Source organism: Myodes glareolus, chromosome 5 (genome assembly GCF_982192425.1).
Source record: "Myodes glareolus chromosome 5, mMyoGla1.1, whole genome shotgun sequence".
In the NCBI taxonomy this organism is placed as follows: Eukaryota; Metazoa; Chordata; class Mammalia; order Rodentia; family Cricetidae; genus Myodes; species Myodes glareolus.
In genome coordinates, this window is record NC_142030.1 from 23038080 (window position 1) to 23326437 (window position 288358).

The window sequence follows — 288358 nt, forward strand, 5'->3', positions numbered from 1 at the left end:
GAGTAGAGTTGAGGTTAGTGATATGGAGTGAGTTTCAGAGAGGTTCGAGACTATGTCTTAGAAATTTCCTAGCAGAAAGCTTTCCCAGGAAGATAGTAGTCTTCTTCTTTCCCACCCAGGCACACAAGGTCACTTAGCTCAAACCAGCCAGCCACCTGGTGCAAGCTGATAAAGATAGTCTAGCTCAAGGGCAATAGTCTCTCTAAAGGCAAGAAAAAGAGTCAAAATATGAGAGAGCAAAAGTCCTTGTACCCAAGTCAAAGCATCTTCAAAGATTCTTTTTGTAAATTGTTTTATGCTGTTCTTTTCTGTTCTATGATTTGATGATGTATGCCTTTGCCAAGTTCTTTGATTGTAAAAAAAATATATAATCCTGCACTGAAAAAGGTAAAATTGCAGCAGCATTATGAAATACATTGAGGGTGGTCTGTCTGTCATTTTCCTCGCTGTATCCTGATTACTCCTGAGCCTTCATCCTTTTCCCCCACGGTCTGAGTGGCTGCCCTGAGCCGGTCTGTGGCACACCTGTGATACTAGGAAAGTGGAAGCAGAAGGACCAGGACTTCAAGGCCAGCCTTATCTATACAGTAAGCTTGAGAGAGACAAAGACAGAGAAATAGAGAGAGAGAAAGAGAAAGAGAGAACAGAAAAACTGTTAACACTGTGGCTGCTGCCTGCCTTCAATAACACATTACTAAAGAGATGCCCTTATCTGGGAGTGGTGGAACATGCCTATTTTCCCAATATTTGAGAGGCTTGAGCAAAAGGATTGAAAGTTCAAGACTAGCCTGAGCTATAGAGATAGACTATATCTCAACAAAATGGAGAGGCAGGAAAGGAAGGGAGAAGGGCAAGATGGAATGAGGAAGAGAGGCAAGAGAAAGGAGAGAGGAGAGGAAAAGATAAGAAAAAGTGGGCTCGATAGCTAGCTCAGTGGGAAATGTTAATTGCCTCCCTGAGACCCACACTGTAGAAGAAGAGAACCAACACCCATAAGTTGTCCTCTGACCTCCACTCATGCATTAAGCCATATGCATCCACACAAAATAAATATACTAAAAATTTTAAAGAAAAAGGACTTCCCGGTTTTGTCATTCATGTCACCTTGATCAGTTGTGAGTCTCATTTACTGGAAATAGACACTTCTCTGGTTTGAGAGATTGAGGATTGAGAGATGCATTGATTGGTGAATATAAGAATGTCAGCAGAAGTAGATTTAAACTATGTCCAGCAATACCAGTAGACAGGCTAATGTGGGAGGGAGAAGTTCACAACGCCTTGACCCTGCACAAAGAACTACAGGCAGTTAAGGAATACTGAGAGTGGAAGAAATCTTCTTTCCCAGAGAAACGCACACCAATTTGTTATCCAATACCTACTGAAAGTCATGAAGATGTGTATGTACAATTAACATTATACAGACTGAGACTATACAGTTGATATGTGTGTATGTATATGTGTGTATGTATATATATATATATATATATATATATATATATATGTGTGTGTGTGTGTGTGTGTGTGTGTGTGTGTGTGTGTATCAACCAAAAAAAGAAACCATGAATTTAAGAGAAAGAGTAGAAATATGAGAGGGGGGTAAATCATGTCATTGTAATCTCAAAATAATAACAATAAATTTAAAAATAATGAATCAGAAAAAAACTATGTCCGCTTAGCAAAATAATAGTAGTAGGGTCTCCCCTAGGACCTATGACCTCTAATGACAGGTTATTAGCCCCAATAATGATGCCAAGTATGAGTTTCAACTTGTACAGTAGGCCTTAAATGCAATCAGCAATTACTGGTTACTCTTACAATGTCCATACCACTATTGTGACAATGGGAGTGATTAACCCAGGGGGTGGTTCTCGATCGCATTAGTGGATGTTGGTAGCATTATTCCCTGGGACTTGGGTCCTGGACTGAACAAAAAGCGTAAAGCTAACTGAGCAATAAGCAGGCATACATTGATTCATTTCTCTATTCTTTCAAGTGTGGATGTCATGTGACTAGCTGCTTCAATTTCCTGTCTTGACTTCCCACAATGATGCACCGTAGCCTGAAATTTTGAGCTAAAATAAACATTTTCTCCCCTAAGTTGCTTTTGTTAGAATATCTCATTATAGCAAAAGAAATAAAACTAGGACATTTTGAAGAGATGAAGAGGGAGGATCTTTATGAATCTAGTTAATTTATGAACATTCTGAGTATTAGAGTCTTATCAGCCTTCCTCCTCCCTCCAGGAAAAAATGGTTTCAATTCAGAGAAAATGTCTACAAAGCAATGAAAAACACAGATACAATGTAAGATATAGGATGGGGGCTGGAGAAATGAATACTGATTGTCTACTACAGGCTTGTGTGTTGAATGCTTGGTCCCCAGATGGTGCAACAGAGGCTGGAGGCATTGGCTTCCCTGGAACTAGAGTTCTAGGCAGCAGTGAGTCACCTGACAAGAATGCTAGGAATCAAACTTGAGTCTTCTGGAAGAGCAATATATGCTCTTAAACGCTGATCTTAGACCCAGAAGTAACCCTATCACCTTTTAGACCTTATGGAGCTGTGTAAATTTAGCAAAAAAATATTGACTTAACAAGTACAATCTCATAATAGATTCATAGGAATTACCAAAGGAGCCATGTAAACAATGCAACAGCCTTGCAATTGCACTAAGATAAGGAATGAAGCAACACCGAGGAAGAAAGGCTCCATTCCACTGAGGGAAAGTGCAAATAGCACTGATACTCAGAGGATGAAGGAGTGATATTGGGACAGGAGAGTTAAAGCAGGTGATGCAGCACCAGAGGAAGAGTTGATCATGTGTTGAATATGTGATCTGGAGACCACTGTATCAGGTTCTCAGAGCTTAGCACAACTGTCACCATGTTAAATATACCAAGGAACCACCCTAACTTAAGAGTTCATCACAGAGATGCCTACATCTGCCAAAATGAGAACAAAGACCTATACCAATATAGTTCATAGTTCTGGGAAAGTCCCTGAATGTACTAACCTTCCCTTTTTGCTTTCCTAGCTCTGCTTATTATTAAATGTTTTTGGTAATTGATGCATGTCAACCAAGGTATGGTTTCATGCATAAAAAGCCAAGAACAGTAAAACTACATAATTTGGGTTACAGGATTCACTGTGTAGTCTGCCAGCAGAAGAATAAAGACTTTTTGTTGGCTTTAAGTGTCGGTGTGGTGTCTAGAGGAGTTAACTCACAACACCATTGTCATTTGAGGATAAGTTAGCTAAACCACTCCAAACTTTTATTCACTTGTGGTGATACTTCTCAAACAGTGCCCTCTCTCTCAGGGCTTTACTTAGCTCAATGTCTTTCTCTGTTAGAAGGACAAACAAGTACCATAATCTTTTGGGGGCATTGCTTGTCTCATCTACATGGGAAAGAAGGTAGAGAGGGGCGTTGTCCACAAGCACTCATGATTCTACGAAGTCTCCCACTGTGGCAGTGGGGTGGTAAAGGTTGAGAGGATGACCCTGCCTCTGTGCCAGAGGAATAGGAATCAGGTGCCCTGTGCAACACCAGAGAAGTAACTCTGAGCAAGGGCTCATGAGTGATGACAGAGCTGGGAGGTGGGGACGCCATGGGGTGAGGCTGCAGTAGAAATGATCAATGTGTAGGCTGAGTGGATTGACATGGGTTACCTGGGCCGTGGGTTCTTGCTCCAGGGACTACTACAGGATCATTGGGATTTGTGGTCTGGACATAAAACGGTGGGATTTAAGATAAGATTATGGAAAATGAAGATAAATATAATATGATCATCTTGATAAGAGTAGAAAGGGTGCTGTGTACAATCTGACATTCATTCACAACAAAGCATCTGTTCACAGGGACTGAAATTATCTCATTTGGTAAAGGAATTGCTCAGTGTATCAGTGTATTAGTCAGGGTTCTTTAAAGGAAGAGAGAGAGAGAGAGAGAGAGAGAGAGAGAGAGAGAGAGAGAGCGCATTAGAGTAGCTTAAAGGCTATGGTCCTAGTAGTAAAAAAATGGATGTTTCCCAAGTCTCCAAAGGAAAGGTCAAGGACCCAGTGGTTGTTGAATGCATAAGTTTGAATGTCTCAGCAGTCCCAGTCTGGTGCTAGAGTCCCAGGGAAAACCTAGAGAGCTGCCAGTTTTCAGTCTATGTGGGAATCTAAAACAGGAATACCAGCAAAGGAATGTCTAAGGAACAGGCTATACAAACTCACCAGCAAGAAAGAAGACAAACAAGCAAAAAGCAAAAGCTTCCTTCTTCTATATCTTTTCATGTAGCTGCAAGCAGAGGTGTGGTCTAGGTTTAAGGTGTGTCTTCTCACCTCAAATGATCCAATCAAGAACATCTATCACAAGCATGCCCAGTTGCTTCAGTTGCCGCTGATTCCAGCTGTAGTCAAGTTGACAGCAAAGTTCAGCTGTTATACTGCTCAAGCATGAGTTTGGATCCCCACCACACACGTAAAAATTGAGTACAGCAGTGTGTACCTGACTCACATCTCTGAGAAAGCAGAGATGGTGGATCTCTGGGTCTTGCTGGACACGCAGTCTAGCTACATGGGCAAGCTCCAGGGTCAGGGAGAGTCCCTGTCTCAATAATTAAAATAGACAGAGCCAATAAGATGATTCAGTGGGTAAAGACACTCACCACCAAACATGAGTTTAATGCCCAGAATCCACATGGAGGAAGGAGATAACTGACTTTCCTAAATTGTCCTCTGCCTTCCATACATGTACACATACACACACACACACACACACACACACACACACACACACACACACGCTGAAATAAATGAATAAAAGTGTTTTTAAAAATTTAAATAAGGTCAAGTACAAGGGCTTTTACCTTAAATCTCAGTATTCAGGAGATAGAAGCATGTGAATGTCTGAGTTGAAGACCATCCTGGTATATAGAGCAAGTTCCAGGAGAGACAGCGCTACACAGAGAAACTCTGTCTTGAAAGAAACTTTTTAAAACTTATGTAAGGTGTGATGAAGCACACCTTAGAGCAAGTGTATTGCCCCCTCTCTCTCACACACACACCATATTTTCAAGGTTGGGGATCAAACTGAATACTATAGTTTTTTTTTAATATTCTTGATATCATGTTTTCACTTCACCAGAACTTCCAGCTTGTCACTACACACAGCAGAGACTCAAATATTGCCAAGTTTAGTCTGAAGCACAGCAAGGTATTCAACAAGAAGAAAGGCCAATGGGATAATGTCTGTCCCCTGACCTTGCTCTCACTCAGCTCATCACTGCCAATAGTAGATATAACACTCATTCGTTCTACAGATACACTGCCAATGTCTTTTATTGTACTCTACTGCATGAGGAAGTTGACCTAAATGACACATGATGATCAAAGAGAGGAAGAGGAAGACTGGAGAGAGCAGCTGCCAGGCATACAAGCCTCTGACCACCAGCGATCGGCTTGCCTTGCTTTCAAATGTGTCAGTGATTCAGTCCTGAAATTTCACCCTGACAGCGAAGACAAGGGAAGCATGGGAACAAGCCAGCAGACGTTAAACACAGCAGAAATGAGTCATGCCCTCCATGTGCTGCTCAGATTGTAGCCCCGTAAACAAAAGAAATAATTCCTGTTTTAAATCACTTAAGTCACAGAGAGAGGCAACTAACAAATGGGCTTTGATGCCCAGCTGATACAGGGTGACTTTTTTGTTGTTGTTTTAAGATGGGGCTTAGACAATAATATTTTTAATGGGATCACAAGAATCATCATGGTGGTGATGTGAATGGTGTGTGTGTCTGTATGTCTATGTGTCCATGCTTCTGGGTGTCTGTGTGTGTTGATTTGCTTTTTACAGATAGTGATCTTTGTCCTGTAGCTCAGGCTGGCTTTCAGCTCACAATGAAGACCAAGATGACCTTGAATACTTTACCCTTGAGTCTCTACCTCCCAGATGCCAGGATTACAGTTATGGGCCATCAGTCTTAGCTAAGCCTTGTGTCTTATAAGGATCCTTGTTGGCAGCAGTGTGGTGTTGGGGGATATTTGATCCCACTGGTAACCCAGAGTTTGCATTTGCATTAATTAAATAAAATTAACCTTAGTTCAGGAGACTGGGTTAGCAACTAATGGACAGAAAGTAATTATAGAGCATCAGAGGGCACCTGGAAGAGATAAAGAGATGCCCTGGAAGTAGTAGGGAGAGGTTTTGAGGGTCTTTGCTTTTCCTGTTTTGGCAGAGTTGAGGGATAGGCTCTCTTTGGGAAGCAATGGCAAGGAGAGAAGGTTAGCTAGATGCTGTTCGACCTCTCTGAACTAGCATGTTTTCACTAGGTTTGGAATCTTGTGTTTTATTTATAAATACAATGATAGAAATTTATTTAAAACTAACTTTAGTTGAAGTGGCAGAGCCAGTGCCTGCAGGACAAGAATTCCTGTCAGGCTGAGGCTTGAGCTGCCAGAGAGCTGCCAGAGAAGCTATGCGGTAACTGCAGAGTGACAATCAACAGTCGAAATAGCAGTAGATTAAGGTACAGCCCCTGTGCTTAAAGATAAAACAATTGTGTGGAGAGAGATTGGAGTCAGTCAATACTAGAAACAAGAGTTAGGATTTATTCTCAAAATAGAGGCCAGAGTCTTGTTGTATAAGTCACCAGCATCCAGCCCATGGCCAGGTCATTGTCTTAAGGCAGGTGTTTTACACCCTGCCAGTTGTAATTACAGGAATTGCTATGTAGGGGGGTGAATTGTGATAATTTCATGCAGAAGTCCTTGTTCAGTGCCTCAGTTTGTTTATGTTTGGAGATAAGGTTTTTCAACATGGTGATTAAGTGAAAACTTGAAGCTGCTTGTTGTTTGATTACTCTTTACTCTTTTGCTCTTTGTGTAGCCCGCCACCCAGCTCCCAAATAAACACACAGAGACTTTTTCATACTTATGAATGTCTGGTCCTAGTTTGGTTTGTTGCTAGCCACCTTCCCTTAGCTTAAATTGTCCTGTTTACAGTTTGCCTCTGGACTTTTACCTTTTACTGTTTCTGTACATCTTTCCTTCTTACTCCATTGCTGGTTGTGTAGCTGGGTGACTGCCCCCTTTGTCTTCCTCCTTTCTCTTGTTCCTTCTGCTTTTCCTCACAGATTTCTTCCTCTATTTGTTCTCCTTGCCTTCCAGTCCTGTCTATCCTTTCTCCTGCCTTGCTATCGACTATTCAGCTCTTTATTATTGCTTGTCTAAAACACAGGCAAAGTAACACAGCCTCACAGAGTTAAACAAATGCAGCATAAAAGAATGCAACACATCTTTGCATCATGAAACAAATGTTCCACAGCAAAAAAAGTGACACATCTTTAAATAATATTCTCCAATGAAAAATAGATAATTATGACAGCTCTTAATTCAACACAGATAGTCTATTTTAAAGATGAAGAAATTTGAGCCCAGAGGGAGGCATCAGGAATACACACAGAGAAATGAAAGGCTATGATAAGAAAACACAGTGAGAAGGTGGTTGTCTATGAGGTTAGCAGAGGGGCTTGGAAGAAGAACCTTGCTGTACACTCATCTTGGATTCTGATCTACAGAACTGTAGGAAAATTGGTTGACAGTGTTTAGGCCTCTTAATCTTACTGCTCCCCAAAGAAGAATTGTTACACTACAGAACCCATTTGTGGTCAGTGGGGAAGTCATGAAAAAGTTCCTAGGAAATGCTTTCTCACTCATGAAAAAGATCTGTAGGAAGGGAGGATCCATTTTTCCTTGTTTTGTGACAATGCATGGAACAGCAGCAACTACTTTGAACTCAGTCATAGATGAAGCAAGAAGGCGACAGAAAAAGCTTATGGTCTTGAAGACATAAACTAATATGTCAGTTAAGCCTGGAGACTCGTCTCTTTCTAAAGTTTTTATTTCATAAAGTGGTATGTTTACTTTTTATTTCATTTTTAATTGCATGTGGGTGTCTGTGAATGCACATGGGCAATGGGTGTCTATGGAGGTCACTGGTGTTGGACCCTCCTGACATGGGTGCTGGGAATTAAACTCGGGACCTCTGGAAAAGTGGCATGGTGTGAGAGGTTCTTCTGTCTATGTGTTGCTTTTTTTGGTTAATAAATAAAGAAATTGTCTTGGCCTGTGATAGGGCAAAAGAACAGAGCTAGGCAGAGAAAACAAAAGTGAATACTGGGAGAAAGAAGGGTGGAGTCAGAGAGAAGCAATGGAACTGCCAGACACAGATGCTGGGAATTTTACCCAGTAAGCTACAGCCATGTGGTGATATACAGATTAACAAAAATGGGTTAAATTAATATAAGAGTTAAGGATTAGGAAAACAATTGAGTCCCAGGAGTTAACGCAAGTGCTTCTTGATATTGGGAAATGCGTTCATGGCTTTTGGTATGTGACATAGCTAAAACGAAGCTTTAAACGACCGGCTTTGTGTAAGTAGAAAGTAAAGAATTGGATGGTTACTTAAGATAACTGGACAGGGTTCTAAATATGAAAAGTGAAGCAAGTAACCTGTTTTCCTGGCAATTATAAGTGTTACTGCCTATTTACACAGTTATGGATGGCAGGCTCCTGATTTGTGAGAAGTCTAAAAGATAAGTGTTTGACTAAGTGTGGGTTTCTCAGGAAATGCAAGCAGATGTGCTTAAGAAATGTATTGGGGTTGACTTGTTTCAGAAAAACATTTTGATGATGATTATGTAGTAACAATACCTTTCCATTATACAGAAAATCGTCTCTGTAATGAACATGGTGTAGGAAATCCAGTAAGGGTGTTTAAAAGAATAAAGAGGATATAGAAAATGATAGACCCTAAAGGGGTGTGTGTGTGTGTGTGTGTGTGTGTGTGTGTGTGTGTTGCTTTTTCGTCAGCCCCAAAATGAAATTTTACTCCCTCAGATAGAAATATCAGCTGAGAAACTAGTCGGGGACTTTATGACTCCCCTTCAATTGCTGAGCTGCTGAAGACTCATCCTTACAGCAGCAATCTAGGAACCAATGGAATAAAGTAGTACAGACGGGGTCTTCTGTAGCCCAGGGTGACTTCCAACTCAAAATGGAGATGAAAATGACCTTGAACTTATTAACTAAAAGATGTACAGGTTTATTTGTGTGTGAACAGTTCATTTGTTTTGTTTTGTTTTGTTACTAGGTTCTAACGTTCCAGAGGCTGTCCTCCCATCTGGCCATGTTGTAGAGGATAATGCCAAACTTCCGATCCTCCTACTTGCACTTCCCAAGGGCAGGAATTTCAGGCATGTCCCACCATACCTGGTTTACATGATGCAAGGTTTTGAGCCTATAGTTCATGTATACAAGGCAAACGTTCTACCAGCTGAGCTACACACCTCTGGTTCATTTTATTCTACCAACCAATCTGAATTATATTGTGTAAATCAGACCTTTGAACATACAATGATTTAACTATAAGCTTAACCAAAAGGTGACTCCCAAATGATTGCAATATTATTGGTATTATAATAAAGCTTGGTATTGAGAATGTTTCATTGCTCAGGGAAAGGAAGTTCTTTCCATTACGAACCAAAGTGGTATCAGAGAGCTGGAGAAACAAAAAGTGGGGATAGAGGAAGCTTAAAGCATCTTCAGGGGGGATTCCTCGTGACTTCATCCCAAGTTCAGTCTATTGTAAAATTTTACGAGTTTGTGGTAATTATGAGAAAATCAAGGACAAATAGTGAGGGTTGTATGGAACTCAATTTATGCAGACTAAACATTTATATTCATTCTTAAATGATTATTTTACTATTTTGTAATTAAACTTTCCTTTTTATAGTTAGGTTTTATGGTGTGTGTCTATAATCCCTGCACTCGGGAGGCAGAATATAAAGAATCAGGAGTTCAAGGACATCTTCACCTGAACAGTGAGATTGAGGCCAGCCTAGGCTACATGAAATATACTCTTTTATACGTTGTAAACTCCCCCCAAATAAGGGTAATTATAAGTATTTGCCATTTTTTTTAGTATTTGCTGGTTTTAATTTTCCAAGAAAGACACACATAAAAACATTCAAATGGGTGTCAAATGTTGCAAGTCTCCTCATCTATTTCCTTTTTGGAAAATACACAATTCAGTGAAATTCACAAACCTAATAAGAGTGCTAGAATATGATATTTCTAAATATGTCTTATTGAGGCTTTAATCACATGAGTCATCACTGTACAAAGAACTTTCTTGTAGGAAATAAAAGTTGCCCCTGCAGTGGCATCCTGCCAGGAAAGGGGGAGCCTGCTAGAGTCTGGGCTATTTTCACCAGGCTCTTCCCATAAAAGGACAAGAGCCTCACTTGGACCACAGAGAAAGAGAGAGAGAGAGAGAGAGAGAGAGAGAGAGAGAGAGAGAGAGAGAGAGAGAGAGGAGAGAGAGAGGCTTACTTCAACTCAGCAGGCTACTCTGAGTGTCTGGCCAGGTATAGAGGGGAAGGTAGTTGTTGTCGCTGGAAGAAGGAAAGTGGACTCCGGCTCAGGTCTGCCTTAGGACCCAGAAATGCGAGGAGTTTAAAGAAAAGGAAGGAGCCTTTAAATGGGACTAGATAGGAGCTGAGACTGTGATGGGGAAAAAGATGGTCTGGATAGAGAGTGACCTTCTTCTTATTTTTCTCTAGATGACCATGATAAAGCTTGGTTTCCTGCTGTTTATCATTGTGATCGCCAGAAGTGGCAGTGCATGTAAGTACTGATACAGGACCCCAGATTCCTCAGATTACCTTCTAGTTTAAAAGGAAATCAACACTAGATGGGGTTGCTTCCATGTCCTGGGTCTCTGAGGGCCAGGGATTATACATTTGTTATTGTTTGTTTGTTGTTTGAGACAGGATTTTTCTGTGTAGCCCTGACTGTCCTAGAACTCCATCTGTAGACCAGGTTGGCCAAAAATTTAATTGTATTGTTTTTCTATTCCTTTTTCTCCTTCTAATATTTCCCAATTATCCTCATTTACACATTCTACAAAACTAAATGCCTCTATTTGTTTAATTATGTGTATACACACACACGTGTTTGTGTGTGTTTCTCTTTCTCTCTCTCTCTCCCTCTCTCTCTCTTTTTCTGTGTGTGTGTGTGTGTGTGTGTGTGTGTGTGTGTGTGTGTATTTCTGGACATGTAAATATAACACAGTCCATGAGATATAGGCTGGGTACTGATTGCCTCTTGAAGGAATTGGTCAGCGGCAATGAGATTGTCAAGGTAAGTCCTGGTGCAGATTCCATACTTGTAGCTCTAGGGGAACTGCTGCAAGAACTGCCCCATCCTACTCACTCCCTATGCTTGGGATCTTTGCTTAAGGCTTTCAATGCCAAGTGTGCAATCTTGTTTGTTCCAGGAGAATGTTTTCTTCAAGTCTGCTCTTTATAAGAACTCAACACTATTTTAAAATATGTAATTCCTCTTCAATGTAGTTTTAAGAAAGAAGACAAGTCCCTAAATGCCATCTTACTTGATCTCCACACGGCATTCTTTTTTCAACTTGATATGAGGCAATGGGGAGCTGGAGCTTGACACAGTAAATATAACCCAAAAATACTCAACTGGGAAACATGGAGCTATTTACACCTGAGCAGCTCTGACCCCAATGTTCTTATTTGCTTCCACACTTCTAGGTTCTCAGATGACTTTAAGGGAAGATTACAAGGCTTTTTTTATTCCATGGTCTCTTGGTCAACCCTCTGCACTGTCTACTTCACTACCCATGATTCAGACACATTAGGCTCCCTGCATTTCTCCTACCTGCAAAGTTGAACTTCACTTTATTCCTCCTTTTCTGACTTTGGACACAAACTTCTCCACACTTCAAATCTCTTGTCTTTCTTCCTAGTTAGAAATCTTGCTGATTCTCAGAGGGAGGCTTTGAGAAGTCGTGGTATGAGTTTAGGAGGAATGGTAGGGGAGGCTGGGTGTCCCAGGAGAGTGAAACTCTGCATCTTCTCTAGTTAAAGAGAACCTGGACACCAACAGCCGGGCTAATCCTGTGTCTTCCTCTCTGTTCAGAAGCTGCAAGGAAATTAAGCAGGAGGTCACTGGGGCACGAGGTGAGTGATGAAGCATTTAAAGAGCACACTGTGATCCTAACACTTGGAAGCCTACGGCAGAGGATTGAAAACTCCAAGTCAACGTGGGGAGACTCTGTCTCAGAAATGCAAACACATAACCCAGCTAGGAAATTAGGTTATGTCCTCTGGAACAGCTTTATTTATATATAGAAAATGTTACAAAATGTACATAGTGGATAAAAATTGACACAACCCATTTTAAGGGTTTTCAGGGGCAATAAAAACTTTCACAATGGAATGAATCACCACTATCCATTTCCAGAAAGTTTTCATTTCTTAAATAGAAATTCTGTAGCCACCAAGTAACAAATTCCTGTATTCCCTGTGAGCTGCTGCTCTGTTTTCTATGTCTATGAACCTGACAATTCTTGTTACCTCATCTGAGTAATCTACCTTGTTTCATTAGCATGTTTCATAGTTCACATGTGCTGTAGAAGAGTTAACTTACTTTTAAAAGATTTATTATTGTTAATTATTATTGTTATTATTACATAGATGAATGTGTCTATGTTTGGGAACATGTACATCTATGTGCAGGTATTGCAGGTAGATCTTAGAGCTATTCCAAAACCAGAAATGGACAATGAGCCTGCACACAGAAGGACTGTGGATTGGTTCTCTCTACAGATGGCCTCTATTTCCTCCACACAAAGAATGGTGTCATCTACCAGACCTTCTGTGACATGACCACTGCAGGTGGTGGATGGACCCTGGTGGCCAGTGTGCACGAGAACAACATGCGTGGGAAGTGCACGGTGGGCGATCGCTGGTCCAGTCAGCAGGGCAACAGAGCAGACTACCCAGAGGGGGATGGCAACTGGGCCAACTACAACACTTTTGGGACTGCAGAAGGGGCCACAAGTGATGACTACAAGGTAGGTACGCTCTGTAGTCACTTGGGAAAGCGTGAGGATGTGAGTGTAGCTCAAGGATGCCATGGAGAGGTGGGAAGGTTGTTCTTCAACACAGGGCTGAAGAAATGAAAAGTACTTACTTTGAATCCTTCCGAGTACGCTTTTCGGTAAGGAGGTGGTGGTGGTGGGACCACTGCCATTGCAAATGAGGGCATCTGAGTACGGCTGTCCCTCTGTCCACCCGCAGCCCGGAGATATCAGCTCTGCTGAGGACTGTGCAGGAGGGTATTTGCTTAGTGAAATCTCCTGGTCTGGTCAGGCTCAGTGTTGGTTGTTTTCCAGAACCCTGGCTACTTCAACATCCAGGCTGAGAACCTGGGGGTTTGGCATGTGCCCAACAATAGCCCCCTGCAAAATTGGAGGAAAAGCTTCCTGCTGAGGTACCACACCTACAGTGGCTTCCTGCAGAACATGAGTCATAATCTGTTTGGTCTGTACCAGGTACTCAAAACTGCTAACTGAGACTGCTTTTCATGGGTATGGAGAGAAAGCCAGGTGTTTGGGGTTCTGTGGGTTGTGTTCCATATTTCCCTTATTCTAAAGAGCAATGAGCCAAGGAAGGCAAAGTGTAGGTGTGTGTGGAAAAGAGGAGAGAAGTCGGAAGGGGGAGTGAAGAGAAGATAAGAGGAGGAAGGGGTCTAGAGTTTCAGAGAGACAGAAACAGTAGAAAGGATTCCTTCTTGTCTAAGTAGTTGGGATACAATCTCAGATCCGTTTAATTCTCTGTAGATGGTAATGTTCCTGTGAGTGCCAATCCTTACCTAGTGGCTTCTTTTGTTCCTTCTAGAAGTATCCAGTGAAATATAATGGAGGGAAGTGTTCTACTGATAATGGCCCAGCAATACCTGTGATCTATGACTTTGGTGATGCTCAGAAGACAGCCTCTTATTACTCCCCCAATGGCCAAAGTGAGTCTCTAATGCTCCTGAATCCTCTGCAGGACACGTGATAAACTCAGTTGTGATATGTAACAGTCATTTACCATCCACCACAGCCTGCTTCTCTTCTGTGAGAGTTTGTGTTTTGTTTCATTCAGTTGATTGCCCTTGGGCTCTCAACTATCACTAACCCATTTTACAGATTAGGAGACTGGAACACTGAAGTCTGTGAACTTGCCTGAGATCACAGGGAATAAGCAGAAGAGTTGGCATTTGCATTGGGGAAGCATGGTTCCAGAATCTGCTTTTAGCAACTCTATTATCAGTCAGAGGTTTCTTAGGAACAGACCAGGTCCATGTGCACAGGGCTGAACAACAGGAAAAAAAATAGTGTTATATTTCTGTTTTGAGGGGTGACTGACATGTTGTTTGATGTAAATACAAGTAAGACACATGCCCTTTATAAATGTTAATCCTGACCTGTATAATTCAAAGCTCTTCTTATTTATTCTTAGAATGTAAGGCTTTAAAGAAAAGTTAGCAATGTCAATGTAAACAGGACGAAAATGAATGCACTTACCAACTGCTGTGACAAACCCCAGGAGATATTCAGTAGAGACCTTGCTGTATCAGAAATTTCTCCATTCAAGCTCTGGCAGATGGGGAGCCTTTTAACAACTGGCTCTTGTGGTCTGTGAATAGAAGTAGGTGAGGCTCCCCTAACGGATCTGATATTTTAAGCTGTATATCCTGAACCTAGCACCACCAAACCCTGGTCTCACAGCTACTTCTAGAATTTTCCTTGAATGATGTTTCCTGTCTTTTGTTTTCAGATGAATTCACAGCAGGATACATCCAATTCAGAGTGTTTAATAATGAGGGAGCAGTCAACGCCTTGTGTGCTGGAATGAAGGTCACTGGATGTAACACTGAGTTTGTGAGTCTGTGTAGTGACCAAAGAAGTCCGTGAATAAGACTTAAGTTGCCTGAGTGTATCTGTGAATACTGAGTATGGGAGACAGCCATGTTAGTGTGTGCACCTTTATGAACATGTGACATTTTCCTGTGCCATACTTTGTCTCAGGGACTAGAGGATCTATCTAGATACAGATATTCTGTCTTGTTGAAAACCAGAGTCGACATTATAGACTTCTAATGAACTATGACTGTCTGCTTAGCCTTTAGGATAAAACACTCATTACCTCGAGTCAGGATGACACTTGCAATCAGGAAGTCCTGTGGGAGCCTTTGGGGGCTGAGATTGCTAGGGAGTCACTCCCCATCCAGGATTTAGCTTTTAGAGTAAAACACATCTCCTATCTAGTCCTTTCCAGTGTTTGTACAGATTTTCAGTTTTAAGTAGTGACTAGGAGAGTCCTGGATATCTGGTAAACCTCACCCAGGCCATTCTCCTCTCTATTACAAGGAATTTCTCTTGTTGGATGTTGGTATATCAACTAAGTGCCAAGGCAGGTGCACTAAATTCCACTGCAGCAATATGATGCCCCCCGAAGCATGTGATCATTAGATTCATACTGTTTTATTTTCTTTCTAATAATTTGTGACAAAGGCACACTGGCCATAGGGAAAGCTGTAACGAGTTAGAATGTTCTGGCCAATCATGGTGATACACATCTTTAATTCCAGCACTCAGGTGGTAGAGACTCTGTGAGTTTGGGGCCATCCTGTTCTACATAGTGAGTTCCAGGCCAATAAGACCTACATAGTAAGATCCCATCTAAAAAAAAATAGCATGTTCTTTTGGGATCCAGACCTCCTCAAAGTAACAATCTGAGAAAAGGGTTGTCAGCTCCTGGCAGGTGATCCTAAAGATCTCAGTGTCCATTCATTCCTCGGTCATTAGCGTGTCCTTTACCTGGTCAAGATGAGGCAGCTTCTGGTCAAGGTGGACCTTGGGACTGTGGTGTGCAGTGATGAAATAGGGAGAGCATGTGGTGTTGAGAGAGTAGCAAGCTGCTTCTATTTTGGTATGTAACACGAATATGGGATACTGGAAGAACTCATTTTGGAAATGTCCAATGTTAATGAAAAGATCAAGAAACAACTTTTACATCACACCAGTGGTTTTGGGATTGTACAAGGGATAAGCACATAAGATAGACTTGAGCATTCTTATTTTACTTTTTAAACAAACTATTTTATTTTACATACCAATCCCAGTTTCCTCTCCCTCCCCACTTCCTGGTCCCTGCCACCTTCCTCTCTCCCCATCCCCCACCTACTCCTCAGAGAATTCTTTTTTTTTTTTCCAGAAATGACACTGTGGCCTAGTGATGACAGATTCTCTTGGGGGGGGGGAAATCTAAGCATAAGGAAATAAGCATTAGGATGGCTTCCATGGTCCAAATGAGAGTCTGGTGAAGTGTGATGGAAATTTGGAGCAAGGGTGGGCACTAATAAGTTCCAATGATTTTAAATTTATTAATAATTTAACACAGAGAATGTGAGGAAAAGTCATTTTGAATAATTCCATCGTTTGCATATGAGTAGGTTAACATCATATAGTAAGCTAAGATGTCTGGATGCTGAATATGTTTATGATCAAGTAGGGATATATAGTCATATGATGCTAGATTTCTAAAACACTTACTTGAACTCATTTGTATGCACGTACATGTGTATTCAACTGATCACAGAGTTCAACAGGACACAGTAGATTCCTGGAAACTGAAGATAAAGTCTTTTGATTGTGTGCTAGGATCTGATAAGGAAGCTGGGATCTTAAATTTCATTCTCTGATAGTGTCATAAGATGTTTAAACCCTGGGGCCATCTCACCAGCCCCTATGTTACTAGCTTGTTTGGGTGAGATTTTTTTTGTCTTGTTTCAGATATTTTTATATTATATGTTTGAACGTTCTACCTGCACATATGTATGCATGTGTATTACTTGAGTTCCTGGTGCCCTTGAGCCAGAAGAGGGCATTCTATACCCTGGAATTGGAGTTACAGTGGTTGTCAGCCCCATATGAGTTCTGGGACCCAAACCTGGTCAATTGCAACAGGAGCAAGTGCTCTTAAACACAGAACTATCTCTCCAGTCTCAATGTTACATGCGTTGATCATTGATGAACTTTGAATGTGATAGCGATCCCACAAGATTTGAATTGTCTACAAGCATCATAGTCATTCTAGCTTGTGTAAGCACAGCCTATGATGCTCACAATGACAAAACTTTCAAAGAATTTCCCAACAAAAATCCCCATTTTAAGTGATGTGTGGTTGTAAGTAGCTGTGCTTTTGTTTGTTTGTTTGTTGCCATGTGGAATGTGAAGACCCCGAGTAGTGATTCTAATTGGCAGTCCAATCTTTAAATCTTAAACTTAAGAAACATCTGGATTGGCGAAAAGGATTTAAAACCTTCAGTGAATTGTTCATAACAAAAGCTAAAGGGAATAACACAAAGTATAAGACTGTTGTAAATGTGTCCCTCTGAGAAGTAACACTTAAGGAATCCATGAAGGAAAAGTCTAGCCAGAGAACCTGAGAACAAAGGTTCAGAGAAGTTGAAGGAAAGGTAGAAAGAGATACTGATGCCACTAAAACCAATGGGAGGAGGGGTTATGGTTCAAATAGATGAATACTGCCAAAAGAGAGTCTGATGAGGGACAAGGAGTCACACTGAACTTGGCTGAGATGTCTCTGGGCTCCTTAGCTGTATTAGCCAGTTTTTAGCCCTGTGATAAATACCAGAGAGAAGCAATATATGGAAAGAAGTGTGCTGGCTAGACCTATGGCAGCATGATGCAAGCTGTAGTCATCTGAGATAAGGGAACCGCAATTAAGAAAATGCCTCCATAAGATCAGGCTGTAAGGCAAGCCTGTAGAGCATGTGCTTAATTGCCAATTAAAGAAGGAGTCCCAGCCCATTTTGGGTGGTGCCAATCTTAGGCTGGTGGCCCTAAGTTCGGTAAGAAAACAGAAGAGCAAGGCATGAGGAGCAAACCATAAAACTACACTTATCCGTGGTCTCAGCTTGAGTTTCTGCCACCAGGAACCCCACTGAGTTTCTTCAATGATGAACAGTGATGTGAAAGGATGAGTCAAATAAACTCTTTTCTCTCCAAGTTGCTTTGGTCATGATGTTTTATCACAGTAATAGTAACCCTGACTAAGACAAAAGGCTTCATTATCTTGACGGTTTCTGAGATTTTAACCTGTGGTCATTTGGCTCTATTGCTTTTAAATCGATAGTGGGGTAGAAATATCATGCAAGAAAGTCTCATCAGAGCAAGATGGATCACTTCATACTGGCAAGGAGTCAGGAAAGACCAGGAAAGGCCAAAGCAAGATACTCTTCAAAGCATGCCACTCACTCCTTCAGTGTGACCCCACCCCATTTCCAGCTTCACCACCTTCAAATAGTCAGTTCAAAACAGTGACTCCATTAGTCATTAACTAAATGATGAAGGCAGGGTCCTCATATGTAGTCCCTTCCCTAATGTTCTGCCTTTGAATGTTACTTATCTTGTGGATCAGGTCTTCAGTATCTAACATTTTTCGATAGGGAACTTTATATCCGAACTGTAACACTTCTCATTGCTACTTTCTCCCCCTGTTTTCCAGCACTGCATTGGTGGAGGAGGATACTTCCCAGAAGGTAACCCCATGCAGTGTGGTGACTTCTCTGCATTTGATTGGAATGGATATGGAACTCACAGTGGGTACAGCAGTAGCCGGGAGATAACTGAAGCAGCCGTGCTTCTGTTCTACCGTTGAGAACTTTGTGGTGTGGGACCCAGACTTCTCCAGTCTGTGGACTCACATGCACAGAAAAAATATTGCCTAGTAGCTAGAATGCTAATGACATGGGAAAGGACAATAAATTATGTCTATTGCATGCTTGGGTGTCATTGTGAATTCTTTTGTTCAGAGATAAGAGATTTCAAAAGAGTTTCTGCTGCCCTTTTTGATTCTTTTGGATTATTAGGACTGGGAATCCTGATACAGCAACACCCTTTTTAAAAATGTATTCTTCTCTCATATATTACATCCTGACAGCCTCCCCTCCCTCCTCTCCTCTCAGTCCCTCCCTTATCCAGCTCTCCTCTACATCCTATCCTACTCCATTTCTATTCAGATAAGGGTAGTCTTCCCAGGACACAGTCCCCTCATATTAAGACTGGACAAGGGAACCCAGTAGCAGGAAAATGTTGTGGGATATTCCTTTACACTGTGTGAAGATATGTTACCATGAGTGGTTTAATAACAAACTAAATGACCAATAACTAGGCAGGAGCTGTAGAAGGGACTTCTGGACAGAGAGAGTGCTGGGAAGAAGTAAGGCAGAGTCTCCAGATGAACCCAGAAGAAGTCAGACGTGAAGGAGGAGAGGTAAAAACCATGAGCCATGGGATAGCCCATAGATTAGTACAAATGGGTTCATTTAAGTTATAAAAGCTAGTTAGGGACAAGCGTAAGCTAAGGCTAAGGTTGAATCATTAATAGTAAGTCTCTGTCATTTTTTGTAATGTGGCAGCACAAAGAAAAATCTGTTCATATAATGGCATCTAGCATGGGGTCACATATTTCCACATAAGAAGTGGCAAAGCTGTAAAAGAGCTTTGAAAGCCAAACACAGTTCCACCATCTCCCATTTGGGCTGCATTACAGAGATGTGTGTCCCCGCAGCTGCTTACGGGCCTGAGCCTCAAGTACACCATGAGATGTGCAGTGGGTTTAAGGTTTGACTCACTTAGGCAGAGAATGATACAGGTACCTTGTAAGCAAAGTCCAGAGAATAAAAGATGGTATAGGCAGTCATATAAAAAATAAATAGTTTAAAAATAATAAAAATAAAGTCTTTAAAGAAAAAAACAAAGTTAAAAATAAGCCTTGTAAGAATGGGAAATATTATAATTATAAAAGTGACCCCAAAATTCTACCAAGAAACTGCTACAGCTCACAAACGCCTTCAGTATTATGAAAGGAAACAAGATCAACTCAAAAAAAAATTAGTAGCCCTCCTATACACAAATGATAAAAGGGCTGAGAAAGAAATCAGAGAAATATCACCCTTCACAATAGTCACAAACAACATAAAATATCTTGAGGTATTGCTTGCCAAAGAAGTGAAAGACCTGTACAAAAAAAAAATTTCTTTGAGGAAAAAAATTGAAAAAGATATCAGAAAATGGAAAGATCTCCCATGTTCTTGGATAGGTAGGATCAATATAATAAAAATGACAATCTTTCCAAAAGCAATCTACAGATTCATTGCGATCCCCATCAAAATCCCAGCACAATTCTTCATAGACCTTGAAAGAACAATACACAACGTCATATGAAAAAACCAAAACCACAGGATAGCCAAAACAATCCTCTACAATAAAGGAGCTTCTGGAGGCATCACAATCCCTGACTTTAAGTTTTATTACAGAGCTATAGTAATGAAAACAGGCTGGTATTGGCATAAAAACAGACAGATTGACCAGTTGAATTGATGACCCTGATATAAATCCACATGTTTATGCACAACTGATTTTTGTCAAAGAAGCTAAAGTTATACGATAGAAAAAAGAAAGCATTTTCTATAAATAGTGCTGGCATAAAAGGATGTCAACACGTAGAAAAAAGCAAATAGACCACACCTATCCCCTTGCACAAAACTCAAGTCCAAATGGATCTGATACATCAACATAACACCAACCACACTGAACCTCATAGAAGAGAAAGTGGAAAGTAGCCTTGAATGCATGGGCACAGAGCCAACTCCCTGCATATGAACCCAGTAGCACAGACACTGAGCACAACAATTAATAAATAGGACCTCCTAAAACTGAGATGCTTCTTTAAGGAAAAGGACACAATCAATATGACAAAATAGCAGACTACAGAATGGGAAAAGATCTTCACGAACCCCACACTACACAGAGGACTGATCTCCAAAATATATAAAGAACTCAAGAAACAGGATATTAAAATATCAAATGATTGAAAAATGGGGTACAGATCTAAACAGTGAATTCTCAACAGAAGAATCTCAAATGGCCAAAACATAATTAAGGAATTATTGAGCATCTTTAGCCGTCAGGAGAATGCAAATCAAAACGACTCTGAGATGCCATCTTACACCAGTCAGAATGACTAAGATAAAAAACACCAATGACAGCTTATGCTAGAGAGAATGCGGAGTAAGGGAAACACTCCTTCATTACTGGTGGGATGCAAACTTGCACAGTCACTTTGGAAATCAGTATGGTTTCTCAGAAAATTGGGAATCAATTCATGTCAAGACCCAGCAATACCACTTTAGGCAAATATCCAAAGGATGCACACTCATATCACCAGGACATTTGCTCAACCATGTCCATAGTAGCATTATTATTCATAATAGTCAGAACCTGGAAACAATGCCCCTCAACCAAAGAAAGGATAAAGAAATTGTGGTCCATTTACACCAAGGAGTACTACTCAGTGGTTAAAAAAACAATGACATCTTGAAATTTGCATGCAAGTGGATGGAACTAGAAAAAAAAGTATCCTGAGTGAGGTAACACAGACCTAGAAAGACAACCATGGCATGTACTCACTCTTAAGTGGTTATTAGATGTAAAGCAAAGGATAGAAGCTGGGTTACAAGAAGAACCCTAAGAGAGATATACATGGATTTCCTCTGGTAAGGGGAAATAGACAAGTTCTCCTGAGAAAATTAGGATCATTAAGGGAGGGGAGGGAAGAAGGGGAACAGGAGGAAAGGAGAGGGAGGAGGAGAACATGAGAGAGTGGGATGGTTGAGATGAGGGAAGGACAGAGGAGAAGAGCCAGGAAAGTGATATCTTGATTGTGGGAGCCATTATGGGGCCATCATGAAAACTGGCACCAGGGAAATTCCCAGGAATCCACAGGGATGACCCCAGCTAAGAACCTAAGCAATAGTGGAGAGGGTGCTTGAACTGACCTTCCCCTGTAATCAGATTGATGACTACCTTAACTGTTATCATAAAACCTTCATTCAGCAGCTGATGGAAGCAGATGCCGAGATCCACAGCTAAGCACTGGGCCAAGCTTCCAGAGACCATCCCAAGAGAGGGAGGAGCAATGCGCAATGGGATCAAGACCATGATGGCAATACCCACAGAAACAGCTGACCTGAGCTAGTGTGAGCTTACTGACTAGACTGACAGTGGGGGCAGTATTGCAGCAGAGTGCAGCCCCAGGGTCCTGTCCTGACCTAAGCCTGGCTGAAGGCTCACACGTTGTGGGTCCTCTTGGTGAGCTGGGACTCCTCATCTATCAGCTTGGAATTGAGGTGTTCCTTGTAGGCCAGGTTGTCTCCAGGCCACTTAGTGATTATCTGCTTCTCACAGACACAAATTTCCTGTGCATCCTACTGGATGAGTCTGAAGTCGTGGCTGACTAACATCTTACCACCTTCAAACTCATTGGTAGCATCTGCCAGTGCATCAATGGTCTCGATGTCCAGGTGATTGGTAGGCTCGTCCAGAAAGAGCATGTGAGGGTTCTGCCAGGGCAGCCAGGTCAGACACGCTCAGCACTTCTGCCCATCCGAAAGGTTCCAGACTGGGCTCAGCTGCTGTTTCCCAGTGACACCATATCTCCTAATGATCTTCCTCATCTCCTCCTTCTCCTTGATTTCTGGGTAGCACTTCATCATATACTCCAATGGTGAAAGGTCCAGGTCCAGCTGCTCCTATAAGTGCTGATGGTAACATCCTGTCTTGGCATGAGAATGCTTCCGGATCATTCCTACCGGATGATCTACCCTATCATATGTGGGTAGACATGAGACTGTTTCCGGGTAATTTCATCTGTGGGTAGAAGCTCTCCGGTTATCAGCTTCAAAAGAGTGGACTTCCCTGCACCGTTGGGTCCTACCAAGGCCACCCGTGTGTCAGGGTCGGTGCCAAACTCTAGATTATTGCAGATGCAAGGCCCATCTTTTGTATACTTGAAGCTCATGTTCTGCACCATAATGATGGTGAAAATAAAAGAACAGCGTCTTGTCACTCACCACTTTTTCAGTCAGTCCTGATGCCATCATTTTCTGTACTGTTTTCTCTTTGCTTTGAGCCTTCCAGGACAGCTTAGTACTGCCGTGGTCAAGCTTGGCAATGTAGCTCTTCATGTGTGCAATCTGGTCATGCTCCCAGTGAAACCTCTTCATCTGGTTCTCCTCCGGCTCCAGCCGTGTCTTCACAGACTGATCATAATTACCCATGTGATACATCAGTTTCTTGTTGTGCATGTGGATGATATTGGTACAGTCCCCATTCAAAAAGCCCTGGGAATGGAACACAAGGACCAGGATGGGCTTGGAGGTCTTAAGTTCCTCCTCCAGACACGCACAAGCATCCAGGCTCTTCCACAAGGAGCATGAAGGACCGAATAAAGAGGGCTCTGGCGAGAGCAAGCCACTCTCATTCGCCAGCCACAACTCAAGTCTTTCAGCTTCTTGCATTGCATGGCAGGTGTAAAACCTAATCCATGTAAGACCCTTGAGGTCCTCATCTCAGCTTGGTCGGCATTCAGCTCTTCCTGTCACTCATAGAGTTCCATGAGCTTCTCACACTCCGCAAATTCATGAGCTAAGCGCTCAGCCTCCCTCTCCAGAATGACCCACTCTGTGTCCACCTTCATCACACAATGCAAGGGTGTGTTTGTTTGTTTGTTTGTTTTCCCTAGGAGGCATCTCGCGAGTCCAATGGTAGATGCCTATGTGCTAGGGGATGGGAATTTTACGTTTCCCAATAGCAGAGAGCAGCATGGGCTTTCCAATTCCTTGTAAGCCAGTTTAGTTTAGTTTAAAGGGCCTGCGCTTAGTTCCAGTTTGGAACTAAACTGGGCAGCTCTTGACCATGAAAGATGAGTGAGAGGTTGATAATGTGGACAGGAGTACTGTTGGGGTGAGACCAGGACACCGGGTCCACATGTTGGGAAAAGACCCTTCTCCCCCGCACCTGCTCTCTGCCGGATTAAAATAAACTTCATCAGGGTTAAGTAGTGCTTTCCAAGTCATTGCCTTAGAGGCCCAGGGCCTCCTGTAATTTTCAGGCTGTTCTGCAAAAGATGCAGCTCCTGACTTGTTACCAGGACAAGGACCTTTTATAGAAGACATTCTATTCAAGGGAATTTCTCACATTCCTCTGTTTTATGGACCTAAAGTCTACCACAGTGGATGCATTGTGCTAGGCTTCAGGTCTTGCATAGACTCGCAAAATGGGCACCTGCGATTCAAGGCCAGATCCTCAAACATCCTTGGGCTGCCTTTTACAAAGTCTTTTTAAATTAAAGTTATCTGACACCATATGTCCTTAACACCTTTTTTTTTTTTTTTTTTTTTTTTTTGCAGGCAAGGGAACAAGTAAACAAAACCCCTATATGCTCATGGTTTCTGGATACTGTCCCGCTCCCATTCCCCCTCCCAACCCTTCTTCCCACTTCCCTTACTGTTTGCTGTTTGTCTACATTCCTGGCATGTGACCTGGTTACACTGGGATTCTCCCGGCAATGGATCCATTCCCACTGTCCTCCCACTCTGCATTCCGTCCTTGTCCTTCTGTCCCCCTCACAGCATCTGCTGATCTGGTCCTCACTGGGACCACGTGTGTGCTCACCTGGCTTTTGCTGCCTACTCTAGTGTTTTCAAATTGGTCAGCTGATACAGTTTTGTCCATCTGTCTGTTATGTATATGTGCAAATAATGTGGCCACAGTATGCTTGCTTTATGTCTATGTGTGTAGTATGTGTGCTTGTTTTAAAAACTGTAAAACTTGTAAGCCCAGATTACAACATCTCTGGAAAAACACAAACACATGGATAGCCACCATTTTTGGTTGAAGTCAAAACAGAAGCCTCAGCACCATCTTTGGTAAGAGTCCCTATGTGTTCTGGACCTACCAAGGAGACATTCTACCTCCAATATACTTTGGCTTACTAAAATATTCCTTCTAATCTTCTTGCTTCTATTGACATTGATAAGCTGTAACTGATTGGTTAACTATACATCTAAATTTAACTTATATCTAATTTACATATACCTGACAGGTAATGGTACCCTGACTCTCAAGTACCTTTCCACAGCATCCTATAGCTCCTGCAACAAGATGCATAGTTGCAAAAGACCTTCTTCCTGGAGGCTTGCCTTTAAAAACCACCCATACAGCAAAAAAGCTGCCTGGAAATGGATGGCGCTACTCTGGAGGATCAACCATCTCATCCTGCTAAGACAGGTAGACTGAACCCTACCTACCCTCATGGGAAAATCTGTCAGGCCTCCAGGGCCCAGCAACCACAGGCTAGTCCTGCTTCTAAGGCTGGTGTTTGCAAAGACCACAGATAGACTTGGGATGCATGAACAGCTGGGAAAGCTGTCTCGCTTCTACTCCTTGATGTATCCCTCTCAGATCTGTCTAGTGGCGTTTGATGACTTAAGGTACTGGTACCTCACTACTACATCAGTTAAATTTCCTGCTAAAAATATAGACAGGTATGCCTCTTTCACAGGTTTCAAACTCCAGAATTAACAGATTTCAGATATATCTTCAGAGGTTCAGAGTTTTCAATTTCCTTTAATTGTCTTCAAAAATGTTCATGCCTTTTAACCTTTTGCTATGTCATAGTCTTTTGCTATGACACCAAGATGTAAATCTGTTCTATCTATCTTACAGATACCCGCAGGTTCCTTAGAGAAGTTCTACTGCTGTATCAAGAAATCTGGTATGGTTAAAATATACAGTCTCCAGAGCCTATTTTGACCCCACCCATTTTCAAGCATTTTTTACAGCTCACTCCTGCTGTCTGGGCTGAGACCAACCTGCAGAGGATTCTCCAGATAATGCCAGCACCTACACTAGCTCACCAGCTCCTGGGACTTCACCATTGATTCCACCTCTTCAGGCTCAAATGGATACCTACCGAACAACTAAAATCTGGCTTTAAACAGTATATCTGTTCTTATCTCACTCATTCACCCTTGCCTCACCTCTACAACCAGGGCACTTCGCCATACCATTCTTTCTAGCAGTTAATCACCCATTCCACGGTAGCCCTGTCATAGGGCCGGTAATAACAATCTATTTTTACCCTAGTAACCTTGAAATTACATGGCACAAGTGAGAAGGAAACACAGAACACACAACAAACCCGCTTAGGAGTTTATTAGAGGGGTGTGCACAGGCCTGGGAAGTCAGTGTGCAGAGAGAGAGAGGAAGATGGCACGTCCAGCTTTTAAAAGCTGCCTAGTGCATGTGCACAGGGGGTTGACGTGGGTACGCATACACAGATGATGGGGCTCACACATGTGTGCAAGGGCTTAGCTGAGTCATACGTGGATGTAACCACGCATGCGCACAAGGGCTTAGCTGAGTCATACATGGATATAACCAGGCATATGCCCAAGGGCTTAGCAGAGTCATATGTGGATGATGTAATCCATGCATGCATGCAAGGGCTTAGCTGCCTCAGTCCAGACTCCACCCCCGCGGAAGCCCACCAAATGATGACCCCTCTCCAGAGATACTCCAAACCATGCCCATGGGGTGTTTAAACTGTTCCCAAGAGAACAAACAGGTGGTTTTCCGGGCTTCCTTTCCCATCTCCTCTCTGTGGGGCTGAAAAGCCATCCAGAAGCATTGATATCCATTAAATGTGGGCTTTTTCTAATTTGGTTTGATTTGGTCTAAATTGTATTGTTGCATTGGTGGAGAGGCTTATTGGGGTGCAGAAACTTTACAAAAAGAATAGTCTGATCTAATGTGATCTCTGAAGTCTCCAGAAGAGGATGGGATTGCAAAACAATGATTCCACCGAGACTATGGTAATGCCACTTAGCTAACAAACCCCACCTAAAGGTTGACTTTGGACTACAAACTGCTTAGCAAAGTTCCAAGGTGGCTAGCTGAGATGATCCAGCCTCACAGACTACTCTAGCCAGAACTTGAGACAAGCCCTGCATTTTCCCATTACACAGACACTGGACAGCAAATGATACAGCAAGATTTTCCAGGACATGATAATTAAACCAAAATTTTTCAGGGTCTGATCAAAATACTGTTACCCACAGACAAAAGGAAGCAATTTTAAGAACATTATGTCCGCATTCCGAAGAGGTGGGGTGGGTGGTTTTTGGTCATTCAGCGGGTTATGGATATTTGTCATTATTTATGAGAGGTTGGTTACAGGTTGTTATTGGTAATGTCAGGAAAAAGCTGAACAAAGGATCTCATTATAAAATGAAAAAGGGGAGATATAGAGATACAATAAAAGATAGGCTATTTAGTCTACTTTTAATAAAAAAAACAACTACTACTTTTATTTTTATTTTTTTTTTATTAAATTATAAAAGTTTCCATTTCAGCCCCTCCTCCCAACACCCTCCCACTTCCCCCACTCCATCTCCTCCTCCCTCTCCATCCCCTAGAGCAGTCAGGGTTTCCTGCCCTGTGGGAAGTTCAAGTACCTCCCCTCTCCCTCCAGGTCCAGGGAAGGTGAGAGTCCAAACAGACTGGAGCGCCAAAATCCAGTATATGCAGAGGAAGCAAGTCCCAGTGTCATTGTCAATGGCTTTTCAAAAAGGCTCCGGGCCAGCCACATTCAGAGAATCCGGCCACATTCAGAGAATCTGGTTGGATCACGTCCTCTTTCAGTTCCAGTCCAACAGGCCTTGGTGAACTCTCATTATATCAGTCCCCTTGTATCAGTGGGTGCTCGCATCCCTCGCAGTCCTGATTACTTTTGTATTTTCTTCATCCTTCTGCTCCTCATTTGGACCGTGGAGTGCTCAGTTCGGTGTTCCAATATGGGTCTCCATCTGTATCGCCATCCAACGTCGGATGAAGGTTTCCTGTGCCCTTGCCTTCTTTGCTCACGTTCTCTTTCCTTCTGCTTCTCATTTGGATCTAGGGAACTAGGTCCAGTGTTCCAACGTGGTTCTCCGCCTCCATCTCCATCCATCACCAGATGAGGGTTCTATGGTGACATGCAAAATATTCATCAATATGGTTGTGGGCCAAGGCCGGTTCAGGCACCCTCTCCTCTGTCCAGAGAACCATCTGGGGATCTCCCCTTGGACCGGGGATCCCCTTTATAATCAAGTCTCTTGTAAACCCTAAAATGATTCCTTTAGTTGAGATATATACTTGCCTGATCCCATATCCATCCTTCCTCCCTCCCCCCCATCCCAGTCCCCCGATCTTTCCCCAGTCCTCCCCTACTCCCTTCTCTCTAACCCTCTCCCTTACTGACAACCCTCCCACCCCCCCATGCACCCGAGGTTACCTGGGACTCTTGTCTATTTCCTACCTCCTGGCGGATAGCTAAATAATCTTCATCAGGTTCATCTTCTAATTTAGCTTCTGTAGGATCACGAATAATAGGCTCAAAGACCTTTAATTATGGTTAGAATCCACTTATGAGTGAATACATACCGTGTTCCTCTTTTTGGGTCTGGCTTACCTCACTCAGTAAAGCGTTTTCTATTTCCATCCATTTGCATGCAAAATTAAAGATGTCATTGTTTTTTACCGCTGAGTAAAACTCTAATATGTGTATGTTCCACACCTTTTTTAACCATTCTTCTATTGAGGGGCACCTAGGCTGTTTCCAGGTTCTGGCTATTATGAATAGTGCTGCTATGAACATAGTTGAACAAATGCTTTTGTAGTATGTTAGGGAATCTCTAGGGTATATTCCCAAGAGTGGAATTGCTGGGTCCTGAGGGAGGTTGACTCCCAGTTTCCTGAGAAACCGCCACACTGATTTCCACAGTGGCTACACAAGTTTGCATTCCCACCAACAATGGATGAGTGTTCCCCTCATTCCACATCCTCTCCAGCATAGGCTATCATTGGTGTTTTTGAGTTTGGCTATTCTCACAGGTGTAAGATGATATCTCAAAGTTGTTTTGATTTGCATTTCCCTGATCGCTAAGGAGGTTGAGCATGACCTTAAGTGCTTTTTAGCCATTCGAAGTTCATCTGTTGTGAATTCTCTGTTCAGTTCAGTACCCCATTTTTTAATTGGGTTAATTAGAGTTTTAGTGTCTAGTTTCTTGAGTTCTTTGTATATTTTGGAGATCAGACCTTTTTCTGTTGAAGGGTTTGTGAAGATCTTTTCCCAGTCAGAAGGTAGCCTTTTTGTCTTACTGACAGTGTCCTTTGCTTTACAGAAGCTTCTCAGTTTCAGTAGGTCCCATTTATTTATTGTTTCTCTTATTGTCTGCGCTCCTGGGGTTCTGCATAGGAAGTGGTCTCCTGTGCCTATATCTTGTAGACTACTTCCCACTTTCTCTTCTATCAGGTTCAAAGTGGTCGGATTAATGTTGGTGTTTTATCCATTTGGACCTGAGTTTTGTGCATGGTGATAGATATGGATCTATTTTCATTCTTCTACAGGTTGACATCCAGTTATGCCAGCACCATTTGTTAAAGATGCTATCTTTCTTCCATTGTATAGCTTTAGCTCCCTTGTCAAAAATCAGGTGTTCATAAGTTTGTGGGTTAATACTTGGGTCTTCTATTCGATTCCATAGGTCGACTTCCCTGTTGTTATGCCAATACCAAGCTGTTTTCAATACTGTAGCTCTATAATAGAGTTTGAAGTCAGGGATGGTAATGCCTCCAGAAGTTCCTTTATTGTATAAGATTGTTTTGGCTATCCTGGGTTTTTTGTTTTGCCATATAAACTTGATTATTGTTCTCTCAAGGTCTGTGAAGAATTTTGCTGGGATTTTGATGGGAATTGCATTGAATCTATAGATTGCTTTTGGTAGAATTGCCATTTTTACTATGTTGATTCTCCCAATCCAAGAGCAGGGAAGGTCTTTCCATTTTCTGGTATCCTCCTCAATTTCTTTCTTCAAAGACTTAAAGTTCTTGTCAAATAGGTCTTTCACTTCCTTGGTTAGAGTTACCCCAAGATATTTTATGCTATTTGTGGCTATCATGAAAGGTGATGTTTCTCTGATTTCCCTCTCTGCTTCTTTATCCTTTGTGTATAGGAGGGCTACCGATTTTTTGGAGTTGATCTTGTATCCTGCCACATTACTAAAGGTGTTTATCAACTGTAGGAGTTCTTTGGTAGAGTTTTTGGGGTCGCTGATGTACACTATCATATTGTCTGCAAATAACGAAAGTTTAACTTCATCTTTTCCAATTCGAATCCACTTGATCCCCTTATGTTGTCTTATTGCTATTGCTAGAACTTCAAGCACTATATTGAAGAGGAATGGTGAGAGTGGACAGCCTTGTCGTGTTCCTGATTTTAGTGGAAAGGCTTTGAGTTTCTCTCCATTCAATTTGATGTTAGCTGATGGCTTGCTGTATATTGCTTTTATTATATTTAGGCATGATCCTTGTATCCCTAGTCTCTCCAACACCTTTATCATAAATGGGTGTTGAATTTTGTCAAATGCTTTTTCAGCATCCAATGCAATGAACATATGGTTTTTATCTTTCAGTTTATTTATATGATGGATTACATTGATAGATTTGCGTATGTTGAACCAACCCTGCATCTCTGGGATGAAGCCCATTGATCATAATGGATAATTTTTCTAATGTGTTCCTGGATTCGGTTTGCCAGTATTTTATTGAGTATTTTTGCGTCAATGTTCATGAGTGATATTGGTCTGTAATTCTCTTTCTTGGTTGTGTCTTTGTGTGGTTTTGGTATCAGGGTAACTGTAGCTTCATAAAAAGAGTTTGGCAGTGATTCTTCTGTTTCTATATTGTGAAATACATTAAGGAGTATAGGTATTAGCTCTTCCTGGAAGTTCTGGTAGAATTCTGCATTGAAACCATCTGGTCCTGGGCTTTTTTTGGTAGGGAGATTTTTAATAACAGCTTCTAATTCTTCACGACTGACAGGTCTATTTACATTGCTCACCTGTTCTTGGTTCAACTTTGGTATATGGTACTTATCTAAAAAAATGTCCATTTCTTTTACATTTTCCAACTTTGTGGCATATAAATTTTCGTAGTAAGATCTAATGATTCTCTGAATTTCCTCTGTGTCTGTGGTTATGTCCCCCTTTTCATTTCTGATCTTATTAATTTGTGTGTTCTCTCTCTGCCGTTTGATTAATTTGGATAGGGGTTTGTCAATCTTGTTGATTTTCTCCAAGAACCAGCTTTTTGATTCATTGATTCTTTGGATTGTTTTCTGTGTTTCTATTTTGTTGATTTCAGCCCTCAGTTTGATTATTTCCAGTCTTCTACTCCTCCTGGGTGAATCAACTTCTTTTTTTTCGAGATCTTTCAAGTGTGCTGTTAAGTCTCCAATGTGTGCTTTCTCCATTTTCTTTAATTGGGCACTTAGTGCTATGAACTTTCCTCTTAGCACTGCTTTCATAGTGTCCCATAGGTTTGAGTATGTTGTGTCTTTATTTTCATTAAATTCAAGGAAGACTTTAATTTCTTTCTTTATTTCTTCCTTGACCCAGGGGTGATTTAGTAGTTGACTCTTCAACTTCCATGAATTTGTTGGCTTCCTGGGGGTAGCACTGTTCTTGAATTCTAACTTTAATCCATGGTGGTCTGACAAGACACAGGTGGTTACTAATACTTTTTTGTATCTGTGGAAGTTTGCTTTGTTACCCAGTATGTGATCAATTTTCGAGAAGGTTCCATGAGCAGCAGAGAAGAAGGTATATTCTTTTCTATTTGGGTGGAATGTTCTATAGATGTCAGTTAAGTCCATTTGATTCAATACCTCCAATTATTCTCTTATTTCTCTGTTAGGTTTCTGTCTGATTGACCTGTCCATTGGTGAGAGAGGAGTGTTGAAGTCTCCTACTATTAGTGTGTGTGGTTTGATGACTGCCTTGAGTTCTAGAAGTATTTCTTTTACATAAGTAGGAGGCTTTATATTAGGGGCGTAAATATTCAGGATTGAGACTTCCTCCTGATGAATTGTTCCTGTTATGAGTATAAAATGTCCATCTCCATCTCTTCTGATTGATTTTAGCTTGAAGTCAATTTTGTTGGAGATTAGAATGGCCACACCTGCTTGTTTCTTAGGTCCGTTTGCTTGAAAAACCTTTTCCCAACCCTTTACTCTGAGTAAATGTCTGTCTTTGTGGTTGAGGTGTGTTTCTTGTAAACAGCAGAATGTTGGATCCTGTTTTCGTATCCAGTCTCTTAGTCTGTGCCTTTTTACAGGTGAATTGAGTCCATTAATATTAAGTGATATTAATGACCAGTGATTGTTGACTCCGTTTATTATTATTTTTTGTTTGTTTGATTAATAGAGTTTGTATGTGTCCCTTCTTTGAGTTAAGCTCGTGAAGGGTCGCTAGATGTCTGAGTTACTGTAAGCAGTGCTGGCAATGTTGGACTCCTTGGGTTGCGATTTTCCTTCTATTACTTTCTGTAAGGCTGGGTTTGTGGCTGCGAATTGTTTAAATTTGTTCTTATCCTGGAATATTTTGTTTTCTCCATTGATAGTGAATGATAGCTTAGCTGGGTATATTAGTCTGGGCTTGCATCCATGGTCTCTTAGTTTCTGCAGTACCTCTATCCAGGACCTTCTGGCTTTCATGGTTTCCATAGAGAAGTCCGGTGTAAGTCTGATAGGTTTACCTTTATAAGTTACTTGCCCTTTTTCCTTGCAGCTCTTAATATTTTTTCTTTAATCTGTATGTTTTGTGTTTTGATTATTATATGGCGAGGGGATGTTTTTTTTTTTTGATCTAGCCTATTCGGTGTTCTGTATGCTTCTTGAACCTTCATAGGGATATCATTCTTTAGATTGGGAAAGTTTTCTTCTATAATTTTGTTGAATATATTTTCTGGTCCTTTGATCTGCAGTTCTTCTCCTTCTTCAATCCCTATTATTCTTAGATTTGGTTTTTTTTATTGTGTCCCAGATTTCTTGAATGTTTTGTGATGAGAATTTGTTGGATTTGCCGTTTTCTCTGACCAGATTTGCTGTTTTCTTTGATCAGAGCATTTATTTTCTCTATGGTATCTTCAGACTCTGAGATTCGTTCTTCCATCTCTTGTATCTTATTGGTTATGCTTGATTCTGTAGTCTCTGTTCGTTTACCTAGATTTTCCATATCCAGCCGGCCCTCGTTTTGTGTTTTCTTCATTGCCTCCATTTCAGTTTTCAATTCTTGAACTGTTTCCATTACCTGTTTGATTGTTTTTTCTTGGTTTCCCAGTATATCATTCATGGATTTACTCATTTCTTCGATTTTTTTTTTATATTTTTCATCCATTTCTTTACTCATTTCTTCAATCTTTTTGTTATACTTCTCATCCAGTTCTTTAAGGGAGTTATTCATATCCTGTTTAAGGGACTCTATTGCTTTCATAATGGTATTTTTTCCCGCTTCTTCTAAATTAAGAGGTTCAAGTCCTTCTATTGTAGGGTCGTTGGGATCTGGTGTTTTTATGTTGCTTTTTAGATTGTTGGAGGAGTTCTCGCCTTGGCGTCTGCCCATCTCTTCCTTCAAATGCTCTCTACTGGATCTTCTAGTACCAGGTCAGGTTCCCTTGTTGGGCAGGGAATTCACTGACAGAAGGCCTACCTTTCCTCAGGCAGACTATTGAAACACAGGCACTCCCTACTACCGGGTTGCACTCACAACCCAGGCCCAGCGAGCAAGGGAGTTGCTCTGGGGAGATCTTGTGGCCCCAGAGGGAAGGAGGGAAGAGAGGAAGGTTTACCTGGATAGAGGCTGGGACGGGATTCGGGAGAGCTCCGCAGGGAGGAGTCGCCTCTGCCTGGTGACCAGATTGTTGAGGGGGGCGGGGAAAGACTGAATTCCTCCTAGCTGAAGTCCTCTGGCCAGGAGCAAACTCACCCCTCCTCCAATGGAAGTCTGCTAGAAGTTTACTCTCTCTTGCTGGCCAGGAATGTGATTGAGCTGAGACAGGGCTTGCCTGTCCTCAGGCAGGCTCTCAAAGCACCTGAGCTGCCCCTGCCGGACTGAGCCCACAGTCCAGGCCCAGCGTGCAAGGGAGCAGCTCTGGGGAGATCTTGTGTCTCCAGAGGGGAGGGGGGGAAGAGAGGAAGGTGTACCTGGATAAAGGCTGGGATGGGATTCAGGAGAGCTCTGCAGGGAGGAATCGCCTCTGCCTGGTGACCAGATTGTCGAGGGGGGCGGGGAAAGGCTGAATTCCTCCTAGCTGAAGCCCTCTGGCCAGGAGAAAACTCACCCCTCCTCCAATGGAAGTCTGCTAGAAGTTCACTCTCTCCTGGATAAAGGCTGGGAAGGGATTCAGGAGAGCTCCGCAGGGAGGAGTCGCCTCTGCCTGGTGACCAGATTGTCGAGGGGGGCGGGGAAAAGCCAACTACTACTTTAAATATTTTACATTGGCTTGGATTTTTGTATACTGATACAAAGTTGAGGTTATTTTTGTTATACTGTATATATGCTATAGAAATGATAGGACAAAAGGTAGTAGATTATTGAATATACTTTTAAACAAGTTAGCTACTAGTTTTAAAATTTTACATTGATATGGATTTTTGTCTATTGATATAGACTTGAAGTTATTTTTATTAGTGTAGTAGGAGCGGTGGGCTGTGTCCCACCACCCAGCTCCCGGCTAGCTTTACCCGAAATAATTACACGGAAACTGTATTCTTTTAAACACTGCCTGGCTCATTATCTCCAGTCACTTATTGGCTAACCATCACATATTGATCTAACCCATTTCTAATATCTGTGTAGCATCACGAGGTTGGGGCTTACCAGGAAGATTCTAACCCACGTTCATCTCGGAGAGGAGAGCCATGGCATCTGCCTCACTTCCCTTCTTCCCAGCATTCTGTTCTGTCTACTCCACCTATCTAAGCTGCTGTCCTATCAAAAGCCAAGGCAGTTTCTTTATTAACCAATGAAAGTAAAAAAATAGACAGATGACACTCCTACATCACATTAGAACATATAATACATACATTTCTACTCTTCTTCAAGATATTTAACAATGTAATGCAAATTTCTAGTCCTTGAAAGTTATTTTTACAAACTATTTAGGATAATAAAGAAATGCAGATTAGTAGTTAATCACCTACTACACAATCAAAATTGTCATGTTAGGTATGTTTTCAATGTCAAACAGAGATGTATTTTAGGAAGACAGATGGTCTTCAACCACTTCAGAAACATACAGAATATGTCATTTAAGATGTTTTAATAGCATAAGATTCTTTTTTCTATGACAATGAGACATGCCTGCTCTGGGCAGCACCAATCTACTTCAGAGAAGATGATGGGTATTGAAGAACTCCATATGGAGTTTACTTCTTTGTGGCCAAAGTTAGCCACTGGGCAAAAAAAATGCTCTTGCTTTGACTGCTGACAGTATGCCATCCAAACTAGACAAGTAGGACAGAAAAGAAAGTGAATGCCTTTCACTTTCACCAAAGTAAGATGGGGCATTTCTTCAAAGATTCTGCATCACAGAAAGGTTTGTCAGCTATTCTAGGCCTATAGGCTAAAGATGGATGCCCCAACATTGCAGAGGAAGCTTGGGTGACTGTCCAGGCAGTCATCTGTAATTTATTATTTTTGGAAATCATTTGCTCTATACTTCCTGTTTACTCAGCTACTATTATATCCTTCTCAGGTTTCTGAGGGAGTTGAAGACTTTATAGATAAAGGATTCCTTTTTGAAAAATTAAAAAAATAAACCTACAAAAGAGGTGCAAAGTTTATAAGGTTGAGAGATATCAAAATATAGTTTTGGGTTGGTAATGCAAGTTAGGATAGAAAGAGAATTAGGCACAACACTTTGGACTCAACAAGATAGGATAGATAATAGAGTATTTTCACTGACTTTGCCAAATGTTAATGGACTAGGCATTGTTAATGTAATTATTGCCTGCATACATATTTGTATGTGGTTATTTTACCTATTGTATGTAGTTTTTCTATATTTGCTCTACTTTCGTTTACATATATATATATGTTTATATATATATTATGTATATATAATATACTTTCATTTTTTATTTTAGACAAAAGATATTTTGTTTGTATTCCAACAAATAAAACTTATCTGGAGACCAGAGGGCAGAGCTAGCCATTAGTTAACCATAGAGACCAGGCAGTGGTGGCACACACCTTTAATTCCAACACTTGGGAGGAGGAAGAAGGAAGATCAAGGGTTCAAGGCCACCCTGGGCTACACAAGATTGATCCAATTTAAAAGAGAAATAAATAGAGACAGGGAATGGTGGTTCACATCTTGAATCCCAGCACTTGGGAGTCACACATGACTAATCCTAGCACTAGGGAGGCGAAGATAGAAAGAGATACAACTGGGCAAAGAGAGGATTATAAGGCAGGAGGAGACCAGAACTCAGTCCATTTAGTCTGAGGATTCATGGAGACAGGATCTACCTACTTTAGTCTGAGAATTTGGAAGAGGTAAAAAGTCTCACTAGTGACTGGTTCCTTTACTTCTCTGATCTTTCAGCATTTAACCCTGCATCTGACTCTGGGTTTTTATTATTAAGACCAATTAGAATTTGTGCTACAATTCACAACAAAGCATTCACTCACAGGGTCTGGGGAATCAACTCATTTGGTAAAGAGCTTTTGGGTATATTAATCAGAAATCTCTAAAGGAACAGAACTGGTGCGTGTGTGGTGTGTGTGTGTGTGTGTGTGTGTGTGTGTGTGTGTGTGTGTGTTAGAGGTAGATTCATTAGAATAGCTTACAGTCTATAGTTCTAGTAGTTCCACAATGGATGTCTCCCGAGTCTCCAAAGGAAAGGCCAAGGACACTGTGGTTGTTGAGTGCATAAGCCTGGATGTCTCAGCAGTTGCAGTCTGATGCTGGAGTCCCAGAGAAAGCCTGGAGAGTTGCCATTCTTCAGTCTGTGTAGGAATCTCAAAGAAGCATGTTATATACCAGCAGAGAAATGTCTCAGCAATAGACTCTACAAACTCCCCAGAAAGAGTGAAGACAAGTAGGCAAAAAGCAAAAGCTTCCTTTTTCCATAACACTTTATGGGGCTGCAAGCAGAGGTGTGGTCTCTGTTTAGGGTGTGTCTTCTCACCTCAAATGATACAATCATGAACATCCATCACAGACACGCCCAGCTGCTTCAATTTTAGCTGATTCCAGATGTAGTCAAGTTGACAGCCAAGATTAGTTTTACACTGCTCGTGCATCAGTTTGGATCCCCCAACACACACATAAAAACATAAAAATTGGGTGGAGCAGCATGTACCTGACTCACATCTCTGAGAAAACAGAGATGGGGGATCTCTGGGCCCTGCCAGACATCCAGTCTAGCTATATGGGCAAGCTCCAGGTTGAGGTAGATTCCCTGTCTCGGTTATAAAGATGGACAGAGCCAATAAGATGACTCACTCACAACCAGGCCTAAAAATCTGAGTTTAATTCCCAGAACCCACATGGAGGAAAGATAAAACTAATTTCTCAAAATGTCCTCTGACTTCCATATACCCTTACACATACACATACACACACACCGTGAAAACAATGAATAAAAGTTATAGCACAAATAATAAAACCCCAGAGACGGATATTGGAGTTCAAGCTGAAGACAGAAAAGCAAAGCAGACAGTCATTAGAGAGCTCTTACCGCTACAAAATCTTCAGACTGAAAAGAGAGTGAATTCTTGTCTCATTCCAACTTATATTCCTCCCTAGTGCTGGAATTAAAGTTGTGCATCTCCTCCGCCTCTATGGCTAACTAGTGTGGCTGCTGGGATTAAAAGGTGTGTGCCATCACTTTTGACTTGTATGGCTGACTAGTGCAACTAGCTTTACACTCTGATCTTAAGGCAAGCTTTAGGACTTAAAACACGAATAAAATATCATGATATTTCCCTTTCTATCTAAAATAAAAAAGAAGGCTATAACTAATATAAGAAAACTATAAGCTATAAGTACAATAACTATATACAATATATAAAGACAATAAACATACCAACAATGTCTAGTGCATGTGTATTTGACAAATTCAAAGAAAATACTTCATTTATATCTTATCTTGGTGAGTCCAAATTCTTGTACCTAATTTACTTTTTCTTATAACTTTGATTACCATCCAAAACTATCTTATACTCTCTCAACCTTATACACCTTACACTTCTTTATTGGATTTCTTTTCTAAGTCTCATAAACAAGGAAAACAGTAACTATAAGGTTCCAGTCTTCAACTACTTCAGAGACCCGAGAAGGATATAATATTAACTGAGTAAGTAGGAAGTGTAAGCAAGAGACTTACAAAAAATGTAAAAAATGACAGAAAGAGCTGACTGCCTGGTCACCCAAGGATGCAATGTTGTGGCATCCATCTTTGGCCTAAAGGTCTAGAATATTCAACAGACTTTTCTGTGAAGCAGTATTTTTGAAGGACTGTTCCACCTTGTCTTGACAAGTTTTGGCAGTCACTCTCTTTTGTCTCCTACTTGTCCAATTAGGACAGCATACTACCAGCAGTTGAGGCAAGGGCATTTCTTTTCCAGTGGTTTACATTTGCCACAAATAAAGTAAATTTCATGTGGAGTTTCTTCAATGTGTACCATCTTTTCTAAAATGGATTGGTGCTGCCAGGAGCAGACATGTCTCATTGTCATAAAAAAAAAAGAACCTATGCTATTAAAACGTCTTAAATGCCATATTCTGTAGATCTCTGAAGTGTTTGAAAATGACATGTCAATCTAAAATATATCCCTGTTTGACATTGAAAACATACCTAATATGACTACAAGTTTAATTGTAATAAGTGACTAATTACTAGCCTACATTTCATTATTATTCTAAAGAGTTGGCAATAGTAACTTCCTTTTTTAATTTATTTTTTAAAACTATCTTTTCTCATTTTATATGTCACATGCTCCCTCCATCGTCTACTCAATATCACTCCCATCCTCTCCTCAGAGAGGTTAAGGCTTCCCATGGGGCATCAACAATATCTAACACATTTCTTTGAAGCAGAACCAAGACCCTACCCACTATATCTAGACTGAGCACGATATCCCTTCAAAGAGAATGGGTTCCAAAAAGCCAGTACAAATGGTAGGGATAAATCCTGTTTTCACTGCCAGTTAGCCCCACAGTCTGCCCCAGTCACACAACTGTCAACCAAATTCAGAGAACCTACTTGATCCTATGTTGGTTCCATTGCTATCAGGCCAGAGTTAGTGGGCTCACATTAGCTCAGGTAAGCTGTTTCAGTGGGTATTCCCATCATGGTCTTGACCTCTTTGCTCATATTCTCACTCTTCCCACTCTTCGACTGAACTTTGAGAGCTCAGCCCAGTGTTCCCCTATGGATCTGTGCCTCTGCTTCCATCAATTGCTGGATAAAGTTTCTATGATGACACTTAAGATAGTCATCAATCTGATACAGGGCAAGGCCAGTTCTGGCACCTTCTCCACTAATGCTTTGGGTCTTAGCTGGGATCATCCTTGTGAATTCCTGGAAATTTCCTTACTGACAGATTTCTTGGTAGACCCATGTTGGCTCCCTCAGCCAAGTTATCTCTTTCCTTGGTCTCCCTCTCAGTTCATCCCCATCTCCCTGTTTCCTCAACTTTTCCTCCCTTCTCCCCTTCTCCCCTTCTCCCCTTCTCCCCTTCTCCTCTCCTCCTCCCCCTTTGCTCTCCCAGCAATGGAGGCTTGTTCCTCTGACTCCACATCTTCTCCAGCAAAAGTTATCATTGGTGTGTTTGATCTTAGCCATTCTGATTGGTATAAGATGGAATCTCAGAGTCGTTTTGATTTGCATTTCCCTGATGGCTAAGAATGTTGAACATTTCCTTAAGTGTCTTTCAGCTATTTGAGAATCTTCTGTTGAGAATTTTCTGTTTAGTTCTGTACCCAACTTTTTAATTGGATCATTTAGAATTTTGATGTCTAATTTCTTGAGGTCTTTATATATTTTGGAGATCCTTCCTCTGTCAGATGTGGGATTGGTGAAGATCTTTTCCATTCAGTCAGCTACCTGTTTGTCTTATTTACTGTGTCCTTCGCTTTACAAAAGCCTCTCAGTTTCAAGATGTCCCATTTACTTATTGTTGCTCTCAGTGTCTGTGGTCTTATATTTAGGAAGTTGTCTCCTGTCCCCATGCATTGAAGACTACTTCCCACTTTCTCATCTATCACAATCAAAGTGGTCGGTATTATCCTGAGGTCATTAGTCCATTTGGAATTGAATTTTGTGCATGGGGGTAGATATAGATCTATTTGCATTTTTCTACATGCTGATATTCAGTTACACCAGCACCATTTGTTGAAGATGTTTTTTTTTTATATTGCATAATTTTAGCTTCTTTACCAAAAATCAGATGTTCATAGGTGAGTGGATTAATATTCAGGTCTTCGATTCAATTCCATTGATCAACCTGTCCATTTTTATGCCAATACCAAGCTGTTTTCATGACTGTAGCTCTATAATAGAGCTTGATGTCAGGGATGTGATGGCTCCAGAAGTTTCTTTATTGTACATGATTGTTTTGGCTATCCTGGGCTTTTTGTTTTTCCAAATGAAGTTGCCTATTGTTCTTTTGAGGTCTGTGAAGAATTGTGTTCAGATTTTGAAGGGGATTGCATTGAATCTGTAGATTGATTTTGATAGGATTGCCATTTTTATTATGTTAATCCTACCTATCCAAAAGCATGAGAGATCTTTCCATTTTCTACTATCTTCTTCAATTTCTTTCTTCAAAGACTTAATGTTCTTGTTGAATAGATCTTCCACTTCTTTGGTTAGTGTTACCCCAAGATATTTTATGTTATTTGTGACTATTGTGAAGGGTGGTAGTTCCCTGATTTCTTTCTCGGCCCTTTTATCATTTTATATAGGAGGGCTACTGATTATTTTGAGTTGATATTGTATCCTGCAGCATTACTGAAGGTGTTTATCAGCTGTAGGAACAAACTAGTCCCTCTGAAGGGGGTTGACAGTTGGGGCAGACTGAGGGGCCACTGATAGTGACACTGGGATTTGTCTCTACTGCATGTACTGTCTTCTTGGGATCCTATTTTTTTTTGAATGTATACCTTGCTCAAGCTAGATGTAGGAGGGAGGACCTTGAACTTTCCAAAGAGCGGGATGCATTGTCCTCTCTTAGGACTGGAAGTGCGTGGGGTGGGAGGGTCTGTGGAGAGAGTGGGAGGAGAGGATGGAGTTGGAGGAGGGGAAGGAAAGGGAAATTGGGTTGATTATTTTAAGTAATAAAAAAGAAAAAAATCAAAGAAAATACAATAATAAACATAACCCAGATTCTCTGTATATATTCCATCTTTATGTTGCTTATTTTTCTTTATTCCTAATACTTTTTCTACAAGTTTACTCTGTCTCTTTAAAGACTTTGTTTTATTTACTTCCTTCATAATTCTCTATACTCTTTTTCTTCTCCCTCCCAAGCCTATGTACATTTATCCAATACTGCGACCCATTTAGAGGTCTTTTTTATCTGAATCTGTCTGTCTTTATTGTGTATCTGTAATTATTTTCTGACCAGAAGTGTCTTTTTTACTTTTCTCTTCTTTTTTTTTTTTTTTTTTTTTTTTTGCTAAGCGACTTGATTAAGGCCAATAAGACCCTGTTTCCTTCACCCAGTCCAACATGGAGGAAGCATGTTTACTGCCTCTGAGACTGCCTGGTGGGAGCCATCCTCACCACCTAAACTCTGGAAAGTACCGTGCATCATATGAACCCTTTTTATCTGAGTAAAAGCTAAATCTTCCATGCAGCACACTGCATGGCCTGGAAATATGTTTGTGTATGCTGCTGGGAATCTGCCATGCTCTCCTGCCTGTGCAAGCCTAGCAGACTCGATGCTGCTGCCTGCCCAGGCTGGGAGTGCTGAGCCCTGGTCGTAGTCTTAGCCACTTTCCTTCCAACCTCAAGTGGGCATATAAGCATCTGAACCCAAAGTGGGTGGCGACATCAACCCCAAAAGGATCCAACGCTGTTCCCGTAACTAACATGAATCAGGAAGCCTTCCCTTAAAGAAACTGCGCAGTTCTTGCCACTAAAGCTGAGTCAGGAAATCTCTTAAAAGAGCCATGTCTTTGCTTGTCACCAGCAAACAGAGCAAGAAACTGCATTATACTCATTTTTTTTTGTATCTAGAATTCCTTCCCAAACTCTCTCAGGTTTTAAGTGGATTTAGTTGGCCAGGTGGGGTGCCAATTTGTAATTCATTTCTTAAGTAAATGATAAAAAGCAGAATTATCTCAAAAACTCACATGCAATAAATCTCAACTCCTTACTTGCACCTATAAGAAAGTACCAGTCGTTTTATTACATATCTAGGGAGATAAAAAAGGAAGCTTCAACAAATCAGAAAACTGGCTGTTATGTCCTTGTGAGCTGGGCTGCTTTTCCTGGGAATAGTTTATCTTAAAAACCATGAGCAAGGTACTTGGTCTATTCTACAGCAACTTTGAAGCTTTATATCACTTATTAGTATACAACTGTGTTGGCAGCTGGGAAAATTAAACCATTTCCCTCTGTTAACCTGAGCTGTGATATAAAACAGTTCTCAGGTACTTATAATTACCAACTTGTGTAGCGTTTCTTTGGATTCATTTTTATTCCTCAAAACTCTGTAGAAGCTAACATTATTGATATCAAATGGACCAGACACCTTAAGGAGGAGTGATCCTCTAGACAATCCATAGATAGACATCCCCAGTAGATAGGGATGCATTCATGATAAAAACAGCCCACAATACAGGCCAATGCAGGGACTCCCCATATATAAGTACATCATATCAGATACCAGAGAAGACCATGTAGCATCACCAATGTGAAAGCACAGCATAAGTAAAAGATATTCTGAAGTCTGTATTCTCATAAGCCTTGCTTAAACAAGACATTCCCATGATAGAGTTTCTCTTCTGATAAGTTGACACCTGAACTTCTTTTGACACCTGCTGTGGCTCTAACAGGGCACTGCCACCGGCAGTGAAGAACCTATGGCCCTGAAGACAAACAAACTAATATGTCAACTAAGCCTGGAGGCTTGTCTCTTATTTCATAGAGGAGCAGCAGGTGGCGATTAAGTTTCAGGACTCAGCTCACCACAATGCAAGGCCCTGATGGGTAAATTTCAGAGGAAAAAAAAAGGCCTGGGGGGCTTCAGTTCCAGAATGTCTCCTGCTACAGCTGTGCCTTTACATGTTTTCTGCTCCCATTTTCCACTGGTATTTGGCATGATGTGAATGGGTGTGGGGAGATCCCCACTGCCTTTAATGTAGTGTGATTATTTCATGGAAGGATCCCATTCTACTGGGCATTTTTACCTGTGGATTATTATGAAGATGTTAATTGCTTAATTGAAGTAATGATTTTATACAAGAAAAGTGTTAGTTTAAATAGAGTTTTCATGATTAAGGGTTTCTAATAAATATAGAAAGGGATTATAATAGAGGCTAGTTTGGTAAAAAAATTAATATAGATAATGTAGGATATGACGTTGCCCCCGCCAATATAATGCAGGGGCTGGAAAGGATAAAAAACAAGAACAAGGAAGTGTCACCAGGCTAGGACTTAAGAGTTTTACTTTAGGAGCCAGATAGATTGTGGTTTAAGTTAATGATTAGGAAAGCAACTGAGTCCCAAGAATTAGCTCAAGTGTTTTTTGATACTGGGAAGTGTGTTCTCAGGTTGTGGAGTCATCATAACTAAAACAAAGCTTTAAACCATTGATTTTATGTAAGTAGAACTTAAAAAATTGAATGTTTAGTTAATATAACTGGACAGGACTCTAAATATGAAAAGTGAAGCAAGTAACCTGTTTTCCTGGCAATTATAAGCGTTACTGCCTATTTACACAGTTATGGGTGGCAGGCTCCTGATCTGTGAGAAGTCTAAAAGATAAGTGTTTGACTAAGTGTGGGTTTCTCAGGAAATGCATTAAGATGTAGTTAAGAAATATATTGGGGTTGACCAGTTTCAGAAAAATGTTTTGGCGGTGATTATGTAGTAACTGTGTGACTTTTGGTCATGCAGAAAATTCTCTCTGTAACAAACATGGTGTGGGGAATCTAAAAAGGGTGTTAAAAAAGAAAGAGTAGAGAGACAGATGATAGAGAAACCCTGAAGGGGTGGAGTGTGTGTACGTGCGTGCGTGCATGCATGTGTATTTTCCCTTTTGGCTGTCCGCAGAATTAAGTTTTACTCACTCAAATAGAAAGGTCATTTGAGTGATTAGTTGGAGACTCCATGCCCTCCCCTTCAATTCCTGAGCTGCTGAGGTCTGGTCCTTACAGCAGCAATCTAAGAATCACTAAGATAAAGTCACAGAGAGTGTGACTTCCAACTCACTATGTAGGCAAAGATGATCTTGAATTTGTTCGCTAGAAGATGTATAGATTTTCTTTGTGTGCGAACAGTTTTATTTTTTGTTTGCTTTGTTTTTTGTGTGTTTGAGACAGGAATCCTATGTACCATAGGCTGTCCTCCATCCTGGCTATGTAGTAAGGGATTCCCCAGATTTCTGATCCTCCTACTCCTGCTTTTCAAGGGCAGCAATTTCAGGCATGTCCATCATACCTTGTTTGCATGATACTAGTGATTGAATCTAGCGCTCAGTATACAAGGCAACCGTTCTACCAGCTGAGCTACATGCCTCTGTTTTACTCTATTCTGTGAACCTATCTGAGTTACATTGTATAAACCAGTCCTTTGAACACACAAAGATATAAAATATAAGCTTCACCAAAAGGTGACTCCCAGAGGATTGCAATATTATCAGTACTATAACAAAGCTTAGTACCAAGGATGTTTTTGGGTTTTTTTTTTTCTGAGGAAAAGGAAGTTCAAAAAAAAAAAGGTCTTGTCTCCTGGGTCCTGGGAAGACCAGCTATCCCTGTAGCAGTGCTGAGGAGTTCTACCCAGAGAGGACCCCTCCGTGCCCCCACTGATGCCGCCCTTTTCTCTCTTGGGTCCTGGGAAGACCAGCTATCCCTGTTGCAGTGCTGAGGAGTTCTACCCAAAGAGGTGAGTGGGTGCTCACCTGGGTGGCCTGTCCAGGAAGAGAGCACAGCTCCTCCTCCCTCAGCTTCTGCGGCAGGGTCTTCCATGTCCCACGGGACCCCTCCCTGCCCCCACTGCTGCCGCCTTTTTCTCTCCTGGGTCCTGGGAAGACCAGCTATCCCAGCTGCAGTGCTGAGGAGCTCTATCCAGAGAGTGCTGAGGAGTTCTATCCAGAGAGTGCTGAAGAGTCCTATCCAGAGAGTGTTGAGGAGTTCTATCCAGAAAGTGCTGAGGAGTTTCATCCAGAGAGGAGGAGATGGGCAGGCGCCAATGCAAGAATTCCTCCAACAACCTGAAAGGCAACATGACATCTCCAGAATCCAGGGAGCATGAAACTAGAAGAATTGGACACCCAACTCCAGAAGAAATAGAAGAAATCGACTCTAAGTGGATCTTTATGAAAATAATAGAGGAACTTAAACAGGAGGTGAAAATCTGCCATAAAGAAATGGAAGATAAGTATAACAAAAAGATTGAGGAAATGAGTAAAGAAATGGAAGAGAAATATAACAAAAGGTTTGAAGAAATGAGTAAATCCGTAAATGAAATTCTGGGAAACCAAGAAAAAACAATCAAACAGGTAATGGAAACAGTTCAAGATTTGAAAACTGAAATGGAGTCAATGAAATGGAGCCTAGGGCCGGCTGGCTATGGAAAATCTAGGTAAACGAACGGAGACTTCAGAATCAAGCATAACCAACAGAATACAAGAGATAGAAGAAAGAATCTCAGACTCTGAGAACACCATAGAGAAATTAAACGCTGTGACCAAAGAAAACAGCAAATCCAACAAATTCTCAGCACAAAACATTCAGGAAATGTGGGACACAATAAAAAAACTAAATCTAAGAATAATAGGGGTAGAAGAAGGAGAATTGCAGATCAAAGGTCCAGAAAATATATTCAACAAAATTATAAAAGAAAACTTCCTCAACCTAAAGAACGATATCCCTATGAAGGGTCAAGAAGCATACAGAACACTAAATAGGCTGGTGTAGTGAGGGGCTGCGGGCAGGCCTGCTTTTCGCCTCACCCGGCTCCCGCACGGCTAGCTTAGTCCCAGAAATAACAACATACAAATTGTATTCATTTAAGCACTGCCTGGCCCATTATCTCTAGAGAGTTAGTTACTGACTAACTCTCATATCTTGATACTAACCCATTTCTAATAATCTGTATCACACCATGAGGTGTGGCTTACCGGGAAAGATTCAACATGTCTGACCTGGTGGCTGGCTCCATGGCTTCTGCCTCATAGCCCTCTTCCCAGCATTCTGTTCTGTTTACTCCGCCTACCTAATTTTCTGTCCTATCAAAGGGCCAAGGCAGTTTCTTTATTGACCAATGAAAATAACACAATAGACAGATAACCCTCCTCCATCATTTCCCCTTTTTCTGTTTAAACAAAAAAGAAAGGCTTTCATTTTAACATAGTAAAATTACATATAACAAAACAGTTATCAAGCAAGAATTACAGTCACAATATTTATAACTATATCTTTATCATAATAATGGAAAACTATAACTATGACTATCCATTCTTCAATTCCATCAAAGACTCCAGAAGGATATAATATTACCTAAGTAAACAAGAAGTAAGCAACTTCCAAAATTCTAGAAATGACAGAGACATCTTGCTGCCTGGACAGTCACCCAAAGTTCCTCTGTATTGTTGGGGCACCCATCTTCGGCCTTCAGGCCCATAATATCCAGAGACATTTCCATGAAGCAGGAAATTTCAAAGGCAGTTCAGTCAGTATCTGCTGTGTCCTGCAGAATGTCTCGCAGACTCTTTCATGAATCAAGAACCTTGAAAGATCATCTCACCTTTAGGCAAGTTCAGCAGTCCTCTCTCTGCGGGTTCTGTGTCCAGAAAGAAAAGAAAACGCTTTACTGAGTCAGGTAAGCCAGACCCAAAAAGAGGAATATGGTATGTCTTCACTCATAAATGGATTCTAGCCATAATTAAAGGTCTTTGAGCCTATTATTCATGATCCTAGAGAAGCTGGATAGGAGGGTGAACCTGAAGAAAATTCAGGTAGTTTTCCTCCTGGATATTGGAAATAGCCAAGAGTCCCAGGTAACCTCGGGTGCATGGGGGGGTAGGAGGGGGTAGGAAGGGGAGAGGGTTAGAGAGAAGGGAGCAGGGGAGGAAAGGGGAATGCTCGGGGGACTTGGAGGGGGGGAGGGAGGAAGGATACATATGGGATCAGGGAAGAATATATCTCAACTAAGGGAGTCAGTTTAGGGTTTACTAGAGACTTGATTATAAATGAGATCCCAGGTCCAAGGAGAGATCCCTAGATTGTTCTCTGGACATAGGAGAGGGTGCCTGAACTGGTCTTGGCCTATAACCATACTGATGAATATTTTGCTTATCACCATATATCCTTCATTTGGCGACGGATGGAGATGGAGACGGAGACCCACATTGGAACACTGGACTTAACTCCCTATGTCCAAACGAGAAGCAGAAGGAAAGAGTGTGAAGGGCCGCATCCACATGCTCCATTACAAGATGGCGCTGGCATCCAGTTTCACCGCCAGGTGAACGCACATGTGCTCGGTAACTTTCCACTGCTGTCCCCGCCTACTCCTGAGGCTTCACCTGGGCTAATGGGCAGTGGGACAATCCAAGGGTGACACGTCCGAAGCAAGGACTGTTTCCTATATAAAGGAGGGGTTCCCTCATTTAGGGATCCCCGGCCATGTTAGCTGATGCTCTCTCTCTCAGGACGCATTAAAAGCTTTTCTGCAGAAGAATCCTAGTGTCCCACGTGGTTCTTGCTGGCAAGACGATAGCATGGGACAAAAGAGAGTGTGAGCAAGGAAGGCAAGATCAGAGGGAACCTTCATCCGACGATGGATGGCGGTACAGACGGAGACCCACATTGGAGCACTGGACGGAGTCTCCCAAGGTCCAAATGAGGAGCAGAAGGAGGAAGAACATGAAAACGGAAATCAGGACCGCAAGGGGTGCGATCACCCACTGATACAAGTGGGTGATTGAAGTTTTATGTTTATTATTAAATGATTATATTGCTCTTTTGTTGTTAAACTTTCCTTTTTTATAGTGAGGATTTGATGGTGTGTCCCTGTAATCGCAACACTTAGGAGGTAGGATGAAGAGAATCAGGAGTTCAAGGACATCTTCACATACACAGTGAGTTTGAGGTCAGCCTGGGCTAGGAAATGTACTCTTTTATACATTGTAAGTGCCTCCCATAAAAGTTTTCTTCTCTTATGAAATGAGTATAATTATAAACCTTTGCCATTTTTTTAATATTGCAAGAAAGACACAAACAAAAAAGTCCAAATGGATGTCAAATGTTGCAAATTTCCTTATTTATTACCTTTTTGGAAAATACACAGTTCATTGAAATTCCCAAACCTGGTAATAGCGCTAGAAAATGATGTTTTAAATGTATCTTTTAGAGACTTGAATCCCACGAGTCATCACGGTACAAAGAACTTTCCTGAGGTAAATAAAAGTTTCTCCTCTAGTGGCATCCTGCCAGAAAAGGGGAGCCTGGCAAAGTCTGGGCCATTCCTACCAGGTTCTTCCCATAAAAGGACAAGAGCCTCACCTGGCCCACACTAGAGGTTCTGCAGAGAGAGAGAGGCTCATATCCACATCTTCCAAGAAAGACACACACACAAAAAAAAATTCAAATGGGTGTCAAATGTTGCAAGCCTCCTCATCTACTTCCTTTTTGGAAAATACACAATTCAGTGAAATTCACAAACCTAGTAATAGTGCTAGAATATGATAATTCTAAATATGTCTTTTTGAGCCTTTAATCACATGAGTCATCACTGTACAAAGAACTTTCTTGTAGGAAATAAAAGTTGCCCCTGCAGTGGCATCCTGCCAGGAAAGGGGGAGCCTGCTAGAGTCTGGGCTATTTTCACCAGGCTCTTCCCATAAAAGGACAAGAGCCTCACTTGGATCACACACACACACACACACACACACACACACACACACACACACACACAGAGAGAGAGAGAGAGAGAGAGAGAGAGAGAGAGAGAGAGAGAGAGAGAGAGAGAGGCTTACTTCAACTCAGCAGGCTACTCTGAGTGTCTGGCCAGGTATAGAGGGGAAGGTAGTTGCTGTCGCTGGAAGAAGGAAAGGGGACTCCGGCTCAGGTCTGCTTTAGGGCCCAGAAATGCGAGGAGTTTAAAGGAAAGGAAGGAGCCTTTAAGTGGAACTAGATAGGAGCTGAGACAGTTATGGGGAAAAGGTGGTCTGGATAGAGACTGACCTTCTTCTTGCTTTTCTCTAGATGACCATGATGAAACTCTACTTCCTGCTGTTTATCGTTGTGGCCACCAGAGGGTGTACTGCCGGTGAGTACTGATACAGGACCCCAGATTCCTCAGCTCACCCTCCAGCTTTAAAGACAGTCATCATTAGACTGGGTTACTTCCAGGACCTGGGACTCTGCGTCCAGAGATCATAATTTTGTTGTTGTTGTTGTTGTTGTTGTTGTTGTTGTTGTTGTTGTTGTTGAGATTGTGTTTTTCTGTGTAGCCCTGACTGTCCTGGAACTCCATCTGTAGACCAGACTGGCCTCAAACTCAGAGATCTGCCTGGCTCTGCTACCTGTTTGCTGAAATTAAAGATGTGGGTCAACATAGCTTGGCTGATTATGCCTTTTTTAAAAAATGAAAATTAAATATAATTGTATTGTTATAGCATTCCTTTTCCTTCTTCCAACCTTTCCAACTTATCTCCCACCCCCACATTCTACAAAATAAAGGTCTCTATTTGTTTAACTGTGGAAATATATACATGCTTCCTATATATGTATATGTATTTATGTATATGTTTGTATTATATACATGTGTATATATAAATATTCCTGGATATGTAAATACAACCTAGTCTATCCCCATAAAGATGGTGCCTTTGAGATTAGTCTGGATGCTGGTTGGTTCTTGAAGGAAATGACCAGTGTCAATGACATTGCTGAGACAGGTCCTGGTCCCAAGCCTGTACTTGTGTGTAGCTCTAGTGGAACTTCTGCAAGAGCTGAGTCTCATCCTAGTCACTCCTTAAACTTAGGACCTTTGCTTTAGGGTTTCAATACCAAGTGAATGGTCTGGCTTGTGCCCAGAGAATATTTTCAATTTCACTCTCCACAAGAACACAGTGGTATTTTAAAATACGTAATTCCCCTTCACTGGATTTTTAGTATCTTTAAGGAAAGAAACAAGTCCCTAAATGCCATCTTACATGATCTCTACATGATAATCTTTGTCAGACTGATATGAAGCACTAGGGATCTGAGGCACAGACATACTGAATACAATTCAAAAATACTTGACTGGTAAACATGTAGCTACTTAGACCTGGATAGTTTTAAACCCAAAGTTTCCATTTGTTTCCACCCCTTCTGTGTTCTCAGAGGACTTTACAGAATTGAGGCCAATTTGCAAGGCTTTTTTTCCATGCTCTCTTGGTCAGTCTCTGAACTGTCTACCTCATGACCCAAGATTCAGGCACATTAGGCTCCCTGCATTTTCTCTAGCTGCAAAGATGGACTTCACTTTATTCTTCTTTTTCAGGACTTTGGACACAAACTTCTCCACACTTCAAATCTCTTGTCTTTCTTCCTAGTTAGAAATCTTGTTGATTCTCAGAGGGAGGCTTTGAGAGGTCATGGAATGAGTTTAGGATGAATGACAGGGGAGGCTGGGTGTCCAATGAGAGTGAAACTCTGCATTTTCTCTAGTGAAAGAAAATGAGGTTATCAACAGTTCGGCCAATCCTGTGTCTTCCTCTCTGTTCAGAAGCTGCAAGGAAATCAAGCAGGAGGTCACTGGGGCACAAGGTGAGTGATGAAGCATTTAAAGAACACACTGTGATCCTAACACTTGGGAGCCTACGGCAGAGGACTGAAGGCTCCAAGCCAGCCTGGGGAGACCCTGTCTCAAAAATGCAAACACAAATAAGACTTGCCCTCTGTAATCATTGTTCTTTTTTGATATAGAAAATGTGATCAAATGTACATGATGGATAAAATTTTTACTTAACCAATTTTAAGGGTTTTCAGAGTCAAGAATGACTTTTACAATGGGAGGGGTCACCACTATTCATCTCCAGAAGGTTTTCATTCCTTAAATAAAAATTCTGTAGCCACCAAGTAACAAATTCCTGTATTCCCTGTGAGCTGCTATTTTGTTTCCTACATCTGTGAATCTGTCATTTCTTGTTATCTCATATAAGGTATCTGCTTTATTACATTAGCAAGCTTCAAGATACTTAAGTGTTGTAGAAGAGTTACCTTACTTTAAAAAGATTTATTATTACTATTATTATTATTATAAAAATAATATTCTTGCATAGATGTACATCTGTGTTTGGGAATGTGGACATATATGTGCAGGTATGCAGGTACCTGCAGAGTTCAGAAGAGGTCATCTAGTCCTCTGGAGCTGGAGTGATAAGTACTTGTACACTGTCAAATGTGAGTGCTGGGAAGATACCTCAAATCCTCTACTAGAGCAGTACTTGCTCTTATCCACTGAGCCATTTCTTCAGTTCACTTCATTCTCTTTGATCTATGGGATATATAGGAATGTACACAACATATGATTCTGCTTACTAGACAGCATATATTTTGCTTATTCCTTTTTATGTAGAGAAACACTTGACTTGTTTCTGCCATTCAGGTCTTGTGTCCAGAGCTGTAACAAACATGAATGTCCATATCTGAGTCCCTGTTACCAGTTCTTTGGGTATCTACCGAGTGGAGTTGCTAAGTCCTTTGATAACTCTATGTTTAACTTTAGGAGAAACATCCCTGTCAATTTGGGCAATTCTGTGTTCTGCCTCTGTCACAGAAGCATGGCTTTCTGAACTCAGGCACAATCCCAGGAACACCTGTGGTAGGACACTCAGGGCATGAGGCATTAGCCATGTTTCTGGTGCCTAGAGCCATTCTGTTTCTGGACCAGAAATTAAGAATGAGCCTGCAAACAGTACTGTGGACTGCTTCTCTCTACAGATGGCCTCTATTTCCTCCGCACAAAGAATGGTGTCATCTACCAGACCTTCTGTGACATGACCACTGCAGGTGGAGGATGGACCCTGGTGGCCAGTGTGCACGAGAACAACATGGGTGGGAAGTGCACGGTGGGCGATCGCTGGTCCAGTCAGCAAGGCAACCGAGCAGACTACCCAGAGGGGGACGGCAACTGGGCCAACTACAACACCTTTGGGACTGCAGAGGGGGCCACAAGTGATGACTACAAGGTAGGTACACTCTGTAATCACTTGGGAAAGCGTGAGGATGTGAGTGTAGCTCAAGGATGTCATGGAGAGGTGGGAAGGTTGTCCTTCAACACAAGGCAGAAGAAGTGATAAGTGTTTACCTTGAACCTCAGCATTCTCCCAAGTACGCTTTTCGGTAAGTAGGTGGTAGAAGTGGGACCATTGTCCTTAGAAATAAGGACATCTGAACATGGTTGACCCTCTGTCCTCTGGAGCCCAGAGATACCAGCTCTGCTGTGAATGAGTGTCTTCTGCTTAGTGAAATCTCCCGGTCTGGTCAGGCTCAGTGTTGGTTGCTTTCCAGAACCCTGGCTACTTCGACATCCAGGCTGAGAACCTGGGGATCTGGCATGTGCCCAATAATTGCCCCCTGGAAAATTGGAGGAACAGCTCCCTGCTGAGGTACCACACCTACAGTGGCTTCCTGAAGTATATGGGCCATAATCTGTTTGGCCTGTACCAGGTACTCAAAACTGTTGGCTGAAGCTGTTTTTCATCTGTGTGGGAAGAGAGGTGGGTGTTTGAGGTTTGATGGATTGTGTTCCATGTTTCCCTTATTCTGAAGTGTCATGGTCCAAGGAAGCCAAAGAGTAGGGGTATGTGTAAAAGAGAAGAGAGGAGAAAAGTGTGGAGGGGAAGAAAAGAAAAGGGGGAGGGGTCTAGCGTGTCAGAGAGATAGAGACAAAGGGAAGGATTCTTTCTTATCTGACTGGTTGGGAATCATCTGTTACTGAACACACGCTTTGCTTCTCTGTAGAGCTTAGTGTACCTAAGATTGCCAATGCTGCCATCCTTATCCAGTGGCTTCTTTTGTTTCTTGTAGATTTACCCGGTGAAATATGGAGGAGGGAAGTGTTGGACTGACAATGGCCCAGAAATACAAGTGCTCTATGACTTTGGTGATGCTCAGAAGACAGCCTCTTATTACTCCCCCAATGGCCAGAGTGAGTTTCTAATGCTCCTGAATCCTCTGCAGGACACGTGATAAACTCAGTTATGATAAGTAACAGTCATTTACCATCCACCACAGCCTGCTTCTCTTCTATGAGAGTTTGTGTTTTGTTTCACTCCATTCAGTTGATTGCCTTTGGGCTCTCAACTATCACTAACCCACTCTACAGATTAGGAGACTGGAACACTGAATACAGCAACTTGCTTGAGAGCACAGGGTATAAGCAGGAGAGTTGGCATTTGCACTGGGGAAACATGATTCCAAAATCTACTCTTGGCAACTCTAGTATCAGTCAGAGGTTTCTTAGGAACAGACCAGGTCTATGTGCACAGGACAGAACAACAGAAAAAATGAAGATTTATTTCAGTTATTAGGATGACAGCCATGTTGCTTAATATGAATAAATATGTAGCATGTGCTCTTTGTAAATGCTAAGCCTGACTTGTATAATTCAAAGCTCTTCTTGTTTATTCTTGGAATGTAAGGCTTTAAAGAAAAGTTAGCAAGGTAAATGTGAACAGGACCAGAATGGATGCACTTGCTAACTGCTGTGACAAGATATTGAGTATAGACCTTGCCATATCAGCAATTTCTCCACTCAAGCTCTGGCAGATGGGGACCTTTTTTCAAAGACTGGCTCTTGGAGTCTGTGGATGGAAGTAGATGATGCTCCTCCAATGGGGCTAATATTTTGAACTGTATATCCTGAACCTGGCACCACTAAACTCTGGACTAACAACTATTTCTAGCCTTTTCCTTGAATGCTGTTTTCTGTCTTTTGTTTTCAGAGGAATTCACTGCAGGATACATCCAATTCAGAGTGTTTAATAATGAGAGAGCAGCCAACGCCTTGTGTGCTGGGATGAAGGTCACTGGATGTAACACTGAGTGTGTAAGTCTGTAGTGACCAAAGAGACTCTTGAATAAGACTGTATTTCTGTGTATATTGAGTATGGGAGACTGTCATATTAGTGTGCATACATATACGGTGTGTAGCCTCTCTCTATACCTTGCTTTGTTTCAGGGATCAGAACTTCTGTCTAGACACAGAAAATACTGTCTTGTTGAAATCCAGTCAACATTACAAACTTCTAATGCACTGTTGCTTTTGCTTAGATTTTAAGACAAAACACTCAGTTACTTGGAATGAGGGTGACACTTGTATTCAGGACCTATGTACAAACCTTTGGAGGCTGAAATTGTTAGAGAATTAATCTCCACCGAGGATTAAGCTTCCAGAGTGAAACATATCCTTTCCATTCTTTTTTTTTTGGGGGGGGGGTTGTAAGATTTTTATTGTGTAAAGGGGTGACTAGGAGAGTCCTGGACATCTGGTAGACCTCACCCAGGCCATTCTCCTCCCTATCACAGGGAATTTCTCTTGTTGGATGTTGGCATATCAATTAAGTGCCAAGGCAGGTGAACTCAGTTCCACTACAGCAACCTGATGACCTCTGAGCCTGTGATCATTAGACTCATAATGTTTTGTTTTGTTTTTTAAAAATTTGGTCCCAAAAGCACATTGAAGATGGAGCCCTTTTATTGTCACAGTAAAAGCTCTAACAAATTAGCATGTTCTGGCCAAGCAGGGTGATGCACATCTTTAATCCCAGAACTCAGGTGGTAGAAACATGCAGGTCTCTGTGAATTTGAGGCCATCCTGGTCTACACAGTGAGTTCCAAGTCAAAAAAAATAAAAACAAAAACAAAAATCCACGACCTATTCAGACCTTATCTCAAAAAATAAAATCCAGCCATCCCTAAAGTAACAATCTGAGAATAGCATTGTCAGTTCCTGGCAGATGATCCTATAGCTTTATGTCCATTTATTCCTCAGTAATTAGCTTGTCCCTCATCTAGGCAAGATGGAGGAGTCTTATTATCAAGGACAACACTGGCACTGTGATGTGGAATGATGAAATAGGAGAGAGCATATGATATGGGGGGAGTGGCAAGCTATTTTCATTTTTGGTATGTAAGATGGATGTGGGATACAGAAAGAACTCCTTTTAGAAATTTTTTTTTTAAGTAAAGAAATGTTAACATGAACTAGATCACACAGCACTTTTACATCACAGCAGTGGTTTGGGGGCTGTATAAGTCATGAGCGACAATATAAAGTTTTAGTGTGCACATAAGATTGATATGATCATTCTCTTTTTTCAAAGATGACACAGGTAGCCTGGAGGTCACAGACTGTAATGGAAGAAAGACTAAGGATAAGGAAATAAACATTGAAATGGTCCAATATTCCATAGTCCAAACAAAAGTCTGATATAATGTGATGGACATTTCAGGGAACAGTGGGCAATAATGAGCTTCAAAGATTTAAAAAATATTAATAGTAGAACACAGAGAGTGTGAAGAGAAGTAATTTTGAATAATTTCATGGTTTTTGTTTGAGTAGATGAATAATAAATAGTAAGCCAAGATGTCTGGGTGATTAATATGTTTGGGATCAATGAGGAATATACAGACATATGATGTTAGATTTTTAAAACATTTATTTGAGTTTGCTTGTATGTGTGCACATGTATATTCAAGTGATCACAGAGGTCAAAAGGACACATTGGACCCTGGGAGTTGGAGTTAAAGTCTTATGATTTGTTGCTGGGATCTGATAGGGATGGTGGCATCTGAACTTTGGCTCTCTGGTAGAGTAAACCTCTGGGCCATCTCTCTAGCCCCCAAGCTACTAGCTTCTTTGGGTGGGATTTTATTTTGTCTTGTTTCAGATGTGTTTATTTTATGTGTATGAGTTTTGCCTGCATATATGTGTGTGTATTGCTTGAGATCCTGGTGCACTTGAGCTAGAAGAGGGCATTCTATATCCAGGAACTGGAGTTACAACAATTATGAGCCCATATGGGTTCTGGGACCCAAACCTGGTTCTCTGCAAGAGCAGCAAGTGCTCTAAAACACAGAGCTATCTCTTCAGCCTCAATGTTACATGCCTTGATTATTGATGGACTTTGAATGTGATGGGGGTCCCAGGAGATTTATATTGCCTACAAACAGGAAAGTCATTCTAGCTTGTGTAAATACAGCCTATGACATTCACAATGGCAAACTTGCCAATGAACTTCCCCTAGAGAAATCCCCATCTGTAAGTTATGAGTGGCTGTAACTGTGTTTTTAATATTTGTTTATTTGTTTGTTGTCGTGTGGTGTATGAAGACCCTGAGTAGTGATTATAAATGGCAGCCTGATCTCTAAACATTGACCTTAAGAAATATCTGAATTGGAGATAGGGATTTTTAAGCAATCAGTGAATTGTTCATAACTAAAGCTAAAGGACTAACACAAATCATAAGTGACTTGTAAATGTGTCCCCCTGAGAAGTAACAATTAAGGAATTCATGAAGGAAAAGACTAGCCAAAGAAGCTGAGAACAAAGGCTCGGAGAAGTTGAAGGAAAGGTAGAAAGCGACAGTGATGTCACTAGAGTCTATGGAAGTGGGATTTATGGATCAAATAGAGCAATACTCCCAATGAAGAATCTGATGAGGAACACTCACATGAATTTGGTTTTTTGAGATGTCTCTGAGCTCATTAGCTATATTAGTGGGGTTTGCCTCTGTGATAAATACCTGAGAGAAACAATATATGGAAAGAAGTGTGCTGGCTAGTTTTATGACAACTTGGTCATCTGAGATGAGAAAACCTTCATTGAGAAAATGCCTTCATCAGAGCAGGCTGTAGGCAAGCCTGAAGAACATTTGCTTAACTGCTGATTGATAAAGGGATGGCACCACCCTTGATCTGGTGGTCCTGAGTTCTGTAAGAAAACAGACTGAGCAAGCCATAAATCTTCACTTCTTCATGACCTCAACATGAGTTCCTGCCTCCAGGTTCCTGTCCTGTTTGAATTTCTGTCCTGAGTTCCTTCAATGATGAACAATGATGTGAAATTATGCACCAAATAAACTCTTTTCTCCCCCAAGTTGCTGTGTTGATGAGGTTTCATCACAGCAAATGTCACCCTGACTAAGACTAAGGACTTTGTTAGCTTGAGGGTTTCCAAGATTTTAACCCATGGTCATTTGACTCTATCACTTTTAAATCCATAGTGGGGCAGAAATATCATGCAAGAAGACATATCAGAGTAATATGACCCATGTCACAGTTTTCAAGGACCCAAGAAAGACCAGGAAAGGCCAGAGAAAGATGCCCTTCAAACCATACCACTCACACCTTCAGTGATCTATTTCCTCTAACCAGATGCCCCCTTCCATAGCTCCACCACCTCCCAATAGTCAGTTCAAAATGTTGAGTCTGTTAGTGATTAACTAACTGGTGAAGGCGGGATTCTCATAGTTAATCCCCTCCCCAAAGTTCTGCCTCTAAATATTGGTTATATTGAGGATCAGATCTTCAGTATATAACATCTTTGATAAAGAACTTCATATCCAAACCATAACACCTCTCATTGCTACTTCCTTCCCCTGTTTTTCAGCACTGCATTGGTGGAGGAGGATACTTCCCAGAAGGTAACCCCGTGCAGTGTGGTGACTTCTCTGCATTTGATTGGAGTGGATATGGAACTCACAGTGGGTACAGCAATAGCCAGGAGATAACTGAAGCAGCCGTGTTTCTGTTCTACCATTGAGAACATTGTGGTTTGGACCCAGACTTCTCCAGTCTGTGGACTCACATGCACAGAAAGAAAAAGTATTACCTAGTAACTAGAATGCTAATGACACAGGAAAGGAGAATAAATCATGTTCATTACATGTTCGGGTGTCTTCATGAATTCTTTATGTTCAGGGGTGGAAGATTTCAAAAGAGTTTCTGCAGCCTTGTTTGATTCTCCTGGGATATCGTGGATGCAGATTCTGATATAGAAATACTTCTTTTTATTCATTCGTCTCTCACATATTACATCCTGACAGCAGCCTCCCAAGTTCTTCCCTTACCCACCTCCCCCTTACAAGACAGCTGACCGGGAGTGTGCAGACCATCTGCAGAACACGTTTGTCTTTCACATGCTCCCAACACTGAGTCCAGGAACTAGCTCAATAAAGGACTGCTGCACTGTGAAAAACCAAACAGATGAGCCTCGTTCTAAAACTGCAGGCTTTTCCAGTGCAAAAGGGACAAGTTCTAGGAAAGCCTACCTCATGGACCTAGGGAAGCACGGGGGGGGGGACCCTCTAATCCAGAGAAGGCTGCGAGGAGCACCTCACTGAGAAGGTGATTTGGCTTAACCCCTGGCCCACCCTAGAGAGACAACTGGAATATGCCATTATTTTCATTGTGTCCCGCTGGAGAACCGACTTAGTGTTTAAGGAAATGTACTGCTCTTCCAGAGGACTCAAGTTTGATCCCCAGCAATCTTGTCAGGTGACTCATGGCTGCCTAGAACGCTAGTTCCAGAGAATGCACTGCCTCTAGCTTCTGTGGCACCAAATTGGGAACAAGCAATCAATGCACAAGCCTGCCGTAGGCATTCCATATTAAATGCATAACCTTTTCTTTCTCCACCTCAAGAGTCAGAATTCCAGTCTACAGCATTCAATTGGCTGTATCCAAATCATCTGCCAGTATTATGGGTTGCCAGAAGGGTAGAAGTAAGGATCATCCCTTTAGTTTTCCAGCACCTAGGTCTCTGCCTCCCTCCCTCCAAGACTCAGAAGTACAGAAGAGATTCTTTCAAAGGAGAAAAGGTGTAATCCTTCCCCTGTGTCTGCATCCACTCTCTTTTTGGCATTTTCCTTTCACTCCTCAGACCACCCCCTTGGGGTAGAGTTTGTTATAAATGTTTGGTGTAAATATTGAGGTTCAAAGAGATGAAACAGAATAAGAAATATGTTGTTTTCTCCAGGTTAGATAGAAATCTAAACTATAGCTGTTAGACAGAAAAGTTAGATAGAAAATCTAAAATCTACACTATAGTGACAGATCAATTACTATAATGAAAGGAACATTTTTATTGGATGTAAAGCTATGATGGAAATCAGTTGTATCTAAGTAGTATCAGACCCTGAATTTCAGCTAAGTCTCAGGCTTCCAGGAAGTTCTTTTTCCCATTGTAGCAACTTGCTGCTGATGTCAGAATGAGCACTTCTCGTGGAATCTAAGACATATTGATGAACAACTTTACTACGTAGGATGAATCCCAAACAAAATATGGCAGTGTATGAAAAGGAACTGTTACCATCAATAGAGACAGTAAGCGCTAAGTCCAGTGCTACAGGAAGCATACACTTTATTTGTACACTAATCTTAGACCCAGATGTAGTCCTACTCTCTTTTTTATTTACAAAGCTTATGGAGCTCGGTAAATTTACAAAGGAAATATTGGCTTCACAAGTACAGTCTGATGAAAGTTTCATAGTAACTGCTGAAGGAGCCTTGTAAACAATGCAACAGCCTTGTTATCACACTGAGATAAAACTATGTACAAGGATGAAACCACACCTAGGAGGAATGGGTCCATTCCACTGGGGGAAAGTGCAACCGGCAGTGATACTCGGAGAACGGAGAAATGACACTGGGACAGAAGAACCAGAGGAAGAGTGTACTGATCATGCATCAAATGTGAGGTCTGGGAACCATTGTAGCACTCTCAGAACTTAGCACAATTGGTGCCATGTTAGTCGTACCAAGGCACCATTGTAACCTAAGAGCCTATCACATAGACCCCTACACCTGCCAAAATGAGAACAAAGTCATAATCATTATAGTTCCTAGTTCTGGAGTAGTCCCTAAGTGTACTGACCTTTCTCTTTTACTTGTAGCATTGCTTACTGCTAACTGTTTTTAATAATTAATGTTTGCCAACCAGGATACGGTTTTGTGTATAAAAAGCCAAGAACAGTTCGGCTTGTAGCTACATGATTTGGGCAAATGATTCCTGTATAGTCTGCAGTCAGTGAATAAAGACTCTCTGTTGGCTTTAAGAATGTCCTCTGAAGGAGTTACTTCGCAACACCATTGTCATTTGAGGAGAAGTTAGTCAAACCACCCTAAACTTTTTATTGACATGTCCTGGGACTTCTCTTTCTAAACAGTGCCCCTCCCTCTCTCAGGGCTCCACTGAGCTCACTGTCTTTCTCTGTTAGAAAGACAAACAGGCACCATATTCCTTTTTGGGCATTGCTTGTCTCTTCTGCTTGGTTAAGAAGGTGGGGAAGGAAACTGCACAGAGGCACTCTGGAATCTATGATGTCTCCTGCAGTGGTTGTACTATAGTAGAGGTTGAGAAGATGACCCAGCCTGTGCAGTAAGAAGCCTAGAACTCAGGTGTCCTGTGAAGCACCGGAGAAGTAACTCTGAGCAAGAACTCATGAGTGGTGACAGGGTTGGGAGGTGGGGGAATCCGTGGGACTGAGGCTGCGGTAGGCATGACCATTGTAGGCTGAGTGGACTGATATGATCTGCTTGGACAGAAGTTGTTTCTGCAAGGGCTCTTTGGCATCCAAACCCAAAGTTGGTGGTCTGTGAGCCACTTGGGACTCCTCAGTGGTGTTTCCTCCAGGAGCTCCTATAGGATCCCTGGGGTTTGAGGTCTGTGTATGAAAAGGTGGTATTTAAGATAAGATTATGGCAAAATGAAGATAAACATAGTATGATCATTTTGATAGATGTAGAAAGGGTGGTGTGTACAACATGACATTCATTCACAACAAAACATCCATTCACAGGGGCTAAGGAATTAACTCATTTAGTAAAGGGCTTATTTGAGTGTATTAGTCAGGGTTCTCTAAAGGAACAGTACCAAGAGGAGGAGTGGGATTCATTAGGGTAGCTTACAAATTGTGGTCCTAGTATCCAACAACAGATGTCTCCCAAGTCTCCGAAGAAAAAGCCAAGAACCCAGTGGTTATTGAGTGCATGAGACTGGATGTCTCAACAGTCCCAGTCTGGTGCTGGAGTCCCAGCAAAAACCAAGAGAGTTGCCAGTTTTCAGTCTATGTAGGAATCTCAAGGAAGTATGTTATAACACCAGCAAAGGAATGCCTCAAGTACAATATATACTAACTCATCAGCATGAGTGAGGACAAGCAGGCAAAGACTTCCTCTTCCATGCCCTTTTATGTGGGCTGACACTAGAGATATCATCTAGATTTAGGGTACATCTTTTCACTTCATATGATCCAACTGAGAAAATCCAACACAAGCATGTCCAGCTGCTTCAGTTTTAGCTGATTCCAGATGTAATCAACTTGACAGCCAAGATTACTTGTTACACTGCTCAAGCATAGGTTTGGATCTCCTGCACACATAAAAGTCACACATAAAAGTTGGGTACAGCAGCATGTACCTTTAATCATATCCCTCATGAAACAGAAATAGATGGATCCCTGGGACTTGCTGGACAGCTGGTCTAGCTATTTCGGCAAGTTCCATGTTCAGGGAGAGTCTCTGTCTCAAAAATTAAGTCCCTGTCTCATTGGGTAAATACACTTACCAGCAACCTGAGTTTAATCCCCAGAAATGATGTAGTGGAAGAAAACACTGAGTTTCTCAATTTTTCTGTGGTGATAACTTGGTTTATGATCCAACAAATAAACTTGCCTGAAGATCAGAGTGCAGAACTATCCACATTAATTAGCCATAGAGTCTAGGCAGTGGTGGTATACACCTTAAATCCCAGCACTCGGGAAACAGAGGCAGATGGATCTCTGCTAGTTCATAGCAACCCCGAACTACACAAAATTGTCCCAGTCTAAAAGAGAAACAGAGCTAAGTGGTGGTGGACCACACCTTCAATCATAGTATTTGGGAGACACATGACTTTAATTCTAGCATTAAGGAAGTGGAGACATAAAGGGATATGGCTGTGCAGACAGAGGAATAGAAGGCAGGAGGAGACAGGAGCAGAGGAGTCAATCTTAGGATAAAGTCTGAGCAGTCAGTCTGACAAGACTGTCTGAGGACAGGATCACCTGTTTGGTCTAAGCATTGGTAGAGGTAAGAATTAAAGTTCAGCTCAAAGGCACAAAAAATACATTCAACAAAATCATAGAAGAAAACTTCCCCAACCGAAAGAAGGACATACCTATGAACACACAAGAAGCTTACAGAACACCAAAGAGACTAGACCAAAAAAAAACATCACAATATAGTAATCAAAGCACTAAACATACAGAATAAAGAGAGAATATTAAGAGCTGCAGAGGAAAAATGCAAAGTGTCATATAAAAGCAGACCTATTAGAATTACACCTGACTTCGCAATGAAAACTCTGAAAACCAGAAGGTCCTGTAAAGATGTGCTGCAGACACTAAGAAACCACAGATGCAAGCCAAGACTATTGTAACCAGCAAAGCTTTGAATCACCATTGATGGAGAAAACAAGATATTCCATGACAAAATCAGATTTAAACAATACCTATCAACAAAACCAACCTTACATAAAGTACTAGAAGGAAATCCCAACCCAAGGAAGATAGCTCCATCCACTAAAACATAGGCAACAGATAACCTCATATCAGCAAAACTCCAAAGAAGAGAAACACACAAACACTAGCACCAAAAAATCGCAGGAATTAACAGTCACTGGTCATTAATATCTCTTAATATCAATGGACTCAAGTCACCTAAAAAGACACAGGCTAAGAGAATGAATGTGAAAACAGAATCCATCCTTCTGCTGCATACAAGAAACACACCTGGACATTCCTGCAGGGAGGCTGCTCCAATACCCCCACACCATTCATTGGACCTTGCAAGCTACAAGTCCCATTCCTGCCCTGAAATCCTCCTATCCCCTCACAACCCCAGTAGAACTCTGAAACACAGTCTGCTACTACATAGAGAGGACCAAGAAAGAGAACCAAGAGGGAGAAGCAAAAGAGGGAACCAAGAGAGGAACTCTGAAGCACAAGCTGTGACTGTACAGAGTGAACCAAGACAGTGACCCAAGAGAGCAGGCTAAGGCAGAGGACCAAGAGAGATCTCAGCGACACAGACAGTGGCATTACAGAGCATATCAAAAACAGTTCCCAAAGACACAGACAGCTACTGCAAGGATTGGACCAAGAGGCAAGACACTGTCGGCAACAAATGAAGGAAGAGATGGATAGGATGCAAGAATTCATCGAACAACCTAAAGAGCAGCATGGTAACACCAAAACCCAGTGGTCATACAACAGGAAGACTTGATCAACCTAACTCAGAAGAAGCAGAGAAAATGATTTTAAACATAGCTTATGAGGATGATGGAGATCTTTAAAGAGGAAATGAGAAATTCCCTTTAAAAAACAGAGAAAAAGAAAAACAAAATCTGAAGGAAATCAATAAATCTCTGAAAGAAGCCCAAGAAAAAATCAAGCAGGTGAAACAAACAGTTCAAGACTTGATGACTGAAATAGAGACAATAAAGAAAACACAAACCAAGGGAATCCTGGATATGGAAAGTCTGATTAAAGGAATAGGAGCTACAGAGGCATGCATCACCAACAGAATACAAGAAATGGAAGAAAGAATCTTTGGTGTTGAAGATACTATAGAAGAAGTAGGGGCTGGAGAGATGACTCAGAGGTTAAGAGCATTGCCTGCTCTTTCAAAGGTCCTGAGGTCAATTCCCAGAAACCACGTGGTGGCTCACAACCATCTGTAATGGGGTCTGGTGCCCTCTTCTGGCCTGCAGGCATACACACAGACAGAATATTGTATACATAATAAATAAAATAAATATTAAAAAAAGAAGTAGAGTCATCGGTCAAAGAAAAGGTTAAATCCAAAAAATTCTTAATACAAAACATCCAAGAAATCTGGGACACCATGAAAAGACCAAACTTAAGAAGAGTAGGGATAGAAAAAAGAGAAGTACTCCAGCTTAAAGGCACAGAAAATATATTCAATAAAATCAAAGAACAAAACATTCCCAATCTAAAAGAAGGATATCCCTATGAAGGTGCAAGAAGTTTACAGAACACCGAATACACTGAACCAAAAAATCCCGTCACCACATAATAATCAAAACACTAAACATACATAATAAAGAGAGAATATTAAGAGCTGAAAAGGAAAAAGATCAAGTAATATATAAGACAGAACTATCAGAATTACACCCAACTTCTCCATGGAAACCATGAAAGCCAGAAGTCCTGGACAGATGTGCTGCTGACACTAAGGGACCACAGAGGCAAGCCCAGACTACTATACCCAGCAAAGCATTCAATGACCATTGATAGAGAAAATAAGATATTCCATGACAAAAACAGATTTTAAAAATACCTATCCATAAATACAACCATATAGAAAGTACTAGAAGGAAAACTCCAACCCAAGGAAGCTAACTGCACCCATAAAAACACAGGCAACTGATAACCTTACACCAACAAACCCCAAAGAAAAGAAACACACCAACACTACCACCAAAAAATAACAGGAACTAGTAATCACTGGTATTTAATATCTGTTAATATCAGTGCTCTCAATTCATCTATAAAAGGACATAGACTAAGGGAATGGATACAAAACCAGTATCCATTCTTCCATTGTATACAAGAAACACACCTCAACCACAAAGACAGACATTACCTCAGAGTAAACTGTTGGGAAAAGATTTTTCCAATCAAATGGACCTAAGAAAAAGTAGGTATAGCTATCCTAATATCTAACAAAATAGACTTCAAACTAAAAATCAATCAGAAGAGATAAAGAAGGAAACTTTATACCAGTAATAGGAACAATTCATCAAGATGAAGACTCAATTCTGAACATCTATGCCTCAAATACAAGAGCACTCACATATGTAAAAGAAACATTATTAAAGCTTAAATCACACACCAAACCCCACACACTAATTGTAGGAGATTTCAATACCCCACTCTCCACAATGGACAAGCCAACCAGACAGAAACTTAACAGAGAAATAAGAGAACTAACGGATGTCATGATTCAAATGGACTTAACAGACATCTACAAACATTCTGCCCAAACATAAAGAACATATCTTCTTCTCATCACCTCATATAACCTTCTCTAAAATAGACCACATACTCGGTAACAAGCAAAACTCAACAGATACAAAATAATTGGAGTAACCCCCTCTATTTTATTGGATTACCATAGTTTAAAGTTAGAATTTAACAACAATGCTACTTGCAGAAAGCCTATAAACTCATGGAAATTGAACAGTGCTCTATTGAACCACCACTGAGTCAAGGAAGAAAGAAAGAAGGAAATTAAAGATTTCCTAGAATGTAAAGAAAATGAAGGCACAACATACCCAAATCTATGGGACACTATGAAAGCAGTGTTAAGAGAAAAGTTCGCAATATTAAGTGCCTACATAAAGAAACTAGAGAAAGCTCACACAAGGACTTAACAGCACACCTGAAAGCTCTAGAACAATAAAGGCAGACTGACCCAGGAGGAGTAGATGACAGTAAATAATCAAATGGAGGGCTGAAATCAATAAAATAGAAACAAAGAATCAATTAAAGAGCTGGTTCTTAGAAAAAAAATAACAAGACAGACAAACTCTTATCAAAACTGATCAAAAGGCAGAGAGAGAACATCCAAATTAACAAAATCAGAAATGAAAAGGTGAATATGACAACAGACACAGAGGAAATCCAGAGAATCATTAGGTCATTTAACCAAAACTCTGTTGGAGGGAGAGAGGCTGCTTCTTTGTCCTGACTGCCCAGAACCAAAATAATCACACAGAAACTGTATTAATTAAATCACTTCTTGACACATTAGCTCTAACTTCCTATTGATTAACTCTTACATATTAATTTAACCCATTTCTACTAATCTGTGTATGGTCACATGGCTGTGGCTTACTGGCTAAGGTTCTGGAGTCTGTCTCCAGCGGGGCTACATGATGTCTCTCTGACTCTGCCCTTCTTTCTTCTAGTATTCAGGTTAGTTTTCTCTGCCCAGCTAAATACTGCTCTGCTATAGGTCCAAAGCAGTTTCCCTGTTCATTAATGGTAATCACAGCATACAGAGGAAAATCCCACATCATCTCCCCTTTTCTGTTTAAATTAAAAAGGAAGGTTTTAACTTTAACATAGTAAAATTACATACAACAAAACAGTTATCATGCAAGAATGACAGTTATGACAGTTATAATGTTTACATCTATTTTATCTTTTATCATAACTAAGGAAAACTATAACTATAAATACTTCAACTCCATCAAAGACTCCAGAAAGGATATAATATTACCTAAGTAAACAATAGTTCATTGTAAGTAACTTTCAAAACTCTAGAATTGACAGAGATATCTCACTACCTGGACTGTCATCAAAAGTTCTTTGTACCATTGGGGCATGCATATTCAGCCTATAGGCCCATAGTATCCAGAAGACTTTTCCATGAAGCAGAACATTTCAAAGACAGGTCTGCCTATATGGGAAGTTTGTCAGTCACATTCTTCTGTATCCTGCAGAGTGTCTGGCAGACTTTTTCATGAAGCAGGAACCCTGAAGGGCAGTCTTACCTTTAGGCAAATTCAGCAGTAATTTCTCTGTGGGTCCTGCTTTTCTAGTTCATCAAGCAGTCTAAGCAAGAGCGGTTTCTTGCCCAAATGGCTAGCCAACTGCATAAGGAGCCACTTTGAAGCCCATTTTCCTCTTGAAGTAGTTTGGTGTTGCTGGGAGCAGATATGTCTCACTGTCATGAAACATCCTAATTTCTTAAAACATTTAAATGCCATATTCTGAAGGTCTCTGAAAGATTTGAAGAATACCTAGCTAACTGAAATATATCTCTATACATCTGAAAAATCTAACTAACATAACTACAAGCTTGACTATTAATAGATGATTATTTATTAAGTGATTGTCTATTAACCTATATTTTTAATTATACATTACATTTTTAAATGAGCTGCACAAATCCAATGCCTTAATCAAGAGCAGAAATACACACTTAACAAAATTTACCTTAAATTTGTATCAGTAAACCAAAATCCATACCAATGCAAATTATCCATCTCTATAGCTTATCCCCCTTTAAATATAAACAAACATTTATAAAGAATATTTGGGAATATGGGTGTAGTTCTGTCCAAACTTCTTTCTGCTGTTTAGTGGGAGAGGTAATTTTTAGAGGGGTGTTCAAGGCAACCTTTTAGGGACTCTTGGTCCATCAAACCATATTAGTCTTGAATGAATCCACAGATTCTCATCATCTGTGGAAACAAAAGGAGAACTTTTTTTCCAAAGCAGCATATCTTTAGACCCAAATTCTGAAGTCAAAAATACCTTTATAATATACATTCTGGTTTAGTTTTGAAGTCCATACAATGAAATGTCTTCTGTACTTAGCTCCTTCACAGTCAAAAATTACAAAGAATTACAATAATATACATAATCCAATTCTCTGTGAATTTTTCATCTTATATGGATTGTTTTTTCTTAACTCCTTTTGATCTATGATTGTCTGTACTTTGTCTTTAAAGACATTGTTTTATTTTTTCAACCATTTACATTTTTATAACTCTCTGTACTCTTTTTCTTCTCTCTCCCAAGCCTATGTTCCTTTATCCAACACTGTGACCCATTTAGAATTCTTTTATGTCTTAATCTGTCTTTATTGCATTATCTGTAATTCTTTCCTGTCTTGAAAAGCTTTTAAAATGGCAAGCAGCTTGGTTGCAGCTGCTCTGGATGCTGGCTCCACCTCTCTCCACTTTTAAAATGGTGGGGTACCATTATTTCCAGCTCTGGGACCATCAGATAGGAGCTATGCTTAGAACTTTAACTCTGAGAATGAGCATGTAGCACATAAACACTTTTATCTCAGTAATGGCTAAATAATTCCTTTAAAAGGTTGTTTCATATGGATGCCAAGATACAGGCCTGAGAAAAACTTAATAAAACTGATCATAGAGATATTCAAATGAAGACAGTGGAATTTAAAGGAGAACCAATTTCAGTATTGCATTATAAGGTTAGAAAGGAACAACCTAAGGTTTTCAAACAACCAACCTTAATATATCCAGGAACCAAATCATTTTGCCAAATGATTGAGGCTCTGTAAAAATGATAGGACTTCTGTGGCAATGTTAGATTTAAGCAGATTCTATGAAGTGATAGTCTCATATGGCATGCATTCACTATTTGTGAAGCAGATGTTAAACTCATGGTCAACTTGTAATAGAATTATCTCTCAAGACTGGAGAGACTTGATTACAGCAGTCTTAGAGCCTAAAATACTACTACACTATACAAATGCATATAATTCAGGAAAAGCAGTCTACAAATCAGAAAATTTAAGTAAAGTGGATGGCAGTCCTTATGATTTTGTCCAAAAATCAGAATTATATGTTGTTCTCACACCATTAATGAATTTTATGTAACTTCTAGCAGAGTTACTGATTCACAATATGCAGAAAGGGTTGTCTTGTATATTAAAAGCACTGAGTTTATACCAAATGATACAGAATTGGTTTCATTATTTATTCCATTACAATAAATAACCAGGAATAGGAATCATTTTATATATATGATTAAAGTATACCAGCTGATTTAATTCCATAGTTTCTTTTTATTTATTTTTTTCAAAGTTTATTAAATTATGAAAGTTTCCATTTCCGCCTCTCCTCCCAACACCCTCCCACTCCCCCCCACCCCCTCCTCCTCCCTCTCCATCCCTAAGAGCAGTCAGGGCTTCCAGCCCTGTGGGAAGTTCAAGTTCCTCCCCCCTCCTTCCAGGTCCCTGAAGGTGAGTATCCGAACAGACTCGATCCCAAAAATCCAGTATATGCAGAGGAAACCCATGTATCTCAGCAGCTGTTGTTTCTTTCTCATTCGCACTTTTAAAATTCAAAGTTAATAAGGTATTATGCAATTACTTCTTGGGACCTTTATAACCCCTTTCTGTTTATTTAGCATATCCTTTAGAATATTATTTAATTTTTCTGTAGTTGCCTGTCCTCTTGGTTTACCCATAATGTGCTTTATATTATAACAAGTAAAAAATTTCTTAGATACATAAGCTAGAACATTGTCCATCTTAATTTGTGCAAACATATTCATCATGGCCATAACTATATATATCAGACATCTAATCTCATATGGGTCTGCTAAGGCCACTAGCAAAAGGTAATGGAGAAACGGATCAACTATTTATTAGAAATGTCCTGGGGGCCTCCTAATTGCATAAAAAATCATGTCAACAACAAGGGTTTAAAAATAAGATTTTTGGAGCTGGAGAATGGCTGAGAGGTTAAGAGGACTGACTGCTTTTCTGGAGTCCTGAGTTCAATTCCCAGCAACCACATGATGGCTCAACCCATTTATTGGTGTAGGAGGGTCATCTGTCTATGTGTTACTTTCATTGGTTAATAAAGAAACTGCCTTGGCTTTTGCTAGGACAGCAGCTTAGATAGGTGGAGTAGACAGAACAGGATGCTGGGAGAAAGAAGCAGAGTCAAGCAGATGCCATGGAGCCAGCCACCAGGTCAGACATGCTGAATCTTTCCCGGTAAACCACCACCTCGTGGTGCTACACAGATTATTAGAAACTGGTTAATCAAGATGTGAGAATTAGCTAATAAGAGGCTAGAACTAACGGGAAAGGCAGTGTTTAAATGAATGCAGTTTACGGGGTGGGCACCACGGGTCGGGACAGGTGGTGAGTGCAAAGGGAAGGAAGTCCCTTTGTTCTAATAGCCTGCCTGCAGCAAGCTACGGCTGCAGGCAAAGTGATTCCTGGATAGCAAGGGGTACTAATCCAGTAGAAGAAGACCCAGCGGAGGGAAGAGCCATTGGAGAGCATCTGAAGGAAGAGATGGGCAGGCGCCAAGGCAAGAATTCCTCCAACAATCTGAAAAACAACATGAAAACACCAGATCCCAGCGATCTTACGACAGAAGGACTTGAACGCCCTATTCCGGAAGAGGTGGAAAACAGTGTCATTATGAAAGCAATAGAGTCTCTTAAACAGGGTATGAATAACTCACTTAAAGAAATAGAAGAGAAATATAACAAAAAGATGGAAGAAATGAGTAAAGAAATGGAAGACAAATATAACAAAAAGTTTTAAGAAATGAGTAAATTCGTAAATGATACCCAGGGAAACCAAGAAAAAACAATCAAACAGGTAATGGAATCAGTTCAAGAATTGAAAACTGAAATGGAGGCAGTGAAGAAAACACAAACCGAGGGCCGGCTGGATATGGAAAATCTAGGTAAACGAACGGAGACTACAGAATCAAGCATAACCAATAGAATACAAGAGATAGAAGAACGAATCTCAGATTATGAAGACACCATAGAGAAAATAAACACTCTGACCAAAGAAAACAGCAAATCCAACAAATTCTCATCACAAAACATTCAGGAAATATGGGACATAATAAAAAAACCAAATCTCAGAATAATAGGAGTAGAAGAAGGAGAAGAATTGCAGATCAAAGATCCAGAAGATATATTCAACAAAATTATAGAAGAAAACTTTCCCATCCTAAAGAGTGATATTCCTATGAAGGTGCAAGAAGCATACAGAACACCGAATAGACTGGATCAGAAAAAAACATTCCCTCGCCATATAATAATCAAAACACAAAGCAGTCAGATTAAAGAAAGGATATTAAGAACTGCAAAGGAAAAAGGTCAAGTAACCTATAAAGGTAAACCTATCAGACTTACACCAGACTTCTCTATAGAAACCATGAAAGCCAGAAGGTCCTGGAAAGAGGTACTGCAGAAATTAAGGGACCATGGATGCAAGCCCAGACTACTATACCCAGCCAAGCTTTCGTTCACTATCAACGGAGAAAACAAAATATTCCATGATAAAAACAAATTTAAACAATAAGTAACTACTAATCCAGCCTTACAGAGAATATTAGAAGGAAAATTACATCCCAAGGAATCCAACATTGCCAACACTGATTACAATAATTCAGACATCTAGCAACCCTTCACTAGCACAATTCAAAGAAGGAAAACACATACACTCTATTACTCCAAAAAAAATGACTGGAGTCACCAACCAATGGTCATTAATATCTCTTAATATCAATGGACTCAATTCACCTATAAAGAGGCACAGACTTAAAGATTGGATACGAAAACATGATCCAACATTCTGCTGTTTATAAGAAACACACCTCAACCACAAAGAAAGACACCTACTCAGAGTAAAGGGTTGGGAAAAGGTTTTCCAAGCAAATGGGCCTAAGAAACAAGAGGGTGTGGCCATTCTAATATCTAACAAAATCGACTTCAAACTAAAATCAATCAGAAGAGATGGAGATGGACATCTCATACTCATAACAGGAACAACTCATCAGGAAGAAGTCTCAATCCTGAATATCTATGCCCCTAATGTAAAGGCACCCACATATGTAAAAGAAACTCTTCTAGAACTCAAGGCAGTCATCAAACCACACACGCTAATAGTAGGAGACTTCAACACTCCTCTCTCACCAATGGACAGGTCAATCAGACAGAAACCAAACAGAGAATTAAGAGATTTATTGGAGGTATTGAATCAAATGGACTTAACAGACATCTATAGAACACTCCACCCAAATAGGAAAGAATATACCTTCTTCTCTGCAGTTCATGGAACCTTCTCGAAGATTGACCATATACTCGGTAACAAAGCAAACTCCCACAGATACAAAAAAATATTAGTAACCACCTGTGTCTTGTCAGATCACCATGGATTAAAATTAGAATTCAACAAGAATGCTACCCCCAGGAAGTCAACAAACTCACAGAAGTTGAACAGTCAACTACTAAATCACCCCTGGGTCAAGGACGAAATTAAGAAAGAAATTAAAGTCTTCCTTGAATTTAATGAAAATAAAGACACAACATACTCAAACCTATGGGACACTATGAAAGCAGTGCTAAGAGGAAAGTTCATAGCAATAGGTGCCCAAATAAAGAAAACAGAGAAAGCACACATTGGAGACCTAACAGCACACTTGAAAGCTCTAGAAAAAAAAGAAGCTGATTCACCCAGGAGGAGTAGAAGACTGGAAATAATCAAACTGAGGGCTGAAATCAACAAAATAGAAATGCAGAAAACAATCCAAAGAATCAATGAATCAAAAAGCTGGTTCTTGGAGAAAATTAACAAGATTGACAAACCCCTATCCAAACTAATCAAACGGCAGAGAGAGCACATGCAAATTAATAGGATCAGAAATGAAAAGGGGGATATAACCACAGACACAGAGGAAATTTAGAGAATCATTAGATCTTACTACGAAAGTTTATATGCCACAAAGTTGGAAAATGTAAGAGAAATGGACATTTTTTTAGATAAGTACCATATACCAAAGTTGAACCAAGACCAGGTAAACAATCTAAATAGACCTGTTAGTTGTGAAGAATTAGAAGCTGTTATCAGAAATCTCCCTGCCAAAAAAAGCCCAGGACCAGATGGTTTCAATGCAGAATTCTACCAGAACTTCCAGGAAGAGCTAATACCTATACTCCTTTATGTATTCCATAATATAGAAACAGAAGAGTCATTGCCAAACTCCTTTTATGAAGCTACAGTTACCTTAATACTGAAACCACACAAAGACACAACCAAGAAAGAGAATTACAGACCAATCTCACTCATGAACATTGACTCAAAATTACTCAATAAAATACTGGCAACCTGAATCCAAGAATACATTAGAAAAATTATCCATTATGATCAAGTGGGCTTCATCCCAGAGATGCAGGGCTGGTTCAACATACGCAAATCTATCAATGTAATCCATCATATAAATAAACTGAAAGAAAAAAAACATATGAACATTTCATTGGGTGCTGAAAAAGCATTTGACAAAATTCAACACCCCTTTATGATAAAGGTGTTGGAGAGATTGGGTTTATGAGGATCATACCTAAATATAATAAAAGCAATATATAGCAAGCCGACAGCTAACATCAAATTGAATGGAGAGAAACTCAAAGCCATTCCACTAAAATCAGGAACACGACAAGGCTGTCCACTCTCTCCATATCTCTTCAGTTCTAGCAATAGCAATAAGACAACATAAGGAGATCAAGGGAATTCGAATTGGAAAGGGTGAAGTTAAACTTTCGTTATTTGCAGACGATATGATAGTGTACATAAGCGACCCTAAAACTCTACCAAAGAGCTCCTACAGTTGATAAACACCTTTAGTAATGTGGCAGGATACAAGATCAACTCCAAAAATTCAGTTGCCCTCCTACACACAAAGGACAAAGAAGCAGAGAGGGAAATCAGAGAAACATCACCTTTCATGAGAGCCACAAATAGCATAAAATATATTGGGGTTACTCTAACCAAGAAAGTGAAAGACCTATTTGACAAGAACTTTAAGTCTTTGAAGAAAGAAATTGAGGAGGATACCAGAAAATGGAAAGACCTCCCCTGCTCTTGGATTGGGTGGATCAACATAGTAAAAATGGCAATTCTACCAAAAACAATCTATAGATTCAATGCAATTCCCATCAAAATCTCACCAAACTTCTTCACAGACCTTGAGAGAACAATAATCAAGTTTATATGGCAAAACAAAAAACCCAGGATAGCCAAAACAATCTTATACAATAAAGGAACTTCTGGAGGCATTACCATCCCTGACTTCAAACTCTATTACAGAGCTACAGTATTGAAAACAGCTTGGTATTGGCATAAGAACAGAGAAGTCGACCTATGGAATCGAATAGAAGACCCGGGTATTAACCCACAAGCTTATGAACACCTGATTTTTGACAAGGGAGCTAAAGCTATACAATGGAAGAAGGATAGCATCTTTAACAAATGGTGCTGGCATAACTGGATGTCAACCTGTAGAAGAATGAAAATAGATCCATATCTACCACCATGCACAAAAGTCAGGTCCAGATCGATTAAAGACATCAACATTAATCCGACCACTTTGAATCTGATAGAAGAGAAAGTGGGAAGTAGTCTACAAGATATAGGCACAGGAGACCACTTCCTAAGCAGAACCCCAGGAGTGCAGACAATAAGAGAAACAATGAATAAATGGGATCTACTGAAACTGAGAAGCTTCTGTAAAGCAAAGGACACTGTCAGTAAGACAAAAAGGCTACCTTCTGACTGGGAAAAGATCTTCACAAACCCCTCATCAGACAAAGGTCTGATCTCCAAAATATGCAAAAAACTCAAGAAACTAGACACTAAAACTCTAATTAACCCAATTAAAAAATGGGGTACTGATCTGAACAGAGAATTCACAACAGATGAACTTCGAATGGCCAAAAGGCAATTAAGGTCATGCTCAATCTCCTTAGCGATCAGGGAAATGCAAATCAAAACAACTCTGAGATATCATCTTACACCTGTCAAAATAGCCAAACTCAAAAACAGCAATGATAGCCTATGCTGGAGAAGATTTGGAATGAGGGGAACACTCATCCATTGTTGATGGGAATGCAAACTTGTTCAGCCACTGTGGTAATCAGTGTGGCGGTTTCTCAGGAAACTGGGAGTCAACCTCCCTCAGGACCCAGCAATTCCACTCTTGGGAATTACCCAAGAGATGCCCTATCATACTACAAAAGCATTTGTTCAGCTATGTTCATAGCAGCACTATTTGTAATAGCCAGTACCTGGAAACAACCTAGGTGCCCCTCAATAGAAGAATGGTTAAAAAGGTGTGGAACATATACACATTAGAATTTTACTCAGTGGTAAATAACAGTGACATCTTGAATTTTGCATGCAAATGGATGGAAATAGAAACGTTTTACTGAGTGAAGTAAGCCAGACCCAAAAAGAGGAACACGGTATGTATTCACTCATAAGTGGATTCTAACCATAATTAAAGGTCTTTGAGCCTATTATTCGTGATCCTAGAGAAGCTAAATAAGAAGGTGAACCTGATGAAGATTATTTAGCTATCTGCCAGGAGATAGGAAATAGACAAGAGTCCCAGGTAACCTCGGGTGCATGGGGGGGGGAGGGTTGTTGGAAGGGGAGAGGGTTACAGAGAAGGGAGTAGGGGAGGAATGGGGAAAGCTCGGTGGACTGGGATGGGGGGAGGGAGGAAGGATGAATATGGGATCAGGGAAGAATATATTTCAACTAAGGGAGTCATTTTAGGGTTTACAGGAGACTTGATTATATATGGGATCCCAGGTCCAAGGAGAGATCCACAGATTGTTCTCTGGACAAAGGAGAGGGTGCCTGAACCGACCTTGGCCCATAACCATACTGATGAATATTTTGCTTATCACCATAGATCCTTCATCTGGCGATGGATGGAGATAGAGACAGAGACCCACATTGGAACACTGGACTTAACTCCCTAGGTCCAAACGAGAAGGGGAAGGAAAGAGAACATGAGCAAAGAAGGCAAGACCAGAGGGAACCTTCATCCGACGATGGATGGCGATACAGATGGAGACCCACATTGGAGCACCGGACTGAGCCCCATCAAGGTCCAAATGAGGAGCAGAAGGAGGAAGAAAATGAAAAAGTAAATCGGGACTGCGAGGGATGTGATCACCCACTGATACAAGGGGACAAGGCCAGTTGGACTGGGACTGAACGAGGACGTGATCCAACCAGATTCTCTGAATGTGGCCGGATTCTCTGAATGTGGCTGGCCCGGAGTCTTTCTGAAAAGCCATTGACAATGACACTGGGTCTTGTTTCCTCTGCATATACTGGATTTTGGGGATCCAGTCTGTTTGGTTACTCACCTTCCTGGACCTGAGGGGAGGGGGGAGGTACTTGAACTTCCCACAGGGCTGGAAACCCTGACTGCTCTTAGGGATGGAGAGGGAAGAGGAGAGGGACTGGGGGGAATGGGAGGGTGTTGGGAGGATGTGCGGAAATGGAAACTTTTATAATTTAATAAAATTACTTTCTCATAAAAACAAGAAAAGCAGACAAGAAACAAGCTAAGTCTGGACGTTTATAACTAAGAAAAAAAAAATCCTCCGTCTGAGAAAAAGCCTTGACAAAAAGCTGGTAAATAAGCAAGTAAATATGTAAAAAAAAAAAATTTCCCACTGAGCTAGCTATCGAGCCTGTTTTTTCTTAAGGGGATTTATCTTTTCCTCTCCCCTCTCCTTTCTCTTGCCTCTCTTCCTCATTCCATCTTGCCCTTCTCCCTTCCTTTCCTGCCTCTCCATTTTGTTGAGATATAGTCTATCTCTATAGCTCAGGCTAGTCTTGAACTTTCAATTCTTTTGTTCAAGCCTCTCAAATATTGGGAAAATAGGCATATTCCAACCACTCCCAGATAAGGGCATCTCTTTAGTAATGTGTTATTGAAGACAGGCAGCAGCCACAGTTTTAACAGTTTTTCTGTTCTTTCTTTCTCTTTCTCTCTTTCTATTTCTCTGCCTTTGTCTCTCTCAAACTTACTGTATATAGATAAGGCTGGCCTTGAAATCCTGGTCCTTCTGTTTCTACTTCCCTAGTATCACAGGTGCACACTAGTACAGCTGGCATGATGCCTGTCCTTGGCACTCAAGTGCAGTAGACAAAGTCTTTAGTTCCAAAGTCAGGGGTTTGCATGTTTCACTATGGTCCCAGTACTAACTTTCTTACCACTAAAGCTATGAATAATACCCCTTACCCACGTCCTCTTTATTTTTAGTTTTTGTATAGGATCTCACTTTTGTTCCTGGCTGATCTGAAACTCACTATTCAGTTCAAGCTGTCATTAAATTTATGGTAGTCCTACTGTCTCTGCCTCCTGAATGCCAGGATTACAGACTTACACCAGAAGTACTGGTCTAACATTTCTCTGTCGCTTATAAACACATTGTCAAGCTGACTACTCAGTTTTGTGTCTTCCAAAGGCTTTGGGCTGAAGACTTCACTGCTAATCTGTGGTGCTATTGGCAGGGGCTGTAACTATTCAGAAGTGACGTACAGTATGAGGAAGTTAGAATTGGGGGTTGTGCCCTTGAAGGAGGTGTTGGTCCTGGCCTGGTTCCTTCATATTTCTTCCTTTCCTCTGTGGTCACCATGGCTACCATATGTTTTCCACCCTGATATTTCTACCACAGGCCCAAGCAACAGTGCCAACTGACTACTGATTGAAACTGCAGCCTCTCTCTCTCTCTCTCTCTCTCTCTCTCTCTCTCTCTCTCGTCCTTAGGAACTGATTATCTCAGGTATTTTGTCACAGTGACAGAAAGATGACCAACACTCTGAATGCCACACATTTTAGGTATTAATGAGTCAGAAAAATAGGTTGATGTATGCCTTGCTTTCATGTGGGACTTTAGCCTCCAAGTGACTCTGCTTATATTTTGTGGCTAGAAGAATTGCACAGTTCAGTTTAACTTCAAAGAAGGGAAGTGGTATCTCTGTGCCTCCTATAAAGGGAAATGAATATTAATGATTGCCTGAGATGAGTTATGATGAGGTAATAGTCTTTTTTTTTTAAAAAAAGGGTTATTTATTATGTGTTTTGCATGTATGCCTACATGCCAGAAGAGGGCACCAGATCTCTTACAGATTGTTGTGACCTACCATGAGATTGCTGGAAATTGAGCTCAGGACCTCTGGAAGAGCTGCCAATGCTCTTAACCTCTGAGCTATCTTTCCAGCTGATATAATATTATATAATATAATTTGGTGTGATATTCTTAATGATTGAAAAAAATTAGAGATGTATAACAGAACAATCCTCAGTCTCTCATTCCCTTTCTGATTTAGTATTATGCTTGGCAGTTGCTGATACTTTCTATGCACAAGATCTTTCTTTTAAAGATTTTTTTCTTTATTATGTATTCAGTGTTCTGTGTGCATGTGTGTGTATACCTGTAGGCCAGAAGAGAGTACCAGATCTCATTTAGACAGTTGTGAGTCACCATGTGATTGCTGGGAATTGAACTCAGGACTTCTAGAAGAGCAGCAAGTGCTCTTAACCTCTGAGCCATCTCTTCAGCCCCACGCAACAAGATCTTTTTACAAAAAAAAAATCACCTATCAAGGTGGTGGCAGTGCACAGCTTTAATTCTAGCACTCCAGAGGCACAGGTGGGTGAATCTCTCTGAGTTCGAGGTCAACCTGGTCTACAAAAGTGTTTTTCAGGACAGTCAAGGCTACAGTCAGATACCCTGTTTCAGAAGAAGAAGGAGAAAGAGGAAGAAGAGGAAGGCTTGGTCCTTCCGTGAAAACCTTGGTTTAGGTTTGTAAGGGAGGTTCACTGTAAATTCCATGTACTTTTGATGACCCAGAGAGGTAAGTTTGGATAAATCTCTTGGCCACAATAAACCAAATACACTTAAAGGAATTCTGAAATATTGATAGAATTGTAGAGCACAGAAGGATAATGAGAAAGCGAGTTGTCTTCCCCTCCTCCACCCAGATTATCATGAAAATTCAAGAAATCAGGAAGTACCAGTGTACATAAAGTAGATGAAAGATCTAGGTACAAGAGGTAGAGATGGTGTTTTACTGATTTGGGGGAAAAGAATAGGACACAAGACTTAAAAGTTGGGCTTATACAGGCTGGGAAGGAGTCTCAGAATTTAAACGTGTGGCAGCCAAAAAATCTCTGATCAGGAATTTCTAAGTCAGAAACAATGCTTTGAGGACTTTGGCTGGGAGAAGGCAGGCATTCTGTCTTGTGTGCACCAGCCTCCCTCGCACAGTTCGTCCAGCTGTCCAACTGCATGGGCTGTTGCTCTGCCCGAAAGGGAAGACAGGAAGGAAGTGCTGGTAGAGAGTGGAGCAAGAGGAGGTGGCAGTCCTGGGGGCTCTCGCCTAGCAAGAAGAAAGCTCACAGCTCTGCTCAGGTTCGTGGTCAGAGGCAGCTGCAGGGACAAGATGCTCCGGAAAACACAGAGAGCTGCTCATGGAAGTCATGTCGGAAGGCGGGAGATGGGCAAGGAAGGGGAAGAAAAGGCGGAACTCAGTGGAGCAGGAAGTCAGAGCTGGTCTCTTCCTCTTGTGTGGGTGTAGAAGCACATCCTACAAGACATGCTTAGCAGCACACAGAGTCCGGGAATCCGTCAGTCCTGTTATGGGTTCTATAAGATAGAGAAACAAAAACATGAAAGAGTAGAATTTTCCAGAATGTAACTGTGTTGTGTAAAATCAATTTCTTTTATGGTTAACTATGAACGTCCATCATTAAAATGATTTAACCTGATGGTTTTTAGCTGTGGCTGATGATACTAAACTCTTGTCACATGTGTTTTTAGTCGATGATGATACTGAACTCTGGACACATGTGTGTGTTTTTAGGGACTCTGGGGAGGCACACGGAAAAGAACTAATGGCAACATGGTCTTGTATGAGTAACTGTACCATTGAAATTTCAGTTTGTTCTGTTATCCTTAGAACTTTCAAACTGGCTATAATTTACAAATCAGGCAATAAGGTCATCGTGTGCATTTGAAAATATTTTGGTATATTAATATGTCAACTCTCATAATATCAAAACTTCAGAATATAACTTGTTTCTCAATCAAATTGGAGTCCATAAAGTATAATTAGAGTACAAATATATAAGACAAGTTTATGTTTATGTGTGTGTATAATACATACCAAGGCAAGTGAATTTATACATATATACCACAGCAAGTGACCTTCACATACCAAGTGAAGGTCAGGTAATAACTTCAGGGTTCCTGGAATCAAACTCAGGTCACTAGCCTTGGAGGCAGGGGTATTTACCTGAAGAGATATCTCTCTAGCTACTTAATTATTTTCAAATTATACAAGGCACTTTACTGATTTTTTTTTGATATTTGATACAAGTCTTTCACTCATCTTTAGTGTGTTTCTAACATGCAGTCATTCATCTCATCTTTACCCCGTGTTGCAAATGTGGGGGATGGAGCCTCAGTTCTGCATTTTTGGGACTGTTTCTTTGCTGAAGCTGGGAGCAGCAAATTTCCCATGTTAAAATTCTAAGATGAGCCATGTTGTGAACTGCACGTTGTGCTTCTTTTAGGGGCTCAGGTGTGGGTGCTCCAGGCTACCTGATACCCCAGGTATTGTTTGAAGAAGCTCTATCTTATGAGACCTTACATATGAGGCAGTTACATTCCTCACTTTTAACCTGAAGTTGAAATTCACCACAAGCAAGAAATAAACAATAATGAGCTAATTTGTAAGGATCGGGTGAAGTCTAGGGTGAATGTGTGTTGTTGCTATGGGCCCAGCCGGGTCAAGGATCCTGATGTCTTAGCACCATGTGAGGCTGGCAAAGTCTTCTCCAGGTGAGGCTCAGAGAGTCTTTCTCAGGTTGAAGTGTAAATGTTGACAGTGTGCAGAAACAGCAGCTTTCAGCCTCACCCCTGTGTCTACAGCTTGAAGATTGCTCTCCCGTAGACTGCTCCTATCGAGATTAGCAAAACCTGCCTCCTTGTTCAGCTGTATGTAACAGCCCTACTTCTTTGTTTATCTGTATGTAATAACTCAACATCCTTGGTCAACTGTATGCAAAAATTCTACCTCCCTGTTCAACTCTATATAATAAACATGCTAAGCTTCAGTCTTCCTGAGGCTTCTCCAGCGGAAGGCCCAATCCACCTAGTCTCAGGTTTTCCTCATTGCTCCCAGCCAGGGCCCTGCAATGTTGTGGCAGGCTAAGTCTTCTTTTTAATTGAGTGAAAATTCTAAGAGATGAATACACACACACACACACACACACACACACACACACACACACACACACACACGCATAAGCACATACACATACACACACATGGAGAAACACTTTTGTAGCTCTCATGAGAAATCGAGACTAAAAAGGAACAGCTGCTTGTTAAAAGCTTAGTCATGATGCTGAGGTTTGGGTGTGATTTGCATGTGTCCCCCAAAGGTTCACCTTTCTTGAACACAGTGTGCTGAAAGGTGGTGGGGCCAGCAGAAGGAAGGGTCTAGTGAAAGGAGCTTAGATTATGTGGGGGAACTACACACAGGAGGGATTAAAGTACATCTCATTGACAAGGTGTGGTGACTTATGTCTGTAATTCCAGCACTTGGGAAGCTGAGACAGGAGGATCACTGTGGATTTAATGTCAGCTGGGCTACATAACGAATTCCAGAATATACAGAATAAAACTCTGTTGCAAAAACCCAATACAAAACAAAAACAACAAACAACAGCAACAGTGGAAAAGCAGTACTTCTCACGGGACTTCTGAGCTGCTACCAGAGTGTGTCTGACTCTTGAGTAGTTCTCTGGCTTTCTCTCCAATGATGTGATTGCTTATTCCGATGAACCGCCTGCCACTGTGAGACCCTGACATTCAAATGGAACATAGACAGTACTGATATTTCCAGAAATAAAGACATTGAGTTTTCTCTTGGTGTTTGTATAACAGTAATTATTTGTTTAATTCTTTACAAACTGACTGATGTGACCTATAAAGCCAGGAGGCTCCTTTGTGAAAGATTCATTTTTTAACTGCCTGAATAACTTTTTTATTTCAAGATGTACAGAAAAGGATTAGCATTGTTTAAAGAAAGGCCCAATATTTCCCCTTGGCTTTTAGGAGATTATTTCCAGGCCTTGGAATATCGCTGACTAAAAGTATCTTCATTTAGCATGACCTTGGACCGTGACAAATAGTCTGTGCCAACAAAGTGATTTACTGTGGAATGACTTTGTCCACTTATCATCAGATCGACCTCTGAAAGGGTCAGATAGGAAAGCATGATGAACCTGTATGTTTGTGACCAGGGACAAAGAGTCTAGACACACGGCTCATAAGCTTTCCTGGGGGCAATACCACATATATTGACACACACTTTCTAGAGGTAATTTCTTGTTTTTAAAAAAATTCATTTCTATCATTTATTTATTTTATGTTGCTTAAAGGCTTTAAAAATCAATGACTTTAATGATATTATATGATCACATTGTTACTGAAAAGGCATTTAGTTTAAGTTAACATCATTTTGGGGACAATTTTGTACATATGTATAATGTACTGTAACCATGTTTGGAGAAGTACGCTCTGTCTGCTTAACTGTCTGTGGCCAGACTCTGTTCATTGTCCCTTGGGGCCTCCCCTGGGTCTTGCACTCTCTTCCTTTTACCTTTGTTTCATTTTTGCCTGTATTTTCATTTGAGCTATGAACCAGCTGAAAGTGGCCTTTAATGAACTCAATGAGTTTTTCTCCCAAATTAGCAAACCCCAAGGTAGTCTTGGGGCTCCCCAGTCTGAAAGTGTCTTGGAAGTAGGATTTACGAGGAGGACCTGACTCACTGCAAAGTAGTGAAAGCATAATTTGGGAAAAGGAAGGGTGAGAGTATAGAGCTGGAGGAGCCTTTGTCCTCGTGTTGGCTGCTGATTTTCAAAACCCTTGTTTGAGCCTCTGTCCCAGACTTCCAGAGATCTGGGGAAGCCTCTGAGTTTACAGGAATTGTGTAGGGTCTTGAATCTTTATAGTAAAATGTCTAAACCACACAGAAGCTCCCCATCCCAGAAAGTGGCAAAGTAAGGTAAAACTAACGGTCATGAAGGGAGAGACTATGATGGAATAGCTTACCTCTGTATCTCACTGGGAATGGAAGAGCCTTCTTTAGGGAGTGTATTCAACCCTTCGGCAGCGAATCATATTTAACCGCCTGGAAAGAAGCAGACTCTAGAATTACTTAGGTAAGGGGCGAATTTATGTTGAAGATCTCAGGGCTGGACCGGACAGTGTGTAAAGAGAAATAGTAATGATATGTGGTAGAACTTGTTAGGACCTAAGACAGAAAGATGCGTATGGTACTTCTTCCAGTTCAGTCTCCAGGAAGCAGAAGATCGTCCATGACGTTGGAGAAGAGGATGGGACTATACAGAGGTCAGGATTGCGGAAGCAGATTTTCCTGTCTTGAGACAATGTCTTGCTTATATTGTCCTGCTTGTTACTCAATGAGTCCCAAGCAGGCCTCTAATTTGAGGCAAAGTCCTTCCTCCTCTTCCAGGGTGAAGCTGCTTATAAATTCACTGTTGTTCATTATTTGTTTCCAAAAGTCAGACCTTGTCTTCCATCTGTTATGTGAGGAGATTTACTCTGTTGCATTACTTTGTTTGTTTGTTTGTTTGTTTTTTGAGACAAGGTTTCACTGTGCAACCTGGCTGTCCTGGATCTCTCTCTTGCGACTTTGACTCACACAGAGATCCACCTGCCTCTGCCTCCTGGCCTCCTGAGCGCTTGGATTAAAGGTGTGTGTCACCACTGCCCAGTTGTTGCATTCCATCTTGAACACTACTTCTCAAAGTCAAGGATCCTGGCAGATAACTGTGAGGGAGCTCCAGAGGTTGAGGGTCGCATCTTAAGAGGAGAAAATGTAGAGGAGCGAGATAATCATTACCAGAAAAAATCAAAGCAGGCCGATGAGGAAGAAGCAAAACCTCACTGGAAGCCTGTTTGGGTTGTTGAAACACCACACACTTGGTAGCTTAGACATGTGTCTCTCATAGGTTTAAAAACTGGACACTCCAAGATCATGATTCCCGCATAGTCAGGTTCTAGGAAGGCTTTTTTGGGACATGCAGATTGCTAACATTTTTGCCCTCTAATGGTAGAAAAAATGGAAAATGAGCAGGATTCTTGGAGCCTATGGGGTTCCTTTTCTGCTTTTAAAGTAAGAACATTAATTCATACAGGAGAGCTCTGTTCTCAAAACTTGATCACTACCCCCAACACTCTACTTTCTAATACCAACATACTGCTGACTAGATTTCAAGATATGAGTTAGAAGGATGGGACAAAAACATTCAGATTTATTTATTAGTAACTTAAAAGATTAACATACAAAGTAGTGGATTTATTATGGCATTTTAAAAAATGTTTATTTATTTTAATTGTTTTAAGTATATGAGTGCTCCATCTGCAGAGGAGGGCATCAGATCCCACTAGAGATGGTTGTCAGTCACCTTGTAGTTGCATGGAATTGAACTTAGGACCTTTGGAAGAGCTGTCAATGCTCTTAACCGCTGACCAATCTTCCCAGCTCCCTTATTATGCACTTTTATACATGTGTGCACTAGAGTTTTGTATACACACTCTCAGGGATAACTATTAATTTGATTCTAAAAACTATCTTGGAGGACAGTCAAATATTGCTCATCTTTAAGAAAAAACCCACATATTTATTTACTTGTGTGTGCTCATTTACATTTTGAGTACTTGTGGAGATCAGGGGCAGAGTTGATTCTCTTTTCATCATGTGGTTCCTAGGGATCATACTCAGGTCATGAGGCTTAAGGACAAATACCTTAACCGACTGAGCCATCTCTCCCGCCCAAGTACTGTTGATCTTAGGACTCAGAGAGTAATTTGCTCAGCATCACACAGGTTGTAAGTTGATTTGGAGTCCAAGTCCAGGTGTTTGATTCCAAATGGATTGTCCTGTCCAGAGCATCTGTGCTGCCTCCACTGGCAGGCAAGAGTCTTGACGTCATCTTGCTCAGTTTTGGTCAGTCTAGCGATAGACCTTAGGATAAAGAGGATGGATTTGGAGGGAAACCACAAGTATTTGTTGCTAAGGGGAAAGGTGGAAGAAAGAAAGAAGCCTGGACTTTAGGTATGGCCTTGAAGTAAAGTGTCCTTAGGAAGGTGGGTACCATTATCTCCATCCTTCCATGGAGTTCAAAGGGATCTTTGCTGCCTACTGTTCTACAGGATGGAATCAGCTGTAGATGGGGTGGCCAACACAAATGGGCTCACATCCTCTCTTGGGGAAGGTTAAGGAAGGGTCGCAATTTGCATATGCTGAACATTTGGTATCATAGATGTCCTAGGTTGGTTAGATATTTCCCAGCAAACTCTAAACTTTATGTCTCTTCCTTATAGCAGTAATCTAGGAACCAATGAAATAAAGTACAAACAAGGTGACTTCCAACTCACTATGTAGACAAAGATGGCCTTGTATTTATTCATTAAAAGACATATAGATTTTCTTTCTTTATTTATTAAAAATTTCCACCTCCTCCCCACCTCCCATTTCCCTCCCCCTCTCCTTCTCTCTCCAGTCCTAAGAGCAGTCAGGGATTCCTGCCCTGTGGGAAGTCCAAGGTCCTCCCCCCTATATCCAGGTCTATAAAGGTGAGCATCCAAACAAACTAGGCTCTCACAAAGTCAGTCCATGCAGTAGAATAAAAACCCAGTGCCATTGTCCTTGGCTTCTCAGTCAGCCTTCATTGCCAGCCACATTCAGAGTGTCCATTGTGATCACATGCTCCATCACTCCCAGTCCAGCTGGCCTTGGTGAGTTCCCATTAGATCAGTCCCACCATCTCAGTGGGTGAACGAACCCCTCATGATCCTGATTTCCTTGCTCATGTTCTCCCTCCTTCTGCTCCTCATTTGGACCTTGGGAGCTAAGTCCAGTGCTCCAATGTGGGACTCTGTCTCTATCTCCATCCATCGCCAGATGAAGGTTCTATGGTGATATGCAAAATGTTCATCAGTGTGGCTATGGGACAAGGCCAGTTCAGGCACCCTCTCCTCTGCTGCCCAAGGAACAATCTGGGGATCTCTCCTTAGACCTGGGAACCCCCCTAGAGACAAGTCTCTTGAAAACCCTAAAACGGCTCCCTTAATTAAGATATTTACTTCCCTGCGCCCATATCCACCCTTCCTCCATCCCACATATCCCATTCCCCCAAGCTCCCCTGAATCCTCCTTCTCCCTTCTCTCTGCCCATCTCCCCTTACATCTACCCCCCCACACCCGTGCACCCAAGTTTTGCCTGGCAATCTTGTCTATTTCCAGTATCCAGGAGGAAAACTATATGATTTTCTTTGGGTTCATCTTCTTATTTAGCTTCTCTAGGATCACAAATAATAGGCTCAATGTCCTTTAATTATGACTAGAATCCACTTATGAGTGAGTACATACCATATTCCTCTTTTTGGGTCTGGTTTACCTCACTCAGTAAAGCGTGAGTAAAATTTCCATCCATTTGCAGGCAAAATTCAAGATGTCATTGTTTTTTTATCGCTGAGTAAAACTCCAATGTGTATATGTTCCACACCTTCTTTAACCATTTTTCTATTGAGGGGCACCTAGGCTGTTTCCAGGTTCTGGCTATTACAAATAGTGCTGCTATGAACATAGCTGAACAAATGCTTTTGTAGTATGATAGGGAATCTCTTGTGTATATTCCCAAGAGTGGAATTGCTGGGTCTTGAGGGAGGTTGACTCCCAGTTTCCTGAGAAACCGCCACACTGATTTCCAAAGTGGCCGCACAAGTTTGCATTCCCACCAACAATGGATGAGTGTTCCCCGCACCCCACATCCTCTCCAGCATAGGCTATCATGGCTGTTTTTGATTTTAGCTATTCTGACAGGTGCAAGGTGGTATCTCAAAGTTGTTTTGATTTGCGTTTCCCTAATCACTAAGGAGGTTGAGCATGATCTTAAGAGTCTTATGTCTTAGGTTGTTCGATGAATTCTTGCATCCTATCCATCTCTTCCTTCATTTGTTGCTGACAATATCTTGCCTCTTGGTCCAATCCTTGCAGTAGCTGTCTGTGTCTTTGGGAACTGTTTTTGATATGCTCTGTAACGCCACTGTCTGTGTCATTGAGATCTGTCTTGGTCCTCTGTCTTAGCCTGCTCTCTTGGGTCACTGTCTTGGTTCACTCTGTACAGTCACAGCTTGTGCTTCAGAGTTTCTCTCTTGGTTCCCTCTTTTGCTTCTCCCTCTTGGTTCTCTTTCTTGGTCCTCTCTATGTAGTAGCAGACTGTGTTTCAGAGTTCCACTGGGGTTGTGAGGGGATAGGAGGATTTCAGGGCAGGAGTGGGACTTGTAGCTTGCAAGGTCCAATGAATGGTGTGTGGGTATTGGAGCAGCCTACCTGCAAGAATCTCCAGGTGTGTTTCTTGTATGCAGCAGAAGGATGGATTCTGTTTTCACATTCATTCTCTTAGCCTGTGTCTTTTTAGGTGACTTGAGTCCACTGATATTAAGAGATATTAATGACCAGTGACTGTTAATTCCTGCGATTTTTTTGGTGCTAGTGTTTGTGTGTTTCTCTTCTTTGGAGTTTTGCTGATATGAGGTTATCTGTTGCCTGTGTTTTTAGTGGATGGAGCTAGCTTCCTTGGGTTGGGATTTTCCTTCTAGTACATTATGTAAGTTTGGTTTTGTTGATAGGTATTGTTTAAATCTGATTTTGTCATGGAATATCTTGTTTTCTCCATCAATGGTGATTCAAAGCTTTGCTGGTTACAATAGTCTTGGCTTGCATCTGTGGTTTCTTAGTGTCTGCAGCACATCTTTACAGGACCTTCTGGTTTTCAGAGTTTTCATTGCGAAGTCAGGTGTAATTCTAATAGGTCTGCTTTTATATGACACTTTGCATTTTTCCTCTGCAGCTCTTAATATTCTCTCTTTATTCTGTATGTTTAGTGCTTTGACTACTATATGGTGATGGTTTTTTTTTTGGTCCAGTCTATTTGGTGTTCTGTAAGCTTCTTGTATGTTCATAGGTATGTCCTTCTTTAGGTTGGGGAAGTTTTCTTCTATGATTTTGTTGAATGTATTTTATGTGCATTTGAACTGGACTTTTCCTTCTTACCTCTATCAATGCTTAGACCAAACAGGTGATCCTGTCCTCAGACAATCTCGTCAGACTGACTGCTCAGACTTCAACCTCAGATTGACTCCTCTGCTCCTGTCTCCTCCTGCCTTCTATTCCTCTGTCTGCACAGCCATATCCCTTTATGTCTCCACTTCCTTAATGCTAGAATTAAAGTCATGTGCCTCCCAAATACTATGATTGAAGGTGTGGTCCACCACCACTTAGCTCTGTTTCTCTTTTAGACTGGGACAATTTTTTTAAAAGTAATTTTATTAAATTATAAAAGTTTCCATTTACTCCCCTCTTCCCAACATCCTCCCACTCCCCCCCTCCCTCTCTTCCTCCCTCTTTGTCCCTAAGGGCAGTCAGGGTTTCCAACCCTGTGGGAAGTTCAAGTTTCTCCCCCCTCCCTCCAGGTCCAGGAAGGTGAGTATCCAAAGAGACAGAATCCCAAAAATCCAGTATATGCAGAGGAAACTAGTCCCAGTGTCATTGTCAATGGCTTCTCAGAAAGACACCTGGCCAGCCACATTCAGAGAATCCGGCCACATTCAGAGAATCTGGTTGGATCACGTGCTCGTTCAGTTGCAGTCCAACTGCCCTTGGTAAACTCTCATTAGATCCGACCCATGTATCAGTGGGTGATAGCATCCCTCGCAGTACTTCGTCATTTTCTTCATCCTTCTGCTCCTCATTTGGACCTTGGGGGGCTCAGTCCGGTGCTCCAATGTGGGTCTCCGTCTGTATCGCCATCCATCGCCAGATGAAGGATCTATGGTGATAAGCAAAATATTCATCAGTATGGTTATGGGCCAAGGTCGGTTCAGGCACCCTCTCCTCTGTCCAGAGAACAATCTGGGGATCTCTCCTTGGACCTGGGATCCCATATATAATCAAGTTTCCTGTAAACCCTAAAATGGCTCCCTTAGTTGAAATATATTCTTCCCTGATCCCATATTCATCCTTCCTCCCTTCCCCCCATCCCGGTCACCCGAGCTTTCTCCATTCCTCCCCTACTCCCTTCTCTCTAACCCTCTCCCCTTCCAACAACCCTCCCACCCCCCCCCCCCATGCACCCAAGGTTACCTGGGACTCTTGACTATTTCCTACCTCCTGGCGGATAGCTAAATAATCTTCATCAGGTTCACCTTCTTATTTAGCTTCTCTAGGATCACGAATAATAGGCTCAAAGACCTTTAATTATGGTTAGAATCCACTTATGAGTGAATACATACCGTGTTCCTCTTTTTGGGTCTGGCTTACCTCACTCAGTAAAGCGTTTTCTATGTCCATCCATTTGCATGCAAAATTCAAGATGTCATTATTTTTTACCGCTGACTAAAACTCTAATGTGTATATGTTCCACACCTTTTTTTAACCATTCTTCTATTGAGGGGCACCTAGGCTGTTTCCAGGTACTGGCTATTACAAATAGTGCTGCTATGAACATAGTTGAACAAATGCTTTTGTAGTATGCTAGGGAATCTCTAGGGTATATTCCCAAGAGTGGAATTGCTGGGTCCTGAGGGAGGTTGACTCCCAGTTTCCTGAGAAACCGCCACACTGATTACCACAGTGGCTGAACAAGTTTGCATTCCCACCAACAATGGATGAGTGTTCCCCTCACCCCACATCCTCTCCAGCATAGGCTATCATTGGTGTTTTTGACTTTAGCTATTCTGACAGGTGTAAGATGGTATCTCAAAGTGGTTTTGATATGCATTTCCCTGATCGCTAAGGAGGTTGAGCATGACCTTAAGTGTCTTCTGGCCATTCGAAGTTCATCTGTTGTGAATTCTCTGTTCAGATCAGTACCCCATTTTTTAATTGGGTTAATTAGAGTTTTAGTGTCTAGTTTCTTGAGTTCTTTGTATATTTTGGAGATCAGACCTTTGTCTGATGAGGAGTTGGTGAAGATCTTCTCCCAGTCAGAAGGCAGCCTTTTTGTCTTACTGACAGTGTCCTTTGCTTTACAGAAGCTTCTCAGTTTCAGTAGATCCCATTTATTCATTGTTTCTCTTATTGTCTGTGCTGCTGGGGTCCTACTTAGGAAGAGGCCTCCTGTGCCTATATCTTGTAGACTACTTCCCACTTTCTCTTCTATCAGGTTCAAAGTGGACAGACTAATGTTGATGTCTTTAATCCATTTGGACCTGAGTTTTGTGCATGGTGATAGGTATGGATCTACTTTCATCCTTCTACACGCTGACATCCAGTTATGCCAGCACCATTTGTTAAAGATGCTTTCCTTCTTCCATTGTATACCTTTAGCTCCCTTGTCAAAAATTAGGTGCTCATAGGTTTGTGGGTTAATACCCGGGTCTTCTATTCAATTCCAAAGGTCGATTTCTCTGTTCTTATGCCAATACCAAGCTGTTTTCAATACTGTAGCTCTGTAATAGAGTTTGAAGTCAGGGATGGTAATGCCTCCTGAAGTTCCTTTATTGTATAAGATTGTTTTGGCTATTCTGGGTTTTTTGTTTTGCCATATAAACTTGATTATTGTTTTCTCAAGGTCTGTGAAGAAGTTTGATGGGATTTTGATGGGGATTGCATTGAATCTATAGATTGCTTTTGGTAGAATTGCCATTTTTACTATGTTGATCCTCCCAATCCAAGAACAAGGGAGATCTTTCCATTTTCTGGTATCCTCCTCAATTTCTTTCTTCAAAGACTTAAAGTTCTTGTCAAATAGGTCTTTCACTTCCTTGGTTAGAGTAACCCCAATATATTTTATGCTATTTGTGGCTATCGTGAAAGGTGATGTTTCTCTGATTTCCCTCTCTGCTTCTTTATCCTTTGTGTATAGGAGGGCCACTGATTTTTTGGAGTTGATCTTGTATCCTGCCACGTTACTAAAGGTGTTTATCAGCTGTAGGAGTACTTTGGTAGAGTTTTTGGGGTCACTTATGTACACTATCATATCGTCAGCAAATAACAAAAGTTTAATTTCATCCTTTCCAATTCGAATCCCCTTGATCTCCTTATGTTGTCTTATTGCTATTGCTAGAACTTCAAGCACTATATTGAAGAGGTATGGAGAGAGTGGACAGCCTTGTCGTGTTCCTGATTTTAGTGGAAAGGCTTTGAGTTTCTCTCCATTCAATTTGATGTTAGCTGTCGACTTCCTGTATATTGTTTTTATTATATTTAGGTATGCTCCTTGTATCCCCAGTCTCTCCAACACCTTTATCATAAATGGGTGTTGAATTTTGTCAAATGCTTTTTCAGCATCCTATGAAATGATCATATGGTTTTTATCTTTCAGTTTATTTATATGATGGATTACATTGATAGATTTGCGAGTGTTGAACCAGCCCTGCATCTCTGGGATGAAGCCTACTTGATCATAATGGATAATTTTTTGGATGTGTTCTTGGATTCGGTTTGCCAGGATTATATTGAGAATTTTCGCGTCGATGTTCATGAGTGAGATTGGCCTGTAATTCTCTTTCTTGGTTGTATCTTTGTGTGGTTTTGGTATCAGGGTAACTGTAGCTTCATAAAAGGAGTTTATCTTAAAAAATGTCCATTTCTTTTACATTTTCCAACTTTGTGGCATATAAATTTTTGTAGTAAGATCTAATGATTCTCTGAATTTCCTCTGTGTCTGTGGTTATGTCCCCCTTTGCATTTCTGATCTTATTAATTTGCATGTTCTCTCTCTGCCGTTTGATTAATTTGGATAGGGGTTTCTCAAGCTTGTTGATTTTCTCCAAGAACCAGCTTTTTGATTCATTGATTCTTTAGATTGTTTTCTGTTTCTGTTTTGTTGATTTCAGCCCTCAGTTTGATTATTTCCAGTCTTCTAGACCTCCTGGGTGAATCAGCTTCTTTTTTTTCTAGAGCTTTCAAGTGTGCTGTTAAGTCTCCAATGTGTGCTTTCTCCGTTTTCCTTAATTGGGCACTTAGTGCTATGAACTTTCCTCTTAGCACTGCTTTCATAGTGTCCCATAGGTTTGAGTATGTTGTGTCTTTATTTTCATTAAATTCAAAGAAGACTTTAATTTCTTTCTTTATTTCTTCCTTGACCCAGGGGTGATTCAGTAGTTGACTGTTCAACTTCCATGAATTTGTTGACTTCCTGGGGGTAGCACTGTTGTTGAATTCTAACTTTAATCCATGGCGGTCTGACAAGACACAGGTGGTTACTAATTTTTTTTGTATCTGTGGAAGTTTGCTTTGTTACCCAGTATGTGGTCAATTTTTGAGAAGGTTCCATGGGCTGCAGAGAAGAAGGTATATTCTTTCCTATTTGGGTGGAATGTTCTATAGATGTCTGTTAAGTCCATTTGATTCAATACCTCCAATAATTCTCTTATTTCTCTGCTAGGTTTCTGTCTGATTGACCTGTCCATTGGTGAGAGCGGAGTGTTGAAGTCTCCTACTATTAGTGTGTGTGGATTGATGACTGCCTTGAGTTCTAGAAGTGTTTCTTTTACATAAGTAGGAGGCTTTATATTAGGGGCATAGATACTCAGGATTGAGACTTCCTCCTCTTTAATTGTTCCTGTTATGAGTATAAAATGTCCATCTCCATCTCTTCTGATAGATTTCAGTTTGAAGTCAATTTTGTTAGATATTAGAATGGCCACACCCGCTTGCTTCTTAGGTCCATTTGCTTGGAAAACCTTTTCCCAACCCTTTACTCTGAGTAGGTGTCTGTCTTTGTGGTTGAGGTATGTTTCTTGTAAACAGCAGAATGTTGAATCCTGTTTTCGTATCCAATCTCTAAGTCTGTGCCTTTTTATAGGTGAATTGAGTCCATTAATATTAAGTGATGTTAATGACCAGTGGTTGTTGACTCCGGTTATTATTATTTTTTGTTTGTTTGTTTAATAGAGTTTGTATTTGTCCCTTCATTGAGTTAAGCTCGTGAAGGGTCGCTAGATGTCTGAGTTATTGTAGGCAGTGTTGGCAATGTTGGATTCCTTGGGTTGCAATTTTCCTTCTATTACTTTCTGTAATGCTGGGTTTGTGGCTACGAATTTAAACAATTCGTTTAATTTTGTTTAAATTAAACAAAACATATTTTGTTTTCTCCATTGATAGTGAATGATAGTGAATGATAGCTTGGCTGGGTATAGTAGTCTGGGTTTGCATCCATGGTCTCTTAGTTTCTGCAGTACCTCTATCCAGGATCTTCTGACTTTCATGGTTTCCATAGAGAAGTCCGGTGTAAGTCTGATAGGTTTACCTTTATAAGTTACTTGACCTTTTTCCTTTGCAGCTCTTAATATTCTTTCTTTAATCTGTATGTTTTGTGTTTTGATTTTTATATGGCGAGGGGATGTTTATTTTTTTCGATCCAGTCTATTCGGTGTTCTGTATGCTTCTTGAACCTTCATAGGAATATCATTCTTTAGGTTTGGAAAGTTTTCTTCTATAATTTTGTTGAATATATTTTCTGGGCCTTTGATCTGCAGTTCTTCTCCTTCTTCAATCCCTATTATTCTTAGATTTGGTTTTTTTAATTGTGTCCCAGATTTCTTGAATGTTTTGTGATGAGAATTTGTTGGATTTGCTGTTTTCTTTGATCAGAGCATTTATTTTCTCTATGGTATCTTCAGACTCTGAGATTCATTCTTCCATCTCTTGTATCCTATTGGTTATGCTTGATTCTGTAGTCTCTGTTCATTTACCTAGATTTTCCATATCCAGCTGGCCCTTGTTTTGTGTTTTCTTCATTGTCTCCATTTCAGTTTTCAATTCTTGAACTGTTTCCATTACCTGTTTGATTGTTTTTTCTTGGTTTCCCAGTGTATCATTCACGGATTTACTCATTTCTTCGAACTTTTTGTTATACTTCTCATCCATTTCTTTACTCATTTCTTCAATCTTTTTGTTGTACTTCTCATCCAGTTCTTTAAGGGAATTATTCATATCCTGTTTAAGGGACTCTATTGTTTTCATAATGGCACTTTTTTCCACTTCTTCTGAATTAAGAGGTTCAAGTCCTTCTATTGTAGGGTCGTTGGGATCTGGTGATTTCATGTTGTTTTTTAGATTGTTGGAGGAGTTCTTGCCTTGGTGTCTGCCCATCTAATCCTTCAACTGCTCTATATTGGATCTTCTGGTACCAGGTCAGGTTTCCTTGTTGGGCAGGGACTTCACTGACAGAAGGTCTACCTTTCCTAAGGCAGTCTATTGAAACACAGGCACTCCCTCCTGCCGGGTTGCACTCACAGCCCCGGCCCAGCGCGCAAGGGAGCTGCTCTGGGGAGATCTTGTGGCCCCAGGAGGAAGGGGAGAAGAGAGAAAGGTGTACCTGGATGAAGGCTGGGATGGGATTCAGGAGAGCTCCGCAGGGTGGAGGCACCACTGCAGGGTGACCAGAAAGTCGAGGGGGACGGGGAAAGTCTGAATTCCTCCTAGCCGAAGCCCTCGGGTCAGGAGCAAACTCACCCCTCCTCAAATGGATGTCTGCTAGAAGTTCACTGTCTCTTGCTGGCCAGGAATGTGGCTGAGCTGATTCAGGGCCTGCCTGAGGACAGGAACTGTCCCTGCCCGGCTGAGCCCACAGCCCAGGCTCAGCGTGTAAGGGAGCAGCTCTAGGGAGCTCAGTGGGAAATGTTAATTGCCTCCCTGAGACCCACACTGTAGAAGAGAACCAACACCCATAAGTTGTCCTCTGACCTCCACTCATGCACTATGCCATATGCATCCACACAAAATAAATATAGTAAAAATTTTAAAGAAAAAAGGCTTCCCAGTTTTGTCATTCATGTCACCTTGATCAGTTGTGAGTCTCATTTACTGTAAATCGACACTTCTCTGGTTTGAGAGATTGAGGATTGAGAGATGCATTGATTGGTGAATATAAGAATGTCAGCAGAAGGAGATATAAACTATGTCCAGCAATACCAGTAGACAGGCTAATGTGGGAGGGGGAAGTTCACAAGGCCTCAACCCTGCACAAAGAACTACAGGCAGCTAAGAAATACTGAGAGTGGAAGAAATCTTCTTTCCCAGAGAAACGCACACCAATTTGTTATCCAATACCAATTGAAAGTCATGAAGATGTGTACGTGCAAATAACATTATACAGACTGAGACTATACAGTTGATGTATGTGTGTGTGTGTGTGTGTGTGTGTGTGTATCAACCAAATAAAAGAAACCATGAATTTAAGAGAAAGAGTTGAAATATGAAAGGGGGTAAATCATGTCATTGTAATCTCAAAATAATAACAATAAATTTAAAAATAATGAATCAGAAAAAAAACTATGTCTGCTTAGCAAAATTGCCATAGACCGCCTCTCATGGAGGCCACAGAGGGAGAACAAGGGCAAAGGCTCAGGAGAATTCAGGAATCGGCGAGGAAATGACAGACAGACCCATTCAATGTGGTTGAATATGCTGCTGCAACTTTACTTCAATCAGCTCAAGGTTTATATTCTTTTACAATCAAAGAACTTGGCAAAGGCATACATCATCAGATCATAAAATAGAAAAGAACAGCATAAAACAGTTTTACAAAGAGAATCTTTGAAGATGCTTTGGCATGGGCACAAGGACTTTTGCTCCCTCACATTTTGTTAAATAAGCTTTTTTTCTTGTTTTTAGAGAGGCCACTGTTCTTGAGTTAGGCCATCTTTATCCTGTACCAGGTGGCTGGCTGGGTTGAGCTAAGTGACCTTGTGCTCAGAATATCCTAGGTGGGAGAGGGGAAGGCCACTATCTTCCTGGGAAAACATTCTGCTAGGAAATTTCAAAGACATGATCTCAAACTTCTCTGAAACTCGTCTCACACCATTGACCTCAACTCTCCTCCCTCCTTTCTGATTCTCAGGCTCAGATGTTGTTATCAGCCTAGTTCTTTTTCTGCCCACAAGAAAGGCTTCATAGGCCTCCTGTTTGCAACTGCACGTATCCCCCAGGCAGATGCCTAGTGGGGACTATTCAACTGTTTTCCTGCAGACGGCTTCTAAGGTTTCTCCTGATAAGAGAAACTCCTTTTGCTCCACATCATCAAGAAATTGTCCTAATGATGGCCCCCAATTCCCAGAACTGGCTACTTCCTTAAAGGCTTTAATGAACAGAGGAGCAGAGTCCAGAATGTCCCCATCAGTTTCATTCATTGGAACAGCATGGTCTGTTGGCAAAATACAAGAATCACACTGGTTGCTCACCTTCCTGGACCTGGAGGGAGGGGGAAGGAACTTGGATTTCCCACAGGGCAGGAAACCCTGACTGCTCTTGGAAATGGTGAGGGAGGAGGAGAGGGAGTGGGGGGAGCGGGAGGGTATTGGGAGGAGGGGAGGAAGTAGAAAGAGTGTTTTCGGATACTTGAATAAACAAGTCTAACTGAAAAAAAAAGAACAAGAAAGAAACAGCTTCAGCGGCGCCAGTGGCAGCGAGGTCAAGTCAGTGCAGGTGGCAACTCAGGTGGCATCATGACCACAGCTGATTGCCAAGGGACAGCCTGGGGCACAGCTCCGTGAAGCACAGGCCCCGATCCTATGGCAACAGTCCGTCCAGTCAGCATTTCTGCTACACCTCTGTGACAGTCATGAATGTGGCACAAAATAATAGTAGTAGGGTCTCCCCTAGCACCTATGACCTCAAATGACAGGTTATTAGCACAAATAATGATGCCAAGTATGAGTTTCAACTCGCACAGCAGGTCTTAAATGCAATCAGCAATTACTGGTTACTCTTACAATGTCCATACCACTATTGTGACAAGGGGAGTGATTAACACAGTGGTGGTCCTCAATTGCGTTAGTGGATGTTGGTAGCATTATTCCCTGGGACTTGGGTCCTGGACTGAACAAAAAGCATAAAGCTAGCTGAGCAGTAAGCATGCATACATTGATTCATTTCTCTATTCTTTCAACTGTGGATGTCATGTGACTAGCTGCTTCAATTTCCTGTCTTGACTTCCCACAATGATGCACCGTAGCCTGAAATTTTGAGCTAAAATAAACATTTTCTCCCCTAAGTTGCTTTTGTTAGAATATCTCATTATAGCAAAAGAAATAAAACTAGGACATTTTGAAGAGATGAGGAGGGAGGGTCTCTATGAATCTAGTTAATTGCATGAACATTCTGAGTCTTATAGGTTATGTTTACTTCATGAGTCTTATCAGCCTTCCTCCTCCCTCCAGGAAAAGATGGTTTCAATTCAGAGAAAATGTCTACAAAACAATGAAAAACACAGATACAATGTAAGATATAGGATGGGGGCTGGAGAAATGAATACTGATTGTCTACTACAGGCTTGTGTGCTGAATGCTTGGTCCCCAGATGGTGCAACAGAGACTGGAGGTATTGGCTTCCCAGGAACTAGAGTTCTAGGCAGGAGTGAGTCACCTGACAAGAATGCTAGGAATCAAACTTGAGTCTTCTGGAAGAGCAATATATGCTCTTAAAGGCTGATCTTAGACCCAGAAGTAACCCTATCATCTTTTAGACCTTATGGAGCTGTGTAAATTTACCAAGAAAATATTGACTTAACAAGTACAATCTCATAATAGATTCATAGGAACTACCAAATGAGCCATGTAAACAATGCAACAGCCTTGCAATTACACGAAGATAACAATGTACAAGGAATGAAGCAACACCTAGGAAGAAAGGCTCCACTCCACTGAGGGAAAGTGCAAATAGCACTGATACTCAGAGGATGGAGGAGTGATATTGGGACAGCAGAGTTAAAGCAGGTGATGCAGCACCAGAGGAAGAGTTGATTATGTGTTGAATATGTGATCTGGAGACCACTGTATTAGGTTCTCAGAGCTTAGCACAACTGACACCATGTTAAATGTACCAAGAAACCACCCTAACTTAAGAGTTCATCACAGAGATGCCTACATCTGCCAAAATGAGAACAAAGATCTATACCAATATAATTCACCGTTCTGGGAAAGTCCCTGAATGTACTAACCTTCCCTTTTTGCTTTCCTAGCTCTGCTTATTATTAAATGTTTTTGATAATTGATGCGTGTCAATCAAGGTATGGTTTCATGCATAAAAAGCCAAGAGCAGTAAAACTACACAATTTGGGTTAAAGGATTCACTGTGTAGTCTGCCAGCAGAAGTATAAGACTTTCTGTTGGCTTTAAGATTTGGTGTGGTGTCTAGAGAAGTTAACTCACAACACCATTATCATTTGAGGATAAGTTAGCTAAACCACTCCAAACTTTTATTCACTTGTGGTGATACTTCTCAAACAGTGCCCTCTCTCTCAGGGCTTTACTGAGCTCAATGTCTTTCTCTGTTAGAAGGACAAATAAGTACCATAATCTTTTGGGGGCATTGCTTGTCTCATCTACATGGGAAAGAAGGTAGAGAGGGGCATTGTCCACAAGCATTCATGATTCTACGAAGTCTCCCATTGTGGCAGTGGGGTGGTAAAGGTTGAGAGGATGACCATGCCTCTGTGCCAGAGGAATAGGAATCGGTTGTCCTGTGCAGCACCAGAGAAGTAACTCTGAGCAAGGGCTCATGAGTGATGACAGAGTTGGGAGGTGGGGACACCATGGGGTGAGGCTGCAGTAGGAATGATCAATGTGTCGGCTGAGTGGATTGACATGGGTTACCTGGACCGTGGGTTCCTGCTCCAGGGACTACTACAGGATCATTGGGATTTGTGGTCTGGACATAAAACAGTGGAATTTAAGATAAGATTATGGAAAATGAAGATAAACATAATATGATCATCTTGATAGAAGTAGAAAGGGTGCTGTGTACAATCTGACATTCATTCACAACAAAGCATCTGTTCACAGGGACTGAAATTATCTCATTTGGTAAAGGAATTGCTCAGTGTATTAGTCAGGGTTTGTTAAAGGAAAAGAGAGAGAGAGAGAGAGAGAGAGAGAGAGAGAGAGAGAGAGCATTAGAATAGCTGAAAGGCTGTGGTCCTAGTAGTAAAAAAATGGATGTCTCCCAAGTCTCCAAAGGAAAGGTCAAGGACAACAACAACAACAAGGTCAACAACAAGTGGTTGTTGAATGCATAAGTTTGAATGTCTCAGCAGTCCCAGTCTGGTGCTAGAGTCCCAGGGAAAACCTAGAGAGCTGCCAGTTTTCAGTCTATGTGGGAATCTCAAGCAGGAATGTTGTGATACCAGCAAAGGAATGTCTAAGGAACAGGCTACACAAACTCACCAGCAAGAAAGAAGACAGGCAAAAAGCATAAGCTTCCTTCTTCTATATCTTTTTATGTAGCTGCAAGCAGAGGTATGGTCTAGGTTTAAGGTGTGTCTTCTCACCTCAAAAGATCCAATCAAGAACATGTGGGAACTGCATCCCCGAGTTATTTATCCCTGCCCCCATTTGAGGTGCTTATCTGCAAAGAAAACATAATAAATTCCCTCTGCTCCTGGAACTGGGAAAGGAATTTTGAGTGCATGGTGACCGTTCCTTGATCCCTGCTGAGGTCAGGTTACAGTCCCTTCGCAGCCCCCTCCTCATTTGGTGCCATGGTATAAAAGCTAGCCCCAGCAGAACAATAAAGAAGCTGCTGTTCCACCTCAACCTCATGCTCTGTGGATTCATTCAACCTTGACACCCCCCGCGGAGACTCATGGTTCCAGACCACGCAGGCACGGTAATTGGAGACCCCCACCGAGATCGGAAAGGTGAAGATAGTGAACCCGGTCATCCTGTAGTCCGGCCAGGATGCATTGGGGATTAAGATATAATTAAGAAATAAGAGATACTTAAGATAATTAAGAGATAAGAGGTAATTAAGAAATGGGGAATACCCCTGGGTAAATCAGAGCTAAAGTTTCAGTTGAAGAGGTTATTGAAAGAGCAGGGAACAGCTGTAAAAACTAAGACTTTTTAAGATTTTCTTAAAACTATAGAAACGTGGAGTCCCTGGTTCATCACCAGTGGAGCCCTCAATATTTCTGAATGGGAACAGGTTCATAGGGATCTTCAAAAAACCTTGAGAAAGGAGGGGCCTGAAGTCCTGCCAATCGCCACATTCTCCCTTTGGAGACTGATCAGGGATGCTTTGCTTACAGAGAAAGCCCGGGTTAAGCAGGCCTTGGAAGCAACAAAAGAGGTGTTATCTGAGATTCAAGATAGCGAGACTAAGGCTTCTCTTTGTTCTGATGTGGCCTCTGACACAGAGGCAGAACTGCTCCCTCAGCCTGCTAAGGGGAGGCCCGGTAAGATAGAGGAAAGAAAGATTAAAAAGAAAAAACCTCCAGACTGGGAGGAGGGAAATGAGTCACGGGACAGAGTTTCCTCTCAGAACTCAGGGGCTCATCCCAAGCAAAATTCTTTAGTGCAGACAAGCCTCTATCCCTCTTTGTCTGATTTTGAAGAGAGCTTGGGAGAATCAACAGGCTCAGAGGAAGAAACTTTAGAGGGAGAAATAGCAGCCTTGCAGTGGGAATTATGCAGGGCCCATTTAAAAGAAAAGACAAAAGGGACCTCTGGAGAGAAGGACAAGCCCCCTCCCTATCCTCTTTCTGATGCAATTAGGACCTCTCCAGCCCCTCCCTTTCGGTCAGGCTCGGAGGAGGCTCCCTGCAGAGGCGTTAAGTGCTATCCAGTGATCGCCCCTGTTCTGGAAATTCCAGATCCTAACAATCCAGGACAGGTTTTTTGCCATCATGAACCTCTGGCTTTTAAGGACTTAAAACAATTAAAGGAAGCTGCCAGCCTTTACAGCACCCAAGCCCCATTTACATTATCTCTTATGGAGTCTTTTCGGGCCCTTAACCTCACCCCAAGTGATTGGCAGCAACTCTGCTGCGCTGCACTTAGTGGGGGAGACTTTCTTATTTGGAGAGGGGAGTTTCAGGATAGATGTACCAAGACTGTCACTCAGAATGCGCTGCATGGGCAACTCCAAAGAAACGCTGACATGCTCGCAGGGACAGGTGCTTTTGGGACCATCCAGCAACAAATTCAGTACGATCTGGCAGTATACGCCCAGGTGGCAACTGCAGCCATCGGGGCCTGGAGGGCCCTCCCTCTAACTGACTGAGGGGATCACCTGTCTAAAATCTTTTGGGGACCCTCCGAACCATTTTCAGATTTTGTAGATCGACTCATGCAAGTAGCAGAGCAGCTTTTTGGACCAGCAGGAAATTCTATGCCAATGGTGAAGCAAATGGCCTATGAGAATGACAACAGGTTCTGTAAGGAAGCCCTCCATCCCCATCGGAAGAGGAGGCTTAATGACTATATCTGAATATGGCGAGACATCGATGGGAATTTTATTCAGGGGCAGGTCTTGGCTGCTGCATTAGGACCCCAAAAAGGGGGGAACAATAATGGTACCACCAAGGGACCAAGGGCTTGCTTTGGTTGTGGACAAATTGGACATTTTCGCAAAGAATGCCCCCAAAATTTAAATAGCAATCCTTGCTACCCGGGACTATGCCCCCGCTGCAAAAGGGGATACCATTGGGTCAATGATTGTCCCTCTAAGACAGATGTGGAGGGACGGCCTCTTCCTCCTCCTATCAATCAGGGAAACTGGAAGAGGGCCCAGCCCCAGGGCCCCCAAGCCAGTGTGTATGGGGCTATGACCTTCCTTCCAGGGAGTGGCAGGATCCGTTTCGTCCCCCAGAACAACCCCTTCACATATCAGACCTCATCCGAGGAACCCCAGGAAGAGCAGGACTGGACCTCAGTCCCACCAGTCGAACAGTGTTGACACCTGAAATGGGAATACAGGCCCTGTCTATGGGGGTGAGGGGACCCCCACCTCCAGGTACTATGGGCCTACTGTTGGGACACACAAATGCACTCCTTAGGGGCATCCGTATACATCCTGGACTGGTGAATTCTGACTCGGAAGGGGAAATTAGGATTATGGCCTCTCTGGAGAAGGGAGTGGCAATAGTGCCAGCTGGGGACCAAATTGCCCAATTAATCCTCATTCAAGTGGTCCCGTATGACACTCCAGTGTTAAAAGAGAAACGGGAAAGACAATGCTTAGGGGAAACTGGGGCATCCGCGTTTTGGGTAGCCACCTTGAATAAATGCCCTCAACTCACCTTAAAGGTAGAGGATAGACCCTTTATAGGAATCTTGGATACGGGGGTGGATGTCTCTGTTCTGGCTGAAAAGCATTGGCCTAAAGCATGGCCTAAGGAGGCAGGGACCGCCACCCTTCAGGGGATTGGCCAGGTGATACCCCAAAAAAGTGCAAAAATTCTAAAATGGCAGGATCCAGTGCGACAGACAGGCTATTTCCAACCATATGTCCTCCCAGGACTCCCAGTTAATTTGTGGTGTCCGGACATTTTGGAAGACATGGGGGTCATTCTCACCACGCAGAGCTCCTCATCAGCCCAGAAAGCCACCAGAATAATGCAAGAGATGGGATGGGCTCAGGGCAAAGGCCTAGGAAAGTCAGAACAAGGCTTAACATGCTCAGTAGCGAACCTCCCAACTGATACCCATGCCCCCAAAGATAGAAGAGGCTTGGGGTATTTTTGATGAGGGTCACTGTTGTGCCGCCAACGCCCATACCAATTAAATGGCTTGATAACACTCCAGTGTGGGTATAACAGTGGCCTTTGTCTAGAGAGAAGCTCCAGGCAGCCCATGAGTTAGTTGAAGAACAATTGGAGGCTGGACATCTCATCCCCTCTACCTCTCCGTGAAATACTCCCATTTTTGTTATAAAAAAGTCCTCTGGCAAGTGGTGACTGTTACAGGACCTGTGTGCCATTAATGCCACCATGCAACCTATGGGGACCCTTCAACAGGGCTTACCCTCCCCGGTGGCAATTCCCCAAAAATGGCTTTTGTTCATTATAGACCTTAAGGATTGTTTTTTCTCTATACCCCTGCATATTCAGGATAGCCCTCCCTTTGCTTTTAGCCTTCCCTCCATTAATTTTCAAGAGCCTGCCCTGCACTATCAGTGGGTCGTCCTCCCCCAGGGTCTGGCTGCCAGTCCTTCAATTTGTCAGATGTATGTTGCTGCTTGCTTGGATCCACTTAGGCGTAAGTTCTCCTCCTTCCATATTGTCCACGATATGGATGATATCCTTCTGGCAGCACCAACAAAAGAGGAAAGTTTACTAAAGTTTGCAGAGTTACAGACCCTTCTGGAGGGACATGGGTTCATTTTGGCCCCAGAAAAGGTGCAGATGCAGCCCCCCTAGTCTTATCTGGGCTTTCAAATCCAATCCGTCGGACTTCAGCCTCAGAGGCTACAGTTGGATTGCTCCCATTTGCGGACTCTCCATGATTGGCAGAAATTATTAGGAGATGTTCAGTGGATCTGTTCTTCCCTTCCCATTCCTATGGGAGTTCTTAAGCCCCTTTATGACATGCTGCCTGGGGACCCTTCCTCTGCCTCCCCCAGGATCATGACTCCAGCAGCAAAAGAAGCCCTTGATGCCTTGCTTAATGCCATTGAGCAAGCACATCTCCGCTGCCTCAATTATGCTTGCCCTTTTTATTTCATGGTCTTTTCTTCACAATTTTCACCTACTGGCGTTTTCTGGCAAGGGGGACCCATTTATTGGTTACATTTACCTGCTTCCCCTAAGAAGGTAGTGACCCCATATTATGAAATGGTGCTACAGCTCCTATGAAAGGCATATGATTTTAGTTTACAAGTTTTTGGCAGGATCCCAAATAAATTTCTAATCCCTTATCAAAAAGAGGAAATAACAAGGCTGCAGAGGGTCCAAGATGGATGGACCTTGTTCATCGCAACTACTGGAGCCATTTTTGATAACCATTATCCTGATTCCCGTTTAATTTCATTTTTTAAGAATCATCCTGTTATCTTTCCAAGAATTATTAAAACTTCCCCCCTTAAGGGAGTGCGCTCAGTGTTTACTGATGGTTCTTCCAAGGGCTATACAGTGGTAGTCTCTGGTTCAATTAAAGAAAAGCAGCCCCTAGGTCCAATTTCTACCCAAGTTGCAGAACTCACGGCCTGCCTTATGGCCTTTTCTCTTTTCAAGGATCAACCCTTCAATTTGTATACTGATAGTATATATGTGGCAAGGATTGTTGGGCCATTGGAAACCTCGCCATACATTTTACCTACCTCTCAGGTTTTCCACCTTTTGGTTCAGCTGCAAAGTCTTATATGCCAAAGAGTGTTTCCTGCCTCTGTTGGCCACATTCGGGCCCATACTGATCTGCCAGGGCCCTTGGCAGAGGGAAATAAGCTTGCAGATTCCCTCACTCACCCAATGGCATTGTTCCTTTCTGAGGAACAATGAGCCCATCATCTTCATGGAAAGTATCATTTAAATGCCTCTTCTCTAAAGTTTCACTCTGGCTGTACTCTAGCCATAGCTACTCAAATCACGTCCCAATGTCCAGCTTGTGCTCCATTTCATAATGCCCCCAATGAAGGTGTTAATCCTCAAGGCTTCTGTCCTAACCACCTTTGGCAGATGGATGTTACCCATTTGTCTCAAGCTGGCAGACTTAAATTTCTAAATGTCTCTGTAGACACTTATTTCAAGGTAATTTATGCCTCCCTACATTTAGGAGAAAAGATTAAGGACGTTATTGCTCATTGTCTACAGGTTTTGCCTATATGGGCATCCCAGATTTTCTCAAAACGGACAACGGACTGGCTTATACCAGCCAACGGTTTGCAAAATTTTGCCAAGAACATCAAATTACGCATACCATTGGAATTCCGCATAATCCCACAGGACAGGCCATAGTGGAGCGCATGCATGCTACCCTTAAACAATTTTTTTGTAAAATAAAGAAGAGGGAGTATATCACCTCCCCAAATACCCAGCTATCTACAATTTTATACATTTTAAATTTTTTAACAGTAGATAAACAAGGTCTATCAACAATGGAAAGACATTGGCAGAAATCTTCCCAATCTCTGGGTTGGGTTAAATGGAAGGATAGTATCACGGGACAGTGGCAATCACCCACACCCACGTTGGCTAGGGTGAGGGGGGCCGTTTGCGTCTTCCCTTCAGAAACCAAAAAACCCATCTAGGTGCCAGAGCATAAAGTTCGGCCAGTGGAGCCAGGCCCTACTAGTCCTGATAATATGGATTCAAGTGAAGAACATTGAGGGAGGCCTGAGATGGTCACTGGTGAGGAATCCATCCTTACTGATGCCAGTAAGTAAAGTAAACTCTGTTTTTCCATCCTTTTATTCCACCAATTATACATGGGGGGTTTCTGCAGCAAATATAGCAATAGAAAGATCTTCATTGGGTAATTTAACGTTTGATATATCCCATGCCCTCTGCTTCTGGAAGATTAGCAATATTTCTTTTTTATTATTATTATTTTTTATTTGTTTGTTTATAAAAATTTCCACTTCCTCCCCTCCTCCCCATACCCTCCCATTCCCTCCACTCCCTCTCCTCCTCCCCCATTTCCTCTCCTCCTCCCTCTCCAGTCCAAAGAGCAGTCAGGATTTTCTGCCCTGTGGGAAGTTCAAGTTCCTCCCCCCTCCCTCCGGGCCTAGGAAGGTGAGCATCCAAACAGACCAGGATCCCAAACAGTCAGTACATGCAGACGAAACAAGACCAAGTGAATTGTCAATGGCTTCTCAGTCAGCCCCCATGTCAGCCACATTGAGAGAATCCGGTTTGATCACTTGCTCGTTCAGTTCCAGTCCAGCAGGTCTTGGTGAGCTCTCATTCGATCAGTCCCCTTGTATCAGTGGGTGAACACACTCCTCGCGGTCCTGATTTCCTTTTTCATGTTCTCCCTCAGGACCTACAGAAGAGCAGGCAGTGCTCTTAACCACTGAGCCATTTCTCCAGCCCCTGACAACAATATTTTTAATGGGATCACAAGAATCATCAAGGTGGTGATGGTAGTATTGTGTGTGTGTCTGTATGTGTATGCCTGTATCTGTTCTTCTTACTGTATCTGTTCTTCTTACTGTTTCTGTGTGTCTGTGTGTGTTTTTGTGTATATGTTGTTTTTTTTTCAGACAGGGTCTTACTCCTCTAGCTCAGGCTGGCTTTCAGCTCACTATGAAGACAAAGATGACCCTGAATACTTTATCCTTGTGTCTCCAATTTGAAGTAGGAAGATTCACTCCTAATATGGATCTTTGGGCTGAGAAGACACACTTTTAATTCAGATGTTTTGAGCTAGGAATACACACCTCTAATCTGGGCTATGCCTTATGCTGAAAACCTATGTAAAGACATGGAAGAAGGAAGCTCTCTCTTTTTGCCTGTTTGCTCTTGCCTTCACTAGCAAAGCCATTCTTTCACTAGTATTAGAGCCTACTTCTTCAGGATTCTGGAATATACTGAAGACCAATCTGAGACATCCAGCCTAGTGGACTGAACAATTATTGGTTTCTTCGACCTACTGTTCATAGGCATCCATTGTTGGATTAGCTGAATCACAGTCTGTAAGTCATTCTAATAAATTCCTTTCTGTTTCTATATATAGAGAGATTCATTCTATAACTTCTGTTACTCTGGAGAAGCCTGACTAATACAGTCACTAATAACATTCTAGTTCTTTGGGTTGTGACATAGCTTATAAGTATAGGAAAGATGGAAGGGAGGAAAGAAGGAAGGAAGGAAGGAAGGAAGAAAGGAAGGAAGGAAGGAAGAAAGAAAGAAAGAAAGAAAGAAAGAAAGAAAGAAAGAAAGAAAGAAAGTCAGGAGGCAAGTGAGGTAGGGAAAGACTGAGAACTATTCTATCATACATTTCTAACTTTTTCCCAGTGATTAAGAATATCATCTCTGGGCTGGAGAGATGGCTCACTAGTTAAGAGCACTGATTGCTCTTCCAGAGGACCTGCGCTCAATTCGCAGCACCCACATGGCAGCTCACAACTGTCTATTAACTCTAGTTCCAGGGTATTGAAACCCTTACACAGACATACATATAAACAAAACACCAATGCACATGAAATAAAAATAAATCCCTAAAAATTTAAAAACAAAAGACTATCACATCATCATAAGTCATCTCAGGTAACCATTAATATTCATTTCTCTTCATAGGAGGCACAAGGGATACCACTTCTTCTTGTTGAAGTTGAACTGAACTATGGAATTCTTCTAGCCCCAAAATATAAGCAGTGTCACTTGGAGGCTGAAGTCTCTGAGACGAGCAAGGCATCAATCAATCAACCTATCTTCCTAACTCATCAATGCCTGAAATGTGTGGCATTCGGAGTGTTGGTCATCTTTCTGTCACTGTGACAAAATACCTGAGATAATCAATTCCTAAGGAAGAAAAGTGTATTGCTGCAGTGTCAGTCAGTAGTCAGTTGGCACTGTTTCTTGGGCCTGTGTTGAATATGTGGAAAATATGTGGCAGTCATGGAGACCACAAAGCAAAGGAAGAAAAGTGAAGGAACCAGCTTAAAAGAGAAATAATTAGAGCCAGGGAGTGGTGGTTCACATCTTAAATTACAGCACTTGGGAGTCACACATGATTAATCCCAGCACTAGGGAGGTGAAGATAAAAAGGGATATGACTGGGCAAAGAGAGGAATATAAGGCAGGAGGAGACCGGAGCTCAGCCCATTCAGTCTGAGGATTCATGGAGATAGAGTCTACCTACTTGAGTCTGAGAATTTGGAAGAGGTAAAAAAAAAAAGTCTCACTAGTGGCTGGTTCCTTTACTTTTCTGATCTTTCAGCATTTAACCCTGCATCTGACTCTGGGTTTTTATTATTAAGACCAATTAGAATTTGTGCTACAATTCAGAACAAAGCATTCATTCACAGGGTCTGGGGAATCAACTCATTTGGTAAAGAGCTTTTGGGTATATTAATCAGGGATCTCTAAAGGAACAGAACTGGTGTGTGTGTGTGTGTGTGTGTGTGTGTGTGTGTGTGTGTGTGTTAGAGGTAGATTCATTAGAATAGCTTACAGTCTATAGTTCTAGTAGTTCCACAATGGTTGTCTGAAGGTGTAAGTCACAGGCAATCCCACACCAGTTTGGAATTATGATTAATAGAATGGTTATTTATTCGAAGGGGAAAAAACTTACAGATTACCGTCCCAGACAACAACCCCTCTGCGTGAACAGGAAAGGAGTCTAGGAGCCAGAAGCGGAGCTGAAAGTCAGAGAGCATGGAGGACAGCCACTGTTTTTTTTAAAGGGAGAGAGACCACGCCCCAATGGGCTGGTAACTGAGCAGCTATTGGCTGAAGGAGCAGAAGGAGCTCCTGCAGCATCTCCCCCTTTTGTTTAAGTAGGAGAGTTCTAAGCCTACTATGAAATTATATACAATAAGTACAAACCTACGAAATTATATACAATAAATACAAATATCCTAGTCTAACTAGCTTAAGTCTTGTATAACAAATAACTTGGCCAAGTCATGAAAGGAAAGTAACTACATTTATATAATCTTCAATCCCATCAAAGATCTGAGAAGGGAAATAATGTTACCTGAGTAATTAGGAAGTGCAATCAAACAACTTCCAGAACATGTAACAAACCACAGAGACAACTATTCAGTATGCAATCTATTTCTGGGAGTACCTGGGCAAACACCCAAAGTCACGTTTGCAGCGTTGAAGCAACCAACTTTGGCTAAGGCCTGACGTAACTGACATACCATTTTCAAAGGCAAGAAACTTTTCAAAACTATCTTACCCTGTCTTGGCAGGATATGACAGTCCTGTTTTATCCATTTACGGATATTCTGTAACTCTGTCAGTAGTTGAGGTATGAGCATTTCTTTACCCAAAGGCCAGTTCTGTCAAGAAGAAAGGCTCCAGGTGGAGTGTCCTTGGTGCTCAACATTCTCTCGGGAATAGATCGGTGTTGCCAGGAGCGATTGTGTCTCACTACCACAGAACTCTGAATTAGATTAAAGGCCATTTTCTAAAGCTCTTAGAAAAGGTTGAAGATTATCTATCTATACTGAATATAATCTCTGTGTATCTAAGAACCTGATTAGTCTAATTATAAATGACAAACTTAGATGACTATTGATCTATATAATTCTCAATACCTATCTAACTTAAAGACTGAGACAATAAACAACTGTGCAATAAATGAGGACAATGTGACCTCCAAATATAAACAATGTGCAAGTATACATTGCAATATGGTAAAGATATATATATCAATACATAAACAATATATAAGTATCTTAATCAGAGGTAGAAGTGTACAATGCAATATGGTAAATATACATAAATCAATACAATATATATATATATATCAATACATAAAAATGTCTTAAACAGAGGTAGAAGGATGCATGCATAAAATAGTCAACATAATTTAATTTTGTATCAATATATAAGAATCGATACCAATATGTTTGTCTAAAAACAATAACTCACAAGTACAAATCTATTATCCCATAATCCAATTATCCCTCTTTTTTTTTAAGATTCCTGCGCTTATAAAATTCCTCCCCCAACCCTCAACCGTATACTAATTATAACCAACCCCTAAATGATGTCCCTAAACCCAAGGACAAACTTTACTGGCAGAGGAGACGTCGTTCTCTAGAATTACTTCCAGCTGTCATGGGGGCGACATTCTTTCTGGGGGATCCTGTGAAAGTAAAATGATGGTTAAATTTCAAGATCAATGTCTTTTAAAATTGCAAATAGTCTCTGAGTATTTTGTGGAGGTCTGGCCAGAATGTTGTACAAGATGTGCACCATTTCAGCTAACCACATTGGAACTGTCTTGTGCAGCTGGTACCCAAAACAGGTCTTGTAGTAGTGCTATCAGTATCATGACATCATATCAACCAGGTGGAGTTGTTGTTATGGGGCCCCATCTTCTTCCTGGAAACTTCAATGTCACTGCAGGAAAAACTCATTGTTCATTGTGGAAAACTTAAACAGTAATCATATAGACATATACAGATATACATATATTCAATGAAAGGCATGATAGATATATTTAATGAAAGGTATGATAGATATGAAGAAAAGTATAGATGTTTTCTAAATTCATATTTCTTCCTGTCCCATATCATGGCTCTTGACATGAGACAGAAACTCTGGGTTTTTCTTTTAACAAAAGGCTTGGAATTAGAGAGGGACTGAGCCAGAGTCCAGCTCCAAAACCAGCTCTATAAATTTAGAAATATGATTTAGTATATTTTACTTAAAGAACCTAATCAGTTTTCTTGATAGTCCCTATTGGACCATTATTTTCCATCTGTCAGTATTCAAATATCCAGGGTCCCTTGAACTTTTCAAAGATCAGTGTTTTCCTGTGGAGATAAGAACAGAACCCTGCCCCCATTCTATATGTTTTTCTTACCACCTGTATGAATATCATCATTGTAGATGAGCTGTCATTTCTCCTTTCCAAGAGGTTTCTCCTCTTCAAATCGAACCTTTATTAATTTTGATGGTATCCACAATTTTTCTTCTCCTGTGGAAACAAGAGCAAAACCCCTTCCCCAACGTAGCACATCTACTGGCTTCCACTGAGAGGTCAGCACGTCTTTGAAATAAACAGGTTGGTTTAGTTCAGAAGTTTTTTCCATTATCCAATGCCTCTCTGCTGCTATTGTTCCTTTCTGATTAGCATTAAGAAAATTCAAGGTTAATAAAGCAGTATGCAATCTATTTCTGGGAGTATCTTTCATCCCTTTCTGTTTGTTTAGCATATCCTTTATAGTATGATTTGATCTTTCTATAACTGCTTGACCTATAGGATTATTTGGTATACCTGTAACGTGTTTTATATTATAATAAGCAAAGAAGCGTTTCATTTTGTTAGATACATATGCTGGACCATTGTCTGTCTTTATTTGTGCAGGTATACCCATGATGGCCATAACTTCCAATAAATGTGGGATTACCAAATCAGCCTTTTCTGAGCTCAGGGCCGTTGCCCATTGGAAACCTGAATACGTGTCTATGGGTGGTGTACATATTTTAATTTACCAAATTCCATAAAGTGGAACACATCCATCTGCCAGATTTCACTCCTTTGAGTACCCTTTGGGTTACTCCCTGCAGGCAACAGTGTTTGATTATAGAAAGAACAAGTAGGACATCTCTTTATAATGTCCTTAGCTTGTTGCCATGTAATGGAAAACTCTTTCTTTAAGCGTTTACTATTGACGTGATGTTTTTTATGACACTCTGAGGCCTGCAGAACATTTCCAATCAATAATTGGTCAATTTCAGCGTTACCTTGTGCTAGAGGGCCAGGCAGACTGGTATGGTACCAGATGTGTGTTATGTACATTGAACAAAGCCTATTCCTAATTATGACCTGTACCTGGATAAACAATGAAGTCAACTCTGTGTCATCTGGTATGAATTCAGCGGTTTCAATATGCAAGATAACTCTTTCTGCATATTGTGAATCTGTAACTATATTAAGAGGTTCTTTAAAATCCCTTAGCACCATAAGAATGGCATATAATTCTGCCTTCTGGACAGAATTATAAGGGCTTTGTTCCACCTTACTCAATTCTTCCGATTTATAACCTGCTTTCCCTGATTTATTTGCATCGGTATAAAATGTCCGGGCTCCAGTTATTGGAGCATCATGTACAATTCTAGGAAGAATCCAAGAAGTTCTCTTTATGAGGTTAAGTCTATCACTTTTGGGATAGTTGCTGTTAATTTCTCCCAAAAAATTAGCACAAGCTCTTTGCCATGCTTCATTATCTTCCCACAACTTTCTTATTTCCTCAGTAGTAAAAGGCACTATAATTTCTGCTGGGTCTATACCTGCTAGTTGACAAAGTCTCAGTTTACCTTTTATAATTAATTCAGAGACCTTTTCTACATAAGTTTTTAATTTTTTACTTGGGTTATGAGGTATAAATATCCACTCTAAAATAATATCTTCCCTCTGCATTAAAATCCCTGTAGAAGAAATTCTGGAAGGCAGTATGACTAGGATGGAACTAAGATTCAGGTTCACCCTATCCATATTTGCCTCCTGTAATTTTTCCTCAATCATTGTCAGTTCCTTTTCTGTTTCAACTGTCAATTTTCTGGGACTATTCAAATCTTTATCACCATCTAGGATTTTGTTTAAATGAACTATTAGATCAGGTGTTATCCCAACAGCTGGTCGTAGACTGGAAATGTCTCCTAACAATCTTTGGAAGTCATTAAGAGTCCGTAACCGGTCTCTCCTAATTTGTGCCTTTTGCGTTCGAATTTTCTCTAACCCTATTCTGTAACCTAGGTAATTAATAGAATCTCCTCTTTGAATCTTTTGAGGGGCAATTTGTAATCCCCACCTAGGCAAGACTTTCTTTACTTCTTCAAACATACTTTCCAAAGTATCTTTATTTGAATCAGATAATAAAATGTCATCCATGTAATGATAAATTATGGACTTGGGAAATTGCTTACAAATTATTTCCAATGACTTATTAACAAAATATTGACACAATGTGGGACTATTGAGCATCCCCTGTGGGAGGATAGTCCATTGATATCTCCTAGTAGGCTGAGAATTATTATTAGTAGGCACTGTGAAGGCAAATTTTTCTCTATCCTTTTCTTGCAAAGGTATAGTGAAAAAACAATCTTTCAAATCAATAACTATAAGAGGCCATCCTCTTTGTAATAGAGAAGGCAAAGGAAGTCCAGATTGTAGCAGACCCATAGGTTGAATTACCTTGTTGACAGCTCTTAGATCTGTCACCATTCTCCATTTACCAGATTTCTTTTTTACAACAAACACAGGAGAATTCCAAGGGCTGGTTCATTCTTCAATATGGTTAGCATCTAGTTGCTCTTGTACCAGCTCTTCCAAAGCCTATAATTTATCTTCAGCTAGAGGCCACTGCTTGATCCATATTGGCTTCTCAGTTAGCCATTTTAAAAGTAGGGTTGTTGGTACCTCTAAAGGTTTGATATTGGCTGTATGTTCTTATACAGCCTGAATGGCTGGTGACCTTTTTCCATAATACCTCATTATATCCTTCCCAGAATTGTGAGTTCCTGGAACTACAGGAATGTTAATCTGGGTATTCCATTGCTGTAGCAAATCACGGCCTCATAAATTTATTGCAATATTGCCTATATATGGCCTTAGTCTTCCTATTTACCCTTCAGGTCCTATGCATTCCACCCATCTTGTGCTTTGTTTTACACGAGATAGGGTTCCAATTTCCAGGAACTGAACATCTACCTCTTGAAGAGGCCAATTCGGATGCCAAGATTCTGGAGTAATTATACTTACATCCGCACCTGTGTCTAATAAGCCTTCAATAAAAATGCCATTTATACAGACTCTTAGCTTTGGTCTTTGATCGTTAATAGAAGTTTGCCAAAATATACGTTTACTCTGTCCTACTGGATTTTTTGACTCATTCTCCACATGTAATTCATCATTTAAACCAGTATTACTTTTTATGGTAGACATTGGAGTTTTCAATTTTCTTGGTGAGACACATTTTCCACTGTAACTGGAAATGACTGGACCACTTTTGGCTTGGGGGCCTGCGAGAGACCCCAAAGGAGTTTCCCAATGGTATCGGGTTGCCTTGTCTGTCTGTTGTTGACCTGCATTCGATGGACCAGTGTCGGCCTTTACCGCATCTCCTATATATACCTGAAGGCTGAGGTCTCCTACTTTTGTCATTCCCAGAGGAGAAATTATTCCTAGAATTTCTTTGCCTGCAATCCCTTTCCAGATGTCCTAATTTACCACAATTAAAACACCTGGTAGTTTGATGTCTCCTCATAGCTTTGGAAATCGCTTCTCCTACCCAGGATTCATCATTATAGCTAAACATCTCAACATTCATTGTATGCTGTATCCATTCTTCCATAGGTGCTGATCTAGATCTCAAAGGCCCAATTATCTTTTTACATTCGGTATTTGCATTTTCAAAAGCTAGAGATTCAAGAAGTATTCGTCTAGCTTCTGGGTCTGTTACCCCTATGTCCAGAGCCTTAATTAATCTTTGCACAAAGTCAGTAAAGGGTTCTCTCTGTCCCTGCCTAACCCTGGTATATGATTCGACCCTTTTTGCTGGATCTTGTATTCTATTCAAAGCATTCAAGGCTGCTTTGTGACATAAGGACAGCACTTCTTCGTCATAAAGAGTTTGGACCTGTGGATCAACATATGCTCCCACACCAAGAATTTGATCTTGGGAAACCTTCACACCTTTTGCTCTTCCTTGCTGTTCCATATGTTTGGATTCTTCTCTGAAATAAATTCCAAACATCAAGGAAGGTCCATCATCTAAAACTGCAGACACTAGCTGAGAGAAATCATGGGGGTTAGCTCTGACATTAGAAGCCCAAGTCCTTATCATTTTCTTAACAAATGCAGAGTGCAAGCCATAATTAACGACAGCTTGCTTAATTTCTTTTAAATCATTCATTGCTATTGGCGTCCATCTAGCTTCTTTAACTCCCTTTGAGCCTTTAGAAGTTGACCCTTTGTCAGAATAAACATATAGGGTATATTATTAGAACCCTGGGTAAGCCAGTTCTAACAGCTGGTGGTGGCATTGTATCCTGTCCTTGTGCCTTCTTATTCTGTTCACCAGCTCCAATAATTTCTTCAATCATTTCTAATCTTTTTATCATTGTCTCCCTTAAATCTTGAATCTCCTGACCTACCCGTGTTTCTAGGAATTTCAGTAAGGTATCAGTTTTTTGGTTCCCATTCTGGAGGTACATTCTATCTGTTACCTTATCAAAACTTTGTGTTAACGTCTGAATGTCAAATTCAACAGCCTGAACCCTTTCAGGTAACTTCCTAGTACCCTTGGATATGGAGTCAATTTTGTCTATCATAGTATCCACTTGTTCAGATAATCCCTGATTTTCAATAATTTTAATCCTTTCAACTAGTTGTTCATTATTAGTCCATAAAAATTGTATCTTTCTTAATGATAAAATATTGAAAAGAAAACTGAAACCTAGTAACAAGTAAATTAATGTATCCCCATAGTCATATAAACCTTGCATGACATAATCCATTGTATTAATAGAGAAAACAGTAAAATTGGCATTGGAAACAAAAACTACCATATTACCTCTTGTCTAGTGGGTGGCACTGTAGCCAAATAGCGACTAGAACCACTGCAAAGGTGACGGAAATGGGGTCCTGTTTCAGTGTCTGCCTTAGTATTTGATAAAAACTAGGAAATATAAGTTGCTCAACAAAGAAAATGTAATTAAATCAATTCCATACACGGAACCAGAAACCCAGAATCCAGGGGTAGAAAAGAACAACCCGGAAGCCGCGTATGCCTCCACGTGACCGAGTCATTCTGATTCATGCCACTAAAGCGCCACATTTACAAGGGAAATTTAAAAACAACTCCGAAAAGAGCAAACCAGGCAGGCAGAGACTGTCCCGAGCCTGTGGAGCTTGGGAGGCATGGGGTTTAATTGAACTGCTGGCTCCACACACAGGGCACAGACCACAGCTGAGGGAGGGCTTGTGACTAGCCGAGCTGGCAGCAAGCAGTTGAATGGGGGGAGGGGGGTTCTACAACCAAACGTGGGGTGCCAGATGAAGGCGTAAGTCACAGACAATCCCACACCAGTTTGGAATTATGATTAGTAGAATGGTTATTTATTCAAAGGGGAAAAAACTTACAGATTACCGTCCCAGACAACAGCCCCTCTGCACGAACAGGAAAGGAGTCTAGGAGCTGGAAGCGGAGCCAGAAGCCAGAGAACATGGAGGACAGCCGCTGCTATTTTTTAAAGAGAGAGAGACCACGCCCCAATGGGCTGGTAACTCAGCAGCGATTGGCTGAAGGAGCGGAAGGAGCTCCCGCAGCAGATATCTCCCGAGTCTCCAAAGGAAATGCCAAGGACACAGTGGTTGTTGAGTGCGTGAGCCTAGATGTCTCAGCAGCCCCAGACTGATGCTGGAGCCCCAGAGAAAGCCTGGAGAGCTGCCATTCTTCAGTCTATGTAGGAATCTCAAAGAAGCATATTATATACCAGCAGAGAAATGTCTCAGCAATGGAATCTACAAATTCCCCAGCAAGCGTGAAGACAAGCAGGCAAAAAGCAAAAGCTTCCTTCTTCCATAACACTTTATGGGGCTGCAAGAGAGGTGTATTCTCTGTTTAGGGTGTGTCTTCTCACCTCAAATTATGCAATCAAGAACATCCATCACAAGCATGCCCAGCTGCTTCAATTTTAGCTGATTCCAGATGTAGTCAAGTTGACAGCCAAGATTAGTTTTACACTGCTTGTGCATCAGTTTGGATCCCCAATACACACATAAAAACATAAAAATTGGGTAGAGCAACATGTAACTGACTCACATCTCTGAGAAAAAAGAGATGGAGGATCTCTGGGCCCTTCCAGACATCCAGTTTAGCTATATAGGCAAGCTCCGGGTTGAGGGAGATTCCCTGTCTCAATTATAAAGATGAACAGAGCCAATAAGGTGACTCACTCACAACCAGGCCTAAAATCTTGAGTTTAATTCCCAGAACCCACATGGAGGAAAGATAAAACTAATTCCTCAAAATATCCTCTGACTTCCATATACCCTTACACATACACACACACACACACACACACACACACACACACACACACACACACACACACACACCGTGAAAACAACGAATAAAAGTTGTAGCACAAATAATAAAACTCCAGAGACGGATATTGGGGTTCAAGCTGAAGACAGAAAAGCAAAGCAGACAGTCATGAGAGAGCTCTTACCTCTACAAAATCTTCAGACTGTAAAGAGAGTGAATTCTTGTCTCATTCCAACTTATATTCCTCCCTAGTGCTGTATTTAAAGTTATACATCTCCTCTGCCTCTATGGCTAACTAGTGTGACTGCTGAGATTAAAAGGTGTGTGCCATCACCTTTGGCTTGTATGGCTGACTAGTACAACTAGCTTTACACTCTGATCTTAAGGCAAGCTTTAGGACTTAAAACACAAATAAAATATCATGATATTTCCCTTTCTATCTAAAATAAAAAAGAAGGCTATAACTAATATAAGAAAAACTATAAGCTATAAGTACAATAACTATATACAATATATAAAGACAATAAACATATCAACAATGTCTAGTGCATGTGTATTTGACAAATACAAAGAAAATACTTCATTATCTATCTTATCTTGGTGAGTCCAAATTCTTGTACCTAATTTACTTTTCCTTATAACTTTCATTACCATCCAAAACTTCTTTTACTCTCTCAACCTTATACACATTACACTTCTTTATTGAATTTCTTTTCTAAGTCTCATAAACAAGGAAAACAGTAACTATAAGGTTCCAGTCTTCAACTACTTCAGAGACCCAAGAAGGATATAATATTAACTGAGTAAGTAGGAAGTGTAAGCAAGAGACTTACAAAAAATGTAAAAAAATTACAGAAAGAGCTGGCTGTCTGATTACCCAAGGATGCAATGTTGTGGCATTTATCTTTGACCTGAAGATCTAGAATATTCAACAGACTTTTCTGTGAAGCAGTATTTTTGAAGGACTGTTCCACTTTGTCTTGACAAGTTTTGGCAGTCACTCTCTTTTGTTTCCTATTTGTCCAATTAGGACAGCATACTACCAGCAGTTGAGGCAAGGGCATTTCTTTTCCAGTGGTTTACATTTGCCACAAATAAAGTAAATTCCATGTGGAATTTCTTCAGTGTGCACCATCTTTTCTAAAATAGATTGGTGATGCCAGGAGCAGACATGTCTCATTGTCATAAAAAAAAGAACCTATGCTATTAAAACATCTTAAATTCCATATTCTGCAGATCTCTGAAGTGTTTGGAAGTGACATGTCAATCTAAAATATATTCCTGCTTGACATTGAAAACATACCTAATATGACTACAAGTTTAATTGTAATAGGTGACTAATTACTAACCTGCATTTCATTATTATTCTAAAGAGTTGGTAATAGTAACTTCCTTTTTAATTATTTTTTAAAAACTATCTTTTCTCATTTTATATGTCAATCCTAGTTCCCGCTCACTCCCTTCTTCATGCTCCCTCCATCGTCTACTCAATATCACTCCCATTCTCTCCTCAGAGAGGTTAAGGCTTCCCATGGGGCATCAACAATATCTAACACATTGCTTTGAAGCAGAACCAAGACCCTACCCACTATATCTAGACTGAGCAAGATATCCCTTCAAAGAGAATGGGTTCCAAAAAGCCAGTACAAATGGTAGGGATAAATCCTGTTTTCACTGCCAGTTAGCCCCACAGTCTGCCCCAGTCATACAACTGTCAACCAAATTCAGAGAACCTACTTGATCCTATGTTGGTTCCATTGCTGTCAGGCCAGAGTTAGTGGGCTCACATTAGCTCAGGTAAGCTGTTTCAGTGGGTATTCCCATCATGGTCTTGACATCTTTGCTCATATTCTCACTCTTCCCACTCTTCAACTGAACTTTGAGAGCTCAGTCCAGTGTTCCCCTATGGATCTGTGCCTCTGTTTCCATCAATTGCTGGATAAAGTTTCTATGATGACATTTAAGATAGTCATAAATCTGATACAGGGCAAAGCCAGTTCTGGCACCTTCTCCACTATTGCTTTGGGTCTTAGCTGGGATCATCCTTGTGAATTCCTGAAAATTTCCTTACTGACAGATTTCTTGGTAGACCCACGTTGGCTCCCTCAACCAAGATATCTCTTTCCTTGGTCTCCCTCTCTGTTCTTTCCTCATCTTGATGACCCTTTTTCCTCAACTTCTCCTCCCTTCTCCTTTTCTCTCCTTCTCCTCTCCTCCTCCCCCTTTGCTCTCCCAGCAATGGAGGCTTGTTCCTCTGACTCCACATCCTCTCCAGCAAAAGTTATCATTGGTGTGTTTGATCTTAGCCATTCTGATTGGTATAAGTTGGAATTTCAGAGACGTTTTGATTTTCATTTCCCTGATGGCTAAGAATGTTGAACATTTCCTTAAGTGTCTTTCAGCCATTTGAGATTCTTTTGTTGAGAATTTTCTGCTTAGCTCTGTACCCAATTTTATAATTGGATTATTTAGAATTTTTATGTCTAATTTCTTGAGGTCTTTATATATTTTGGAGATCAGTTCTCTGTCTGATGTGGGATTGGTGAAGATCTTTTCCATTCAGTAGGCTATCTTTTTGTCTTATTTACTGTGTTCTTTGCTTAACAGAAGTCTCTCAGTTTCAGGATGTCTCATTTTTTTATTGTTGCTCTCAGTGTCTGTGCCACTGGTCTTACATTTCAGAATTTGTCTCCTGTCCCCATGCATTAAAGACTACTTCCCACTTTCTCATCTAGCACATTCAAAGTGGTCGGTGTTATCCTGGGGTCATTAGTCCATTTGGAATTGAGTTTTGTGCATGGGGGTAGATATGGATCTATTTGCATTTTTCTACATGCTGATATTCAGTAACACCAGCACCATTTGTTGAAGATGTTTTCTTTTTTATATTGCATAATTTTAGCTTCTTTACCAAAAATCAGGTGTTCATAGGTGAGTGGATTAATTTCCAGGTCTTCAATTCAATTCCATTGATCAACCTGTCTATTTTTATGCCAATACCAAGCTTTTTTCATTACTGTAGCTCTATAATAGAGCTTGATGTCAGGGATGTGATGGCTCCAGAAGCTTCTTTATTATATATGATGGCTTTGGCTATCCTGGGCTTTTTGTTTTTCCAAATGAAGTTGCCTATTGTTCTTTTGAGGTCTGTGAAGAATTGTGTTCATATTTTGAAGGGGATTGCATTGAATCTGTAGATTGCTTTTGGTAGGATTGCCATTTTTATTATGTTAATCCTACCTATTCAAAAATATTGGAGATCTTTCCATTTTCTGCTATCTTCTTCAATTTCTTTCTTCAAAGACTTAATGTTCTTGTTGAATAGACCTTCCACTTCTTTGGTTAGTGTTACCCCAAGATATTTTATGTTATTTGTGGCTATTGTGAAGAGTGATATTTCCCTGATTTTTTCTCATCCTTTTTATTATTTTATATAGGAGGGCTACTGATTATTTTGAGTTTATCTTGTATCCTGCAGCATTACTGAAGGTATTTATCAGCTGTAAGACTTCCTTGGTAGAGTTTTTGGGATCACTTATGTATACTATCATATCATCTGAAAATAGTAAAAGTTTTACTACTTCCTTTCCAATTTGAATCCCCTTGATTTGCTTTTGTTGTCTTATTGCTCTAGCTAGATGTTGAATAGACATGAAGAGAGTGAAGAGCCTTGTCTGATTTTAGTGGAATAGCTTTGAATTTCTCTCCATTTAATTTGATGATTGGCTTGCTGTATAATGCTTTTATTAAGTTTAGATAAATTCCTGGTATCCCTGATCTCTTCAAGACATTTATCATGAAAAGGTATAGGACTTTATTGAATGCTTCCTCAGAATCTAATGGGATGATTGTACCATTTTTTTCTCTCAGTTTATATGGTGGATTACATGGACAGATTTTCATATGTTGAACCATCCCTGCATCTCTGGGATGAAGCCAACTTGATCATGATGGATGATTTTTTTAATGTGTCCTTGGATTCAGTTTGCCAGTATTTTATTGAGTATTTTTGCATCAATGTTCATGATGGAGATTGATCTGTAATTCTCTTTCTTGGTTGAGTCTTTGCATGGTTTTGATATCAGGGTAACTGTATCCTCATAAAACAAGTTTTATTATGTGGAGCAATTTGAGGAGTATAGATATTAACATTTCTTTAAGTTCTGGTAGAATTCTGCACTGAAACAATCTGACTCTGGGCTTTTGGCAGGGGGAGGGGAAATAGGCTTTTGATGACTACTTCTATTTTCTTGTAGGTTATGGGTCTATTTAAATTTTTCACCTGGTCTTTATTTAATTTTACTATGTAGCAACTATCTAGAAAATTGTCCATTTCTCTTACATTTTCCAATTTTGTGGAGTATGATTTTTGTAGTATGACCTAAGAATTCTCTGGATTTTCTCAGTGTCTGTAGTTATATCCCCTTTTCATTTCTGAATTTGTTAATTTGGATGTTCTCTCTCTGCCTTTTGATTAGTTTGGATAAGGGTTTGTTTATCTTGTTGATTTTCTCAAAGATCCAACTCTTTGTTTCACTGACTCTTTGTACTGTTTTCCTTGTTTCTATTTTGTTGATTTCAGCCCTCAATTTGTTTATTTTCTGTCATCTATTCCTTCTGGGTCAGTCTGCTTCTTTTTGTTCGAGAGCTTTGAGCTGTGTTGTTAAGTCACTGATGTGAACTTTTACCACTTTCTTTACATAGACAGCTAGTGCTATGAGCTTTCCTCTTAGCACTACTTTCATAGTGTACCACAGGTTTGGGTACGTTGTGCCTTCATTTTCACTGGAGTCCAGGAAGTCTTATATTTCTTTCTTTATTTCTTCCTTGACCCAAGGTGATTCAGTTGAGCACTGCTCAATTTCCATGAGGTTGGAGACCTTCTGCAATTAATTTTGTTGTTGAATTCTAGCTTTAAATCATTGTGATCCAATAAGATACATAGGGTTATTCCAATTTTTTGCATCTTTTGAGGTTTGTTTTGTTATTGAGTATGTGGTCAATTTTAGAGAAGGTTCCATGAGGTGCTGAAAAGAAGGTATATTCTTTTGTGTTTTGGTGAATTGTTCTATAGATGTCTATCAAGTTCATATGAGTCATGACATCTGTTAGTTCTCTTATTTTTCTGTTAATTTTCTGTCTGGTTTACCTATCCACGGTGAGAGTGGGGTGTTGAAGTCTCCTACTATTAGTATGTAGGATTTGATGTGGGATTTTAAGTTGTAGTAATATTTCTTTTACATATGTGGTTACTCTTGTATTTGGGGCATAGATGCTCAGGATTGAGACTTAATCTTGATGGATTGTTCCTATTATGAGTATATAGTGTCCTTCTCCATCTCTTCTGAAAGATTTTAGTTTGAAGTCTATTTTCTTAGATATTAGCATAGCTGTACCCACTTGTTTCTAAGGTCCATTTGATTGGAAAATCTTTTCCCAACCGAGGTAATGTCTGTCTTTTAAGTTAAGGTGCATTTCTTGTAAAAAGCAGAAGCATGGATCCTGTTTTTATATCCATTCTGCTAGCCTCTGTCTTTTTATAGGTGAATTGAGTTCATTGATATTAAGAGATATTAATGACCAGTGATGGTTAATTCCTGTTATATCTTCATGGTAGTGTTTGTGTGTTTCCCTTGTTTGGAGTTTTGCTGGTGGGAGGTTTGCTGTTGCCTGTGTTTTTGTGGGTGTAGTTAGCTTCCTTGGGTTGGAGTACTTTCTGCAGGGCTGGATTTGTAAATAGATATTGTTTAAATCTGGTTTTCTCATGTAATATCTTGTTTTCTTCATCGATGGTAACTGAAAGCTTTGCTGGGTATATTAGTCTGGATTTGCATCTGTGGTCTTTTAGTGTCTGCAGCACATCTGTCCAGGACCTTCTGACTTTAAGGGTTTCCATTGAGAAGCTGTGTGTAATTCTGTTTTCTTTGCTTCTTTCTTTCTTTTTTATTAGATTTTAAAAAATACCAATCCAAATTCCCACTCCCTCCTCTCCTCCCATTCCCTCGACACACCTTCCCACCCGACTCCCCTCTAATCCTAAGAGAGGGTAAGGCAATTGCTTTGTGGAAGATCCAAGGCCCTCCCTACTACATCTAGGCTGAGCAAGGTAAACATCCAAAGAGAATAGAATCCCAAAAAACCAGTACATGCAGTAAAGATAAATCCCAGTGCCACTGCTAGTGGCCCCTCAGTCTGCCCCAGCCATACAAACTGTCATCCACATTCAGAGGGACTAGCTTGGTCCTATGCTTGTTCCTTCCCAGTCCAGCTGAAGGTGGTAAGCTACCATTTGCTCAGGCAAACTGCTTCAGTGGATGAACCCCTCATGGTCTTGACATCTTTGCCCATATTTTCATTCCTTCTACTCTTCAACTGGACCTTGGGAGCTCAGTCCAGTGCTCCTATGTGGAACTCTGCCTCAGTTTCCATCTGTTGTTGGATGAAGTTTTTATAGTGATATTTAAAATAATCATCAGTCTGAATACAGGGCAAAGTCAGTTTGGGCACCCTCTCCTCTATTGCTTAGGGTCTTAGCTGGGGTCATCCTTGTGGATTCCTGGGAATTTTTCTAGAGCCGGGTTTCTTGCTAACCCCATAACGGCTCCCTCAATCAATATATCTCTTTCCTTGCTCTCATATCTGTCCTTTCTCCATCTCAACTATCCCATTCCCTCAAGTTCTTTTTAATCTTCCCCTTCTCCCCTCCTCTTCCCCTTCTTGCCTTCTTTCTATCCCCCGCCTCCATGCTCCCAAATTTGTCAATCGATCTTGTCTGTTTCCAGTTTCCAGGTGGATCTATATGTTTTTCTTTGGGTTCACCTTATTTCTTAGCTTCTCTAGGATCATGAACTATAGGCTCAATGTCCTTTGTTTATGGCTAGTATCCACTTATGAGTGGTTCATCCACTGAGACAGTTTGCTTGAGCTAATGGTAGCTCACCAACTCCAGCTGAACTGGGAGTGAACAAGCATGGGAACAAACTAGTCCCTCTGAAGGGGGTTGACAGTTAGGGCACTGATAGTGACACTGGGATTTGTCTCTACTGCATGTACTGGCTTCTTGGGATCCTATTCTTTTTAACTGTATACCTTGCTCAACCTAGATGTAGGAGGGAGGGCAAGATGCGTTGTCCTCTCTTAGGATTAGAAGGGGGTGGGGTGGGAGGGTCTGTGGAGGGAGTGGGAAGAGAGAATGGAGTGGAAGGAGGGGAAGGAGAGGAAATTTAGATTGATTTTTTTAAGTAATAAAAAAGAAAAGATCAAAGAAAACACAATAATATACACAATCCAGATTCTCTGTGTATATTCCATCTTTATGTGGCTTATTTTTCTTTATTCCTTTTACTTTTTCTATAAGTTTACTCTGTCTCTTTAAAGATTTTGTTTTATTTTTTTAAAACTATTTACTTCTTTTTATAATTCTCTATACTCTTTTTCTTCTCTCTCCCAAGTCTATGTACATTTATCCAATACTGTGACCTCATTTAGAGGTCTTTTTTTAATCTGAATCTATCTTTATTGTGTATCTGTAATTATTTTTCTGACCAGAAGTGTCTTTTTTACTTTTTTTTTTCTAAGCCACTTGATTAAGGCCAACAAGGTCCTGTTTCCTCCACCCAGTCCAACATAGAGGAAGCATGTTTACTGCCTCTGAGACTGCCTGGTGGGAGCCATCCTCACCACCTAAACTCTGGAAAGCACCGTGCATCATACGAACTCTTTTTATCTGAGTAAAAGCTAAATCTGCCATGCAGCACACTGTATGGCCTGGAAATATATTTGTGTATGGCTCTGGGAATATCTTTCTGTATGGCGCTGGGAATCTGCCATGCTCTCCTGCCTGTGCAAGCCTAGCAGACTCGATGCTGCTGCCTGCCCAGGCTGAGAGTGCTGAGCCCTGGTCCTAGTCTTACCTACTTTCCTTCCAACCCCAAGTGGGCACATAAGCATCCGAACCCAAAGTGGGTGGCGACATCAACCCCCAAAAAGGATCCAATGCTGTTCCCGTAACTAACATGAATCAGGAAGCCTTCCCTTAAAGAAACTGTGTAGTTCTTGCCACTAAAGCTGAGTCAGGAAACCTCTTAAAGGAGCCATGTCTCTGCTTGTCGCCAGCAAACAGAGCAAGAAACTGCATTATACTCTGGTTTGTTTGTGGGTTTTTTTTTTTTTGTATCTAGAATTTTTCCCCAAACTCTCTCAGATTTTAAGTGGATTTAGTTGGCCAGGTGGGGTGCCAATTTGTAATCCATTTCTTAAGTAAATGATAAAAAGCAGAATCATCTCAAAAGCTCACATGCAATAAATCTCAACTCCTTACCTGCAAGTATAAAGAAAGTATCAGTCATTTTCTTACATATCTAGGGAGATTTAAAAAAGGAAACTTCAACAAATCAGAAAACTGACTGTTATGTACTTGTGAGCTGGACTGCTTTTCCTGGGAATAGTTTATCTTAAAAACCATTAGCAAGGTAGTTGGTCTATTCTAAAGCTACTTTGAAGCTTTATATCACCTAATAGTAGACAACTGTCTTGGCAGCTGGGGAAATTAAACCATTTTCCTATGTTAACCTGAGCTGTGTTATAAAACAGTTCTCGGGTATTTATAATTACTAACTTGTGTAGTATTTCTTTGGATTCATTTTTATTCCTCAGAATTCTGTAGAAGCTAACATTATTGATATCAAATGGACAAGACAGCAGAAGGAGGAGTGATCCTCTAGACGATCCATAGATAGACATCCCCAGGAGATAGGGATACATTCATGATAAAAAAAAAAAACAGCCCACAATACAGGCAATGGGGGGGGACTCCCCATATATAAGTACATCATATCAGATACCAGAGAAGACCATGTAGCATCACCAATGTGAAGGCACAGCATAAGTAAAAGATATTCTGAAGTCTGTATTCTCATAAACCTTGCTTAAACAAGACATTCCCATGATAGAGTTTCTCTTCTGATAAGTTGACACCTGAACTTCAATTGACACCTGCTGTGGCTCTAACAGGGCACTGCCACCGGCAGTGAAGAACCTATGGCCCTGAAGACAAGCAAACTAATAAGTCAACTAAGCCTGGAGGCTTGTCTCTTCCTAGAGTTCTTATTTCATAGAGTGATATATTTACTTTTTATTTCATTTTTAACTGTGTGAGGGTAGTTGTGTGTGCACATGAGTATGGGCAGCCATGGAGGTCACTAGTATTGGATACAGGTGACATGGGTGCTGAGAATTTGATTCAGGCCCTTTGGAAAAGTGACATGCTCTCTTAAACTGCTGAGCCATCTCTCTTGTACTGATAGATGTACAATTTTAAATTTTATTGAAAATCAGTTCTTGTTGTAGGAGGGGAGGCTGCTAGTTAGTCCTGGCCACTTAGCCCTGAAATATTCACATAAAAACTGTATTAATTAAATCACTGCTTGGCCCAATAGCTCTAACTTCTTATTGGCTAACTCTTACATATTTATTTAACCCATTTCTATTAATCTGTATATTGCCACATGGCTTGGCTTACTGGCTAAATTTCCGGTGTAGGGCTACATGGCTTCTCCTTGACTCCACCTCCTTTCTCCCAGCATTCAGTTTCGTTTTCCCTGTCTAACGCTGTTCCTCTATAGCTCTGCTATAGGCCCAAAGCAGTTCCCTTATTAATCAATGATATTCACAGCATAAGAGGGGAATCCCACATCAAATTCTCTCATAAAAAAACAACTTGACCACAGTTTTCCCTACCTCCACTCCTCCCAGATCCCCCACCTTTCTTCTCCCCCAAATCCACTTCCCTTCCATTTCCTCTTGAAAAAAGAATGGGTCTCCAAGAGAAGAGAGTCAAACATGACAAAACAAGATACAATAAGACAAGGCAAAAGCCTTCATATCTAGGCTGGACAGGGAAACTCAATAGGAGGGAAAGAATCCCAAGAGCAGGCAAGTATAAGAGTCAAAGACCCTACTCCCACTCTTAGGAATCCAACAAAAACACCAAGCAAGCAGCCATAACGGATACACAGAGGACCTGGAACAGGCCTCATGCTTTACTTTTTAAAGCTACCTTGAGATGGCATTTCTATTAGTCACCACTGAATACATCCAGACCTGAACACAGGTATCAAGGACTGTGAGGTTCGGATGAGGCCACATGAAGAACAGATGTAACAGGCAGTAGGAACTAGATGTTGGTGGTTAGGAATATGATATCCTTTAAATAGCCTAGATTTTCTTAGACTCTTAAAAGTCTAAAAAGTTGTAGACTGATCTATGGCCTATATACCAGCGAGGAAGAGCTATATTATGATGTCAAAGATGTCAAAAATAATAATACAAGAGCAAGTCTCCCAGGGGTAACAAGCTGAGCACAACATAACAAGAAGGGAATGGAGGAGGAGGATCAGGGAGAGCGTGTGGGGAGTAGGACTGAGAGGATGGAGGAGTGCGGGCTGCAGTTGGGCTGTATTGTGTGAGAGAAAAATAAATACAAAGAAAAGATACATCTAATGGTGGCGATGTCAGAGGAGTAGCAGGTGGCAATTAAGTTTCAGGACTCAGCTCACCACAAGGCAAGGTCCTGATGGGTAAATTTCAGAGGAAAGAAAAGGCCTGGGGGGCTTCAGTTCCAGAATGTCTCCTGCTGCAGCTGTGCCTTTACATGTTTTCTGCTCCCATTTTCCTCTGGTATTTGGCATGGTGTGAATGGGTGTGGGGAGATCCCCACTGCCTTTAATGTAGTGTGATTATTTCATGGAAGGATCCCACTCTACTGGGCATTTTTACCTGTGGATTATTATGAAGATGTTTCCTCTTAAGCTGAACTGCTTAATTGAAGTAATGATTTTATATAAAAACAGTGTTAGTTTAAATAGAGTTTTCATGATTAAGGGTTTTTTAACAAATATAGAAAGGGATTATAATAGAGGCTAGTTTTGTGGGAAAAAATAATATGGGTAAATGTAGGATATGACCATTGCCCCCGCCCATCATAACGCAGGGGCTGGAAAGGATAAAAAACAAGAACAAGGAAGTGTCACCAGGCTAGGACTTAAGAGTTTTACTTTAGGAACCAAATAGATTGTGGTTTAAGTTAATGATTAGGAAAGCAACTGAGTCCCAAGAATTAGTTCAAGTGTTTTTTTGGTACTGGGAAGTGTGTTCTCAGGTTGTGGAGTCATCATAGCTAAAACAAAGCTTTAAACCATTGATTTTATGTAAGTAGAACTTAAAAAATTGAATGCTTAGTTAAGATAACTTGACAGGACTCTAAATATGAAAAGTGAAGCAAGTAACCTGTTTTCCTGGCAATTTTAAGAGTTACTGCCTATTTACACAGTTATGGATGGCAGGCTCCTGATCTGTGAGAAGTCTAAAAGATAAGTGTTTGACTAAGTGTGGGTTTCTCAGGAAATGCATAAAGATGTAGTTAAGAAATATATTGGGGTTGACTAGTTTCAGAAAAATGTTTTGACGGTAATTATGTAAGAACTGTGTGACTTTTGGTCATGCAGAAAATTCTCTCTGTAACAAACATGGTGTGGGAAATCTAAAAAGGGTGTTAAAAAAGAAAGAGTAGAGAGACAGATGATAGAGAAACCCTGAAGGGGTGGAGTGTGTGTGTGTGTGCATGCGTGCATGCATGCATGTGTATTTTCCCTTTTGGCTATTCCCAGAATTAAGTTTTACTCACTCAGATAGAAAGGTCAGTTGAGTGATTAGTCGGAGACTCCATGCCCCCCGCCCCTTCATTCCTGAGCTGCTGAGGTCTGGTCCTTACAGCAGCAATGTAGGAATCACTAGATAAAGGCCCAGAGAGGGCGACTTCCAACTCACTATGTAGGCAAAAAAAATGATCTTGAATTTGTTCACTAAAAAATGTATAGATTTTCTTTGTGTGTGAACAGTTTTATTTTTTGTTTTGCTTTGTTTTTTGTGTGTTTGAGACAGGAATCCTATGTACCATAGGCTGTCCTCCATCCTGGCTATGTAGTAAGGGATAACCCCAAATTTCTGATCCTCCTACTCCTGCTTTCCAAGGGCAGCAATTTCAGGCATGTCCATCCATACCTTGTTTGCATGATCCTAGTGATTGAATCTAGCGCTCAGTATACAAGGCAAATGTTCTACCAGCTGAGCTACATGCCTCTGTTTTACTCTATTCTGTGAACCTATCTGAGTTACATTGTATAAACCAGTCCTTTGAACACACCAAGATATAAAATATAAGCTTCACCAAAGGTGATTCCCAGAGGATTACAATATTATCAGTATTATAGCAAAGCTTAGTACCGAGGATGGTTTTTTGCTGAGGAAAAGGAAGTTCATTCCATTATAGACCAAAGTGGTATCTGAGAACTGGAGAAACAAAAGGCAGAGATAGAGGAAGCACGAAGCATCTTCAGGGGGGATTCCTAGTGACTTCATCCCAAGTTCAGTCTATTGTAAAACTTCAGGAGTTTGTAGTAATTATGAGAAAATCAAGGATGAATAGTGAGAGTTATATGGAACTTCATTTATGCAGATTGAAGTTTTATATTTATTCTTAAATGATTATATTGCTATTTTGTTGTTAAACTTTCCTTTTTTATAGTGAGGATTTGATGGTGTGTCCCTGTAATCACAACACTTAGGAGGCAGAATAAAGAGAATCAGGAGTTCAAGGACATCTACACCTAAACAGTGAGTTTGAGGTCAGCCTGGGCTAGGAAATGTACTCTTTTATACATTGTAAGTGCCTCCCATAAAAGTTTTCTTCTCTTATGAAATGAGTATAATTATAAACATTTGCCATTTTTTTAGTATTGCAAGAAAGACACAAACAAAAAAGTCCAAATGGATGTCAAATGTTGCAAGTTTTCGTATATATTACCTTTTTGGAAAATACACAGTTCATTGAAATTCCCAAATCTGGTAATAGCACTAGAATATAATATTTTAAATGTATCATTTAGAGACTTGAATCCCGTGAGTCATCACGGTACAAAGAACTTTACTGACGTAAACAAAAGTTTCCCCTCTAGTGGCATCCTGCCAGAAAAGGGGGAGTCTGGCAAAGTCTGGGCTATTTCCCCCAGGTTCGTCCCATAAAAGGAAAAGAGCCTCACCTGGCCCACACTAGAGGTTCTGCAGAGAGAGGGAGGCTCGTCTCCACTCAGCAGGCAACTCTGAGTGTCTGGCCAGGTATGGAGGTGAAGGTAGTTACTGTCAGTGGAAGAAGGAAAGTGGACTCCGGCTCAGGTCTGCTTTAGGGCCCAGAAATGCGAGGAGTTTAAAGGAAAGGAAGGAGCCTTTAAGTGGAACTAGATAGGAGCTGAGACAGAAATGATGGAAAAGATGGTCTGGATAGAGAGTGACCTTCTTTCTTTTCTCTAGATGACCATGATGAAACTCGGCTTCCTGCTGTTTATCATTGTGGTCGCCAGAAGTTGCAGTGCATGTGAGTACTGATACAGGACCCCAGATTCCTCAGCTCACCCTCCAGCTTTAAAGACAGTCATCATTAGACTGGGTTACTTTCAGGACCTGGGACTCTGTCCAGAGATCATAATGTTGTTTTTGTTGTTGTTGTTGTCGTTGTTGTTGTTGTTGTTTTTGAGATTGTGTTTTTCTGTGTAGCCCTGACTGTCCCGGAACTCCATCTGTAGACCAGACTGGCCTCAAACTCAGAGATCTGCCTGGCTCTGCTACCTGTGTGCTGAAATTAAAGATGTGGGTCAACATAGCTTGGCTGATTCTGCCTTTTTTAAAAAATGGAAATTAAATATAGTTGTATTGTTATAGCATTCCTTTTCCTTCTTCCAACCTTTCCAACTTATCTCCCACCCCCACATTCTACAAAATAAAGGTCTCTATTTGTTTAACTGTGGAAATATATACATGCTTCCTATAATATGTATATGTATTTATGTATATGTTTGTATTATATACATGTGTATATATAAATATTCCTGGATATGTAAATACAACCTAGTCTATCCCCATAAAGATGATGCCTTTGAGATTAGTCTTGATGCTGGTTGGTTCTTGAAGGAAATGACCAGTGTCAATGACATTGCTGAGACAGGTCCTGGTCCCAATCCTGTACTTGTGTGTAGCTCTAGTGGAACTTCTGCAAGAGCTGAGTCTCATCCTAGTCACTCCTTAAACTTAGGACCTTTGCTTTAGGGTTTCAATACCAAGTGAATGGTCTGGTTTGTGCCCAGAGAATATTTTCTTCAATTCCACTCTCTACAAGAACACAGTGGTATTTTAAAATGCGTAATTCCCCTTCACTGGATTTTTAGTATCTTTAAGGAAAGAAACAAGTCCCTAAATGCCATCTTACATGATCTCTACATGATAACCTTTGTCAGACTGATATGAGGCACTAGGGATCTGAGGCACAGACATACTGAATACAATTCAAAAATACTTGTCTGGTAAACATGTAGCTACTTAGACCTGGGTAGCTTTGACACCACAGTTTCCATTTGTTTCCACCCCTTCTGTGTTCTCAGAGGACTTTACAGAATTGAGGCCAATTTGCAAGGCTTTTTTTCCATGCTCTCTTGGTCAGTCTCTGCACTGCCGACCTCACGACTCAAGATTCAGGCACATTAGGCTCCCCGCATTTCTCCTACCTGCAAACCTGGACTTCACTTTATTCTTCCTTTTCAGGACTTTGGACACAAAGTTCTCCACACTTCAAATCTCTTGTCTTTCTTCCTAGTTAGAAATCTTGTTGATTCTCAGAGGGAGGCTTTCAGAAGTCATGGGATGAGTTTAGGATGAATGACAGGGGAGGCTGGGTGTCCAATGAGTGTGAAATTATGCATCTTCTCTAGTGAAAGAAAATGAGGTTATCAACAGTTCGGCCAATCCTGTGTCTTCCTCTCTGTTCAGAAGCTGCAAGGAAATCAAGCAGGAGGTCACTGGGGCACAAGGTGAGTGACGAAGCATTTAAAGAGCACACTGTGATCCTAACACTTGGGAGCCTACAGCAGAGGATTGAAGGCTCCAAGCCAGCCTGGAGAGACCCTGTCTCAAATGTGCAAACATAAATAAGACTTGCCCTCTGTAATCATTTTTCTTTTTTGATATAGAAAATGTGATCAAATGTACATGATGGATAAAATTTGTACTTAACCGATTTTAAGGGTTTTCAGAGTCAAGAATGACTTTTACAATGGGAGGGATCACCACTATCCATCTCCAGAAGGTTTTCACTCCTTAAATAAAAATTTTGTAGCCACAAACTAACAAAATTTTGTATTCCCTGTGAGCTGCTGTTTTATTTCCTACATCTGTGAATCTGTCAGTTCTTGTTATCTCATATAAGGTATCTGCCTTATTACATTAGCAAGCTTCAAGGTACTTAAGTGTTGTAGAAGAATTACCTTACTTTAAAAAGATTTATTATTATTATATTAATGATAATATTCTTGCATAGATGTACATCTGTGTTTGGGAATGTGTACATATATGTGCAGGTATGCAGGTGCCTGCAGTGTCCAGAAGAGGCCATCTAGTCCTCTGGAGCTGGAGTGATAAGTACTTGTACACTGTCAAATGTGAGTGCTGGGAAGATACCTCAAATCCTCTGCTAGAGCAGTACTTGCTCTTATCCACTGAGCCATTTCTTCAGTTCACTTCATTCTCTTTGATCTATGGAATATATAGGAATATATACAACATTTGATTCTACTTACTAGACAGCATATATTTTGCTTATTTCTTTTTATGTAGAGAAACACTTGACTTCAGGTTTTGTGTCCAGAGCTGTAACAAACATGAATGTCCATATCTGAGTCCCTGTTACCAGTTCTTTGGATATCTACCGAGTGGAGTTGCTAAGTCCTTTGATAACACTGTGTTTAACTTTAGGAGAAACATCCCTGTCAGTTTTGGAAATTCTGTGTTCTGCCTCTGTCACAGAAGCATGACTTTCTGAACTCAGGCACAATCCCAGGAACACCTGTGGTAGGACACTCAGGGCATGAGGCATTAGCCTTGTTTGTGGTGCCTAGAGCCATTCTTTTATGGGGCATAAATTAAGAATGAGGCTACAAACAGGACTGTGGACTGCTTCTCTCTACAGATGGCCTCTACTTCCTCTACACGGTGAATGGTGCCATCTACCAGACCTTCTGTGACATGACCACTGCAGGTGGTGGATGGACCCTGGTGGCCAGTGTGCACGAGAACAACATGGGTGGGAAGTGCACGGTGGGCGATCGCTGGTCCAGTCAGCAAGGCAACAGTGCAGACTACCCAGAGGGGGATGGCAACTGGGCCAACTACAACACCTTTGGGACTGCAGAGGGGGCCACAAGTGATGACTACAAGGTAGGTACACTCTGTAATCACTTGGAAAAGCGTGAGGATGTGAGTGTAGCTCAAGGATGTCATGGAGAGGTGGGAAGGTTGTCCTTCAACACAGGGCTGAAGAAGTGGTAAGTGTTTACCTTGAACCTCAGCATTCTCCCAAGTACGCTTTTCGGTAAGTAGGTGGTAGAAGTGGGACCATTGTCCTTAGAAATAAGGACATCTGAACATGGTTGACCCTCTATCCACCTGGAGCCCAGAGATACCAGCTCTGCTGTGAATGAGTGTCTTCTGCTTAGTGAAATCTCCTGGTCTGGTCAGGCTCAGTGTTGGTTGTTTTCCAGAACCCTGGCTACTTCGACATCCAGACTGAGAACCTGGGGATCTGGCATGTGCCCAATAATTGCCCCCTGGAAAATTGGAAGAATAGCTCCCTGCTGAGGTACCACACTTACAGTGGCTTCCTGAAGTATATGGGCCATAATCTGTTTGGCCTGTACCAGGTACTCAAAACTGTTGGCTGAAGTTGTTTTTCATCTGTGTGGGGAGAGAGGCAAGTGTTTGAGGTTTGGTGGATTGTGTTCCATGTTTCCCTTATTCTAAAGTGTAATGGACCAAGGAAGCCAAAGAGTAGGGGTATGTGTAAAAGAGAAGAGAGGAGAAAAGTGTGGAGGGGAAAGAAAAGAAAAGGGGGAGGGATCTAGCGTGTCAGAGAGATACAGACAAAGGGAAGGATTCTTATCTGACTGGTTGGGAATCATCTGTTACTGAACACACGCTGTGCTTCACTGTACAGCTTAGTGTGCCTAAGATTGCCAATGCTGCCATCCTTATCCAGTGGCTTCTTTTGTTTCTTGTAGATTTACCCAGTGAAATATGGAGGTGGGAAGTGTTGGACTGACAATGGCCCAGCAACACCAGTGATCTATGACTTTGGTGATGCTCAGAAAGCATCCTCTTATTACTCCCCCAATGGCCAGAGTGAGTCTCTAATGCTCCTGAATCCTCTGCAGGACACGTGATAAACTCAGTTATGATAAGTAACAGTCATTTACCATCCACCACAGACTGCTCTCTTCTGTGAGAGTTTGTGTTTGTTTCACTTCATTCAGTTGATTGCCCTTGGGCTCTCAACTATCACTAACCCACTCTACAGATTAGGAGACTGGAGCACTGAGTCCGGCAACTTGCTTGAGAGCACAGGGAACAAGCAGGAGAGTTGGCATTTGCACTGGGGAAACATGATTCCAAAATCTACTCTTGGCAACCTAGTTATCAGTCAGAGGTTTCTTAGGAACAGACCAGGTCCATGTGCACAGGACAGAACAACAGAAAAAATGAAGATTTATTTCAGTTGTTATGATGACGGCCATGTTGTTTAATATGAATAAATATGTAGCATGTGCACTTTGTAAATGCTAATCCTGACCTGTATAATTCAAAGCTCTTCTTATTTATTCTTGGGATGTAAGGCTTTAAAGAAAAGTTAGTAAGGTAAATGTGAACAGGACCAGAATGGATGCACTTGCTAACTGTTGTAACAAGCCCTTGGAGGTATTCAGTAGAGACCTTGCCATATCAGAAATTTCTCTCCACTCAAGCCCTGGCAGATGGGGAACTTTTTTTCAAAGACTGACTCTTGGGGTCTGTGGATGGAAGTAGATGACACTCCTCCAATGGAGTTGACTGTATATCCTGAACCTGGCACCACTAAACTCTGGACTGACAACTATTTCTAGCATTTTCCTTGAATGCTGTTTTCTGTCTCTTGATTTCAGCTGAATTCACGGCAGGATACATCCAATTCAGAGTGTTTAATAATGAGGGAGCAGCCAACGCCTTGTGTGCTGGGATGAAGGTCACTGGATGTAACACTGAGTTTGTAAGTTTGTAGTGACCAAAGAGACTCTTGAATAAGACTGTGTTTCTGTGTATATTGAGTATGGGAGACTGTCATATTAGTGTGCATACATATACGGTATGTGGCCTTTCTCTATACCTTGTCTTAGGGATCAGAGCTTCTGTCTAGACACAGAAAATACTGTCTTGTTGAAATCCAGTCAGCATTACAAACTTCTAATGCACTGTTGCTTTTGCTTAGATTTTAAGACAAAACTATTAGTTACTTGGAATGAGGGTGACACTTTTATTTAGAAAGTATGTGCAAACCTTTGGAGGCTGAAATTGTTAGAGAGTTAATCTCCACACAGGATTAAGCATTCAAAGTGAAACATATCCTTTCCATTCTTTTGGGGGGGGTGTAAGATATTTATTGTATAAAGGGGTGACTAAGAGAGTTCTAGACATCTGATGAATCTCACCTAGACCATTCTCCTCCCTATCACAGGGAATTTCTCTTGTTGGATGTTGGTATATCAACTTAGTGCCAAGGCAGGTGAACTCAGTTCCACTACAGCAACCTGATGACCTCTGAGCCTGTGATCATTAGACTCATAATGTTTTGTTTTGTTTTTTAAAAATTTGGTCCCAAAAGCACATTGAAGATGGAGCCCTTTTATTGTCACAGTAAAAGCTCTAACAAATTAGCATGTTCTGGCTAAACAGGGTGATGCACATCTTTAATCCCAGAACTCAGGTAAATAAATTAGCATGTTCTTTTGGAATGCAGCCATCCCTAAAGTAACAATCTGAAAATAGCATTGTCAGTTCCTGGCAGATGATCCCATAGATCTGTGTCCATTTATTCCTCAGTCATTAGCTTGTGCCTCATCTAGTCAAGATGGAGGAGTTTTATTATCAAGCACAACACTGGCACTGTGGTGTGGAATGGTGAAATAGGAGAGAGCATATGATATGGGGGGAGTGGCAAGCTGTTTTCATTTTTGGTATGGAAGATGAATGTGGGATACAGAAAGAATTCTTTTTAGAAATGTTAACATGAACTAGATCACACAGCACTTTTACATCACAGCAGTGGTTTGGGGGCTGTATAAGTCATGAGCAACAATATAAAGTTTTAGTGTGCACATAAGATTGATATGATCATTCTTTTTTTTCAAAGATGACACAGGAAGCCTAGAGGTCACAGACTGTAATGGAATAAAGACTAAGCATAAGGAAATAAATATTGAAATGGTCCAATATTTCATGGTCCAAATAAAAGCCTGATATAATGTGATGGACATTTCAGGGAACAGTGGGCACTAATGAGCTCCAAAGATTTAAAAAATATTAATAGTAGAACACAGAGAGTGTGAAGAGAAGTAATTTTGAATAAATCATGGTTTTTGTTTGAGTAGATGAATAATAAATAGTAAGCCAAGATGTCTGGGTGATTAATATGTTTGGGATCAGTGAGGGATATACAGACATACAATGTTGGATTTTTAAAACATTTATTTGAGTTTGCTTGTATGTGTGCACATGTATATTCAAGTGATCACAGAGGTCAAAAGGACACATTGGACCCTGCGAGTTGGAGTTAAAGTCTTATGATTTGTTGCTGGGATCTGATATGGATGGTGGCATCTGAACTTTGGTTCTCTGGTAGAGTAAATCTCTGGGCCATCTCTCTAACCCCCAAGCTACTAGCTTCTTTGGGTGGGATTTTATTTTGTCTTGTTTCAGATGTATTTATTTTATGAGTATAAATGTTTTGCCTGCATATATGTGTGTGTATTGCTTGAGATCCTGGTGCACTTGAGCTAGAAGAGGGCATTCTATATCCAGGAACTGGAGTTACAACAATTATGAGCCCATATGGGTTCTGGGACCCAAACCTGGTTCTCTGCAAGAGCAGCAAGTGCTCTAAAACACAGAACTATCTCTTCAGCCTCAATGTTACATGCCTTGATCATTGATGGACTTTGAATGTGATGGGGGTCCCAGGAGATTTATATTGCCTACAAACAGCATAGTCATTCTAGCTTGTGTAAATACAGCCTATGACATTCACAATGGCAAACTTGACAGTGAACTTCCCCTAGAGAAATCCCCATCTGTAAGTTATGAGTGGCTGTAACTGTGTTTTTAATATTTGTTTATTTGTTTGTTGTCGTGTGGAGTATGAAGACCCTGATAGTGATTATAAATGGAAGCCTGATCTCTAAGCATTGACCTTAAGAAATATCTGAATTGGAGATAGGGATTTTTAAGCAATCAGTGAATTGTTCATAACTAAAGCTAAAGGACTAACACAAATCATAAGTGACTTGTAAATGTGTCCCCCTGAGAAGTAACAATTAAGGAATTCATGAAGGAAAAGACTAGCCAAAGAAGCTGAGAACAAAGGCTTAGAGAAGTTGAAGGAAAGGTAGAAAGCGACAGTGATGTCACTAGAGTCTATGGAAATGGGGTTTATGGATCAAATAGAGCAATACTCCCAATGTAGAATCTGATGAGGAACACTCACATGAACTTGGTTTTTTGAGATGTCTCTGAGCTCATTAGCTATATTAGTGGGGTTTGCCTCTGTGATAAATACCTGAGAGAAACAATATATGGAAAGAAGTGTGCTGGCTAGATTTATGACAACTTGGTCATCTGAGATGAGAAAACCTTCATTGAGAAAATGCCTTCATAAGAACAGGCTGTAGGCAAGCCTGAAGAACATTTGCTTAACTGCTGATTGATAAAGGGATGGCACCACCCTTGATCTGGTGGTCCTGAGTTCTGTAAGAAAACAGACTGAGCAAGCCATAAAGCTTCACTTCTTCATGACCTCAACATGAGTTCCTGCCTCCAGGTTCCTGTCCTGTTTGAATTCCTGTCCTGAGTTCCTTCAATGATGAACAATGATGTGAAATTATGCACCAAATAAACTCTTTTCTCCCCCAAGTTGCTGTGTTGATGAGATTTCATCACAGCAAATGTCACCCTGACTAAGACTAAGGACTTTGTTAGCTTGAGGGTTTCCAAAATTTTAACCCATGGTCATTTGACTCTATCGCTTTTAAATCCATAGTGGGGCAGAAATATCATGCAAGAAGACATATCAGAGTAATATGACCCATGTCACAGTTTTCAAGGACCCAAGAAAGACCAGGAAAGGCCAGAGAAAGATGCCCTTCAAACCATACCACTCACACCTTCAGTGATCTATTTCCTCTAACCAGATGCCCCCTTCCATAGCTCCACCACCTCCCAATAGTCAGTTCAAAATGTTGAGTCTGTTAGTGATTAACTAACTGGTGAAGGCGGGATTCTCATAATAATCACTTCCCCAAAGTTCTGCCTCTAAATATTGGTTATATTGAGGATCAGATCTTCAGTATATAACATCTTTGATAAAGAACTTCATATCCAAACCATAACACCTCTCATTGCTACTTCCTTCCCCTGTTTTTCAGCACTGCATCGGTGGAGGAGGATACTTCCCAGAAGGTAACCCCTTGCAGTGTGGTGACTTCTCTGCATTTGATTGGAATGGATATGGAACTCACAGTGGGTACAGCAATAGCCGGGAGATAACTGAAGCAGCCGTGTTTCTGTTCTACCGTTGAGAACTTTGTGGTTTGGACCCAGACTTCTCCAGTCTGTGGACTCACATACACAGAAAAAAAAATATTACCTAGTAACTAGAATGCTAATGACACAGGAAAGGAGAATAAATCATGTTCATTACATGTTCGGGTGTCTTCATGAATTCTTTATGTTCAGGGGTGGAAGATTTCAAAAGAGTTTCTGCAGCCCTGTTTGATTCTCCTGGGGTATCGTGGATGCAGATTCTGATATAGAAATACTTCTTTTTATTCATTCGTCTCTCACATATTACATCCTGACAGCAGCCTCCCAAATTCTTCCCTTACCCACCTCCCCCTTACAAGACAGTTGACCGGGAGTGTGCAGACCATCTGCAGAACACGTTTGTCTTTCACATGCTCCCCAACACTGAGTCCAGGAACTAGCTCAATAAGGACTGCTGCACTGTGAAAAACCAAACAGATGAGCCTCGTTCTAAAACTGCAGGCTTTTCCAGTGCAAAAGGCACAAGTTCTAGGAAAGCCTATCTCATGGAGCTAGGGAAGCACGGGGGGGACCCTCTAATCCAGAGAAGGCTGCGAGGAGCACCTCACTGAGAAGGTGATTTGGCGTAACCCCTGGCCCACCCTAGAGAGACAACTGGAATATGCCATTATTTTCATTGTGTCCCTTTGGAGAACTGACTTAGTCTTTAAGGATGTACTGCTCTTCCAGAGGACTCAAGTTTGATCCCCAGCAATCTTGTCAGGTGACTCATGACTGCCTAGAACGCTAGTTCCAGAGAATGCACTGCCTCTAGCTTCTGTGGCACCAAATTGGGACCAAGCAATCAACGCACAAGCCTGCCGTAGACATTCCATATTAAATGCATAACGTTTTCTTTCTCCACCTCAAGAGTCAGAATTCCAGTCTACAGCATTCAATTGGCTGTATCCAAATCATCTGCCAGTATTATGGGTTGCCAGAAGGGTAGAAGTAAGGATCATCCCTTTAGTTTTCCAGTACCTAGGTCTCTGCCTCCCTCCCTCCAAGACTCAGAGATACAGGAGAGATTCTTTCAAAGGAGGAAAGGTGTAATCCTTCCCCTGTGTCTGCATCCACTCTCTTTTTGGCATTTTCCTTTCACTCCTCAGACCACCCCCTTGGGGTAGAGTTTGTTATAAATGTTTGGTGTAAATATTGAGGTTCAAAGAGATGAAACAGAATAAGAAATATGTTGTTTTCTCCAGGTTAGATAGAAATCTAAACTATAGCTGTTAGACAGAATAGTTAGATAGAAAATCTAAAATCTACACTATAGTGACAGATCAATTACTATAATGAAAGGAACATTTTTGTTGCATATAAAGCTAACATGGAAATCAGTTGTATCTAAGTAGTATCAGACCCTGAATTTCAGCTAAGTCTCAGGCTTCCAGGAAGTTCTTTTTCCCATTGTAGCAACTTACTGCTGATGTCAGAATGAGCACTTCTCGTGAAATCTAAGACATATTGATGAACAACTTTACTACGTAGGATGAATCCCAAACAAAATATGGCAGTGTATGAAAAGGAACTGTTACCATCAATAGAGACAGTAAGCGCTAAGTCCAGTGCTACAGGAAGCATACACTTTATTTGTACACTAATCTTAGACCCAGATGTAGTCCTACTCTCTTTTTTATTTACAAAGCTTATGGAGCTCGGTAAATTTACAAAGGAAATATTGGCTTCACAAGTACAGTCTGATGAAAGTTTCATAGTAACTGCTGAAGGAGCCTTGTAAACAATGCAACAGCCTTGTTATCACACTGAGATAAAACTATGTAGAAGGATGAAACCACACCTAGGAGGAATGGGTCCATTCCACTGGGGGAAAGTGCAACCGGCAGTGATACTCGGAGAACGGAGAAATGACACTGGGACAGAAGAACCAGAGGAAGAGTGTACTGATCATGCATCAAATGTGAGGTCTGGGAACCATTGTAGCACTCTCAGAACTTAGCACAATTGGTGCCATGTTAGTCGTACCAAGGCACCATTGTAACCTAAGAGCCTATCACATAGACCCCTACACCTGCCAAAATGAGAACAAAGTCATAATCATTATAGTTCCTAGTTCTGGAGTAGTCCCTAAGTGTACTAACCTTGCTCTTTTACTTGTAGCATTGCTTAATGCTAACTGTTTTTAATAATTAATGTTTGCCAACCAGGATACGGTTTTGTGTATAAAAAGCCAAGAACAGTTCGGCTTGTAGCTACATGATTTGGGCAAATGATTCCTGTATAGTCTGCAGTCAGTGAATAAAGACTCTCTGTTGGCTTTAAGAATGTCCTCTGAAGGAGTTACTTCGCAACACCATTGTCATTTGAGGAGAAGTTAGTCAAACCACCCTAAACTTTTTATTGACATGTCCTGGGACTTCTCTTTCTAAACAGTGCCCCTCCCTCTCTCAGGGCTCCACTGAGCTCACTGTCTTTCTCTGTTAGAAAGACAAACAGGCACCATATTCCTTTTTGGGCATTGCTTGTCTCTTCTGCTTGGTTAAGAAGGTGGGGAAGGAAACTGCCCAGAGGCACTCTGGAATCTATGATGTCTCCTGCAGTGGTTGTACTATAGTAGAGGTTGAGAAGATGACCCAGCCTGTGCAGTAAGAAGCCTAGAACTCAGGTGTCCTGTGAAGCACCGGAGAAGTAACTCTGAGCAAGAACTCATGAGTGGTGACAGGGTTGGGAGGTGGGGGAATCCGTGGGACTGAGGCTGCGGTAGGCATGACCATTGTAGGCTGAGTGGACTGATATGATCTGCTTGGACAGAAGTTGTTTCTGCAAGGGCTCTTTGGCATCCAAACCCAAAGTTGGTGGTCTGTGAGCCACTTGGGACTCCTCAGTGGTGTTTCCTCCAGGAGCTCCTATAGGATCCCTGGGGTTTGAGGTCTGTGTATGAAAAGGTGGTATTTAAGATAAGATTATGGCAAAATGAAGATAAACATAGTATGATCATTTTGATAGATGTAGAAAGGGTGGTGTGTACAACATGACATTCATTCACAACAAAACATCCATTCACAGGGGCTAGGGAATTAACTCATTTGGTAAAGGGCTTATTTGGGTGTATTAGTCAGGGTTCGCTAAAGGAACAGTACCAAGAGGAGGAGTGGGATTCATTAGGGTAGCTTACAAATTGTGGTCCTAGTATCCAACAACGGATGTCTCCCAAGTCTCCAAAGGAAAAGCCAAGAACCCAGTAGTTATTGAGTGCATGAGACTGGATGTCTCAACAGTCTCAGTCTGGTGCTGGAGTCCCAGCAAAAACCTAGAGAGCTGCCAGTTTTCAGTCTATGTAGGAATCTCAATGAAGTATGTTATAACACCAGCAAAGGAATCCCTCAATTACAATATATACTAACTCATCAGCATGAGTGAGGACAAGCAGGTAAAGACCAAAAGCTTCCTTCTTCCATGTCCTTTTATGTGGGCTGACACTAGAGATATCATCTAGATTTAGCGTCTTTTCACTTCATATGATCCAACTGAGAAAATCCAATACAAGCATGTCCAGCTGCTTCAGTTTTAGCTGATTTCAGATGTAATCAACTTGACAGCCAAGATTAGTTATTACACTGCTCAAGCATAGGTTTGGATCTCCTGCACACATAAAAGTTGGGTACAGCAGCATGTACCTTTAATCACATCCCTGATGAAGCAGAGATAGATGGATCCCTGGGACTTGCTGGACAGCTGGACTAGCTATTTTGGCAAGTTCCAGGTTCAGGGAGAGACCCTCTCTCAAAAACTAAGTCTCTGTCTCTTTGGGTAAAGACACTCACCAGCAACCTGAGTTTAATCCCCAGAAATGATGTAGTGGAAGACAACACTGAGTTTCTCAATTTTTCTGTGGTGATAACTTGGTTTATGATCTAACAAATAAGGCTTGCCTGAAGATCAGAGTGCAGAACTATCCACATTAGTTATCCATAGAGGCCAGGCAGTGGTGGTATACACCTTAAATCCCAGCACTCGGGAAACAGAGGCAGATGGATCTCTGTTAGTTCATAACAACCCTGAGCTACACAAAATTGGCCCAGTCTAAAAGAGAAACAGAGCTAAGTGGTGGTGGACCACACCTTCAATCATAGTATTTGGGAGTCACATGACTTTAATTCTAGCATTAAGGAAGTGGAGACATAAAGGGATATGGCTGTGCAGAAAGAGGAATAGAAGGCAGGAGGAGACAGGAGCAGAGGAGTCAGTCTGAGGATGAAGTCTGAGCAGTCTGTCTGACGAGACTGTCTGAGGGCAGGATCACCTGTTTGGTCTAAGCATTGGCAGAGGTAAGAAGGAAAAGTGCAGTTCAAAGGCACAGAAAATACATTCAACAAAATCATAGAAGAAAACTTCCCCAACCTAAAGAAGGACATACCTATGAACATTCAAGAAGCTTAAAGAACACCACATAGACTGGACCAAAAAAAAAACATCACCATATAGTAATCAAAGCACTAAACAAACAGAATAAAGAGAGAATATTAAGAGCTGCAGAGGAAAAATGCCAAGTGTCATATAAAAGCAGACCTATTAGAATTACACCTGATTTCACGATGAAAACTCTGAAAACCAGAAGGTCCTGTAAAGATGTGCTGCAGACACTAAGAAACCACAGATGCAAGCCCAGACTATTGTAACCAACAAAGCTTTGAATCACGACTGATGGAGAAAACAAGATATTCCATGACAAAATCAGATTTAAACAATACCTATCAACAAAACCAAACTTAAATAATGTACTAGAAGGAAAATCCCAACCCAAGGAAGCTAGCTCCATCCACTAAAAACACAGGCAACAGATAACCTCACATCAGCAAAACTCCAAAGAAGAGAAACACACAAACACTAGCACCAAAAAATCGCAGGAATTAACAGTCACTGGTCATTAATATCTCTTAATATCAATGGACTCAAGTCATCTAAAAAGACACAGGCTAAGAGAATGAATGTGAAAACAGGATCCATCCTTCTGCTACATACAAGAAACACACCTGGAGATTCCTGCAGGTAGGCTGCTCCAATACCCACACATCATTCATTGGACCTTGCAAGCTACAAGTCCCACTCCTGCCCTGAAATCCTCCTATCCCCTCACAACCCCAGTGGAACTCTGAAACACAGTCTGCTACTACATAGAGAGGACCAAGAAAGAGAACCAAGGGGGAGAAGCAAAAGAGGGAACCAAGAGAGGAACTCTGAAGCACAAGCTGTGACTGTACAGAGTGAACCAAGACAGTGACCCAAGAGAGCAGGCTAAGGCAGAGGACCAAGACAGATCTCAGTGACACAGACAGTGGCGTTACAGAGCATATCAAAAACAGTTCCCAAAGACACAGACAACTACTGCAAGGATTGAACCAAGAGGCAAGATACTGTCGGAAACAAATGAAGGAAGAGATGGATAGGATGCAAGAATTCATCGGACGACCTAAAGAGCAGCATGGTAACACTAAAACCCAGTGGTCATACAACAGGAAGACTTGATCATCCTAACTCAGAAGAAGCAGAGAAAATGATTTTAAACATAGCTTATGAGGATGATGGAGACCTTTAAAGAGGAAATGATAAATTCCCTTTAAAAAAAAAACAGAGAAAAAGAAGAACAAAAATGAAAGAAATCAATAAATCTCTGAAAGAAGCCCAAGAAAAAAATCAAGCAGGTGAAACAAACAGTTCAAGACTTGATGACTGAAATAGAGACAATAAAGAAAACACAAACCAAGGGAATCCTGGATACAGAAAGTTTGATTAAAGGAATGGGAGCTACAGAGGCAAGCATCATCAACAGAATACAAGAGATGGAAGAAAGAATCTTGGATGTTGAAGATACTATTGAAGTAGTAGAGTCATTGGTCAAAGAAAAGAGTAAGTCCAAAAAATTCTTAATACAAAGCATCCAAGAAATCTGGGACACCATGAAAAGACCAAACCTAAGAAGAATTGGGATAGAAAAAAGAGAAGTACTCCAGCTTAAAGGCACAGAAAATATATTCAATAAAATCATAGAAGAAAACATTCCCAATCTAAAGAAGGATATCCTTATGGAGGTGCAAGAAGTTTACAGAACACCAAACAGACTGAACCAAAAAAAATCCCATCACCACATAATAACCAAAACACTGAGCATACATAATAAAGAGAGAATATTAAGAGCTGAAAAGGAAAAAGATCAAGTAACATATAAGACAGAACTTTCAGTACTACACCCAAGATCTCCATGAAAACCATGAAAGCCAGAAGTCCTGGACAGATGTGCTGCAGACACTAAGAGACCACAGAGGCAAGCCCAGACTACTATACCCAGCAAAGCCTTCAATGACCATTGATAGAGAAAATAAGATATTCCATGACAAAAACAGATTTTAAAAATACCTATCCATAAATACAACCATATAGAAAGTACTAAAAGGAAAACTCCAACCCAAAGAAGCTAACTGCACCCACAAAAACACAGGCAATTGATAACCTTACACCAACAAACCCCAAAGAAAAGAAACACACCAACACTACCACCAAAAAATAACAGGAACTAATAATCACTGGTATTTAATATCTCTTAATATCAGTGCTCTCAATTCATCTATAAAAGGACACAGACTAAGAGAATGGATACAAAACCAGTATTCATTCTTCCATTGTATACAAGAAACACACCTCAATCACAAAGACAGACATTACCTCAGGGTAAACTGTTGGAAAAAGGTTTTCCAATCAAATGGACCTAAGAAAAAGTAGGTATAGCTATCCTAATAACTAACAAAATAGACTTCAAACTAAAAATCAATCAGAAGAGATGAAGAAGGACACTTTATACTCGTAATAGGAACAATTCATCAAGATGAAGACTCAATCCTGAACATCTATGCCTCAAATACAAAAGCACCTACATATGTAAAAGAAACATTACTAAGGCTTAAATCACACACCAAACCCCACACACTAATTGTAGGAGATTTCAATACCCCACTCTCCACAATGGACAAGCCAACTAGATAGAAACTTAACAGAGAAATAAGAGAACTAACAAATGTCATGACTCAAATGGACTTTATAGACATCTACAGAAGATTCTGCCCAAACATAAAGAACATAACTTCTTCTCAGTACCTCATAGAACCTTCTCTAAAATAGACTACATACTTGGTAACAAGCAAAATCAACAGATACAAAAAAATTGGAGTAACTCCCTCTATTTTATTGGATTACCATAGTTTAAAGTTAGAATTGAGTGCTGAGAAGTTCCATCCAGAGGGCTATTCCTGTTTCAGTGCTGAGGAGTTCCATCCAGAGGGATGAGTCTGTGCTATCCGGGTCGAACTGTCCTGATAGAGAGCACAGTCCCCCTGCCCAGCTTCTGCTGCAAAGTCTACTGTGTTCCACTCAACTCTGCCCTACTCCCATGGTTGCCCTTTTGTCTCCTGTGTCCTTGGAATCCCAGCTATCCCTATTTCAGTGCTGAGGCGTTCCATCCAGAGGGGTGAGTGTGTGCTATCCGGAGCAGACTGTCCCAGAAGACAGCACAGACCCCCACACACAGACACAGCTTCTGCTGCAGGGTCTTCTGTGTTCCACTCGACCATACCCTGCCCCCACGGTCGCCCTTTTGTTTCCTGTCTCCTTGGAATACCAGCTGTCCCTATTTCAGTGCTGAGGAGTTCCATCCAGAGGGCTATCCCTATTTCAGTGCTGAGGAGTTCCATCCAGAGGATGCTGAGGAGTTCCATCTAGAGGGACAGGAACAGTTCCTGCTTCTGCACTGAAGAGATCTACCCAGAGAGTCAGTTAAAGCAAAAACTGAATCAAGATACCAAGACTCTCCTGGCTCCATTTGAAGGAAGAGATGGGCAGGCAAGAATTCCTCCAACAACCTGAAAGGCAACATGACATCACCAGAATCCAGGGATCATGAAACTAGAAAAATTGAACATCCTATTCCAGAAGAAATAGAAGAAATCAACTCTAAGCTGAACTATATGAAAATAATAGAGGAACTTAAATAGGAGGTGAAAATCTGCCATAAAGAAATGGAGATAACAAACAAAAAAGTAGATGAAATGAATAAATCTCTCAAAGATACCCAAGAAAAACAAGAAAACGAAGAAAAAGCAATCAAACAGGTAAGAGAAACAGTTCAAGACTTGAAAAATGAAATGAAGGTAATGAAGAAAACACAATCCAAGAGAAGGCTGGATATGGAAAATCTGGGTAAACAAATAGGAACTGCAGAGACAAGTATTACCAACAGAATACAAGAGATAGAAGAAAGAATCTTAGACACTGAAGATACTGTAGAGGAAATAAACTCACTGATTAAAGAACAAAACAAATCCAACAAATTCTTAACACAAAACACCCAGAAAATCTGGGACACCATGTCAAAGCCAAACCTAAGAATAATAGGTGTAGAAGAAGGAGAAGATTTACAGCTCTAAGGCCCAGAAAATAAATTCACCAAAATTATTGAAGAAAACTTTCCCAATCTAAAGAAGGATATTCCTATGAAGGTACAAGAAGCATACAGAACACCAAATAGACTGGATCAAAAAAAATCTCCTCACTATATAATACTCAAAACACAAAACATACAGAATAAAGAACAAATATTAAGAGCTGCAAGGGAAAAAGGTCAAGTAACATATAAAGGGAAACCTATCAGAATTACACCTGACTTCTCAATGCAGACCATGAAAGCCAGAAGGTCTTGGATAGATGTGCTGCAGAAACTAAGAGACCAAGGATGCAAGCCTAGACTACTATACCCAGCAAAGCTTGCATTTATCTTAGATGGAGAAGACAAGATATTCCAGGACAAAAACAGATTTAAACAATATGTAGCCACAAACCCAGCCTTACAGAAAATACTAGAAGGAAAATCACAAACCAAGGAAGCCAACAACACCCATAATGACACAAGCATCTGACAACCCTCCACCAACACAACTCAAAGAAGGGAAACACACAAACACTAGCACCGGGAAAAATAACTGGAGTCAACAACCACTGGTCATTAATATCACTTAATATCAATGAACTCAACTCACCTATAAAAAGGCACAGGTTAAGAGAATGGATACGAAATCAGGATCCAACATTCGGCTGCCTACAAGAAACACACCTTAAACACAAAGACAGACACTACCTCAGAGTAAAAGGTTGGGAAAAGGTTTTCAATTCAAGTGGAGGAAAGAAACAAGCGGGTGTGGCTATACTAATATCTAACAAAATAGATTTCAAACTAAAATCAATCAAAAGAGATGGAGATGGACACTTTATACTCATATCAGGAACAATTCATCAGGAGGAAGTCTCAATCCTGAATATTTCTGCACCTAATAAAAAAGCACCCACGTATGTAAAAGAAACATTACTAGAACTCAGAACATACATCAAACCCCACACTCTAATAGTGGGTGATTTCAACACTCCTCTCTCACCAATGGACAGGTCAACCAGACAGAAACTTAACAGAGAAATAAGAGAACTAACAGATGTAATGAACCAAATGGACCTAACAGACATCTATAGAACATTCCACCTAAACAGAAAAGAATATATATTCTTCTCAGCATCTCATGACACCTTCTCAAAAACTGATAACATAATTGGTAACAAAGTAAACATCCATAGATATAAAGAAATTGTAGTAATCACCTGTGTACTATCAGATCACCATGGAATAAAGTTAGAATTCAACAACAATTCTAACCCCAGAAAACCTACAAACTCATGGAAACTGAACAGTCAACTACTGAACCATCCCTGGGTCAAGGAAGAAATAAAGAGAGAAATTAAAGTCTTCCTTGAATTCAACGAAAAAAAAGACACAACATACCCAAACATATGGGACACTATGAAAGCAGTGCTAAGAGGAATGTTCATAGCACTAAATGCCCACGTAAAGGAAACGGAAAAGGCACACATTGGAGACTTAACAGCACACCTGAAAGCTCTAGAAAAAAAAGCAGACTCACCCAGGAGGAGTAGAAGACTGTAATGGTGAATCAATCCCACACCAATTATGTTTTAAGGGGGTATTTATTTTGGGGGGTAAAACTTACATACACCATAAACCGTCAGCCTAGTCGTTGGAGCAGGAGCCAGGAGTGATGTGTCTCACGACACAGAACTCTAAGATTAAATTAAATGCCATTTTCTACAGCTCTTCGAAGAGGTTGAAGACTATTTATATATAATCTCTATGTATCTAAAGAACCTGATTAGTCTAACCATAAATATGACAGACATAGATGACTATTGAGCTACAATTCTTTACATGTATCTAACTTAAAGACTAAGAGAATAAACAACTGTGCAATAAATGAGGACAATGACCTCCAAATGTAAACAATAAATATCAATACATAAACAATATATGAGTATCTTAATCAGAGGTAGAAATGTACACTGCAATATGGTATACATATATCAATACAATATATATCAATACATAAAAAATGTTTTAAACAGGTAGAAGCATGCATACATACAATATTCAATATATGCCAATGTAATTATCTATAAACAATAACTTACAAATACCATTATTATCTATCCAATTATCCCCCCCTTTTTTTTTTCAAAAAGATCCCTGAGCTTATAAAATTCCTTTCCCAACTCTCAACCGTATACTAATTATAATCAATCCCTAAATATTGTTTCTAAACCTGAGGACAAACTTTGCTGAGAGAGGGGACATCGTCCTCTAGAATTACTTCCAGCTGTCATGGGGGTAAGGTTCTTTCTGGAGGATCCTGTGAAAGTAAAATGATGGTTAAATTTCAAGGTCAATGTCTTTTAAAATTGCAAACAGTCTCTGAGTATTTTGTGGAGGTCTGGCCAGAATGTTGTACAAGATGTGCACCATTTCAGCTAACCAAGTTGGAATCATCTGTGCAGCTGATACCTGGAACAAGACTTGTAGTAGCACTATCAGTATCGTGACGTCTTATCAACCAAGTGGAGTTGTTGTTATGGGGGTCCCATCTTCTCTCTGGAAACTTCAAATGTTAGTGCACGAAAACCTCATTGTTCATTGTGGAAAACTTAAACATTAATTATATAGACATATACAAACATATATTCAATGAAAGGTATGATAGACATATTCAATGAAAAGCCTGATAGATATGAAGAAAAGCAAAGATGTTTTCTAAACTCATATTTCTTTCTGTCTCATATCATGGCTCTTGACATAAGACAGAAACTCCAGAAACTCTGGGTTTTTTCTCTTAACAACAGACTTGGAATTAGAGAGGGACCGAGCCAAGAGTCCAACTCCAAAACCAGCTCTATAAATTCAGAAATATGATTTAGTATATTCCAGAGCTTCATACTCACAGAACCTATTCAGTTTTCTTGATAATCCATATTGGGTAGTTATTTTTCCATCTGTCAGTATTCAAACATCCAGGGTCCTTTGAATTTTTCAAAGAAGAGTATTTTCCTGTGGAGATAAGAACAGAACCCTGCCCCCATTTTATGTTTTTCTTACCACCTGTATGGTCATCATCATTGTAGATGCTGTCATTTCTCCTTTCCAAGAGGTTTCTTCTCTTCAGATCTAACCTTTATTAATTTTGATGGTATTCACAATTTTTGTTCTCCTGTGGAAACAAGAGCAAAACCCCTTCCCCAATGTAGCACATCTCCTGGCTTCCATTGAGAGGTCAGCACATCCTTGAAATAAATTGGTTGATTTAATTCTGCAGACTTTTCCAATATCCAATGTCTTTCTGCAGCCATTGTCCCCTTCTCATTAGCACTGAGAAAATTCAAGGTTAATAAAGCATTATGCAACCTATTCCTGGGGGTATTTTCCACCCCTTTCTGTTTGTTCAACATATCTTTTATAGTTCGATTTGATCTTTCTATAACTGCTTGACCTGTAGGATTGTATGGTATACCTGTAACATGCTTAATATTATAATAAACAAAAAATCGTGTCATTTTCCTAGAAACATAAGCTGGACCATTATCCTTCTTTATCTGTGTAGGTATACCCATGATGGCCATAACTTCTAATAAATGAGTGATTACTGAATCAGCTTTTTCTGAGCTTAAAGCAGTTGCCCATTGGAAACCTGAGTACGTGTCAATGGTGTGATGTACATATTTTAATTTGCCAAATTCTGGAAAGTGAAACACATCCATCTGCCAAATTTCATTCCTTTTAATACCCTTTGGATTAGTTCCTGCAGGCAATGGTGTTTGGTTATAAAAAGAGCAAGTAGGGCATTTCTTTACAATCTCCTTAGCTTGTTGCCATGTAATAGAAAACTCTTTTTTCAAGCCTTTGCTATTGACATGACGTTTTTATGAAATTCAGATGCCTGCAGCACACTACCAATCAATAATTGATCAATATCTGCATTACCTTGTGCTACAGGACCTGGCAGACCCATATGGGATCGGATATGCGTTATATACATAGGACAGAGCCTGTTACTGATCATGTCTTGTACCTGAATAAACCATGAGGTCAGTTCTGTATCATCAGGTATAAATTCAGCAGTTTCAATATGCAAAATAATTCCTTCTGCATATTGTGAGTCAGTAATTATATTAAGAGGTTCTTTAAAATCCGTAAGCACCATAAGGATGGCATATAATTCTGCCTTCTGAACAGAATCATAAGGACTTTGTTCCACTTTACTCAATTCTTCTGATTTGTAACCTGCTTTCCCTGATTTGTTAGCATCAGTATAAAATGTATGGGCTCCAGTTATTGGAGCATCACGAACAATTCGAGGAAGGATCCAAGAAGTTCTCTTTATAAAGTTAAGTCTCTTGCTTTTTAGGTAATTGTTATTGATTTCTCCCCAAAAATTAGCACAAGCTCTTTGCCATGGTTCATTGTCTTCCCATAACTTTTTTATTTCATCAGTAGTGAAAGGCACTATAATTTCTGCTGTGTCTATACCTGCTAGTTGATGAAGCCTCAGTTTACCTTTTATAATTAATTCAGAGACCTTTTCTACATACATTTTCAATTTTTTACTTGGTTTGTGTGGTAAAAAGATCCATTCTAAAATAGTATCTTCCCTCTGCATTAAAATTCCCATAGGAGAAATTCTGGAAGTCAATATGACTAGAATGCAACTAAGATTTGGATCCACGCTATCTACATGTATCAGTTCCTTTTCTGCTTAAGCTGTTAACTCTCTGGGACTATTCAAATCTTTGTCACCATCTAAGGTTTTGTTTAAATGAATTATTAGATCAAGTGTTATCCTAACAGCTGGTCGTAGACTGGAAATGTCTCCTCATAATCTTTGAAAGTCATTAAGAGTTCGTAACTGGTCTCTCCTGATTTGTGCCTTTTGAGTCTTAATTCTTTGTAAACCTATTTTATAACCTAAATAATTAACAGAATCTCCTCTCTGAATTTTTTCAGGAGCAATTTGCAATCCCCATTTAGGTAATACTATTTTTACTTCTTCAAACAGCCTTTCTAAGGTGTCTTTGTTTTGATCAGATATCAGGATATCATCCATATAGTGGTATGTTATGTTCTTAGGAAATTGTTTGCGTATAATTTTCAATGGTTGATTCGCAAAATATTGGCACAGGGTGGGAGAGTTTAACATTCCCTGTGGGAGGACAGTCCACTGGTACCTCCTTGCAGGCTGAGAGTTATTATAGGTAGGCACTGTGAAGGCAAACTTCTGTCTATCTTTTTCTGGTAATGGTATAGTGAAGAAACAATCTTTCAGATCAATAACTATAAGAAGCCATCCCTTTGGTAACAGGGAGGGCAGAGGAATTCCAGATTGCAGAGGGCCCATAGGTTGAAGAACCTTGTTGATAGCTCTAAGATCTGTCACCATTCTCCATTTGCCAGATTTTTTCTTAACAACAAATACAGGAGAGTTCCAAGGGCTGGTAGATTCTTCTATATGTCCAGCATCTAATTGCTCTTGTACCAGCTGTTCTAAAGCCTGTAACTTCTCCTCAGCTAAAGGCCACTATTTAGTCCATACTGGTTTCTCAGTCAACCATTGTAGAGGCATGGCTGTTGGTACCTCTGAAGGGCCATCAATTGTGTTGTGTTCTTGTATAACTCTAATGGCTGGTTTCTGCCATCTATAACATCTTGTAATATTGTCCTCAGAAATACAGGCTCTGGAAGCAGCAGGAATATTAATTTGAGTATTCCATTGCTGCAATAGGTCACGGCCCCATAAATTCACTGCAATATTTGCTACATATGGCCTTAGTTTTCCTATTTGTCCGTCTGGACCTATACAATTGACCCATCTCGTGCTTTGTCTTACTCGAGATAGGGTTCCAATTCCTAAGAACTGAATATCTACCTCCTGAAGAGGCCAATGCGAATGCCAAGATTCTGGAGTAATGATACTTACATCCACACCTGTGTCCAGTAAGCCCGTAATAAATTTGCCATTTACACACACTCTTAGCTGTGGTCTTTGTTCATTTACAGAAGTCTGCCAGAATATCCGTTTACTTTGTCCTCTTGGATTTCTTGATTCATTCACCACATTTAACTCATCCTTCAGGCCATTATTGCTTTTAACAGCAGGCATGGGACATTCTAATTTCCCTGAAGAGGCATGTTCTCTGCAGTGATCGGAAATGACTGGACCACATTTGCCATGGGGGCCTTCAAGAGGCCCCCTATTGAGTTTCCCGATGGCAACGGGTTACCCTGTTTATCTCTTGCTGACCTGCACTCATTCGTCCAATGCCTGCCCTTTCCACATCTCCTACATAAACCTGAAGGCTGAGTCCTCCTATTCCTGTTATTCCTAGAAGAGGCATTATTCCTGGAATTCCATTGTCTGCAGTCCCTTTTCATGTGTCCCATTTTGCCACAATGAAAGCATTTTGTAATCTGATGTCTCCTTTTACCTTTGGAAATTTCTTCTTGTACCCATGTTTCATTGCCATAATCAAATGTATCAACATTCATTGTATGTAAAACCCATTCATCCAAAGGCACTGATCTGATCTTTAAAGGCCCCAGGATCCTTTTGCATTCTACATTGGCCTTCTCATAAGCCAAAGACTCAATAACTATATTTCTTGCTTCTGGATCAGGTATCCCTATTTGTACAGCCTTAGTTAGTCTTTGTAAAAAGTCACTAAAGGGTTCTATCTGACCCTGTTTGACCCTGATATATGATTCTACTCTCTGACCTGAGTCTTGAATCCTGTCCCAGGCCCTTAGAGCTGCTGTAGCACATATGGATAAAATGTTTTCATCCTAAAGAGCTTGTTCCTGAGGATCAGAGTAAAGTCCTTCCCCTAGAATTTGATCTAGAGAAACCTCAATTCCTTTCGCTGATTCTTGTTGTAAAAGTCTGGCCTCTTGTTTGAATAGGCATTTGAAATGCCATAAAGGTCCGTTCTCGAGGACAGCTGACATGAGCTGGTTTCAATCTTGAGGGGTGGTCCTGCTGCTCAGAGCCCAGGATTTTAACATCTCCCTAACAAAGGATGAATGTAGTCCATAATTCACAATTGCTTGTTTAAATTCTTTCAGATCATTCATACGTATAGGCTCCCATGTATGTTCTTTAATGATCTTAGGGTTTTTGGAACCGGTTATCTTTTCTGATGTTATTACTGGAAAGGCAGGTATAACTCTATGTAGACTGAGAGTTTTTTGAGGTGAAGGTTGCCTTTCTACCTTTTGCTCCTGTTCATCAGAGTCTATGATTTCCTCAATCTTATTAACTCTGCTCACCATTGCCTTCTGTAAGTCCTGAATCTCCTGTCCAGTATTATGCTCCAAAGCCTTCATTAACGATTCTAAGGCATGGAGCTTGTCTGTCAGAGACACCATTTCCTCCTTGGACACAATCACCTTCATTGATAATTCTAAGGCGTGGAGCTTGTCCGTTAGAGATACCATATCCTCCTTGGACATAATCCTCATGGCATGTACTGTGCCTTCTTGTATGGAAATCCTGTCAATTAATCTATCATACCCTTTTGATAAAGTCCGATTTTCACATTCAATGATTATAATCCCCTCAGCTAATGTTTCAGCACTTACAGTCATGGACTGGAGGTTATGAGTCATTTTGGTTGTCCCCTCCTCCAGAGCAGTGAAGCTCCCTTCTAAAGAAGCAATATCAGACTGTGCCTTCTTGATATTTTGGCCAGTTGACCGAGTCATATCAGACAAAGATCTAGTCTCCTCCTTGAGAACTCCAAACTCTGATCTAGTCTCCTGCTTGAAAACTCCAAACTCTGATCTAGTTTCCTCCTTGAAATCTCCAAACTCTTTTTTGAGGAGGTTGGTGTCAGTCTGAATTGTCCTTAAGGTTTTAATCTCTGCCCTCAGCATTCCTGATTCAATCTTGAAGGACTGCATCATCCTTATAAAATATCCAAACACCAGAAAAGCGACAAGTCCAAGAAATAACCAAGTAAGAGGAATATCAGAAACCTCATGGAGGATATCCTCCATGGCGCAATTAAAAAGGCCATTGAATTTTTGGATAGTAATATTTTCTGACATGTTCAATCAAAAGAAATTGTATTTATTTATTTGTTTTCAATGGAAAAGAAAAATCTTACCTGGAATGACCCTTGCCTGCCAGTAAGTGGCAGGGGCGCACCTGAATCCACGTGGCAATGGCGCCAACCCAGAAAGATTCTGAAATATATATATACACTCAAATCCAGAGGTTACTTTCAGGCTAGCAGCGCAAGTCAAACTCAGCCGGGGCTGCAGGGAATACAGTGCCTGAGTAGGGGTAGAGTTGCCACTTGCCCTCAGTTCCACGGTGTTTGCAGAAGCCGGAAAGTCCCCAGCCTGATTCTATTGAACAGAGATGGGATCCAGTGAAGGCTTTACTGCAAAGACGGTGGGGCTGCGAAGGTGCTGTGTGCGCTCAGGCTGCTAGGCCCACACCACAAGGTGGAAAAAAGGGCCCACATCCGGGCGTCAAATAATGGCGAATCAATCCCACACCAATTATGTTTTAAGGGGGTATTTATTTTGGGGGGTAAAACTTACATACACCATAAACCATCAGGAAGGGAGCCTAGGCTCTAGAACAGGAGCCGGGAACAGGAGCCGGAACCAAGCGCCGGAACCAAGAGGCCCGAGCCGAGACTTGCGGCTCTATTTAAAAAAGAAATATACCACGCCCCAGTGGGCTGGTATTTCAGCGGCTATTGGCTGATGAAGCGGAAGGCGCTCCCACAACACCATGGGCTTGTGCTTCAGCAACTATTGGCTGAAGCAGCGGAAAGTACTCGCGCAGCAAGACTGGAAATAATCACTCTGAGGGCTGAAATCAACAAAATTGAAACACAGAAAACAATTAAAAGAATCAAGGAAACAAAAAGCTGGTTCCTGGAGAAAATCAACAAGATTGACAAACCCCTATCCAAACTAATCAAACGGCAGAGAACACGCAAATTAACAAGATCAGAAATGAAAAGGGGGACATAACCACAGACACAGAGGAAATCCAGAGAATCATTGGATCTTACTACAAAAGCCTGTATGCCACAAAATTGGAAAATGTAGAAGAAATTGACACTTTTTTAGATAAATACCATATACCAAAATTAAGTCAAGACCAGGTGAGCAGTTTAAATAGACCTGTAAGTCACGCGGAAATAGAAGCTGTCATCAAAAACCTCCCTACCAAAAAAAAGCCCTGCCCCAGATGGTTTCCATGCAGAATTCTATCAGATCTTCCAAGTAGAGTTAATACCTATACTCCTTAATGTGTTTCACAAAATAGAAACAGAACAGTCGTTGCCTAACTCCTTTTATGAAGCTACAGTCACCCTGATACCCAAACCACACAAAGACTTAACCAAGAAAGAGAATTACAGACCAATCTCACTCATGAACATTGATGCAAAAAATTCTCAATAAAATACTTACAAACAGAATCCAAGAACACATCCAAAAAATTGTACATTATGATCAAGTAGGCTTCATCCCAGAGAGGCAGGACTGGTTCAACATACGAAAATTTATCAACGTAATCCATCATATAAATAAACTGAAGGAAAAAAACCATATGATCATTTCATTAGATGTTGAAAAAGCATTTGACAAAATACAACACCCCTTTATAATAAAGGTCTTGGAGAGATCAGGGATACAAGGTTCATTCCTAAATATGATAAAGGCAATATACAGCAAGCCGAGAGCTAACATGAAATTAAATGGAGAGAAACTCAAAGCCATCCCACTAAAATCTGGAAAAAGACAAGGCTGTCCACTCTCTCCATACCTCTTCAATATAGTTCTTGAAGTTCTAGCAATAGCAATAAGACAGCATAAAGAGATCAAGGGGATTCGAATTGGAAAGGAAGAAGTCAAACTTTCATTATTTGCAGATGATATGATAGTGTACATAAGCGACCCCAAAAACTCTACCAGAGAACTCCTACAGCTGATCAACACCTTTGGTACTGTGGCAGGATACAAGATCAACTCCAAAAAATCAGTTGCCCTCCTATACACAATGAATAAAGATACAGAGAGGGAAATCAGAGAAACATCACCTTTCACGATAGCCCCAAATAGCATAAAGTATCTTGGGGTAACTCTAACCAAGGAAGTGAAAGATCTATTTGACAAGAACTTTAAGGTTTTGAGGAAAAAAACTGAAGAGGATACCAAAAAATGGAAGAATCTCCCATGCTCTTGAATTGGGACGATCAACATAGTAAAAATGGCAATTCTACCAAAAGAAATCTATAGATTCAATGCAATCCCCAACAAAATCCCAGCAAAATGCTTCACAGACCTTGAGAGAACAATAATCAAGTTTATATGGAAAAACAAAAAACCCAGGATAGCCAAAACAATCCTATACAATAAAAGTACTTCCGGAGGCATTACCATTCCTGACTTCAAACTCTATTACAGAGCTATAGTAATGAAAACTGCTTGTAATTGGCACAAAAACAGAGATGTTGACCAATGGAATAGAATCAAAGACCCAGATCTTAATTCACAAACCTATGAACACCTGATTTTTGACAAAGGAGCTAAAACTATACAATGGAAGAAAGAAAGCATCTTTAACAAATGGTGCTGGCATAACTGGATGTCAACCTGTAGAAGAATGAAAATAGATCCATAACTATCACCACGCACAAAACTCAAGTCCAAATGGATTAAAGACCTCAATATTAATCTGACCACATTGAACCTGATAGAAGAGAAAGTGGGAAGTAGACTACAAGACATGGTGGGCACAGAAGAACACTTCCTAGGTAGAAACCTAGTAGCACAGACAATAAGAGCAACAATGGATAAGTGGGACCTCCTGAAACTGAGACTCTCCTGTAAACCAAAGGGCATTGTCAGTAAGACAAAAAGGGAACCTACTGATTGGGAGAAGATCTTCACCAATCCCTCATCAGACGAAGGTCTGATCTCCAAAATATACAAAGAACTCAAGAAACTAGATACTAAAACCCTAATTAACCCAATTAAATAATGGGGTACTGAACTGAACAGAGAATTCTCAACAGAAGAAGTCCGAATGGCCAGAAGGCTCTTAAGATCATGCTCAACCTCCTTAGCGATCAGGGAAACGCAATGCAAAACACCTTTGAGATACCACCTTGCACCTGTCAGAATAGCTAAACTCAAAAACACCAATGATAGCCTATGCTGGAGAGGATGTGGAGGGAGGGGAACACTCATCCATTGTTGGTGGGAATGCAAACTTGTGCAGCCACTTTGGAAATCAGTGTGGTGGTTTCTCAGGAAACTGGGAGTCAACCTCCCTCAGGACACAGCAATTCCACTCTTGGGAATATACCCAAGAGATGCCCCATCATACTACAAAAGCATTTGTTCAGCTATGTCCATAGGAGCACTATTTGTAGTAGCCAGCACCTGGAAACAACCTAGGTGCCCCTCAATAAAAGAATGGTTAAAGAAGGTGTGGAACATATACACATTGGAGTTTTACTCAACGGTAAAAAACAATGACATCTTGAATTTTGCATGCAAATGGATGGAAATATAAAACGCTTTACTGAGTGAGGTAACCCAGACCCAAAAAGAGGAATATGGTATGTACTCACTCATAAGTGGATTGTAACCATAATGAAAGGACATTGAGCCTATAATTAGTGATCCTAGAGAAGCTAAATAAGAAGGTGAACCCAAAGAAAGTCATATAGTTATCCTCCTGGATATTGGAAGTAGACAAGATTGCCAGGAAAAACTTGGGTGCACCGGTGTTGGCGGGATAGATGTAAGGGGAGACGGGTAGAAAGAAGGGATAAGGGAGGATTCAGGAGAGCTTGGGGGAATGGGATGTGTGGGGTGGAGGAAGGGTGGATATGGGAGCAGAAAAGTAAATATCTTAATTAAAGGAGCCATTTTAGGGTTTGCAAGAGACTTGTCTCTAGAGGGGTTCCCAGGTCCAAGGAGAGATCCCCAGACTGTTCCTTGGGCAGCAGAGGAGAAGGTGACTGAACTGGCCTTGTCCCATAGTCACACTGATGAACATTTTGCATATCACCATAGAACCTTCATCTGGCGATGGATGGAGATAGAGACAGAGACCCATATTGGAGCACTGAACTTAGCTCCCCAGGTCCAAATGAGGAGCAGGAGGGAGAACATGAGCAAGGAAGTCATGATCACGAGGGGTGCGTTCACCCACTGAGATGGTGGTACTGATCTAATGGGAGCTCACCAAGGCCAGCTGGACTAGAAGTGATGGAGCATGTGATCAAAATGGACACTCTGAATGTGGCTGGCAATGAAGGCTGACTGAGAAGCCAAGGACAATGGCACTGGGTTTTATTCTACTGCATGGACTGACTTTGTGAGAGCCTAGGTTGTTTGGATGCTCACCTTTATAGACCTGGATATAGGGGGGAGGACCTTGGACTTCCCACGGGGCAGGGAACCCTGACTGCTCTTCAGACTGGAGAGAGAGGGAGAGGGGGAGGGAAATGGGAGGTGGGGAGGAGGTGGAAATTTTTAATAAAGAAAGAAAGAAAATCTATATGTCTTTTAATGAATAAATACAAGGCCATCTTTGTCTACATAGTGAGTTGGAAGTCACCCTGTTTGTACTTTATTTCATTGGTTCCTAGATTGCTGCTATAAGGAAGAGACATAAAGTTTAGAGTTTGCTGGGAAATATCTAACCAGCCTAGGACATCTATGATACCAAATGTTCAGCATATGCAAATTGCGACCCTCCCTTAACCTTCCCCAAGAGAGGATGTGAGCCCATTTGTGTTGGCCACCCCATCTACAGCTGATTCCATCCTGTAGAACAGTAGGCAGCAGAGATCCCTTTGAACTCCATGGAAGGATGGAGATAATGGTATCCACCTTCCTAAGGACACTTTACTTCAAGGCCATACCTAAAGTCCAGGCCTCTTTCTTTCTTCCACCTTTCCCCTTAGCAACAAATACTTGTGGTTTCCCTCCAAATCCATCCTCTTTATCCTAAGGTCTTTCGCTAGACTGACCAAAACTGAGCAAGAGGACGTCAAGACTCTTGCCTGCCAGTGGAGGCAGCACAGATGCTCTGGACAGGACAATCAATTTGGAGTCAAACACCTGGACTTGGACTCCAAATCAGCTTACAACCTGTGTGATGCTGAGCGAATTACTCTCTGAGTCCTAAGATCAACATTACTTGGGCGGGAGAGATGGCTCAGTCAGTTAAGGTACTTGTCCTTAAGTCTGATGATCTGAGTAAGATCCCTAGAAGCCACATGATGAAAAGAGAATCGACTCCACCCCTGAATTCCACAAGTACTCAAAATGTAAATGAGCACACACATGCACACAAAAGTAAATAAATACGTGGGTTTTTTTCTTAAAGATCAGCAATACTTGACTATCCTCCAAGATAGTTTTTAGAATCAAATTAATAGTTATCCCTGAGAGTGTGTATATAAAACTCTGGTGCACACATGTATAAAAGTGCATAAACGGGGAGCTGGAAAGATTGGTCAGCAGTGAAGAGCATTAACAGCTCTTCCAAAGGTCCTAAGTTCAATTCCATGCAGCTACAAGGTGACTCACAACCATCTCTAGTGGGATCTGATGCCCTCCTCTGCAGACAGAGCACTCATATACTTAAAACAATTAAAATAAATAAATATTTTTTAAAATGCCATAATAAACCCACTACTTTTTCTGTTAATCTTTTAAGTTACTAATAAATAAATCTGAATGTTTTATCCCATCCTTCTAAGTCATATTTTGAAATCTAGTCAGCAGTATGTCGGTATTAGAAAGTAGAGTGTTGGAGGTAGTGATCAAGTTTTGAGAACAGAGCTCTCCTGTATGAATTAATGTTCTTATTTTAAAAGCAGAAAAGGGGACCCCAAAGGCTCCAAGAATCCTGCTCACTTTCCATTCTTTCTACCATTAGAAGGCAAAAACGTTAGCAATCTGCATGTCCCAAAAAAGCCTTCCTAGAACCTGACTATGAGGGAATCATGATCTTGGAGTGTCCAGTTTTTAAACCTATGAGAGACACATGTATAAGCTACCAAGTGTGTGGTGTTTCAACAACCCAAGCAGACTTGCAGTGAGGTTTTGCTTCCTCCTCATTGGCCTGCTTTGATTTTTTTCTGGTAATGATTATCTCGCTCCTCTACATTTTCTCCTCTTAAGATGCGACCCTCAACCTCTGGAACTCCCTCACAGTTATCTGCCAGGATTCTTGACTTTGAGAAGTAGTGTTCATGATGTAATGCAACAGCTGGGCAGTGGTGACACACACCTTTAATACCAGCGCTCAGGAGGCAGAGGCAGGTGGATCTCTGTGTGAGTCAAGGTCCTCAGAGTGAGGTCCAGGACAGCCAGGTTGCACAGTGAAACCATGTCTCAAAAGAAAAGAAAGAAAGAAAGAAAGAAGGAAAGAAAGAAAGAAAGAAAGAAAGAAAGAAAGAAAGAAAGAAAGGAAAACCAAAGTAATGCAACAGAGTAAACATCCTCACATAACAGATGGAAGACAAGGTCTGACTTTTGGAAACAAGTAATGAACAACAGTGAGCTTATAAGCAGCTTCACCCTGGAAGAGGAGGAAGGACTTTGCCACAAATTAGAGGTCTGCTTGGGACTCATTGAGTAACAGACAGGACAATATAAGCAAGACATTGTCTCAAGACAGGAAAATCTGCTTCCACAATCCTGACCTCTGTATAGCCCCATCCTCTTCTCCAACGTCATGGACGATCTTCTGCTTCCTGGAGACTGAACTGGAAGAAGTACCATACGCATCTTTCTGTTTTAGGTCCTAACAAGTTCTACCACATATCATTACTATTTCTCTTTACACACTGTCCTGTCCAGCCCTGAGATCTTCAACATAAATTCGCCCCTTACCTAAGTAATTCTAGAGTCTGCTTCTTTCTAGGCGGTTAAATATGATTCGCTGCTGAAGGGTTGAATACGCTCCCTAAAGAAGGCTCTTCCATTCCCAGTGAGATACAGAGGTAAGCTATTCCATCATAGTCTCTCCCTTCATGACCATTAGTTTTACCTTACTTTGCCACTTTCTGGGATGGGGAGCTTCTGTGTGGTTTAGACATTTTACTATAAAGATTCAAGACCCTACACAATTCCTGTAAACTCAGAGGCTTCCCCAGATCTCTGGCAGTCTGGGACAGAGGCTCAAACAAGGGTTTTGAAAATCAGCAGCCAACACGAGGACAAAGGCTCCTCCAGCTCTATTCTCTCACCCTTCCTTTGTAGTGAGGAGTTGCGGGCAGGCCTGCTTTTCATCCTGCCCGGCTCCCACATGGCTAGCTTAGTCCCAGAAATAATAACACATAAGTTGTATTCATTTAAATACTGCCTGGCCCATTATCTCTAGAGAATTAGTTACTGGCTAACTCTCACATCTTGATTAACCCATTTCTAATAATCTGTATCACACCACGAGGTGTGGCTTACCGGGAAAGATTCAGCATGTCTGACCTGGTGGCTGGCTCCATGGCGTCTGCCTCATTGCTCTCTTCCCAGCATTCTATTCTGTTTACTCCGCCTACCTAATTTTCTGTCCTATCAAGGGGCCAAGGCAGTCTCTTTATTGACCAATGAAAATAACACAATAGACAGATAACCCTCCTCCATCATTTCCCCTTTTTCTGTTTAAACAAAAAAGAAAAGCTTTCATTTTAACATAGTAAAATTACATATAACAAAACAGTTATTAAGCAAGAATTACAGTCATAATATGTATAACTATATCTTTATCATAATAATGGAAAACTATAACTATGACTATCCATTTTTCAACTCCATCAAAGACTCCAGAAGGATATAATATTACCTAAGTAAACAAGAAGTAAGCAACTTCCAAAACTCTAGAAATGACAGAGACATCTCGCTGCCTGGGCAGTCACCCAAAGTTCCTCTGTATCGTTGGGGCACCCATCTTCAGCCTTCAGGCCCATAATATCCAGAGACATTTCCATGAAGCAGGAAATTTCAAAGGCAGTTCAGTCAGTATCTGCTGTGTCCTGCAGAATGTCTCGCAGACTCTTTCATGAATCAGGAACACCGAAAGATCATCTCACCTTTAGGCAAGTTCAGCAGTCCTCTCTCTGCGGGTTCTCTGTGTCCAGTTTATATAACAGTCCAGGCAAGAGCTGTTTCTTGCCCAAATGGCTAACCAACTCCATAAGGAGCCTCTTCGATGCCCATCTTCCTCTTGAAGTAGATTGGTGCTGCCAGGAGCAGACGTGTCTCATTGTCATGAAAAGTCCTAAGTTATTAAAACAGTAAATGCCATGTTCTGTAGTCTTTGAAAGATGTGAATGTCTATCTGAAATATATCTATGCTGTTCTAGAAAATCAGACTAACATTACTTCAAGCTTGACTATTATCGATGATTATCCATTAACAACCTATATTTTTAATTATACATTGCATTTTTAAATGAACTACACAATCAAAATCAGAAATATATACACATATAACAAAATTGACCTTAAAATCCATACCAATGCAAATTATTTATATCTATATCATATCCCCCTTTAAATGTAAAAGAACATTTATAAACAATATTTGGGAATATGGACGTAGTTATTTTTCTCCAAACTTCTTCCTGCTGTATAGGGGCGCTGCTAATCAGGTCTTTTATGGTAAAACCTGTCTGCCAGGTTCATCTCAGTTGGCAGTTGAGTGAAGTAATTTCTTGAGGGTGTTCACAGAAACCTTTCAGGAGGACGTGGTCTATCATACCATATTGGGATAGAAGCAATCCATGGGGTCTCATCCTCTGTGAAAACAAAAGAAGAACCTCCTTTCCAAAGTATCATATCCTTAGATCCAAATTTAGAAGTCAAGGTATTTTCAACATATCTATCTTGGATTAGTTCAGCAGCATTTATAAATAAATATCTTTTAGCAGCTGTTGCTCCTTCCTCAGCATTCAAAGAATTTAAAGAGAGCATAATAGCATACAGTATCAAGATTCTCTGTGTATTTTCCATCTTTATGTAGCTTTATTTTTAACCTCTATTTCTTTTATTTTTACTTTTACTTTTTGACACAGGTTTTCTGTATATCATTGTCCTAGAATAACTCTGTAGACCAGGCTGTCCTTGAACTCACAGAGATCTGTCTGTCTCTGCTCCCCAGTGCTGGGATTAAAGGCGTGTGCTACCACACCTTGAACTCAGAGATCCTTCTGTCTCTGTCTCCCAGGCATTGGGATTAAAGGTGTGTGCTACCACACCTTGAAGTCACAGAGGTCAATCTACCTCTACCCCTTGAAGTCAGAGGTCAATATGCCTCTACCTTCTAGGCATTGGGATTAAAGGTGTGTACCATCACACATAACTACTTTCTTTTTACTTTAAGAACTTTAACTTTTATCCTGTATTTATTTGTAACATACTATAAACCATTTAGAGGTTTTTTAGTCTTTGAATCTTTTTTACTGTATATCTCTCCTTTTTTTTTGACCACATGAGCCTAAAACCGTGGCTTTGACGGCTGGATCTAGGCCATTTGTTAGCTTTTTAGCCTCATGGTAGAGGTACTGGTGAAGCCATTTTTATTGCCACAACTCTGTGGCATTTTAAGGTCCCTGCTAGCAAGCAAGCTGCAGCATTTTGCTCACAGACCACACTCAGTCGGACTGCCTGCCTGAAACAGTCAGAGATTGCCCTGGCAGGACAGCCCAGAAAGCCGGCATTTTAAAACAGCGTAGCTTTTTTTTTCTGCTACGGCTGAAAACCGAAAAAAAGCATGCATTTAGTTCTTTACCAACACCATTTAAGTGTTTTGTGGCAGGACCTCTTAATGAGCTACAAAGATTTGCAGCTAAAGCTGAGTCAGGAAGCCTCCCTTAGACGAGAGCACTTGCTTGCTCTAGCAAACAGAGTAGACCTGAGAAATTGCTGCTACCAACAAAACATGCTTTACTCTATTTGTTTTCAAGCTTTCTCAAGCTTTATGTGGATTTAGTTATACACGTTGGCGCCATCTGTAGTGGTGGGCTGCGGGCAGGCCTGCTTTTCATCCTGCCCGGCTCCCGCATGGCTAGCTTAGTCCCAGAAATAATAACACATAAGTTGTATTCATTTAAATACTGCCTGGCCCATTATCTCTAGAGAATTAGTTACTGGCTAACTCTCACATCTTGATTAACCCATTTCTAATAATCTGTATCACACCACGAGGTGTGGCTTACCGGGAAAGATTCAGCATGTCTGACCTGGTGGCTGGCTCCATGGCGTCTGCCTCATTGCTCTCTTCCCAGCATTCTATTCTGTTTACTCCGCCTACCTAATTTTCTGTCCTATCAAGGGGCCAAGGCAGTCTCTTTATTGACCAATGAAAATAACACAATAGACAGATAACCCTCCACCATCATTCCTTTTCCCAAATTATGCTTTCACTACTTTGCAGTGAGTCGGGCCCTCCTCGTAAATCCCACTTCCAAGACACTTCCAGACTGGGAAGCCCCAAGACTACCTTGAGGTTTGCTAATTTGGGAGAAAAACTCAATGAGTTCATTAAAAGCCACTTTCAGCTGGTTCATAGCTCAAATGAAAATACAGGCAAAAATGAAACAAAGGTAAAAGGAAGAGAGTGCAAGACCCAGGGGAGGCCCTAAGGGACAATGAACAGAGTCTGGCCATAGACAGTTAAGCAGACAGAGCATACTTCTCCAAACATGGTTACAGTACATTGTACATATGTACAAAATTGTCCCCAAAATGATGTTAACTTAAACCAAACGCCTTTTCAGTAACAATGTGATCAAATAGTATCATTAAAGTCACTGATTTTTAAAGTCATTAAGCAACATAAAATAAATAAATGATAGAAATGAATTTTTTTAAAAACAAGAAATTACCTCTAGAAAGTGTGTGTCAATATATGTGGTATTGCCCCCAGGAAAGCTTATGAGCCGTGTGTCTAGACTCTTTGTCCTTCGTCACACACAACAGGTTCATCCTGCTTTCCTATCTGACCCTTTCAGAGGTCAATCTGATGCTAAGTGAACCAAGTCATTCCACAGTAAATCACTTTGTTGGCACAGGCTATTTGTCACGGTCCAAGGTCATGCTAAATGAAGATACTTTTAGTCAGCGATATTCCAAGGCTTGGAAATAATCTCCTAAAAGCCAAGGGGAAAGATTGGGCCTTTCTTTAAACAATGCTAATCCTTTTCTGTACATCTTGAAATAAAAAAGTTATTCAGGCAGTTAAAAAAATGAATCTTTCACAAAGGAGCCTCCTGGCATTATAGGTCACATCAGTCAGTTTGTAAAGAATTAAACAAATAATTACTGTGATACAAACACCAAGAGAAAACTCAATGTCTTTATTTCTGGAAATATCAGTACTGTCTATGTTCTGTTTGAATGTCAGGATCTCACAGTGGCAGGCGGTTCATCGGAATAAGCAATCACATCATTGGAGAGAAAGCCAGAGAACTACTCAAGAGTCAGACACACTCTGGTAACAGCTCAGAAGTCCCGTGAGAATACTGTTTTTCCACTGTTGCTGTTGTTTGTTGTTTTTGTTTTGTATTGGGTTTTTGCAACAGAGTTTTATTCTGTATATTCTGGAATTCGTTATGTAGCCCAGCTGACATTAAATCCACAGTGATCCTCCTGTCTCAGCTTCCCAAGTGCTGGAATTACAGACATAAGTCACCACACCTGGTCAATGAGATGTACTTTAATCTCTCCTGTGTGTAGTTCCCCCACATAATCTAAGCTCCTTTCACTAGACCCTTCCTTCTGCTGGCCCCACCACCTTTAGCACACTGTGCTCAAGAAAGGTGAACCTTTGGGGGACACATGCAAATCACACCCAAACCTCAGCATCATGACTAAGCTTTTAACAAGCAGCTGTTTCTTTTTAGTCTTGATTTCTCATGAGAGCTACAAGTGTTTCTCCGTATGTGAACATGTGTATGTGCATGTGTGTGTGTGTGTGTGTGTGTGTGTGTGTGTGTGTGTTGGACTTTTCACTCCTCATTTAAAAAGAAGACTTAGCTTGCCACATCCTTGCAGGGCCGTGGCTGGGAGCAATGAGGAAAACCTGAGACTAGGTGGATTGGGCCTTCCGCTGAAGAAGCCTCAGGAAGACTGAAGCTTAGCATGTTTATTATATAGAGTTGAACAGGGAGGTAGAATTTTTGCATACAATTGACCAAGGATGTTGAGTTATTACATACAGATAAACAAAGAAGTAGGGCTGTTACATACAGCTGAACAAGGAGGCAGGTTTTGCTAATCTCGATAGGAGCAGTCTACGGGAGAGCAATCTTCAAGCTGTAGACACAGGGGTGAGGCTGAAAGCTGCTGTTTCTGCACACTGTCAACATTTACACTTCAACCTGAGAAAGACTCTCTGAGTCTCACCTGGAAAAGACTTTGCCAGCCTCACATGGTGCTAAGACATCAGGATCCTTGACATGGCTGGGCCCATAGCAACAGTACACATTCACCCCAGACTTCATCCGATCCTTACAAATTAGCTCATCATTGTTTATTTCATGCTTATGGTGAATTTCAACTTCAGGTTAAAAGCGAGAAATGTAACTGCCTCATAGGTAAGGTCTCATAAGATAAGAGCTTCTTCAAACAATACCTGGGGTATCAAGTAGCCTGGAGCACCCACGCCTGAGCCCCTAAAAGAAGCACAATGTGCAGTTCACAACATGGCTCTTATTAGAATTTTAACATGGGAAACTTGTTGCTCCCAGCTTCAGCAAAGAAACAGTCCCAAAAATGCAGAACTGAGGCTCCATCCCCCACATTTGCAACACGGGGTAAAGATGAGATGAATGACTGCATGTTAGAAACACACTAAAGATGAGTGAAAGACTTGTATCAAATATCAAAAAAAATCAGTAAAGTGCCTTGTATAATTTGAAAATAATTAAGTAGCTAGAGAGATGTCTCTTCAGGTTAAAGACCCCTGCCTCTAAGGCTGGTGACCTGAGTTTGATTCCAGGAACCCTGAAGTTATCACCTGACTTTCACTTGGTATGTGAAGGTCACTTGCTGTGGTATATATGTATAAATTCACTTGCCTTGGTATGTATTATACACACACATACAAAACAAAAACGTAATTTTAAAATACATTAAAGATAAACATAAACTTGTCTTATACATTTGTACTCTAATTATACTTTATGGACTCCAATTTGATTGAGAAACAAGTTATATTCTGAAGTTTTGATATTATGAGAGTTGACATATTAATATACCAAAATATTTTCAAATGCACACGATGACCTTATTGCCTGATTTGTAAATTATAGCCAGTTTGAAAGTTCTGAGGATAAAAGAACAAACTGAAATTTCAACGGTACAGAACTCATACAAGCCCATGTTGCTGTTAGATCTTTTCAGTGTGCCTCCCCAGAGTTCCTAAAAACACATACATGTGGCCAGAGTTCAGTATCATCATCGACTAAAAACACATGTGACAAGAGTTTAGTATCATCAGCCACAGCTAAAAACCATCAGGTTAAATCATTTTAATGATGGACGTTCATAGTTAACCATAAAAGAAATTGATTTTACACAACACAGTTACATTCTGGAAAATTCTACTCTTTCATGTTTTTGTTTCTCTATCTTATAGAACTCATAACAGGACTGACAGATTCCCGGATTCTGTGTGCTGCTAAGCATGTCTTGAAGGATGTGCTTCTACACCCACACAAGAGGAAGAGACCAGCTCTGACTTCCTGTTCCACTGAGTTCCGCCTTTTCTTCCCCTTCCTTGCCCATCTCCCACCTTCCGACATGACTTTCATGAGCAGCTCTCTGTGTTTTCTGGTGCATCTTGTCCCTGCAGCTGCCTCTGACCATGGACCTTAGCAGAGCTGTGAGCTTTCTTCTTGCTAGGCTGGAGCCCCCAGGACTGCCACCTCCTCTTGCTCCACTCTCTACCAGCACTTCCTTCCTGTCTTCCCTTTCAAGCTGAGCAATAGCTCATGCAGTTGGACAGCTGGACGAACTGTGCGAGAAAGGCTGGTGCACACAAGACATAATGCCTGCCTTCTCCCAGCCAAAGTCCTCAAAGCATTGTTTCTGACTTAGAAATTCCTGATCAGAGATTTTTTGGCTGCCACACGTTTAAATTCTGAGACTCCTTCCCAGCCTATATAAGCTCAACTTATAACAGTTGAGTGTCCTGTTACTTTCCCCAAATCAGTAAAACACCATCTCTACCTCTTGTACCTAGATCTTTCATCTACTTTATGTACACTGGTACTTCCTGTTTTCTTGAATTTTCATGATAATCTGGGTGGAGGAGGGGAAGACAACTTGCTTTCTCATTATCCTTCTGTGCTCTACAATTCTATCGATATTCCAGAGTTTCTTTAAGCATATTTGGTGTATTGTGGCCAAGAGGTTTATCCAAACTTACCTCTCTGGGTCATCAAAAGTACATGGAATTTACAGTGAACCTCCCTTACAAACCTAAACCAAGGTTTTCACAGAAGGACCGAGTCTTCCTCTTCTTCCTCTTTCTCCTTCTTCTTCTGAAACAGGGTATCTGACTGTAGCCTTGACTGTCCTGAAAAACACTTTTGTAGACCAGGTTGGCCTCGAACTCACAGAGATTCACCCACCTGTGCCTCTGGAGTGCTAGAATGAAAGCTGTGTACTGCCACCACCTTGATAGGTGATTTTTTTTTTGTAAAAAGATCTTGTGCATGGGGCTGAAGAGATGGCTCAGAGGTTAAGAGCACTTGCTGCTCTTCTAGAAGTCCTGAGTTCAATTCCCAGCAATCACATGGTGACTCACAACTGTCTAAATGAGATCTGGTACCCCCTTCTGGCCTACAGGTATACACACACATGCACACAGAACACTGAATACGTAATAAAGAAAAAAATCTTTAAAAGAAAGATCTTGTGCATGGAAAGTATCAGCAACTGCCAAGCATAATCCTAAATCAGGGAGGGAATGAGAGACTGAGGATTGTTCTGTTATACATCTCTAATTTTTTTCAATAATTAAGAATATCACCCCAATTTTATTATATAATATTATATCAGCTGGAAAGATAGCTCAGAAGTGAAGAGCATTGGCAGCTCTTCCAGAGGTCCTGAACACTATTTCCAGCAACCTCATGGTAGGTCACAACAATCTGTAAGAGATCTGGTGCCCTCTTCTGGCATGTAGGCATACATGCAGAACACTTAATAAATAAACCTTTTTAAAAAATACTATTACCTCATCATAACTCATCTCAGGTAATCATTAATATTCATTTCCCTTCATAGGAAGCACAGAGATACCACTTCCCTTCTTTGAAGTTAAACTGAACTGTGCAATTCTTCTAGCCACAAAATATAAGCAGAGTCACTTGGAGGCTAAAGTCCCACATGAAAGCAAGGCATCAATCAACCTATTTTCTACCTCATTAGTACCTAAAATGTGTGGCATTCAGAGTGTTGGTCATCTTTCCGTCACTGTGACAAAATACCTGAGATAATCAGTTCCTAAGGAAGAGAGAGAGAGAGAGAGAGAGAGAGAGAGAGAGAGAGACAGAAGAGAGGCTGCAGTTTCAATTAGGAGTCAGTTGGCACTGTTGCTTGGGCCTGTGGTGGAAATATCAGGGTGCAAAACATATGGTAGCCATGGTGACCACAAAGCAAAGGAAGAAAAATGAAGGAACCAGGCCAGGCCCAACACCTCCTTCAAGGGCACAACCCCCAATTCTAACTTCCTCATACTGTACGTCACTTCTGAATAGTTACAGCCCCTGCCAATAGCACCACAGATTAGCAGTGAAGTCTTCAACCCAGAGCCTTTGGAAGACACAAAACTGAGTAGTCAGCTTGACGATGTGTTTATAAGCGACAGAGAAATGTTAGACCAGCACTTCTGGTGTAAGTCTGTAATCCTGGCATTCAGGAGGCAGAGACAGTAGGACTACCATAAATTTAATGACAGCTTGAACTGAATAGTGAGTTTCAGATAAGCCAGGAACAAAAGTGAGATCCTATACAAAAACTAAAAATAAAGAGGACGTGGGTAAGGGGTATTATTCATTGCTTTAGTGGTAAGAAAGTTAGTACTGGGATACCATAGTGAAACATGGAAACCCCTGACTTTGGAACTAAAGGCTTTGTCTACTGCACTTGAGTGCCAAGGACAGGCATCATGCCAGCTGTATTAGTGTGCACCTGTGATACTAGGGAAGTAGAAACAGAAGGACCAGGATTTCAAGGCCAGCCTTATCTATATACAGTAAGTTTGAGAGAGACAAAGGCAGAGAAATAGAGAGAGAGAAAAAGAAAGAGAGAACAGAAAAACTGTTAACACTGTGGCTGCTGCCTGTCTTCAATAACACATTACTAAATACATGCCCTTATCTGGGAGTGGTTGGAATATGCCTATTTTCCCAATATTTGAGAGGCTTGAACAAAAGGATTGAAAGTTCAAGACTAGCCTGAGCTATAGAGATAGACTATATCTCAACAAAATGGAGAGGCGGGAAAGGAAGGGAGAAGGGCAAGATGGAATGAGGAAGAGAGGCAATAGAAAGGAGAGAGGAGAGGAAAAGATATATCCCCTTAAGAAAAAATGGGCTCGATAGCTAGCTCAGTGGGAAATGTTAATTGCCTCCCTGAGATCCACACTGTAGAAGAAGAGAACCAACACCCATAAGTTGTCCTCTGACCTCCACTCATGCACTATGCCATATGCATCCAAACAAAATAAATATAGTAAAAATTTTAAAGAAAAAAGGCTTCCCAGTTTTGTCATTCATGTCACCTTGATCAGTTGTGAGTCTCATTTACTGTAAATCGACACTTCTCTGGTTTGAGAGATTGAGGATTGAGAGATGCATTGATTGGTGAATATAAGAATGTCAGCAGAAGGAGATTTAAACTATGTCCAGATTTAAACAATACCAGTGGACAGGCTAATGTGGGAGGGGGAAGTTCACAAGGCCTCGACCCTGCACAAAGAACTACAGGCAGCTAAGAAATACTGAGAGTGGAAGAAACATTCTCTCCTAGAGAAATGCACACCAATTTGTTATCCAATACCAATTGAAAGTCATGAAGATGTGTACATACAAATAACATTATACAGACTGAGACTATACAGTTGATGTGTGTGTGTGTGTGTGTGTGTGTGTGTGTGTGTGTGTGTGTATCAACCAAAAAAAGAAACCATGAATTTAAGAGAAAGAGTAGAAATATGAGAGGGGGGTAAATCATGTCATTGTAATCTCAAAATAATAACAATAAATTTAAAAATAATGAATCAGAAAAAAAACTATGTCTGCTTAGCAAAATAATAGTAGTAGGGTCTCCACTAGGACCTATGACCTCTAATGACAGGTTATTAGCACAAATAATGATGCCAAGTATGAGTTTCAACTTGTACAGCAGGCCTTAAATGCAATCAGCAATTACTGGTTACTCTTACAATGTCCATACCACTATTGTGACAAGGGGAGTGATTAACACAGGGGTGGTCCTCAATTGGATTAGTGGATGTTGGTAGCATTATTCCCTGGGACTTGGGTCCTGGGCTGAACAAAAAGCGTAAGATAGCTGAGCAGTAAGCATGCATACATTGATTCATTTCTCTATTTTTTCAAGTGTGGATGTCATGTGACTAGCTGCTTCAATTTCCTGTCTTGACTTCCCACAATGATGCACTGTAGCCTGAAATTTTGAGCTAAAATAAACAATTTTCACCCCTAAGTTGCTTTTGTTAGATTATCTCATTATAGCGAAAGAAATAAAACTAGGACATTTTGAAGAGATGAGGAGAGAAGGTCTTTATGAATCTAGTTAATTGCATAAACATTCTGAGTCTTATAGGTTATGTTTACTTCATGAGTCTTATCAGCCTTCCTCCTCCCTCCAGGAAAAATGGTTTCAATTCAGAGAAAATGTCTACAAAACAATGAAAAATGCAGATACAATGTAAGATATAGGATGGGGGCTGGAGAAATGAATACTGATTGTCTACTACAGGCTTGTGTGTTGTATGCTTGGTCCCCAGATGGTGCAACAGAGGCTGGAGGCATTGGTTTCCCTGGATCTAGAGTTCGAGGCAGCAGTGAGTCACCTGACAAGAACGCTAGGAATCAAACTTGAGTCTTCTGGAAGAGCAATATATGCTCTTAAAGGCTGATCTTAGACCCAGAAGTAACCCTATCATCTTTTAGACCTTATGGAGCTGTGTAAATTTACCAAGAAAATATTGACTTAACAAGTACAGTCTCATAATAGATTCATAGGAACTGCCAAAGGAGCCATGTAAACAATGCAACAGCCTTGCGATAGCACTAAGATAACAGTGTACAAGGAATGAAGCAACACCTAGGAAGAAGGGCTCCACTCCACTGAGGGAAAGTGCAAATAGCACTGATACTCACAGGATGGAGGAGTGATGTTGGGACAGCAGAGTTAAAGCAGGTGATGCAGCACCAGAGGAAGAGTTGATCATGTGTTGAATATGTGATCTGGAGACCACTGTATCAGGTTCTCAGAGCTTAGCACAACTGACACCATGTTAAATATACCAAGGAACCACCCTAACTTAAAAGTTCATCACAGAGATGCCTACATCTGCCAAAATGAGAACAAAGACCTATACCAATATAGTTCATAGTTCTGGGAAAGTCCCTGAATGTACTAACCTTCCCTTTTTGCTTTCCTAGCTCTGCTTATTTTTAAATGTTTTTGATAATTGATGCGTGTCAATCAAGGTATGGTTTCTTGCATAAAAAGCCAAGAACAGTAAAACTACACAATTTGGGCTACAGGATTCGCTGTGTAGTCTGCCAGCAGAAGAATAAAGACTTTCTGTTGGCTTTAAGAGTCGGTGTGGTGTCTAGAGGAGTTAACTCACAACGCCATTGTCATTTGAGGATAAGTTAGCTAAACCACTCCAAACTTTTATTCACTTGTGGTGATACTTCTCAAACAGTGCCCTCTCTCTCAGGGCTTTACTGAGCTCAATGTCTTTCTCTGTTAGAAGGACAAACAAGTACCATAATCTTTTGGGGGCATTGCTTGTCTCATCTACATGGGAAAGAAGGTAGAGAGGGGCATTGTCCACAAGCACTCATGATTCTATGAAGTCTTCCATTGTGGCAGTGGAGTGGTAAAGGTTGAGAGGATGACCCTGCCTCTGTGCCAGAGGAATAGGAATCGGGTGCCCTGTGCAGCACCAGAGAAGTAACTCTGAGCAAGGGCTCATGGGTGATGACAGAGCTGGGAGGTGGGGACGCCATGGGGTGAGGCTGCAGTAGGAATGATCGATGTGTAGGCTGAGTGGATTGACATGGGTTACCTGGGCCGTGGGTTCTTGCTCCAGGGACTACTACAGGATCATTGGGATTTGTGGTCTGGACATAAAACGGTGGGATTTAAGATAAGATTATGGAAAATGAAGATAAACATAATATGATCATCTTGATCGAAGTAGAAAGGGTGCTGTGAACAATCTGACATTCATTCACAACAAAGCATCTGTTCACAGGGACTGAAATTATCTCATTTGGTAAAGGAATTGCTCAGTGTATTAGTCAGGGTTCTTTAAAGGGAGAAAGAGAGAGAGAGAGAGAGAGACAGCGCAGTAGAGTAGTTTAAAGGCCATGGTCCTGCCTTTGTCTCCCGGGTCCTGGGAAGACCAGATAGCCCTGTTGCACTGCTGAGGAGTTCTTCCCAGAGAGGTGAGTGGGTGCTCGCCTGGGAAGCCTGCCTGTCCGGGAAGAGAGCACAGCCCCTCCCCCCTCAGCTTCTGCGGCAGGTCTTCCGTGTTCCAACAGAACCCTCCCTCACCCCACTGCTGCGGGCCCTTTGTCTCCCGGGTCCTGGGAAGACCAGCTAGCCCTGTTGCACTGCTGAGGAGCTCTTCCCAGAGAATGCTGAGGAGCTCTATCCAGAGAGTGCTGAGAAGTCCTACTCAGAGAGTGGTGAGGAGTTCTATCCAGAAAGTGCTGAGGAGTTTCATCCAGTGGAGGAGATGGGCAGGCGCCAATGCAAGAATTCCTCCAACAACCTGAAAGGCAACATGACATCTCCAGAATCCAGGGAGCTCGAAACTAGAAGAATTGAACACCCTACTCCAGAAGAAATAGAAGAAATCGACTCTAAGCAGAGCTTTATGAAAATAATAGAGGAACTTAAACAGGAGGTGAAAATCTGCCGTAAAGAAATGGAAGATAAGTATAACAAAAAGATTGAGGAAATGAGTAAAGAAATGGAAGAGAAATATACCAAAAAGTTTGAAGAAATGAGTAAATCCGTAAATGAAATACTGGGAAACCAAGAAAAAACAATCAAACAGGTAATAGAAACAGTTCAAGATTTGAAAACTGAAATGGAGTCAGTGAAGAAATCACAAACTGAGGGCCGGCTGGCTATGGAAAATCTAGGTAAACGAACAGAGACTTCAGAAACAAGAATAACCAATAGAATACAAGAGATAGAAGAAAGAATCTCAGACTCTGAGGACACCATAGAGAAATTAAACACTCTGACCAAAGAAAACAGCAAATCCAACAAATTCTCATCACAAAACAATCAGGAACTATGGGACACAATAAAAAAAAACCAAATCTAAGAATAATAGGAGTAGAAGAAGGAGAAGAATTGCATTTCAAAGGTCCAGAAAATATACTCAACAAGATTATAGAAGAAAACTTTCCCATCCTAAAGAACGATATTCCTATGAAGGTTCAAGAAGCATACAGAACACTGAATAGACTGGATCAGAAAAAAACATCCCCTCATCATATAATAATCAAAACACAAAGCATTCAGACTAAAGAACGGATATTGAGAGCTGCAAAGGAAAAAGGTCAAGTAACTTATAAAGGTAAACCTATCAGACTTACACCAGACTTCTCTATGGAAACCATGAAAGCCAGAAGGTCCTGGATAGAGGTACTGCAGAAACTAAGAGACCATGGATGCAAGCCCAGACTACTTTACCCAGCCATGCTATTGTTCACTATCAACGGAGAAAACAAAATATTCCAGGATAAAAACAAATTTAAACAATATGTAGCTACTAATCCAGCCTTACAGAGAATATTAGAAGGAAAATCACAACCCAAGGAATCCAACACTCCCAACACTGCCTACATTAACTCAGACATCTAGCGACCCTTCACAAGCACAACTCAAAGAAGGAAAACACATACACTATACTACCCAAAAAAATGACGGGAGTCATCAATCACTGGTCATTAATATCACTTAATATCAATGGACTCAACTCACTTATAAAGAGGCACAGACTTAGAGATTGGATACGAAAACAGGATCCAACATTCTGCTGTTTACAAGAAACACACCTCAACCACAAAGACAGACACCTACTCAGAGTAAAGGGTTGGGAAAAGGTTTTCCAAGCAAATGGACCTAAGCGGGTGTGGCCATTATAATATCTAACAAAATCGACTTCAAACTAAAATCAATCAGAAGAGATGAAGATGGACATTTCATACTCATAACAGGAACAATTCATCAGGAAGAAGTCTCAATCTTGAATATCTATGCCCCTAATATAAAGGCACCCACATATGTAAAAGAAACTCTTCTAGAACTCAAGGCAGTCATCAAACCACACACACTAATAGTAGGAGACTTTAACACTCCTCTCACCAATGGACAGGTCAATCAGACAGAAACCTAACAGAGAAATAAGAGATTTATTGGAGGTACTGAATCAAATGGACTTAACAGACATCTATAGAACACTCCACCCAAAGAGGAAAGAATATACCTTCTTCTCTGCAGTTCATGGAACCTTCTCGAAAATTGACCACATACTGGGTAACAAAGCAAACTTCCACAGATACAAAAAAATATTAGAAACCACCTGTGTCTTGTCAGACCGCCATGGATTAAAGTTAGAATTCAACAACAGTGCTACCCCCAGGAAGCCAACAAATTCATGGAAGTTGAACAGTCAACTACTAAATCACCCCTGGGTCAAGGAAGAAATAAAGAAAGAAATTAAAGTCTTCCTTGAATTTAATGAAAACAAAGACACAACGTATTCAAACCTATGGGACACTATGAAAGCAGTGCTAAGAGGAAAGTTCATAGCACTAAGTGCCCACTTAAAGAAAACGGAGAAAGCACACATTGGAGACTTAACAACACACTTGAAAGCTCTAGAAAAAAAAGAAGCTGATTTAACCAGGAGGAGTAGAAGACTGGAAATAATCATATTGAGGGCTGAAATCAACAAAATAGAAACACAGAAAACAATCCAAAGAATCAATGAAGCAAAAAGCAGGTTCTTGGAGAAAATCAACAAGATCGACAAACCCCTATCCAAACTAATTAAACGGCAGAGAGAGAACTTGCAAATTAATAGGATCAGAAATGAAAAGGGGGACATAACCACAGACACAGAGGAAATTCAGAGAATCATTAGATCTTACTACGAGGTTTATATGCCACAAAGTTGGAAAATGTTAAAGAAATGGACATTTTTTTAGATAAGTACCATATACTAAAGTTGAACCAAGACCAGGTGAACAATCTAAAAAGACCTGTTAGTCGTGAAGAATTAGAAGCTGCTATCAAAAATCTCCCTACCAAAAAAAGCCCAGGACCAGATGTTTTCAATGCAGAATTCTAGGAGAACTTCCAGGAAGAGCTAATACCTATACTCCTTAATGTATTCCACAATATAGAAACAGAAGAGTCACTGCCAAACTCCTTTTATGAAGCTACAGTCACCCTAATACCAAAACCACACAAAGACACAACCAAGAAAGAGAATTACAGGCCAATCTCACTCATGAACATCGATGAGAAAATTCTCAATAAAATACTGGCAAACCGAATCCAAGAACACATTAGAAAAATTATCCATTATGATCAAGTAGGCTTCATCCCAGAGATGCAGGGATGGTTCAACATACGCAAATCTATCAATGTAATCCATCATATAAATAAACTGAAAGAAAAAACCATATGATCATTTCATTGGATGCTGAAAAAGCATTTGACAAAATTCAACACCCATTTATGATAAAGGTGTTGGAGAGACTGGGGATACAAGGATCATACCTAAATATAATAAAAGCAATATACAGCAAGCCGACAGCTAACATCAAATTGAATGGAGAGAAACTCAAAGCCTTTCCACTAAAATCAGGAACACGACAAGGCTGTCCACTCTCTCCATACCTCTTCAATATAGTGCTTGAAGTTCTAGCAATAGCAATAAGACAACATAAGGAGATCAAGGGGATTCGAATTGGAAAGAATGAAGTTAAACTTTCGTTATTTGCTGACGATATGATAGTGTACATAAGTGACCCCAAAAACTCTACCAAAGAACTCCTACAGCTGATAAACACCTTTAGTAACGTGGCAGGATACAAGATCAACTCCAAAAATTCAGTGGCCCTCCTATACACAAAGGATAAAGAAGCGGAGAGGGAAATCAGAGAAACATCACCTTTCATGATAGCCACCAATAGCATAAAATATCTTGGGGTTACTCTAACCAAGGAAGTGAAAGACCTATTTGACAAGAACTTTAAGCCTTTGAAAGAGAAATTGAGGAGGATACCAGAAAATGGAAAGACCTCCCCTGCTCTTGGATTGGGAGAATCAACATAGTAAAAATGGCAATTCTACCAAAAGCGATCTATAGATTCAATGCAATCCCCATCAAAATCCCATCAAACTTCTTCACAGACCTTGAGAGAACAATAATCAAGTTTATATGGAAAAGCAAAAAACCCAGGATAGCCAAAACAATCTTATACAATAAAGGAACTTCTGGAGGCATTACTATCCCTGACTTCAAACTCTATTACAGAGCTACAGTATTGAAAACAGCTTGGTATTGGCATAAGAACAGAGAAGTCGACCTATGGAATTGAATAGAAGACCCGGATACTAACCCTCAAACCTATGAACACCTAATTTTCGACAAGGGAGCTAAAGGTATACAATGGAAGAAGGAAAGCGTCTTTAACAAATGGTGCTGGCATAACTGGATGTCAACCTGTAGAAGAATGAAAGTAGATCAATATCTATCACCATGCAAAAAACTCAAGTCCAAATGGATTAAAGACATCAGCATCAATCTGTCCACTTTGAACCTGATAGAAGAGAAAGTGGGAAGTAGTCTACAAGATATAGGCACAGGAGGCCACTTCCTAAGTAGGACCCCAGTAGCACAGACAATAAGAGAAACAATGAATAAATGGAACCTGCTGAAACTGAGAAGCTTCTGTAAAGCAAAGGACACTGTCAGTAAGACAAAAAGGCTGCCTTCTGACTGGGAGAAGATCTTCACCAACCCCTCATCAGACAAAGGTCTGATCTCCAGAATATACAAAGAACTCAAGAAACTAGACACTAAAACTCTAATTAACCCAATTAAAAAATGGGGTACTGATCTGAACAGAGAATTCACAACAGATGAACTTCGAATGGCCAGAAGATACTTAAGGTCATGCTAAACCTCCTTAGCGATCAGGAAAAAGCAAATCAAAACCACTTTGAGATACCATCTTACACCTGTCAGAATAGCTAAAGTCAAAAACACCAATGATAGCCTATGCTGGAGAGGATGTGGAATGAGGGGAACACTCATCCATTGTTGGTGGGAATGCAAACTTGTGCAACCACTGTGGAAATCAGTGTGGTGGTTTCTCAGGAAACTGGGAGTCAACCTCCCTCAGGACCCAGCAATTCCACTCTTGGGAATATACCCAAGAGGTGCCCTATCATACAACAAAAGTATTTGTTCAACTATGTTCATAGCTGCACTATTTGTAATAGCCAGAACCTGGAAACAACCTAGGTGCCCCTCAATAGAAGAGTGTTTAAAGAAGGTGTGGAACATATATACATTAGTGTTTTTTTCAGCGGTAAAGAACAATGACATCTTGAATTTTGCATGCAAATGGATAGAAATTGAAAACGCTTTACTGAGTGAGGTAACCAAGACCCAAAAAGAGGAATATGGTATGTACTCACTCATAAGTGGATTCTAGCCATAGTTAAAGGTCTTTGGGTCTATAATTAGTGATCCTACAGAACATAGATAAGAAGGTGATCCTGAAGAAAATTTATATAGTTATCCTCCTGGATAATAGAACTAGGCAAGATTGCCAAGCAAAGTCGGGTGCATGGGGGGTGGGGGGGTGGAAGTAAGGGAAGATGGTTAGGGTGAGGGGAGAGGGCGAGAATTGGGGATGGCTTGGGGGAATGGGAGGGGGGAGGGAGGAAGGATGGTTATGGGAGCAGGGAAGTTTATGTCGCAACTAAGAGAGCCATTCTAGGGTTTGCAAGAGACTTGATTCTTGAGGGGTTCCCAGTAAAAATGAAATAAAATAAATAAATAAATAAAAATAAAAAAAAAGAAAAAGAAACCTCTTTACTGAGTCAGGTAAGCCAGACCCAAAAAGAGGAATAAGGTATGTATTCATTCATAAGTGGATTCTAGCCATAATTAAAGGTCTTTGAGTCTATTATTCGTGATCCTAGAGAAGCTAAATAAGAAGGTGAACCTGAAGAAAATTCAGGTAGTTTTCCTCCTGAAGATTGGAAATAGACAAGAGTTCCAGATCCTTCATCTGGCAATAGATGGAGATAGAGATGGGGTCCCACGTTGGAACACTGGACTTAACTCCCTAGGTCCAACTGAGAAGCAGCAGGAAGAAGAACGTGAGCAGGGAGGGCAAGATCAGAGGGAACCTTCATCCAGCGATGGATGGTGATGCAGACGGAGACCCACATTGGAGCACCGGACTGAGCCCCCCAAGGTCCAAAGAAGGAGCAGAAGGAGGAAGAACATGAAAAAGGAAATCAGAACCGCAAGGGGAGCGATCACCCACTGATACAAGGCGACTGATCTAATGAGAGTTCACCAAGGCCAGTTGACTGGGACTGAAGGAGCGCTTGATCCAACCAGATTCTCTGGAGGAGGCTGGATTCTCTGAATGTGGCTGGCCCGAAGTCTTTCTAAAAAGCCATTGACAATGACTCTGGGACTTGTTTCCTCTGCATATTCTGGATTTTTGGGGATCCAGTCTGATTAGATACTCACCTTCCTGATCCTGGAGGGAGCAGGGAGGAACTTGAACTACCCACAGGGCAGGAAACCCTGACTGCTCTTAGGGATGGAGAGGGAAGAGGAGAGGGAATGGGGGGAGTGGGAGGGTGTTGAGAGGAGGGGCGAAAATGGAAACCTTTATATTTTAATAAACTTTGAAAAAAAATAAAAAAACTAAAAATAAAAATAAAAAGGCCATGGTCCTAGTAGTAAAAAAATGGATGTCTCCCAAGTCTCCAAAGGAAAGGTCAAGGACCCAGTGGTTGTTGAATGTGTAAGTTTGAATGTCTAAGCAGTCCCAGTCTGGTGCTAGAGTCCCAGGGAAAACCTAGAGAGCTGCCAGTTTTCAGTCTATGTGGGAATCTCAAGAAGGAATGTTGTGATACCAGCAAAGGAATGTCTAAGGAACAGGCTATACAAACTCACCAGCAAGAAAGAAGACAAGCAAAAAGCAAAAGCTTCTTTCTTCTATACCTTTTTATGTAGCTGCAAGCAGAGGTGTGGTCTAAGTTTAAGGTGTGTCTTCTCACCTCAAATGATCCAATCAAGAACATGTGGGAACTGCATCCCCAAGTTACTTATCCCTGCCCCCATTTGAGATGCTTATCTGCAAAGAAAACATAATAAATTCCCTCTGCTCCTGGAATTGGGAAAGGAATTTTGAGTGCATTGTGAGAGTTCCTTGATCCCTGCTGAGGTCAGGTTACAGCCCCTTCGCAGCCCCCTCCTCATTTGGTGCCATGGTATAAAAGCTAGCCCCATGAGAACAATAAAGAAGCTGCTGTTCCACCTCAACCACGTGCTCTGTGGATTCATTCAACCTGGACACCCCCCGCGGAGACTCATGGTTCCAGACCACGCAGGCACGGTAATTGGAGACCCCCACCGAGATCGGAAAGGTGAAGATAGTGAACCCGGTCATCCTGTAGTCCGGCCAGGATGCATTGGGGATTAAGATATAATTAAGAAATAAGAGATACTTAAGATAATTAAGAGATAAGAGGTAATTAAGAAATGGGGAATGCCCCGGGTAAATCAGAGCTAAAGTTTCAGTTGAAGAGGTTATTGAAAGAGCAGGGAACAGCTGTAAAAACTAAGACTTTGGAAGATTTTCTTAAAACTATAGAAACGTGGAGTCCCTGGTACATCACCAGTGGAGCCCTCAATATTTCTGAATGGGAACAGGTTCCTAGGGATCTTCAAAAAACCTTGAGAAAGGAGGGGCCTGAAGTCCTGCCAGTCGCCACGTTCTCCCTTTGGAGACTGATCAGGGATGCTTTGCTTACAGAGAAAGTCCGGGTTAAGCAGGCCTTGGAAGCAACAGAAGAGATGTTATCTGAGATTCAAGATAGCGAGACTAAGGCTTCTCTTTGTTCTGATGTGGCCTCCGACACAGAGGCAGAACTGCTCCCTCAGCCTGCTAAGGGGAGGCCCGGTAAGATAGATGAAAGAAAGATTAAAAAGAAAAAACCTCCAGACTGGGAGGAGGGAAATGAGTCACGGGACAGAGTTTCCTCTCAGAACTCAGGGGCTCGTCCCAAGCAAAATTCTTCAGTGCAGACAAGCCTCTATCCCTCTTTGTCTGATTTTGAAGAGAGCTTGGGAGAATGAACAGGCTCAGAGGAAGAAACTTTAGAGGGAGAAATCGAAGCCCTGCAGTGGGAATTATGCAGGGCCCATTTAAAAGAAAAGACAAAAGGGACCTCTGGAGAGAAGGACAAGCCCCCTTCCTATCATTTTTCTGATGCAATTAGGACCTCTCCAGTCCCTCCCTTTCGGTCAGGCTCGGAGGAGGCTCCCTGCAGAGGCGTTAAGTGCTATCCAGTGGTCGCCCCTGTTCTGGAAATTCCAGATCCCAACAATCCAGGACAGGTTTTTCGCCGTCATGAACCTCTGGCTTTTAAGGATTTAAAACAATTAAAGGAAGCTGCCAGCCTTTACGGCACCCAAGCCCCATTTACATTATCTCTTATGGAATCTTTTTGGGCTCTTAACCTCACCCCAAGTGATTGGCAGCAACTCTGCCGCACTGCGCTTAGTGGGGGATACTTTCTTATTTGGAGAGGGGAGTTTCAGGATAGATGTACCCAGACTGTCACTCAGAATGCGCTGCATGGGCAACTCCAAAGAAACGCTGACATGCTCGCAGGGACAGGAGCTTTTGGGAACATTCAGCAACAAATTCAGTACGATCTAGCAGTATATGCCCAGGTGGCAACTGCAGCCATCGGGGCCTGGAGGGCCCTCCCTCTAACTGACTGAGGGGATCACCTGTCTAAAATCCTTCAGGGACCCTCCGAACCATTTTCAGATTTTGCAGATCGACTCATACAAGTAGCAGAGGGGCTTTTTGGACCAGCAGGAAATTCTATGCCAATGGTGAAACAAATGGCCTATGAGAATGCCAACAGGTTCTGTAAGGAAGCCCTCCGTCCCCATCGGAAGAGGAGGCTTAATGACTATATCCGAATATGTCGAGACATCGATGGGAATTTTATTCAGGGGCAGGTCTTGGCTGCTGCATTAGGACCCCAAAAAGGGAGGAACAATAATGGTACCGCCAAGGGACCAAGGGCTTGCTTTGGTTGTGGACAAATTGGACATTTTCGCAAAGAATGCCCCCAAAATTTAAATAGCAATCCTCACCGCCCTGGACTATGCCCCTGCTGCAAGCAGGGATACCATTGGGCCAATGTTTGTCGCTCTAAGACAGATGTGGAGGGACGGCCTCTTCCTCCTCCTATCAATCAGGGAAACTGGAAGAGGACCAAGCCCTAGGGCCCCCAAGCTAGTGCGTATGGGGCTATAACCTCCCATCCAGAGAGTGGCAGGATTCGTTTCGTCCCCCAGAACAAACCCTTCACATCTCAGACCTCATCCAAGGAACCCCAGGGAGTGCAGGACTGGACATCAGTCCCGCCAGTCGAACAGTGTTGACACCTGAAATGGGAATATAGGCCCTGTCTATAAGGGTGAGGGAACCCCCACCTCCAGGTACTATGGGCCTACTGTTGGGACACACTAATGCACTCCTTAGGGGCATCCTTATACATCCCGGACTGGTAAATTCTGACTGAAGGGGAAATTAGGATTATGGCCTCTGTGGAGAGGGGAGTGGCAATAGTGCCAGCTGGGGACCGAATTGCCCAGTTAATCCTCATTCCAGTGGTCCCGTATGACACTCCGGTGTTAAAAGAAAAACGGGAAAGACAATGCTTAGGGGAAACTGGGGCATCCGCGTTTTGGGTAGCCACCTTGAATGAACGCCCTCAACTCACCGTAAAGGTAGAGGATAGACACTTTATAGGAATCTTGGATACGGGGGTGGATGTCTCTGTTCTGGCTGAAAAGCATTGGCCTAAAGCATGGCCTAAGGAGGCAGGGACCGCCAACCTTCAGGGGATTGGCCAGGCGATACCCCAAAAAAGTACAAAAATTCTAAAATGGCAGGATCCAGAGGGACAGACAGGTTATTTCCAACCATATGTCCTCCCAGAACTCCCAGTTAATTTGTGGGGTTGGGACATTTTGGAAGACATGAGGGTCATTCTCACCACACAGAGCTCCTCATCAGCCCAGAAAGCCACCAGAATAATGCAAGAGATGGGATGGGCTCAGGGCAAAGGCCTAGGAAAGTCAGAACAAGGCTTAACATGCTCAGTAGCGAACCTCCCAACTGATACCCATGCCCCCAAAGATAGAAGAGGCTTGGGGTATTTTTGATGAGGGTCACTGTTGTGCCGCCAATGCCCATACCAATTAAATGGCTTGATAACACTCCAGTGTGGGTAGAACAGTGGCCTTTGTCTAGAGAGAAGCTTCAGGCGGCCCATGAGTTAGTTGAAGAACAATTGGAGGCTGGACATCTCATCCCCTCTACCTCTCCGTGAAATACTCCCATTTTTGTTATAAAAAAGTCCTCTGGCAAGTGGTGACTGTTACAGGACCCACGTGCTGTTAATGCCACCATGCAACCTATGGGACCCCTTCAACAGGGCTTACCCTCCCTGGTGGCAATTCCCCAAAAATGGCATTTGGTCATTATAGACCTTAAGGATTGTTTTTTCTCTATACCCCTGCATATTCAGGATAGCCCTCCCTTTGCTTTTAACCTTCCCTCCATTAATTTTCAAGAGCCTGCCCTGCGCTATCAATGGGTCGTCCTCCCCCAGGGTCTGGCTGCCAGTCCTTCAATTTGTCAGATGTATGTTGCTGCTTGCTTGGATCCACTTAGGCGTAAGTTCTCCTCCTTCTATATTGTCCACTATATGGATGATATCCTTCTGTCATCACCAACAAAAGAGGAAAGTTTACTAATGTTTGCAGAATTGCAGACCCTTCTGGAGGGACCTAGGTTCATTTTGGCCCCAGAAAAGGTGCAGATGTAGCCCCCCTATTCTTATCTGGGCTTTCAAATCCAATCCATCGGACTTCAGCCTCAGAGGCTACAGTTGAATTGCTCCCATTTGCGGACCCTCCATGACTGGCAGAAATTATTAGGAGATGTTCAGTGAATCCGTTCTTCCCTTCCCATTCCTACAGGAGTTTTTAAGCCCCTTTATGACATGCTGCCTGGGGACCCTTCCCCTGCCTCCCCCAGGATCATGACTCCAGCAGCAAAAGAAGCCCTTGATGCCTAGGTAAATGCCATTGAGCGAGCACATCTCTGCTGCCTCGATTATGCTTGCCCTTTTTATTTCATGGTCTTTTCTTCACAATTTTCACCTACTGGCGTTTTTTGGCAAGGGGGACCCATTTATTGGTTACATTTACCTGCTTCCCCTAAGAAGGTAGTGGCCCCATATTATGAAATGGTGCTACAGCTCCTATGAAAGGCATATGATTTTAGTTTACAAATTTTGGGCAGGATCTCAAATAAATTTCTAATCCCTTATCAAAAAGAGGAAATAACAAAGCTACAGAGGTCCAAGAAGGATGGACCTTGTTCATCGCAACCACTGGAGCCATTTTTGATAACCACTATCCTGATTCCCGTTTAATTTCATTTTTTAAGAATCATCCTGTTATCTTTCCAAGAATTATTAAAACTTCCCCCCTTAAGGGAGTGTGCTCAGTGTTTACTGATGGTTCTTCCAAGGGCTATGCAGTTGTAGTCTCTGGTTCAATTAAGGAAAAGCAGACCCTAGGTCCAATTTCTGCCCAAGCTTCAGAACTCACAGCCTGCCTTATGGCCTTTTCTCTTTTCAAGGATCAACCCTTCAATTTGTATACTGATAGTATATATGTGGCAAGGATTGTTGGGCCATTGGAAACCTCGCCATACATTTTACCTACCTCTCAGGTTTTCCACCTTTTGGTTCAGCTGCAAAGTCTTATATGCCAAAGAGTGTTTCCTGCCTTTGTTGGCCACATTCGGGCCCATACTGATCTGTCAGGGCCCTTGGCAGAGGGAAATAAGCTTGCAGATTCCCTCACTTGCCCAATGGCATTGTTCCTTTCTGAGAAACAATGAGCCCGTCATCTTCATGAAAAGTATCATTTAAATGCCTCTTCTCTAAAGTTTCACTCTGGCTGTACTCTAGCCATAGCTACTCAAATCACGTCCCAATGTCCACCTTGTGCTCCATTTCATAATGTCCCCAATGAAGGTGTTAATCCTCGAGGCCTCCGTCCTAACCACCTTTGGCAGATGGATGTTACCCATTTGTCTCAAGCTGGCAGACTGAAATTTCTACATGTCTCTGTAGACTCTTATTCCAAGGTAATTTATGCCTCCCTACATTCAGAAGAAAAGATTAAGGACGTTATTGCTCATTTTCTACAGGCTTTTGCCTATATGGGTATCCCAGATTTTCTCAAAATTGACAACAGACTGGCTTATACCAGCCAACAGTTTGCAAAATTTTGCCAAGAACATCAAATTATGCATACCTTTGGAATTCCACATAATCCCACAGGACAGGCCATAGTGGAGAACATGCATGCTACCCTTAAACAATTTTTTTGTAAAATAAAGAAGAGGGAGTATATCACCTCTCCAAATACCCAGCTATCTACAATTTTATGCATTTTAAATTTTTTAACAGTAGATAAACAAGGTCTATCAACAATGGAAAGACATTGGCAGAAACCTTCCCAATCTCTGGGTTGGGTTAAATGGAAGGATAGTATCACGGGACAGTGGCAATCACCCACACCCGTGTTGGCTAGGGTGAGGGGAGCCATTTCTGTCTTCCCTCCAGGAACCAAAAAACCCATCTGGGTGCCAGAGTGGAATGTTCGGCCAGTGGAGCCAGGCCCTACTAGTCCTGATAATATGGATTCAAGTGAAGAACATCGAGGGAGGCCTGAGATGGTCACTGGTGAGGAATCCACCCATACTTGGTATGGGAGAATTATCTGTATTCTGTCAATCATATTTTAATAAAACGCTGATTGGCCAGGCAGGCAGTATAGGCAGGAAAGTCAGACAGGAAGTAGAGGTGGAGCAAAGAGACTGGGAGTATTCTAGAAAGCAGGAAGCTCCCTCCGCAGTTCTGCCCAGACCACTGGAGAGGAAAGATGTAAGCTGCCCCACTGGAAAAGGTACTGAGCCATGTGGCTAACGTAGATAAGGATAATGGGGTAACATAAGTTATAAGAGCTAATAAGTAGCCTGACCTAATGAGTCAATCAGTTTATAATCTTATGGAGTCCTGTGTGTGATTTTCCTTGGGAGTTGCCGGATGTGGGGTACCAGGCGGAACAGATACCCCAACAAGCCGGCCCTCATGTTACACATACTGATGCCAGTAACTAAAATAAGCTCTGTTTTTTCCATCCTTTTATTCCACTAATTATACATCGGGGGCTCCTGCAGCAAATACAGCATTAGAAAGATCTTCATTGGGTAATTTAACGTTTGATATATCCCATGCCCTCTGCTTCCGGAAGATTAGCAATATTTCAGAGATGCCTAGTATCTCTCTTTCTGGACCATACGTGGTCCTTAGTAATTATTCTCTGGGAGACTTTTCTTCTAATTCTTCTGGACATCCCTGTTTTGGATTGAGAGATATCTTTTACCCAATAAATTTTAAAAGAAATGTTTCTGGACTCCCAACCCCTCCGAGACCAGCTCCCTTATGTTGGAAGATGCCACAAACCTTCAGATTGTACTTACCATTACCTTGGGGAAATTGTGCTCCTAAGGAACCATGGAAATTGGAGGGAGATAAATATTTTTGGTGGTTTGGTCACCGACCTACTTTTAAAAACTCCTTGAGAGGGGCCTTTGATTATTCCTATAGAAATCCAAATATGGCAGGAGTTTCACCTACGTTCACAGCATGTTTCTCTGCAGCCCTCATGCATGTACAAATATTAGGCCTTTAACCCTTCAAAGGGGCTTGGCTTTCAATGCTACAGCCCGATGGAACACATTAGACATCTTTGAAACATCCCTCCAGATTAATTATGCAGCGGGAGTGAATTTCTCTATTGTCAGCCTAGCTTGTGTTCTGCCTCCCTTTGTGTTTGTCTCCTTTAATGGGTCTGTTGGGGAGGATGGTGTCCTTAATTGTTCTTCCAGCTCCTGCTTTTTGAGCAACTGCTGGTCCCCGGCGGATGAGTCCATGCTGATGGTGAGAATTCCTGCTCTGGTTCCTCTCGTGGTAGAAGACCCGCATGATGGACGAGAGCTTATCTTGTATCGAGAGAGAGAAGAGACTTTGGAATCACCGCCGCAGTCATCGCAGCAATCGCCATATCAGCCACAGACGCCACCATTGTAGGAATCGCCGTGTCCCAGAATGCAGCTACTGCAGAGACTGTTAACACTCTTGCTGCCTGTGTTACCCAGGCCTTAGAGACTCAAAATACCATTAACTCACATATTCAGTTGGGGATGTTAAATGTAAATCAGCAAACAGCTTTATTGCAGGAACAGATTAATGTGTTGTGGATGGTGCAACAAGCTTCTTGTTCTCATTTTTATCATTCTGCCTGTGTGACCCTTATGAAAGTGAAAAACATGTCCTTTGAGGTACAACGCCTTAATCCTTACCTTGGGGGGCTTTGGAATGATTCTTTTGTAAACTTTACCCACTCTTTGGTACATCAAATTATTGCAATTAATGAAACTCTTGTTAAACCTGTATCTGCTGTGGGATGGTGGAATACCAAGGCCCAGATTGGGGGTTGGGCACAGCGATGGGGAGGTGCCTTGTCCCTGGGGATCTTGGGGCTAGTAGGGGTGGCAGTAGGCCTGCTCCTCTTAAAACGAGTCCTAAACACCTTCACCATGAATGAGCTTGTCCACCGTCAGTTGTTACTTAGTCTGGCCCATGACTCTCCCGGAAGTCATGAGGTATGGCTGCAGATGCTGAAAAAATGAGGGTCTTCAAGGACAGGCAACCTGTGAGGAGACCCCCCACCTAAGACAGGGCATCAGGGGCCCAATGACAGGTAAGGGAAGGTACTTCCCTCGCAGGACCTAAGACAGGACCCCTCATTATAAAATAAAGTAGGGGGAATTGTGGGAACTGCAGCCCCGAGTTACTTATCCCTGTCCCCATTTGAGGTGCTTATCTGCAAAGAAAACATAATAAATTCCCTCTGCTCCTAGAACTGGGAAAGGAATTTTGAGTGCATGGTGACCATTTCTTGATCCCTGCTGAGGTCAGGTTACAGTCCCTTCGCAGCCCCCTCCTCATTTGGTGCCATGGTATAAAAGCTAGCCCCAGCAGAACAATAAAGAAGCTGCTGTTCCACCTCAACCTCGTGCTCTGTGGATTCATTCAACCTGGACACTCTCCGCTGAGACTCGTGGTTCCAGACCATGCAGGTGCGGTAAGAACATCCATCACAAGCATGCCCAGCTGCTTCAGTTTTAGCTGATTCCAGATGTAGTCAAGTTGACAGCCAAGTTCAGCTGTTATACTACTCAAGCAAAAGTCTGGATCCCCAGCACACACATAAAAATTGAGTACAGCAGTGTGTACCTGACTCACATCTCTGAGAAAGCAGAGATGGTGGATCTCTGGGTCTTGCTGGACAAGCAGTCTAGCTACATGGGCAAGCTCCAGGGTCAGGAAGAGTCCCTGTCTCAATAATTAAAATAGACAGAGCCAATAAGATGATTCAGTGGATAAAGACACTCACCACCAAACCTGAGTTTAATGCCCAGAATCCACATGGAGGAAGGAGAAAACTGACTTTCCTAAATTGTCCTCTGCCTTCCATACATGTACACACACACACACACACACACACACACACACACACACACACACACACTGAAATAAATAAATAAATAAAAGTGTTTCTAAAAATTTAAATAAGGTCAAGCACAAGGGCTTTTACCTTAAATCTCAGTATTCAGGAGATAGAAGCATGTGAATGTCTGAGTTGAAGACCATCCTGTTATATAGAGCAAGTTCCAGGAGAGACAGCGCTACACAGAGAAACTCTGTACACACACACACCATTTTTTCAAGGTTGGGGATCAAACCGAAGGCTATAGTTTTTTTTAATATTCTTGATATCATGTTTTCACTTCACCAGAACTTCCAGCTATTCACTACACACAGCAGAGACTCAAATATTGCCAAGTTTAGTCTAAAGCACAGCAAGGTTTCCAACAAGAAGAAAGGAAAATGGGATAATGTCTGTCCCCTGACCTTGCTCTCGCTCAGCTCATCATTGCCAATAGTAGATATAACACTCATTGGTTCTACAGATACACTGCCAATGTCTTTTATTCTACTCTACTGCATGAAGAAGTTGACCTGAATGACACATGAGGATCAAAGAGAGGAAGAGGAAGACTGGAGAGAGCAGCTGCGAGGCATACAAGCCCCTGACCACCAGCGATCGGCTTGCCTTGCTTTCAAATGTGTCAGTGAGTCAGGCCTGAAATTTCACCCTGACAGCAAAGACAAGGGAAGCATGGGAACAAGCCAGCAGACGTTAAACACAGCAGAAACGAGTCATGCCCTCCATGTACTGCTCAGATTGTAGCCCCGTAAACAAAAGAAATAATTCCTGTTTTAAATCACTTAAGTCACAGAGAGAGGCAACTAACAGATGGGCTTTGATGCCCAGCTGATACAGGGTGACTTTTTTGTTGTTGTTTTAAGATGGGGCTTAGACAATAATATTTTTAATGGGATCACAAGAATCATCATGGTGGTGATGTGAATGGTGTGTGTGTCTGTATGTCTATGTGTCCATGCTTCTGGGTGTCTGTGTGTGTTGATTTGCTTTTTTCAGATAGTGATCTTTGTCCTGTAGGTCAGGCTGGCTTTCAGCTCACAATGGAGACCAAGATGACCTTAAATACTTTACCCTTGAGTCTCTACCTCCCAGATGCCAGGATTACAGTTATGGGCCATCAATCTTAGCTAAGCCTTGTGTTTTATAAGGATCCTTGTTGGCAGCAGTGTGGTGTTGGGGGATATTTGATCCCACTGGTAACCCAGAGTTTGCATTTGCATTAATTAAATAAAATTAACCTTAGTTCAGGAGACTGGGTTAGCAACGAATTGACAGAAAGTAATTACAGAGCATCGGAGGGCACCTGGAAGAGATAAAGAGATGCTCTGGAAGTAGTAGGGAGGGGTTTTGAGGGTCTTTGCTTTTCCTGTTTTGGCAGAGTTGAGGGATAGGCTCTCTTTGGGAGGCAATGGCAAGGAGAGAAGGTTAGCTAGATGCTGTTCGACCTCTCTGAACTAGCATGTTTTCACCTAGGTTTGAAATCTTGTGTTTTATTTATAAATACAATGATAGAAATTTATTTAAAACTAACTTTAGTTGAAGTGGCAGAGCCAGTGCCTGCAGGACAAGAATTCCTGTCAGGCTGAGGCTTGAGCTGCCAGAGAGCTGCCAGAGAAGCTGTGCGGTAACTGCAGAGTGACAATCAACAGTCGAAATAGCAGTAGATTAAGGTACAGCCCCTGTGCTTAAAGATAAATCAATTGTGTGGAGAGAGATTGGAGTCAGTCAATACTAGAAACAAGAGTTAGGATTTATTTTCAAAATGGAGGCCAGAGTCTTTTTGTATAAGTCACCAGCATCCGGCCCATGGCCAGGTCATTGTCTTAAGGCAGGTGTTTTACACCCTGCCAGTTGTAATTACAGGAATTGCTATGTAGGGGGGTGAATTGTGGTAATTTCATGCAGAAGTCCTTGTTCAGTGCCTCAGTTTGTTTATGTTTGGAGATAAGGTTTTTCAACATGGTAATTGAGTGAAAACTTGTAGCTATTTGTTGTTTGATTTCTCTTTACTCTTTTGTTCTTTGTGTAGCCCGTCACCCAGCTCCCAAATAAACACACAGAGACTTTTTCTTACTTATGAATGTCTGGTCCTAGTTTGGTTTGTTGCTAGCCACCTTCCCTTAGCTTAAATTGTCCTGTTTACAATTAATTACAAAGGCCTCTGGACTTTTACCTTTTGCTGTTTCTGTACATCTTTCCTTCTTACTCCATTGCTGGTTGTGTAGCTGGGTGACTGCCCCCTTTGTCCTCCTCTTTCTCTTGTTCCTTCTGCTTTTCCTCACAGATTTCTTCCTCTATTTGTTCTCCTTGCCTTCCAGTCCTGTCTATCCTTTCTCCTGCCTTGCTATCAACTATTCAGCTCTTTATTATTGCTTGTCTAAAACACAGGCAAAGTAACACAGCCTCACAGAGTTAAACAAATACAGCATAAAAGAATTCAACACGTCTTTGCATCATTAAACAAATGTTCCACAGCAAAAAAAATGTGACATCTTTAAATAATATTCTCCAATGAAAAATAGATAATTATGACAATTCTTAATTCAAGACAGATAGTCTATTTTAAAGATGAAGAAATTTGAGCCCAGAGGGAGGCATCAGGAATACACACAGAGAAATGAAAGGCTATGATAAGAAAACACAGTGAGAAGGTGATTGTCTACAAGGTTAGCAGAGGGGCTTGGAAGAAGAACCTTGCCGTACACTCATCTTGGCTTCTGATCTACAGAACTGTAGGAAAATTGGTTGACAGTGTTTAGGCCTCTTAATCTTACTGCTCCCCAAAGAAGAATTGTTGCACTACAGAACCTATTTGTGGTCAGTGGGGAAGTCATGAAAAAGTTCCTAGGAAATGCTTTCTCACTCATGAAAAAGATCTGTAGGAAGGGAGGATCCATTTTTCCTTGTTTTGTGACAATGCATGGAACAGTAGCAACTACTTTGAACTCAGTCATAGATGAAGCAAGAAGGCAACAGAAAAAGCTTATGGTCTTGAAGACATAAACTAATATGTCAGTTAAGCCTGGAGACTTGTCTCTTTCTAAAGTTTTTATTTCATAAAGTGATATGTTTACTTTTTATTTCAATTTTAATTGTGTGTGGGTGTCTGTGCATGCATGTGGGCAATGGGTGTCTATGGAGGTCACTGGTGTTGGACCCTCCTGACATGGGTGCTGGGAATTAAACTCGGGACCTCTGGAAAAGTGGCATGGTGTGAGAGGTCCTTCTGTCTATGTGTTGCTTTTTTTGGTTAATAAATAAAGAAATTGTCTTGGCCTGTGATAGGGCAAAAGAACAGAGCTAGGCAGAGAAAACAAAAGTGAATACTGGGAGAAAGAAGGGTGGAGTCAGAGAGAAGCAATGGAACTGCCAGACACAGATGCTGGGAATTTTACCCACTAAGCTACAGCCATGTGGTGATATACGGATTAACAAAAATGGGTTATATTAATATAAGAGTTAAGGATTAGGAAAACAATTGAGTCCCAGGAGTTAACGCAAGTGCTTCTTGATATTGGGAAATGCATTCATGACTTTTGGTATGTGACATAGCTAAAATGAAGCTTTAAACGGCCGGTTTTGTGTAAGTAGAAAGTAAAGAATTGGATGGTTACTTAAGATAACTGGACAGGGTTCTAAATATGAAAAGTGAAACAAGTAACCTGTTTTCCTGGCAATTATAAGCGTTACTACCTATTTACACAGTTATGGGTGGCAGGATCCTGATCTGTGAGAAGTCTAAAAGATAAGTGTTTGACTAAGTGTGGGTTTCTCAGGAAATGCAATCAGATGTGCTTAAAAAATGTATTGGGGTTGACTTGTTTCAGAAAAACATTTTGATGATGATTATGTAGTAACAATATCTTTCCATTATACAGAAAATCGTCTCTGTAATGAACATGGTGTAGGGAATCCAGTAAGGGTGTTTAAAAGAATAAAGAGGATATAGAAAATGATAGACCCTAAAGGGGTGTGTGTGTGTGTGTGTGTGTGTGTGTGTGTGTGTGTGTTGCTTTTTCGTCAGCCCCAAAATGAAATTTTACTCCCTCAGATAGAAATATCAACTGAGAAACTAGTCGGAGACTTTATGGCTCCCCTTCAATTGCTGAGCTGCTGAAGACTCATCCTTACAGCAGCAATCTAGGAACCAATGGAATAAAGTAGTACAGACGGGGTCTTCTGTAGCCCAGGGTGACTTCCAGCTCAAAATAGAGATGAAAATGACCTTGAACTTATTCACTAAAAGATGTACAGGTTTATTTGTGTGTGAACAGTTCATTTGTTTTGTTTTGTTTTGTTACTAGGTTCTAACGTTCCAGAGGCTGTCCTCCCATCTGGCCATGTTGTAGAGGATAATGCCAAACTTCCGATCCTCCTACTTGCACTTCCCAAGGGCAGGAATTTCAGGCATGTCCCACCATACCTGGTTTACATGATGCAAGGTTTTGAGCCTATAGTTCATGTATACAAGGCAAACGTTCTACCAGCTGAGCTACACACCTTTGTTTCATTTTATTCTACCAATCAATCTGAATTATATTGTGTAAATCAGTCCTTTGAACATATAATGATTTAAACTATAAGCTTAACCCAAAGGTGACTCCCAAATGATTACAATATTATTGATATTATAATAAAGCTTGGTATTGAGAATGTTTCATTGCTCAGGGAAAGGAAGTTCATTCCATTATAGACCAAAGTGGTATCAGAGAGCTGGAGAAACAAAAAGTGGGGATAGAGGAAGCTCAAAGCATCTTTAGGGTGGATTCCTCGTGACTTCATCCCAAGTTCAGTCTATTGTAAAATTTTATGAGTTTGTAGTAATTATGAGAAAATGAAGGACAAATAGTGAGGGTTGTATGGAACTCAATTTATGCAGACTAAACATTTATATTCATTCTTAGATGATTATTTTACTATTTTGTAATTAAACTTTCCTTTTTATAGTTAGGTTTTATGGTGTGTGTCTATAATCCCTGCACTCGGGAGGCAGAATATAAAGAATCAGGAGTTCAAGGACATCTTCACCTGAACAGTGAGATTGAGGCCAGCCTAGGCTACATAAAATGTACTCTTTTAATCATTGTAAACTCCCCCCAAATAAGGGTAATTATAAGTATTTGCCATTTTTTTTAATATTTGCTGGTTTTAATTTTCCAAGAAAGACACACACACACAAAAATTCAAATGGGTGTCAAATGTTGCAAGTCTCCTCATCTATTTCCTTTTTGGAAAATACACAATTCAGTGAAATTCACAAGCCTAATAATAGTGCTAGAATATGATATTTCTAAATATGTCTTATTGAGGCTTTAATCACATGAGTCATCACTGTACAAAGAACTTTCTTGTAGGAAATAAAAGTTGCCCCTGCAGTGGCATCGTGCCAGGAAAGGGGGAGCCTGGTAAAGTCTGGGCTATTTTCACCAGGCTCTTCCCATAAAAGGACAAGAGCCTCACTTGGACCAGAGAGAGAGAGAGAGAGAGAGAGAGAGAGAGAGAGAGAGAGAGAGGAGAGAGAGAGAGAGGGAGAGAGAGGAAAGAGAGAGGCTTACTTCAACTCAGCAGGCTACTCTGAGTGTCTGGCCAGGTATAGAGGGGAAGGTAGTTGCTGTCCCTGGAAGAAACAAAGTGGACTCCGGCTCAGGTCTGCCTTAGGACCCAGAAATGCAAGGAGTTTAAAAAAGGAGTTAAGAAAAGGAAGGAGCCTTTAAATGGGACTAGATAGGAGCTGAGACTATGATGGGGAAAAAGATGGTCTGGATAGAGAGTGACCTTCTTCTTATTTTTCTCTAGATGACCATGATAAAGCTTGGTTTCCTGCTGTTTATCATTGTGATCGCCAGAAGTGGCAGTGCATGTGAGTACTGATACAGGACCCCAGATTCCTCAGATTACCACCTAGTTTAAAAGGAAATCAACACTAGATGGAGTTGCTTCCATGTCCTGGGTCTCTGAGGGCCAGGGATTATACATTTGTTATTGTTTGTTTGTTTGTTTGTTTGTTTGTTGTTTGAGACAGGATTTTTCTGTGTAGCCCTGACTGTCCTAGAACTCCATCTGTAGATCAGGTTGGCCAAAAATTTAATTGTATTGTTTTTCTATTCCTTTTTCTCCTTCTAATATTTCCCAATTATCTTCATTTACACATTCTACAAAACTAAATGCCTCTATTTGTTTAATTATGTGTATACACACACATGTGTTTGTGTGTGTTTCTCTTTCTCTCTCTCTCTCTCTCTCTCTCTCTCTCTCTCTTTCTCTCTCTCTCTCTCTCTCTCTCTGTGTGTGTGTGTGTGTGTGTGTACTTCTGGACATGTAAATACAACACAGCCCACGAGATATAGGCTGGGTACTGATTGCTTCTTGAATGAATTGGTCAGTGGCAATGAGACTGTCAAGGTAAGTCCTGGTGCAGATTCCATACTTGTAGCTCTAGGGAAACTGCTATAAGAACTGCCCCACCCTACTCACTCCCTATGCTTGGGATCTTTGCTTAAGGGTTTCAATGCCAAGTGAATTCAATGCCTTGTTTGTTCCAGGAGAATGTTTTCTTCAAGTCTGCTCTTTATAAGAACTCAACACTATTTTAAAATATGTAATTCCTCTTCACTGTAGTTTTAAGAAAGAAGACAAGTCCCTAAATGCCATCTTACTTGATCTCCACACGGCATTCTTTTTTCAACTTGATATGAGGCAATGGGGAGCTGAAGCTTGACACAGTAAATACAACCCAAAAATACTCAACTGGGAAACATGGAGCTATTTACACCTGAGCAGCTCTGACCCCAATGTTCTTATTTGCTTCCACACTTCTAGGTTCTCAGATGACTTTAAGGGAAGATTACAAAGCTTTTTTTATTCCATGGTCTCTTGGTCAACCCTCTGCACTGTCTACTTCACTACCCATGATTCAGACACATTAGGCTCCCTGCATTTCTCCTACCTGCAAAGTTGAACTTCACTTTATTCCTCCTTTTCAGACTTTGGACACAAACTTCTCCACACTTCAAATCTCTTGTCTTTCTTCCTAGTTAGAAATCTTGCTGATTCTCAGAGGGAGGTTTTGAGAAGTCGTGGTATGAGTTTAGGAGGAATGATAGGGGAGGCTGGGTGTCCCAGGAGAGTGAAACTCTGCATCTTCTCTAGTTAAAGAGAACCCGAACACCAACAGCCGGGCCAATCCTGTGTCTTCCTCTCTGTTCAGAAGCTGCAAGGAAATTAAGCAGGAGGTCACTGGGGCACAAGGTGAGTGATGAAGCATTTAAAGAACTACTGTGATCCTAACACTTGGGAGCCTACGGCAGAGGATTGAAAACTCCAAGTAAACATGGGAAGACTCTGTCTCAGAAATGCAAACACATAACCCAGCTAGGAAATTAGGTTATGTCCTCTGGAACAGCTTTATTTATATATAGAAAATGTTGCAAAATGTACATAGTGGATAAAAATTGACACAACCCATTTTAAGGGTTTTCAGGGGCAATAAAAACTTTCACAATGGAATGAATCACCACTATCCATTTCCAGAAAGTTTTCATTTCTTAAATAGAAATTCTGTAGCCACCAAGTAACAAATTCCTGTATTCCCTGTGAGCTGCTGCTCTGTTTTCTACATCTATGAACGTGACAATTCTTGTTACCTCATCTGAGTAATCTACCTTGTTTCATTAGCATGCCTCATAGTTCATATGTGCTGTACAAGAGTTAACTTACTTTTAAAAGATTTAGTAGTAGTAGTAGTAGTAGTAGTATTACATAGATGAACATGTCTATGTTTGGGAACATGTACATCTATGTGCAGGTATTACAGGTAGATCTTAGAGCTATTCCAAAAACAGAAATGGACAATGAGCCTGCACACAGGACTGTGGACTGCTTCTCTCTACAGATGGCCTCTATTTCCTCCGCACAAAGAATGGTGTCATCTACCAGACCTTCTGTGACATGACCACTGCAGGTGGAGGATGGACCCTGGTGGCCAGTGTACACGAGAACAACATGCGTGGGAAGTGCACGGTGGGCGATCGCTGGTCCAGTCAGCAGGGCAACAGAGCAGACTACCCAGAGGGTGACGGCAACTGGGCCAACTACAACACCTTTGGGACTGCAGAGGGGGCCACAAGTGATGACTACAAGGTAGGTACGCTCTGTAGTCACTTGGTAAAGTGTGAGGATGTGAGTGTAGCTCAAGGATGCCATGGAGAGGTGGGAAGGTTGTCCTTCAACACAGGGCTGAAGAAATGAAAAGTACTTACTTTGAATCCTTCCGAGTACACTTTTCGGTAAGGAGGTGGTGGTGGTGGGACCACTGCCATTGCAAATGAGGGCATCTGAGTACAGCTGACCCTCTGTCCACCCGCAGCCCAGAGATATCAGCTCTACTGAGGACTGTGCAGGAGGGTATTTGCTTAGTGAAATCTCCTGGTCTGGTCAGGCTCAGTGTTGGTTGTTTTCCAGAACCCTGGCTACTTCAACATCCAGGCTGAGAACCTGGGGGTTTGGCATGTGCCCAACAATAGCCCCCTGCAAAATTGGAGGAAAAGCTCCCTGCTGAGGTACCACACCTACAGTGGCTTCCTGCAGAACATGAGTCATAATCTGTTTGGTCTGTACCAGGTACTCAAAACTGCTAACTGAGACTGCTTTTCATGGGTATGGAGAGAAAGGCAGTTGTTTGGGGTTCTGTGGGTTGTGTTCCATGTTTCCCTTATTCTAAGGAGCAATGAGCCAAGGAAGGCTAAGTGTAGGTGTGTGTGGAAAAGAGGAGAGAAGTCAGAAGGGGGAGTGAAGAGAAGATAAGAGGAGGAAGGGGTCTAGAGTTTCAGAGAGACAGAAACATTAGAAAGGATTCCTTCTTATCTAAGTAGTTGGGAAACAATCTCAGATCCGTTTAATTCTCTGTAGATGGTAATGTTCCTGTGAGTGCCAATGCTGCCATCCTTACCTAGTGGATTCTTTTGTTCCTTGTAGAAGTACCCAGTGAAATATAATGGAGGGAAGTGTTCTACTGATAATGGCCCAGCAATACCTGTGATCTATGACTTTGGTGATGCTCAGAAGACAGCCTCATATTACTCCCCCAATGGCCAAAGTGAGTCTCTAATGCTCCTGAATCCTCTGCAGGACACGTGATAAACTCAGTTGTGATAAATAACAGTCATTTACCATCCACCACAGCCTGCTTCTCTTCTGTGAGAGTTTGTGTTTTGTTTCATTCAGTTGATTGCCCTTGGGCTCTCAACTATCACTAACCCATTTTACAGATTAGGAGACTGGAACACTGAAGTCTGTGAACTTGCCTGAGATCACAGGGAATAAGCAGAAGAGTTGGCATTTGCATTGGGGAAGCATGGTTCCAGAATCTGCTTTTAGCAACTCTATTATCAGTCAGAGGTTTCTTAGGAACAGACCAGGTCCATGTGCACAGGGCTGAACAAAAGGAAAAAAAATAGTGTTATATTTCTGTTTTGAGGGGTGACTGACATGTTGTTTGATGTAAATACAAGTAAGATACATGTCCTTTATAAATGTTAATCCTGACCTGTATAATTCAAAGCTCTTCTTATTTATTCTTAGAATGTAAGGCTTTAAAGAAAAGTTAGCAGTGTCAATGTGAACAGGACCAAAGTGAATGCACTTACCAACTGCTGTGACAAACCCCAGGAGATATTCAGTAGAGACCTTGCTGTATCAGAAATTTCTCCATTCAAGCTCTGGCAGATGGGGAGCCTTTTAACAACTGGCTCTTGTGGTCTGTGAATAGGAGTAGGTGAGGCTCCCCTAACGGATCTGATATTTTAAGCTGTATATCGTGAACCTAGCACCACCAAACCCTGGTCTCACAGCTATTTCTAGAATTTTCCTTGAATGATGTTTCCTGTCTTTTGTTTTCAGATGAATTCACAGCAGGATACATCCAATTCAGAGTGTTTAATAATGAGGGAGCAGCCAACGCCTTGTGTGCTGGAATGAAGGTCACTGGATGTAACACTGAGTTTGTGAGTCTGTGTAGTGACCAAAGAAGTCCGTGAATAAGACTTAAGTTGCCTGAGTGTATCTGTGAATACTGAGTATGGGAGACAGCCATGTTAGTGTGTGCACCTTTATGAACATGTGACATTTTCCTGTGCCATACTTTGTCTCAGGGACTAGAGCTTCTATCTAGATACAGATATTCTGTCTTGTTGAAAACCAGAGTAGACATTATAGACTTCTAATGAACTATGACTGTCTGTTTAGCCTTTAGGATAAAATACTCATTACCTCGAGTCAGGATGACACTTGCAATCAGGAAGTCCTGTGGGAGCCTTTGGGGGCTAAGATTGCTAGGGAGTCACTCCCCATCCAGGATTTAGCTTTTAGAGTAAAACACATCCTATCTAGTCCTTTCCAGTGTTTGTACAGATTTTCAGTTTTAAGTAGTGACTAGGAGAGTCCTGGATATCTGGTAAACCTCACCCAGGCCATTCTCCTCCCTATTACAAGGAATTTCTCTTGTTGGATGTTGGTATATCAACTAAGTGCCAAGGCAGGTGCACTAAATTCCACTGCAGCAATATGATGCCCCCCGAAGCATGTGATCATTAGATTCATACTGTTTTATTTTCTTTCTAATAATTTGTGACAAAGGCACACTGGCCATAGGGAAAGCTGTAACGAGTTAGAATGTTCTGGCCAATCATGGTGATACACATCTTTAATTCCAGCACTCAGGTGGTAGAGACAAGCAGATCTCTGTGAGTTTGGGGCCATCCTGTTCTACATAGTGAGTTCCAGGCCAATAAGACCTACATAGTAAGACCCCATCTAAAAAAAATAGCATGTTCTTTTGGGATCCAGACCTCCTCAAAGTAACAATCTGAGAAAAGGGTTGTCAGCTCCTGGCAGGTGATCCTGAAGATCTCAGTGTCCATTCATTCCTCGGTCATTAGCGTGTCCTTCACCTGGTCAAGATGAGGCAGCTTCTGGTCAAGGTGGACCTTGGGACTGTGGTGTGCAGTGATGAAATAGGGAGAGCATGTGGTGTTGAGAGAGTAGCAAGCTGCTTCTATTTTGGTATGTAACACGAATATGGGATACTGGAAGAACTCATTTTGGAAATGTCCAATGTTAATGAAAAGATCAAGAAACAACTTTTACATCACACCAGTGGTTTTTGGATTGTACAAGGGATGAGCACATAAGATAGACTTGAGCATTCTTATTTTCCTTTTTAAACAAACTTTTTTATTTTACATACCAATCCCAGTTTCCTCTCCCTCCCCACTTCCTGGTCCCTGCCACCTTCCTCTCTCCCCATCCCCCACCCACTCCTCAGAGAATTCTTTTTTTTTTTCCAGAAATGACACTGTGGCCTAGTGATGACAGATTCTCTTGGGGGGAAATCTAAGCATAAGGAAATAAGCATTAGGATGGCTTCCATGGTCCAAATGAGAGTCTGATGAAGTGTGATGGAAATTTGGAGCAAGGGTGGGCACTAATAAGTTCCAATGATTTTAAATTTATTAATAATTTAACACAGAGAATGTGAGGAAAAGTCATTTTGAATAATTCCATCGTTTGCATATGAGTAGGTTAACATCATATAGTAAGCCAAGATGTCTGGATGCTGAATATGTTTATGATATGTTTATGAATATGTTTATGATCAAGTAGGGATATATAGTCATATGATGCTAGGTTTCTAAAACACTTATTTTATACAAATATGAGTTTTATGAGTTTATACAAAACTCATTTGTATGCACGTACATGCGTATTCAACTGATCACAGAGTTCAACAGGACACAGTAGATTCCTGGAAACTGAAGATAAAGTCTTTTGATTGTGTGCTGGGATCTGATAAGGAAGCTGGGATCTTAAATTTCATTCTCTGATAGTGTCATAAGATGTTTAAACCCTGGGGCCATCTCACCAGCCCCTATGTTACTAGCTTGTTTGGGTGAGATTTTTTTGCCTTGTTTCGGATATTTTTATATTATATGTTTGAACGTTCTACCTGCACATATGTATGCATGTGTATTACTTGAGTTCCTGGTGCCCTTGAGCCAGAAGAGGGCATTCTATACCCTGGAATTGGAGTTACAGTGGAATTGGAGTTACATATTGTCAGCCCCATATGAGTTCTGGGACCCAAACCTGGTCAATTGCAACAGGAGCAAGTGCTCTTAAACACAGAACTATCTCTCCAGTCCCAATGTTACATGCGTTGATCATTGATGAACTTTGAATGTGATAGCGATCCCACAAGATTTGAATTGTCTACAAGCATCATAGTCATTCTAGATTGTGTAAGCACAGCCTATGATGCTCACAATGACAAAACTTTCAAAGAATTTCCCAACAAAAATCCCCATTTTAAGTGATGTGTGGTTGTAAGTAGCTGTGCTTTTGTTTGTTTGTTTGTTGCCATGTGGAATGTGAAGACCCCGAGTAGTGATTCTAATTGGCAGTCCAATCTTTAAGTCTTAAACTTAAGAAACATCTGGATTGGCGAAAAGGATTTAAAACCTTCAGTGAATTGTTCATAACAAAAGCTAAAGGGAATAACACAAAGTATAAGACTGTTGTAAATGTGTCCCTCTGAGAAGTAACACTTAAGGAATCCATGAAGGAAAAGTCTAGCCAGAGAACCTGAGAACAAAGGTTCAGAGAAGTTGAAGGAAAGGTAGAAAGAGATAATGATGCCACTAAAACCAAAGGAAGGAGGGGTTATGGTTCAAATAGATCAATACTGCCAAAAGAGAGTCTGATGAGGGACAAGGAGTCACACTGAACTTGGCTGAGATGTCTCTGGGCTCATTAGCTGTATTAGCCAGCTTTTACCCCTGTGATAAATACCAGAGAGAAGCAATATATGGAAAGAAGTGTGCTGGCTAGACCTATGGCAGCATGATGCAAGCTGTAGTCATCTGAGATAAGGGAACCGCAATTAAGAAAATGCCTCCATAAGATCAGGCTGTAAGGCAAGCCTGTAGAGCATGTGCTTAATTGCCGATTAAAGAAGGAGTCCCAGCCCATTTTGGGTGGTGCCAATCTTAGGCTGGTGGCGCCAATCTTAGGCTGGTGGCCCTAAGTTCGGTAAGAAAACAGAAGAGCAAGCCTTGAGGAGCAAGCCATAAAACTCCACTTCTCCGTGGCCTCAGCTTGAGTTTCTGCCACCAGGAACCCCACTGAGTTTCTTCAATGATGAACAGTGATGTGAAAGGATGAGTCAAATAAACTCTTTTCTCTCCAAGTTGCTTTGGTCATGATGTTTTATCACAGTAATAGTAACCCTGACTAAGACAAAAGGCTTCATTATCTTGACGGTTTTGAGATTTTAACCTGTGGTCATTTGGCTCTATTGCTTTTAAATCGATAGTGGGGTAGAAATATCATGCAAGAAAGTCATATCAGAGCAAGATGGATCACCTCATACTGGCAAGGAGTCAGGAAAGGCCAGAGCAAGATACTCTTCAAAGCATGCCACTCACTCCTTCAGTGTGACCCCACCCCATCCCCAGCTTCACCACCTTCAAATAGTCAGTTCAAAACAGTGACTCCCTTAGTAACTAACTAAATGATGAAGGCAGGGTCCTCATATTTAGTCCCTTCCCTAATGTTCTGCCTTTGAGTGTTACTTATCTTGTGAATCAGGTCTTCAGTATCTAACATTTTTCGATAGGGAACTTTATATCCGAACTGTAACACCTCTCATTGCTACTTTCTCCCCGTTTTCCAGCACTGCATTGGTGGAGGTGGATACTTCCCAGAAGGTAACCCCATGCAGTGTGGTGACTTCTCTGCATTTGATTGGAATGGATATGGAACTCACAGTGGGTACAGCAGTAGCCGGGAGATAACTGAAGCAGCCGTGCTTCTGTTCTACCGTTGAGAACTTTGTGGAGTGGGACCCAGACTTCTCCAGTCTGTGGACTCACATGCACAGAAAAAATATTGCTTAGTAGCTAGAATGCTAATGACATGGGAAAGGAAAATAAATTATGTTTATTGCATGCTTGGGTGTCATTGTGAATTCTTTTGTTCAGAGATAAGAGATTTCAAAAGGGTTTCTGCTGCCCTGTTTGATTCTTTTGGATTATTAGGACTGGGAATCCTGATACAGCAACACCCTTTTTAAAAATGTATTCTTCTCTCATATATTACATCCTGACAGCCTCCCCTCCCTCCTCTCCTCTCAGTCCCTCCCTTATCCAGCTCTCCCCTACATCCTATCCTACTCCATTTCTATTCAGATAAGGGTAGTCTTCCCAGGACACAGTCCCCTCATATTAAGACTGGACAAGGGAACCCAGTAGCAGGAAAATGTTGTGGGATATTCCTTTACACTGTGTGAAGATATGTTACCATGAGTGGTTTAATAACAAACTAAATGACCAATAACTAGGCAGGAGGTGTAGAAGGGACTTCTGGACAGAGAGAGTGCTGGGAAGAAGTAAGGCAGAGTCTCCAGATGAACACAGAAGAAGTCAGACGTGAAGGAGGAGAGGTAAAAACCATGAGCCATGGTATAGACCATAGATTAGTACAAATGGGTTCATTTAAGTTATAAAAGCTAGTTAGGGACAAGCGTAAGCTAAGGCTAAGGTTTAATCATTAATAGTAAGTCTTTCTGTCATTTTTTGTAATGTGGCAGCACAAAGAAAAATCTGTTCATATAATGGCATCTAGCATGGGGTCACATATTTCCACATAAGAAGTGGCAAAGCTGTAAAAGAGTTTCCAAACACACACAAAGAAAGCCAAACACAGTTCCACCATCTCCCATTTGGGCTGCATTACAGAGATGTGTGTCCCCGCAGCTGCTTACGGGCCTGAGCCTCAAGTACACCATGAGATGTGCAGTGGGTTTAAGGTTTGACTCACTTAGGCAGAGAATGATACAGGTACCTTGTAAAGCAAAGTCCAGAGAATAAAAGATGGTATAGGCAGTCATATAAAAAATAAATAGTTTAAAAATAATAAAAATAAAGTCTTTAAAGAAAAAAAACAAAGTTAAAAATAAGCCTTGTAAGAATGGGAAATATTATAATTATAAAAGTGACCCCAAAATTCTACCAAGAAACTGCTACAGCTCACAAACGCCTTCAGTATTATGAAAGGAAACAAGATCAACTCAAAAAAAAATTGGTAGCCCTCCTATACACAAATGATAAAAGGGCTGAGAAAGAAATCAGAGAAATATCACCCTTCACAATAGTCACAAACAACATAAAATATCTTGAGGTATTGCTTGCCAAAGAAGTGAAAGACCTGTACAAAAAAAAAAAATTTCTTTGAGGAAAAAAATTGAAAAAGATATCAGAAAATGGAAAGATCTCCCATGTTCTTGGATAGGTAGGATCAATATAATAAAAATGACAATCTTTCCAAAAGCAATCTACAGATTCATTGCGATCCCCATCAAAATCCCAGCACAATTCTTCATAGACCTTGAAAGAACAATACACAACGTCATATGAAAAAACTAAAACCACAGGATAGCCAAAACAATCTTCTACAATAAAGGAGCTTCTGGAGGCATCACAATCCCTGACTTTAAGTTTTATTACAGAGCTATAGTAATGAAAACAGGCTGGTATTGGCATAAAAACAGACAGATTGACCAGTTGAATTGATGACCCTGATATAAATCCACATGTTTATGCACAACTGATTTTTGTCAAAGAAGCTAAAGTTATACGATAGAAAAAAGAAAGCATTTTCTATAAATAGTGCTGGCATAAAAGGATGTCAACACGTAGAAAAAAGCAAATAGACCACACCTATCCCCTTGCACAAAACTCAAGTCCAAATGGATCTGATACATCAACATAACACCAACCACACTGAACCTCATAGAAGAGAAAGTGGGAAGTAGCCTTGAATGCATGGGCACAGAGTCAACTCCCTGCATATGAACCCAGTAGCACAGACACTGAGCACAACAATTAATAAATAGGACCTCCTAAAACTGAGACGCTTCTGTAAGGAAAAGGACACAATCAATATGACAAAATAGCAGACTACAGAATAGGAAAAGATCTACACGAACCCCACACTGGACAGAGGACTGATCTCCAAAATATATAAAGAACTCAAGAAACAGGATATTAAAATATCAAATGATTCAAAAAGGGGTACAGATCTAAACAGTGAATTCTCAACAGAAGAATCTCAAATGGCCAAAACATAATTAAGGAATTATTGAACATCTTTAGCCGTCAGGAGAATGCAAATCAAAACGACTCTGAGATGCCATCTTACACCAGTCAGAATGACTAAGATAAAAAACACCAATGACAGCTTATGCTAGAGAGAATGCGGAGTAAGGGAAACACTCCTTCATTACTGGTGGGATGCAAACTTGTACAGTCACTTTGGAAATCAGTATGGTTTCTCAGAAAATTGGGAATCAATTCATGTCAAGACCCAGCAATACCACTTTAGGCAAATATCCAAAGGATGCACACTCATATCACCAGGACATTTGCTCAACCATGTCCATAGTAGCATTATTATTCATAATAGTCAGAACCTTGAAACAATGCCCCTCAACCAAAGAATGGATAAAGAAATTGTGGTCCATTTACACCATGGAGTACTACTCAGTGGTTAAAAAAACAATGACATCTTGAAATTTGCATGCAAGTGGATGGAACTAGAAAAAAAAAGTATCCTGAGTGAGGTAACACAGACCTAGAAAGACAACCATGGCATGTACTCACTCTTAAGTGATTATTAGATGTAAAGCAAAGGATAGAAGCTGGGTTACAAGAAGAACCCTAAGAGAGATATACATGGATTTCCTCTGGTAAGGGGAAATAGACAAGTTCTCCTGAGAAAATTAGGATCATTAAGGGAGGGGAGGGAAGAAGGGGAACAGGAGGAAAGGAGAGGGAGGAGGAGAACATGAGAGAGTGGGATGGTTGAGATGAGGGAAGGAGAGAGGAGAAGAGCCAGGAAAGTGATATCTTGATTGTGGGAGCCATTTTGGGGCCATCATGAAAACTGGCAGCAGGGAATTTCCCAGGAATCCACAGGGATGACCCCAGCTAAGAACCTAAGCAATAGTGGAGAGGGTGCTTGACTGACCTTCCCCTGTAATCAGATTGATGACTAACTTAACTGTTATCATAAAACCTTCATTCAGCAGCTGATGGAAGCAGATGCCGAGATCCACAGCTAAGCACTGGGCCAAGCTTCCAGAGACCATCCCAAGAGAGGGAGGAGCAATGAGCAATGGGATCAAGACCATGATGGCAATATGCACAGATACAGCTGACCTGAGCTAGTGTGAGCTTACTGACTAGACTGACAGTGGGGGCAGTATTGCAGCAATGCAAGAGTGCAGTCCCAGGGTCCTGTCCTGACCTAAGCCTGGCTGAAGGCTCACACGTTGTGGGTCCTCTTGGTGAGCTGGGACTCCTCATCTATCAGCTTGGAATTGAGGTGTTCCTTGTAGGCCAGGTTGTCTCCAGGCCACTTAGTGATTATCTGTTTCTCACAGACACAAATTTCCTGTGCATCCTACTGGATGAGTCTGAAGTCGTGGCTGACTAACATCTTACCACCTTCAAACTCATTGGTAGCATCTGCCAGTGCATCAATGGTCTCGATGTCCAGGTGATTGGTAGGCTTGTCCAGAAAGAGCATGTGAGGGTTCTGCCAGGGCAGCCAGGCCAGACACGCTCAGCACTTCTGCCCATCCGAAAGGTTCCAGATTGGGCTCAGCTGCTGTTTCCCAGTGACGCCATATCTCCTAATGATCTTCCTCATCTCCTCCTTCTCCTTGATTTCTGGGTAGCACTTCATCATATACTCCAATGGTGAAAGGTCCAGGTCCAGTTGCTCCTATAAGTGCTGATGGTAACATCCTGTCTTGGCATGAGAATCCTTCCGGATCATTCCATATGTGGGTAGACATGAGACTGTTTCCGGGTAATTTCATCTGTGGGTAGAAGCTCTCCGGTTATCAGCTTCAAAAGAGTGGACTTCCCTGCACCGTTGTGTCCTACCAAGGCCACCTGTGTGTCAGGGTCAGTGCCAAACTCTAGATTATTGCAGATGCAAGGCCCATCTTTTGTATACTTGAAGCTCATGTTCTGCACCATAATGATGGTGAAAATAAAAGAACAGCGTCTTGTCACTCACCACTTTTTCAGTCAGTCCTGATGCCATCATTTTCTGTACTGTTTTCTCTTTGCTTTGAGCCTTCCAGGACAGCTTAGTACTGCCATGGACAAGCTTGGCAATGTAGCTCTTCAAGTGTGCAATCTGGTCATGCTCCCAGTGAAACCTCTTCATCTGGTTCTCCTCCGGCTCCAGCCGTGTCTTCACATATTGATCATAATTACCCATGTGATACATCAGTTTCTTGTTGTGCATGTGGATGATATTGGTACAGTCCCTATTCAAAAAGCCCTGGGAATGGAACACAAGGACCAGGATGGGCTTGGAAGTCTTAAGTTCTTCCTCCAGACACACAAAAGCATCCAGGCTCTTCCACAAGGAGCATGAAGGACCGAATAAAGAGGGCTCTGGCGAGAGCAAGCCACTCTCATTCGCCAGCCACAACTCAAGTCTTTCAGCTTCTTGCATTGCATGGCAGGTGTAAAACCTAATCCATGTAAGACCCTTGAGGTCCTCATCTCAGCTTGGTCGGCATTCAGCTCTTCCTGTCACTCACAGAGTTCCATGAGCTTCTCACACTCCGCAAATTCGTGAGCTAAGCGCTCAGCCTCCCTCTCCAGAATGACCCACTCTGTGTCCACCTTCATCACACAATGCAAGGGTGTATTTGTTTGTTTGTTTGTTTTCCCTAGGAGGCATCTTGCGAGTCCAATGGCAGATGCCTATGTGCTAGGGGATGGGAATTTTACGTTTCCCAATAGCAGAGAGCAGCATGGGCTTTCCAATTCCTTATAAGCCAGTTTAGTTTAGTTTAAAGGGCCTGCGCTTAGTTCTAGTTTGGAACTAAACTGGGCAGCTCTTGACCATGAAAGATGAGTAAGAGGTTGATAATGTGGACAAGAGTACTGTTGAGGTGAGACCAGGACACCGGGTCCACATGATGGGAAAAGACCCTTCTCCCCCGCGCCTGCTCTCTGCCGGATTAAAATAAACTTCATCAGGGTTAAGTAGTGCTTTCCAAGTCATTGCCTTAGAGGCCCAGGGCCTCCTGTAATTTTCAGGCTGTTCTGCAAAAGATGCAGCTCCTGACTTGTTACCAGGACAAGGGCCTGCCTTGTCCTGTGGGATCCCTTTTATAGAAGACATTCTATTCAAGGGAATTTCTCACATTCCTCTGTATTATGGACCTAAAGTCTACCACAGTGGATGCATTGTGCTAGGCTTCAGGTCTTGCATAGACTCGCAAAATGGGCACCTGCGATTCAAGGCCAGATCCTCAAACATCCTTGGGCTGCCTTTTACAAAGTCTTTTTAAATTGGAGTTATCTGACACCATATGTCCTTAACACCTTAATTTTTTTTTCCGGCATGGGAACAAGTAAACAAAACCCCTATATGCTCATGGTTTCTGGATACTGTCCCACTCCCACTGCCCCTCCCACCCCTTCTTCCCACTTCCCTTACTGTTTGCTGTTTGTCTACATTCCTGGCATGTGACCTGGTTACACTGGGATTCTCCCTGCAATGGATCCATTCCCACTGTCCTCCCACTCTGCATTCCGTCCTTGTCTGTCTGTTCCCCCTCACAGCATCTGCTGATCTGGTCCTCACTGGGACCACCTGTGTGCTCGCCTGGCTTTTGCTGCCTACTTCAGTGTTTTCAAATTGGTCAGCTGATACAGTTTTGTCCATCTGTCTGTTATGTATATGTGCAAATAATGTGGCCACAGTATGCTTGCTTTAGGTCTATGTGTGTAGTATGTGTGCTTGTTTTAAAAACTGTAAAACTTGTAAGCCCAGATTACAACATCTCTGGAAAAACACAAACACATGGATAGCCACTATTTTTGGTTGAAGTCAAAACAGAAGCCTCAGCACCATCTTTGGTAAGAGTCCCTATGTGTTCTGGATCTACCAAGGAGACATTCCACCTCCAATATACTTTGGCTTACTAAAATATTCCTTCTAATCTTCTTGCTTCTATTGACATTGATAAGCTGTAACTGATTGGTTAACTATACATCTAAATTTAACTTATATCTAATTTACATATACCTGACAAGTAATGGTACCCTGACTCTCAAGTACCTTTCCACAGCATCCTATAGCTCCTGCAACAAGATGCATAGTTGCAGAAGACCTTCCTCCTGGAGGCTTGCCTTCAAAAACCACCCATACAGCAAAAAAGCTGCCTGGAAATGGATGGCGCTACACTGGAGGATCAACCATCTCACCCTGCTAAGACAGGTAGACTGAACCCTACCCCCAGAGGAAAATCTGTCAGGCCTCCAGGGCCCAGCAACCACAGGCTAGTCCTGCTTCTAAGGCTGGTGTTTGCAAAGACCACAGATAGACTTGGGATGCCTGAACAGCTGGGAAAGCTGTCTCGCTTCTACTCCTTGATGTATCCCTCTCAGAACGGTCTAGTGGCGTTTGATGACTTAAGGTACTGGTACCTCACTACTACATCAGTTAAATTTCCTGCTAAAAATATAGACAGGTGTGCCTCTTTCACAGGTTTCAAACTCCAGAATTAAAAATTTCAGATATATCTTCAGAGGTTCAGAGTTTTCAATTTCCTTTAATTGTCTTCAAAAATGTTCATGCCTTTTAACCTTTTGCTATGTCATAGTCTTTTGCTATGACACCAAGATGTAAATCTGTTCTATCTATCTTACAGATACCCGCAGGTTCCTTAGAGAAGTTCTACTGCTGTATCAAGAAATCTGGTATGGTTAAAATATACAGTCTCCAGAGCCTATTTTGACCCCACCCATTTTCAAGCATTTTTTACAGCTCACTCCTGCTGTCTGGGCTGAGACCAACCTGCAGAGGATTCTCCAGATAATGCCAGCATCTACACTAGCTCACCAGCTCCTGGGACTTCACCATTGATTCCACCTCTTCAGGCTCAAATGGATACCTACCGAACAACTAAAATCTGGCTTTAAACAGTATATCTGTTCTTATCTCACTCATTCACCCTTACCTCACCTCTACAACCAGGGCACTTCGCCATACCATTCTTTCTAGCAGTTAATCACCCATTCCACGGTAGCCCTGTCATAGGGCCGGTAATAACAATCTATTTTTACCCTAGTAACCTTGAAATTACAAGGCACAAGTGAGAAGAAAACACAGAACACACAACAAATCTGTTTAGGAGTTTATTAGAGAGGTGTGCACAGGCCTGGGAAGTCAGTGTACAGAGAGAAAGAGGAAGATGGTGTGTCCAGCTTTTAAAAGCTGCCTAGTGCATGTGCACAGGGGGTTGACGTGGTTACGCATACACAGATGATGGGGCTCACACATGTGTGCAAGGGCTTAGCTGAGTCATACGTGGATGTAACCACGCATGCACACAAGGGCTTAGCTGAGTCATACATGGATATAACCACGCATATGCCCAAGGGCTTAGCTGTGTCATATGTGGATGATGTAATCCATGCATGCATGCAAGGGCTTAGCTGCCTCAGTCCAGACTCCACCCCCGAGGAAGCCCACCAAATGATGACCCCTCTCCAGAGATACTCCAAACCATGCCCATGGGGTGTTTAAACTGTTCCCGAGAAAACAAACAGGTGGTTTTCCGGGCTTCCTTTCCCATCTCCTCACTGCGGGGCTGAAAAGCCATCCAGAAGCATTGGTATCCATTAAATGTGGGCTTTTTCTAATTTGGTTTGATTTGGTCTAAATTGTATTGTTGCATTGGTGGAGAGGCTTATTGGGGTGCAGAAACTTTACAAAAGGAATAATCTGATCTAATGTGATCTCTGAAGTCTCCAGAAGATGATGGGATTGCAAAACAATGATTCCACCGAGACTATGGTAATGCCACTTAGCTAACAAACCCCACCTAAAGGTTGACTTTGTACTACAAACTGCTTAGCAAAGTTCCAAGGCGGCTAGCTGAGATGATCCAGCCTCACAGACTACTCTAGCCAGGACTTGAGACAAGCCCTGCATTTTCCCATTACACAGAGACTGGACAGCAAATGATACAGCAAGCTTTTCCAGGACATGACAATTAAACCAAAATTTTTTAGGGTCTGATCAAAATACTGTTGTCCACAGACAAAAGGAAGCAATTTTAAGAACATTATGTTCACATTCCGAAGAGGTGGGGTAGGTGGTTTTTGGTCATTCAGCGGGTTATGGATATTTGTCATTATTTATGGGAGGTTGGTTACAGGTTGTTATTGGTAATGTCAGGAAAAAGCTGAACAAAGGATCTCATTATAAAATGAAAAAGGGGAGATATAGAGATACAATAAAAAGATAGGCTATTTAGTCTACTTTTAATAAAAAAACAACTACTACTTTTAAATATTTTACATTGGCTTGGATTTTTGTATACTGATACAAAGTTGAGGTTATTTTTGTTATACTGTATATATGCTATAGAAATGATAGGACGAAAGGTAGTAGATTATTGAATATACTTTTAAACAAAGTTAGCTACTAGTTTTAAATATTTTACATTGATATGGATTTTTGTCTATTGATATAGACTTGAAGTTATTTTTATTAGTGTAGTAGGAGCGTGAAGGCGTAAGTCACAGACAATCCCACACCAGTTTGGAATTATGATTAATAGAATGGTTATTTATTCAAAGGGGAAAAAACTTACAGATTACCGTCCCAGACAACAGCCCCTCCGCGCGAACAGGAAAGTCCAGGGGCCGGAAACGGAGCCGGAAGACAAAGACAGAGTGGAGGACAGCCGTTGCTTTTTTTAAAGGGAGAGAGACCACGCCTCAATGGGCTGGTAACTCAGTGGCGATTGGCTGAAGGAGCTGAAGGAACTCCCACAGCATCTCCCCCTTTTGTTTAAGTAAGAGAGTTCTAAGCCTACTACGCAAATATATACAATAAGTACAAACCTACGAAATTATATACAATAAATACAAATATCCTATTCTAACTAGCTTAAGTCTTGTATAACAAATAACTTGGCCAAGTCATGAAAGGAAAGTAACTACATTTATATAATCTTCAATCCCATCGAAGATCTGAGAAGGGAAATAATGTTATCTGAGTAATTAGGAAGTGCAATCAAACAACTTCCAGAACATGTACCAAATCGCAGAGACAACTGGCTACCTGGACAAACACCCAAAGTCACATTTGCAGCGTTGAAGCAACCAACTTTGGCTAAGGCCTGATGTAACTGACATACCATTTTCAAAGGTAAGAAACTTCAAAACTATCTTACCCTGTCTTGGCAGGATATGACAGTCTTGTTTTATCCATTTACGGATATTCTGTAACTCTGTCAGTAGTTGAGGTATGAGCATTTCTTTACCCAAAGGCCAGTTCTGCCAAGAAGAAAGGCTCCAGGTGGAGTCTCTTTGGTGCTCAACATTCTCTTGGGCATAGATCAGTGTTGCCAGGAGTGATTGTGTCTCCCTACCATAGAACTCTGAATTAGATTAAAGGCCATTTTCTACAGCTCTTTGAAGAGGTTGAAGATTATCTATCTATACTGAATATAATCTCTATATATCTAAAGAACCTGATTAGTCTAATTATAAATGACAAACTTAGATGACTGTTGATCTATATAATTCTCAATATCTATCTAACTTAAAAACTGAGATAATAAACAACTGTGCAATAAATGAGGACAATGTGACTTCCAAATATAAACAATGTGCAAGTATACATTGCAATATGGTAAATATATATATCAATACATAAACAATATATAAGTATCTTAATCAGAGGTAGAAGTGTACAATGCAATATGGTAAATATACATATATCAATACAATATATATATACAAATACATAAAAATGTTTTAAACAGAGGTAGAAGCATGAAGCATGCATGCATAAAATAGTCAACATAATTTAACTTTGTATCAATATATAAGAATCGATACCAATATGTTTGTCTAAAAGCAATAACTCACAAGTACAAATCTATTTATCCCATAATCCAATTATCCCTCTTTTTTTTTAAGATTCCTGTGCTTATAAAATTCCTCCCCCAACCCTCAACCATATACTAATTATAACCAACCCCTAAATGATGTCCCTAAGCCCAAGGGCAAACTTTATTGGGAGAGGGGACGTCGTTCTCTAGAATTACTTCCAGCTGTCATGGGGGCGACGTTCTTTCTGGGGGATCCTGTGAAAGTAAAATGATGGTTAAATTTCAAGATCAATGTCTTTTAAAATTGCAAATAGTCTCTGAGTATTTTGTGGAGGTCTGGCCAGAATGTTGTACAAGATGTGCACCATTTCAGCACGTTGGAACCGTCTTGTGCAGCTGGTACCCAAAACAGGTCTTGTAGTAGCGCTATCAGTATCATGACGTCATATCAACCAGGTGGAGTTGTTGTTATGGGGCCTCATCTTCTTCCTGGAAACTTCAAATGTCACTGTAGGAAAAACTCATTGTTCATTGTGGAAAACTTAAACATTAATTATATAGACATATACATGAATACCTATATTCAATGAGAGACATGATAGATATATTTAATGAAGGTATGATAGATATGAAGAAAAGTAAAGATGTTTTCTAAACTCATATTTCTTTCTGTCCCATATCATGGTTCTTGACATGAGACAGAAACTCCAGAAACTCTGGGTTTTTCTTTAAACAACAGGCTTGGAATTAGAGAGGGACTGAGCCAGAGTCCAACTCTAAAACCAGCTCTATAAATTTAGAAATATGATTTAGTATATGGTACTTACAGAACCTATTCAGTTTTCTTGATAGTCCCTATTGGGCCGTTATTTTCCATCTGTCAGTATTCAAATATCCAGGGTCCCTTGAACTTTTCAAAGATCAGTGTTTTCCTGTGGAGATAAGAACAGAACCCTGCCCCCATTCTATATGCTTTTCTTACCACCTGTATGGTTATCATCATTGTAGATGCTGTCATTTCTCCTTTCCAAGAGGTTTCTCCTCTTCAAATCGAACCTTTATTAATTTTGATGGTATCCACAATTTTTCTTCTCCTGTGGAAACAAGAGCAAAACCCCTTCCCCAACGTAGCACATCTCCTGGCTTCCATTGAGAGGTCAGCACGTCTTTGAAATAAACAGGTTGGTTTAGTTCAGAAGTTTTTTCCATTATCCAATGCCTCTCTGCTGCTGTTGTTCCTTTCTCATTAGCATTAAGAAAATTCAAGGTTAATAAAGCATTATGCAATCTATTTCTGGGGGTATCTTTCGTCCCTTTCTGTTTGTTTAGCATATCCTTTATAGTACGATTTGATCTTTCTATAACTGCCTGACCTGTAGGATTATTTGGTATACCTGTAACGTGTTTTATATTATAATAAGCAAAGAAGCGTTTCATTTTCTTAGATACATATGCTGGACCATTGTCTGTCTTTATTTGTGCAGGTATACCCATGATGGCCATAACTTCCAATAAATGTGTGATTACCGAATCAGCCTTTTCTGAGCTCAGGGCAGTTGCCCATTGAAAACCTGAATACGTGTCTATGGTGTGGTGTACATATTTTAATTTACCAAATTCCATAAAGTGGAACACATCCATCTGCCAGATTTCATTCCTTTGAGTACCCTTTGGGTTACTCCCTGCAGGCAACGGTGTTTGATTATAGAAAGAACAAGTAGGACATCTCTTTATAATGTCCTTAGCTTGTTGCCATGTAATGGAAAACTCTTTCTTTAAGCCTTTACTATTGACATGATGTTTTTTATGAAATTCTGAGGCCTGCAGAACGCTTCCAATCAATAATTGGTCAATTTCAGCGTTACCTTGTGCTAGAGGCCCAGGCAGACCGGTATGGGACCGGATGTGTGTTATGTACATTGGACAAAGCCTATTCCTAATTATGTCCTGTACCTCGATAAACAATGAAGTCAACTCTGTGTCATCTGGTATGAATTCAGCGGTTTCAATATGCAAGATAACTCTTTCTGCATATTGTGAATCTGTAACTATATTAAGAGGTTCTTTAAAATCCCTTAGCACCATAAGAATGGCATATAATTCTGCCTTCTGGACAGAATTATAAGGGCTTTGTTCCACCTTACTCAATTCTTCCGATTTATAACCTGCTTTCCCTGATTTATTTGCATCGGTATAAAATGTCCGAGCTCCAGTTATTGGAGCATCACGTACAATTCTAGGAAGAATCCAAGAAGTTCTCTTTATGAGGTTAAGTCTATCACTTTTGGGATAGTTGCTGCTAATTTCTCCCAAAAAATTAGCACAAGCTCTTTGCCATGGTTCATTATCTTCCCATAACTTTCTTATTTCCTCAGTAGTAAAAGGCACTATAATTTCTGCTGGGTCTATACCTGCTAGTTGACGAAGTCTCAGTTTACCTTTTATAATTAATTCTGAAACCTTTTCTACATAAGTTTTTAATTTTTTACTTGGTTTATGAGGTATAAATATCCACTCTAAAATAATATCTTCCCTCTGCATTAAAATCCCTGTAGGAGAAATTCTGGAAGGCAGTATGACTAGGATGGAACTAAGATTCGGGTTGACCCTATCCACATGTGCCTCCTGTAATTTTTCCTCAATCATTGTCAGTTCCTTTTCTGCTTCAACTGTCAATTTTCTGGGACTATTCAAATCCTTATCACCATCTAAGGTTTTGTTTAAATGAACTATTAGATCAGGTGTTATCCCAACAGCTGGTCGTAGACTGGAAATATCTCCTAACAATCTTTGGAAGTCATTAAGAGTCCGTAACCGGTCTCTCCTAATTTGTGCCTTTTGTGTTCGAATTTTCTCTAACCCTATTCTGTAGCCTAGGTAATTAATAGAATCTCCTCTTTGAATCTTTTCAGGGGCAATTTGTAATCCCCACCTAGGCAAGACTTTCTTTACTTCTTCAAACATACTTTCCAAAATATCTTTATTTGAATCAGATAATAAAATGTCATCCATGTAATGATAAATTATGGACTTGGGAAATTGCTTACGAATTATTTCCAGTGGCTTATTAACAAAATATTGACACAATGTGGGACTATTGAGCATCCCCTGTGGGAGGACAGTCCATTGATATCTCCTAGTAGGCTGAGAATTATTATAAGTAGGCACTGTGAAGGCAAATTTTTCTCTATCCATTTTTTGCAAAGGTATAGTGAAAAAACAATCTTTCAAATCAATAACTATAAGAGGCCATCCTCTTGGTAATAGAGAAGGCAAAGGAATTCCAGATTGTAGCGGACCCATAGGCTGAATTACCTTGTTGACAGCTCTTAGATCTGTCACCATTCTCCATTTACCAGATTTCTTTTTTACAACAAACACAGGAGAATTCCAAGGGCTGGTTGATTCTTCAATATGGTTAGCATCTAGTTGCTCTTGTACCAGCTGTTCCAAAGCCTGTAACTTATCTTCAGCTAGAGGCCACTGCTTGATCCATATTGGCTTCTCAGTTAGCCATTTTAAAGGTAGGGCTGTTGGTACCTCTAAAGGTTTGCTATTGGCTGTGTGTTCTTGTACAGCCTGAATGGCTGGTGACCTTTTTCCATAATACCTCATTATATCCTTCCCAGAATTGTGAGTTCCTGGAACTACAGGAATGTTAATCTGGGTATTCCATTGCTGTAGCAGGTCACGGCCCCATAAATTTATTGCAATATTTGCTATATATGGCCTTAATCTTCCTATTTGCCCTTCAGGCCCTATGCATTCCACCCATCTTGTGCTTTGTTTTACACGAGATAGGGTTCCAATTCCCAGGAACTGAACATCTACCTCATGAAGAGGCCAATTCAGATGCCAGGATTCTGGAGTAATTATACTTACATCCGCACCTGTGTCTAATAAGCCTTCAATAAAAATGCCATTTATACAGACTCTTAGCTTTGGTCTTTGATCGTTAATATACGTTTGCCAAAATATACGTTTACTCTGTCCTCCTGAATTTTTTGACTCATTCTCCACATGTAATTCATCATTTAGACCAGTATTACTTTTTACGGCAGACATTGGAGTTTTTAATTTTCTTGGTGAGACACATTTTCGACTGTAACTGGGAGTGACTGGGCCACTTTTGGCTTGGGGGCCTGCGAGAGGCCCCTCAAGGAGTTTCCCGATGGTATTGGGTTGCCTTGTCTGTCTGTTGTTGACCTGCATTCGTTGGACCAATGTCGGCCTTTACCGCATCTCCTGCATATACCTGAAGGCTGAGATCTCCTACTTTTGTCATTCCCAGAGGAGATATTATTCCTAGGATTTCTTTGCCTGCAATCCCTTTTCAGATGTCCTAATTTACCACAATTAAAACACCTGGTAGTTTGATGTCTCCTCATAGCTTTGGAAATCGCTTCTCCTACCCAGGATTCATCATTATAGCTAAACATCTCAACATTCATTGTATGCTGTATCCATTCTTCCATTGGTGCTGATCTAGATCTTAAAGGCCCAATTATCTTTTTACATTCAGTATTTGCATTTTCAAAAGCTAGAGATTCAAGAAGTATTCGTCTAGCTTCTGGGTCTGTTACCCCTATGTCCAGAGCCTTAATTAATCTTTGCACAAAGTCAGTAAAGGGTTCTCTCTGTCCCTGCCTAACCCTGGTATATGATTCGACCCTTTTTGCTGGATCTTGTATTCTATTCAAAGCATTCAAGGCTGCTTTGTGACATAAGGACAGCACTTCTTCATCATAAAGAGCTTGGACCTGTGGATCAGCATATGCTCCTACACCAAGAATTTGATCTTGGGAAACCTCCACACCTTTTGCTCTTCCTTGCTGTTCCATATGTTTGGATTCTTCTCTGAAATAAATTCCAAACATCAAGGAAGGCCCATCATCTAAAACTGCAGACACTAGCTGAGAGAAATCATGGGGGGTAGCTCTGACATTAGAAGCCCAAGTCCTTATCATTTCCTTAACAAATGCAGAGTGCAAGCCAAAGTTAACGACAGCTTGCTTAATTTCTTTTAAATCATTCATTGCTATTGGTGTCCATCTAGCTTCTTTAACTCCCTTTGAGCCTTTGAAAGTTAACCCTTTGTCAGAATAAATTACAGGGTATGTTGTTAGGACCCTGGGTAAGCCAGTTCTAACAGCTGGTGGTGGCATTGTATCCTGTCCTTGTGCCTTCTTACTCTGTTCACCAGCTCCAATAGTTTCTTCAATCATTTCTAATCTTTTTATCATTGTATCCCTTAAATCCTGAATCTCCTGACCTACCCGTGTTTCTAGTAATTTCACTAAGGTATCAGTTTTTTGGTTCCCATTCTGGAGGTTCATTCTATCTGTTACCTTATCAAAACTTTGTGGTAACGTCTGAACGTCAAATTCAACAGCCTGTACCCTTTCATGTAACTTCCTAGTACCCTTGGACATGGAGTCAATTTTGTCTATCATAGTATCCACTTGTTCAGATAACCCCTGATTTTCAATAATTTTAATCCTTTCAACTAGTTGTTCAATATTAGTCCGTAAAAATCGTATCTTTCTTAATGATAAAATATTGAAAAGAAAACTGAAACCTAGTAACAAGTAAATTAATATATTCCCATAGTCATATAAACCTTGCATGACATAATCCATTGTATTAATAAAGAAAACAGTAAAATTGGCGTTGGAAACAAAAACTGCCATATTACCTCTTGTCTAGTTGGCGGCGCTGTTGCCAAGTTGCGACTAGAACCACTGCAAAGGTGACTTAAACAGGTCCTGTTTCAGTGTCTGCCTTAGTATTTGTTAAAAACTAGGAAATATAAGTTGCTCAAGAAAGAAAGTTTAATTAAATCAATTCCATACACGGAACCAGAAACCCAGAATCCAGGGGTAGAAAAGAGCAACCCGGAAGCCGCGTATGCCTCCACGTGACCGAGTCGTTCTGATTCACGCCACTAAAGCACCGCACTTACAAGGGAAATTTAAAAACAACTCAGAAAAGAGCAAACCAGGCTTGCAGAGATTGTCCCGTGCCTGTGGAGCTTGGGAGGCGTGGGGTTTAATTGAACTGCTGGCTCCACATACAGGGCACAAGCCGCAGCTGAGGGAGGTCTCGTGACTAGCCGAGCTGGTAGCAAGCAGTTGAGTGGGGGGGAAGGGGGGGTTCTACAACCAAACGTGGGGCGCCCGATGAAGGCGTAAGTCACAGACAATCCCACACCAGTTTGGAATTATGATTAATAGAATGGTTATTTATTCAAAGGGGAAAAAACTTACAGATTACCGTCCCAGACAACAGCCCCTCCGCGCGAACAGGAAAGTCCAGGGGCCGGAAACGGAGCCGGAAGACAAAGACAGAGTGGAGGACAGCCGTTGCTTTTTTTAAAGGGAGAGAGACCATGCCTCAATGGGCTGGTAACTCAGCGGCGATTGGCTGAAGGAGCTGAAGGAACTCCCACAGCAGGAGCGGTGGGACCCGGCTCCCGGCTAGCTTTACCCGAAATAATTACACGGAAACTGTATTCTTTTAAACATTGCCTGGCTCATTATCTCCAGTCACTTATTGGCTAACTATCACATATTGATCTAACCCATTTCTAATATCTGTGTAGCACCACAAGGTCGGGGCTTACCAGGAAGATTCTAACCCACATCCAACTTGGAGAGAAGAGCCATGGCGTCTGCCTCACTTCCCTTCTTCCCAGCATTCTGTTCTGTCTACTCCACCTATCTAAACTGCTGTCCTATCAAAAGCCAAGGCAGTTTCTTTATTAACCAATGAAAGTAAAAAATAATCAGATGACCCTCCTACGTCACATTAGAACATATAATACATACATTTCTGCTCTTGTTCAAGGCATTTAACAATGTAATGCAAATTTCTAGTCCTTGAAAGTTATTTTTACAAACTATTTAGGATAATAAAGAAATGCAGATTAGTAGTTAATCACCTATTACACAATCAAAATTGTCATGTTAGGTATGTTTTCAATGTCAAACAGAGATGTATTTTAGGAAGACAGATGGTCTTCAACCACTTTAGAAACATACAGAATATGTCATTTAAGATGTTTTAATAGCATAAGATTCTTTTTTCTATGACAATGAGACATGCCTGCTCTGGGCAGCACCAATCTACTTCAGAGAAGATGATGGGTATTGAAGAACTCCATATGGAGTTTACTTCTTTGTGACCAAAGTTAGCCACTGGGCAAAAAAAAAAAATGCCCTTGCTTTGACTGCTGACAGTATGCCATCCAAACTGGACAAGTAGGACAGAAAAGAAAGTGAATGCCTTTCACTTTCACCAAAGCAAGATGGGACATTTCTTCAAAGATTCTGCATCACAGGTAAGTTTGTCAGCTATTCTAGGCCTATAGGCTAAAGATGGATGCCCCAACATTGCAGAGGAAGCTTGGGTGACTGTCCAGGCAGTCATCTGTAATTTATTATTTTTGGAAATCATTTGCTCTATACTTCCTGTTTACTCAGCTACTATTATATCTTTCTCAGGTTTCTGAGGGAGTTGAAGACTTTATAGATAAAGGATTCCTTTTTGAAAAATTTAAAAAAGACACTTACAAAAGAGGTGTAAAGTTTATAATGTTGAGAGATATCAAAAGATAGTTTTGGGTTGGTAATGCAAGTTAGGATAGAAAGAGAATTAGGCACAACACTTTGGAATCAACAAGATAGGATAGATAATAGAGTATTTTCACTGACTTTGCCAAATGTTAATGGACTAGACATTGTTAATGTAATTATTGCCTGCATATATATTTGTATGTGGTTATTTTACCTATTATATATAGTTTTTCTATATTTGTTAGAACTTTCATTTTTTATTTAAGACAAAAAGGGGGGATGATGCACGATATTTTGTTTGTGTTCCAACAAATATAACTTACCTGGAGACCAGAGGGTAGAGCTAGCCACTAGTTAACCATAGAGGCCAGGCAGTGGTGGCACACACCTTGAATTCCAGCACTTGGGAGGAGGAAGAAGGAAGATCAAGTGTTCAAAGTCATCCTGGGCTACACTAGATTAAACCAGTCTAAAAGAGAAACATAGCCCGGTGGTGGTGGCTCAAACTTTTCATCCCAGCACTTGGGTTCTCACGTCTTTGAAGCCAGTACTTGGATGCACATGTCTTTAATCCAAGCACTGGGAAGACAAAGACAGGAATATAAGGCAAGTGGAGACAGAGTCTCAGGTCTCCCACTCAGTCTGAGGACCTGTAGAGACTAATAGCATCACAATTCACCAATTCACGTATTCAATTTTGTTTCTCCACCGCAAGCAAGAGTCAGAATTCTGGACTGAAACATCTACTTGGCCATATCTAGGCCATCTGCCAGTATTATGGGTTGCCAGAATTGTATGAGGAAGGGGCATCCTTTTAGTGTCCCGGCATCCGGGTCTCTGCCCCCCTCCAAGACTAGGAAGTGCAGGAGAGTTGTCTAGGAAAGAGGAAAGGTGTAATCCTTCCCCCCATTTCTGTATTCATCCTCTTTTGTGTCTTTCCCTTTCACTCCTCACAGCAGCCCCTTGAGGTAGAGTTTTTAATAAATTCCTGGTGTGAATATTGAGGTTCAGAGAGAAGAAACAAAGAGAAATCAGTTGCTTTCTCCAGGTTAGATAGAATGGTCAGACAGAAAATCTAAACTATAGCTGCAGGTAAATTATCAAAATGAATGAAAGGAACATTTTATTGGCTACAAAGCTAACATCAAAATCAGTTGTATCTAAATAGTATCAGACGCTGGATTGGAGCTAAGAATTTCAGCTGACAGGAGGATTTTTCTTTTCATTATAGCAACTCTGTGCTGATGTTAGAACGAGTATTTCTCATGGAATCTAAGGCATATTGATGAACAACTGTACTGTGCAGGTTGAATCACAAACAACAATATGCCACTGAATGAACATGAGCCACCATTACTGACAGTAAGCGCTAAGTACAGTGCTACAGGAAGCATACACTTTATCTGAACACTGATCTTAGACCCAGATGGAGTCCTACTCTCTCTTGTTAGAGCTTACAGAGCTGTGTAAATTTACAAAGAAAATACTGGCTTCACAAGTACAGTCTGATAAAAAATTTCCTAGGAACTGCTGTAGGAGCCATGTAAACAATGCAACAGCCTTGCTATTGCACTAAAATAACACTGTGTACAAGGAATGAAGCAACACCTGGGAAAAGGAGTTCCATTCCAGTGAGAGAAAGTGCAAATCGCAGTGATACTTAGAAAATGGAAGAATGGCATTAGACAGGAGAGACAGAGCAGGTAGTGGAGCAGCAGAGGAAGAGTGTACTGATCATGTATGGATTATATGGTCCGGAGACTATTGTATCAGGCTCTCAGAGCTTAGCACAACTGACACTGCGTTACATATATCAAGGCACCACCCAAACTTAAGAGTCCATCATATAGACCCCCCTACACCTGATAAAATGAGAACAAAGACCTAAATCATTATAGTTTATGGCTCTGGGAAGGTCCCTAAATGTACTAACCTTGCCTTTTTGCTTTTGTAGTTCTGGTTATTGGTAAATGTTCTTGATAATTAAAGAGTGTGACAATCAGGGTAAGGTTTCTACTGATAAAAATACAAGAAGAGTAAAGTTTGTGGCTACACTATTTGGGCTACATGATTCCCTGTGTAGTCTTCCAGCCAGTAAATAAGACTGTCTGTTGACTTTAAGAGGCTGTGCATTGTCTAGAGGAATTACCTCACAACACAGTTGTCATTAGAAGATAAGTAGTTGAACAACTCCAAACTTTTTATTTACTTGTGGTGATACTTCTCTTTCCAAACAATGCCCCTGCCTCTCTCTCTCTCTCTCTCTCTCTCTCTCTCTCTCTCTCTCTCTCTCCCTCTCTCTCTCTCTCGGATCCACTGAGCTCACTGCCTTTCTTGGTTATAAGGAAAAACAAGTTCCATATTCCTTTTGGGGCATTGCCTGTCTCCTCTGTGTGGGGAAGGAGGTGGGGATGGATGCTATACACAAGCACTCAGGAGTCTATGATGTAGGATAGCATAGGCTGTGGTTGTAGGATAGTACAGGCTGAGTGAATTGCCAATTCTGTGCAGCCAGAGGCCTAGGAATCAAATGTCCTGTGTGGCACCAGAGAAGTAACTCTGAACAAGGGTTCACGAACAGTGACAGGACTGAGAGGGGGTAGGAAAACCATGGGGGTGAGGCTGCAGTTGGAGAGATCATTGTGTAGACTGAGATGATTGACATGATCTGCTTGTACAGAAATTGCTTGTACAAGGGCTCTTTGGTCTAGGCTCAAGGTGGTTTATGGGTCATCTGTTGCTCCTCACTGGAAGTTCTTGTTCCAGGGGCTGTTACAGGATCACTGGGGTTTGAGGTCTGTGCATTGAAAGGTGGCATTTAAATTAAGCTTATGATAAAATGAAAACAAACACAATATCATCATCTTGCTAGATATAGAAAGTGTGGTGTATACAATTTGACATTTATTCACAGAAAAACCATACACACAGATCAAGGGGATTCAAATTGGAAAGGAAGTAGTCAAACTTTTACTATTTTCAGATGATATGATAGTATACATAAGTGACCCCAAAAACTCTACCAAGGAAGTCCTACATCTGACCTTCATTAATTACCTTCAGTAATGCTGCAGGATACAAGATCAACTCAAAATAATCAGTAGCCCTCCTATATAAAATGATAAAAGGGCCGAGAAAGAAATCAAGGAAATATCACCCTTCACAATAGCCACAAATAACATAAAATATCTTGGGGTAACACTAACCAAAGAAGTGGAAGATCTATTCAACAAGAACATTAAGTCTTTGAAGAAAGAAACTGAAGAAGATAGCAGAAAATGGAAAGATCTCCCAAGCTTTTGGATAGGTAGGATTAACATAATAAAAATGGCAATCCTACCAAAAGCAATCTACAGATTCAATGCAATCCCCTTCGAAATCTGAACACAATTCTTCACAGACCTCAAAAGAACAATAGGCAACTTCATTTGGAAAAACAAAAAGCCCAGGATAGCCAAAACAATCATGTACAATAAAGAAGCTTCTGAAGCCATCACATCCCTGACATCAAGCTCTATTATAGAGCTACAGTAATGAAAAAAGCTTAGTATTGGCATAAAAATAGACAGGTTGATCAATGGAATTGAATCGAAGACCTGGATATTAATCCACTCACCTATGAACACCTGATTTTTGGTAAAGAAGCTAAAATTATGCAATATAAAAAAGAAAACATCTTCAACAAATGGTGCTGGTGTAACTGAATATCAGCATGTAGAAAAATGCAAATAGATCCATATCTACCCCCATGCACAAAATTATATTCCAAATGGACTAATGACCTCAGGATAACACCGATCACTTTAAATGTGATAGATGAGAAAATGGGAAGTAGTCTTCAATGCATGGGGACAGGAGACAAATTCCTAAATGTAAGACCAGTAGCACAGACACTGAGAGCAACAATAAAAAAAATGGGACATCCTGAAACTGAGAGGCTTCTGTAAAGCAAAGGACACAGTAAATAGGACAAAAAGATAGCCTACTGAATGGAAAAGATCTTCACCAATCCCACATCAGACAGAGAACTGATCTCCAAAATATATAAAGACCTCAAGAAATTAAACATTGAAATTCTAAATAATCCAATTAAAAAGTTGGGTACAGAACTAAACAGAAAATTCTCAACAGAAGAATCTCAAATGACTGAAAGACACGTAAGGAAATGTTCAACATTCTTAGCCATCAGGGAAATGCAAATCAAAACGACTCTGAGTTTCCATCTTATACCAATCAGAATGGCTAAAATCAAACACACTAATGATTACTTTTGCTGTAGAGGATGTGGAGTCAGAGGAACAAGCCTCCATTGCTGGGAGAACAAAGGGGGAGGAGGAGAGGAGAAGGGGAGAAGGGAGGAGAAGTTGAGGAAACAGGGTCATCAAGATGGGGAAAGAACAGAGAGGGAGACCAAGGAAAAAGATATCTTGGTTGAGGGAGCCAACATGAGTCTACCAAGAAATCTGTCAGCAAGGAAATTTCCAGGAATTCACAAGGATGATCCCAGCTAAGACCCAAAGCAATAGTGGAGAAGGTGCCAGAACTGGCCTTGCCCTGTATCAGATTGATGACTATCTTAAATGTAATCATAGAAACTTTATCCTTTCTCTCTATGGGTTCTGGTCATTAAACTCAGATTTAGTGGTGAGTATCTTTACACAATGAACTATTTTAATTGTTCAGGGACTTTCCCTGAACCTGGAACTTGTCCATGAAGCTAGACTGGCTGTCTGGCAGTGCCCAGGGATCCACCATCTCTGCTTCCTCAGAGATGTGAGTCAGGTACATACTGCTGTACCCAATTTTTATGTGTGTTCTTGATCTGCTTTTGTTGTTTTATTGCTCTAGCTAGATGTTGAATAGATATGGAGAGAGTAAAGAGCCTTGTCTGATTTTAGTGGAATAGCTTTGAATTTCTCTCCATGTAATTTGATGTTGGCTATTGGCTTGCTGTATATTGCTTTTATTAAGTTTAGATAAATTCCTGGTATCCCTGATCTCTTCAAGACATTTATCATGAAAAGGTATAGAACTTTGTTGAATGCTTCCTCAAAATCTAATGGGATGATTGTACCATTTTTTTTCTCTCAGTTTATATGGTGGATTACATGGACAGATTTTCATATGTTGAACCATCCCTGCATCTCTGGAATGAAGCCAACTTGATCATGATGGATGATTTTTTAATGTGTCCTTGGATTCAGTTTGCCAGTATTTTATTGAGTATTTTTGCATCAATGTTCATAATGGAGATTGATCTGTAATTCTCTTTCTTAGTTGAGTCTTTGCACGATTTTGATATCAGGGTAACTGTATCTTCATAAAACGAGTTTGGCAATGTTCCTCCTGTCTTATTATGTGGAGCAATTTGAGGAATATAGGTATTAACATTTCTTTAAGTTCTGGTAGAACTCTGCACTGAAATAATCCAGCTCTGGGCTTTTGATGACTACTTCTATTTCCTTGTAGGTTATGGGCCTATTTAAATTTTTCATCTGGTCTTGATTTAATTTTACTGTGTAGCAACTATCCAGAAAATTGTACATGTCTTTTACATTTTCCAAATTCGTGGAGTATGGTTTTTGTAGTATGACCTAACGATTCTCTGGATTTTCTCGGTGTCTGTAGTTATGTCCCCCTTTTCATTTCCAAATTTGTTAATTTGGATGTTCTCTCTGCCTTTTGATTAGTTGGGATAAGGGTTTGTTTATTTTGTTCATCTTCTTAAAGATCCAACTCTTTGTTTTACTGACTCTTTTTATTGTTTTCCTTGTTTCTGTTTTGTTGATTTCAGCCCTCAATTTGTTTATTTTCTGTCATCTACTCCTTCTGGGTCAGTCTGCTTCTTTTTGTCCTAGAACTTTGAGCTGTGCTGTTAAGTCACTGATGTGAACTTTCTCTACTTTCTTTATGTAGACAGCTAGTGCTATGAGCGTTCCTCTTAGCACTACTTTCATAGTGTACCACAGGTTTGGGTACGTTGTGCCTTCATTTTCACTGGAGTCCAGGAAGTCTTATATTTCTTTCTTGATTTCTTCCTTGACCCAGAGTGATTCAGTTGAGCACTGCTCAATTTCCATGAGATTGGAGATTTTCTGCAATTAATTTTGTTTTTGAATTTTAGCTTTAAACCATTGTGATCCAATAAGATACGTGGGGTCATTCCAATTTTTTTTGTATCTTTTGAGGTTTGTTTTGTTATTGAGCATGTGGTCAATTTTAGAGACGGTTCCATGAGGTGCTGAGAAGACAGTATATTCTTTTGTGTTTGGGTGAATTGTTCTATAGATGTCTATTAAGTTCATATGAGTCATGACATCTGTTAGTTCTCTTATATCTCTGTTAAGTTTCTGTCTGGTTTACCTATCCATGGTGAGAGTGGGGTGTTGAAGTCTCCTACTATTAGTGTGTAGAATCTGATGTGGGATTTTAAGTTTCAGTAATGTTTCTTTTACATATGTGGTTGTTCTTGTATTTGGGGCATAGATGTTCAGGATTGAAACTTAATCTTGATGGATTGTTCCTATATATATGAGTATATAGTGTCCTTCTCCATCTCTTCTGAAAGATTTTAGTTTGAAGTCTATTTTCTTAGATATTAGCATAGCTGTACCCACTTGTTTCTAAAGTCCATTTGATTGGAAAATATTTTCCCAAATGAGGTAATGTCTGTCTTTGAAGTTAAGGTGCATTTCTTGTAAAAAGCAGAAGCATGGATCCTGTTTTCATACCCATTCTGCTAGCCTCTGTCTTTTTATAGGTGAATTGAGTTCATTGATATTAAGAAATATTAATGATCAGTGATGGTTAATTCCTGTTATGTTTTGGTGGTAGTGTTTATGTGTTTTCCTTGTTTGGAGTTTTGCTGGTGGGAGGTTTACTGTTGCCTGTGTTTTTGTGGGTGTAGTTAGCTTCCTTGGGTTGGAGTACTTTCTGCGGAGCTGGATTTGTAAATAAGTATTGTTTAAATCTGGTTTTGTCATGGAATATCTTGTTTTCTTCATCAACGGTAACTGAAAGCTTTGCTGGGTATATTAGTCTGGGCTTGCATCTGTGGTCTCTTAGTGTCTGCAGCACATCTGTCCAGGACCTTCTGACTTTCAGGGTTTCCAGTGAGAAGTCGTGTGTGATTCTGTTTTCTTTTCTTCTTTCTTTCTTTTTCCTTTTTTTAAATTAGATTTAAAAAAAATACCAATCCAAATTCCCACCCCTTCCCTTCCTCCCACTCCGTCAACACACCTTTCCACCCGACACCCCCCCCCACTCTAATCCTAAGAGAGCACAAGGCAATTGCTTTGTGGAAGGTCCAAGGCCCTCCCTACTACATCTAGGCTGAGCAAGGTAAACATCCAAAGAGAATAGGATCCCAAAAAAACAGTACATGAAGTAGAGGTAAATCCCAGTGCCACTGCTAGTGGCCCCTCAGTTGCCCCAGCCATACAACTGTCATCCACATTCAGAGGGACTAGTTTGGTCCTATGCTTGTTCCTTCCCAGTCCAGCTGGAGGTGGTGAGCTACCATTAGCTCAGGCAAACTGCTTCAGTGGATGAACTCCTCATGGTCTTGATCTCTTTGCTCATATTTTCATTCCTTCTACTCTTCAACTGGACCTTGGGAGCTCAGTCCAGTGCTCCTATGTGAGACTCTGCCTCAGTTTCCATCTGTTGTTGGATGAAGGTTCTATAGTGATATTTAAGATAATCATCAGTCTGAATACAGGGCAAGGTCAGTTTGGGTACCCTCTCCTCTATTGCTTAAGGTCTTAGCTGGGGTCATCCTTGTGGATTCCTGGGAATTTTTCTAGAGCCGGGTTTCTTGCTAGCCCCATAATGGCTCCCTCAATCAATATATCTCTTTCCTTGCTCTCATATCTGTCCTTTCTCCATCTCAACTATCCCATTCCCTCAAGTTCTTTTTAATCCTCCCCTTCTTCCCTCCTCTTCCCCTTCTTGCCTTCTTTCTATCCCCCACCCCCATGCTCCCAATTTTGTCAATCGATCTTGTCTGTTTCCAGTTTCCAGGTGGATCTATATATGTTTTTCTTTGGGTTCACCATATTACTTAGCATCTCTCGGATTGTGAACTATAGGCTCAATGTCCTTTGTTTATGGCTAGTATCCACTTATGAGTGGTTCATCCACTGAGACTGTTTGCTTGAGCCAATGGTAGCTCACCAACTCCAACTGGACTGGGAGTGAACAAGCATGGGAACAAACTGGTCCCTCTGAAGGGGGTTGACAGTTGGGGCAGACTGAGGGGGCACTGATAGTGACACTGGGATTTGTCTCTACTGCATGTACTGGCTTCTTGGGATCCTATTCTCTTTGAATGTATACTTTACTCAACCTAGATGTAGGAGGGAGGGCCTTGAACTTTCCAAAGGGCAGGATGCATTGTCCTCTCTTAGGATTAGAAGGGGGTAGGGTGGAAGGGTCTGCGGAGGGAGTGGGAAGAGAGAATGGAGTCGGAGGAAGGGACGGAGAGGAAATTTGGATTGATATTTTTTAATATCAAAAAGAAAAAATCAAAGAATAATAATAAAATATTAATAAAAAAGAAAAGATCAAAGAAAACACAATAATATACATAATCCAGATTTTCTGTGTATATTCCATCTTTATGTGGCTTATTTTTCTTTATTCCTTTTACTTTTTCTACAAGTTTATTCTATCTCTTTAAAGATTTTGTTTTATTTTTAACAGCTATTTACTTCTTTTTATAATTCTCTATATCCTTTTTCTTCTCTCTCCCAAGTCTATGTACATTTATCCAATACTGTGACTCATTTAGAGGTTTTTTATCTGAATCTATCTTTATTGTGTATCTGTAATTATTTTCTGACCAGAAGTGTCTTTTTTACTTTTTTTTTTTTTTTTTTTTTTGCTTAGCGACTTGATTAAGGCCAACAAGGCCCTGTTTTCTCCACCCAGTCCAACATAGAGGAAGCATGTTTACTGCCTCTGAGACTGCCTCATGGGAGCCATCCTCACCACCTAAACTCTGGCTATAGGCCCAAAGCAGTTCCTTTATTAATCAATGATATTCACAGCATAAGAGGGAATCCCACATCAAATTCTCTCATAAAAAACAACTTGACCACAGTTTTCCCTACCTCCACTCCTCCCAAATCCCCCACCTTTCTTCTCCCCCAAATCCACTTCCCCTCCATTTCCCCTTGAAAAAAGAATGGGTCCCCAAGAGAAGAGAGCCAAACATGACAAAACAAGATACAATAAGACAGGCAAAAGCCTTCATACCTAGGCTGGACAGGGAAACTCAATAGGAGGGAAAGAGTCCCAAGAGCAGGCATAAGAGTCAAAGACACCCCCTACTCCCACTCTTAGGGGTCCAACAAAAATATCAAGCAAACAGTCATAGGAGATACACAGAAGACCTGGAACAGTCCCCATGCTTTATTTTTAAAGCTACCTTGAGATGGCATTTCTATTAGTCACCACTGAATACATCCAGACCTGAACACAGGTATCAAGGACTGTGAGGTTCGGATGAGGCCACATGAAGAACAGATGTAACAGGCAGTAGGAACTAGATGTTGGTGGTTAGGAATATGATATCCTTTAAATAGCCTAGATTTTCTTAGACTCTTAAAAGTCTAAAAAGTTGTAGGCTGATCTATGACCTATATACCAGCGAGGAAGAGCTATATTATGACGTCAAAGATGTCAAAAATAATAATACAAGAGCAAGTCTCCCAGGGGTAACAAACTGAGCACAACATAACAAGAAGGGAATGGAGGAGGAGGATCAGGGAGAGCGTGTGGGGAGTAGGACTGAGAGGATGGAGGAGTGTGGGCTGCAGTTGGGCTGTATTGTGTGAGAGAAAAATAAATACAAAGAAAAGACACACCTAGCGGTGGCGATGTCAGAGGAGCAGCAGGTAGTAATTGAGTTTCAGGAGTCAGTTCACCACAAGGCAAGGCCCTGATGGGTAAATTTCAGAGGAAAGAAAGGGCCTGGGGGGCTTCAGTTCCAGAATGTCTCCTGCTACAGCTGTGCCTTTACATGTTGTCTGCTCCCATTTTCCACTGGTATTTGGCATGGTGTGAATGGGTGTGGGGAGATCCCCACTGCCTTTAATGTAGTGTGATTATTTCATGGAAGGATCCCATTCTACTGGGCATTTTTACCTGTGGATTATTATGAAAATGTTAATTGCTTAATTGAAGTAATGATTTTATACAAGAAAAGTGTTAGTTTAAATAGAGTTTTCATGATTAAGGGTTTCTAACAAATATAGAAAGGGATTATAATAGAGGCTAGTTTGGTGGAAAAATTAATATGGGTAATGTAGGATATGACGTTGCCCTGCCTATCATAATGCAGGGGCTGGAAAAGATAGAAAACAAGAATAAGGGACTGTCACCAGGCTAGGACTTAAGAGTTTTACTTTAGGAGCCAGACAGATTGTGGTTTAAGTTAATGATTAGGAAAGCAACTGAGTACCAAGAATTAGCTCAAGTGTTTTTTGATACTGGGAAGTGTGTTCTCAGGTTGTGGAGTCATCATAGCTAAAACAAAGCTTTAAATCTTTGACTTTTATATAAGTGGAACTTAAAAAATTGAATGTTTAGTTAAAATAACTGGACAGGACTCTAAATATGAAAAGTGAAGCAAGTAACCTGTTTTCCTGGCAATTATAAGCGTTACTGCCTATTTACACAGTTATGGATGGCAGGCTCCTGATCTATGAGAAGTCTAAAAGATAAGTGTTTGACTAAGTGTGGGTTTCTCAGGAAATGCATAAAGATGTAGTTAAGAAATATATTGGGGTTGACCAGTTTCAGAAAAATGTTTTGGCAGTGATTATGTAGGAACTGTGTGACTTTTGGTCATGCAGAAAATTCTCTCTGTAACAAACATGGTGTGGGAAATCTAAAAAGGGTATTAAAAAAGAAAGAGTAGAGAGACAGATGATAGAGAAACCCTGAAGGGGTGGAGTGTGTGTGTGTGTGTGCATGTGTGCATGCATGCATGTGTATTTTCCCTTTTGGTTGTCCGCAGAATGAAGTTTTACTCACTCAAATAGAAAGGTCATTTGAGTGATTAGTTGGAGACTCCATGCCCCTCGCTTCAGTTCCTGAGCTGCTGAGGTCTGGTCCTTACAACAGCAATCTAAGAATCACTAAGATAAAGTCACAGAGAGTGTGACTTCCAACTCACTATGTAGGCAAAAATGATCTTGAATTTGTCCGCTAGAAGATGTATAGATTTTCTTTGTGTGCGAACAGTTTTATTTTTTGTTTTGCTTTGTTTTTTGTGTGTTTGAGACAGGAATCCTATGTACCATGGCTGTCCTCCATCCTGGCTATGTAGTAAGGGATAACCCCAAATTTCTGATCCTCCTACTCCTGCTTTCCAAGGGCAGCAATTTCAGGCATGTCCATCCATACCTTGTTTGCATGATACCAGTGATTGAATCTAGTGCTCAGTATACAAGGCAAACGTTCTACCAGCTGAGCTACATGTCTCTGTTTTACTCTATTCTGTGAACCTATCTGAGTTACATTGTATAAACCAATCCTTTGAATACACAAAGATATAAAATATAAGCTTCACCAAAAGGTGACTCCCAGAGGATTGCAATATTATCAGTATTATAACAAAGCTTAGTACCGAGGATTTTTTTTTTCCTGAGGAAAAGGAAGTTCAAAAAAAAAAAAAGGTCTTGTCTCCTGGGTCCTGGGAAGACCAGCTATCCCTATAGCAGTGCTGAGGAGTTCTACCCAGAGAGGACCCCTCCCTGCCCCCACTGCTGCCGCCCTTTTGTCTCCTGGGTCCTGGGAAGACCAGCTATCCCTGTAGCAGTGCTGAGGAGTTCTACCCAGAGAGGTGAGTGGGTGCTCGCCTGGCCGGCCTGGCCAGGAAGAGAACACAGCCCCTCCCCCCTCAGCTTCTGAGGCAGGGTCTTCCGTGTTCCACGGGACCCCTTCCTGCCCCCACTACTGCCGCCCTTTTCTCTCCTGGGTCCTGGGTCCTGGGAAGACCAGCTATCCCTGTTGCAGTGCTGAGGAGTTCTACCCAGAGAGGTGAGTGGGTGCTCTCCTGGGCAGCCTGTCCTGGAAGAGAGCACAGCCCCTCTCACCTCAGCTTCTGTGGCAGGGTCTTTGGTGTTCCACGGGATCCATCCCTGCCCCCACTGCCGCTGCCCTTTTCTCTCCTGGGTCCTGGAAATGCCAGCTATCCCAGCTGCAGTGCTGAGTAGCTCTATCCAGAGAGTGCTGAGGAGTTCTATCCAGAGAGTGCTGAGGAGTCCTATCCAGAGAGTGTTGAGGAGTTCTATCCAGAAAGTGCTGAGGAGTTTCATCCAGAGAGGAGAAGATGGGCAGGCGCCAATGCAAGAATTCCTCTAACAACCTGAAAGGCAACATGACATCTCCAGAATCCAGGGAGCTCGAAACTAGAAGAATTGAACACCCTACACCAGAAGAAATAGAAGAAATCGACTCTAAGCAGAGCTTTATGAAAATAATAGAGGAACTTAAACAGGAGGTGAAAATCTGCCGTGAAGAAATGGAAGATAAGTATAACAAAAAGATTGAGGAAATGAGTAAAGAAATGAAAGAGAAATATACCAAAAAGTTTGAAGAAATGAGTAAATCCGTAAATGAAATTTTGGGAAACCAAGAAAAAACAATCAAACAGGTAATGGAAACAGTTCAAGATTTGAAAACTGAAATGGAGTCAATGAAGAAATCACAAACCGAGGGCCAGCTGGCTATGGAAAATCTAGGTAAACGAACAGAGACTTCAGAAACAAGCATAACCAACAGAATACAAGAGATAGAAGAAAGAATCTCAGACTCTGAGGACACCATAGAGAAATTAAACTCTCTGACCAAAGAAAACAGCAAATCCAACAAATTCTCATAACAAAACATTCAGGAATTGTGGGACACAATAAAAAAACCAAATCTAAGAATAATAGGGGTAGAAGAAGGAGAAGAATTGCAGATCAAAGGTCCAGAAAATATATTCAACAAAATTATAGAAGAAAACTTCCCCAACCTAAAGAACAATATTCCTATGAAGGTACAAGAAGCATACACAACAACGAATAGACTGGATCAAAAAAAAACATCCCCTCGCCATATAATAATCAAAACACAAAACATTCAGATTAAAGAAAGAATATTAAGAGCTGCAAAGGATAAAGATCAAGTAACTTATAAAGGTAAACCTATCAGACTTACACCAGACTTCTCTATGGAAATCATGAAAGCCAGAAGGTCCTGGATAGAGGTACTGCAGAAACTAAGAGACCATGAATGCAAGCCCAGACTACTATACCCAGCCAAGCTATCGTTCACGATCAATGGAGAAAACAAAACATTCCAGGATAAAAACAAATTTAAACAATACGTAGCTGCTAATCCAGCCTTACAGAGAATATTAGAAGGAAAATCACAACCCAAGGAATCCAACATTCCCAACACTGCCTACAATAACTCAGACATCTAGCGACCCTTCACAAGCACAACTCAAAGAAGGAAAACACATACACTCTACTACCAAAAAAAAAATGACCAGAGTCAACAACCACTGGCCATTAATATCACTTAATATCAATGGAATCAATTCACCTATAAAAAAACACAAACGTAGAGATTAGATATGAAAACAGGATCCAACATTCTGCTGTTTACAAGAAACACACATCAACCACAAAGACAGACACCTACTCAGAGTAAAGGGCTGAGAAAAGGTTTTCCAAGAAAACGGACCTAAGAAACAAGCAGGTGTGGCCATTCTAATATCTAACAAAGTTGACTTCAAACTAAAATCTATCAGAAGACATAGAGATGGACATTTCATACTTATAACAGGAACAATTCATCAGGAGGAAGTCTCAATCCTGAATATCTATGCCCCTAATATAAAGGCACCCACTTATGTAAAAGAAACACTTCTAGAACTCAAGGCAGTCATCAAACCACACACACTAATAGTAGGAGACTTCAACACACCTCTCTCACCAATGGACAAATCAATCAGACAGAAACCTAACAGAGAAATAAGAGAATTATTGGAGGTATTGAATCAAATGGACTTAACAGATATCTATAGAACATTCCACCCAAATAGAAAAGAATATACCTTCTTCTCTGCAGCCCATGGAACCTTCTCAAAAATTGACCACATACTTGGTAACAAAGTAAACTTCCACAGATACAAAAAAATATTAGTAACCACCTGTGTCTTGTCAGACCACCATGGATTAAAGTTAGAATTCAACAACAATGCTACCACCAGGAAGCCAACAAACTCATGGAAGTTGAACTGTCAACTATTAAATCACCCCTGGGTCAAGGAAGAAATAAAGAAAGAAATTAAAGTCTTCCTTGAATTTAATGAAAGTAAAGACACAACATATTCAAACCTATGGGACACTATGAAAGCAGTGCTAAGAGGAAAGTTCATAGCACTAAGTGCCCAATTAAAGAAAATAGAGAAAGCACACATTGGAGACTTAACAGCACACTTGAAAGAACTAGAAAAAAAAGAAGCTGATTCACCCAGGAGGAGTAGAAGACTGGAAGTAATCAAACTGAGGGCTGAAATCAACAAAATTGAAACACAGAAAACAATCCAAAGAATCAATGAAACAAAAAGCAGGTTCTTGGAGAAAATCAACAAGATCGACAAACCCCTATCCAAACTAATCAAACGGCAGAGAGAGAACATGCAAATTAATAATATCAGAAATAAAAAGGGGGACATAACCACAGACACAGAAGAAATTCAGAGAATCATTAGATCTTACTACGAAAGTTTATATGCCACAAAGTTCGAAAATGTAAAAGAAATGGACATTTTTTTAGATAAGTACCATATACCAAAGTTGAACCAAGACCAGGTGAACAATCTAAATAGACCTGTCAGCTGTGAAGAATTAGAAGCTGTTATCAAAAATCTCCCTACCAAAAAAAGCCCAGGGCAAGATGGTTTCAGTGCAGAATTCTACCAGAACTTCCAGAAAGAGCTAATACCTATACTCCTTAATGTATTCCACATTATAGAAACAGAAGAGTCATTGCCAAACTCCTTTTATGGGGCTACATTTACCCTGATACCAAAACCACACAAAGACACAACCAAGGAAGAGAATTACAGACCAATCTCACTCAGGAACATTGACGCGAAAATTCTCAATAAAATCCTGGCAAACCGAATCCAAGAACACATTAGAAAAATTATCCATTATGATCAAGTAGGCTTCATCCCAGAGACGCAGGGCTGGTTCAACATACGCAAATCTATCAATGTAATCCATCATATAAATAAACTGAAAGAAAAAAACCATATGATCATTTCATTGGATGCTCAAAAAGCTTTTGACAAAATTCAACACCCCATTATGATAAAGGTGTCGGAGAGACTGGGGATACAAGGATCATACCTAAATATAATAAATGCAATATACAGCAAGCCGACAGCTAACATCAAATTGAATGGAGAGAAACTCAAAGTCATTCCACTAAAATCAGGAACATAAAAAGGCTGTCCACTCTCTCCATACCTCTTCAATAGAGTGCTTGAAGTTCTAGCAATAGCAATAAGACAACATAAGGAGATCAAGGGGGTTCGAATTGGAAAGGATGATGTTAAACTTTCGTTATTTGCTGATGATATGATAGTGTACATAAGCGACCCTAAAAACTCTACCAAAGAACTCCTACAGCTGATAAACACCTTTAGTAATGTGGCAGGATGAAAGATCAACTCCAAAAAATCAGTTGCCCTCCTATACACAAAGGATAAAGAAGCAGAGAGGGAAATCAGAGAAACATCACCTTTCACGATAGCCAAAAACAGCATAAAATATCTTGGGATAACTCTAACTAAGGAAGTGAAAGACCTATTTGACAAGAACTTTAAGTCTCTGAAGAAAGAAATTGAGGAGGATACCAGAAAACGGAAAGACCTCCCCTGCTCTTGGATTGGGAGAATCAACATAGTAAAAATGGCAATTCTGCCAAAAGCAATCTATAGATTCAATGCAATCCCCATCAAAATCCCATCAAACTTTTTCACAGACCTTGAGAGAACAATAATCAAGTTTATATGGCAAAACAAAAAACCCAGGATAGCCAAAACAATCTTATACAATAAAGGAACTTCTGGAGGCATTACCATCCCTGACTTCAAACTCTATTACAGAGCTACAGTATTGAAAACAGCTTGGTATTGGCATAAGAACAGAGAAGTCGACCTATGGAATCGAATAGAAGACCCGGATATTAACTCACAAACCTATGAACACCTAATTTTCGACAAGGGAGCTAAATGTATACAATGGAAGAAGGAAAGCATCTTTAACCAATGGTGCTGGCATAACTGGATGTCAACCTGTAGAAGAATGAAAGTAGATCCATATCTATCACCATGCACAAAACTCAAGTCCAAATGGATTAAAGACATCAACATTAATCTGTGCACTTTGAACCTGATAGAAGAGAAAGTGGGAAGTAGTCCACAAGATATAGGCACAGGAGGCCACTTCCTAAGTAGGACCCCAGAAACACAGACAATAAGAGAAACAATGAATAAATGGGACCTACTGAAACTGAGAAGCTTCTGTAAACAAAGGACACTGTCAGTAAGACAAAAAGGCTGCCTTCGGACTGGGAGAAGATCTTCACCAATCCCTCATCAGACAAAGGTCTGATCTCCAAAATATACAAAGAACTCAAGAAACTAGACACTAAAACTCTAATTAACCCAATTAAAAAATGGGGTACTGATCTGAACAGAGAATTCATAACAGATGAACTTCGAATGGGCAGAAGACACTTAAGGACATGCTCAACCTCCTTAGCGATCAGGGAAATGCAAATCAAAACCACTTTGAGATGCCATCTTACACCTGTCAGAATAGCTAAACTCAAAAACACCAATGATAGCCTATGCTGGAGAGGATGTGGAGTGAGGGGAACACTCATCCATTGTTGGTGGGAATGCAAACTTGTACAGCCACTGTGGAAATCAGTGTGGCGGTTTCTCAGGAAACTGGGAGTCAACCTCCCTCAGGACCCAGCAATTCCACTCTTGGGAATATACCCAAGAGATGCCCTATCATACTGCAAAAGTATTTGTTCAACTCTGTTCATAGCTGCACTATTTGTAATAGCCAGAACCTGGAAACAACCTAGGTGCCCCTCAATAGAAGAATGGTTAAAAAAGGTGTGGAGCATATACACATTAGAGTTTTACTAAGCGGTAAAAAACAATGACATCTTGAATTTTGCATGCAAATGGATGGAAATAGAAAACGCTTTACTGAGTTAGGTAACCCAGACCCAAAAAGAGGAATATGGTATGTACTCACTCATAAGTGGATTTTAACCATAGTTAAAGGTCTTTGAGACTATAATTTGTGATCCTAGAGAAGCTAAATATGAAGGTGAACCTGAAGAAAATGATATAGTTATCCTCCTGGATATTAGAAGTAGGCAAGATTGCCAGGCAAACTTGGGTATGGGGGGTGGGGGGTGGAAGTAAGGGACGATGGTTAGGGAGATGGGAGAGGGGGAGGATTGGGGATGGCTTGGGGGATTGGGGGGAGGGAGTAAGGATGGTTATGGGAGCAGGGATGTTTATATCTCAACTAAAGGAGCCATTTTAGGGTTTGCAAGAGACTTGATTCTGGAGGGGTTTCCAGGCCCAAGGAGCGGTTCCCAGATTGTACTCTGGGCAACAGAGAAGAGGGTGCTTGAACTGGCCCTGGCCCATAACCATACTGACGAATATTTTGAATGTCACCACAGAACCTTCATATGGCGATAATTGGAGATAGAGACAGAGACAAATATTGGAACACTGGACTTAACTCCCTAGGTCCAAATGAGAAGCAGAGGGAGGGAGATCATGAGCAAGGAAAGCAAAATCGGAGGGAGCCTTCATCCGACGATGGATGGAAATAGAGAAGGAGACCCACATTGGAGCACTGGAAGTCAGGACCGCGAAGGGTGCGTTCACCCACTGATACAAGGGGACTGATTGAATGAGAGCTCACCAAGGCCAGCTGGACTGGGACTGAACGAGCATGTGATCAAACCGGATTCTCTGAATGTGGCTGACATGGGGGCTGACAGAGCCCCCAAGGTCCAAATGAAGACTGAGAAGCCATTGACAATGGCACTGGGTCTTTTTTGGGATCCTGGCCTGTTTGAATGCTCACCTTCCTGGACCTGGAGGGTGGTGGGGAGGAACTTGGATTTCCCACAGGACAGGAAACCCTGACTGCTCTTGGGAATGGTGAGGGAGGAGGAGAGGGAGTGGGGGGAGCGGGAGGGTATTGGGAGGAGGGGAGGAAGTGGAAAGAGTGTTTTCGGATACTTGAATAAACAAGTCTAACGGAAAAAAAAAACATATTCTTTAAAAAAAAAAAAGGAGTTCATTCCATTATAGACCAAAGTGGTATCTGAGAACTGGAGAAACAAAAGGCAGAGATAGAGGAAGCACGAAGCATCTTCGGCGGGGATTCCTAGTGACTTCATCCCAAGTTCAGTCTATTGTAAAACTTCAGGAGTTTGTAGTAATTATGAGAAAATCAAGGACGAATAGTGAGGGTTATATGGAACTTCATTTATGCAGATTGAAGTTTTATATTTATTCTTAAATGATTATATTGCTATTTTGTTGTTAAACTTTCCTTTTTTATAGTGAGGATTTGATGGTGTGTCCCTGTAATCGCAACACTGAGGAGGTGGGATGAAGAGAATCAGGAGTTCAAGGACATCTTCACATACACAGTGAGTTTGAGGCCAGCCTGGGCTAGGAAATGTACACTTTTATACATTGTAAGTGCCTCCCATGAAAGTTTTCTTCTCTTATGAAATGAGCATAATTATAAATATTTGCCATTTTTTTAGTATTGCAAGAAAGACACAAACAAAAAAGTCCAAGGGATGTCAAATGTTGCAAATTTCCTTATTTATTACCTTTTTGGAAAATGCACAGTTCATTGAAATTCTCAAACATGGTAATAACGCTAGAATATGGTGTTTTAAATGTATCTTTTAGAGACTTGAATCCCACGAGTCATCACGGTACAAAGAACTTTCCTGAAGTAAATAAAAATTTCTCCTCTAGTGGCATCCTGCCAGAAAAGGGGAGCCTGGCAAAGTCTGGGCTATGCCTACCAGGTTCTTCCCATAAAAGGACAAGAGCCTCACCTGGCCCACACTAGAGGTTCTGCAGAGAGAGAGGCTTGTTTCCACATCTTCCAAGAAAGACATACACACACAAAAATGGGTGTCAAATGTTGTAAGTCTCCTCATCTATTTCCTTTTTGGGAAACACACAATTCAGTGAAATTCACAAACCTAGTAATAGTACTAGAATATGATATTTCTAAATATGTCTTTTTGAGCCTTTAATCACATGAGTCATCACTGTACAAAGAACTTTCTTGTAGGAAATAAAAGTTGCCCCTGCAGTGGCATCCTGCCAGGAAAGGGGGAGCCTGGTAGAATCTGGGCTATTTTCAGCCAGGCTCTTCCCATAAAAGGACAAGAGCCTCACTTGGACCAGAGAGAGAGAGAAGGAGAAAGAGAGAGAGAGAGAGAGAAAGAGAGAGAGAGAGGGGGGGGGCTTACTTCAACTCAGCAGGCTACTCTGAGTGTCTAGCCAGGTATAGAGGGGAAGGTAGTTGCTGTCGCTGGAAGAAGGAAAGTGGACTCCGGCTCAGGTCTGCCTTAGGACCCAGAAATGCAAGGAGTTTAAAGGAAAGGAAGGAGCCTTTAAGTGGAACTAGATAGAAGCTGAGACAGGTATGGGGAAAAGGTGGTCTGGATAGAGAGTGACCTTCTTCTTGCTCTTCTCTAGATGACCATGATGAAACTCGGCTTCCTGCTGTTTATCATTGTGGTCGCCAGAAGTTGCAGTGCATGTGAGTACTGATACAGGACCCCAGATTCCTCAGCTCACCCTCCAGCCTTAAAGACAGTCATCATTAGACTGGGTTACTTTCAGGACCTGGGACTCTGTCCAGAGATCATAATGTTGTTGTTGTTGTTGTTGTTGTTGTTGTTGTTGTTGTTTTTGAGATTGTGTTTTTCCGTGTAGCCCTGACTGTCCTGGAACTCCATCTGTAGACCAGACTGGCCTCAAACTCAGAGATCTGCCTGGCTCTGCTACCTGTGTGCTGAAATTAAAGATGTGGGTCAACATAACTTGGCTGATTCTGCCTTTTTTAAAAAATGAAAATTAAATATAATTGTATTGTTATACCATTCCTTTTCCTCCTTCCAACCTTTCCAACTTATCTCCCACCCCCACATTCTACAAAATAAAGGTCTCTATTTGTTTAACTGTGGAAATATATACATGCTTCCTATAATATGTATATGTATTTATGTATATGTTTGTATTATATACATGTGTATATATAAATATTCCTGGATATGTAAATACAACCTAGTCTATCCCCATAAAGATAATGCCTTTGAGATTAGTCTTGATGCTGGTTGGTTCTTGAAGGAAATGACCAGTGTCAATGACATTGCTGAGACAGGTCCTGGTCCCAAGCCTGTACTTGTGTGTAGCTCTAGTGGAACTTCTGCAAGAGCTGAGTCTCATCCTAGTCACTCCTTAAACTTAGGACCTTTGCTTTAGGGTTTCAATACCAAGTGAATGGTCTGGTTTGTGCCCAGAGAATATTTTCAATTTCACTCTCTACAAGAACACGGTGGTATTTTAAAATGTGTAATTCCCCTTCACTGGATTTTTAGTATCTTTAAGGAAAGAAACAAGTCCCTAAATGTCATCTTACATGATCTCTACATGATAATCTTTGTCAGACTGATATGAAGCACTAGGGATCTGAGGCACAGACATACTGAATACAATTCAAAAATACTTGACTGGTAAACATGGAGCTACTTAGACCTGGATAGTTTTGAACCCAAAGTTTCCATTTGTTTCCACCCCTTCTGTCTTCTCAGAGGACTTTACAGAATTGAGGCCAATTTGCAAGGCTTTTTTTCCATGCTCTCTTGATCAGTCTCTGCACTGTCTACCTCATGACCCAAGATTCAGGCACATTAGGCTCCCTGCATTTCCTCTACCTGCAAAGATGGACTTCACTTTATTCTTCTTTTTCAGGACTTTGGACACAAACTTCTCCACACTTCAAATCTCTTGTCTTTCTTCCTAGTTAGAAATCTTGTTGATTCTCAGAGGGAGGCTTTGAGAGGTCGTGGAATGAGTTTAGGATGAATGACAGGGGAGGCTGGGTGTCCCATGAGAGTGAAACTCTGCATTTTCTCTAGTGAAAGAAAATGAGGTTATCAACACTTCGGCCAATCCTGTGTCTTCCTCTCTGTTCAGAAGCTGCAAGGAAATCAAGAAGGAGGTCACTGGGGCACAAGGTGAGTGATGAAGCATTTAAAGAGCACACTGTGATCCTAACACTTGGGAGCCTACGGCAGAGGATTGAAGGCTCCAAGCCAGCCTTGGGATACCCTGTCTCAAAAATGCAAACACAAATCAGATTTGCCCTCTGTAATCATTGTTCTTTTTTGATATAGAAAATGTGATCAAATGTACATGGTGGATAAAATTTTTACTTACCCAATTTTAAGGGTTTTCAGAGTCAAGAGTGACTTTTACAATGGGAGGGATCACCACTATTCATCTCCAGAAGGTTTTCATTCCTTAAATAAAAATTCTGTAGCCACCAAGTAACAAATTCCTATATTCCCTGTGAGCTGCTGTTTTGTTTCCTACATCTGTGAATCTGTCAATTCTTGTTATCTCATATAAGGCATCTGCCTTATTACATTAGCAAGCTTCAAGGTACTTAAGTGTTGTAGAAGAATTACCTTACTTTAAAAAGATTTATTATTATTATATTAATGATAATATACTTGCATAGATGTACATCTGTGTTTGGGAATGTGTACATATATGTGCAGGTATGCAGGTGCCTGCAGAGTCCAGAAGAGGTCATCTAGTCCTCTGGAGCTGGAGTGATAAGTACTTGTACACTGTCAAATGTGAGTGCTGGGAAGATACCTCAAATCCTCTGCTAGAGCAGTACTTGCTCTTATCCACTGAGCCATTTCTTCAGTTCACTTCATTCTCTTTGATCTATGGGATATATAGGACTGTACAAAACATACGATTCTGTTTACTAGATAGCATATATTTTGCTTATTCCTTTTTATGTAGAGAAACACTTGACTTGTTTCTGCCATTCAGGTCTTGTGTCCAGAGCTGTAACAAACATGAATGTCCATATCTGAGTCCCTGTTACCAGTTCTTTGGGTATCTACCAAGTGGAGTTGCTAAGTCTTTGATAACACTATGTTTAACATCCCTGTCACTTTGGACAATACTGTGTTCTGCCTCCGTCACAGAAGCATGGCTTTCTGAACTCAGGCACAATCCCAGGAACAACTGTGGTAGGACACTCAGGGCATGAGGCACTAGCCATGTTTGTGATGCCTAGAGCCATTCTGTTTCTGGAACAGAAATTAAGAATGAGCCTGAAGACAGGACTGTGGACTGCTTCTCTCTACAGATGGCCTCTATTTCCTCCGCACGGAGAATGGTGTCATCTACCAGACCTTCTGTGACATGACCACTGCTGGTGGTGGATGGACCCTGGTGGCCAGTGTGCACGAGAACAACATGCGTGGGAAGTGCACGGTGGGCGATCGCTGGTCCAGTCAGCAAGGCAACAAAGCAGACTACCCAGAGGGGGACGGCAATTGGGCCAACTACAACACCTTTGGGACTGCAGAGGGGGCCACAAGTGATGACTACAAGGTAGGTACACTCTGTAATCACTTGGGAAAGCAAGAGGATGCGAGGGTAGCTCAGGATGCCGTGGAGAGGTGGGAAGGTTGTCCTTCAACACAGGGCTGAAGAAGTGGTAAGTGTTTACCTTGAACCTCAGCATCCTCCCAAGTACGCTTTTCGGTAAGTAGGTGGTAGAAGTGGGACCATTGTCCTTAGAAATAAGGACATCTGAACATGGTTGACCCTCTGTCCACCTGGAGCCCAGAGATACCAGCTCTGCTGTGAATGAGGGTCTTCTGCTTAGTGAAATCTCCTGGTCTGGTCAGGCTCAGTGTTGGTTGTTTTCCAGAACCCTGGCTACTTCGACATCCAGGCTGAGAACCTGGGGATCTGGCATGTGCCCAATAATTGCCCCCTGGAAAATTGGAAGAACAGCTCCCTGCTGAGGTACCACACCTACAGTGGCTTCCTGAAGTATATGGGCCATAATCTGTTTGGCCTGTACCAGGTACTCAAAACTGTTGGCTGAAGCTGTTTTTCATCTGTGTGGGGAGAGAGGCGGGTGTTTGAGGTTTGATGGATTGTGTTTCATGTTTCCCTTATTCTGAAGTGTCATGGGCCAAGAAAGCCAAAGAGTAGGGGTATGTGAAAAAGAGAAGAGAGGAGAAAAGTGTGGAGGGGAAAGAAAAGAAAAGGGGGAGGGGTCTAGCGTGTCAGAGAGATACAGACAAAGGGAAGGATTCTTTCTTATCTGACTGGTTGGGAATCATCTGTTACTGAACACACGCTGTGCTTCTCTGTACAGCTTAGTGTGCCTAAGATTGCCAATGCTGCCATCCTTATCCAGTGGCTTCTTTTGTTTCTTGTAGATTTACCCGGTGAAATATGGAGGAGGAAAGTGTTGGACTGACAATGGCCCAGCAACACAAGTGCTCTATGACTTCGGTGATGCTCAGAAGACAGCCGCTTATTACTCCCCCAATGGCCAGAGTGAGTCTCTAATGCTCCTGAATCCTCTGCAGGACACGTGATAAACTCAGTTATGATAAGTAACAGTCATTTACCATCCACCACAGCCTGCTTCTCTTCTGTGAGAGTTTGTGTTTTGTTTCACTCCATTCAGTTGATTGCCATTGGGCTCTCAACTATCACTAACCCACTCTACAGATTAGGAGGCTGGAGCACTGAGTCCAGCAACTTGCTTGAGAGCACAGGGTATAATCAGGAGAGTTGGCATTTGCACTGGGGAAACATGATTCCAAAATCTACTCTTGGCAACCTCATTATCAGTCAGAGGTTTCTTAGGAACAGACCAGGTCCATGTGCACAGGACAGAACAACAGAAAAAATGAAGATTTATTTCAGTTGTTAGGATGACAGCCATGTTGCTTAATATGAATAAATATGTAGCATGTGCACTTTGTAAATGCTAAGCCTGACTTGTATAATTCAAAGCTCTTCTTGTTTATTCTTGGAATGTAAGGCTTTAAAGAAAAGTTAGCAAGGTAAATGTGAACATGACCAGAATGGATGCACTTGCTAACTGCTGTGACAAGATATTGAGTATAGACCTTGCCATATCAGCAATTTCTCCACTCAAGCTCTGACAGATGGGGACCTTTTTTCAAAGACTGGCTCTTGGAGTCTGTGGATGGAAGTAGATGACGCTCCTCCAATGGGGCTAATATTTTGGACTGTATATCCTGAACCTGGCACCACTAAACTCTGGACTGACAACTATTTCTAGCATTTTCCTTGAATGCTGTTTTCTGTCTTTTGTTTTCAGAGGAATTCACTGCAGGATACATCCAATTCAGAGTGTTTAATAATGAGGGAGCAGCCAACGCCTTGTGTGCTGGGATGAAGGTCACTGGATGTAACACTGAGTGTGTAAGTCTGTAGTGACCAAAGAGACTCTTGAATAAGACTGTGTTTCTGTGTATATTGAGTATGGGAGACTGTCATATTAGTGTGCATACATATACGGTGTGTGACCTTACTCTATACCTTGCTTTGTCTCAGGGATCAGAAGTTCTGTCTAGACACAGAAAATACTGTCTTGTTGAAATCCATCCAGTCAACATTACAAACTTCTAATGCACTGTTGCTTTTGCTTAGATTTTAAGACAAAACACTCAGTTACTTGGAATGAGGGTGACACTTGTATTCAGGACGTATGTGTAAACCTTTGGAGGCTGAAATTGCTAGAGAATTAATCTCCACCGAGGATTAAGCTTCCAGAGTGAAACATATCCTTTCCATTCTTTTTCTTTGGGGGGGGGCGGGTTGTAAGATTTTTGTTGTGTAAAGGCGTGACTAGGAGAGTCCTGGACATCTGGTAGACCTCACCCAGGCCATTCTCCTCCCTATCACAGGGAATTTCTCTTGTTGGATGTTAGCATATCAAGTAAGTGCCAAGGCAGGTGAATTCAGTTCCACTACAGCAACCTGATGACCTCTGAGCCTGTGATCATTAGACTCATAATGTTTTGTTTTGTTTTTTTAAAAATTTGGTCCCAAAAGCACATTGAAGATGGAGCCCTTTTATTGTCACAGTAAAACCTCTAACAAATTAGCCTGTTCTGGCCAAGCAGGGTGATGCACATCTTTAATCCCAGAACTCAGGTGGTAGAAACATGCAGGTCTCTGTGAATTTGAGGCCATCCTGGTCTACACAGTGAGTTCCAAGTCAAAAAAAAAAAAAAACACGACCTATTAAGACCTTATCTCAAAAAATAAATTAGCATGTTCTTTTGGGATCCAGCCATCCCTAAAGTAACAATCTGAGAATAGCATTGTCAGTTCCTGGCAGATGATCCTATAGATCTATGTCCATTTATTCCTCAGTCATTAGCTTGTCCCTCATCTAGTCAAGATGGAGGAGTTTTATTATCAAGCACAACACTGGCACTGTGATGTGGAATGGTGAAATAGGAGAGAGCATATGATATGGGGGGAGTGGCAAGCTGTTTTCATTTTCGGTATGTAAGATGGATGTGGGATACAGAAAGAACTCCTTTTAGAAATGTTAACATGAACTAGATTACACAGCACTTTTACATCACAGCAGTGGTTTGGGGGTTGTATAAGTCATGAGCAACAATATAAAGTTTTAGTGTGCACATAAGATTGATATGATCATTCTTTTTTTCAAAGATGACATAGGTAGCCTAGAGGTCACAGACTGTAATGGAAGAAAGACTAAGCATAAGGAAATAAACATTGAAATGGTCCAATATTCCATGGTCCAAATAAAAGCCTGATATAATGTGATGGACATTTCAGGGAACAGTGGGCACTAATGAGCTCCAAAGATTTGAAAAATATTAATAGTAGAACACAGAGAGTGTGAAGAGAAGTAATTTTGAATAATTTCATGGTTTTTGTTTGAGTAGATGAATAATAAATAGTAAGCCAAGATGTCTGGGTGATTAATATGTTTGGGATCAATGAGGGATATACAGACATATGATGTTGGATTTTTAAAACATTTATGTGAGTTTGCTTGTATGTGTGCACATGTATATTCAAGTGATCACAGAGGTCAAAAGGACACATTGGACCCTGGGAGTTGGAACTAAAGTCTTATGATTTGTTGCTGGGATCTGATACGGATGGTGGCATCTGAACTTTGATTCTCTGGTAGAGTAAACCTCTGGACCATCTCTCTAGCCCCCAAGCTACTAGCTTCTTTGGGTGGGATTTTATTTTGCCTTGTTTCAGATGTATTTATTTTATGAGTATGAGTGTTTTGCCTGCATATGTGTGTGTGTATTGCTTGAGATCCTGGTGCACTTGAGCTAGAAGAGGTCATTCTATATCCAGGAACTGGAGTTACAGCAATTATGAGCCCATATGGGTTCTGGGACCCAAACCTGGTTCTCTGCAAGAGCAGCAAGTGCTCTAAAACACAGAACTATCTCTTCAGCCCCAATGTTACATGCCTTGATCATTGATGGACTTTGAATGTGATGGGGGTCCCAGGAGATTTGTATTGCCTACAAACAGCATAGTCATTCTAGCTTGTGTAAATACAGCCTATGACATTCACAATGGCAAACTTGCCAATGAACTTCCCCTAGAGAAATCCCCATTTGTAAGTTATGAGTGGCTGTAACTGTGTTTTTAATATTTGTTTATTTGTTTGTTGTCATGTGGAGTATGAAGACCCTGAGTAGTGATTATAAATGGCAGCCTGATCTCTAAGCATTGACCTTAAGAAATATCTGAATTGGAGATAGGGATTTTTAAGCAATCAGTGAATTGTTCATAACTAAAGCTAAAGGGCTACACAAATCATAAGTGAGTTGTAAATGTGTCCCCCTGAGAAGTAACAATTAAGGAATTCATGAAGGAAAAGACTAGCCAAAGAAGCTGAGAACAAAGGCTCGGAGAAGTTGAAGGAAAGGTAGAAAGAGACAGTAATGTCACTAGAGTCTATGGAAGTGGGGTTTATGGATCAAATAGAGCAATACTCCCAATGTAGAATCTGATGAGGAACAGTCACATGAACTTGGTTTTTTGAGATGTCTCTGAGCTCATTAGCTATATTAGTGGGGTTTGCCTCTGTGATAAATACCTGAGAGAAACAATATATGGAAAGAAGTGTGCTGGCTAGTTTTATGACAACTTGGTCATCTGAGATGAGAAAACCTTCATTGAGAAAATGCCTTCATAAGTGCAGGCTGTAGGCAAGCCTGAAGAACATTTGCTTAATTGCTGATTGATAAAGGGATGGCATCACCCTTGATCTGGTGGTCCTGAGTTCTGTAAGAAAACAGACTGAGCAAACCATAAAGCTTCACTTCTTCATGACCTCAACATGAGTTCCTGCCTCCAGGTTCCTGTCCTGTTTGAATTCCTGTCCTGAGTTCCTTCAATGATGAACAACGATGTGAAATTATGCACCAAATAAACTCTTTTCTCCCCCAAGTTGCTGTGTTTATGAGGTTTCATCACAGCAAATGTCACCCTGACTAAGAATAAGGACTTTGTTAGCTTGAGGATTTCCAAGATTTTAACCCATGGTCATTTGACTCTATCACTTTTAAATCCATAGTGGGGCAGAAATATCATGCAAGAAGACATATCAGAGTAATATGACCCATGTCACAGTTTTCAAGGACCCAAGAAAGACCAGGAAAGGCCAGAGAAAGATGCCCTTCAAACAATACCACTAACACCTTCAGTGATCTATTCCTCTAACCAGATGCCCCCTTCCATAGCTCCGCCAACTCCCAATAGTCAGTTCAAAATGGTGAGTCTGTTAGTGATTAACTAACTGGTGAAGGCGGGATTCTCATAGTTAATCCCCTCCCCAAAGTTCTGCCTCTAAATATTGGTTATATTGAGGATCAGATCTTCAGTATATACCATCTTTGATATAGAACTTCATATGCAAACCATAACACCTCATTGCTACTTCCTTCCCCTGTTTTTCAGCACTGCATTGGTGGAGGAGGATACTTCCCAGAAGGTAACCCCATGCAGTGTGGTGACTTCTCTGCATTTGATTGGAGTGGATATGGAACTCACAGTGGGTACAGCAATAGCCGGGAGATAACTGAAGCAGCCGTGTTTCTGTTCTATCGTTGAGAACTTTGTGGTTTGGACCCAGACTTCTCCGGTCTGTGGACTCATATACACAGAAAAAAATATTACCTAGTAACTAGAATGCTAATGACACAGGAAAGGAGAATAAATCATGTTCATTGCATGTTTGGGTGTCTTCATGAATTCTTTATGTTCAGGGGTGGAAGATTTCAAAAGAGTTTCTGCAGCCCTGTTTGATTCTCCTGGGGTATCGTGGATGCAGATTCTGATATAGAAATACTTCTTTTTATTCATTCATCTCTCACATATTACATCCTGACAGCAGCCTCCCAAGTTCTTCCCTTACCCACCTCCCCCTTACAAGACAGCTGACCGGGAGTGTGCAGACCATCTGCAGAACACGTTTGTCTTTCACATGCTCCCCAACACTGAGTCCAGGAACTAGCTCAATAAGGGCTGCTGCACTGTGAAAAACCAAACAGATGAGCCTCGTTCTAAAACTGCAGGCTTTTCCAGTGCAAAAGGGACAAGTTCTAGGAAAGCCTATCTCATGGAGCTAGGGAAGCACGGGGGGGACCCTCTAATCCAGAGAAGGCTGCCAGAAGCACCTCACTGAGAAGGTGATTTGGCTTAACCCCTGGCCCACCCTAGAGAGACAACTGGAATATGCCATTATTTTCATTGTGTCCCACTGGAGAACTGACTTAGTGTTTAAGGATGTACTGCTCTTCCAGAGGTCTCAAGTTTGATCCCCAGCAATCTTGTCAGGTGACTCATGACTGCCTAGAACGCTAGTTCCAGAGAATGCACTGCCTCTAGCTTCTGTGGCACCAAATTGGGAACAAGCAATCAACGCACAAGCCTGCCGTAGACATTCCATATTAAATGCATAACCTTTTCTTTCTCCACCCCAAGAGTCAGAATTCCAGTCTACAGCATTCAATTGGCTGTATCCAAATCATCTGCCAGTATTATGGGTTGCCAGAAGGGTAGAAGTAAGGATCATCCCTTTAGTTTTCCAGTACCTAGGTCTCTGCCTCCCTCCCTCCAAGACTCAGAGATACAGGAGAGATTCTTTCAAAGGAGGAAAGGTGTAATCCTTCCCCTGTGTCTGCATCCACTCTCTTTTTGGCATTTTCCTTTCACTCCTCACACCACCTCCTTGGGGTAGAGTTTGTTATAAATGTTTGGTGTAAATATTGAGGTTCAAAGAGATGAAACAGAACAAGAAATATGTTGTTTTCTCCAGGTTAGATAGAAATCTAAACTATAGCTGTTAGACAGAATAGTTAGATAGAAAATCTAAAATCTACACTATAGTGACAGATCAATTACTATAATGAAAGGAACATTTTTATTGGAAGTAAAGCTATGATGGAAATCAGTTGTATCTAAGTAGTATCAGACCCTGAATTTCAGCTAAGTCTCGGGCTTCCAGGAAGTTCTTTTTCCCATTGTAGCAACTTGCTGCTGATGTCAGAATGAGCACTTCTCATGGAATCTAAGACATATTGATGAACAACTGTACTACGTAGGATGAATCCCAAACAAAATATGGCAGTGTATGAACAGGAACTGTTACCATCAATAGAGACAGTAAGCGCTAAGTCCAGTGCTACAGGAAGCATACAATTTATTTGTACACTAATCTTAGACCCAGAAGTAGTCCTACTCTATTTTTATTTACAGAGCTTATGGAGCTCGGTAAATTTACAAAGGAAATATTGGCTTCACAAGTACAGTCTGATGAAAGTTTCATAGTAACTGCTGAAGGAGCCTTGTAAACAGTGCAACAGCCTTGTTATCACACTGAGATAAAACTATGTACAAGGATGAAACCACACCTAGGAGGAATGGCTCCATTCCACTGGGGGAAAGTGCAACCGGCAGTGATACTCGGAGAACGGAGAAATGACACTGGGACAGAAGAACCAGAGGAAGAGTGTACTGATCATGCATCAAATGTGAGGTCTGGGAACCATTGTAGCACTCTCAGAACTTAGCACAATTGGTGCCATGTTAGTCGTACCAAGGCACCATTGTAACCTAACAGCCTATCACATAGACCCCTACACCTGCCAAAATGAGAACAAAGTCATAATCATTATAGTTTCTAGTTCTGGAGTAGTCCCTAAGTGTACTGACCTTGCTCTTTTACTTGTAGCATTGCTTACTGCTAACTGTTTTTAATAATTAATGTTTGCCAACCAGGATACGGTTTTGTGTATAAAAAGCCAAGAACAGTTCGGCTTGTAGCTACATGATTTGGGCAAATGATTCCTGTATAGTCTGCAGTCAGTGAATAAAGACTCTCTGTTGGCTTTAAGAATGTCCTCTGAAGGAGTTACTTAGCAACACCATTGTCATTTGAGGAGAAGTTAGTCAAACCACCCTAAAATTTTTATTGACATGTCCTGGGACTTCTCTTTCTAAACAGTGCCCCTCCCTCTCTCAGGGCTCCACTGAGCTCACTGTCTTTCTCTGTTAGAAAGACAAACAGGCACCATATTCCTTTTTGGGCATTGCTTGTCTCTTCTGCTTGGTTAAGAAGGTGGGGAAGGGCACTGCCCAGAAGCAATCCAGAATCTATGATGTCTCCTGCAGTGGTTGTACTATAGTAGAGGCTGAGAAGGTGACCCAGCCTGTGCAGTAAGCGGCCTAGGAATCAGATGTCCTGTGAAGCACCGGAGAAGTAACTCTGAGCAAGAGCTCATGAGTGGTGACAGTGTTGGGAGGTGGGGGAATCCATGGGACTGAAGCTGCGGTAGGCATGACCATTGTAGGCTGAGTGGACTAATATGATCTGTTTGGACAGAAATTGTTTCTGCAAGGGCTCTTGGGCATCCAAGCCCAAAGTTGGTGGTCTGTGAGCCACTTGGGACTCCTCAGTGGTGTTTCCTCCAGGAGCTCCTATAGGATCCCTGGGGTTTGAGGTCTGTGTGTGAAAAGGTGATATTTAAGATAAGATTATGGCAAAATGAAGATAAACATAGTATGATCATTTTGATAGATGTAGAAGGGTGGTGTGTACAACATGACATTCATTCACAACAAAACATCCATTCACAGGGGCTAAGGAATTAACTCATTTGGTAAAGGGCTTATTTGAGTGTATTAGTCAGGGTTCTCTAAAGGAACAGTACCGAGAGGGGGAGTGGGATTCATTAGGGTAGCTTACAAATTGTGGTCCTAGTATCCAACAACAGATGTCTCCCAAGTCTCCAAAGAAAAAGCCAAGAACCCAGTGGTTATTGAGTGCATGAGACTGGATGTCTCAACAGTCCCAGTCTGGTGCTGGAGTCCCAGCAAAAACCAAGAGAGTTGCCAGTTTTCAGTCTATGTAGGAATCTCAAGGAAGTATGTTATAACACCAGCAAAGGAATCCCTCGAGTACAATATATACTAACTCATCAGCATGAGTGAGGACAAGCAGGCAAAGACCAAAAGCATCTTTCTTCCATGTCCTTTTATGTGGGCTGACACTAGAGATATTATCTAGATTTAGGGTGCATCTTTTCACTTCATATGATCCAATTGAGAAAATTCAACACAAGCATGTCCAGCTGCTTCAGTTTTAGCTGATTCCAGATGTAATGAACTTGACAGCCAAGATTAGTTGTTACACTGCTCAAGCATAGGTTTGGATCTCCTGCACACATAAAAGTTGGGTACAGCAGCATGTACCTTTAATCACATCCCTGATGAAACAGAGATAGATGGATCACTGGGACTTGCTGGACAGCTGGTCTAGCTATTTTGGCAAGTTCCAGGTTCAGGGAGAGGCTTTGTCTCAAAAATTAAGTCCCTGTCTCATTGAGTAAAGACACTCACCAGCTACCTGAGTTTAATCCCCAGAAATGATGTAGTGGAAGACAACACTGAGTTTCTCAATTTTTCTGTGGTGATAACTTGGTTTATGATCCAACAAATAAAGTTTGGCTGAAGACCAGAGTGCAGAACTATCCATATTAGTTAGCCATAGAGTCTAGGCAGTGGTGGTATACACCTTAAATCCCAGCACTCGGGAAACAGAGGCAGATGGATCTCTGTTAGTTCATAGCTACCCCGAGCTACACAAAATTGGCCCAGTCTAAAAGAGAAACAGAGCCAAGTGGTGGTGGCTCTTCACCTTCAATCATAGTATTTGGGAGTCACATGACTTTAATTCTAGCATTAAGGAAGTGGAGACATAAAGGGATATGACTGTGCAGAGAGAGAAATAGAAGGCAGGAGGAGACAGGAGCAGAGGAGTCAGTCTGAGGATAAAGTCTGAGCAGTCAGTCTGACAAGACTGTCTGAGGACAGGATCACCTATTTGGTCTAAGCATTGGTAGAGGTAAGAAGTAAAGTCCAGCTCAAAGGCACAGAAAATACATTCAACAAAATCATAGAAGAAAACTTCCCCAACCGAAAGAAGGACATACCTATGAACATACAAGAAGCTTACAGAACACCAAATAGACTAGACAAAAAAAAACATCACAATATAGTAATCAAAGCACTAAACATACAGAATAAAGAGAGAATATTAAGAGCTGCAGAAGAAAAATGCCAAGTGTCATATAAAAGCAGACCTATTAGAATTACACCTGACTTCATGATGAAAACTCTGAAAACCAGAAGGTCCTGTAAAGATGTGCTGCAGACACTAAGAAACCACAGATGCAAGCCAAGACTATTGTAACCAGCAAAGCTTTGAATCGCCATTGATGGAGAAAACAAGATATTTCATGACAAAATCAGATTTAAACAATACCTATCAACAAAACCAACCTTACATAAAGTACTAGAAGGAAAATCCCAACCCAAGGAAGCTAGCTCCATCCACTAAAAACATAGGCAACAGATAACCTCACATCAGCAAAACTCCAAAGAAGAGAAACACACAAACACTAGCACCAAAAAATAGCAGGAATTAACAGTCACTGGTCATTAATATCTCTTAATATCAATGGACTCAAGTCACCTAAAAAGACACAGGCTAAGAGAATGAATGTGAAAACAGGATCCATCCTTCTGCTGCATACAAGAAACACACCTGGAGATTCCTGCAGGTAGGCTGCTCCAATACCCCCACACCATTCATTGGACCTTGCAAGCTACAAGTCCCACTCCTGCCCTGAAATCCTATTATCCCCTCACAACCCCAGTGAAACTCTGAAACACAGTCTGCTACTACATAGAGAGGACCAAGAAAGAGAACCAAGAGGGAGAACCAAAAGAGGGAACCAAGAGAGGAACTCTGAAGCACAAGCTGTGACTGTACAGAGTGAACCAAGAGAGTGACCCAAGAGAGCAGGCTAAGGCAGAGGACCAAGAGAGATCTCAGCGACACAGACAGTGGCATTACAGAGCATATCAAAAGCAGTTCCCAAAGACACAGACAGCTACTGCAAGGATTGAACCAAGAGGCAAGACACTGTGGGCAACAAATGAAGGAAGAGATGGATAGGATGCAAGAATTCATCGAACAACCTAAAGAGGAGTATGATAACACCAAAACCCAGTGGTCATACAACAGGAAGACTTGATCATCCTAACTCAGAAGAAGCGGAGAAAATGATTTTAAACATAGCTTATGAGGATAATGGAGACCTTTAAAGAGGAAATGAGAAATTCCCTTTAAAAAACAGAGAAAAAGAAAACAAAAATTGAAAGAAATCAATAAATCTCTGAAAGAAGCCCAAGAAAAAATCAAGCAGGTGAAACAAACAGTTCAAGACTTGATGATTGAAATAGAGGCAATAAAGAAAACACAAACAAAGGGAATTCTGGATATGGAAAGTCTGATTAAAGGAATGAGAGCTACAGAGGCAAGCATCACCAACAGAATACAAGAGATGGAAGAAAGAGTCTTAGGTGCTGTAGATACTATAGAAGAGTAGAGTCTTCAGTCAAAGAAAAGATTAAATCCAAAAAAATCTTAACACAAAGCATCCAAGATATCTGGGACCACCATGAAAAGACCAAACCTAAAAAGTATAGGGATAGAAGAAAGAGAACTACTCCAGCTCAAAGGCACAGAAAATATATTCAATAAAATCATAGAAGAAATCATTCCCAATCTAAAAGAAGGATATCCCTATGAAGGTGCAAGAAGTTTACAGAACACCAAATAGATTGAACCAAAAAGCCCATCACCACATAATAATCAAAACACTAAACATACATAATAAAGAGAGAATATTAAGAGCTGAAAAGAAAAAATACCAAGTAACATATAAGACAGAACTATCAGAATTACACCCAACTTCTCCATGGAAACCATGAAAGCCAGAAGTCCTGGACAGATTCATGCAGACACTAAGAGACCACAGCTGCAAGCCTGGACTACTTGCATTCAATGACCATTGATAGAGAAAAATAAGATATTCCATGACAAAAACAGATTTTAAAAATACCTATCCATAAATACAACCATATAGAAAGTACTAGAAGGAAAACTCCAACCCAAGGAAGCTAACTGCACCCACAAAAACACAAGCAATGATAACCTCACACCAACAAACCCCAAAGAAAAGAAACACACCAACACTACCACCAAAAAATAACAGGAACTAACAATCACTGGTAATTAATATCTCTTAATATCAGTGTTCTCAATTCACCTATAAAAGGACACAGACTAAGAGAATGGATACAAAACCAGTATCCATTCTTCCATTGTATACAAGAAATATACCTCAACCACAAAGACAGACATTACCTCAGAATAAACTGTTGGGAAAAGATTTTCCAATCAAATGGACCTAAGAAAAAGTAGGTACAGCTATCCTAATATCTAACAAAATAGACTTCAAACTAAAATTCAATCAGAAGAGATAAAGAAGGACATTTTATACTCATAATAGGAACAATTCATCAAGATGAAGACTCAATCCTGAACATCTATGCCTCAAATACAAGAGCACCCACATATGTAAAAGAAACATTACTAAGGCTTAAATCACACACCAAACCCCACACACTAATTGTAGGAGATTTCAGTACCCCACTCTCCACAATGGACAGGCTAACCAGATAGAAACTTAACAGAGAAATAAGAAAACTAACAGATGTCATGACTCAAATGAACTTAACAGACATCTATAGTACATTCTGCCCAAGCATAAAGAGCATAACTTCTTCTCAGCACCTCATGTAACCTTCTCTAAAATAGACCACATACTTGGTAACAAGCAAAACTCAACAGATACAAAAAACTTGGAGTAACCCCCTCTATTTTATTGGATTACCATAGTTTAAAGTTAGAATTTAACAACAATGCTACTTGCAGAAAGTCTACAAACTCATGGAAATTGAACAGTGCTCTATTGAACCACCACTGGGTCAAGGAAGAAAGAAAGAAGGAAATTAAAGACTTCTTAGAATTTAAAGAAAATGAAGGCACAACATACCCAAATCTATGGGACACTATGAAAGCAGTGTTAAGAGAAAAGTTTGCAACATTAAGTGCCTAAAGACACTAGAGAAAGCTCACACTAGGACTTAACAGCACACCTGAAAGCTCTAGAACAATAAAGGCAGACTGACCCAGGAGGCGTAGATGACAGTAAATAATCAAATGGAGGGCTGAAATCAATAAAATAGAATCAAAGAATCAATTAAAGAGCTGGTTCTTTGAAAAACAACAACAAGACAAACTCTTATCAAAACTGATCAAAAGGCAGAGAGAGAACATCCAAATTAAGAAAATCAGAAATGAAAAGGTGAATATAACAACAGACACAGAGGAAATCCAGAGAATCATTAGGTTGTTTAACCAAAACTCTGTTGGAGGGAGAGAGGCTGCTTCTTTGTCCTAACTGCCCAGAACCAAAATAATCACACAGAAAATGTATTAATTAAATCACTTCTTGACACATTAGCTCTAGCTTCTTATTAACTCTTACATATTAATTTAACCCATTTCTACTAATCTGTGTATGGCCACATGGCTGTGGCTTACTGGCTAAGGTTCTGGAGTCTGTCTCCAGCGGGGCTACATGATGTCTCTCTGACTCTGCCCTTCTTTCTTCTAGTATTCAGTTTAGTTTTCTCTGCCCAGCTAAATACTGCTCTGTTATAGGTCCAAAGCAGTTTCCCTATTCATTAATGGTAATCACAGCATACAGAGGAAAATCCCACATCATCTCCCCTTTTCTGTTTAAATTAAAAAAGGAAGGTTTTAACTTTAACATAGTAAAATTACATACAACCACACAGGTATCATGCAAGAATGACAGTTATGACAGTTATAATGTTTATATCTATTTTATCTTTTATCATAACTAAGAAAAACTATAACTATAAATTCTTCAACTCCATCAAAGACTCCAGAAAGAAATAATATTACCTAAGTAAACAACAGTTCATTGTAAGTAACTTTCAAAACTCTAGAATTGACAGAGATATCTCACTACCTGGAAGTCATCAAAAGTTCTTTGTACCATTGGGGCATGCATATTCAGCCTATAGGCCCATAGTATCCAGCAGACTTTTCTATGAAGCAGGAAATTTCAAAGACAGGTCTGCCTATATGGGCAGTTTGTCAGTCACATTCTTCTGTATCTTGCTGAGTGTCTGGCAGACGTTTTCATAAAGCAGGAACCCTGAAGGGCAGTCTTACCTTTAGGCAAATTCAGCAGTAATTTCTCTGTGGGTCCTGCTTTTCTAGTTAATCAAGCAGTCTAGGCAAGAGCGGTTTCTTGCCCAAATGGCTAGCCAACTACATAAGGAGCTATTTCGAAGCCCATTTTCCTCTTGAAGTAGTTTGGTGTGGCTGGGAGCAAATATGTCTCACTGTCATGAAACATCCTAATTTCTTAAAACATTTAAATTCCATATTCTAAAGGTCTCTGAAAGATTTGAAGAATACCTAGCTAACTGAAATATATCTCTATACATCTGAAAAATCTAACTAACATAACTACAAGCTTGAATATTAATAGATGATTATTTATTAATAAGTGATTGTCTATTAACCTATATTTTTAATTATACATTACATTTTTAAATGAGCTGCACAAATCCAATGCCTTAATCAAGAGCAGAAATATACACAGAACAAAATTTACCTTAAATTTGCATCAATAAACCAAAATCTATATCAATGCAAATTATCCATCTCTATAGCTTATCCCCCTTTAAATATAAACAAACATTAAAAAACTGTAACATGAGGGCCAGCTTGTTGGGGTATCTGTTCCTGCCCAGTACTCCACAGCTGGCAAACCCCAAAGAAAATCACACACAGGACTCCATAAGATTATAAACTGATTGGCCCACTAGGTCAGGCTACTTATTAGTTCTTATGACTTATCTTAACCCATTATTCTGATCTATGTTAACACATGGCTCCGTACCTTTTTTAGCTGGGCCAGTTGCATGCTGCCTCTTCGGTGATCTGAGCACGAGTGACAGAGGAACCTCCCTTCTTCCCAGAGTTCTCATGTTCTTATTGCATCACCTCTACTTCCTGTCTGGGTTTTCCGCCTATATTGCCTGCCTGGCCAATCAGCGTTTTATTAAAATGTGATTGACAGAATACAGACAATTCTCCCACATCATTTCCCTCTTTTTTTTTTAAACAAAGGAAAATACCCATAGTCCATTTGTTGGAAATGTGGGCGTAGTAATTCAGGCTACTTCCTGCTGGTTGGGGGCGCTGATAATCTTATGGGGACCTAAAGAAATTTTAGAATTATCATCAAGTCCTGACTGGAGTATCCTCTGAGTCTTGATCATCTCAGGCAGCAGTCTTGAACCTGTTCTGGATGAAGAACTGAAACATCTGGGCCATCTATTCCTGTCAGAAATTTTTTAGGTGGCCTCCCTTGGTCAAAGATGATTTTTCTTAACTCTGAATAAATCTACAGCTTCTTATTTTCTGTGAAAACAAAAGCAAAATCTCTTCTCCAAAGTAACATACCTTTTGAATTCAATTCCAAAGCAGCATATCTTTAGACCCAAATTCTGAAGTCAAAAATACCTTTATAATATACATGCTGGTTTAGCTTTGAAGTCCATACAATGAAATGTCTTCTGTACTTAGTTCCTTCACAGTCAAAAATTACAAAGAATTACAATAATATACATAATCCAATTCTCTGTGAATTTTTCATCTTTATGTGGATTGTTTTTTCTTAACTCCTTTTGATCTATGATTGTCTGTACTTTGTCTTTAAAGACATTGTTTTATCTTTTAAACCATTTACATTTTTATAACTCTCTGTACTCTTTTTTCTTCTCTCTCCCAAGCCTTTGTTCCTTTATTCAACACTGTGACCCATTTAGAGTTCTTTTATGTCTTAATCTGTCCTTATTGCATTATCTGTAATTCTTTACTGTCTTGAAGAGCTTTTAAAATGGTAAGCAGCTTGGTTGCAGCTGCTCTGGATGTTGGTTCTACCTCTCTCCACTTTTAAAATGGTGGAGGTATCATTATTTCTAGCTCTGGGACCATCAGATAGGAGCTATGCTTAGAACTTTAACTCTGAGAATGAGCATGTAGCACATAAACTCTTTTTATCTCAGTAATGGCTAAATAATTCTTTTAAAAAGTTGTTTCATATGGATGCCAAGATACAGACCTTAGAAAAACTTAATAAAACTGATCATAGAGATATTCAAATGAAGACAATGGAATTTAAAGGAGAACCAATTTCAGTATTGCATTATAAGGTTAGAAAGGAACAACCTAAGGTTTGCAAACAACCAACCTTAATATATCCAGGAACCTTACAGGAATTGCCAAATGATTGAGGCTTTGTAAAAATGATTGGACTTCTGTGGCAATGTTAGATTTAAGCAGATTCAATGAAGTGATAGTCTCATATGGCATGCAATCACTATTTGTGAAGCATATGTTAAACTCATGGTCAACTTGTAATAGAATTATCTCTCAAGACTGGAGAGACTTGATTACAGCAGTCTTAGAGCCTGAAATGCTACTACACTATACAAATGCATATAATTCAGGAAAAGCAGTCTACAAATCAGAAAATTTAAATAAAGTGGATGGTAGTCCTTATGATTTTGTCCAAAAGTCAGAATTATATACACTTCCCTGCTCCCATATCCATCCTTCCTCCCTCCCCCCATCCAAATCCCCCGAGCTTTCCCCATTCCTCCCCTACTCCCTTCTCTCTAACCCTCTCCCCTTTCAACAACCCCCTCACCCCTCCATGCACCTAAGGCTGTCTGGCACTCTTATCTACTTCCAAACTCCAGGAGGATAACTACATGGTTTTCTTCAGGTTCACCTTCTTATTTAGCTTCTCTAGGATCATGAATAATAGGCTCAAAGACCGTTAATTATGGCTAGAATCCACTTATGAGTGATTTCATACCATATTCCTCTTTTTGGGTCTGGGTTATCTCACTCAGTAAAGCGTTTTCTATGTCCTTCCATTTGCATGCAAAATTCAAGATGTCATTTTTTATTACCGCTGAGTAAAACTCTAATGTGTATATGTTCCACATCTTTTTTAACCATTCTTCTATTGAGGGGCACCTAGGTTGTTTCCAGGTTCTGGCTATTACAAATAGTGCTGCTATGAACATAGTTGAACAAATGCTTTTGTGGTATGATAGGGCATCTCTTGGGTATATTCCCAAGAGTGGAATTGCTGGGTCCTGAGGGAGGTTGACTCCCAGTTTCCTGAGAAACCGCCACACTGATTTCCACAGTGGCTGTACAAGTTTGCATTCCCACCAACAATGGATGAGAGTTCCCCTCTCTCCACATCCTCTCCAGCATAGGCTATCATTGGTGTTTTTGATTTTAGCTAATCTGACCGGTGTAAAATGGTATCTCATAGTTGTTTTGATTTGCATTTCCCTGATCACTAAGGATGTTGAGCATGTCCTTAAGTGTCTTTTGGCCATTCAAAGTTCTTCTGTTGAGAATTCTCTGTTCAGATCAGCACCCCATTTTTTAACTGGGTTAATTAGAGTTCTAGTGTCTAGTTTCTTAAGTTCTTTGTGTATTTTGGAGATCAGGCCTTTGTCTCATGAAGGGTTGGTGAAGATCTTCTCCCAGTCTGAAGGTAGCCTTTTTGTCTTACTGACGGTGTCCTTAGCTTTACAGAAGCTTCTCAGTTTCAGGAGGTCCCATTTATTCATTGATTCTCTTATTGTCTGTGCTACTGGTGTTCTACGTAGGAAGTGGTCTCCTGTGCCCATGTCTTGTAGACTACTTCCCACTTTCTCTTCTATCTGGTTCAAAGTGGTCAGATTAATGTTGATGTCTTTAATCCATTTGGACTTGAGTTTTGTGCATGGTGATAGATATGGATCTACTTTCATTCTTTTATAGGTTGACATCCAGTTATGCCAGCACCATTTGTTAAAGATGCTTTCCTTCTTCCAATGCATACCTTTCATTTTAGGGTTTATAAGAGACTTGATTCTTGAGAGGATCCCAGGTCCAAGGAGAGATCCCCAGATTGTTCTCTGGACAGAGGAGAGGGTGCCTGAACCGGCCTTGGCCCATAACCATACTGATGAATATTTTGCATATTACCATAGAACCTTCATCTGGCGATGGATGGAGATAGAGACAGAGACCCACATTGGAACACTGGACTTAACTCCCTAGGTCCAAATGAGAAGCAGAAGGAAAGAGAACGTGAGCAAGGAAGGCAAGATCAGAGGTAACCTTCACCCGTTGATGGATGGAGATTGAGACAGAGACCCACAATGAGCACTGGACTGAGCCCCCAAGGTCTAAATGAGGAGCAGAAGGAGGGAGAACATGAACAAGAAAGGCAGGACCATGAGGAGTGCATTCACCCACTGATACAAGGGGACTGAGCTAATGAGAGTTCACTAAGGCCAGTTGGAGTGGGACTGAACAAGCATGTGATCCAACCAGATTCTCTGAATGTGGCCGGATTCTCTGAATGTGGCTGGCATGGGGACTTTCTGAGAAATCATTGACAATGGCACTAGGACTTGTTTCCTCTGCATATACTGGATTTTTGGGATCCAATCTGTTTGGATGCTCACCTTCCTGGACCTGGAGGGAGGGGGGAAGAACTTGAACTTCCCACGGGGCAGGAAACCCTGACTGCTCTGGGGGATGGAGAGGGAGTGGGGGAGGGGAGGGTGTTGGGAGGAGGGGCAGATATGGAAACTTTTATAAATTAATAAACTTTTATAAAAATAAATAAATAAATAAATAAATAAATAAATGCCAGTAAAGGTTTTGAAAAAAAAGTCAGAATTACATGCTGTTCTCACACCATTAATGAATTTTATGTAACTTCTGGGCAGAGTTACTGATGCACAATATGCAAAAAGGGTTGTTTTGTATATTAAAAGCACTGAGTTTATACCAAATTATGCAGAATTGGTTTCATTATTTATTCCATTACAATAAATAACCAGGAATAGGAATCATTTTATATATATGATTAAAGTATACCAGCTGATTTAATTCCATAGTTTCTTTTTATTATCCAATGTATCTCAGCAGCTGTTGTTTCTTTCTCATTAGCACTTTTAAAATTCAAAGTTAATAAAGTATTATGCAATTACTTCTTGGGAACTTTATTACCCCTTTCTGTTTATTTAGCATATCCTTTAGAATATTATTTAATTTTTCTGTAGTTGCCTATTCTGTTGGTTTACCCGTAATGTGCTTTATATTATAACAAGTAAAAAATTTCTTAGATACATAAGCTAGAACATTGTCCATCTTAATTTGTGCAGATATATTCATCATGGCCATAACTATATATATCAGACATCTAATCCCATATGGGTCTGCTAAGGCCACTAGCAAAAGGTAATGGAGAAACTGATCAACTATTTATTAGAAATGTCCTGGGGTCCTCCTAATTGCATAAAAAATCATATCAACAGCAAGGGTTTAAAAATAAGATTTTTGGAGCTGGAGAATGGCTGAGAGGTTAAGAGGACTGACTGCTTTTCTGGAGTCCTGAGTTCAATTCCCAGCAACCACATGATGGCTCAACCCATTTATTGGTGTAGGAGGGTCATCTGTCTATGTGTTACTTTCATTGGTTAATAAAGAAACTGCCTTGGCTTTTGCTAGTACAGCAGCTTAGATAGGTGGAGTAGACAGAACAGGATGCTGGGAGAAAGAAGCAGAGTCAAGCAGATGCCATGGAGCCAGCAGCCAGGTCAGACATGCTGAATCTTTCCCAGTAAGCGACCACCTCGTGGTGCTACACAGATTATTAGAAACTGGTTAATCAAGATGTGAGAATTAGCTAATAAGAGGCTAGAACTAACGGGACAGGCAGTGTTTAAATGAATGCAGTTTCCGTGTAATGATTTCAGGTAAAACTAGCCGTGAGCCAGGCAGTGGGAACGAAGCCCACCACTATCACTACAATTTATAATGAGATCTGGTGCCCAGAACACTGTATACATAATAAATAAATAAATCTTTTAAAAAACAAGATTTTTTAATCACATGTCAACAAGCCAAGAAAATTATAAGGAAATGTACTACTTGTTCTTTATGTAATCAAATTCCACTACCTGCAGAAAGTAACCCAAAGAAAACTCAAAGGAATCTAATCTGGCAGACAAATTTTGTTCCATTTTGTAGAATTTGAAAATCTAAAATATGTACTCCATACCATTGATACCGATTCAGGATTTCAATGGGCAACTACTTTGAGTTCAGAAAAGGCTGATTCGGCAATTACATATTTGTTAGAAGTTATGGCCATGATGAATATATCTGCACAAATTAAGATGGACAATGTTCTAGCTTATGTATCTAAGAAATTTTTTACTTGTTATAATATAAAGCACATTACGGGTAAACCAACAGGACAGGCAACTACAGAAAAATTAAATAATATTCTAAAGGATATGCTAAATAAACAGAAAGGGGTAATAAAGGTCCCAAGAAGTAATTGCATAATACTTTATTAACTTTGAATTTTAAAAGTGCTAATGAGAAAGAAACAACAGCTGCTGAGATACATTAGATAATAAAAAGAAACTATGGAATTAAATCAGCTGGTATACTTTAAAGTTGTTTTGACCTCAGAATGGAAACCAGGACATACATTGCGGAAAAGGTTTTGCTTTATTTCCACAAAAAAGAAAAGAAAAAAGAAAAAAATCAAAATTGATAAAGATACAATTTGAACAAGAGACACCTCTTAATTAGATGACATGATAATTCATCAAGTAGCATAGCCATTTATTCTTAACTAATGTATAAAACTAACAAATGCTTTTCATTTAATCAAATATCACTTGCCAAAAGAGAACCTCCCCAAAATTAGGGTTGGTGAAGGATTTTGTTTCTGTCTTTTCAGAAGTATAAAGGCATTCAGCTATGGAATCCAAATATCACTGGACAAAGGAGACATCTGAAGAAAAAGGACAAATCTTCCAGATAAAATGTCCCAAGAAAAAGAGTAATTAACCTATTAGTGTATCACATTTCCAATGGCATAAACTTTCATAAATCTTTCCAAATATTTGTTTCTGTTATTCTCTATAGACATATAATGCAAATGATCTTTTTGTAGTACCAGTCAAATTGAAGAGTAAAGCTGGCTTTGGAGTTGGAGAGTGACTCTCTCCTTCTCCAAACCTAAGCATGGTTGTTAAAGAAAAATCCACAATCTCTGTCTTAATGAGAGAAGAACCACCTAATATGGGACAGAAAAAAAATAAGGGACTATTATGTTACCACTAATCTCATAATCTTATGGTTTTATTTTGAATCTTTGACAACTTCTCTTAAGATATAAATACCCTCTCAAAATTTATAAGATTAACATATATTTAAGCTTTAATTATGATATTAATATGAGTTACAGATAATACTAAAAAAGACTTCATCTACCTTCCTGTATATGGTTTTAGGTTTGAATCTCTATCAGTTTTATTAAGTAAATCATGACCATGCCTAATAACAATCTTTGAAGTCTCCAAAAGGAAAATGCGATCCCACAACAACAATTCCATCAGGACTATGATAACACCACTAAGCTGAAAACCCCACATAAAGATCAGCTTTGGACTACAAACTCTTAGAACAATTTCAAGGTGGATAGCTGAGAGGATTCAACCTCACAGACTACTCTCACCAGGACTTGAGAAAAGCCCTGCACTTTCCCATTATGCAGAGACTGAACAACAAATGATACAGATCCCTCTCCCAGGACTTGACAATTAACATATTGCTTTTCTTTTCAGGGTCCCTTAAAGATGTCGTTGACCCCCAGATGGTCAGAAGTAAATTTAAGAACAATGACACCTACATTCCCAAGAGGTGGGGTGGGTGGTTTTTTATCTTTCATTTGGGTTATAAATACTTGTCATTGTTTGAGGGATTGGTTGCAAGCTGTTATTGGTACCAGGCAGGAAAAAAGATAAACAAAAGAGATTAGATTCAAGGTTCTTGTTTTGAAAAGATAAAAGGGGAACACGGATATGATAAAAGTATAGATATTGAATCTACTCCGAAAAGAAAAAGGGATATAGATATGATAAAAATAAAATGGTAGATTATTTAATCTACTTGAAAAAAACAAACTACTAGTTTTAAATATTTTACTTTAGATTGAACTTTAGTATATTGTATACAAATTATGTATATTATACAAAGTTGAGAATAATTTTGTTAGAACATACCATACACACATTTCTAATCTTGCTCAAGATATTGTACCTATACTGCTAATTTAACAATGCAAAGCAAATTTCTAGTTCTTGAAGGTTATTATTACCAACTGGTTAAGATAATAAGGAAAAGCAGATTAGTAATTAATCGCCTATTACAATTAATGTGTGTGTGTGTGTGTGTGTGTGTGTGTGTGTGTGTGTGTGTGTGTGTGTAAGGGTGTACAAGTATGGAAGACAGAAGACAACTGTAGCATGAATTCTAATTGGTCTTGATAAAGCAGTCTGAGGTCAAGATCACCTGTTTGGTCTAAGAATTGGAAGAGTTAAGAACTCTAGTGACTGGTTGCTCTACTCTGATCCTTCAACTTTCAACCCCTAATAGCTGACTCCAAGTTTTTCATCAAAACTTCCACCTTGTCACACAACAGAGACTCAAACTACACACAACAGAGACTCAAACCTTTGAGATTAGTGTATAGCACAAGAAGAAAGGTCACCAGGGGAAACTTCTGTCCCCTGATCTTGCTCTCACCACTACCTAGCTCATCATTACCAACAGTAGAAATAACACACTCACTGGCTCTACACATACACTTCTAACATCTCTGGTTCTCTTATGTTGAGAAAACATGTTCATCTAAGTGACACATGAGTGATGGAGGAGGGTTATCTGTCTCTGCCCGCAGCCCCTCACTACACATGAGTATCAAAGGGAGCAAGAAGAAGACTGGAGAGAGCAGCTGCCATGCAGTCATACAACCCACTGACCACCAGCGATTGGATTGCTTTGTTTTCAAATGTGTCAGTGATTCGGGCCTAAAATCCCCACCCTGACAGTAAAGATGAGGAAAGCATGGGAATGACCCAGCAGATGTGAAACACAGTAGAAACTAGTCATGCCCTCTAAGTACTACTCAAACTGCAGCTTCATAGACATCAGAAATAATTCTTGTTTTAAATCACTAAGTCAGAGAGAGGTAACTGACACAATTGCCATGAAATGGGCTTTGAACCCCAGCTGATACAGGGTGACAATAATATTTTAATGAAATCACAAGACTCATCATGGTGGTGAAAGCAGTGGTGTGTGGGTGGGTGGGTGTGTCTGTATGTATGTTGATTTGTTTCTCTCTCCTGTAGCTCAGGCTGCCTTTCAATGCACCATGTAGACAATGATGACCTTGAATACTTTTATCCTTGTGTCTCCACCTCTCAAATACTAGGATTATGATTATGGGCCATCATCCTTAGCTAAGACTTAGGTTTTATAACAATCCTTGTTAGCAGTAGTGTGGTGTTGGGCAATGTTCAATCCCACTGTGAACTCCAAGTTTGCATTCACATTAATTAAATAAAATTAACCATAGGTCAGGAGGCTGAGTTAGCAACTAGTTGATAGAAAGTAATCATAGAGCATCAGAGGGCATCTGGAAGAGAGAAAAAGATGCACTGGAAGTAGTAGTGAGGGGTTTTGAGTGGTGCAGCCTTTTCCTGTTTTGGTAGAGCAGAGATGTGAAATTTTCAAGGGAGATGTCACCAAGGAAAGAAGATTATCTAAGTGCTACTCAACCTCTCTGAGCTAGCAGGTTTCACCCCAACCTTTGATTATCAGATTTTGTATACAAATAGGATGATAGAGATTTAGTTAAAGCTCCCTTTAGTGGAATCAACAAAGACAGTGGCTGCAGGAAAAAGTTCCCACCAGGCCACTGCCAGAGAAGTAGGCCAGTAACTGTAGAGTCACAATTGTTGGCTGAAATGGCAGTGAATTAATTAATATTTCTGGGAAAAATATTCAAATTTGTTACAAAGAACAGTCACCAACCATTCACATTGTACATAATAGAGTGCAATGGCTACTGACCTTTCAAAGGTACCAACAGCCCTACCTTTAAAATGGTTACTGACAAACCTCTCTGAGTGGAAAAATGACCTTTGGCATCAGAAAAATTACATGTCTTAGAACAGTTGGTACAGGTGCAGCTAAAAGATCAACATGTTGAAGAATCAATCAGTCCTTAGAATTCTCCTGTATTGGTTATTAAAAAGAAATCTGGGAGAGAGAGAGAGAGAGAGAGAGAGAGAGAGAGAGAGAGAGAGAGAGACTCCTGTCCCAACCCAGAAGTGTCAGAGAGAGAAAGGAAGCTAGGCAGTGGCCCCAGGCAGTAAACATCAGAAGGACAGGAAAGGCAGTGTCACCCTGAACTGTTGGTGGAGGCAGCTCACTTGTTTCCTGGCTTCCAAAACCCAAAATAATCACACAGAAACTATAGTATTTAAATCACTGCTTGGTCAATCACTTAAGCATATTTCTAGCAGCTCTTACATCTTAAATTAACCCAATTCTGTTATTTTGTATTTTACCGTGAGGCTCGTGGCCTACTGGCAAGATTCCAGCTGACAACTTGCATCTTTCTCCTCTGGTGACTCCATGGCTGTTATACGAGGAGTGCAGCCCTTTGTTCCCCCCTGGCCACCTGACTAGCTTACACCTGAAATAATCACACAGAAACTGTATTCATTTAAACACTGCCTGGCCCATTTGCTCTAATTTCTTATTGGCTAACTCTTACATATTAGTTTAACCCAACTCCATTAATGTGTATGGCCATGTGACTGTGACTTACTGGCAAGAGTCTAACCAGCATCCTTCTCAGGCAGGAGAACCATGGCATCTGCCACTCTGCCCTTCTTTCCAGTATTCAGTTCTGTCTACACCGCCTACCGAAGTTCTGCCCTATCAAAAGGCCAAGGCAGTTTCTTTATTCAACCAATGAAAACAACACATAAACAGAAAGATCTCCTACACCATTTCCTCTTTTCTGTTTAAACAAAAAAAAAGGTTTTTACTTTAACATAGTAAAATTATTTATAACAGGTATTAAGCAAGAATTACAGTTACAGTATTTATATCCATTTTATCTTTTATCATAACAAAGGAAAACTATAACTATAACTATCTATCTATTCTTCAACTCTATCAAAGACTCCAGAAGGATATAATATTACCTAAGTAAACAAGAAGTAAGCAACTTCCAAAACTTTAGAAATGACAGAAACATCTCACTGCCTGTATAGTTACCCAAAGTTTTTCTGTACCATTGGGGCATCCATTTTTAGCCTACAGGCCCATAGTATCCAGCAGACTTTTCCATGAAGCAGGAAATTTCAAAGACAGTTCAGTCACTTTCTTCTGTGTCCTGCAGAATGTCTCCCAGACTCTTTCATGGAGCAGGAACCCCAAAGGATCATCTCACCTTTAGGCAGGTTCAGCAGTCATCTCTCTATGGGAACTGTATGTCCAGTTTATGCATCAGTCCAGGCAAGAGAAGTTTGTTGTCCAAATGGCTAATCAACTCCATAAGGAGACTCTTTGATGCCCATCTTCTTCTTGTAATAGATTGGTGCTACCAGGAGCAGACATGTCTCATTGTCATGAAAAGCCCTAAGTTATTAAAACATTTTAAATGCCCACCATATTCTGTAGTCTTTGAAAGATATGAAGAATGCCTATCTGAAATATATCTATGCACATCTAGAAAATCTAACTAACATGACTACAAATTTGACTATTATAGATGATTATTTATTAACCTGTATTTCTTAATTATACATTACATTTTTAAATGAACTATACAATCACAATACCTTAATTGAGATCAGAAATACATATAACAAGATTGACCTTAAAATTATATCAATAAAGCAAAATCCATACCAATACAAATTATTTATATCTATATCATACCCCCCTTTAAATGTAAAAGAACATTTATAAACAATATTTGGGAACATGGACATAGTTATTTCTCTCCAAACTGCTTCGTGCTGTATGAGGTTAGTGATTAGGAAAGCAATCGAGTCCCAGGAGTGAGCTTGAGTGTTTTGGTATTGGTAAATGTGTTCATGGGTTTCAGTGTGCATCAGAACTAAAACAAAGCTTTAAACAATTGACTTCATATAACTAAAAGCAAAGATTTGGATGGTTAGTTGAGATAATTGTACAGGAATCTAAAATGTGAAGATTAAGAAGGAACTTGTTTTTCTGGCAATTATAAAACTACTGCCTTTGTAAATGGTCGTGGATGAAAGGCTCCTGATCAGTGAGAAGTCAAAAAGATAAATGTTTAAGTGTGGGTTTCTCAGAAAATTCATAAAGATATGGTTAAAAATGTGTTTCGATCAACTTATCCCAGAAAAATATGTATTTATGACAAAAATGAAATAACTCTGTAACTTTAGGTTATACAGGAAATCCTCTTTGTGATGGACTTGGTGTGGGGAATATTAAAAAGGTGTTTAAAAAATAAAGAGAGACCCTGAAAGGTGCACGCACACACACACACGCAAACACACCTTCACACATATTTCCCTTTTTCGCTGGCCCCAGAATTAAGACTTTGTGGTTCCCCTTCAAATCCTGATCTGTAGAAGGCTGATCCTTACAGTAGCAATCTAGGAACCAATGAAATAAAGTACAAACAGGGTGACTTCCAACTCACTATGTAGACAAAGATGGCCTTGTATTTATTCATTAAAAGACATATAGATTTTCTTTGTGTGTGAACAGTTCTTTTGCTTTGTTTTGTTTTGTTTTTCAGGATCTTATGTGCCACAGGGTATCCTCCAACCTGGCTATGTAGCAAAGGATAACCCCGAACTTCTGATCCTCCCGCTCCCACTTCCTGAGGGCAGGAATTTCAGGTGTGTCCATCCATACCTATGACACTAGGGATTGAACTTGTAGCTCATGTAAAATCAAACATTCTACCAGTTAAGCTACAAGCCTTTGTTTTATTCTATTCTATCAATAAATCTGAGTTATATTGTGTAAATCAGTCCAATGAACATACAAAGATGCAAAGATAAACTTAACTGAAAGGTGACTCCCAAAGGATTGCAGTATTATCAGTATCATAATAAAGTTTTATACTGAGGGTGCTTTATTGCTGAGGAAAAGGCAGTTCATTCCATTAGATCCCAAAGAGATAACTGAGAACAGAAGAAGGAAAAAAGGCAGGGATAAAAAAAACTTTAAAGCATCATCAGAGGGATTTCTAGTGATATAATACCGCATTCAGTATTTTGCTGGTGGAAATGCAAACTTGTACAAACACTTTGGAAATCAGTGTGGGGGTTTCTTGGGAAATTGGGAATCAATCTACCTCAGGATCCAGCATTACCACTCTTGGGAATATACCCGAGAGATGCCCAATCATACTACAAAAGCATTTGTTCAACTATGTTCACAGCAACATTATTTGTAATAGCCAGAACCTGGAAACAACCTAGATGCCCCTCAATGGAAGAATGGATAAAGAAAGTGTGGAATCTATACACATTAAAGTACTACTCAGCGATAAAACAATGACATCTTGAATTTTGCATGCAAATGGATGGAAATAGAAAACACGATCCTGAGTGAGATAACCCAGACCCAAAAAGATGAATATGGTATGTACTCACTCATTAGTGGACTCTATCCATAAACCAAGGACATTAAGCTATAGTTCACAAGCCTAGAGAAGCCAAATAACAAGGTGAACCCTAAGAAAAACACATATAGATCCTCCTGGAAATTGGAAGCAAACAAGATTGTCTGGCAAAAGTTAGGAGCATGGGGGTGAGGTTGGGAAAGGGAAGAGAGGGAGAAGGGGAGAGGGGGGAGGGAAGGGAGAAAGGAAAGACTGGCGAGAGCTTGGGGGAGTGGGAGGGTGGAGATGGAGGAAGGGCGGATACAGAAGCAGGGAAGAAGATATCTACATTAAGGCAGCCATTTTAGGGTTGGCAAGAGACTTGGCTCTAGAGGGGATACCAGGTGTCCACGGGGATGTCCCCAGCTAGGTCCTTGAACAGCAGAGGAGAGGGTGCCTGAACTGTCCTTGCCCCACTATCACACTGATGATTATCTCGAATATCACCATAGAATCTTCATCTAGCGACAGATGGAGATAGAGACAGAGACCCTCATCAGAGAAACGGACTGAGTTTCCAAGGTCCAATTGAAGGGCAGAAGGAGGGAGAAGATGAGCAAGGAAGTCAGGACCACGAGGGGTTGATCCACCCATCGAGACAGTGTGCAGTTCTAATGGGAGTTCACCAAATCCAGGTGGACCGGGACTGAATGAGCATGTGATCAAACCGGACTCTCTGATTGTGACTGACAATGGGGGCTGACTGAGAAGCCATTGATAAAGGCACTGGGACTTGTTTTTATGGCATGCTCTAGCTTTTTGGGACCCTAGTCTATATGAATGCACAGCTTCCTAGGCCTGGATGTAGCTGGGAGGGCCTTGGATTTCCCACAGGGCAGAGTTTCCCGCCCTCTCTCAAGCAGGGAAGGGGAGGGAGGAGGGTGAGTGGGGAAGTGGGAGAGGACTGGGAGGAGGGGAGGAAGTGTAAATTTTTGAATGGAAAAATAAAATTTTTTATAAAAATTACTATTTTGTAGTAATTTTGAGGCGATCAAGGACAAAATAGTGAATAAGAGTTATAAAGAATTCAACTTATGCAGAATAAGTATATTTATTATTTATTTTTTATTTTTAAATGATTATATTACTATTTTGATGCTAAACTTGTCTTTTTATAGTCAGGTTTGATGGTGTGTGCCTGTAATTACAGCACTTAGGAGGTAGGATGAAGAGAATCAGAAGTTCAAGGACATCTTTGCCTAAACAGTGAGTTTGAGGCTATCCTGGACTACAAGAAATGGACTCTTTACATGTTCTCCCCTAACCCAAAAAAGTCTTCTTCTCCTCTCAAATGAGAATAATTATAAATATTTGGGGTTTTTAAGTATTACCTTGCAAGAAAGACACACAAAAAAATTCAAATGGATGTGTGTGATCAGAGGTTTTTGTCCTGCCTGCCAGTTCCCAAATAACCACTCAGAGGCTTAATATTACTTATAAATGCTTGGCCAATGACTCAGGCTTATTGTTAACTGGCTCTTACATTTAAAGTAACCCATTTTTCTTATCTATGCTTTGCCACGTGGTTCTTGACTTAACTCATGTTCTAAATCTCTTTCTTCCTCAGCAGCTTGTTGGCATCTCCCAGACTCCTTCTTTTCCTGCATCTCTGCTTGGATTTATTGCCTCCCTCTATCCTGCCTTTCCCTGCACCAAAGCAGCTATTTATCAACCAATGGGAGCAACACATATTCACAGTGTATAGAAAGACATCTCACAGCAGACATCAAATGTTGCAAGTCTCCTCATATATTTCCCTTTTGAAAATGAACAGATCTATAAAATTTCCTGGTACGTGGCGATAGTACTAGGATATGACATCTAATATTTATCTTTTAGAGACTTTGAATCTCATGAGTCATCAGTGTACAAAGAACGTTCTGCAATAAATAAAAGTTGCCCCTCCAGTGGTCTCCTGCCAGAAAAGGAGGAGCCTGGCAAAGTCTGGGCTATTCCCATCAGGCTCTTCCTATAAAAAGGACAAGAGCCTCACCTGGACCACACTAGAGGCTCTGCAGAGAGAGAGAGAGAAACTCATCTCCATTCAGCGGGCAACTCTGAGTTTCTGGCCAGGTATGAAGGGGAAGGTAATTGCTGTCAGTGGAAGAAGGAAGGTGGACTCCGGCTCAGGTCTGCTTTAGGTCCCAGAGATACGAGGAGTTTAAAGGGGAGGAAGGAGCCTTTGAGGAGGACTAGATAGGAGCTAGAATGGCGGGGGGGGGGGGGGGGAGGAGATGGTCCAGATAGAATGACCTTCTTCTTGCTTTTCTCTAGATGACCATGACCCAGTTCAGAATCCTGCTGTTTATCATTTTGGCCACCAGAGGGTGCACTGCAGGTGAGTCTTGATACAGGACCTTAGATTCCTCAAGTCACTTCTGGTGTTAAAGGCTGTCAGCACTAGCCTTGGATACTTTCCAGACCTGGGTCTCTTGAGGACCAGAGATCATGCTTTTGTTGTTATCATTCCTGTTGTTTTTTGATTTTGGAGACAGGGTTTCTCTGTATAGCCCTGGGCTGTCCTCAAACTCAGAGATCTTCCTACTTCTGCCTCTCATGCTGGGAATAAATAAACAGGTCACCACAGTTCATGCCTCTAAAATAATAATAATAATAAATATTTTAAATTAAATATGATTGCATTATTTTCCCACTCCTTTTCCTCCCTCCAGCCTTTCCCAATTATTGTCCACCCTCAGTCTGTACAAAAATAAATTTTGTTTAGTTGTGGGTTTGTGTTGTTTTCCTGGAATGTAAATACAACTGATGCCATCCATCATAGAGATAATGCCTTTGAGATGTAGGCTGGTTGTTGATTGCCTCTTGAAGGAATTGGACAGTGGCAGTAAGACTGTTGAGAAATGCCCTGGTCCTAACTCTATACTTGTGTGTAGCTCTAGGGGAGCTTCTGAAGGAATTGTATCCCATCCTCGTGACTCCTTACGCTTAGGACCTTGGCCTTTGAGTTTCAGTGCGAAGGGAATGGTCTGGTTTGTGACCAAAGAATGTTTACTTCAATCCTGCTCTCTACAAGAACTCAAAATTATTTTAAAATATGTAATTCCTCTTCACTGATACTTTGGTATCTTTAAGGAAGAAGGCAAGTCCCTAAATGTCGTCTTATGTGATCTCCACATGATAATCTTTGTCAGACTGATATTAGACACCAGAAAACTGAGGCTCAGACACAGTAAATACAATCTAAAAATGCTTGACTTGTAAACAGGGAGCTACTTACAACTGAGTAGCTCTGACACCAAAGTTCTCATTCGTTTCCACTCTTCTAGGTTCTCAGAGGACTTTGCAAAGTTGAGGCCAATTTGCAAGGCTTTTGCTTCCATGTTCTCTTGGTCTAGCTTCTGCCCTGTCGACTTCACTTCCCATGCTCCAGGCACATTAGGCTCCCTGCATTTCTCCTACCTGCAAACCTGAACTTCACTTTATTTTTCTTTTTTAGGACTTTGGACACAAAGTTCTCCACCCCTTCAAATCTCTTGTCTCTCTTCCTAGTTACAAATCTTGCTGATTCTCAGAGGGAGGCTTTGAGAAGTCGTGGGATGAGTTTAGGATGATTGATAGGGAAGTCTGGGTGTCCCATGAGTGTGAAACTCTGCATCTTCTCTACTTAAAGAGAACCTGGACACCAACAGCTGGGCCAATTCTGTGTTTTCCTCTCTGTTCAGAAGCTGCAAGGAAATCAAGCAGGAGGTCACTGGGGCACAAGGTGAGTGATGAAGCATTTAAAGAGCACACTGTGATCCTAACACTTGGGAGCCTACAGCAGAGGATTGAAAACTCCAAGTCAACGTGGGGAGGCCCTGTCTCAGAAATGCAAACACACAACCCAGCTAGGAAATCGGGCTTTTGTCCCATGGAACAGCTTTTCTTTTTTGTTATAGAAAACGTGATAAAATGTACATAGTGGATAAAAATTGCACTTAATCAACTTTAAGGGTGTTCAGAGTCAAGAATGACTTTCACAAGTGTATGGATCATCACTATCCATCCCCAGAAAGTTTTTGTTCCTTTAATAGAAATTCTGTAGCAATAAACTCCCATATTCCCTGTGAGTTACTGTTCTGTTTCCTACTTCCATGAATCTGTCGATATCTGCTACCTCATATGACTAACCTGCCTCATTTTGTTAGCAATCTTCAAGGTTCATATGTGTTGTAAAATAGTTCATTTAATTTAAATAGATTTATTATAATTACTGTGTGTAGACAAACATGTCTGTGTGGGATATTGTGTACATGTATGTGTAGGCACATGCAGAGTTCAGAATAGGCCATCTAGTCCTCTGGAACTGGAGTGACGAGCACTTGTATAAATGCCAAGTGTGAGGGATGAGAACCTAACTCAATTCCTCTGCCAGAGCAGTACTTGCTCTTAACCACTGAGCCATTTCTCCAGCTCACTTTACTCTTTTTCATCTATTGGTTACATATGAATGTACACAATATATATTTTGCATAGTAGACAGCATAGAATATACTGGGTATTCCTTTTTCTTTCTTTCTTATTTTTTTTGGGGGGGAGGGGGTTTGAGATAGAGTTCTTCTGTAGCTTTTGGTTCCTGTCCTGGAACTAGCTCTTGTAGACCAGTCTGGCCTTGAACTCACAGAGATCTACCTGCCTCTGCCTCCCCAGTGCTGGAATTAAAGGCGTGTGCCACCACCACCCAGCTGGGTATTCTTTTTCTATAGAAAAATACTTGATTTGTTTCTGCCTTTCAGGTCTTGTGTCCAGAGCTGTAACAAACATGAATATACATATATGAGTCCCTGCTCCCAGTTCTTTGTGTATATACTGAGTAGAATTACTAAATCCTTTGTAAATACTCTGTTTAACATTAGGAAAACAACACTGTCAGTTTGGGTAATTCCATGTTCTCCTTCAGTCACAGAAGCATGACTTTCTGAAGTCAGGCAGAACCCTAGGAACACATGTGGTAGGACTCTCAGGGTCTGTTGGAGGAGGCTGCTTGTTTGTTTCCTGGATGCTTAGCCCTGAAATAATCACACATAAACTGTATTAATTAAAACACGGCTTGGCCCATTAGCTCTAGCTTCTTATTGGCTAACTGTTACACATTAAATAATCCATCTCCATTAATCTGTGCATCACCACGAGATCATTGCCTACCAGCCAAGTTTCGTTATGTCTGTCTCCAGTGGAGGCTCCATGGCTTCTCCCTGACTCTGCCTCCTTTCTCCCAGCATTCCTTTTAGTTTTTCCCACTTAGCACTGTTTCCCTATAGCTCTGCTATAGGCCCAAGGAAGTTCCTTTATTAACCAATGATTTTCACGGCAAACAGAGGGAAATCCCACGTCAATTAACCCTGTTTGTAGTTCCTAGAGCCATTCAGTTTTCAGAGCAGAGATAAAAATTGAGCCTGCACACAGGAGGACTGTGGACTGCTTCTCTCTGCAGATGGCCTCTATGTCCTCCGCACGGAGAATGGTGCCATCTACCAGACATTCTGTGACATGACCACTGCTGGTGGAGGATGGACCCTGGTGGCCAGTGTGCACGAGAACAACTTGCATGGGAAGTGCACGGTGGGCGATCGCTGGTCCAGTCAGCAAGGCAACCGAGCAGACTACCCAGAGGGGGACGGCAACTGGGCCAACTACAACACCTTTGGGACTGCAGAGGGGGCCACAAGTGATGACTACAAGGTAGGTACACTGTAGTCACTTGGGAAAGTGTGAGGATGCGAGTGTAACTCAAGGATGCCATGTAGAGGAGGGAAGGTTGTCCTTCAACACAGGGCAGAAGAAGTGAAAAGTACTTACCTTGAACCTCAGCATCCTACCAAGTAGGGCTTTCCGTAAGTAGGAGGTGGTGTTGGGACCATTGTCCTTGGAAATGGGTCATCTGAGCATGACTGGCCCTCTGTCCACCTGGAGCCTAGGGATATCAGTTCTGCTGGGGACTTTTGCTCAATGAAATCTCCTGCTCTGGTCAGACTCAGTATTTGCTGCTTTCCAGAACCCTGGCTACTTCGACATCCAGGCTGAGAACCTGGGGATCTGGCATGTGCCCAACAATATCCCCCTGAAACATTGGAGGAACAGATCCCTGTTGCGGTACCGCACTTTTAGTGGTTTCTTTCAGCGCATGGGCCATAATCTGTTTGGCCTGTACCAGGTATTTACGATTGCTAACAGAGGCTGTTTTTCATGGGTGTGGAGATAGGCAAGTGTTTGAGGTTGGGCATGTGGTATTCTGTGTTCCTCTCATTCTAAAGTGTAATGAGCCAAGGAAGGAAATAGGTAGGAATATGTGGAAAAGAGGGAGAAAGAGAGGAGAAAGAAGAGGAGAGGAGAAGAAAGAAAAGGAGAGGAGAGGAGAGGGTGGGGAGGAGAGGAGAGGGTGGGGAGGAGAGGAGAGGAGGAGGGGAGGGGAGGAGAGGAAAGGATGAGGGGAGGGGAGGAGGAGGGAAGGGAGGGGAGGAGAATAGGAGAAGGGAGGGGAGGAGGAGGGGAGGAGGAGGGAATGGGAGGAGGGGAGGAGGGGAGGAGAAGGGAGAAGAGGAGAAGGGAAGGGGAGGGAAGGGAAGGAAGGGAAGGGAAGGGAAGGGAAGGGAAGGGAAGGGAAGGGAAGGGAAGGGAAGAGGAGAGAAGAGAAGAGAAGAGAAGAGAAGAGAAGAGAAGAGAAGAGAAGAGAAGAGAAGAGAAGAGAAGAGAAGAGAAGAGAAGAAAGGGAGCAGCTGAGGATGTTAGAGAGACAAAGACAATGGAAAGGAGTCTTTCTTATCTAACTGGTTTGGAAACAATCTCACTTACTGGACACATGCAGTGCTTCTCTGTGCAGGGTAGTGTTACTGGGAGTGCCAGTGCTGCAGTCCTTATCCAGTGGCTTCTTTTGTTCCTTGTAGAAGTACCCAGTGAAATATGGAGGAGGGAAGTGTTGGACTGACAATGGTCCAGCATTACCTGTGACCTACGACTTTGGTAATGCACAGAAGACAGCCTCGTATTACTCTCCCGAGGGCCAGAGTAAGTCTCTAATGCTCATCTGGACCCTCTGAATGTTTGTGTTTTGTTACACTTCATTCAATTGATTGTCCTTGGGCTCTCAACTATCACTAACCCATTTAACAAATTAAAAGAAGCACTGAAGGTCCTGGAACTTGCCTGAAAGCACAGGGCATGAGCAGGAGAGTTAGCATTTGCACTAGGGATACATGGTTCTGGAATCTACTCTTAGCAATCTCATTATCAGTCAGAAGTTTATTTAGGAACAGAACAGGTCCATGTACACAGGGGCTGAACAAGAGAAAAAAATGTATTTATTTCATTTGTGAGGGATGATTGCTCTGTTGTTTAATATAAATCCAAATGGGCCATGTACCCTTATAAATGTTAAACTTTTGCTGTATAATTCAAAGAACTTCTTATTTATTCTTCGGATATAAGGCTTTAAAGAAAAGTTAGCAAGGTAAAATATAAACAGAGCTAGAATGAAGGCACTTAACTGCTGTGACAAGTCCTTGGAGATATTCAGTAGAGACCTTGTTGTATCACAAATTTCTCCATTCAAGTTCTGACAGATGGGGACCTTTTCTTAAGGACTGGTTCCTAGGGTCTGTGGATGAGAAGAGGTGAAGCTCCCCCAATGGGGCTGATATTTTAGACTGTATATCCTGAACCTGACACCATAAACTCCGGGCTGAGGGTGATTTTTAGCACTTTCCTTGAATGCTGTTTCCTGTCTTTTGTTTTCAGAGGAACTCACTGCAGGATACGTCCAATTCAGAGTATTTAATAATGAGAGAGCAGCCAATGCCTTGTGTGCCGGGATAAAGGTCACTGGATGTAACACTGAACATGTGAGTCTGTGTAGTAGCCAAAGAGGCTCATGAGTAAGACTGGGGTAGCAAGTGTGCATTTGTGTTTATTGAATATAGGAGACTGACATGTTAGCGTGTGTACATGTATGAGAGTGTGACCTTTCCCTGTGCCTTGCTTGGTCTCAGGGATCAGAAGTTCTATCTAGATACAGAAATCCTGTGTTATTGAAAACCATGATCAACATTACAAACCTTTAATGCACTGTAGCTGTTTGCTTAGCTTTTAGGATAAAGCACTCAGTCACCAGGAGTGAGGGTGACACTTGTATTCAGGAAGTCGTGTGCAAACCTTTGGGGGCTGAGATTGTTAGAGAGTTGCTCTCCACCCAGGATTTAGCTTTAAGAGTGAAACAGATACATAGTGGATTCCAGGTCAACCAGAGCTACATAGTTAGACCCTGTCTCAAAAAGAATAGCACGCTGTTTTGTGATCCAGCCCTCACTAATGTAACAGTATGAGAAAAGGAGTATGAGCTCCTGGCAGGCGATCCTGAAGATCTCAGTGTTCATTCATTCCTTGGTCATTAGCGTGTCCTTCACCTGGTCAAGATGAGGCAGCTTCTTGTCAAGGTGGACCGTGGGACTGTGATGCGGAATGATGAAATAGGGAGAGCAGGGAGAGCATGTGGTGTTGAGGGAGTAGCAAGCTGTTTTCAGTTTGGGGATGTAAGATGTGGTAGGATACAGGAAGATCTCTTTTTAGAAACGTTAATATGGACTAGATCAGGAAACAACTTTTGCATCACACCAGTGGTTTTTGGACTGTATGTCAAGAGGACCACTGCAGTGTTTTAACAGGCACATAAGATAATTGTGAGCATTCTTTTTTTTTCAAAGATGACACCGGTACGACACCTAGAGATTACAGATTTTAATGAAGCATAGGGAAATAAGTATTTAAATGGTTTCCATGGTCCAAATGAAGCCTGATGAACTGTGATAGGAATCTGGGGGAAGAGGAGGCACTAATGGGTTCCAAAGATTTTAAATTTATTAATAGTTGAACACAGAGAATGGGAATAGAAGATATTTTGAATAGTTTCGTGGTTTTCATTTGAGCAGGTGAATATCAAATAGTGCGCCAAGATGTCTGGATGCCGAATATGTTTGGGATCAAGGAGGGATTTATAGACATGATTCTGAATTTTTAAAACATTTATTTGATTTTATTTGTATGTGAGCACATGGGTATTCAAGTTATTGCAGAGATCAAAAGGAGATATTGGCTCCCTGGAAATTGGAGCTAAAACATCTTTTGACTGAGTACTGGGATCTGATGTCGAAGATGGGATCTGAACTTTGTTTCTTTGATAGAGGCACAAGATGTCTTAACCTTGGGGCCACCACTCCAGCTCCCATGTTACTAGCTTCTTTGGGAGGTATTTTATTTTGTCTTATTTCAGGTGTGTTTATTTAATTTGATATGTATGAGTGTTTTGCCTACACATAAGTGAAGTGTGAACTCAAAAAGGTGTAAAAACTGACTTATTAAAGAGTACAATGAGAAGGACAAACTCACAGATACAGAGTAAGGCTGAAGCCACCTCTGATCCAATGTACCTCTCTGCTGTGTGGGTCTCTGACCACGCCAAACACCAGCCAGAGCAAGAGCATGAGCATGCTTTCCCCTCAGGCTTATCAGTCATCACCTAGCACACAACGCCATGCCCTAAGACAGGCACCCCAAAGTGATTGACAGAATGAACTCTCACAACAGTTCCCCATTTTGTCTAAATAAGAAGTTTCTAAGCCTAATAAAAAACCATTTTAAGGGTAGGACCATTGGTACCTCTGAGAGTTTGGCAGCTGTTTGCCTTATTTTTGTACAGCCTGGATAGTCAGAAACTGGTTTTTTTTTTAAAAAAAAAAAAGCCTTATAATATTCTTCCCAGAAACATGAGTTGGTTTGTGGTCTGTTTCAGAGATGTGAAGAATATTAATCTGGGTATTCCATTGCTGCAGTATATCACGACCCCATAGAGCCACTACTGCATTAGCCACAGATGGCCTCAGCCTTCCTCTCTGTCCTTCTGGCCCTGTGCATTCAACCCATCTCATGTTTTGTTTTACCTGAGATAGGGTTCCAATCCCAAGGAATTGAACATCTACCTCATGAGGAGACCAATTCAGATGCCAAGATTATGGAGTATTAATAGTCACATCCTCACCTGTGTCTAATAATCCCTCAATTATGATGTTATTTATTTGTACTTTTAGCTTTGGTCTTTGGTCATTTATAGAAGTCTGCCAAAGTATACATGTTCTAGTTCCTCCTGGAATTTTTGATTCATCTTCCAAAACTATTCTATCATCCAGCAAGCATTATGCTTTTTTACAATAGGCCCTGGATTTTCTAATTATTCTGGGGAAGATTATCCTTCACACCGACTGGGAATGACTAGACCACATTCGACTTGGGGGCCTGTGAGAGGTCCCCTCAAGAAGCTTCCTGATGGTGAAGAGTTACATTGTTTGTCTCATTGATCTACATTTGTTGGCCCAATGTTGACCTTTACCACATTTCTGCATAGTCAAGAAGGTTGGGGCCTTCTACTTGTGTCATTCCCAGAAGAAACATTATTTCTAGGGATTCCCTGTCTTCAGTTTCTTCTCAAATGGTCTATTCTACCACAATTTTAAAAATTGGCATTCTGATGTGTCTTCGGGCCTTTGGAAAATGCCTCTCTTGCCCAGGTCTTACTATTATAGTCAAGAGACTCGCCATTGGCTGTGTGTAAAATCCACTCATATATTGGTGCTGATCTGATCTTTAAAGGCCCAAGTATCTTTTTGCATTCTCAGTAGCATTTTCAAAAGCCAGAGATTCTATTGGTACTTATCTAGCTTTTCGATCTGAGACCCCGGTATGAACAGTTTTAGTCCATCCCTGTAAAATGTCACTGAACAGTTCTTGTGGGCCTTGTATAACTTTAGTATATAACTCAATTCTTTTCCTAGTTCTTGAATCCTGTCCCAAGCATTTGAGGCTGCTATATGGCATAGAGACACAATGTGTTCATTGTTAGTAAACTGACTATTTATGTCAGCATAATGGCCCTCACCAAGAATTTGATCCTGGGAAACCTCATAGCCTCTGATTTTATCTTGATGTTCAGGAACCTTAGCCTCCTTTCTTTAATAACTCCTCCAGTGTAACTGAGGACCATATTGTAAAACTATAAAGCTAAGGCTAGTTGAAGCCAATCACATGGTGTAATCCTATTTCTTGAAGACCATGTGTTTAACAATTGCGACACAGATGTTGAATGCATACCATAAGAAACTATTGCCTCCTTAAAATCTTTTAAATCTTTCATATGTATATATTCCCATTTACACTCTGTATATCCTTCTGGATAGTTAATGTTTGCTGCCTTTTCAGAAATGTAACAGGATAGATTATATCAGGTGAAGTTACAAGTCACAAGTCATCTCTGACTCTGTGAGATACGGGCAATGTTAAGTCCCCTCAAATCTCTTTTGTCTGAGCAACAATGCTCTTTTTATCGGTTTTAACAAATTCTTCTAAACATCGAAATCTATTTGTCACTGCTTTATGTAAGGTTTGAACTTCCTAAAAAGAGAATGATTCCAATGATTTCATTAGAACACTCAGCTTCTTGTTTTCATCATTCACATATGATTCTAAGGATTTAATTTTATCCATCAGTCATACCTTTTATCCTTAGAGATTATCTGGAAGGCTTGCAAATTGCCTTCCAAAACCAATGTTCTATCTGCTAACATTCCATAACCATTTGACATAAATGAATCTTTTTCTGCCAAATGAATATTTCCATGTTCTATGGAATAAATTTTGCCTGTTAATTTATCATCCATGGAATGAATCCTTTTGGTAATTTCTCAGAGTCAGTTTGTAAAGTCTATAACATTTCAGTAAGTTTCTCATTCCTGAAACTTTTATCAAACCATATTTTAAGGATGTAATATGAATTTCCAGACTATAGCAACTATGGTTAATAATGTATACATTCCAGATAGATCCTAAATCTCTTCTAAAATTCCATCTATAGTAGAAATGAAAAGGTTTTTAAATTTCTGAATGTTGATATTATCCACAATTGGTATAGAAAAATTATTTATTTATCAATCTAATATTTAGTTATCAAATAATTTACCTCCATTAAAATCCTCAGAAAACTGTGGTAGGTGTAATAATCTTGATTGATCAGCAGGTGGAGCCAGTGTTCAGGTGGCAGGTTCAGGTGGCTACTGGGATTTTTATTGTGTAATAAGGATGTTGGCCAGCAGGTGTTGCCATTGTAACACTAAGGTCCTGGAGCAGACCCTGAATAACTGAAAGGAATTATGTCTAACAAAATTGGTTAGATTTGGTTAGAACCTGATTAGGGGGTGGGGTACATGCCAGGAGAAAATGGCAGGCATGCGGAGCAACTGGAGAGCACTCCTAACAACCAGCTCAGTCACTGGCGGGAAGTGCCTATCCTGTAGTCTTAGAGGGATTGATTGATTGTACACAGGAAACCCAGTGCACATAGTTTAAAACCCAGTGTTCACCAAGCATGGTTCACGCCTTTAATTCCAGCCCTAGGGAGGCAAAGGCAAGGCGAATCTCCGTGAGCGCAAGGCCTACATGGTCTACAAGGCGAGTTCGAGGACAGCCAAAGATACACACAGAAACCCTGTCCCAAAAGACAAAAACAAATACTAATAAAACCCGGTGTTAAACGCGAAGCTCATGGAGGATCATAAACACATTGCAGAGCAGGCCTGCTTGGCTGAGGGATTGGCTAGACGCAGGCCCTGCTCCTACAGGGCGGGATGATCTGAGGCTGTGGGGAAAACGCTTGTGCTTGGGCACGGGACAGGCCAGACTGTGACTGCCATGACTATTCCCTGACCAGACCTGGTGTCTTTGGGATTGGGTTGGAGACGGCCTCAGTCCACAAAACATCACGCTCATATGCAAAGCAGGTCAGGTCAGACAGAAGCGCAAGGCAGATCAGAATCATTGAGCTGTTACAACAGCCTCAGGATTCAGCGTGGGGGAGAGGGGAGGCTGGGGCGGCTAATGTGACTAATACACGTGCCTATGGCGCTGTGTATGGTGAGATCAGCTCCAGATGTGAAAGGGCATGCAGCCTAACCGGTGGCTTCTGTGGGACCCTGTGCTTAATCAGAGCAGAGCTCCACCATGTCCAGGTGGCAGCTCGCGGATGTCTGCAGGCTCTGGGTCCCACGGAACAAGGATGCCACGCAGGCTAGCCACAGGCCATGGGTTTCAATTCACCTTTGTGAAGCATGAACTCACAAAGACATAAAAACCGATTTATTAGGGAATGCAACGAGGACAAACTCACAGACACAGAATAAGGCTGAAGTCACCTCTGATGCAATGCTGTCTCTCTGCCACTCGGGTCTCCAAAGACGCTAAGTACCATGCCACACACCTGCCAGAGCAAGAGAGCACGCTTGCTTTGGTCATGATGTTCCATCACAGCAATAGTAACGCTTGATGGTTTCCGAGATTTTAAACCATGGTCATTTGGCGCTGTTGCTTTTAAATCCATGGTGGAGCAGAAATATCATGCAGGAAAGACATATCAGAACAATATGGTTCACTTCTTAGTTACAAGAAGTCAAGGAACAACCAGGAAAGGTCAGAGCACAATACCCTTCAAATCATGCCACTCACACCTTCAGTGATCTATTTCCTCTAACCAGACGCCCCCTTTCCATAGCTCCACCACCTCCCAATAGTCAGTTCAAAACGGCATTAGTGATTAAATAATGGATAAAGGCAACGTCCTCATATTTAATCCCTTCCCCAAAGATCTGCCTCTGAATATTACTTATCCTGGGGATCAGGTCTTCAGTATCTAACACCTTTTGATAGGAAACTTTATAACCGAACCATAACACCTCTCATTGCTACTCCCTTCCCCTGTTTTTCAGCACTGCATTGGTGGAGGAGGATTCTTCCCAGAAAGGAACCCCATTCAGTGTGGCGACTTCTCTTCATTTGATTGGAGTGGATACGGAACTCACACAGGGAGCAGCAGTAGCCGGGAGATAACTGAAGCAGCCGTGCTTCTGTTCTACCGTTGAGAACTTTGTGGTGTGGGACCCAGAATCCTTCCCTGTGGACTCACATGCTTGGAGAAAAACCTATCTAGTTACTAGAATGCTAATGACACAGGAAAGGAGAATAAATCATGTTCATTGCAAGCATGGGTGTCTTTGTGAATCCTTTTTGTGTCAGGATGGGAGATTTCAAAAGGGTTTCTGCTGTCTTGTTTTATTCTCTTGGGATTTTATTCAGGGTGGGAATTCTGATACAGCAATACTCTTTTTATCCATTCTCTCATATATTACATCCTGACAGCAGCCTCGCGTTCCTCCTTTCCCAGCCCCTCCCTTACTCTGCAGTCCCCAGACCCACTTCTCCTCCATTTCCCTTCTGAAAAACACAGGCTTCCCAAGGCTATCGACCAAACATGGCATAACATGTTACAATAAAGCTAGGCAAATCCCCGCATATTAAGATTGGACGAGGCAACCCAGTAGCAGGAAAATGCTAAGCAATATCCCTTTACACAGTGTACTGTGATTGGTTTAATAAAAATCTAAATGACCAAGTGAAGAAACATATATAGCGCAATGAAAACAAAATAAAAATTTAAAAGTAATATATGTATACATATATACATACACACACACAGCAGATAAGCAGGTGGTATAGCACGAACTTCTGTACAGGAAGAGCTCTGGGAGGAAGAAAGGTTGAGCAACAGCTGGACATAAAGGAAGTCAGTCATAAAGGAGGTGAAACAAAAGTACTGAGACATGCAACAGTGTGAGGATTAATAGAAAGGGGTTAACTTAAGTTATAAAACCTAGAGAGTAACAAGCCTAAGCTAAGGTCAAACTTTTATCATTAATAAGAAGTCTTTGTGTCATTTTTGAAAGTTGGCAGCACAAAGAAAAATCTGTTTAAATAATGTCATCCAACATGGGGAAACATATCCATGTAGGACCTGAGAAAATTAAAAAACAAAAACCAGAGCAAACACAGCTTCCTAGCGGCGCAGTCTCTCATATGGGCTGCCTGATGTCTCCCAGCAGCTACCTGTGGGCTTGAACCACCAGCGCACCATGAGCTAAGCTGTGTGGTGGTTTTAAGATTTGACTCATGAGGCCGCAGAATGGTGCAGGTGCCTAGTAAAGCAAAGTTCAGAGAGAAAAGTAAAGTATAGACACCCGTAGAAAAAAATAAATTGTGAAAATAAAGAAGAGAAGTAAAATAAATAAAAAAGAAGCCATGTAAGAATGGGAAATATTATAACATAAGGACTTTGAACCTTATGTGGTGTGTTGCTAATTTTGAAGTTTTGGAATGTTAATGAACAGACAACAGCTGCTGAGAGACACTGGATTGTGGAAAGTATTGTTGAATTAAACCAACCTATATATTTTAGAAATGCCTTAACTTTAAAATGGAAGTTAAAATATGTCTTCCATTGGGGGAAGAGGTTATGCTTTTGTTTCCATAGGACACAAAAGATTGTGAATTCCTTCCAGGTTAATAGAAATCATATTTGACCAGGGGAAGACTCCTGAGAATCTTGGCTACAGACGTGAGAGAGGAAGCCAAGAAAGACTACAGGACAGGTGATGTGTAAGCTGATCACTCTGCATGGGAACATCTCAGAGATGAGATGAGACATGATAAATCTTGTTAGCTACAGAGACCTCATGACTTATTATTACATGCTATCCTTTCATACACCATGGATAGAGACTTGTATTACACTTTGGTTATGCAGTCCAGGTGATCTTATAAAACTGACAGATCCCTTTTACCTTCTCAAATATAGAATAAAGAAAATCATTTTTAACTGATTTGTGCACACCACACTTTCCAGACTTGTGTTAATACAGATATGCATGTTACCTTTAAGAGTTTGTGTGTTTTCAGAACAAGGACACCAGACACCAATGAAAACGGGTGGCTCAGGTAATCCAGCCTCTCAGGGTGCCTCTGCTGCAGTTTCCTCATTGTTCTACATCCAGAACAGCTTCCAGGCTGCTGGCTGAGAAAGTCCAGCCTCACAGACTACTTCAACCAGACTTCAGATAAGCCCTACATTTTCCCATCACACCAAGACCAGACAACAGTTAGCTGTCCCAGTTTTTGTCCATTATTCCAATCTTCAAAAGGTCCCCTAGAGATACCATTGTCCCCAAACAACATAAAGAAGTCTAGAGAACTTCTAGATGTTCACTTTCCTAAGAGGTGGAGTGGGTGGTTTTTGATCACTCAGTGGGTTATAGATATTTGTCATCATTTAGGGAGTTGGCTACAAGTTGTTATTGGTAATGGTCAGGAAAAAAACTGAACAAAGGAGATTAGATTCAGGGATTACATTCTGAAAAGAAAAAAAGGAGGATATAGAAATGATAATATAAAAGGATAGAATTAATGATTCTATCATTGATTCATGATTGATTCAATAATGAATCTACTTTTCTGCTGAAAAAAACAGCTACTAGTCTCAAATATTTCACAGTGGTGTGGATTGTTTGTGTGCTGATACAACTTCAAGTTATTTTTGTTACTTTACATAAGTTTCTACTCTTGTTTAATGTATTATACCTACGCAGCTCATTATAAATGTAATGTAAAGTTTTTGTCCTTGAAAACTATTTAGGAAAATAAAGAAATACAGTTTAATACTTAGTCATCTGTAACAATCAAGCTGATTGAACCAAGGGTGTGAGAGGGTTCCAAGGGCAGGTGGGCCTCTTACCTGTTCTTGTTCTGACTTGGCCACCAACAATATTTCTTCAAATAGAATCTTTCAAACATCCTGAGGGACACAGGAGGCTCTTTACCCCCACTATTTCCTTGTTTTGTTTTTAAAGACTAAAATGAAAAATTGTGTGTAAAAGAATTATGTATGTATGTGTTTCTGTGTGGTAATATGTGCCATATTATGTGCAGGTGCCGGCTGAGTCCAGATGAGGTCATTGGATTCCCTAGAACTGGGGCTATAGGAGGTTGTGAGCTGCCTGAAGTGAATGCTGGTCACTGCCCTTGGGTCCTCTGCAAAAAGCAATGTCCTTGTAACTGCTGAGCCACCTCCCTATTCCCTTTCCATCCTCATTCTCCTCTTACTCCTTTTTCTCCTCACCCCTCCTTCTTTTTCTCTGACAGAGTCTATGTGTCCTAAATTTGTGCAGAAGACAAAGCACCCTCATAGCTCACAACTG

General features: G+C 41.0%; 6 protein-coding genes and 2 pseudogenes across 16 annotated transcripts; 6 read left to right on the top strand and 2 right to left on the bottom strand.

Moving 5' to 3' along the window:
• The first annotated feature begins 10298 nt into the window (after window positions 1-10298).
• Window positions 10299-18701, top strand: LOC148122001 (intelectin-1a-like). 2 transcript variants are annotated; one of them, XM_087906137.1, is made up of 8 exons: window positions 10299-10468; window positions 10607-10670; window positions 11930-12028; window positions 12677-12924; window positions 13246-13404; window positions 13751-13871; window positions 14675-14778; window positions 18428-18701. In XM_087906137.1, the coding sequence occupies exons 2-8, from the start codon at window positions 10607-10609 to the stop codon at window positions 18578-18580; spliced, it is 948 nt and encodes a 315-aa protein (XP_087762263.1). In that variant the 5' UTR covers window positions 10299-10468; the 3' UTR covers window positions 18581-18701. The 2 variants fall into 2 exon arrangements, with proteins under 2 accessions (XP_087762263.1, XP_087762264.1); XM_087906138.1 differs by having other exon boundaries at window positions 10330-10411.
• Window positions 18702-22052: 3351 nt separating this feature from the next.
• On the bottom strand, window positions 22053-24077 carry LOC148122002 (ATP-binding cassette sub-family F member 2 pseudogene; annotated as a pseudogene).
• A 24732-nt stretch (window positions 24078-48809) lies between these two features.
• Window positions 48810-57773, top strand: LOC148122003 (intelectin-1a-like). 2 transcript variants are annotated; one of them, XM_087906143.1, is made up of 8 exons: window positions 48810-48901; window positions 49096-49159; window positions 50548-50646; window positions 51823-52070; window positions 52393-52551; window positions 52912-53032; window positions 53829-53932; window positions 57497-57773. In XM_087906143.1, exons 2-8 carry the CDS (start codon window positions 49096-49098, stop codon window positions 57647-57649), a joined length of 948 nt encoding a protein of 315 aa, XP_087762269.1. In that variant the 5' UTR covers window positions 48810-48901; the 3' UTR covers window positions 57650-57773. The 2 variants fall into 2 exon arrangements, with proteins under 2 accessions (XP_087762269.1, XP_087762268.1); XM_087906142.1 differs by having other exon boundaries at window positions 48827-48958.
• Window positions 48882-203275, top strand: LOC148122004 (intelectin-1a-like). 3 transcript variants are annotated; one of them, XM_087906140.1, is made up of 8 exons: window positions 48882-48958; window positions 195072-195135; window positions 196425-196523; window positions 197167-197414; window positions 197736-197894; window positions 198249-198369; window positions 199173-199276; window positions 203002-203275. In XM_087906140.1, the coding sequence occupies exons 2-8, from the start codon at window positions 195072-195074 to the stop codon at window positions 203152-203154; spliced, it is 948 nt and encodes a 315-aa protein (XP_087762266.1). In that variant the 5' UTR covers window positions 48882-48958; the 3' UTR covers window positions 203155-203275. The 3 variants fall into 3 exon arrangements, with proteins under 3 accessions (XP_087762266.1, XP_087762265.1, XP_087762267.1); XM_087906139.1 differs by lacking the exon at window positions 48882-48958 and adding an exon at window positions 194769-194922; XM_087906141.1 differs by lacking the exon at window positions 48882-48958 and adding an exon at window positions 194840-194865.
• LOC146894845 (intelectin-1a-like) lies at window positions 48884-137657 on the top strand. Of its 3 annotated transcripts, none has more exons than XM_087906145.1 (8): window positions 48884-48958; window positions 129142-129205; window positions 130593-130691; window positions 131846-132093; window positions 132417-132575; window positions 132933-133053; window positions 133851-133954; window positions 137382-137657. In XM_087906145.1, the coding sequence occupies exons 2-8, from the start codon at window positions 129142-129144 to the stop codon at window positions 137532-137534; spliced, it is 948 nt and encodes a 315-aa protein (XP_087762271.1). In that variant the 5' UTR covers window positions 48884-48958; the 3' UTR covers window positions 137535-137657. The 3 variants fall into 3 exon arrangements, with proteins under 3 accessions (XP_087762271.1, XP_087762270.1, XP_087762272.1); XM_087906144.1 differs by lacking the exon at window positions 48884-48958 and adding an exon at window positions 128872-128949; XM_087906146.1 differs by lacking the exon at window positions 48884-48958 and adding an exon at window positions 128920-129006.
• A 3376-nt stretch (window positions 203276-206651) lies between the features above and the next one.
• On the bottom strand, window positions 206652-210416 carry LOC125409758 (ATP-binding cassette sub-family F member 2 pseudogene; annotated as a pseudogene).
• Window positions 210417-240420: 30004 nt separating this feature from the next.
• LOC148122005 (intelectin-1a-like) lies at window positions 240421-249328 on the top strand. The gene is made up of 8 exons (XM_087906147.1): window positions 240421-240556; window positions 240694-240757; window positions 242139-242237; window positions 243392-243639; window positions 243962-244120; window positions 244482-244602; window positions 245399-245502; window positions 249055-249328. Exons 2-8 carry the CDS (start codon window positions 240694-240696, stop codon window positions 249205-249207), a joined length of 948 nt encoding a protein of 315 aa, XP_087762273.1. The 5' UTR covers window positions 240421-240556; the 3' UTR covers window positions 249208-249328.
• Window positions 249329-273179: 23851 nt separating this feature from the next.
• On the top strand, window positions 273180-285313 carry LOC125405640 (intelectin-1a-like). Of its 5 annotated transcripts, none has more exons than XM_087906135.1 (8): window positions 273180-273317; window positions 273519-273582; window positions 274870-274968; window positions 276679-276926; window positions 277240-277398; window positions 278129-278249; window positions 278979-279082; window positions 285041-285313. In XM_087906135.1, exons 2-8 carry the CDS (start codon window positions 273519-273521, stop codon window positions 285191-285193), a joined length of 948 nt encoding a protein of 315 aa, XP_087762261.1. In that variant the 5' UTR covers window positions 273180-273317; the 3' UTR covers window positions 285194-285313. The 5 variants fall into 5 exon arrangements, with proteins under 5 accessions (XP_087762261.1, XP_087762262.1, XP_087762258.1 ...); XM_087906136.1 differs by having other exon boundaries at window positions 274876-274968; XM_087906132.1 differs by having other exon boundaries at window positions 273201-273331.
• The last annotated feature ends 3045 nt before the right edge of the window (window positions 285314-288358 follow it).

Excerpts from the sequence above, each read along its gene's own strand:
- LOC148122003 (XM_087906143.1), top strand. The coding sequence starts at position 49,096 with ATGACCATGATGAAACTCTACTTCCTGCTGTTTATCGTTGTGGCCACC. Across the intron at positions 49,160-50,547 it reads CACCAGAGGGTGTACTGCCG|TGAAAGAAAATGAGGTTATC; the intron begins GTGAGTACTGAT and ends CATTTTCTCTAG. Across the intron at positions 53,933-57,496 it reads CTGGATGTAACACTGAGTGT|CACTGCATTGGTGGAGGAGG; the intron begins GTAAGTCTGTAG and ends CCTGTTTTTCAG.
- LOC146894845 (XM_087906145.1), top strand. The coding sequence starts at position 129,142 with ATGACCATGATGAAACTCGGCTTCCTGCTGTTTATCATTGTGGTCGCC. Across the intron at positions 129,206-130,592 it reads CGCCAGAAGTTGCAGTGCAT|TGAAAGAAAATGAGGTTATC; the intron begins GTGAGTACTGAT and ends CATCTTCTCTAG. Across the intron at positions 132,094-132,416 it reads CCACAAGTGATGACTACAAG|AACCCTGGCTACTTCGACAT; the intron begins GTAGGTACACTC and ends GTTGTTTTCCAG.
- LOC148122005 (XM_087906147.1), top strand. The coding sequence starts at position 240,694 with ATGACCATGATGAAACTCGGCTTCCTGCTGTTTATCATTGTGGTCGCC. Across the intron at positions 240,758-242,138 it reads CGCCAGAAGTTGCAGTGCAT|TGAAAGAAAATGAGGTTATC; the intron begins GTGAGTACTGAT and ends CATTTTCTCTAG. Across the intron at positions 245,503-249,054 it reads CTGGATGTAACACTGAGTGT|CACTGCATTGGTGGAGGAGG; the intron begins GTAAGTCTGTAG and ends CCTGTTTTTCAG.
- LOC148122004 (XM_087906140.1), top strand. The coding sequence starts at position 195,072 with ATGACCATGATAAAGCTTGGTTTCCTGCTGTTTATCATTGTGATCGCC. Across the intron at positions 195,136-196,424 it reads CGCCAGAAGTGGCAGTGCAT|TTAAAGAGAACCCGAACACC; the intron begins GTGAGTACTGAT and ends CATCTTCTCTAG. Across the intron at positions 199,277-203,001 it reads CTGGATGTAACACTGAGTTT|CACTGCATTGGTGGAGGTGG; the intron begins GTGAGTCTGTGT and ends CCCGTTTTCCAG.
- LOC148122001 (XM_087906137.1), top strand. The coding sequence starts at position 10,607 with ATGACCATGATAAAGCTTGGTTTCCTGCTGTTTATCATTGTGATCGCC. Across the intron at positions 10,671-11,929 it reads CGCCAGAAGTGGCAGTGCAT|TTAAAGAGAACCTGGACACC; the intron begins GTAAGTACTGAT and ends CATCTTCTCTAG. Across the intron at positions 14,779-18,427 it reads CTGGATGTAACACTGAGTTT|CACTGCATTGGTGGAGGAGG; the intron begins GTGAGTCTGTGT and ends CCTGTTTTCCAG.
- LOC125405640 (XM_087906132.1), top strand. Across the intron at positions 277,399-278,128 it reads ATCTGTTTGGCCTGTACCAG|AAGTACCCAGTGAAATATGG; the intron begins GTATTTACGATT and ends TGTTCCTTGTAG. Across the intron at positions 278,250-278,978 it reads TTACTCTCCCGAGGGCCAGA|AGGAACTCACTGCAGGATAC; the intron begins GTAAGTCTCTAA and ends TTTTGTTTTCAG.